The sequence below is a fragment of the Colossoma macropomum genome, unplaced genomic scaffold, assembly GCF_904425465.1.
Source record: "Colossoma macropomum unplaced genomic scaffold, Colossoma_macropomum, whole genome shotgun sequence".
NCBI classification, from domain to species: Eukaryota; Metazoa; Chordata; class Actinopteri; order Characiformes; family Serrasalmidae; genus Colossoma; species Colossoma macropomum.
This window is the reverse complement of record NW_023494795.1, coordinates 25,711,979-25,979,646: the sequence shown is the minus strand read 5'-3', so window position 1 is coordinate 25,979,646 and position 267,668 is coordinate 25,711,979. Positions and strand designations below refer to the sequence as shown.

Here is a 267,668-nt window from a genome sequence, read left to right as displayed (position 1 = left end):
CATATACAGCATGTCCTGTTACTGCTGAGCCCTGTTATGAACAGTAGATGGCACTCTTAATCTTTAATAGAATAGCTTAGTGAGTCAGTGGTCTGAGGCATCAGTACAGCACATTTCATAGACAGAGGGGATTCAAAGTGTTATACATAGATAAGGACAAAAACATAAAAGAACAGGAATGTTAATAAATAAGACATATAAAAAGAAGAAGGCGGACAACTGATGTACTAAATTCCCTGTCCATATGATGTGTTCATCAGCAAGAACTCATTCTAAATCAGGTTGTAGGATAAATGTGGCTTGAGATTGACTAATTCCATACAGCTTATTTGAGTATATCGTTTTGTTTTACCCCTCTGCAGGGATATCTTCAGCTTTCTACATTCTGAGTGGCCTGTATAGCTGTGGATAATGCACACAGAAGTCCAACCAATTAAAAATCAGGCTCAATACTATCAGGGCCTGTTTCCCTACAAGTACACCAGCAACCACCACTGTGTGGCGGAGTGATTGTCACTGAACATTCTGTAATTATTTCAGTTTTCAGTTATCTGAACACCTTCATTCAAACCAAACCGGTTCTGTATGTGATTAGCCTCTTTTGGTGTCAGTTTTGGCTTCACCTGTTTAGCTAATAATGTAATGAATTATACTCACTGGACACTTTATTAGAAACACTGTCTTTGTGCGTCTGCTAATGGACCACTTTATTGAAAACACCTACCTTGTGCTTCCACTTACTGGACACTTTATTAGAAACACCTTCTTTGTGCTTCCACTCACTGGACACTATTAGAAACACCTACTTTGTGCTTCCACCTACTGGACACTTTATCAGAAACACCTTCTTTGTGCTTAACCCTCACTACTCACTTTATTAGAAACACCTACTTTGTGTTTCCACTCACTGGCCACTTTATGAGAAACACCTACTTTGTGTTTCCACTCACTGGCCACTTTATTATACTTTGTGATTCCACCTGCTGGACACTTTATAAAAAAACCTTCTTTGTGCTTAACCCTCACTGGCCACTTCAGTAGAAACACCTACTTTGTGCTTCCACATGCTGGACACTTTATTATTATATTACCTTATAGGTTAACTATGTAGGTATACAGTGACAGACTGTAGCCCATCTGTTGTCATGCACAATTTATCAGCCTCCCTATAGCCCATTCATCATTGGTCAGTTTCTGAGCACAGGACAGGTTGTTGACCAGATGTTATTAGGTTGGTGGTCCATTCTCAGTGCAGCAGTGATGCTGACATGGTTGTGTGTTGCTGGGGTTTTTACATACAGTACTGTCACTGATGGGTGAAGAGTGGTCCACTCCACTACCAAAAAATATCCCGACAAGAATGGCTCTGCGATCAGTATCTGACCATTGATGAAGGACTAGATGAAGGATGTCTAACCCAAACTGCGCATCAGCAAATGGGCTACAATCTCTTAACTGTTCACCAGCAAGGAGTTTCAAGTAACGTGACTAGTGAGGATAAAAAAATCAATATTTCAGGATCAGGGATAACAGAACGCACTGCTCTACTCTGCTCCACCGTTTTGAGGGTGAGAGTTATGAGTGAAGGTGTGAGCATTAGTGGTGCTGTGCAGCAGGAGCCTAATGAGCTTTTCAGAATTATGCTGATGAAGGCTGTTCCAGGGGGCTTTGCCTTAGTGAAAGTGAAGCCCTGGGTGTGCAGATAAGATTCAGCCAGGTTTTCAGTGCGCAGAGCAACACTCGGAGCCTGTCTATCTCTCTCTCTCTCTCTCTCTCTCTCCTCTCTCTCTCTCTCTCTCCTTTCCCCTTTCCTTTCCCCTCTCCCTTCTCCCTCTCTCTGCATCACTCCCCCTCTTCTTTTTCTACCTTTTCCCTCTTTTTCTTCCTCTTTCCTCCCTGCCTTTTCTCTTCATACTTTGCCCATTTCTATGTCTTTTCCACTTCTCCCTCTTTCTCTGTCTCTGATTTCTCTCTCTCTGTCTGTTCTCTCTATCTCTCTCTTTCCTTCTTCTTTACTTCATTTTCTTCTTTTTCTTTTGTTTCCTCCTGCCCCCCCCTCTCTCTCTGTCTCTCCTTTCCCCTTTCCTTCCTTTCCTCTCTCCCTTCTTGCTCTCTCTGCCTTACTCCCCCTCTCCTTTTTCCATCTTGTTCCCCCTCTTTCTCCCTCTCTCCTCCTGCTACCCTTTCTCTTCACACTTTGCCCATTTCTATTTCTATCCTCTTTCTCTATCTCTGACTTCTCTCTCTCTCTATCTGTTCTCTCTCTTATTATCTCTCTGTCCTTCCTCCTTTCATTTTCTTCTCTTTCCCTTTGTTTTCTCCTCCCCCCCCCCCTCTCTCTTTCTCTTTTCCTCTGTCCAGTAGACCTCACATTGTGCTGGAGGTCACATTGCTGATGGAAAGCGGTGCAGTCAGCAGTCTTTGCTGTGGAAGGAAGCAGAGCTTTTGCTTCACACAATCTAAAGTCCCTCCCCCTTAGCGCATGTGTGTGTAAGCAAGATATGGATGTTAGGACAGGGCTTTAGAGCGGGGCGAGCGGTGGCAGTGAATTACTTTCAGAGTTTGGTATGCATATAGCATATGCTGAAATGCTTCACTTTATTACAAGGAAAGAGTCTCTGGTTTACCTTCTATACGATCAGTTTAAGGTCATGGATTAAATGGCAATGGAAATGGTCTTGCGGCATTAAAGGAATGGTTCAGCAAAAAAATCTTATTTACACAGTTTTCCACTTACCCCAGATGTAGTCGATCGGCTGAGGCGTTAGTCCAAACTTTTCTTCTTTAGTTTAGAACTGGAGTGGCAAGGGTAGCATTACTAGCAAGAACTAGAATCCATTAGTCACCCACATAGCCCAAATAATTTCCATAAAAATGCATCATTAAAAGCTTTCTCAACCCACTCAAACCACATCCAGGTCTTCATTAAGGTCGAGCAGACTTGACGATATCGTTTAGGACACAGTATGATTTGCTGCGAACAATAAAAATAACCAAGACGGCAGCCTAGACAACGGGTACTGTCTTCACAAACCACCTCAGCAGTGCTGATGTAGAATCAGTATTTGTGACAGTGACCATCATTAATATGGAGAAATATGATCCATGATCAGTCCTGTTTTGTGAGTACCAGCTGTGGTGTTGTCTGAAATGGCTGCCCATAGCATCATACTGTGTTCTAAACCAAACCGGCAAGTGTGCATGACCTGGATGTGGTCTGAGTCAGTTGAGAAAAGTTTTGGTGATGTATTTGTAAAGTAACAGTTTAGGCTATTTGAGTGACTATTGAGTTCTAGTCTTTGTTAGCAGTGTTAGCCTCATAGCTCCAGTTGTGAACTAAAGAAGCAATTTGGACTCCAGATATGTCTTGGCTGATCTGGGGTAAGTGGAAAATTTGAGCCATACTATTCCCCTATGAATCATATTTAGTGTAGACTTAGGCTTAATCTGGGTCTAGGTAAGAGCTGAGTGGAGTATATGTGTTTTCTTTTGGTGTTTATTCAATGTTAATGTAACAGGATTAATACTAACTGGAATGTTTCATTAGATTTTTACTACTATGCATATAAAATAAAGGATAACACTGACCATTTATTTTTAAAGAGTAGTTCTGTAGTCTGGCCATTTGGAGACTAAAAGAGCCATGCAGCATCCGCCTCATCCTTTTTTCTTTTCAGCGCTGATGCACATTGTAGTAGTTTGAAATGAGTATTGTTTCTAGAATTGCACGTCTAGTTCAACTTTCTCTGTGCAGATTTTTCTTTTTTTTCATGCTGATGCGAGATGATTGCCACCAGTACTATTATCTGTGAAAATGCTTGTCCAGAATAAACTGAAGCAGATTCTGTTGTAGTCCTGTCCCATTCAGTGCAATGCAGAGTGGGGCTGTGAGAGAGCCTGGGTTATATTAGGACATGGGCACATACGTATGTTCCATATGCATTATATAAATGCAACTAGTATGTGTAATAAATCACATATGCATTAGATATGTATGTAATTATCTATATGTTATAATGATATGTCCCATATACATTATGTATGTGTAAGAGCCTATATGTAATAATAATGTTCCACATGTGTTATGTGCAAGTAATTATCTATGTAATGATAAGATGTCCTGTATGTGTTGTATATATGTAATTACCTAATAACGTAATAAGCATTTTTTAAGCCCAACTGTAAACTGAACCCTACTCTTAACCTCAGTAGCCAAAAAATGGTTTTACATGTTCACCTTAAAGAAATTAACGTAACTTGTTTTAAAAAAAAACACATTTTGCTGGTCTGGATGTTGTTTGTTTGTTCTGTTTTTCTCTGGATTTCGAACAGAAACTGGACATTTCTTTGTCCAAAAAACACACAGAAACTCCAGCTTCATGATTGGTCAGGAGGCTTATGTGCTAACTTTTAAAAGCTGCATTCTGATTGGACAGCAGGTGGCACTGACTGCTAGTTGCACAGCTTACCGAGCTGAGTGTGGATGTGTATATATGAGAAAGAGAGAGAGAGGGAGACAGAGAGAGAGAGAGAGAGAGTGGGGAGAGGCTGCTGAAGCACAACTTGTTCTGAAGAGGAAGGAAAGCACACCTTTTTTCTGCAGGCTTCCAGCAGACTGCTCTTGCAAATGTACCACCTCTCAGCTGATGTCGGAAGCATGGATTAAAGCACTGTCCCTTGACTCAGGTGCTCTGGACCGGCAGGATGGCATCAGCCAGGCACTACGGCCGCTCGGCTAGGGAGATCGCCAATGAAATGCAGAGGCTGCAGGGTGGGTGCTTACGCATGCTTTCTCTTAAGGTGACCTCACTGCCATGCTGGAGGATGACACAGCAGAAGCCTGCATTAGAAACAGCATAGAAACATTTAAGGGCTGAAAGGATGAATTATTTCTTAATGGCATCTCAGGGTAGCAGTTTGCTGGACTTTTGTGATGTGCTGTAAAGTTGTGGCTGCATATTGCTTTGCAAACCCACTAATAGCGTCTATCTGTAGGCCGTATTTAATCAGTCATCATGTGCAAGCGGTGACTAAGCACTGCTGCATATGCATGTTAACATTGTGCAGTAATGACATCAGGCTCCAAGTGCAGTATTTCAATGGCACAGGGATACATTAATTTGTTTGGAGGTCAGTGGCTGCAGCATCGTCCTTCAGGATTTATTCATGTGTGTGTTCACTGATGTCACTGAGGTTTTAAAATGACCGGATGTAATATTCACATTTTCAGGCAAGGTTAGACACTTAAGCTGCATGTTTATTATTCAGTTATTAATCTTAAAGTGGAATTTCACCAATTTTTAAGTTCTGCTTAATTCAGTCTTTAAGATGTAAACAAAGTCACTCAGATTAGTTTGATGTGAATTGCTTGATTCTAGAAAAATTACAGAGTCAGAATTGTTCATAGTGGTGGTGTTAGGAACCAGATGTCCAAAGACATTAATGCCAGTCTCACTGTAAGCTATTACATGAAATGGTTGAAAATGCTGCCTGGTGCCTAAGGCATTGTTTTATGATAGTTTTGAGATAAGCTTTTGGCCTCAAATGTATTTTTAAAAGCCATTCATGGCAGAAAGACACATGCAATTCGTTGTAAAGCAAAGTAGCACCCAAAGAAAACCAAGAATTTTAAAGTAATTACAATTTTTTATTTTAATTTTTTATTATTTTTAAATAATTAACATTTTATACTTAGATATTTAAAAAAACAAAACTCAAAAATATGTAGGTTTGTTTTGGACAGTAAATAATATGGCTATTTGCATTTTCTATGACATCACAGCTGCGTTATATGATATTGTAGCCCCTGGTTCCTATTACCGCCATTGTAAATCTGAATCTGTAAGTTTCTCTATAAGGAATAAATTCACACCTAAACAGTGTAAATAACTTTGTTTAGTGATTTAATTATGTAAAATGTTTGAAGAATCAATGGAATTCCCCTTGAAGACTCATTGCCTACTCTACAATGAATTATTCATGAACTAATGTAAATTATTCAGTTACTACTACACAACTAATTTGTAAGTCATGTGCTTATGACTGAGAGGAGTGAGGCATTAAAGTGTGAGCCCACATAAAGGCCCTTAATGTTTAAAAGGTTATGTTTCAAGATAAGTTAGAAGGTCAGATGCTGTGTTTGTGCAGAAAGACTGACAGTGACAAGGTTTTGTCTAGTCTGTTGTGCATGTCCTGAGCTGCAGTTTAATTATGGTAAAGCAAGGTTAAAAAAGTAAGATTTTAAGCATAAACATCTAAACCAGTGGTGCAAGATCAGGCTAGTATGAGGATATGAAAGAGTTCAGAGAGAGAGAGAGAGGGAGGATCAAATGATGAGGCAGGATTACTGAAATGCTCTTCAGAGAGAGGATGTAAGGAGAAGAAAAAGAAAGTGAAATTGAGAGGTTTAAAGAGAGAATGGGCAAGAATTCATAAGGAGTATGACAGAGAGGATGATAGACTGAGGCAGAGAGAGAGAGAGACAGAGGATGAGGGACTAAGACAGAGAGAGAGAGAGACAAAGGATGAGAGACCATACAGAGACAGAGGATGAGAGAGGTAGAGCAAGAGACAGGAGTTGAGAAGCACATGTGACTGATCTACTGAAAAGCTGACTCTGTGAAGATGTTCAGGAGTCTCTAAGTTTCCTCTGCTAAAGGACAGAGATTATGTTTACCAAATCAGACGTTCACTATGTTAATTAACCCACACATAGCTAAATTATAATTATGTTTATATTATGATTATAAGTATGCAAATCATTTGCTAAATCAGACATTCTAAAATAGCAACAACATTCATCTAATCGTTTTCTAATGTAGCAATGATATTCATCAAATCAGACACTCAAACAAAAAACAGCATTTAATAAATTTGATATTCTAATAGAGCAGCATTCACTAAATCAGACATTCTAATATAGCAACATTTACTAAATCAGATACTCTAATATACCACATTCACTAAATCAGACAATCTAATATAACACATTCACTAAATGAGACATTCTAATATGACAACATTCACTAAATCAGACCTTCTAATGTAGCAACATTCACTAAATCAGACATTCTAATATGACAACCTTCACTAAATCAGACATTCTAATGCAGCTACATTCACTAAATCAGACACTCTAATATAGCAAGATTCACTAAATCAGACATTCTAATGTAGCAACATTCACTAAATCTGACACTCTGATATAGCAACATTCACTAAATCAGACATTTTAATGTGGCAACAACATTCACTAAATCAGTCTCACTAAAAAAGCATCATTCACTAAATCTGCGATTCTTATACAGCAACATTCACTAAATCAGACACTCTAATAAAGCAACATTCACTAAATCTGACATTCTTATACAGCAACATTCACTAAATCTGACATTCTTATACAGCAACATTCACTAAATCAGAGGTTCTAATATAGGAACATTCACTAAATCTGACACACTAATATAGCAATATTCACTAAATCAGACACTCTGATATAGCAACATTCACTAAATCAGAAACAAATATAGCAACATTCACTAAATCTGACACTCTAATATAGCAACATTCACTAAATCAGACACTAATATAGCCACATTCACTAAATCAGAAACAAATATAGCAACATTCACTAAAACAGACACTCTAATATAGCAACATTCACTAAATCAGAAACAAATATAGCAACATTCACTAAAACAGACACTCTAATATAGCAACATTCACTAAATCAGACACTCTAATATAGCAACATTCACTAAATCAGACACTCTAATATAGCAACATTCACTAAATCAGACACTAATATAGCCACATTCACTAAAACAGACACTCTAATATAGCAGCATTCACTAAATCAGAAACAAATATAGCAACATTCACTAAATCAGACACTCTAATAAAGCAACATTCACTAAATCTGGCATTCTTATACAGCAACATTCACTAAATCAGACACTCTGATATAGCAACATTCACTAAATCAGACACTAATATAGCCACATTCACTAAAACAGACACTCTAATATAGCAACATTCACTAAATCAGACACTAATATAGCCACATTCACTAAAACAGACACTCTAATATAGCAACATTCTCTAAATGAGACATTCTAATACAGTAAGAACATTCACTTAATCTGACATTGTAATGTGGCAACAACATTCACTAAATCAGTCTTTCACCAGCTGCACTATTTTCCCCCTCCTCACTGCTTCCCTTTTGTCTTTGTCGTGTAGGGCTCTGAGAAGGACTCTGAATTTTAATTATAGAGAATATGAACTCTCATTTGTCTCTGTAACAATGTAACAGCGATTATCATCACTCAGAAAATAATAGATTTCTTGTCCTACAGTTCGGCATAATTTTTCTCTTTTTTTTAGAGCATTGTTAATAAGCAATACTTTGAATGAAGCATTCTGTCCTTCTTGCTTCACAGATTAAACTGTGTCTGGTTATATGTTATTTTGCTCCAGCAGAGCTTAAACCAGTCCATATCCAATCTGCACTCCAACAATAGTATGAATTTAAATTGTTTGTGCTGGTGCCAGAGGCAGTTATAAAAACATGATGGTGGCCATGTTCTTGGCCAGAAAAAAAAAACAATTAATGTAGTGAAAATGTAGCTGAGCTCTGTTAGTTTAGCTTTATTTTGCTGTGGTTTTTCTCCCGTCTCTTCTGCAGTGAAAATTATGTATTTTGTGAAATGTTATCTGTCAACTTATTAGAAGCTATAGATATATTATATCGTGTATTAAAACTATGTATAAACACATACATCTTTGTATGGGTTGCTGCAGGAACCTATCTTTGTAACTGTTGCGCAAGAACAGCAGCATGTGATAAACATGTTGGACATGTGGCTTTAGTTGCCCTAGAAACCAGATGTGGAGCAAGAAGATTGATGGTGTATTTAGATGGAGGCTGGGGTTAAGTCACATGACACTGAGAGTGTGTTCAGTAGGGCTACATTAGTGGAAGTTATTGAGAGATGCAGTTGCAGGCATGTGAGCAAGAGAGTATCAGTGTGTGTCCACATTCTTTTAAAAAGCCTTGCTTTCAGTTTTTCAAAGAAAACCTCAGGGATATTTTTCCACACCTCTGAAGATCAGTCTTAGAAGTTGGTTGCACGTTCTGATTCTCACTATTCAAGTAATTCCAATTGCAGATTAGATTCATCAGTCCATAAAACCTTAATCTACATATCAGATGCCCAGTTTTAGTGTTCTAGAATGTTCTTCTTTTTTGTCTGTTTCCTTTTCTCAGGAAGAGCTTCTTGACAGCTACATATCCTTTCAGACCTATAACATTGTGTTTTCTTCTCACAGGGGAAAGATCTAGCATCATCTAGCATTATAATTGTACCATCATCCATTTAAATCTATACATGCACTAAAAGATTGACATCTTGTACACGTTCCAACCATATCTTGTATATATATATATATATATTTATATATATATTTTTTTTTTATATCACTGCTGTCGGAACAATGTATACGTTTAATATATATTATGACACATCAAACCGTTGATGCACATCCTCTATCCACCCTCTCAATCTGGACAAAACGAGTAGCGACCAAACAGATTGTTCATTTGTGGCGCAGTAACCAACTATGTCACTTCCACAGTCACACGGTGAGATTTAACACTGATTTTCTCCTCTCTCTCAAAAATGAAAGCCTTCAATACTGTTTATCTGATGGGGACAGTTTTGGTGGTCTCATAGGTCTTGCATAGTTGTTAGGAGTCCCATTTTCTCTGGATTTTTTAATCGTTTGTGAACTCTAATTTTGGAAACTCACATTTGTTCACTTGTTTTCCTTTGGCCTTCTCTTCCTCATCACTGTCAGAAAAAAAGGTACTGTACGAGTAATTTTTTTATAAAGGCACAGACAATGTAAATGTTCCTTCAAAGGTGAATGTTTGTATGGGAACATAATGTCAGTGACTCCTTTGGAAAGCTTTTGCTGGGAGGACACAGCTGTAACTTTTTGGTTTTCATCACTCGTCACTGACCATGCCCATCCTGAGCTGGGTGAGTTTCTCAGGGGAGGGGCACCAAGATGCAGCTGAACTCACTGAAGAAGGAACAAACCAACACTGCAGAGAAACGCTGAGTGGTTGTGTTATTTGTATGTAGCCATAATCTGCTCTTTAAATAGCTGAAAGATTTCTGCTGCTGGGTGTGTCCAACCTGCTCAGGTTCTTTATCAGCAGGAACAAACAGTCGGGAGAGTGTGTCTGTGAGACAAAAATGAAAACCAGAGCAAAACAAGCATGAACTACAATACCAGGACCAACAAAATGGTCATGACTTGGTATTTTTTTAATATGTAAGAAAAGCTGAAAGTTTCATTTTTTAAACTGAGAGGACAAACATTTCCTTTTGGTTACAGGGGTTAAGTGTAGGGTTGAATGAATATTGATATATATGGAATGTTCATGTTCATGTTCATTCCATATATATCAAAGTTCATTAAATATTTCCTGTTATTATATATTATTATTACATATATGAACTTACATATTCAGTACTGTTCAGACATCAGAGGCCAGTCTTCATTTATTTAGTTTCCAGTTAAAATTGACATAAGTAATTTATTCATTTAGTTATTAATTTACTAAAGATATTTCTGAGGAGATTAGATTGAAAAGATTACATGTCCTTGCATAAGCAAAGAGGAGGCCAGAGGAAAAATGTAAATTTCCAAAACTAAAAGAAAATTAAAAGGAAAGAAAATGGTATTCCTATCATCTTTGCGAGAGAGGAGAAAATCGTTTTTGCTTCAGATCTGAAAAAATCCACAGGTGCTTGTGTCCATCCTTCCACTGTGAGAACTCATAGAACTCAGCACTATGAGTCTAAAACGATGTGTAACTGTCCTTACTGAGTAAAAGAAAATCAACCAAAGAAGCTTCTGGTGTTCTCAGAACAATGCGCTGACCACCCCAGAGTCCAGACCTCAACATTACAGAATGTGTTTGAGATTATCTGGATAATGAGACACAGAACATGCAACCAACTTCTAAGACTGAACTTCAGAGGTGTGAAAAAATATCTCTGCAGATTTCTTCGAAAGACTAAATGGGTGGACATAGTAGGTACTGAAAGATGTGATATAATAACATAAACAATATCATATTATTATATTAAACATATTGTTATTACAGTGCATATACACTGTCATAAAAAGGTACGTTAGGGTGGTGCTCTCAAGGGTGTGTCTAAAGTACCTTTAGTTAGAGAACATAATTGTACCATAATCCATTTAAATTATATATATTTTAAGTTGCATTGACTCCACACACCCTGCCTTGTCTCCAGACTTTTAACTTTATTGCTCTGTTTTAAAATATTAGGTTATAACAAATACTATTTCCTGGGAAAAAATGTATTTAGGATACACTGTTGGACCTTTGGGGGTACATTTACATTGTTTGTACCTTGATGAACAAAACGTGCCTAAACAGTACCTTTATTTCTAACAGTGAGGTATAATGTATGGAGCCCTTCTGATGACATCCCATATAAGCAAAAATAATGTGTGGCCATGCCTTATTAACGTGTGGAAACAAGATCCTAATATGCAGCAACGACTAAGTAAGGCATGGGAATGTGGTAATTAAGTCATGGCCACGACTTAGTAAGGCGTCCCATGTCTTATTAAGTTGTGACCACGCATTAGGATCCCGTTTCCACGTGTTAATAAGGAGTGGTCCCAAATTAATTATGTTGTTCCCATGCCATATTAAGTTGTGGCCATGCATTAGGATCTCATTTCCATGTGTTAATAAGGCATGGCCACAACTTAACAAGTTGTGGCCATGCATTATTTCCCTTTATACAGCATGTCACCAGCGGGGCTCTGTAATAATTTCCATGTACTGACATTTTATAATAAAAACAGAATGTTTTTACTGACATGAAGTGGAACAGTCCTTACTGTAGGTCCTTCACTGTAGCTGGGCCTTTAATATCTTTCACTTTAGTTGTGCCTTGAATTCTAAACGGTTTATCTTCTTTCCAAATTTCACTTTTCTAAGAAATCATTTGCCACTGAGGCAAAATCACAGTTTCTTATGTGCCAGCTTCTGAATGAAGAGATTTGAGTCTGAATTAGAGTAATTTGTTCCTTTTCTTTGATCAGGGCAGTTTGCTTCTCTGTATGTGTGAATAGGCCATGTTCGGTTCCTCTTACTGCCTAAACAAAAGAAATGCTGATCAGTGGGGATGTTCACTGGGCTGCAGATATATTCAAATGTTCTGTACTGTCTGGAAGCTCTGACGAAGACTCTTGCTAATGAACACCTGTCTCTCATGTACCCACACACACACACACACACACACACACAGCCTTTTTCATCTTGTACATTTCCGTTCATTCTCCCATCTTGTGAGGGATATGAAAGCCTCCTTTGTGCACATTCCTTTTCCTCCCCCGTGCTTTGCAGCTCTACCGTAATTAGTTATGAAATTTGGTCTTATGTGATTCTCTGCAACTACAGGTTTGGCATATCTGGTCATTGTACACATGAACGGACGAGATTTCATGATTTCATTTGCATATATCACAAGAAACTTCACTTTTTTCCCCCTCTCTTTTTAACGTCATTTCTGTTCTAGCTTAGTCGGTCAGCTCAGCAGCAGGCGTGAACACAGACAGAGTCTCTGTGTCCCCCTTTTTCAGTAGCTCACGTCCAAACAGTGACAGGTTGTTAGAAAAAAAAGGTTGTTAGGAGGCGGGAAGCAGGGAAAAAACAGCAATTAGTGGCACCATATGGCAGCAAAAGGGGGTGTGTGCTTTGAAGGCCTCGCAGGCTAAAACTCTTTCCATATGTTGAGGAATTCTGCCATTTATTGTCTGTCATTATCTAGGAAGTGACACTCCTTCTCCTGTCCCCAAAACTGTGGTCTTGTTTTAGCGTGGGCAGTCCAAACAGAGCATCTCCACCCACAGTGAAGTTTACATTGAACGCTTCTTTAACAAGCCTGTGTGTCCATGAAGACAGTGTGCGTGTGTCAGCACTCATTAGGAATCTCCTTCCTTACGGCCAGCAGCGTAGCGTGGCCAGATACCAAATGCCCAGAAGTGTCAAATAAAGCCAGCATGATGTCTGTGCAGTGTTACTGAAGGGTTTGTGTGATTTCATTGCTGTGCTTTTGGTAGCAGCTGGGCACCCAAAACAAGTTGGCCTTTTGGGGATTAATATTTTTTTGGATTTTGTTTTGATCAACCAGGATACAAATATGGAGGATCCATTGTATTGTTTTGCAGAAAATATTGCACAATAGTGTTTCTACAGAATTCTGCAAATGCCTATCAACATAGGCTAACATCAGAATAGGTATATTGGAGTTTACATGGATGGTGCATGACGCTATGAAAGTGAATTATATGAACATACTTGCTTACTTATATACTTATTTACTTACTACATTGATCGTATTTTCCAGCTAAGTTATTATAATACATTCCTTCCTTCTATTTGTTGGTGTCCCAGATATTCACTTGTAGTCTTTTTTGTGTGTTTCTAGTTTTGAATAGTTGTAATTTTAGCTCTGTTAATTAAGGCAGTAGATCACTCAGGATCTGCAGTGTCTTTGAAAAAAATACCCACAAATGCAGTGACCGGACATTAGGGGAAAACCAAGCACAAGCTAGTCCTAAAAAAAGAACTCTTATTTGGCTCAATTGTAACAAAATTGTTATTGTTAAACAATTTGTAATTGTTCTCAGGGTTATTATTAAAGCAATGGTTTAGCAAAAATTAAACTTACACAATTTTCCTTTATACCAAATGTACTCAATGAACTAAAACATGTTTGGTGTCTGAAGTTGACTTATTCAGTTTTGCACTGTGGCTACAAGACAAATGAACTATACAAGTAAACAAAATCTATGGGTTAGATTAGGCTTTTGCTACATTAGTGTTATAGTTCCAGTGAAAACCTAAAGAATAAACTTTAGGACCCAAAAATGATGGTTACTTTACTACCCTGTAAAAAAAACATTTTCACTCTCAAAGTACTGAAAAATTTGATAGTTACTACCCACTTTTGAAGGGGTAATTGAAATTCGTTACACTAAATTTCTATTTAATTTAATGGTCATTAGTGTAAAATACTACTGTTTCATGTAAACTAACGGTAAATTACTAGCAGCAGAATTCCCAGCTGTTTATTGGGATCTTTACAGTGACTGTACTGTATTCTGAAATGGTGTTCCATGCCATTGTATTACAAAGCATTAAAATACTGTGAATTTCGATAAATAGAGTAAAATACTGGTAGCAGAGTTCCCAGCTGTTCACTGTAGTTTGTACAGTGCAGTCAAACTAATGAAACTGTTCGATTGCTGTAATAGGCAGTATTTTTAAAGAAATTAAATGACTGTTCTTTTACAGATTTTTACCATCATTGAGAAAACCTTTACTGTTAATTAACAGGTTTTATCTGGCACCCCTGCTGTTGGACATTTATTGTTATTTTACCCTGTACATTTGGGATAAGGGGAAGTACTGTGTAAATTAGATTTTTTTAACTGTTCCTTTAATGTGACAGAAATTTAGGAACTTGTGTCCAGAAAAAAAGAAACCATTAGATGATTGTAAAATACATGATTGTAAGTGCCCACATAAACACATTTTCAGCCTTGCATATTTTTTACTATCACAGTTTCACACCTTGTCTTTTTATCAGTAAACTAAAGTTTGTGTTTATAGTTTGCAATGCTCTGGTAAGCTAACCATGACTGAGATAACATGCAAATGCTTTTTTCTGATGGTTTGTTAGGAGGGTGTTGACGTAGTAATGTTGTTTTTGCTTGTTTTGAGCTGATAAAGCACTCAGTGTCAGTCCAGTGTGCTAAGGGATGTCTAATGCACTCAGTGTATCTGGACTCTGTTGCAGAAATAGCATTTTCAGATCAGAAAAAGCTAAAAAAACCTTTCATGCTATCAGAAACAATGCCAGCTTACCTGTTTTTCTGAATCCTGTGTAACACTGCCAGAGAGAGAGCGAGAGAGAGAATGAAGGAGAAGCATGGAGGTCATCTCATGTGCTTCAGCTTTCCCTTTAAACTCAATCACACCACTGCTGGCACAAAGCCACAGGAGCAGAAAAAGAGCCATTCCGGCTTGGCACGCTGCCACAGTGGCCATGTGTAATGATATGCCAAAGATGGCAGGGCTTGGACCGTTCTCCACTGACCAGTGCAGACAGTCACCTTGACCGCTGTCTGAGCCCCGATCTCTGCTGAAACTGACGCTCTCTCAGCACTGTAGTGTCTGCAGATGCAGAGATATTTTTAACCACCTACTCAATTTCCCTCCATATTCTAACACCTATAGTTAGAATTCTGTTTTAGCCTCAATCGGCATGCATGAATAGAAAATGGAGGAAATGATGTAGGAGTTCAGTGGTGAAAGAAATGAACATAACATTTTTGAATCCCTTTCAATCAAATCAATCAAATTTGCACTATTTTTTCTTTTTACCCCAAAGGCTATTGGCCAGCCAAGACATGTTTAGTGTCTGAAGTTTACTTTTTAGTTTACTAAGCTCTAAGCTACGAGGCCAGTGAAATTAAAAAGTAATAGAAGTGGCAGACCTTGCATATGGTTATCTATTAAAGGGGATGCAAACAAAATTATTCAATGTGGTTTTGTGCAAAACGCTCTATTCTAGAGAAACTTACTGAATTGAACAGTGGTGGTGATAGGAACCAAGCATGAAGCATTAAATGTCTCTGAAAGCTACTTCACGGAACGTTATTACACAAAACAATGCCTGATGTGAAAAAAGGTTACTGCCTGGACATTATTCTGTGATAAGAGGATTGTGAGAGGGTTTGGCCTAAAACACATTGTGGCATCGTGCAGAAGAAGAGACGCATGAGGCCATAATTTCTGCTTGAAAATGCTTTTTTATTAGAGCAAGGCAGAAATGCCACTTCCAAATCAACTGAAAATAAAGGCATGTCACTCCTAGCCCTACTCTTTCTCTTGATGGTAACAAAACAAAAAAAAACCCTCTAAATAACCCCAAGCCTGGCATAAAATAACCAGTAAGCACATACACGCACTTTAACTGAAGAACAACATACAGCATAAAATAACAACATAAATAGTCCCTTTTTACAGGAGTGTGCACCTCTTTATATGGCCCTTTGCATGGTCACGCCTGCAAGCTTCTAGGGGCAGTGCAGGCCATGGCAGACCCCACAATGTTTTAATACACATGGCAACCCCTGGTTTCTATCACCACTACTGTGCAAAATCTGAGACTATACAATAAACCATTTCACATAAACCACTCTGAATGACTTCAGATTTACATCTTAACTGTTGAACTATGCAGACATTTTGGTAATTTCCCATTAAGGCCACTATAAATTATTCAGTAGCTACTATGAAACTAGTATGTAAGTTCTGTAGTTAGAGTGAGGAAATGAAGTGTGGCCCACTGCAGTTTGGGGGCAGATTGTTAGCGGCCTTCTCCTAGTGTGCAAACATTGTGTGATGAAACAGCTTGAGCTGTTCTGACTGTTTCAGTCATCAACAGTATGTTGTTTTGTGGTTTGGTCAGCGTTTAGACTCAGAGCTGCAGGAGTCTGAGAGTTCATTTGTGCTTTACGGACCAATGCAGAAATTATGAAAAATCAGTGGAATTCCCCTTTAAAGTGGACAAAATTGTGGTGCATATTTAATGTAGTAGTAGCAGTCATGATGAAGCATGAATGTTGTCCATTTAGCAAGTCTATTTGAGACAAGAGTGTGATGATGTTGACATGCAGTTTATATTGGAAATTGATGAATAAGCTTCCATTACTAAGCTACATTAGCCTCATAGCTCTACTGCAAAACTGAAGAAGCAAACATCAGACACCAAACATGTCTTGGATGCTCAACTACATTTGGGGTAAGAGGAAAATATAATGATCATAGATGTATATATATATATATATATGATGTGTGCGTGTGACACAGTGCCTCCATAGCCACCCTTGAATCTTCCTTACAGCCTTCAATCAGATTATAACCCCCATTCAACTGCCAATCAAAGCATCTAATCACCAGATCAAATGCACCAGGGTGCCACCCAAACGCTGTAGAGGGAGTGGCCTGATAATGATGATACTCTTGTGCTGCTGTCAGTCAGTGGGTGAACCTTTTAAAGGACAACTACACTGGGTTTAAAAGGGCAGACTCTTTCAAGAGGTCTGTTTTAGCATTTCACACTGTGCTTTTGCACATTGTTGAAGCCTATGAAAGTGCTATCAGCACTGATTTTTAGCTAAAGTGATGGTTCAGCTAAAATTTAAATGGGTACAATCAAATGTACACAATTTCCCCTTTACCCCAAATGTAATTAGTCAGCCAAGACATGTTTTGTGTCCAGAGTTTGCTTCTTTAATTTTGCATTGGAGCTACAAGGGTAATACAAAGCTTATAACCCATAAATGCAAGCATGTTGAGTTGTCAATTAATCTCAAATAAACTTGCTTATGTGTTTTCTGACACAATATGACATACAGTACAAACACAATTCAGGCTTCAACATGGTTGCTCCTGTTTTTATCTATAGATAAAAATGACAATATTTGGGATAAGGAGAAAATTGTGTAAATTTGATTCTTAGCCAGTCAATACTCTTTATTCAGAACACAAACCCTTTCATAAATACCCAGCAACTATATTAGCTTATGTCTTATATTCAATGTTTTTTTTTTAAATTTCAACAAAGTTAAATAAATAAGATGTGAACAAAGTGAACAAATGTTCTGTTCTAGAGAAACTTGCCGAGTCAGAACTATTCACAGTGATGATAGGAACCAGACGTCTGATGCATTTATTACCTTTATAAGCCTTATAGAAAGTTATTTCCTGGTTATGAATATGCTGTCTGATGCCTGAAACATTATTTTGTAATGGTTTTATGATGAGGTTCTGGCCTAAAATATTTTTTTTAAAGCTATTCAAGACAGAGAGGGTGTTATGAAAACATTTTCAGATGTACTGCTACTTTACCGTCAGCACTGCAATTAAAAGCTCAGTAGGCACATGCTCACTGGTCATTATGAGTAGTAAATAAAATGACTTTGTTTGTGTTTTAGGTGTTATGACCACTATTCTTTCACCACCACTGTAAAGAAATCTGATTTGCTCAGTTTCTCTACTGAGCTTGTGCAAAAAATCTTGAAAAATTGGTGCAATTCTCCTTTAATATTAGGTTATTTAGTCAAACAAAAGTGAAAACAGTAATTGATTAGATGGGCAGCCTGATATGGTCAGCTGAGCCCTAAGGCACCAGCTTGTATGTGACACTAACAGTTGCCTGCAGGTGGAAAAGAATTTGTATTCCTTCTTGGCCTTATCTTACAAAAGCAGGTCGACAGCTGATGCTCCCCACTGTCGATCCCACATCACACCACACCTTGGGCTGATCAAAAGCAATGAGACTTTTTTGCTTCAGGCAAGCACTGTGTGACATGTTGAGGGTCAGGAGGGCATGGATTGACCTTGTGGCAGACGTTGAGTTCCCCCATGCCTCTGTTTGATGGAAGAGGATAGAAATTGGAGCTGGTGGTTGACGTTCTTCTGGGATGCTGTATTTAGCCCTCCAGCATCCAGTTCTATCTAAAAGGTTCCAATCATAACGAGTACCTAAATGTTGCCTACAGCATCAGTTGTTTACTAAAAGCAGAAATGATGCTCTGGACTGCACCTATCAAAACTTCAACTGCAACTGCACCCTCCCTCCCCACCACCACCAAATCCACTCTTCTCTGTATAATATGACAGTGTGTGGGCACTGTGCAGAGGATAAAAGGCTTAGTCTGTCTGACCTACTTCTGCCCTGACCACAACATGACTTCATTCAGCCTCCAATGTCCAGTAATCTACACTTAGGATCTTTTAATGGCATCTTCTGGAAGGACTTCAATCATCTCTGCAAAGTTCATCTTTAATATTTCTAAAGCAAATCTTGCTTGGCTTGGGTCTATTGGACTAAGAAGAACATTTAGCTGGTGTGGAATTTGAACCTTTACATTGTGTGGAGGTTATTTAATCCTTAAAAGGTTCTTTATACTTACATTTCATTTACAAAAATGCTTCTTTATAGAACCAACCATTGAAAAAGACCAATGGGGATCTAAAATGGTTGTTCTATGGCATCATGCTAAAGAACTAAACCAGTAATTTTCAGTTCTCTCACTGCTCTGTCTTACAGTTAGAAACAGACCCTTGGAAACCCATTCATATGCATTTCCTCAATCATCAAGCTAATTGATAAGCTCACCGGACAAAAAATTAGTCACCTTGTGTGTTTAAGGTGGTAAAAACTTCAGGCTCCTGGAGATGCCATGAAAAAGATTGGGCTATAAATACCTGCGGGGTGTGTGACCAGATTCATAGATTGATAAGAGGTGGTACAGTGCAGTGAGTGTCTCATTCCATGTGTGGAAAATGAGTTGCAAAGCAGATGTTAATGATTGGCAAAAAGGAGTGATTGCATTTGGGCATGCCAAAGGCCATAGTGTGAAGGAAGTAGCTGGACTTGCAGGTGTATCAAAGCGTACGGTAGTAAGGTCTACCAGCAGTGGCAAAAATCCCAGTCTACAGGAAATTCTCATTACAATTGTGGTGGAAAGATGAAACTGATTAACAGGACCGCTGCTGTGTTTCACAGCTTGTGAATAAAAATTGCTTCACTTCCAGGCAAGAATTGGTTCTAGAAGTCAACACAGGCCCTTCACAACCAATTTCCAAAAGAACACTCTGCAGGGAATTGCATACCTTGAACATATGGAGCAGAGTGGCACACAAGAGGCTTTTACTCACTTCTACTCACAAAGTTGCATAACATTCCTATCCCTGTATTCCAAGATGACGGGTTCACAGGGCTGCAAATGTGACTAATTGGCATGATGAACATTCAGGAGGATGAACATTCACACATCTGGATCAGATTTGAATCTGTTTAACAGCTTTTATGGGTCTGCCTTGGTTGAGAACGCCTGGTGTCTGATGATTTACCCCATGTTAAATGCGATGACCTTGATTTCTGAAGAAGCGTAATGAATGAGCCTCTGTGCTCGCCATCAGAGAAAATACATTCTAAAATAGCCCTAGTGTAACTCTTACTTCGGTATAAAATAGCAAAGAAAACAACAATTCTATCTTTATTCAGCACAAGATGTGTCCCAACAAGACAAATTTTCACCCTTTCAACCAGAGAAAGAAGCCAGACTAAGGTAAGGTATCTAGCTAGCAGGTAGCCGACTTACTAAGTTTATATTTTACGTTGTTGTCCTCCTCATCTGACGAGTGATTCCCGTCATTTGAGTAATCTACTCTCTCCATTGTAGTGATGATTTGAAGACATTTACTACAGTTATACAACTGAAATAAGATAGTCAGCTTCCAAACAGTAATCTGCCTCCCTTCTGCTTTCATCACGTCATTAGAAAGTTTCCCTAGTCTTCATTTTCATAGTCTTTAACCCATCAACACTCCAGATTCATTTAATGCAAAGACTTATTATTCAGTAGCTACATGCATTTCAATGCAAACGAATGGAGCTTTTCTTATGTTATATATGTGTGTAATAAAACTTTGGGCCTGCTGATGGGCCCATGGCTTGTTAAGGGGTTAAACAGAAAAAAGAGAATACTATAGCACTGAGGAAAGAAGCATGTTTACAACAGATGTGGTGATGTTACATTTTTCATTTTGGCGAAAGTATCCCCTTAACCACTTAAATGGTCCCACCGGCCAGCCCAAAGTTTTATTACACACTTTTATAACCTAAGAATAGCTCAGCCAATTTGTATTGAAGTCTGTGTATTTACTGAATAATATGCATTAGTATGTAACAAGCCTGGATTTTAGGGGGTCAAAGAACCATTTTTGTAAATGCAATGTGAGAATATGAAGAACTTTACTTAAAGAACCTCCACATAATGTAGGTTCCATAACCAGTGAGAGATTTTCCCCCTAACTGTTCATGCAAACCAAGAACCATGTAGGAACCTTTATTTTTATGAGTGCACAGTTCTGAAGCTGTTCCTCAGGACATGCTCATTGCTGGTGTTCTAAATAGTCATCACGTGTGAGCTTAGTGGATTGAGTAGAGGAGTTATGGCTGAGTGTGACATCTCTGCACGCATTGTAAGAACATCTGACTTGAACGCGGCCCAAAAGGTTGTGAAAGAGCAGAGGAAGACATTGTGGTAATCATCTCCGCTTGTTCATCAGATCATTTGTGCGGACCCTCTTATCACAGGCGTGTCATTACTGTGCTAATTGGGCAGCTTTGGGGATTGGGGTAGTTGAAAGGGCCGCGGGATGGTTGCGGAAGTGGAAGCGGATGCTTTTGGGGGGAGGTGGGGGGCTGGAGGGCTTCCCTAGTCCTCCAGAATGTAAAGGACATGAATAAACATAATAGCAATTTGTGGAGACATTTGAGTCGTCGTTGCTTTAATGACGGGTGAAAGAGAGCAATAAGTATGTGTGATCCAGGGGAGAGAGAGAATGGCGAACAAGAGAGAGAGAGAGAGAGAGAGAGAGAGAGACAGAGAGAGACAGAGAGAGAGAGAGATGAGAGGGAGGAGAGAGTGAGAAAGATGTATAGAAAGAAAGAGGGAGAGAGGAAAAGAGAGGGAGAGAGGAAAGAAGCAGGAGAGCGAGAAAGGGAGTAAAAGAGGGAGGAGAAGGAGAGAAAGAAAAAGATATAGAAAGTGTGATGGAACAGAAAGAAGAGAGATAAAAAGGAGGGTGATAAAGAGGGTTGAGAGAGAGAAAAGAAATTTATATATACATGTGTGTGTGTATTTATATATATACACATACATACATACATCATCTAAACCGCTTGTCCTTCTGGGTCGCGGTGGGGTGCTGGAGCCTATCCCAGCTGTCATTGGGCGGAAGGCGGGATACACCCTGGACAGGTTGCCAGTCCATCACAGGGCAGACAGACACACACACACCTAGGGGCAATTTAGCATGTCCAATCAGCCTGACTGCATGTTTTTGGACTGTGGGAGGAAACCGGAGTACCCGGAGGAAACCCACGCAGACACGGGGAGAACAGGCAAACACCACACAGAAATGACCCTGGTCGCCCGGCCAGGAATTGAACCCAGGCCATTCTTGCTGTGAGGCAACAGCGCTACCCAGTGCGCCACCGTGTCACCTATATATATGTATATATATATATATAGCGAGAGAGAGAGACGAAAAAGAGAGAGAGAAATTAACAGAAAGCAGGTGAGAGACAAAGTGAACGATGAGAGACAGGAAAAAGGAGTGAGGGAGAGAGAAAAGGAGAGAGGAAAGAAAGAAAGAAAGAAAGAGACAGTAAAGAGGGAGGAAAGAGAGAAATAGAACTGGAAAGAGAAAGAGAGAGAGAGAGAGAGTGAGCACCTGTTTGTTCCTGCGGGGCGTTCATTAGTGCAGATTTATGGAGTGGATCATTATGGGATGTAGATGTGCGGATGTTCAGATGGAAAGCTGCTCCTTTGGGAAATCACCACAGCGGGAAAAAAACGCCACCTCTCTTAAAGAGCGCACAGGGAGTCAATGTACCTGTCTGCAGGCCACAGCGAGGGGCACACTTCACTTAGCCTGCACTGCCGGAAAGCACAGAGATAAAAGATTTTAACCTTTACAAGTCAAGAGTTACTTTTATTTTGCTGTTCTATTCAAATGTCAATACCTAATTACACATTTAATCGCTATTTTTTAACAATTGCGCAGCAGCGTAGCATCTTACAGAAAACCACACAGGTAGACATCCAGTGCAGTCAGTAAATAACTGGACAGTAGAATAGTTTGTCTTTTTGGCTTTTTCCAGCAGGACATTTGAGGCTAATATGCAGAACATTAGTTTTAATCTGAAAATATTTAAATCTACACTGGGTTAAGAATCACAGCCATATATAGGGTCATATGCAAAAGTTTGAACACCCCCTGGTCAAATTACGTGGTTTGTTGATTTTCTAAGTAAAACAAAATGAAAGTAACACGTCCTCTACAGAGAACACACTTCTGCACATTTCATTACATAATTATGTTTATTTGCTGAATTTAACATACTGGAAAAAGCAATAGAACATAAAATGTGCTCTGTATAGTAAATGATAACTTTGCAGGTGAAGGAAAATTTTTGGTTGTTTCTTTTGGTCCATTCATCATCAAATTTACACATAATGTAAAGGGCAACAGGCATTTTCAAATTATGTCAACAACTGAAAAACGACATAAATGGAGATATAAGGTTTTGTTCTGACAACAGTGAGATATATATATATATATATACAAGTATGTATATGTATGTATGTATTTATAGGGTTTAATGTCAGGTTTAGTTCTTGGCTGCTCCCAGTAGATGGTGCTCTGCCTCCCATCAGTAATATTTTAGGCTCTGCTGAAATCAGTAAGCAAACCCAAATATCCTCAGGCTGCAGAAGAAAGTAAACCCTCTGTGTATGTTGTACAGTCTACATATAGAGGCTGCAGCCTGCAGCCTGCAGATGCACCTGGATCTTTCAGAAACAGACGGAAAAACAGACATTGAGAGGGAGATTGAACGGCTTCAGGTGCAGCTTAGATCCTCATGTTGGTTGTGGTCTGGTCTATTGTGTTTCTTGCATTACTAGTGTTTTTCAAACTAATTTCTATCTGGCACATATGTAGCATACAGTGGAATACCACAGACAATAATTTACCTGTACTGAGAAAAGAACAGAAAACCTGGCTACTTATGACATGGCTTCTATAACGAGTAATGTACACTACTAATTTATTTAGCTGGGATTTCAAAATATTATACACTATTTTCACAGTAAAATACTGTATTCACCATTTAACTGTGAGATCAACTAATTTAAGATATTTTCTGTAATAACCCAGCATTAATGACAAGACGGAGAGTTAGGAAGATGTAAACATTACAAGGAAAACATTATTGTATAAATTATGAGCAAAGTTAAATTGCCTGTAAAATGTGTATTTCCATTTAAAATGCATACTTGAAATATCCTCTGCATATACAAAACATAGAAATAGTTTGAATAAATATGCTTATTGATATTGTTTGTTTATTTTACTTTACTTCATTTTTTTTAAATGAAGTATGTATTTATAGAATTACTGACTGCCGAGTTGCATTACTTTTACAGTTGCTCTGTAAAAATACAGGAGATTACTGTATATTAATTACAGCTAATTGCAGTAAGTGTACAGCAGAATACAACTACATCACAGTAATCTGGTGGTCCAGATGGCTGTGAAGGCACAGTCGCTATTTAATTGTTATTTAATGTTAACATGGTTAATTACTATGAACATAATGCAAAAAGACTTTTTTTAATTTACAGTGTATATTAAAAATATTTTTGTGAGATTGTAAGATTATGAGTTTGTGAGATTATTGTCTGCGGTAATCATCTCTCTGCTGTAGTTGTGGCAAAGAGAGTAGGTTGAAAAATGCTGTGTGTGTGTGGCTTTAATGGTGAGCTGTTTCACATATGAAACAATATGAAACATTGTGTAGTATTTTGTCTTATCTTCAGATGGTGAAATATTTATATAGATTGGACTGCTTTACAGGCTCTTTCTGGTCTGTGTGAATGAGAAATAATTCATGGCTCTATTTGGTCTGTTCGGTTTCCCATTTCCATTCTTCCAGCCTCTCGTTTTGTGGTTATTGCGTTTGTAGAGTTGTGTGAAATTGCCCTCTGCATTGGATTCACTGCTCAGAGAGCTTATTGATGTTTCAGCACCACGGACAGAGACAGAGCTGTTCCAGTGCCAGCACGCTCCTCCAGTTTCATCAGTTCTGAACAGCAGCCCACCAGGAAATTAACCTCATAAGTGCCAGTGTCACTGGGCACAGATGTGTCAGCATATGTTTAGCTTACTGTTCATTATTATTTTCTAATAGACAAAAACTTGCCGTGCAAATTATTGCTGTTACATGGACACCTTTACATGGAAAACCGTTTTTCACACTGAACATTTCATGACCAGTGGACCAATCACTAGTGATCCAAAAATCATGTTACATTAAAGTGCAGAAGGTTTTGTTACAGCAGTGGTGAACTGCATAGTCTGGCCAAATGCAGTTTAAATTCCTTTCTTATTGTGCTATAAGTGGTCATTTATTTGGGAGAAATGCACTTTATGGTTAAAAGAATCACGGTATCCCTTCAGCTACTGTAAAGTGACATTCATGGCAGAGAGGTACATACAGGGTGTTGTAAGACAAAATAGTACCCACAAATTCAGATTGAGCACTTCTTTATCATTATCAAAATCACAAATAAAACTCACAAGACACTTAAAAAAGACACATTTAGGTTGACGTGTGATTTTGGATAGTAAACAAAATGGCTATATTTGTGTTGTAGGCATTGGTACCCCCTGGTTCCTATCACCACCACTGTAAAGGAAAGACTCTGTTTACATCTAAACAACTGGATTACCCAGAAATCTTGACAAATCAATAGAATTCCGTGCATATATTGCTGACACAGGTATTCAACTGTGCACACACAGCTTATTTAATTTCCATAGAAAAGCACTGCCAGTATAATGGGACGCTCTGGAGCAGCCACACATGAGCCTAAGGTCATACCTCACTAATGCTCTTGTTGCTGAATGCAATCAAATCCTCCCAGCAATGTTCCAACATCTAGTGTAAAGCTTTCTCAGAAGAGTAGAGGCTGTTACTGCCGTAAAGGAGGGACAAACTCCTGTTAATACCCTTGATTTCAGAAGAAACGCTGGATGAGCAGGTGTCTAGAAACTTTCAGACCTATTGTGCTTTTCTACTGGATAAATATACAGAAGTGTAGCAACTAGTAATTGCAAAGCAATATTACAACAATACTGTAATTTAAACAGAAGGAGAATATTTTTAGGAGAGTCAGAAAACATGTTCAGAAAGAGCTTTAAAGATGTGTTAAAATCTGTCTGTCTCTCAGCAGAGCTGTTTCATTTATAGTTTTGGTGCTGGCTGCAGGGAAAGGCTCAGGCCGGGAGAACGAGAGATAGCTGAAGACAGATAACGTGTGACAGGTGCCATTTGATATTAATGACTTTCATCATTAAAAGGCCTTTTGGGAGGGACAGAATAAAATAGAAAATCACACTCATGATTAATGAAGCTATCATTATCTCAGAGATATAATACTTTTTAGGCTTATGATTTTTTATATTGCTAATCTGCACTGTCCAAGAGTCAAGAGTGAACTGTGTTTAATTTAAATGCATAGAATTACCAAAGCACTGCTTTCTTTTAACAAATATATGTAAATCCCACATTAGTTGTCAATAACGTGAACCCATCTGTATCAAGAAATCTGTATCAAGATATGATTTACTTTGTAAGACCTTTTCAGGGTCTTTAAATTGCCCATATCCTACAATTTTTTGCATTTGTGTGGTTTTGTATATCAAATGCATCTTTACATAACCATTTTTCCTATTCTTTTTACACATTAAACAGGCTGATTTTGTTATGGTGCTTTTGAAACTGACATATGTAAATGAGCTCTGCTCTGATTAGCTGCTTTGTATTGTGTCTCACTCAAAGAGCAGAGAATTTCATTGTGAATGGGCAGAGCTAAACTGCTGTAGGCTGAATAAGCAGATGTAAATGTATCGGTTTTTGTGACATCACAAAAACAATGAACTTAAAACAGGCATTGTCTCCATATCGTCACAGTCCAAAGAAAAACATGTATCACCATTTTTTGCAATTTTCACTTTTCTACATCATTTGAGCAGAACAGCTGTTCTTTACATTGTGTGAAAATTTCATGATGAATGGACCAATAAAAATGCACCAAAATTGGGTAGAAAAAAAAACTCTTTCAATTAACTTAAGTAAAGAATGTTTTTGCCTTGTTCTGTAAAGTTACAATTTTGGAGATACATGTTTTACATGACTGTATAGACCGGGGAATGCATGGTACGTTTTTAGACGTAAACAGTGTTTATGTACTACATTAAACTCCTGTATTTCCAAAAAGCAATAAAAATTGATTTTTGCTTTAAGCCTCTTAAATCAGCCATAAATCAGATGAGAATCAATCAGATTACCTACCAGCTTTCACCACACTGCTGACACACTGTCATATCAAAACCTCATCTTTTTTTTTGCCCTATTTCAAAATGCCAGCTCCCTTTCACATTGTATGAACATTTAATGATGAATGGATCAAGAGAAAAGGCCTGAAATTACCTACATTACAGGTCAGGAACAGTTTTTCGTCTCTTATAACATTACTATTTCAGAAATATAATTTATTTGTTTAGTTATGACAGTGACGACAGGGGGAGGAGAGAGCTTTAGCCGCTGTTAGAACATGCCAGCGTGTGGAGGGCTGAGTCTGTGTCTCACAGCATGTTGCCTCCCTCTTCACTCATAGATCTGTGATGACATCAGCCATTACCTCCTAATCTGATTGGCTGGTGGTGGAGGCTGGTTTCTGCTGCTTTAGAGAGAGAGAGAGAGAGAGAGAGAAAGAGAGAGGGAGAAAAAGGGAGAGAGAGAGAGACAGAGAAAGAGAGAGAGAGTGAGAGAGAGAGAGAGAGAGAGAGAGAGAGAGAGAGAGAGAGAACTGAAGAGGAAGGTACAGAGAGAGAGGAGGATGGGGAAGAGTTAGAGACAGAAAAAGAAAGCGGGAAGGGTAGAGAGAGGAGGGGGTAAAAAGAGAGTGAGTGAGTGAGAGAAAGAGAGAGGAGGGATAGCGACAGAGAGAGAGAGAAGAGAGAAAAAGAGAGGAGCGAAGAGAAAAAGAAGTAGAAAAGGGATAGAGAGGCAGAAACAGAGGGGGAGAGGGAAAAAGGAGTAATAGAGAAAGAAAAAAGAGAGAAAGTGAAAAGGAAGGAATAGAGAGAGGAGGGATATATACTGAATGAGAGAGGGGAGAGAAAGGCAGGATACAGAGAGAGTGGGAGAGAAAGAGAAGAGAACGGGTGAGAGAGACAGGAGGAATACAGAGAGAAAAAAGAGGGATACAAAGAGAAAAAAGAGAGAGAAAGGAGGGATACAGAGAGAGTGGCAGAGAGAGAGAGAGAGAGAGAGAGAGAGAGAGAGAGAGACCGCAGTATTATGATCACATGCACACATTCCCTCACAGGCATTCAGAGAGAGTTCAGTGTAGACGCCGTCTGTAGCTGCTGAATGAAGAGAAAGAAACAGAGAAAAGAAAACATGAGGGATTAGAATAGAAGGTCTGAATAACCAGAAGACCAGTGTAGGTACAGATTATTGTACATTAAGGTATATTCTGTTGGTAGTTGTAAAAGGACGTGGAGATTGAGTGTTGGACCATCAATTGTCCATGTCTATGGACACTGGACATTGGAGAAGTGAGGAAGGAGTGAAGGACTGAAGGAGAAGTGTGTAAACAGAGTGAAGGATGGCTCAAACATGGCAGGATTTGGCCACCAAGAGGAAGAAGTCTGGAGCGTCTCTCAACTTAGTGCCAGGAGTTTCTCAACATCTGCGTGGTAAGAGAATGTGTGTGTGTGTGTGTGTGTGTGTGTGTGTGTGTGTGTGTGTGTTTCCACGATGTGTCCAGAAGTTTGTAGACACCTGCTCATCCAGCGTCTCCTCTGAAAACATGGCTGTTAATAAGGAGTTTGTCCCCTTTGCTGCATTAACAGCCTCCAGAAGGTTTTACACTAGATGTTGGAACATTGCTGTGAGGATTTGATTGTGTTCAGCTAGAGGAGTATTGGTGAGGTCAGGTACTGATATTGGATAGTTAGTTCTGGATCACAGACTTCATACCAGCTCATCCCAAAGGGATGGAGCTCCCTCACTCCAGAGAGCGCTGTTCCACTCTGCCCAGTGCTGGGGGGCTTCATACACATGGTGAGTGTAGGCTCATGTGTGGCTGCTCCAGAGCTCCCGTCCAATTGGCAGCACTTTTCTATGGAGCTGTGAGGAGCACACTGGGGACATCTGTAGGACACAGTACACGCACCCTCATTAGAGGAGCCGGGTACATTGTGAATGAATGGGTGTGTGCACGTGCGCCTGTGTCTCTGACCGAGGAAACGAAGCCATGGGCTGTGTGCGTGTGTGATAGTGAGACAGAACTGTATTGATTAATGTCTGGCTATTTAGGCTTATAATTAATACAGAACGTAAAAAGAATTCATATCTGTGGATTCTAATGGTGTATGTGTGTGTGTGTGTGTGTGTGTATGGGTGGGTGGCACTGCAAAGTGTGTGTTTGAGTTTTCATTTGCGTTTCCCACTCAAAGTCACCTTGTCCTTAAAATTGTGAGAATGGTGCCCCCCCCAACCACTGCACACATTAGAGCAAACTGGTGTTGAAGCTCTATAGCTCTGTGTGTCATCACCATCATTCATCACTCCCTCTCTCTCCCTCTCTCTCTCTCTCTCCCTCCCTCCCTCTCTCTCTCTCTCCTTCTTTCTCTGTTTCTCTCTCATTCTCTCTCTCTCATTCTAGGTGTGTCTTTCTCTCTCTCTATGTCTATCTAACTCACTGTCTCCCTCTCTATCTATCTCTCTCTCTCTCTCTCTTTCTCCTTCCTGCTCTTTTTCTCTCTCTTTCTTTTGTTTCTTTCTCTCTTTCTTTCTTTCTTTTTTGACTCTCTTATTCTCTTCCTCTCACTCTAAGTCATGCTCTTACTCTAGGTGCGTCTTTCTCTCACTCTTTCTCTCTCTATGTCTAGCTAATTCTCTCTCTCCTCCTCAAGGTCTCTCTCACTCTAGGTCTGTCTTTCTCTCTCTCTTCCATTCTCTTTCTCTGTCTAGGTATCTCTCACTCCAGATCTCTCTCTCACTCTATATCTCTTTCACTCACCCTAGGTGTACCTCTGTTTCTCTCTTTGTTTCTCTATCCTTCTTTCTCTCTCTGATTCCCTCTCATTCTGAAACTCTTTCCCTCTCTCCTTCTGCTTCTTTCTTTTTCTTTCTTTCTTTCTTTCTTTCTTTCTTTCTTTCTTTCTTTCATTCCCCTCTGTCTCTTTCTCTCTCTTTATTCCTCTCTTAATTTCTCACACTCTATGATTCTGTCTCTTTCTCTTTCTCTGTCTTTCTCTCTATGCCTCTCTCTTTCATCAATATTTTATTTCTTTGCGCTGATCAAATGATTGATTCACAAATTTGAGGATCTTTAGTAAATGTAACTGTGGATCTGCATAAAACATGAACTGGCTCACACATGACAGTGAGAAGGTTCTGCTGCGTAATCTGTCAGACAGTAGATATGTTAAGAACACTCGTGTAGTGTGTTATACTGTATAGTATAAAGTAATGTGAAAAAGACCACCTTCATTTACTTAATTTCCAGTTAAAACAGCCATTAAGCACAAGTTATTTATTTTTCAAGGTCTGGAAAAAACCAACCAACCACTTATATTGAACTTTGGAGGTGAGGTTTTTTTCAGTATTTAGTGTGTCCACAGTTTGCCCTTATTACAGCTTCCATTCTTTTTGGGAAACTTGCTTTTGGTTTTAAAAATCTGCAGGGATGTTTTTCCACACCTCCAAAAGTTGGTGGCATTTTCTGCTTTTCATGATCCAAATAATCCCAGACACATTCAGTGATGTTGAGGTCTGGCCCCTGAGGTCTGGACTCACATATAACAATGCCCTAGCAACCACCAGAGATACCATAGCAACTGGTTAGCAGCACCCTAGCAACCACCTGAGATCCCATTGCAACCACCTATCATCACCCAAGCTACCTTGTGGGAAACCATAGCAACACCCTAGTAACCACAAGATATGCCATAGCAACTACCTAGCAACACCCTGGCAACCACTTTGGGTACTATTTCACCCACTTAGGCAGCACCATTGCAATCAATAGAGGTAGTACTATCGCAACCACTTGGAACACCATAGTGACCACCCGGAATACCACCTGTGAAGCAACACAACCTACTTTATAACTTGAAACTCCACTTTAATGAGTTGGTCAAAATGGTACATTTTTGAACATTTAGGCTGCAAATTCTTTTTGTTCTCTCGACGGCACCAAAAAGATATTATAGGTTACTTTTCAAAGGTTTTTTATACCTAAACATTAACATCAGAGATTACCTACAGGATTATTGTTCAGTTATTATTCTTAAGATTCACTATTCAGTAACTACTTTTAAGCTTATATGTAATTATGTAGTTAAGAAGTGAAGAATTTAATAGGTGCCCTTGAATTTAAAAGGTTAGGTAAGAAAGTAGTGATGCTTGATTTGTCTCTGTGTCTATGAAGAAATGTAATGTTTGTTATTTTTGGATTTTGGTTTAGATGAGCAAGAGGCTGTGCAGAAGCGGACCTTTACAAAGTGGATCAACTCCCATTTGGCAAAGGTGAGAGAGACTATGTAGTATTCACCTGTCCACTTTGTGCCCTCACATGTGGCTAAAAAAAGGATACAAACACTTACTTACACATGACAACAACATAATCTTACATACTCTCTGTTGTTTCAGTGTTAGCCTGTCATAAGACCGGTGGTACCAGCTCATACAGAAACATATATGTCCATAGCTTATTGTTTCTCAGTCAACCTGCTGAGAGGACTTAGCCAGCATTACACCATAAAGCTGTACTGCTTACTATTTATCCAACATATGTGTTACACAATATAGCTTGTTATGGCCATAGGTGGCCCATGCACTTCTCTTTAAAGGGAACAATTCATGGAAAAATTCCCTCGCTTTCTTAAAATAAAGGAGTTTGAAGTAATATGAAAACATGCTTTTCAACAAAGTGTCTAAACGTCCCATTCAGTATCCAGTCCATACATCGATATATTGAAACTAAGCTGCAAAAACAGCCTGTTTTGAAATCATTGTTTCTGTGATGTCACAAGAACCAACTCATTTACATATATTCACCTGTTCAACCTACAGCAGTTTAGCTCTGCCCTTAAAGTTGCTCTTGAAGTTCTAAGCAGTGTTTCAGCTTTTTGAAGGAAGCATAATACAGGGTAGCCAATCAGAACAGAGTTTATTTACATACAGCAGTCTTAAAGGCACAGTAAAATAAGTCTTTAATTCCTAGGGACAAAGCGAGGTTGAAAAATAGTCATGTAAAAATGAATTATGACTGTTTTTGATACATATGGTGTGCAAATGGTGTACAAATGGACCTCAGGTGAAAAAACATATATAGTATGTAAACATTAATAAATATCCTTCTATAGAAACAACTCTGCAAAAACAGATCATTTTGAGTTTTTTTTGTGGTCACAAAAATAAGCACGTTTATTGCATGCACCTCTTCAGCCTTCACCATTGTACGCCACTCATTCATGATGAAGTTATAAGGAGTGTTTCAAGCGTGGACTGCTTCATGAATAGGCACAATACAGGGCAGCCAATCAGAACAGAGGTCGTGAACATATTCCAGACTTGCAAAAAACAGCCTTTTATATCTATGGGATAAAGAGAGGTTGTAAAATGGACACATGACAGGTTTCAATACATAAAAAACACAAATGATGTAACTGGACCTCAGGGAAAAAATAAATGCAAGACAAATGTACACTATGGGCCCTTTAAGGGCCATTCATAGTGGACGAAGGGCTCATCTTTCTACATTTCCATTGATAGCTGTTATGTTGAAGTAGAATCAGTTTTTTTCTTCCCCTGTTAATTTGATCACAGGTGTCTCTGCGATTTAACCATTAGCACCGGGCGTGTGCGCCCACTGGAGACTGTGTGTGTATGTGTAATTATGGCATTATGGCGTGTTAATCTCCCTCACTTAACCCTTCACTGTGCGTGGAGAGTGACTGTTCCAGCCAGCCGCAGCGCAATTACCCAGCAGCCCCGGCCCACTGAGCCTCTAAACGCATCCAGTTTGATTACTCGTCTCCGGTGACACGGAGCAGAAAATTCATTTGAAATGTCAAGCTGTAGGAAATCTGCCTTGACATGATATTTCATATAACACTGCCCACCACTGGCCCTCCAACATTAAACTGTAGGCCGTCAAACATCAAACGTTTAACGCATTAATGTTTAATAAAGCTTTCTCCGGTTGCCGTTTGTTTGTTAGCTATCGGCTGCAGGACAGATTGAAGCTGTCAGTTAGTGTTGCAGTGAAAGGTTTGAAGCATCAGTTCACTTAAGTGCTGCCCAATAATGAGATGTGGGCCAATTACCTCTATTATGAGCATTATCAACTTCTATAAGACCACTCCAGGCTTGAATAACTATACTGGCAATATATTGATCTTGTTCAGTAGTAGCTGATTGAAATGTCAACTTATTTCACTCACTGGACACTTTATTGCAAACTCTTGTAGCTATTATACAGTTAGAGACCATAGCCCATCTAGTCATGCATTAGCCGTCCTCTAGCCCTTTGTTAATGTTCAGTTTCTGACCGCAGAGCTGCTCATGTCTGGATATTCTCATTTGGACCACTGTCAGCTTAGCAGTGACTCTGACATGAGTAAAAACCATAGCAACACACTGCCATGTCAGTGTCACTGCTGTGCTGAGAATGTTCAACCATCCAAATAATATCTTGTCAACAGCTGTCCTGTCCTCAGAAAACTGACCAATGAATTGGGGAGAGATGGGCCAATTATTTGGGCAGCAACAGATGCACTACAGTCTGTAACTGTACACCTGAACAATGGTGCTATAAGGTAGGCCAGTGTGAGAAACTGGGGCATAAAGTAGGTGTTTCAGTAAAATATGTGTGTTCTGAGATTTACAAATTATTTCAGTGATTGAATGAAATTGCAAAACCACAGTATTCAAGTTGCCTTGTTCATAATGGCGCTAACCAGCAACCTGATTGTCCGGTCCCGTGTATTTCAGGTGGGAGAATAGAGATTAAATGGTTATTCAGAATGATAAAAGAACTCACCCACCACTTAGACAAGGGCTTCTTTCAAGAGACACTGAGTTGAATTAAAGAAATAATCAGTTGCGCAGGATTCTTTGTGCTGGTTAGATATCTCGGCCTCCATCACTGGGCCTCCTGCTGCTCCCCCCCACTATCTGCTGTACCTTTAACCTCATCCTACACAAACCTGATGTTGCCATGGCAACAGCATTTTCAAGTGTTTACCTGTCCAAGTGCACGCATGGCAAGCGGGGCCAAGAGTGTCCACTGCAATTCAGAACACACAGTTAAATATAGAAGCATCTCACTAAAGGACAAAGGCATTGAGTGGATGGTTACTCTAATTTCTGTTCATGCCAGTTTTTTTATATCACTGTACTGTTTAACAGCACTGTCAGTTATTCAGTAAGCAAATTCTGTTGTATGAATTATTTCTCTTCTTGTTGCTTCCAGAACATGCTCAAAAAATAATGAATTGAGGGGATGTTTGACTAACAAAGTGAAAATATGTTGACGATAACTGCAGTCGCATTCTATAGTGAGCTAAGAAAAGCTGAATCAGACTGCGCTATTAGACTGAATGAGGCATAATGAGGTTTTTTGACTGCGTTTACTGAAAACATCACCTAAGAGTGAGGGCTATAATTCTGTTGAGTTAATACTGCAGTGTGTCTCTTTGGATTTAGGATTAATCAGGTTTTATTATCCTTCAGTTGACGGTAATGCTTTGTTTTAGAGTCCCTTAAGTTCCTTGTGTTAACTGGGTAAGTGTGGGGTACAAAGTCTACCAGGTTTTTTGGGAATTTGTTGGTAAATTCAAATGCTAAATTACACTGAAATGCTCAGCAGCTTTTATATATTAACTGGTAAAAGTGTCATATAAGATGTCCACAGTTCTGTGCAATTACTTCAGGTAAAAAAGTACTGGATAGATATATAACATAAAAGATTACATGTAAAATAAAGTACTTTCTGTCTTACATAATATATGCCTGTCTAATACTCATAAATGAAACTCAATCTGGTCTATATTTATGTACAACCCCATTTCCAAAAATGTGTAATGCTAAAATGTGTAAAAAGAAGCGGAAAAGTGTCCTGTGGTCCGACAAATCAACATTTTAATTTTTTTTTTGAAAATCATGGATGCTGTGTCTTCTGGACTAAAGACCACTAAGCTTGTTATCAGTGCACAGTTCAAGAGCCAATATTCATGATGGTGTAGGGTTGCATTAGTGCACATGGCATGGGTGACGTGCACATCTGTGAAAGCACCATTAATGCTGAATGATATATACAGGTTTTGGCAACATATGCTGCCATCCAGACGATGTCTTTTTCAGGGAAGGCCTTGATTATTTCAGCAAGACAGTGTCAAACCACATTCTGCATGTATTACAACAACATTGCTCCATATTAATAGAGTCTGGGTGCTAAGCTGACCTGCCTGCAGTCCAGACCCGTCACCCACTGAAAATATCTGGTGCATTATGAAATGAAAAATATAACAAAGGAGACCCCGAACTGTTGAGCAGCTGAAATCCTATATCAAGCAAGAATAGGAAAACATTTCACTTTCAGAACTACAGCAGTCGATCTCCTGAGTTCCCAAACATTTACAGAGTGTTGTTAAAAGAAGAGGTGATGAAACACAGTGGTAAACATGCCCCCGTCCCAACTTTTTTGGAACGTGTTGTTGGCATCAAACTCAAAATGGGCATATATTTTTCCAAAAACAATAAAATTTCTCAGTTTTAACATTTGATATGTTGTCTTTGTAGTATTTTCCTTTAAAAGTATGGTTTACATGATTTGCACATCATTGCATTCTACTTTTATTTACCTTCTGCACAGTGTCCCAACTTTTTTGGAAATGGGGCTGTATTTTGTGCCATCATTTTATACCATATAACTTATTCAGTACTTAAAGTAAGCAGCACTTTTGTACCTCACACTTACTCAGTTAATATCTAGAACCTGTTTGGCATTTCACTGCCATTTAGTTCATCTGCCTTGGAACTAAATGGCAGTGACATGCTACTCAAAATAATTATCTACAACCCTGTTTCCATAAAAATGCAAAAGTGCAAAATGTAAATAAAAAAAAAACACAATGATGTGCAAATCATTTAAACCCTATACTTAATTGAAAAGAGTACAAAGACAAAGGTTTTCATTTTCCAACATTTGGGAATGTGTGAATGTGATTTGTTGTCTTTGTTCTATTGTCAATTAAATATATTGTTCAAATGATTTGCACTGCTTTCAGTTTTAATTCACATTTTGCACAGTGTCCAGCTTTTTTATTGAAACGAGGTTGTAGTACTTTGGAGTTTGTACCTTGTGGAAATACCACCTCTATGATAATGCAAATTTCTGCCCCTATGGGATTCTAGAAGTATGTTAATACTAAGGTATGATAGTGCACTTAAACATTTTGTGGCCATTCTAGATTAAACCCAGACATTTGATGCTTCAAATAGACATTCCATATTTTTTATTTGAAGCATGGTACAGACATTAGCATCTATTTTACCTAATATGTAGCAGTTTTACACCTTCAGTGAAGAGCCTCGGCATACAGCTGCCATTATGTTCCATTTCTGACTAAAACTGGTTGAGACTTCATCTCAAATTCACAGTCAGTGATGTGTCTAGAACTTCCAGAAGGCGATAGAGTGATGTTTTGTGTCATCAAATTGGTTCCACCTATGTAAATCAAAACATGACTGGTTGATTCCATTGTCAGTTGCTTGTTACCCTGGTGGTTAATCTAACATGTTGGGTTTTCAGATCAGCTCCTGAAGGCCTAACCAATAGGAGAGCTCACTTGACTGTATCTACTTAGGTACTGCAGAGAAAAAACTAAAATGTGTTTTTTAGTTCCCAGAAATCATTAGTCCTGCTGTGAATTTCTAGATAACCCTGAAGTTTCCTTGTATTTTATGTTAATCTCTAAAGCTTGTGGATGATGGTATGAAAACATCTTTGAGTTTCATAGTTATTATTCTGTGCATAGTCTTGTTTTCTTTTGCCAGGTTTCTGCCATTTTTTTGACATTGAAACAATCAGAACAGTGTCAGAAGTTCTGACTTGGACCTGTCGATACAGAATGTCAGTTCAACGTTCATTGCATAACTAGCTTTAGAATTAAATATGTAATTATGTTATTACATTACATTACATTACATTACATTACATTGCTGCTATAAAGTAGTCATGTTTGGCATTGAATATCTCATTGATGCCTTGAGGTAAAACAAAGACATTAGCATGTTGCAGAATGAAAGAAAGGAGAAATGGAGGGAAGGAGGTCATGAGACAAATAAAAAAAAGAGAGAGAGAGAGAGAGAGAGAGAGGTGACTTTCTGCTTTAGTTACCTCTCAGAGGTCCATCTGTTACCCCCCAACCCCCCCAACATGATGCAAATCATCTCCTGTGAATCTCCATCTTTCTAATTCATCGCCTAAAGGCACAAGACTAATCATTAACGTTATTAAGATAACAAAGAATGAGGATCCTTCCAATTCTCTCTCTCGTCTCTCGTTCCCTCTGCAGGTGTAGCAAAAGAGGATTACAGAATGGATTCGCGTTCATGTTAATATTTGGTCAATTACTAGACTCATATTAGTCGGAGCTTTCCCGTGGCACGCATGAGGGCGTTAATGTGAACACATACACAAAGCTGTCGAGCTGACAAACTGTCAGATCACTGGCGTGTCTGAGTATGTCTGGCGTTTCACTGTGAATGACGTACTTTTTCAGATTGAAATGTTCACGTTGTCCTGATGTTATTGATGTCAGAATGAAGACACAAATCCCTGCTGAGTTTTTACTTTAATCCTCAAAACCCAAATCAAGCGATGTTTAGTGTCAGTACACAAACTCTGTAATCAGAGTGCGGTTAGCTTGCTGGAATTCATAACCACACAAATAGAAACTGATCTGTAAAACTCCTGCATGAAGGTATGATAACAGCTTCCAAAGGCCCAAGAGAAGTTCACACTCTATGTCTAAACAAGGTTTGGTCCACATCAGTGCTGTAAGCCACAGTTTTGACCCTTAAAAATCATAGTTATCACTGCCGATGGTATGTTAATTACTAATTAATTAGTGTTAATTACTTCTCGCTCAAAGCTCACTGAAACAAGCACTTGAGAAATTCTGCCAAAAATATATATTCTTAAATTTTCATTAACACCCCAATTAATAGAAGAGAATATATTTCATTAGGAATAATCATCTCTGGTTTTGAGGATAGAAAAACATATTTTAGATTTTTGCCATGTTGCAGAAGGCCTGGGGTGACATTTTTGCTCTCAAAACTAGTCCCACCCATTATACATCAACTGTGATTGGATGATTCTATGGCTAAATGTCAGAACAACAGTTAAACTTGACTCTGTAGCTAAATTTCAGAACAACAACAGTGGACAATAGCTCATTTTTTAATAGGCACATGACCATGGCTTTCAGACTTTAGAACACATGTAGCAGTCTGATGCTTTTCCAGCAGGGGGCAATAATAATTAGCAGGCAAGTTGCTTTTGTGAGCAGTCGTATTATACATACATATATCATCTAAACATCTTATCCTTCTGGGTCACGGTGGGGTGCTGGAGCCTATCCCAGCTGTCATTGGGCGGAAGGCAGGATACAGCCTGGACAGGTCGCCAGTCCATCGCAGGGCAGACAGACAGACATATACAATCACACACACACATTCACACCTAGGGGCAATTTAGCATGTCCAATCAGCCTGACTGCATGTCTTTGGACCGTGGGAGGAAACCGGAGTACCCGGAGGAAACCCACACAGACACGGGGAGAACATGCAAACTCCACACAGAAACGACCCTGGTCGCCCGGCCGGGAATCGAACCCAGGCCCTTCTTGCTGTGAGGCGACAGCGCTACCCACTGCGCCACCGTGCCGCCCCGCAGTCATATTATCAATAATCTAAATTTTTTAACAATTAAATGTCAGCCTAAATATTACTACAAAAGTTTAAACAGAGCAATAATGATTCTATTAAATATACATGAAAGAAATAAAATTCACAAGCATGTTTTTTAGTTCCCAGAAATCAAGCTTTCTCAAAAGAAAGTAAACTGAAAGAAAAAGATGTGTTAATAAAATACATTTAATTTGTGTGGAAATTAAGTACATATTTGAATCTAGTAAATTAAGTGCATCTCTACTTTCTGTATGTTTAAGCTACATAGTTGTATGTCTACATATGAATAAGTCTACATACAGACGTACACACATCCACATACTGACCTTCAGGGTTTAATAGGTCAATCAGTGCTGCACTTGATCAGATTATTGATCAGCATTAATCAGTGCTGTATTGATCAGATTAGCAAGAGCGTCCACCTCTCAAACCCAATCATAATCATCATTCATGATAGCACTGTGGGACACTCATTTCATGAAGCCTGCTTAAAGGGAAAGGTTTTAAACATTTCTACAATTTTACCCACAACGGATACTGTTCTCCATTTTTGTAGATAACAGTTTGTCAAACTGTGTCAGGAATCACATGAGCAGGTCTATTTGAGATTACTAACCAGCAGCGTTTGAGGCAAGTATGTGATGATTTACATATGCAATTTACTTGATGTTAATTGGTGGGATATAAGCTTCCATTACTTGTTAGCTACATTAGCTGTGTAGCTCTAATGCGAAACTAAAGAAGCAAACTTTGCACCTCAATCACATCTTGGCTGATTGACTACATTTGCAATAAGGGGGGAAATTGTGTTTCACCAAACTAGTCCTTTAAATGTATGAGAGTGTGTTTGAATTTGAAGGACAGGCAGGGAGGCAAGACCGAAACCTTCATCTGCCTAAGAGCCTCCACTTGATTAGGCACTACAGAGAGGAGGGGAAGGATGGGGAGAATGAAGTGTGCGTCTCTGTGTGTATGTGTGAGATAGAAGGGAGAGCACGCATGAGAGGGAACCCTCCATTTCGATTCTGACAAATCCTCTTAGGCTGGGTTAGGGCTTAATTACGGTACGCCCAATATTGTGGATGAACCCATTTCTCATGTGCTTGACAGATACCCCAGGCTGAGTGGCTCACGGCACCAAAAAAAAGCCAGAGTGCTCTCAGAGATATCCAGCTGCAAGGACCTAGTTAACCACTACACATACGACCATGAGCCCCATTAGGCCTCTCAGGTCCTGCGTATCATTGCCTGACACAGGCAGAGAGCAGTGCCCCATTTAGGAGGCTTCAAACAGCCCATTAGTGTGCTTTAGTGCTAATGAATGCTCAGATTCCTGCAGCTGTGAGTTTGAACGCAGAGAAAAACCCAAAACCACACACTGTTGTTTGGTGACAGGAACGGTCAAGACCGTCCAAGTGTTCACCCTGCAATGTTTACACACTAGGAGAAGGCCGCTAACAATGAACCCCAACCTGCAGTGGGCCACACTTCATTTCCTTGCTCTAACTACAGAACTTACATACTAGTTTAGTAGCTATTGAATAATTCATAGTAGTCTTAAGGGGGACCAATTATTCTAAATTTCTGTGTAAATTAGTATTTGAGATATAAACAAACAAAGGACATGTACTTAATTTATGTACAGTGGTGGTGATAGGAACCAGAGATCAAAATGTTTACAGCGCAAATATAACTGTTTTAATTGCTTTCCAAAATGACTAGTGAATGTGACCTGTTTCTTTAGAGTTATCATATGTATGTAATATTTTCATTAGGCAGTATTTTGCCTTACAAAGCCTTCTATGTACCTTTTCACCATAAATGCATTTAAAATACATTTTAAGCCAAAAGCTTCTCAAAATGTTTGGAAAACAATGTCTAAGACGCCAGGCAACATATATCTAACTATTTAATGAATGACTTTCTGTAAGATAGCTTTTAGAAGCTTTTGGATGGTTCCTGTCACCACCACTGTGAACAATTCTGACTCAGGGAGTTTCTCTAGAACGGTCCGTTATCCATCAAACCACTCTGAATGAAATTTGTTTTCAATCTGAAAGGTTTAATTATGAAAAATTGGAAGTGGAAAGTGGAATTTCCCTTTAAGATTTATAACCGAATAATAGTTCTGCAGTTTTAGTTTTTTTTTTTCTTTTGGGCTAAAACAATTAACACTCCTCATAGGTGCTTTGCAGTTGATATGACTGCATATCATTGCTAATGTAACAAAACCTGGCGTCTGAGAAATGATAACCCCTTAAAATCCCAGGCTATTCTTATGTTACAGAAGTGTGTAATAAGCTGTGGGCCTGCTGGCGGCACCCTGGCCATCAATGTGATGAGATTGTAATGCAGATGCATCTACATTCATGCATTGACCAAGAAATGTTCACATGATGTAAAGAAAAGTTCCAGAAAGTTGAGAGATTTTGGTATGATAGCTATGATAGCTATGATATGTGACTGTTGTGTCTTGATGCTCTTTGTAGTTTTTAGGCTTTTCTTCATCTCATGTGTTTAAGTTGGTCACACAGCTGACACTAAACATCCCAGCAGTGTTGAGGCTTTGTTCACCCGGTCAAATGAATATTGCACGCCTTAGTGACAGCCTTGACAATCAATTTCAATCAATTAGGACCAGGCCCATGTAATTAGCTTAAGGCCTGGATTCATTCTCTCGATAGCTGTTTCCTTGCTTTTCAGTTTGATTTTTCATCAGTTGCACAATTAGTCAGAGTGCTTCTTTTAAAAATGTAATCTCCCATTACGAGAATTTAACTTCAATTAGTTTCCGAATTATTGCAGAGCTAATTGGACTTTCATAGTCGTCCCTCCTCCATTCTGTCTCTGAAGAGCTTAATTAGGCTAATCTTAAAAAACATTCCTCTCTTGTCCCTCTGTCTATTTCTCTCTGTCACTCATTTTTGATCTATTCCTCTCTCACTCATTTTTGATCTATTTCTCTCTCTCTCTCTCTCTCTCTCTCTCATTTTTGATTTCTCTCTCTCTCTCTCTCGTCTCTCTCTCTCTCTCTCTCTCTCTCATTTTTGATCTATTTCTCTCTCTCTCACTCATTTTTGATCTCTTTCTGTCTTTCATTTTGTCTCTTATTTCTTTCTTCTTTCAGCCCCCCATGTCCTTTCCTCTTTCTCTTTGTTTCTGTTTGTCTCTCTCTCTTTTTTTCTTTCCTCTCCCCAGGTTGACTTTAATTAAGGTCATTGCCACTCTTACTTTCCTTCTCTCTCTCTTTCCCTCACTCTCTCTTTCTGTTTGTCTATTTTCTGTCTTTCTTGCCACTCTGACTTGCCTTCTTTCTCCCTTTTTTCTCTCTCTCTGTTTCTTCTCTCTCTTTTTCGCCCAAATTGACTGTAATTAAGGTCATCCTCAGTCCTTCCTTTTCTTCTCTCTCTCTTTCTCTTTCTCTCTCTGTCTCTCTCTCTCCCTCTCTCTCTCTCTTTCATTTTCCCTTTTAGCTCTCTATCGCTCAGTTCTCTCAGTCTTTCACTTTTTCTTGTCACTCTCATATCTCTCTCTCTCTCTCTAACTCTCTCTCTCTGTCCTTTCCTCTTTCTCTTTGTTTCTTTTTGCCTCTCTCTCTCTTTTCTTTCTTCTCCCAAGTTGAGTCTAATTAAGGTCATCACCACTCTTACTTTCCCTCTCTCTCTTTCCCTCATTCTCTCTTTCTGTTTGTCTCTCTTTTTTCAGTTTGTTTCCTCTCTCTCCTTTTCTCCCAGATTGAGTGTAATTAAGGTCATCCTCAGTCTTACCCCCCCCCCTCTCTCTCTCTCTCTCTCTCATTTTTTCTCCCAGATTGACTCTAATTAAGGTTATCCCCACTTTCCTCTGCTTTCTTTCTGTCTCTTCCACCACCACTTACTTGCTCTCTCAGTTTTACTCTCTCTGGTTGAATTGCTTTTTAACTCGTTCCCCTGTTTTCAGTCAAACCCACCCCCACCCCCCTACCCCCCCCACCCACCCACACCCTCCCTCTCTCTCACTTTCATATTAATCTCCTCGTGAATGACTTTGCCACTCGGCTGCTTTCCCCTCCAAATCCCGCTCATGTGACTGGTGTCTTAAGCGAAATCCTGGATGTGAGCGTGGAGTCGAGAGGGGTTTGGGGATTAGCGGAGGGAAAGGCTACATCAGGTCAGTCTGTCTGTCGGGTCTCTTCTCAGAATCAGCACTTTTCTCCGGGGTTTTAGAGAGACACACAGACTGAAGATTTCACTAAACTGTGTATTTGCTAAGTACAGTGACCAGACTGACAGGAGGGTGAAAACTGCCTTTCATCACTTTCTGAAAAAACAGAACCACAAGCCGTTGTTCCTTCCTAACATACGCTCCGCAGTAAAGGGTGAGCATTACCCCTGTACTTGCTTCACTGCACTGGTTACCAGTAAAATATAGAACTGAATTTAAAGTTTTACTATTCTTTTTTAAAGCATTGCTTGGCTTGGCTCTGAGCTATGTCTCTGACCTCCTCTGCTTCCATTCCACCTCACGAGTCCTATGATCTTCTAACCAGTTGCTCTTAGCCATTCCCCGCTCTTAGATGAGGTTCAGAGGCAACCGGGCCTTTTCTGTAGCTGCCCCAAAACTCTGGAACAGTCTTCCACTTTTCATAAAGGAATCCCCCACAATAGAGGTGTTTAAGTAAAATCTAAAAGCCCATCTATTTTCTCAGGCTTTTGAGTCTTTTTAATGATTATGCACTCAGTAGCTGTTCTGTCATGGTTGGTTTTGTCTGGCCAGTGTAGCTCTTCTATTTTGTTTTATTGTTCTACCTGATTTGTTTTGTATGTATGTTGTTGTTTTCTTTTCCTTGTTGAATGTATAGTTTTGATTTAGTTAGTAGTGGTCATTTTAATTGATATTATTGTGCAGCACTTTGGTCGACACTTGTCTTTTAAATGTGCTGTAGAAATAAAGGTGACTTGACTTGACTTGTCTTATGGTGGATTTACACACAAACAAATCTGTACTGAATCCAAATACCACCAATGCAGCAATGTGAAATCTTGAAATCTTGAGTTTAACTACATAAAATATTCTAATGTTAACACTTTTATTTGATGTTCAGATCCATTCACAGCACAGTCTGTTTTAACACCTTTGATCGATGAAGATTTACTGTATCAACATCCTTAAATCTCTCTGTTTCACTGTTACTGTTCCCTGTGCAGAGGGACCCTCCACTGGTGGTGAAGGATTTGTTTGAGGACATTAAGGATGGAGTGATGCTACTGGCTCTGCTGGAAGTTCTGTCTGGACACAAACTGGTAAAAAAAAGCTCTGTTTACTCACCTGTGCACATATAAACCTGTAGACACATGTGACTGAAGGCAAAGAAAGCCTGAAGTGGCCAAAGTAGCCAAATACAAACTGTATTGCTTTTTCTTATTGTTTCAAATATGTAGCTGACATACTTAAATGTTTTGTACAAACCTCCAAGATGGTAACTAACAGGTGAAGAAAGATGTGATTTCAATAAAGGTTCAGAAATTTGAAAAGATAAGCATTCAAAACAGTGTATTTCATTGCTGGTGGGCAACACTGAAACACTATTTAAGAACTATCTAAGAACACACCGAATCAAATCTTGACCTTGGAAATAAAAATGGCATTGTATCTGTGCTGTGTCTGTGTCTCATCATGTTTTGCATGTTAGATGTTGTGCCTTGGCCCTAAAACACACCATTTATTTCCCTGAATGCCAACATATGGATGAAGTGACAAATACGAAGTCTATCTGAAAATATGTGTATGATTATACCTTTAATAATGTGGTATACATAGAAGAATTAGGAGGCAGACAACAATCTCGCCCAACTAGTAGCTAATGTAACAGCAAAGAAAGAGATTTAAGAAGAACATCAATAATTCAGAGACAATGGACAAGGCTGAAGTCAGCTTCTCATTCACCAGCTTCTTGTTTGAATTTTCCTGTTCTACCGTAAATAGTGCAACAGTTACATTCTAGCACCTCAGGCTAAGATTTAAGGTGGAACTGGAAAATCTGAAGAAGAAGTTGGCGAATGAGAAGCTGACTTTAGCTTCATAAAAAATTTAATGTTGAGAAACATTTTACAAGAAACTATTCTACATTTGCGGAACAGTTTCCTGCCAGAGATGTGAGAAAAGTGGCTATAGCAGACCTAAAGCTTAAAGCAGAGCAAAGAAAGCCTGTGGTTTTGTTTCTATTACATTTTCAGCCTATACTAGGACATTAGCACATACTGAGACATACTTTCAGCCAATATGGTAAAACATTACTTCAGATAAATGAACATAAAATGTTGTGGCTCCCAAAGTGTTCTGATTTTTGTTGAAAGGACAAAAATGGCTCCTCTTAACATTTGGGTTGCCAGTGGTCTAGACAAAGTAAGCTTTATATAGAACTGTCTTCAACATGCATGTGCTTACACACACACACACACACACTGAGGGTGGTCCCATAAGGCCAGTGTTGCCTCAGGTCTGTGCTGTGCTGCAACAATCAATGCTTCACAGAATGGTACGCAGTGCTGTGGGTTTGTTTGTCTTTACTACCATTTGTCTTCACCTGTGCTTTTGTCACTTTTCATATTCCTACTAATCATACTGATCACTGACTGTACAGTGCTATTCAAAAATTTGCCATATCAATAATGATTTTCAGTAGTAACTTGTAATAAGAACTTTTGAGGCAAAAATAGTTAAAGTGTTTAAATAATATAGCATAATTATCTACTTATAGTCATATTTTGACACGTTTACTATGAATAGCTATTTAATCAGGAAGACTTGGTCTAACTTTTAAAATACGCTGTATTCTGGATAGCCTCATTCTTGATGTTGTACGGCTCTTTCAGTTAGTATTGAATCATCTACGGTTCATTATAGAAAATGTCTTCATTTTTACAGCTTTTTGCAAATTGTTTGAAACATACAGTGTACAATTTTGCACATGCATCTGCAAAAAAAACAAAAAAAAACAAAACAAAATGGTGATTCCAAGCTAGTGTAATCCTTCTGTCTGTCCTGTTTCGCTGTTACTGTTCGTCTTTGTTTCGTTCGGCTGTTTGTCTGTTTATTCAAATCTCTGTATGTTCTGAAATGTTGTTTTTCTCTCTTTGTTTCTCCCACTCCCTCCTCCCCCTCTCTCCAAACCCTTCACCCCCCTCTAGCCGTGTGAGCATGGCCGTAAGCTGAGGAGGATCCACTGGCTGGCCAACGTGGGAACGGCTCTGCGCTTCCTGGAGGGCAGGAGGGTAAGCTAGTTTTTTTGTCCCAGAGTGCTTTGCTCAGGTGAAGCGCTCCAGGTCATAGCCACTCAGCTTGACCTGCATGACCTCCTCTCTTCTAACCCCCTTCCTTCTCTCTGATATCTCTCCCTCACTCTCTTCCTCCATCTCACTAGAGAGAGAGAGAGAGAGAGAGAGAGAGATGGAGAGGGGGAAAGGGGAAACTGAACCAGAAGTAGAGAAAAAACTCAGGAGACGTGAAGAAAAAAACAAACCAATTTATTCTACATTTTAGCTCTGCCTGTTTTCAGGAATATGAGGAACAGGGAGCTTTGCAATTCTATATGCATTCATATAGGTCAAGATGAGATATGTTAATTTTAGAGATGTGAGATATGTTATTTTTAGACCTGAGAGCAATTTGTAGCAGTGCAGCTCACAAAAACATAGATGGTACCACTTTCGAATAAGACTACCCCTATAAAGAGCTTATAAGCGGTTTAAAATTAGTTTATTAATGGTTAGTAATTAGGTCAAAAACAAAAAAAGCATGAATTAACAGGTGTAACACATTAATAAAAAGAGCAAAAGTGAGCTGTTATATCTGATGAACATGAATATGTGATGAAGCTGGCAGGTTTAATGCTGAATAATGAAAAAGACAAAGTAAGATTAGTAACCAGCAACATCTGAGCTTTCACAGCATAGATGAATGTGTATTTACTGTGAGACAAACAACAGGTCACTCTTTCCCTTTTTATTTTTATAGCAAAGATTTTAAAGGTGTGTACGAACTAATTAATAACCATTAATAAACAAATATTAACCCGTTCATGAATGCTTTATGAGGTAGTCCTATTCTAAACTGGTACCAGCATAACATATATATCTTATATAACAACAAGAGATTCATAGTGCCATAAAATCTACTAACTGAGAAGTGCTTAGCCTTCAGAATCCCCATAAATTAGAAAGACCAATGAAATAAGCAGTGGTAGTATTGTTCAGATGCCATAGACGACATTTCCAGAAGTGGGTAGTAAACAGTTCAGTTTACTCAGGTACTTGTACCTAACCCCATAAATGCAAAGGCTTCTGTACCTCACTCCTCAACTCATTTAACTCAACTCATTTTAGCCCATGTAGTTCCTGAATTATAAGCATGTAATAAACCTTGGAATTTAACTCCTTAAAATCCCGGACGTATTACATTCTAAGGCTTATTATTCAGTAACTACATGGACTAGAATGCAAACTGAGTTATTCTTAGGTTGTATGGTACCAGGTTACAATACGACTACCCTTATAAAGGGGTCATAAATAGTTTATGAATATGAACAGGGTTATAACATAAAATAAGAAGGGGGTTGTGAATATAAATACATTTAATGGTTATTAATTGGGTTTAATTATTTTTAACCTTTCATAAACCCTTTTTAAGGATAGTCCTATTGTAAAGTGGTACCAATTTTAGTAATGTGTAATAAACAATTGGACCTGCTTTGCCTCTTGGTTCAAATTAACAACTGCATTTTCCTTGCCAGGTCACTTTTACTTGTTACTTTATCTGCCATGTGAGAAATTCTGTCACATCCAGCAAACATCCTGCCACACTGAATACCCACACCCACTCACCTAGCTTTCATACTTTTACTCAGTTCTGTGTTGGTGATTCAGCTCTATTTCATTTATAAACAGATTATCTGTGAGCTAAAAGGACAATATTCTGTACTCTATCGAGTAAATTGCTAAGCTAACATACAATAATATTCAGAGGCAGGAATTAAGTTTTTTCTTAACATCCAAACTGTAACATCCAAAGTAAAGAAAATGTTACTTGACGCCTAAAATGTGTGCATGTAATCAAGAGAATATTTGCATGTGGAATGCAAACATTCTCCCCATTAACTTGATGCTAACGTAACATTGAAAAACCCATAAGCAGACTGGTGGAAATTAGCATTATATTAGTGGTGGCAAATTAGTCAACAAAAGCTACTAACAAAGGAAGTTTAAATATTTCCGTGCTAAATATTGATGTTTAATGATACGTGTGTCGCAAATGCTCCTGATTTTGTGAGTGTATCTGACTCTCAGCATAACCAAGTTGAACGTGTTTGGTCTCTCTTCTCTGTGCTCAGTTGCAGCTATTGTTGAGCTCATTGACATGGTACAAAGGCCACGTCCCCTACCCCACCCCCTACCCCACCCCCTCTACGTGAGACAACAACGTAAGAGCAGTGTGCATTAGCATTAAAAATCATCTAGACAGAGTTAAACACATCATACATAAAATGAATTAAAGTGTTCTGGAACTCTATGGAACTGAAAAAATCTGTACCTCTCTGAGTCTTGATGCTTTTACTTATACTGTACATTTATGAGGAAAGTAACGTTCCACATCACCTGTGCCATTCGCATTGATAGAGTAATTCTAGTAGGTTTAATTTCATCACCTGTGCTGCTTTGCTGTTGCTAACACTTTCGAGCTTTAGCCTTTTCTTAGACCAAAAAGTTCCCAGAAAGAGAATTACAGTGCTTAGCAAACAAAAATGTGGGCCCTTGTGGTTCAAAGGGGTTATTAAACTCTTCAACTCCTGCGCTGTATGCACTCATGTAACCAACGAATGGTACATTTGATCTCTATTAGATATCGAGCAGCTCAGAACATGTGTAGATAAATCACGACGGTGCATGGAGTGTGGACTGGCGTTCAGATTGAAGCTATTTGTATTCGTTGGGAATAAATCTCTAGCTGTGAGGCTGTAAATCTTTGCCTTGTAGCTTTCGCCTGGGCATCGCTCCCACTCCCATTTTCATTCCAGTAACTCATCTAAAGTTCATTTCCATAAGGCCCTGTACTCCTCAATCTGTGCGAAACGCACAAGCAAGATAAAGCTTATCAATGCTGCCATATCTGCTGTTACACTGTAAACTATCATGGCGCTTTCGGTCGAGGCTCATCTTCGCACAGCAGGTTACCCTCAGTGTCCCGTCTCTGAGGAGTACAACACAAAAATTTCATTTAGTCTTGCAGTGAGTGTGGGGCCAGTCTGTGAATGGGGCTACACTGAGCCTCTTAAGGAGGTGAGGATTCATTTCTGAAGTGAAGATAGACAGCTGAGCCTCAGCTACTGTGCCGTTCTATCATATCCTATTATCTCTCTCTTTCATGCTCCCTTCTTTCTTTCTCTCTGTCTCTCTCTCTCTCTCTCTCTCTCTCTCTCTCTCTCTCTCTCTCTCACTTCCAGTCCTTCATTCCAGACTTGAGATTTGTTTTATATTGTCATATTGTAGCACTAGCCTTCTAGTTCATGGCTGTATAGGATGTTTTTATGTTTTTTTTTGTCTCATGCTATGTTAACCCTGTAGGGTCTGGTCTGAATGTGTGCACACTCTCACTCATATCATGAAAAAAAGCACATTTGCAAAGGATTTCATTCTAAAATACATCAAAATACAGACCACTTTTGGAATGAATGTTTTGTATGAATTTCTCCACACAAAAATCTGTGCAAAAGTCAGAGACCACTCTTTATTTATTTAATTAAATACATTAAGTACAAGTTATTTATTTTTGGGCATCAGGAAAAAAAGCAGAAAACATGTTTCACAGAAAATTACACAGCACTCACTTAATTTTTTTTAAAACAAATCTACAGTGATATTTTTCCACACCCACAAAGTTCAGTCTTAGAATTTAGTTGCATTTTCTGCTTCTCACGATACAAAAACATCTCATTCAATGGTGTTGTGGTCTGGACTCTGGGGTGGTCTGTCCATTGTTCTGAGAACACCAGCAGCTTCTTTGATTTACAAATGTTCTTTTTGTCTATTTCCTTTTCTCAGTAAGGGCTTCTTGACGGCTACTCATCCTTTCAGACTCAGTGTTGAGTTGTCTTCTCACAGTGGAAGGATGGACAGAAACACCTGTAGATTTTTTCAGATCTGAAACAAGAGTGGAGCTTGATTTTCTCTCTCTCTCAAAAATGAAAGCTTTAAGTGCTGTTTATCTGATGGGGACAGTTCTGGTGGTGTACCAGGTATTGCATGGTTGTCAAAAGTCTAATTTTCTCTGGATCTTTACAGTATTTTCTTATGAGAAATGAATAACGTATCCTTAATGGATGTTTTGACTGGAAAGTACATAAATGAAGGCGGGGTCTCTGTCTTTTGCACGGTGCTGTAGAAACACTGGTACACAAATGTTATAAGTGGATAAATAGAAGAAAATGCAGAATATGGGCCATTTAGAGTTTTGCTGAAACTGTGCTGCGACTTTGTCAACACTAGCTGATCAGAACAACAAAATAACACAGTTGCTGAGGGTAAAGTAACTGTGCTCATACATTTTATGTTGTTACTATGATATGGTATGTTGGCATCTTTGTAGCATTGTTTCTGTTATTGAGCAATCAGTGTTGGGGTACTTACTCAATATAGGAATCCATTACTAATGACTTCTCTTAAACTGTAAGGGGATTACATTACTACTTCCTGGAAAATGTAATCTCATTACCTCAACATTACTCTGTAAAACGCACTTGTACCAGCTACAAACTGTAAACATCATTTTAAAGTATACTACCTTTTCATACAGCCCCCATCATGCTTGATTCAAATCAAGAATGGCTGATGCTGTTTGAAAACTGAGAAACTAGTCAGTAGAAACAGCTGCCTCAAAATAAAATCTTTAATTTTTTTTAGAGCTTATAGAGCTGCTCCTGAATCTGGTCGAATCTGGCCTGCTTAGTTGACATTCTCTTTTTCAGCAGAGGAATTTTATCCATCAGTTAGTTAGTGTAGAAGGAAACACCTCTGCCTTCCACAAGAACCTTACACTACACCAATAGGAGTGTTGGGCAAGACTCCTAACATTACCTCAGCTACCTCTGTAAAAACAGATCAAATTGTAAGTCATTCTAGATAAGAGCATCTGCCAAATACCATAAATGTAAATGCACATATTCACAAAGTCAGACAGTCAGCTGAAGTGGCTAGCTATATGATTTTCAGTTAGACATGCATTAAATTTGCCACAAAATATATAAGTCCAGTACAACAATAAGCTTGTCAGTTCACATAGAGATTAATAACTGATCATCACATTGATTATCAGTCTACTCAGGCTTTAGCAGAGCTCAGTAACACTGAGATTAGTAACTGATCATCACAGTGATTTATCAGTCTACTCAGGCTTTAGCAGAGCTCAGTAACACTGAGATTAGTAACTGATCATCACAGTGATTTATCAGTCTACTCAGGCTTTAGCAGAGCTCAGTAACACTGAGATTAGTAACTGATCATCACAGTGATTTATCAGTCTACTCAGGCTTTAGCAGAGCTCAGTAACACTGAGATTAGTAACTGATCATCACAGTGATTTATCAGTCTACTCAGACTTTAGTAAGTCTAAAAATATTCTCCTAAAAATGTCAGGCAACTGTATTCTTTAACAGAGTACAGATCCTCTATTTCTGTAGTCTGAATACGTATGCTCAATACTTGTATTTCTTTAGATCCCAGCCCTGGTGGTAGTGTGCAAGAGAGTGTGGGTTTTCTGAATGGGTTGTCCTTATCACCTGTCCCTCAGTCTACAGGACACAGACCTTCAAACCCAGCCCTCCTTTGTTAACAGTGTGTTATCTCTTCTCTCCCTCTCTCTCCCTATTGCTTGTGGCCCTCCCTTCACCTCCAGTCTGTGTACAGAGGATCACCGGTCAGTAAAGCCTTTTGTGTGCATGTTATTAATCTTGACAGTATCACTGTTTGAATCAGGATCATTCACACTACAGCAGAACCGATGAATAATTATACAATGGAAAAAACATGATACATATTTCTATTCTTTCTGGTCATTTATGCAAGCTCTCTGTTTTTTAAATGAAAAGCTGAGGATGTGCTTTTATGATCATAAATGTCATCCTTTTGAGACAGATCAAACTGGTGAACATCAACACAACGGATGTGGTCGACGGCAGACCCTCTATTGTGCTGGGCTTGATATGGACCATCATATTGTATTTCCAGGTAAGAGTGCATGAGAAAAAGAGACTAGAACATTTAAAGGAATACTCACGTTTCACCCTGATCTTTATCTGCTGCATCTGAAGAACACAATCAATTACCACAGACAATATTCAGTATGTTTCGAAAACAAATGACTTGAAACACACTTAAAGCTGCTGCTCATGCAGCGCACACATATACCCCGGCTATACCACAGTTAGAGCGCAACAGTGAGAGTGCCGATAAACATCAAGCTCATGTTCATTTTCCACTTTAGTCATATAAATTTAATCCAAGCCCCAAAAATGTTATGATTTGACTAGGCTAGTAACGTTACCAAAGGTCTCACACCATTAGCTTTTGTATGTTCATCTTAAAGACTTTAGATTGATTATTTTGACTGTATGTTCATCTTAAAGACTTTAGATCGACTATTTTGACTGTATGTTCACCCTAAAGACTTTAGATCGACTATTTTGACTGTATGTTCACCCTAAAGACTTTAGATTGACTATTTTGATGGTATGTTCATCTTAAAGACTTTAGATCGACTATTTTTACTGTACTTCTTAAAGACTTTAGATTGCCTATTTTGACTGTATGTCCATCTTAAAGATTTTAGATTGACTATTTTGACCAATTATGGCGCTGAATGTCAGCAGTGTTAGATGCGCCATCACTAAAAACAAGAATTTCTGGATGCTGCCTGTTGTGTCTGGTGTGGTGACCTATACAAAACACAGCACCTGTTGGAATCTATTATATGGGTATTTTGAGTAAACAGGTTTTCTGTTTTTATTAAGTACAGGTGAATTAATAAGTACATGGCTTTTACATTGTCTGTGGTCATGAGCCATATGCTATGCCCTTTTAACCCCTTAGATGGCCCAGGCCCTCCAGCAGGCCCAAACTTTTATTACACATTTCTATAACCTAAGAATTGCTCAGCCAGTTTGTATTGCAGTCCCTGTAGTTACTTAATAATGAGGCTTGGTATGTAATAAGCTTGGGATTTTAAGTGGTTCTTTAGTAAATGTAATGATTATATATAGAACTGTGACAAAGAACCATTTGAATGCAAGAATAGTTCTTTACATGGTTAAATGGCTCTTCCTGTGATGACCATGAAGAGTTCTGTTATTATCATAGAACCTTTTTTTAATACAGATAGAATTACAGTGAAAATGCTGGAATATTCCTCAAAAGCAATGATTTAAACTGTACTAGTACGACTACCACTGTAACAATAATAATGGGTTTTGGCTCTTTCCTCACATTCTGTCCCCAGATTGAGGAACTCACCAGCAGCTTACCACCTCAGAAGGGTCAGACTAGCAGCACCTCCTCAGTGGACAGCTCCAACAGTACAGAGACAGCCAGCCCGCCTGTCAAACGCAAGCCCCGCCTCTCCTTTCAGGGTGGCGCCAAGAGAGCCCTGCTCAAATGGGTTCAGCGAACAGCTACTAAGTAAGAATATTAATGTGTTGCAGAATTTCATTTGTGTAATTAAAAACGTCTTTTTGAGCCAGTTTTTTGAGCCACTGAGTTGGAATACAAAGTAGGTGTTTTTAATAAAGTGGCCAGTGAGTAGAAGTTCAAATTAGGGGTTTGTAATAAGGTAGCCAGCGGGTAGAAGTACAAGGAAGCTGTTTCTACTAAAGTGGTCAGTAAATGGACATACAAGCTAAGGGTTTTAAATAAGGTGGACAGTTTTCATATTGAAAACTATTCCACTTTGTTCAGAGAAGGTGGCCAAATATGTAGTAAACCTATAAGGTAGGGGGGGGTTTTGAAGCATATGGGGGGGCTAATCTTCATTATATTCATGCTAGGACGTATGAATGGATGCAGTGTTCTTTTAATCCTGTTTTGTTGCCTGAACAACGTAAAGCCACTGCACTGCTTAAATGTACTGTATGGGACTGTAGGAGGCTGGGGCTGGATGTGAAGGATTTTGGTCCCAGCTGGCGCTCTGGTGTGGCGTTCCACGCAGTTATCTTTGCTCTGCGGCCACAGCTGGTCAACATGGAGCGTGTATGGAACAGACCAAACAGAGCCAACCTGGAAGAGGCCTTCTCACTGGCGGAGAAAGAGCTGGGCATACCACGCCTGCTCGACCCTGAAGGTAGATATGATCATACCGAGAGGACGCTTTATTAATCAATGAATGATTTCCCGCTTTGCTTGCTTCCTTCATTACTCACACTACAGTTTAATTTTGTGTCTCACTGTAATACATGGCATGGTTTCAGATGAAAAATTTTACATTTGTGTTCTTTCTGCACTGGCTTTAGGTGGTTAGGTCATTTTAAATGAATGTTAGAATATCAGTGTTTATTAATATCAGTGTTATTAAGCCTTATCAAGTCAATAGCTGGTAATTAAATCACTGTTAGCTGGTATTTGCTCATTACAGCTTTATTAAGCAATAACTTGGGTGAATTATGAATTTTCGACTTTTATTTGTGAATTAGACATTATAATCTTGTGGACAATCTTTACCTGAGCATTGGTTCAATAATGTGCTTATTTTCTTTTGACTGATATCCATTAGCTCTAAATAAAGAAAAGCTGGCCCTCTATTCTAAAGTGAGAATTCTTTTTACCTTCTGGTGTATAGGCCGTGTCAAAACATTAGGTTTACATAACTTATAACAGAGCTTCTAGTCATTACCTAACCTGACAGATTGCATCTCATTAGATTGTCAAAGCACTAGCTGGATATGTTCACCTTAATAAATGATGTGCAAAAGATTACGATGTATAATATGCAAATACTGGTGCACTGGGAAATGATTGCTTAATCAAGTAGTAATAAGCAATCAACTAATTTCCAGCTGCTGCCTTGATAAGGCTTAATAAGAACATTATACTGGCATTTTAATCCCTCCAATATTGAAGTGTTACCCAAAGTTTACATTTGTAATTGACTTTTGAATGTGTAAGTGCAACTAGTTTATTATTTGAAGCTGTGTTTCACTGTGTTTTATTACTTAACATATAAGACACATATCCAACATAACACACATGCTATCCCTACAAGATGCTGAGAAATTATATGTCTTTGTAACTACTAGATTAGAGTACTGTAATGTGTTACTGGCCAGTTGCCCTGCTGTCTCACTAAATCACCTCTAACTAGTTCAGAAAGCAGCAGCCTGGGTGCAAAGTTTGAGCATATTATTCCAGCCATAATCAGTTTACACTGGCTTTCTGTTAAGTTCTGCTTTGACTACAAGGTCTTGCTTATGACGTTTAAGGATCTTAATGGCTGAGCTCCAGCATTTCTTACTGATCTTACAGTCCATCCAGACCACTATAATCAGCTGAGGCAAACTTGTTGCAAACTCCTGGGATTCTGTACAGCTCAGCTGGTGGAAGGTCATTTTATTAGATATTTCAGCTTCTAAACTCTGGAAAAGCATACCAGAGAATATTAGGCATGCAAGCTCGATAGATTTTTTAAAACCAGATTAAAACAGCTTTGTTTAGGCTAGCACATGTCTAAAAGAACTGTGACTCATTTTCTCCTGTTTGTGCAACCCCGTTTCCCAAAACAGATGGGATACTGTACAAAAAGGAAAATAAAAACAGAATACAACAAGGTGCAAATCATTTAAAACCCTATATTTAATTGAAAATAGTACAAAGACAACATATCAAATGTTGAAATTGAAAAATTTTGTTGTTTTTGAAAAATATATGCCTGTTTTGAATTTGATGCCAGCAACATGATTAAAAAAAAATAGGAAGGGGAAACTGAAGACTCTTAAAGTTGTGTAATGCTAAAAAAAATCTTGGAACATCTCACAACTAACATCTCACAATCACTCCATGGGCTCAGGAGCACTTCTAAAAACCACTGTCAGTGAACACAGTTCGATTCTGCATCCACAAATGCAAGTCAAAAACTCTAACTTGCAAAGAAGAAACCAAATAGAAACAGGATCTAGAAACGCCGCCATCTTCTCTGGGCTCGAGCTCATTTAAAACGCATTGAGGCAAAGTGGAAAAGTGTCCTGTGGTCGGACAAATCAACATTTGAAATTATTTTTGGAAATCATGTATGCGGTAACCTCCAGTCTAAAGACCACTCAGCTTGTTATCAGCACACAGTCCAAAAACCAACATCCATGATAGTACGGGATGCATTAGTACACATGGCATGGGTGACGTGCACATCTGTGAAGGCACCATTAATGCTGAACAATATATACATGTTTTGGCAACATATGCTGCCATCCAGACAATGTCTTTTTCTGGGAAGGCCTTGCTTATTTCAATGATACAGTGTCAAACCACATTCTGCACATATTACAACAGCAATGCTCCATAGTAAAAGATGCCAGGTGCTAAACTTACCTGCCCGAAATCCCGACCTGCCACCATTTGAAATGTTTGGCGCATTATGAAACAAAAATATGACCAAGGAGAGCACAAACTGTTGAGCAGCTGAAATCCAATATCAAGCAAGAACACAAAAACATTTCACTTTCTAAACTACAGCATCTGGTCTCCTCAGCTGTTAAAAGAAAAGGTGATACAGCACAGTGGTAAATTTGCACCTGTTGCAGCTTTTTTTAAATGTGTTCCTGGCATCAAAGTGGGCATATACTTTAAAAAAAATAACATTTATAATATTGTCTTTGTACTGTTTTCAATTAAATACAGAGTTTAAATATAATGATTTGCACATCATTATATTCTGTTTGTATTTAGATTGTGTCCCAATTTGGAAACAGGGTTGTATTTGTGCTGTTATTTTTATTTTTGACTGTAGTGGTTTTATCTCTCCAGTGTTTTGCTTATGTTTTGTGTAAAGCACTTTGAGATTTGAGAACTAAAGTGAAACAAGCTATGTAAATAAAATTTACATAAATCATTATTATTTTAGATTTCATTATTATTCTTTTTTTATTAACAGTGTATGCAAGTTCAAATATCTTTATGCACTTTATACATTTCATCAGCAATGGAAGAGTGTCTTTTGGACTTCCTACCTTCTGAACCTCATTAAGCTTTTTACAGACACTGGCAACTTTAGACCTGTAAACAATTAGTAGTGCATTAGCATCAAGAAGATGTGTTGAATGAACAACCTGAGTAACCTAAGCCTGTGCTCTTTTGCTACATGAGTGGGCTCGTTGTTTCATGGGTGGATAAAGTTGACATTATTAACAATGTCACTAACAATTACGTTCATAGTCTAGTTTCTTTGTAGTTGGATTTAATGGATTTCCAACAAAAAAAATCCAGTATAATCTGTTAGTTCTAAAGCATGATTTTTTTCCAGTTTACAGTCCTACCCAAGCAATGCTTATACATTAGGATCAAATAGTAGGGTGGGTTAGTTGGAGGGATTTTATATTGTATCTCCACTTTCTGTACATACGACTTTGATATAAAAACCTATTTTTCTAAATTCTAAATGTTTATCAAGTTTGGTGGATGTTTTTTCATATGTGTCTCCTGCCTCCCATTCAGATGTGGATGTTGACAAGCCAGATGAAAAGTCCATCATGACATATGTGGCTCAGTTCCTGAAACACCATCCAGACACCCAGGAGGCAGAGACTGTAGGACAGCAGGAGGAGGTACTGCCCCTTTCAAAGGAACTTGCACATCAGTCATTTTGTCTTAGCTTGTATTTTCTTCATTGTGCCTAAGTTATTGCTTAGTTTTGTCTTTCTTTTAAACAAACACAGTCTTTGGGCCCTGTTTCAAAGTTCTAACATGCCCTCACTAACTTTAACTTATCTTTTAAACTGTGTATATCTATGTTACACAAACAGCCCACAGGATTTTTACATTACACTTGTAATCATTTGCTCATGCAACAAATTTCACTTGAGCTGATAAAGTAATGGAATGGCCTTTGAGATAGTGTTTATGATTTCCCTTAAGGGAAATGGTAGTCAAGACCACTAGAAGTGAGTCTGAGACAAGACAGAGACCTGGACACATCAAATCTGAATCAAGACCAAGACTTTGTAGTAGTTGAGTCAGAGTCAAGACCGAGTCCAGATTGACCCATTAAATGGCCAGGGCCCACTGCTGGGCCCAAATTTTCTTGCACACTTCTACAGCCTAAGAATAGCTCAACCTGTTTGCATTGAAGTTTTTTTTTTGTATATAAAAATTAAAAGAAGAAATTGTACATTGTACGTTCATTATCTTTCATTATGCATTATGTATATGAACAATAATATTACATTTATAATATTTTGTAAAATAGAACATTAAATAATATACAGCCTTGAAATATTATTAATTATTATTATATTATAATTTTAGAAACATAGTAATAATAAAATTCCAATCAACCTTCAGGAAATGTTTGAGTTTTGAAACCAAAGAACATCAACAAACAAGTAATACCCAGTTATGCATCAATTAGATCCTCAACCTTGACAGTGAACAAAATTAATTTAAACATATAGAGAAAGAACAGTTTTATTCTGTTTGAAGATTTTGTTGATATTCAGTAATGATAGAAAAAAGTCCAGTTTTCAGTGACCTCCGATGGTGGGATTGCATGTGGTCTGGAGAACGATTTCCAAGTCTGCCTCACCTCTAAATTGAGACAAGGCCGAGTCATAATGATGATGAGACTGAAACAAGACAATGGCCATTAATTTACAGTCTCGAATACTAAAACATTAGGAAATGGTGAGGTGAAGTTGATGAGGAAATGTTAAATTGAGCACTGAAGCAGACGGATTGGCTCTGTGTTTTGTCTGTGGTGCATTGTACATGTTCTATTTTTTTCTGCTGTTTCATCTTTTTTACATCCCACTCTTTATTCTCTCTCTCGCTCCCTCTTTCTCTCCATCTTTTTGTCCTCTAATGACTTGTTCTTTGTTGTCCTTGTGTTGCTTGCCTGTGTTCCAAAGCTTGGTCTTGTTCCTCAATTCATTGGAAAAATGTTTGAGGTATGCTGAAGCTTCTGTCTGCTCTGCATGTCCTTCTCAGTACCATTATGTCATTGTTTCTCTGCTGTAGGTCAGATTCTGTTCATAGTTTTTATTGTCATAACATGCAAAAACTCAGTAGAGCACACTGCATGTCCAAAAGTACCCAGACATCCCTTCTAGTGAATTCAGCTACTTTAAGGGGCACTCATTGCTGACACAGGCACATAGCTTGTCTCAATAGAAAAGCATTGCCAGTAGAATAGGGCAGCAACATATGCGCCTAAGGTCACCACGTCCAGGGTTAACCTAGAATGGTATAAAGTCCCCCAGCACTGGCCTGTGGAGCAGAGGAACTGTGTTCTCTGGACTGATGGAGCTCCATCCAATAGCTTTGGGATGAGTTGGAGTGGAGTTTGTGTTCCAGAGCTAATCATCCAACATCAGTACTTGACCTCACTTACGCTCTCGTGGCTGAATGCAGTCAAATCCTCACAGCAGTCTAGTGTAAAGCCTTTCCAGAACAGTAGAGGCTGTTACCACAGCAAAAAGGGGACAACCTCCCTATTAATACCCTTGTTTTTTAGCAGACACACTAGATGAGCTGGTGTCTACAACTGTATGAAACATACAAAATATAAATTGTTCATGAATGGAATTTGAAATATATTGTATGAACCAGCGCTAAATTTCCCAGGGCGTCGCATGTTTCTCCATTCTATCATTCTTATTAGCATTACATTAGGACTGGAGCTCTGGTTCACATTTCCATGACAATAGCCCCCCTCGGTTTGCTGCTGGTGGCTGACGTTGACAGGCTGATGATAAGCCTGAGCAGACCTTAGTAGACCTTAATCATCAAGGTTTTATAACAGGTTTTATAACAGGTTACACTGATCCTGCGCCTACGTGACATTACAGAGAAAACATTAGCCTTATCCTCTGATCTACTGTAGCTGCTCCCCACCATGAAATCACTGTAACTAATGGTTCAGTCTCTGGGTTTTAGTGCTAATTAGTCTGATTGGGAAAGCTTATTGACGGAAGGAAATACCCAGCAGACTTGAGCAAGGTCATGTGATAATGAGTCTGACCCCTTAAAACTATCAGTTCTTTGTAAACACAGAAAGCTTGGCTGAAATGCCACACATTCACACATGAGAGCAGACACAATGCATCTTGATAGAATTAGCCAGACAATGCTGGATGCCATTCACTCCGTTTTGCTCTGTTAGCTACGCTAACAGGAAATGTCAAGTTGCGTAAAGCGATTATACCCCCCACCAAGCTGGTTTTGCCCCCCTGTTGGGTGGTTCGGGGCAAACGCATACAGTGAGGAGAAAGAATATCACACCCAGCAGGCGGTCAGTTACTAAAGCTTTAACTGACTAAACTGAGCTGTTCGCCTGTGTTTGAACTGTGTACTGTAATTGGCTCCAGAGTCGGGGCTTCAGACTGGGTTAAATCACTTCAGGCAAAGAAATGATGAGGTTTTGTGCAGCTTGAGGCCTGATATAAATCTGCTAATATTTGTTATTTCCCTATTCTCGCTCTCAGTCTGTCTTTCTTTCTCCTTCTATCACTTTCTCTCTCTCTTTTTTTCTCTCTGTCTTCCTTGGGTTCACATTCAAATGGAATTTTTGGCATTAATTGTAACTTCTGCATGAATAATTCACAAACAAACTCTTTATACACATATATGTCATCTCTCTCTCTTTGTCTTTCTTTTTCTCTCTTACTCTCTTTCTCTCACTGTATCTCTTTTTTCCTCTCTTTCTATCTCTTTGTTTTACTTTTCTTCTTTCTCCCTCTCATTCCCTCTTTTTCTGTTTTTCACTGTTTGTCTCTTTTTCCCTCTCTTTCTCTCTGTCTGTTTTTCTTTTCCTCTCTCTCTCACTCCCCCCTGTTTTCCTTTCCCCTGTTTCTTGCTTTCTCTCTCTTACCGCCCCCCCCCCTTCAGCGAGAGCAGCGGAAGACTCTTCAGGAGCTGAAGGCCTGGGCTGATCAGTTAGAGAGAGACTGTGCTCATGCTCAAATGGACACAGGAGACTGTGGTCAGCAGTACCAGGTAAAATATAGTCTATTACATTCCACACAAACCGGAATATACTATCATTTTACTGACATTGAAAAAAACACATGGGAAAATGTGACTTTTAGTACTGTAATGAATGTAATGTAGAAACTACTGAGAATTAAACAGTACATACTATGAAAGTTAAATTTTAAAATGTAGTTGTCAGGGTGAAGATTGTAAGTCTGGCACCACCAAAGGATCCTTAGAGTTTAAGAGCCTAGAGTTACGCAAATCCTGAAACGGTCAAATGCAGATGGTCAAATTCCAAGTGATGAAGAGAGGTGAAGTATTAATGCCCTGAACATCTAATCTGCAGAAACTTTGCTCCAGAGAGAGTTAGGGAAAGCAGAGTGATGGCTGGTAGAGACTAGAATTGCATTTGTTGCCTTTGTTACTCAGACACACAGATGCTCTCATTATCTTCACAATCAAGTGCAGTACATACACAGCAGACGGCCGGCGGTGAGCATAGCCAATTTGTTCCTGACCAGAGTCAGCCCACGGATATGTTCATATTTAACTGAGTAAGAGCTCTAGTGAGGACTGCATGGGCGGAGAGGGAGAGGAAAATGAAGCTCTGCTACTGGATGAATATATGAATGCATGATTTGTCGGTGTTTGAGGAACTCCATGCGCTGTGGGCATCTTTTTTTGTTCTCTTGTTCTTCTGTTCCTTTGATTTACTTAGTTCTACGCTTTCAGTCTTTCACTTAAGGAACACATCAAGGCATCAAGACAAACCCTTTCAGTCACTTTTCCAGTTTTCTAACAGCTTTTTCCATCACTTTTTATATTTACTCCATATTACTCTCTGTGTTTCTATTCACTTTGTCCTTCCATCACACTGTTTTCCCTTTTAACTCTCTTTCTCTATCTCTCTGTCTCCCCTTCTCAACCCCCCCAGTCCTTTAAGCAGTGCCGTGTTCAGTATGAGTTGAAGAGGAGACAAGTGTTGTCCAGTCTTCAGTCCACTCAGAAGGATGGCTTTCTGACCTCAGACCAGGCACTGCTTAAACAGGCCTGGGAGAGACTGTCCAGTAGGGTGAGATACACAAACAAATACACACACACACGTACACACACGCACACACGCGCACACGCACACACACATACACACACGCACACACACACACACTTATACACACGTTTGTTGAACACATATATACTTGTGCGTAGATATACATGCAAGTATATACATATGTAATAACAGTATGTCCATATGTATTATATATGTATGTACCTACATGCAATAAAAGTATGTTCCATATGTGTTAAAATCATGTTACGTATGTAATGCTTACATGTAAGTACCCATATGTTATAATAGTATGCCCCATATCTGTGTAATTACCTATATGTATTAAATAATTGTGCCCATATATTTTATTTATAAGTACTTATATGTAATAATTGATGTCCCTTATGTATTATATATATGTAAGTACCTACATGTAATAATAATAAGCCCCACACCTAATATATTTATGTAACCTTGTATATGTAATACTAATCTATTTTGTATGATTTCTCTGCAGCTCCTGGACTGGCATAAGCAGTTGGATGGTGCCTTGCCAGATCCTCTGGGTGCAGTGGGTATCTGGCTGCATCAGGCTGAAAAAATTCTCCAAGAGGAGCCGCTTCCCCAGCAGAGTCACGAGCAGAGCGCTAATGCCATCCACCAGACACTGCAGCAGCATCAGGTACAGAAACTGCAGCAAGGAGAATGAACAATGGAGCGTCAAAGCGTGAAACGAAATAGTGAAGAAGTGTGAAGGCTGAAGGCCTGAATGTAAGCCTGTGACTGTGTTTCTGCAGGACATCCTCGGGCTTCTCGAAACGCACCAGCAGACTTTCCAGCGGCTCCATAGAGACAGAAGCGTCAGCGGTGTTCCTGTAGCAGCAGAGCAGCTCCAGGACATGGCAGAGAGGTGTGGAACACAGAGACAGCAAAGCTTAGAAACCAAGAAACAGCTTTTAATCAAGAGTGCCTTGAACATAGTTACAGTTGCATGCAAATGTTTGGGCACCCCTCAAATGGTATGTTTTGTTGATTAAGTACACATCCTCTAGAGAGAACATACTTTTAACAGACAAATACTGTTTATTTGCTGAATTTAACATGTTGGAAAAGTAATAATTTTAGATGAGCCAGTAAAGTGTCCCCAAACCTTTCATGGTTAGTGGACATCTTTGTCTTATACATACACAATAACCTCACTCTCTGTCTCACAGATTAAACTACATATCTACCTCCTCACACATTCATTTGAGCAAACTGGAATTTTGGGAGCTGAAGTATCGTATCCTGGCATTCCTGACGCTGGGCGAGTCCAAGTTAAAATCCTGGATAGTCAAATATGGCCGGCTGGAGTCCACACAGCTTCTGCTGCAGAGCTACATGGTGAGAGGAGAGGCCACATTTACACAAATCCTCACCTTCTGCTGAATTCTCTCTACAGTAACAGTGAAAATAACATGTATTTAAGCTGAATGTGTATGAATATTTTCTGAGCTTTATGGCTGCCATGATATGTCTGTAGTATATTCTCACAGATATTGCAGTCTGCTTGTTTAATAAGGGGTGCAGCGATACTAGTTAGCTTCCTGCTAACCTCTGTTTTTTGTGTGCATTGCCAGTCGTTTGTTGAAGACCAGCAGTTCTTCCAGAAGTACGAGTCCCTCAGTGAAGCCCTGAAGCAAGCCGCTGTGCTTTACACAAACGCTGACAGCTCCGGTGAGACTGGTATCCTCCGTTTCTTGAAGGGCCCATAGCGTGGAAAAATGAATTTTATTTGAAATAATTCTTTTTTAAGCAAATTTGATGTACTAAGTACTAAGTGATCCATACAGTCCATTACATGGAATCTAAGCTACAAAAACAACCCATTGTAAATGAAATTGTGATGTCACAACCATGAACAGTAGTTTAGCTCATGCTGAAGTGATGAGGACTGAAGCAAATGTATCATTGCAGCCTTCCAAATGGTCCACACATCCAAAAGGAGAGATTGAAGTTTATTTTTCTGGTATTTGTAAGAATTTCAGTCAACTGCTGGACTGCTTGTTGAATGAGCCACAATATAAAGCAGCCAATCAGAACAGGAGACAAGTACATATATCAATCTTGAAGGTACAGCTACAAAACAGCCTGTTTAATTCTAAAGAGGAGTTGGAAAATGATCATGTAAAATGAATCAAGACTGGTACATAAAACATTAGAAGCTTTAGGGAAAACAATAAAATACAATAAAAATATAACATGAACTGTAAAAAACAACAATGTCCTGTGACTCAACACTAGCCATTTCATATATGCTGATAACAGATCTGAGGGTGTAACATTTCACTCTTGACTTATTGTCTGACTTATTGCCTTTCTTCCATATTTAGAGAGTGAATTGCTTTCAAGCTGCTTTTTTGTTCACCTAAACTGCTTTAGAATTAGCAATGCATATTATAAGATATTATCACAGCATACGCAGGATAAAGGAACTCAGTTCATTTATTTTAGATCAATGTCTTCTCCATTCACTATCTGTCTGTCCTAAGGCTGGAAGCGCAGTCACTATCGCACTGTGTTTCACCCTCAGTGAGTTAAATCCTTGTGGGGCTCAATAGTCAATCAGCCATTGCCTTTAGCAGGCCCCTCCCTCGCTGGTTCTCTCACTCTCTCACCCGCTTTCCCTGCCTGGCTCTCTCTCCTCGGGCTACTGGTAAATGAGGTTTTCCCAGGCACTGTATTCAGGGGGGAATTCCAGTCCATTAGTGGAGATTTTCTAATTGGGTCTTCTCATGGCTGGAGCTGCGCTAACATGTTGCTTTCACCAGGCCTCCGGCTGTAGGGCTTCACAGAGTGGGCTTTTTTTCATCCCTTTTCTCAGTGTGATTGGTGGATGGAGTCCCACATGAGCCAATGGCTTTGTTTTGTTCTGGATAACATGAAAGACAATTTGTTAAACTCACATTGTGGAAAGGTATTGGCATTTTGGCCTATAGTAAGTTAATATTAAAAGCATTGTGACTTAAAGGGCTCATATCATGAAAACAATGTATCTTTTGCTCTTTTTTAATAACAGAGCTTGATGCTTTGTATAAACATTCTAAAACTCTCATAATGTTCCATTCACTAGCCCCACCCATTCATGTTGAAGTACTAAGGAGTGTTTAAGCCCAGACTACTTTTTTAATAAGCCACAATACAGGGCAGCCAATCAGACCAGACCTTATTTACGTGCTCAGTCTCATTTACAGAGCTCAGTTCTAATGGCATAGAAATAAAAAAATGCATGATTGTAAAGATAAAGAGGGATAACGAGAGACTGGAAAATGTTGAAATGAATTATGTGCATTTCTGGTACATAAAACCACATAAATTTATTGAGTGGACCTGGGAACAGAATAACATTCAAGAAAAAATGTTGGTATTAGATTTTTTATATGTGTGTTTGTGTGTGTGTGTGTGTGTGTGTGTGTGGTGTGTGTATGTGTAGCTGAGGAGGCTGTGAGGCGGTTTCTGAGGGACGTGGCTGATCAGTGGAGGAGTTTGGCAGTGGAGGTGCGCAGTGTTCGCTCCATGCTGGAAGAGGTGCAGGGAAACTGGGAGAAGTACAGCAGCGCTGTGTCCTCTCTACAGGTCTGGCTGGAGGATGCTCAGGATGCACTGCACCAGCCTGAGAACACCAAACGAGTGAGATGCGCGCACACACACATACACACACACACATATACACCCACACACACACTTATTTTCATCTGTACATCCCAGCTGTATTATATTGCTACCGTCAGAACAAAACCTTTTTTCAGTTTTGGACATAATTTGGAAATGTCTGTCACCCTTTACATTGTGTGTAAATTTGACAAAGAATGGACCATAAGAAATGGAAAAAAGTCCATTGACTTACATTAAAAGTAAAGCATGTTTTTTCCTTTTCCTGCATCAAGTTATCATCTTGGAGATACATGGTGTATATATACATATGTGTATGTATACACACACACACACACACACACACACACACATATATATATATATATATATATATATATATATACACACACACATAAGTACCAATATGTAATAATAATATGCCACAAATGTATTATATATACAATACTGTGCAAAAGACCACTTTCCAGTTAAATATTCAGATAAAACAGTGATTAAGTGCAAATTCATTTTTCATTTTCCCTAGACATTGCGTAAAAATATTATATTATATTTAGTTATTAAGGCTTCTGTATAGTTTTCTTTAAAATTTACGCTTGAAAGTTTTGCATAGCACTTATGTAAGTACTCATGTGTAATACTAATATGCCCATTTATTTTCTAAGTCTAACCCTAAACCTAACACTAATTTTAAACTCAGTAAACAAAAGAGATGGTTTTGTTCTTTCAGTATTGAAACATTTTGTAAAAAGCAGTTTACAAAGTCAGGGTTATTTTGTTGGTTCTGTAGGTTAGCCTGTTTTTCTCTACAAAGCAGGGTTATTTTACCACACACATTACAGCTACTCTAAGAGGCACAGACATTATTATGGTCTCTCACAAAGATACAGCCATTTACCTCTTACTTCCTAAATCACAGACGCGTCTACTCACAAAAGCCAGACTCTATTACACCCACAAATATAATAGCCTCTGCATGTGGGAGCTGTCTGAGTGTTGAGTTCACCCTCATTACAGCTGGTTACTGAAATCAAGTCAAAACATTTACGCTCTTAAACTCACTCTTCCTTTCACTGGTACAACACTGTCCTTTAAATCTCTCTCTCTCTCTCTCTCTCTCTCTCTCTGTCATGCACTTTCTCTCTCTCTTTCTAGGAGTTCTTCAGGAATCTTCCGCACTGGATGGATCAGCATGCTGCCATGAACGACGCTGGAAACTTCCTCATAGAGACGTGTGATGAGACAGTGTCCCGCGACCTAAAGCACCAGCTGCTGCTCCTCAACGGGAGATGGAGAGATATGTTCAATAAAGCCAAACAGGTAAAAGTATAAACCTCTTCATATTTTCGTACTTTTTACAAGTCTGGAGTTATTATTATCATTTTCTTAAAATCTTCTATTTCCAAGCACAAACGTAGAATGATTAAAAGTTTAAAATTCACACATTCAGCAGAATTTCCCTGCTTGTTTCATAGAGCTAGAGTGAGAAATGATTAAATAATTGAATTGAGCTTGTGCTGGACACTTGATGAGCTGATGCACTCACTGCAAGACCAATGCTGTAGAATTATGAATTTCTTGTATGTTTGTCACAGATGGAGTAAGAGTTTATAGTAAAATCCACAGTTTTTTTCTTTGCAGTACGTTTGTGTTCGTGAGACTCAGATTCAGACGGAGAAGGAGCAGCAGGAGGCAATCACTGCTCTCAGAGACTTTCTGCAAACTTCTACAGCCAAACTGACCTCACCTGTCCAGCTCTCACTACCAGATATCAGGAGCTTTGTGCAAGACATTGAGGTAGAGCTGAACTCTTCAGTTTAGGTCCTTTCAAAATACTAACATTTTAAATGGTATGATACATATGCCATTTAAACAACTATTACACTTTATTTTAATAGTTTAATTGATGAGTTTTTTATTCCATTTCTCCTGTATGTAGTTAAATATTGTTTCACTGTTCAGATTAATGAAGTTTTCATTCTTTTTCTTTCTTGCATTGGATTTTCTTCGATAGCCAAAGTTTCAATAGCAAAGTTTCAGAAATGGTCCTGTTTATTCCACTGTGACAACCTCTTTAGTACACACCCTGTATTTGTGACTGGTAAGAATTGGTGAAAACAGCACATATTAACAGATCTCAGTTTTTATCATTATGCAATATTTTGAACAATTGAAACATTTTTATTCCTATGATTTTACAGTCACAGTTCCTCCCACAGTGGTTGCAGACCTGCATATATGGTTTGTTCCTATTGGTCATCATTTGATTGGTGTGCATGTTCAATCTATCTAATGTGTACTGTCTTCATTAAGAGAAGCAGAAACTGCTATTATAATGGTCTTGTGAGGCCTAGAGTCTGGAAAAGGCTTTACAATCTAATGATCACCAACATGAAATTATATTTTCATGACAACTATCAAGGCTGCCTAGCAACAACCATGAACTGTCTTTGTGCAAGACCACTTATTAGTGTTGTAATCAAGACTCTTAGAGACAAGTCCAAGTCAAGACTTAGACCTGGACACATTGAGTCCACCTTACCCCGAGACTGAGACAAGCCCGAGTTCAAATGATGTTGAGACCAAGACAAGACAGAGACTGTACTTGAGTACTGCAAACACGATCACTCAATCCAGAAAAAGTGATGCTCAGTCTTTCCTTTTTTGTTCCAAAGGCCATCATTCACAGGCTCCCAGCAATGGAAGCTAAATACAAGACAGCTGCACGTTCTGCCCAGCTCCGGGCCAGAGACACGGGCAATGGGGATGGAAGACAAGCATTGACTACAATGGCATCGATCAAAGGACAGCTGTACAAGGTACAGGACGAACTGTGGTCACTCATTGTCAGTGAAATGCAAGCCACTGAGCACTGTCCAGTATCAAGTTTGGAATTGTCAGCTAGTATTACATTCAAGCAATGCATTTTACTTCTCATCAGCTTAGGTAATCGAATATGTTGACAGTAAAATACTGACAGACATAACCAATAAACAATATTGCAACAATATTGTAAAGCAGTGTTTTCCCAGCCCTGCTCCTGGATGCACACTGTCCTGCACATTTTAGTACTTTCCCTGCTAAAACACAGACACTTAACATCCTTAAAAATAAAGTTGCCAAAAATCTTAATCTTGAACCTCTTGTGGCTGCTTTTTTTTAAAGTGTAGCTAACTGGTATTGGAAGCTCACATTTCACCAATTATCTGTAAGGAATTACCTATCATATAAATGGACAAAATTCAAACATTAATGTGGCTGCTACTGCTGTTTTTAGCTATGCATTTTTTATAGATAAACATGTGTCACTCAGTCCCAGACAAACCATAAACACAAATCTATTTTTGATTATTTAACATCTCAACATGGCTTGCAGGCCTGCAGTTTGCATAATGCTAATTGGTGGAGTATACACTTCAATTTGTAGCTTCAGTGCAAATATAGAAGCAAACAGATATCAATATATCATGTCTTGGCTGAGTGGTTAAATTTAGAATAAGAGGAAAAATGTATACATTTGATTTTAAGCTGAACTATTTGCTCTGTACCTGGTTGTAGGCTGTTGTTCAAAGTATGTCTCTCTATATGGTCTCAGATGAAGGAGAAATGTCCGTTGGTCCTGAGAGAGTGCCAAACTGTCCTTCCTTTGCTGGAGGAACTGGAGAGGCAGATCTCAGCCTTTTACCAGACTGCAGAGCGTGCCGGCCACATCATCACCCAGCAGCACGACCAACACAAAAACCGGGTAAGAGCACATGATAGGACAGAAACCAGGGGTGCTGATGTGACACAAGCTTTGTCGCCAGGTTCGACTTCAGTTAAACAAGTTTAAATTTGCTTCACAACAACACAAAAGTGTGAATGTACAGAAGCCCATTTCTGGAAAAAAATATATAGCTATATAGTAAGCCATAATGATGAGAAAGTTTCCACTGACTATGACTTACTATTTCTAATTATAACATATCATCTCAAAATTGTGACTTGCTATCTCATGATAATGAGTTAATATCTCATAATTGTGACTTCTTATCTAATAAGATTGAGATACTATGTCCTAATTATGACGTATGATCTTAAAATTATGACTTACTATCTCATAATTATGACTTAGTATTTCATACTTGACTTCCTAGCTAATAATATTGATATATTTTGTCATAATTATGACTTATGATCTTATAATTATAACTTAGTTTCTCATAATTATGAGATCCTGTCTCATAATAAAGACTTGAAGTATTTCATTATTATGACTTCTTATCCTTTAATAAGTAGGTCCTATCTCATAATTATGAATCAGTATGTCAGAATTATGACTTGCTATCTCATACTTAAGAGACAACATCTCTTAATAATAACTTAGTATATCATAGTTATGACTTAATAGCTCATAATTGACTTACTTTCCTATGTCGAGTTTTGACTTAGCATCTCATAATTATGACATACTTTCTCATAATTATTATAAGACGCCAAGTCATTATTATGACATACTACATGGCCTTTTGTAAAGTAGTGGTAATGAGCTCCCATAAAAGTAAGTCATTTGCAGTGCAAGTACTTTTCCAAAAATAGCATGAGTAGCAGGTCTAATACTAAATATATACTGCTCTCTCTCTCTCTCTCTCTCTCTATATATATATATATATATATATATATATATATGTATTTATGTATGCATTTTGATATCATGTGGATGTGTTTTTTATTTTGTTTGTCCTCTCCAGGAGCTACTGTCTCAGCAGCAGAGCTGTCAGCGGTGCGTGTGTGTAGTGGAACGCAGTTATCTGGCCTTGCAAAGGGCGCTGTGCTGCACTAAGACTCTCTACAACTTCGACCCATCTCTGCTGCAGAACAGAGTGACCGAGCTTCAGACCACAGCCCAGGTCAGCCTGTAGAGCTTGACTTGACAGTTTATGAATCAGAAACAAACAGTACCTTACCTCATAGAGGTTACTACAGTGTGCATTTTATTAAATCATTTGTTTGTAGTTATCTTTGTCTTCGTTAATGTCTTGAGGAATCAATGCAGCTCCCATGTAAATATATACAGACAAAACATGGGGCTCAATGCAAGTGCAAACCTTGTACACCCATACGCTACACCCCTGAGCTGAACTATTACCAGAGTAAATGGAATAACAGAGAGCTCTGCCTGTAGGTGCTGATGCAGGAGGCACTGGAGTGGAGGAGGGTTGCGGAGGCCAACGGTAATCTGACCAGGAGGTTTGAGGAGTCCCGAGCTGAGCTGGAGAAGGCCCTGCGGGTGGGGCAGGCGTGTCTGAAGGAGAGAGGAGACCCAGCTGAGCTCTTCAGCAAACATAATGTACGCCTTTACACGCTTATGAGCAAAGACTGTCAGACTGTCCTGATTGGTTCATGCTTACTATTTACACACAGAGCGACAATATCCAAATGCTTACTTTTCATTATGTAGTTTGTGTTTCTATTCCTTGTCTGTGGAATCTAAAAGCCTAATACATGTTTTATGCTGTGTTCAGAATTGTTCGCTCGTTATTTAGTATTCACCAAGTGTGTGGTTTTGGGATCAACCAGAGAACAACCATGATTCAAAACTGTTGAGAATTTAGTGATGCTAAATAATTTCACTGTTTGTGTAAAATCTAAATAGAACATTTGAATATATCAGTTTTTCAAAAAGCAAAAAATACTGTAACATTTTCACGAATATATTCAGGTCTCATGTATTTTTTCTACAGATGTCATGGGCTCTCACTAGGTGTCATTTTCCCCCATTCCATTACCAATTGTGCTTTTCTCGTTAGGATTTTTTCGGAAGGCTGGACCAGAGAGTCTTGAATGCATATCTGAAGGCATGTGATGATCTGACTGATATCTTGCCAGAGGAGGAACAGCAGGGTCTACAGGAGTCAGTCAGAAGGCTGCACAAACAGTGGAAGGTCTGTCTGACTTCCTTTTAAAGGAACAGTTCTGTGAAAATCCAATTTACGCACTTGTCCCATTATTCCAAAGGATCTTAATCAGCCAAGACATGTCCACAGTCTACTTCTTTAGTTTTGCACTTAAGATGCAAGGCTTGTAGCTAACAGTGGAAGGTCATAGTCCAGGGGTCGGCAACATGCGTCTTTTCTACTGCCCTCTTGTAGCTCCACAGCAGAATACATTTTTTAGGTAAAAATAAAATAATCATCCTTTGTAGTAAAATAAAGCTCTGCTGATCGTTTTAACACAGATTTATGAATAAATGATTTAAATTCTGGACTTATTGTAGCCTGTAACTGCTAATTCACCAATTGATTCTGAAGGTTGGCACGCAGACTGCTGATCACCATAGCAACGCTGACAATCTCACCTAGCTAATAGCTAACAAAAAGGCAAAGAGAGTTAAAAGATTTAAGAAGAACATTGATAATTTGGAGACGAATGGACTTATTTGCATTTATAAGCACTCCAGCTGGTTTTCTGAAATGTTTAATCTGCAGCAAGAAACTGTAAAACACTAAAAAGTTGCAAGGCTGAAGTCAGCTCCTCATTCATCAGCTTCTCATTCAAATTCTCCCGTTCCACCTTAAATGGTGCAGTAGTTACATTCTGGCGCCCCAGGCATCATTTAAGGTGGAACAGGAACTTTCAAACAAGAAGCTTGCAAATGAGAAGCTGACTTCAGCCTCGTAAAAAGTCGAAAGCTGAGAGACATTTTACAAGAAACTATTTTACTTTTGTGGAAAAGTTTCCTGCTGGAGATGTGAGAAAAGCATCTATAGCTGAGCTACAGCTTAAAGCAGAGCAAAGTAAGTCTGCGTTTTCGTTTGTATTATGTTCTTTATCCTATACTAGTACATTATCACATACTTAGACATATTTACAGTCCAGATGGTAAAATGGACATAAAATGTTGTGGCTCCCAAAGTGGTTAACATTTGGGTAGCTGACCCCTGTCATAGTCCAACAAGTAGTACTCTGCAAACTGCATACTTAAATCATCACATACTTGCTTGTGCTGTTACTTAAAGGGCCCACATCCTCACTTTTTTAAATAAATAAGTTAAATATGGTGTGTAAACAGAGGTTTCGAAATGTACCATTCACTCTCAAACTACCACTATCAGTCCTAAAGGTACTGTAACAAAAATAGCCTAAGTGACAAAGACAGGTTGGGCAATGCCCATAGAAGAATTAATTACATTTTTTTTGGCTTAAATCAACACATCACAGGTGGACTTAAGGGGAAAAACAAATACAAGAAAAATGTAGGATGGCATTTTAACATCTACATCAAGTTCACGTTAAAAACCCTCAAACAGAATTGCTTATGTATTTTCTGACACTGTATGACATACTAGAAAATGTGCTTTTATGGCCACAGTAATAACCATTGGCCAACTTCAGTGCATACAATGGGCTACTGTTTAAAAAGCTGGTTCTATGACTATAAGGCTAGGGCTGGGTATTGTTCACAATTTTTTATACCAATGCCATAAACAATACTGGTACCCTTTCGATACAGATACCTTGGCAATACATTTTCCTATGCCTTCTTTAAACCCGCAGTGGATGCATCTTAAGCCAGAAATAATCGTATTTAGGGAATGGGTTTTGGGCAGTAGGGACCAGCATTACAGCTACTGAGTGCTGATTGGTTAGCATTATTGCTACTGAGGGTTGGTGGTTGGTTGGTGAGCTGATCACTAACTGAGTGAAGCTGTTTCTGCTCACTGTTTTCATGAACATACACAAGGCACTGTTATAAACTCCTATACCTGGAGTTCAAAAGTGCTCAGAAATATAATACTGGTGTTAAAATTGTTTATTCTGTTCTGTGTTCAGGATATAAATGCATTTTTCTATATAAAAATGATTAAGCATTTACAAACTATGATTTTGCTCAAATGCTCAAAATTAGCCCATTTATTTGGGGCTCACCTTGGAGCGCCCCCTAGTGTTTGACAAACCAGGTAGACGTTACAGAGTGTCAATTCTCCTCTCTACACAGTCTGTGGCAAAACGTCTTTTCTCAGAACAAAATAAGTGTTAACTCATGCTAGTTTAATGTAAGCTTGGCAAGACAGACAATACAAACTTTGGCGTTGATAACAGAATGCAACTAATCAGAAGTTGTATAAAACTTCTATATTTTTGCTCTAGGACACATTTAACGTCTAGTACCCAGCTAGTGTTCGCCTGCGCTATAGAACCCATTTTTGAAAGTGTAACTTGCTTTCCTTTTCTTAATTTTATGAAAGGTTAGTCAATAGCCACACATTCAGGCTGCTGCTGTGAGTCATTTGAGTCATTTCCATGAGTAGTTTTATGGTTCAATATGCTATAATGTTGATATTTCACTGTTTTGTGGGCACGAAACTCAGGACTGAATGTGCATAGGAGAAGCATTGTTAGCTAACATAGCTAGCTAACGTTAGCTAGCTAAGTTAGACGACCTTAAATTTGCGTTTGGTTTTGTTTATATACAACTTATATGACAATGGGCACGGTAGTAGGTGGGCACCAAATCTCTTACTGTTTAATATTTAAAAAACAGAAGTTAATAACCGTTGGTATACCATTAGCTAACCTAGCTAATGTTAGCTACTTAAGGAAATAGAGATTGTTAGCAAATTCTGTCTATCCTGTCAGATTAGCTAACTGGACCTCTCTGGTTGGACCTTGCTGTGTTTCATTTTTAAGTCTATAGCAACAATTTGTGACATGTAAGGTTGATAATAGCTTATATGTTCTGTTTCAGTTTCAGATAATACTATGGTAGCTAAAATACTGGATAAAAGCTGACGTAGTAATGTAGGTCCAAGAAATTAACCAACACAAATTTTATTCATTCAGGTTCTGTACATTATGCCAGACTTTACTAGCATTAAAGACCAATTTTCTTGTTTAGGATTATGTATAGTATAATGACAAATGTATAATAAAAATGTTAATAATAAAAATAAATAATTGAACGTTTATGTACAGTATAGAACTATTTCGCACTTTTGAAGCATGAAAAACCATTAAAAGTGGTTCCATACAGACCATTCTGTGGGGCCATATGAAACTCAGGACTCCGTTATTTAAGAGGAAAATGGAATTTTAATTGAGTCGTTCCTTTAACCCAAATCTCAACAGTTTTAAATTAGTTCTTACCTTTTATTCTGTTTTATTCTTACTTACATTTTGCTTTCTTACTTTTGCTCACCTATCACCAGGATATCCAGGCTGAAGCGCCTGTCCACTTGCTGAGGCTGAGAGTGGAAGCGGAGCGACGTATGGTGATGACATCACTGCAGGAGTGCAGGATAGAGCTGCAGAAAGAGGAGAAGGCCCTTTCCACAGCTGGCAGTGAGAGAGTGATCAAAGAACACAGGGTAGGTCTGTGAGAGAAGACAGGGTGTCTGTGGCTTCTTGATAAGTATTAAAATGTCTTACTCAAACACATGTAGTCTTAGATATAACAGTAAAGACACATGTTAACTGATTTATTTTTCTTTAACAAACCCATTTATGGTTGTGAGTTACTGGCATTGGCAGTTATTGGCATTAAAAGTCTTAAAAATGATTATAATTAACCTCAGCATGTCATCCTAGAGGAGAGTGAGAGCACAGGCTGAAAATGGTAAAGATCTAGTAGTGACACAAGATAGATGAAAAAGAATAGCGGAAAAACGAGAGGTTGTTAGACACCATACAGTAAACCGATGGTGCTAGAATAAGAGAGATCAACAGTGTTACAGCATGGCATTAAGGAAATTTGTTTGCATTTGCATGCTCAGGCTTATTTCAGACAGAAGGACCCCCTCTCTGTATGTGAGGGTAGACTAAAAACCATGGAACAGCTGTGCCAGAAACTTCCAGAAAATGACCCGATGCAGAAAGCTCTAATGGAGACCAAAGATCACCTGTCAGAGGTTAAAGATGAAGTGGAATATACTTACATGAGACTCCTGCAGCATCCAGACAAGTGGAGGGAGTGGCGCACAAGGTAAAGAGAACAATGGAGAGTGAAATGGACTAAACTGTATTAGATAATGAGAGGAAAGAACTGTCCCAGTAACCCTTGAAGGAAGATTCCTGAGATTTTATATGTGTATTCTCTGTTTCAGGTTTGGGGAGCTGTCTGGCTGGCTCTCCTCCCAGGAGGCCAAGCAGAGAAGTGGAGAGAGCTCCGCTGTGCAGGTAAACTGGGGCAGCAATCACTGAAACCATGGCAGTTGTACAACAAAGCTGGTCTTTATGACTGCAACCAAAATAAAAAAAAAGCTTGCTACAGGGGAACTGTTCAAAATTCCAAATGAGTTAGGGACGTGCTTATTGTGGAAACATTACGAACTGGTCATTACATCACTGGTCATGTACAATGTAGAGCTTGTGATAGTATTTTGAGCTATAACAGCAACAGAAAACTGGCACATCATCTCTTTGATGTCATGTTTACCTGCTGTACCACAGCAGCTACCAGCCAGAAACAGGTATCAGTGTCAGTTTCCTCTTTGCAGCGGTTAAGTCAATGTTGTGCACAGTAAAATGTCATGACAAACCAAAGCTCTGTAAAACCATGCCTGCGATAATCCATCTCAGTCAGTAGGTGTAAGCAGGTTCAGGTTTCAAATTTAGCAGTAACCAGTGCCTGTTGGACCTGATTGGGTTGGATATCAAAGCCATGGGTACAGATGGGGTTCAGGCTTAAATTCTATGCCCTTGCAGACTTCTACTCTCTTCTTCTTGTAAATCTGTCTATTCCCCTCCCTCTCCATCTGGTTGCAGCGTGGGGTGCTGAGGGCTCAGGTGGACACTCTGGACTGGGTGAAAGCTCGTCTGGCTGTACTGGAGGACCTGAGCACCGATGCTGAAGCGATCACACAGAGAACAGCACTGGATGATCTCTCCAACAAACTCAGCGCCCTTCTCACCTCTCTGGAAGAGGTGAGGGCATTTTGCATGTGCAAACTAGAATAAACTAGAATAGGAAATACACGCATCAGAATAAGATTGGTCAAGTAAGATGTACTATATGTACAAATGTTTGAAGACACCTGCTCATCCGATGTGTCTTTGAACTCAGGGATATTAATAGGGAATTTGTCCCCCTTTTACTACAGTTGCAGTAACAGTCTCTTCTCTTCTACAAAGGCATTACAGTAGATGCTGGGACATTTCTGTGAGGATTTGATTGCATTCAGCCTCAGGAACATTAGTGAGGTCAGGTACTAATGTTGGAAAATCAGTTCTTCCCAGTCTTCCCAAAGGTATTGGATGGAGCTCCATCACTCAGAGAAAGCGGTTCTACTGCTCCACAGCCCAATGCTGGGGGTGCTTTGTACCCCCCTTAAAGCCCTTGGCATTTGGCATGGTGACATTAGGCTCATGTGCGGCTGCTTCAGAGCGTCCCATTCTATTCTGTGTGTTCTGTTCTGTGTCAGTAGTGACCGCACCTTAGAATAGCTGCATTGAGCAGTAAGAAGGGATGTCTTAATACTTTTGGATGTATAGTGTTTTTGAGCAGGTGAGGAGTTAACTTTCTGGCTTTGTGTTGTTCAAAGTTGTATACGTGTGAGCAAAAGAAAGACTACTGAAGCTAACACACTCTCTGTGTCTCTGTGTGGTAAGGACATGTCATTAAATGGACACAGTGAGAGTGGACAGGAGGAAGTGCAGCAGAAGGAGGAGTTGCTGCAGCCACAGGAGCTCAGCAGAATCCTGAATGCAGAGAGTGCAGCAGAGGCCAGACAGCTGCTCCTGGTTCACCAGGTGGGGGCACCATGGCAAAGATCTACTGTGTAAACACTATTAATGAAAAACCTAATATAGTTAAATGAATGAATGCATCTGTGTTTTGAGCAGCAGAAGCTAAAGATCCAGCGGAGGAAAAAGGATGTAGAGCTGCAGGGGCTCTGCACTCGTCTTTATGGTACACCGGTGCTGGGTGACGAAAGCAAAGAAGAAAGCAGCAGGGCAGCTCAGGAGGAACGTCTGCAGGTGCAGCTACAAGCTTTATTAAGATCTAGAAAAATAAAAAAGTTGAGGCTGAGAAAAGACTGAAAAACACTGATAAGTCACTACTACTACATTAGTACAGTTCTAAATCCCTTCCACTTGGCTGACATTCCATCTTTCTGTTATGGTATGATCATGCCTGTGTCATTCCTTTTTGTTTTTGTGTTTCAGGCCACTGTGCTTGCATGGCAAGACTTTGAGCAAGACAGAGAGGCTGTGTGGCAGTTTGTGTGCAGCGCCACTTCTGTCCTGCAGAGGGAGCGCATCTTCAGCAGTCTGGAAAATCTCACTGCTGAACTTGATCATGTCAGAGTAAGAGCACTGACAGTATTGCATAGTGATAAATATAAAATCATTAAATAAAATCCTCACTTGACATTACAATCTATCGATAGCACAGAACAGAAACTATGCTCACTTTGTAATGAAACATATAGTTAGTCAGTCTTCTTTAAATACTGATGAAATCCAGAATATGCTTCATTTTATTGCCCTCTCCTAATCTGCATTGTTTTCTTGTGCCTGTGTTTATGGATTAGCAATTCCCTGTGTGTCCATTTTGTGAATATGGCACATGCCTGCTTTTATGTGTGTACAGGAGCTACACACACAGACAGGTGTGCTCACCAGTCAGGCCCAGTCACTTGTGAAAAAAGCAACTGAGATCCAGCTGGGTGCCCAGAATCGTTCCCTTCTGCACGATCAGGCCCAGGCTGCTCAAGAGAGAGTGCAGGAAATACAAATCTGCCTTGAGAAAATGTAAGATTGCTTTGGAACAAATACTTGAGCCTGTGCTGATGATTCCCTTTTACTGTTGGTCACTTTGTATTGATATTTTTGTAGGGGTAATGGCTGTGTAATGTTTGAGGCAACTTGAAAGCCCAGAATAGTTAGTCACTTATCAGATCATGCTAATAGAGGCTTTTCATGTCATTGTTTGTTACATGTCTCCCTTTATCTCTCTGTTCATGCAGGACATCGGAACTTGAGCAGATGCAAGCACTGTGGAAGCATTTTAACAATGAGTCAGAAGCTTTTTCCTGCTGGGTGTGTGAGAGAGAGAAAGACCTGGAGGCTGTGGACCTCAACTTTGCCCCTGTGGATCAACAGCTTCAGACTGTAAAGGTAAACAGACCTGGAACAGAAAAAAGGTGACTGTTCGGTATTTATTACACACACACAACAAAACTTTGCCTGAAAAGTAAAGTTTAAAGGACTGGTTCAGCAAGAAAAAGTTGATCTGTAGATGTAGTTGATCTGTAAAGATGTATCTGATGTCTGAAGTTAGCTTCTTTAGTTTTGCACTGGAACTGTGAGGATAGTTTACATTTATGCATTTGGCTTCTCTAAAGTGGCTTACAGTTTAGTTGTACAGATGTAGATGAGTGTACCATTTGGAATCTTGTCCAAAGACTCTTATTGGTGTTGTGGGGAGGGCTTGTCTGGGCAGGGAAATTAAACCCCCAGTGTGCTGTGGCATGGCTTATACACCATGATTTTACATCATTGAGCTTGCCTCAGACTAAATCAGATTGTAAGGTAATTTCTAAAAGACTTGCTTATGTGGGTTCTGGCACTATATGACATACTGTTATCTATAAAAATGCTAATAAAAGGGGCATAAGCTCTAGTGCGAAAATAAAGATGCAGACTTTGGACATTGTAACGGTTATTACAATTTTAATCTGCTGATAAATATGATTATTATTGCTAAAAAGGAGGTCAGGGTAACTTGGATTTTGTTTAAAGTCTACAGACCAATGCAGGGAAGAGACAGACACTCGTGCCGAGGATGCTTCAATCAAAAGTAACTTTATTGGCTAAATATGACACTACAGTTGGATAACTTGGTTAATAAACAAAAGAAAAGAAATAAAAAAACAAGGGAATGGCTCAGGTAATGTAACTTATTTCACAGTGTAAAATGGTATGCAAAGGTGGCTGAGGGCGCTCCTTGGGAAAGTGACTCGGGCCTTAAGGACAAAGGATCTATAGAGCAACTTAACCTAAACTAGCATATATCTAAAAGAGAATTCTTATCGAATAAAATAGCGTCGAACCTTGACTGCACAAATGAAAGATAGCCAGCCTTACTTTGAAGTCAGGAGACAGGACTGCGGGTCCTCGAAGATGGGTCGCTTGAGGATCGGCTGGAGCTCGCACGCTGGGCGTTTCTTCGCTGGCCCTGGAGTCTTGGTGGGACTTCGCACAGGCGACGCGCTGCAATTGATGAGCGACTTCGGCGTCTCGCCTGCCCGAGGATGAAGCTTGGAACCAGGGCAGTCTTCTGGCGAGGATTCAGTTCGCCGGTCGAGGCGCGGCTCTGGCTGGGCTTCAGAGTCTCTGGGCTTCTTCTTAGGGCTGTTTGACGATGGAGCTTGGGACCAGGGAGTCTTCTGGCAAGGATTCGGTTCGCCGGTCGAGGCGCGGCTCTGGCTGGGCTTCAGAGTCTCTGGGCTTCTTCTTAGGGCTGGGGAGTGCAGTCAAATTTCGAGGCTGCTAACCTGAATCACTACCTATCTTCGTCAGAGCTGAAACTTGAAGAAATTCCTTACTTGGCCATGTAAAGAAATCTTCACTTTCTTCTCTAAGGTTGGGTTAAACTTAAAGGTATAAACAAAAGACAAACTACACGAACAACAAAATATCCAGATCTGATCTAAGCGTTCTAAATTTCTAAACTTTCTTTCTAACCGCGGTTGGCACAGACTTGTGGAAGTTTCTCCTTGTTCTCTGGAACGCGAGCTCGAACTAACTGGAACTGGCGTGCGTGCCGGTTTTACCCGGCTGTTGGCCCCTCCCTTCGGGGCTGGAGCGAAGGTGGTGACAGGTTTTCTTACCTAGCGGGTAATTAGCTATTCCTAGTTCTCGATTCTGATTGGGGTGGTTTCTCTGTGAGCGCCTTCCCAGGGAACTCCCTTCTTTGTTCCCTCTAGGTTTGAAAAGTTTAGTTAGAATAAATCAAAAGTTTCAGATCATTGAATTAAGTTCCAAAATCCACACAGACAATTAACATTTGTGCGTCAACCTACAGTTTTTATCCACATTACCTGAAAACAACTATTGTAAAGGCAGAAATAGTCTTACAGGTAACCCTTTGGGTGTCTTTTCATGGCAGGAGATTTAACACAGTAAAAACATCACTTCAAAGAATAAAATCATGTAAACAAGAATAGTAAAATAGAAGGCTAGATATAATAAGTGAAAAGAAAACCTAGGTGCATGCTTAGTGTTCTAAAACCACTACTTTAAATGGTTATTTCAGTACCTTTCAGACAGTTATCCTACACATTCCTAACGTCTGGTAAAAGAAAGGAGAATACACACTTTAAGTAACTGGGTACACAAATACAAGCATCATCTCTTGCAAATTAGATAGGATTGATAGTCAAACATGCATATCAGTGAGTGTTTCTGGGGTCCTTTGTGAGCAACAGTCCTTACAGCGGTGATGTGGTAATTCTTGTTTTCACACCTTGGGGTGCTGTGGGTCCATGTTGAGATCCTCGGGGGATTTAGAAAGTTTTAAATTTTCAGTTCAGATTGTCGTAGCAGTCCCGTTCTTGGTATGTCTAGTTTAGTCCTAACGAATGGTTGCAGTTTGGAGTGGATATATACCTTAGAAATGTACTTTCTGTTACTTAAAGATAAAGTTGTCCACAGGACTTTGGAGCGCCATATGCCACATTCCAGAGGGGGGTGCTCTGTTGCCCCCTGGGTCAAGGGAGAGGGGTGCTGGTTCTTGATTCAGCCGTAAATTTGACTGAGTTTGGGGTTGGGAGTGTTAAGTCGACAGATTTACACTTTCAACTCCAGACTCGCTGGAGCCGAAAGGCCCTTAGCTTTTGGGTAAACACTCATCTTGAAGTAAAGTTTCAGCTAGTGTTCGCTACAACATCTAACATGTCTTAGCTGATTGACCACATTTAGGATAAGGGGAAAGCTTACATTTTTGCCAAACTCTTTCTTTAAAGTATTGTGAACTACTGTGAACTAAAGTATTGTGTACTGCACCTGTTTTCATGGACATCTTTGTTTTTCTTCTCTCAGGCAATAGAGGCAGGTTTAGAGGAGAGAACGAATGTCTTGAGCCAGCTGGAGATGGAGTCCCATGCCCTGATTCGTTTCATAACTCCAGGGGAAGCAGAGCGCATAAAAGCTTGTTTAATTCAGATTAGCAGGTACTGGGAAGAGCTTAAGAACAATGTGAAGCAGCGAGGGGTGGAGCTTCAGGTTAGCTCTTCTCATAAAATGAAGTTGACTGAAGATCTGGATGAGGTACTTCTACATAAGTCATTTATATCTATGTGCTTATACTGTTTTAAGTCCATATTTATTAAGGCAGTATCCCAACAATGGTTATTTGTTTTGTTTTTGTAAGGTGAAAAATCTGTTGAAAGAGCTTGCAGAGAAGTTAAACAAGCCAATTACTTCTTGCTCATCATCATCAGGAACATACCAAGCTCTGCATGAACATGTGGTATGTTTTTATGTGCTGGAGAAGTTTTGTAGAAATGCTGGACGTATAAAAAGTTGGATGACATTATTATAGCCTGTAAATATATTCATTTTTTTCTATTTTTTATACGTTATTTGCTTGTGTGCATTTCCTTTCCTTCCAGGATGTCTGGCAGGCTCTGAAGCAGCTGGAGCCCAGGCTGGTGTCACTGAGCCTAGGCTTGAGAAGGCTTTCTGATGGGGGTCGGGTGGAGAAAGAGGTGGCAGAACTCCAGCAGACTCATACACAGTGCACAACAGATGCTGCCAGCAAACAAGCCATGTTGGAAGATCTGCTTACTCTGTGGCAAAAGTAAGCTCTCATTTGATCTATTAGTCTGTCTCCTGAAGTTGGCAGGTAAATGTTAAAGCAGGATCACTCCTTTCATGTGCAGTCACTCCCCTCATGTGCAGTGCCAGCCCTTATTCTATTAAAGAATGTGGCATGAAGTAGAGCATAGAAAGATAGATAAAATAAGTAACGGTATTGTGCAGCTACTTATTTGTTTTCTCGGTATGGCTTTTCTTTTGCCAGGTATGAAAGGGATTTCTCAGTGCTACATGGCTGGTTGGACAGGTGTGAGTATCTCTGTAACTCTGGTACTCCGTATCTGACCACGGATAAGGCCAAGCTTCATAGCCAGCTACAAATGCTGCAGGTAATTTATCACATAAGAACATGGAAGCTCATACTTGGGGTGGAGGAACTGGGGTATTTCTGAATGTTTTCCTTTAATGCTGGCACTTATGAGAGCTTCTAGAAGAGCTTGTGGCTGAGGCATCTCCTCATTGGTTGTCTTAATTTGTCTAAAACTTAGTGTGGTGTCAGTTTTAGATGACTTGCCTTTGTGATTCATTGCTAAATCCATAACCTGTCCAGGACCTGCAGTCTGAGGTCCCCTCTCAGGAGTCTTTGTTGGAGAGGCTGGAAACCCAGGCTGAGTCACTGTACCCCACAGCATTGGAGGAACGAGTAGGAGAACTGACAGAGCTTCACTGCAGCCTGGAGGAGAGATGGTGCTCCCTCAGTACAAACATACCCCTTAGGTACATACTCAAGCCTTGCTGTTATCTTTTTAGCTATGTAAATAATAATCCAACTCAATGTGAGGAATGCTGAAGGTGTCTGAATAGGGCAGTTTAAATAATTGCATATTTCAGACAGTAATATTTTTATTGATTTCCAGGATTCAAGAACTTCAGACACATCAAACTCAGCTGGAGCAGTTTAACCAGGCTCTGATAACCCTTATCATGTGGAGTGAGAACTTCCTTGGGGAGCTTAGAAGCAAATCTAAAGTCTCCATCACTGACTTGACATCTGTTGGTACCCAGATCAAGGTAATGGATATTCTTTCGACAAAATAATTTGATTTACTGATCCCTTAAAGGAATGCTTCACAAAAATGTAATTTGCAAAAATTAGTGTAAATATAGTCAATTAGCCATGCTTGGTTTCCAATGTTATGAGGCACTAGGGCTGCAATCTTTTTGGTTAACGTCTTTTATTTTAGACTTGTAGCTCCAGTCTAAAACTAAAAAACAGAAGATAATTCAGACATCAAACATGAGGGGAAGTTTGTTTATTTTTCGATGAACCATTACATGAGGGGCTCATTTACTCATACTCTTCAACATGTACAATGTATTTCAAGAGATATTGAAGGGTAGTATGTTTATTAAGGCTGAACTATGTATGATTTTGGGATTTGGAGACCTCTCTGTATGTTCCATTTTCCTTTATACAGGGTGATGAGTCTCTTCTCCAGACCCAGAGAGAAGCAGTAGATGGCCTGCAGCAGCACATCAACGCTCTTGGTCCCTCTTTAGCTCCTGAGGACCTCCAACGGCTGCAGGTCAGGAAGGAAGACTGTCTGCAGCCTTTCTGTGAGGCACAGAGCCTTCTGCAGCGCCGGAGTGAGGCCTTAGTTAAACTGGAGACTTTCCTGGTGACCTACAGATCAACCACCAACTCACTTCAGACCCTCCAGGGAGCTGTTGAAGGGCGGGACAGCTGGGACCAAGCCAAGGCTGGGCAGCTCAACCAGGAACTAGGGCAGCTTGCCCAGGAGTTAGCCTCCCTGGAGATGCAAGCTGTAAGTTTGGACAGCTCTCTTAACAAGGCATACCTGCACCTGCACGGGACTGGGGGAGAGCGGACGTCCTGCCGGCGGCTAGTGGATGAGCTGGGATCAGGTCTGCAGGGGCTCCAGAGGATATTGGGGACGAGGCAGAGTGAGGCAGATGCTCTAAAAGCAATGTGGAACTCCTTTAGAGGGAGAAAGGAGCTGCTGCTGAGGAGCCTAAAGGAGTTGGAAGAGAGGACCAGGAGAAAGTGGCTTACAGAGCCCAGCATACAGAGCTTTCAGCATAGGTACTGCCTCTTTGCCTCTTATACCTCTGCTGCCTCTTTATATCCCCTCTTTACCAGATAAGAGAAGAAAACAGAAACTTCTGCTGATCCCTAAAAGGACATTCTGTTGGTCCAGAGTAGCAGTATGTGAAATACAGTGTGCAGGTGCAGTATAAAAGAACACACTCTCAAGCAACAGCAAATGCAGCTGCAGCAGATTAACAATTTATGAAAAATTAAAAGAATTTAATTTATTAAGAAAGTAAGTTCAGTTATCTAAGAAATTGAAGTGGCATATTCCAGACTAAATACCCTGGAGTAATTACATAAAGCATACAAGGAAACTGATGCTGTGGAATTGAAAAAAATAAACTCTAAAGAAATCGATAAAAAGTATTTATATAAAAGACTTAAAAAAACAAAGCTTAAGGCAAGACTTAAAAGTATAAATAGCGAGAACAGCCCTCAAACTGGGAAAGAAGTTATTCTTATTGGCTTACTCCCAATATCTACTTTCTTTGGTATCAACACTAATACTAGCATTAGAGATAGTTACCATTGTGGTAAAAATACAAAATATAAACCGTCATATAAAAAGTCTGGGTGCCTCTAGTAAAATTTCAATTTTTGTTTTTTAAGTGACATTAGGTCAACATATCCTCAACACAGAACACACTGCTGTTTATTTCCTGAATTAAACATATTCAGAAAAAATAAAATATAAAATGTGGCCTCTGCAAATGTTTTATACTTTAAATTTTATTAATTTTGTTTCATGTAGAGGATGTGTGAACTTATTTTCTCATCAACAAAAGATGTCATTTGACTTGGGATGTTGAAAGTTTTACACTTGTAAGTTTATAGATCCATCAAATTCAGAATTTGATTTGATACAATACAGTGGTGGGTCGATTTGATATGTTTTCTTACTTCAGTCATTTTCTTACATTAATATTTTTCAATTTATTAAAGCATTCACCATTATAAAAGTACAATGTTTTAAATCACAGTTGAACTTCATAGTGTTCTGATCTAATTATTTAGCTACAAGCTAAAATGTTAGCCCCAAGTTAACATATTTATTAGGTTAATAACCACAAGCTAGTTACAATTAGGGCTGCGACAAACGACTAATTTGATTGTCGAATAATCTATTGATTACTGAAACGAATAATCGATTATTCGGATGATGAATAACTACATTACCAAATAACTTTTATGTAGCTATAGGCTTTTAAATTTAGCTTGAGGTTGTTTTATGCATTTGCTTACTAACAATGAAGACAATAAAGATGAATACCATTCAAGAATTCACTGTTTTAATTAACTTTCCTGCTAATACAAAAGATAAAAAAAGAAAACTCCAATGTATTTTTCCTGTCAAAATGTATAACCAAGGATGTGCAAAGCAGCAGCAATAAAATAAAACTAAACCAGTTTTTTTTTAATCAAGTACATAAAAAAAACAATCTAAATTTAAATGTTAAATTTAAACAGTGCAGTCTGTGCTCTGTGCATTCTGCTGTCTGTCTAAACAAAAAGCAACTAAGTTCTACAGCCATAGGTTTTCAGTGAAACGGAGGACAGTCAGCATCTCTCCGTGCTCCTGTGAGAGACTGGCTCTCCTCTCAGAGCGGATTCTCCCCTCAGCAGAGAAGATGCGCTCTGATAAAGCGGATGATAACGTGACGAATGTTTGTGGCAAACTTCTCTATGAACAGTTAAATCTGAACGATTTTGTATAAACATTTCATTTCAACGGTAACCCTTTAACCTAAACTGTTAGCGAGTGGTGCCAAGCGTTCGCGGAGACCACGGACCTGTTTGTAATCGCTCTCCTGTGTTCGCCGAATTTGAACCCACCGGCGGACTCGACGTTAAGACGACGATGCAGTGTTTAAAAGTGTAAACGTTATCTGGAAAGTGAACAGGGTCGCTGTGAATAATAGTTACTTGCTTCTCTGTTCCAACTCCACTAACGGTACCAGAGTAAATGCATTTCAAAATACAAATGTTACAGCTCAGTTCACAACATGAAGTAAGACGACTTTTAGCATTAACAGTAGCCAGCTAGCTAACTAGCTAGCTCGCTAGCACAACTATCGCCGCGTCCCGAACCACACACTTCTGTACTTCACATACTACACTAATGAGTGCACTTCTAAAGGTATATACGCAATTTTTACACGCTATTTAGGTGGCTAGTATGCAATTTGGGACGCGGCGTATCTTACCGAGATGAATTATCTTCACCCAGTGAGCCCGACGAGTTTCCTCTTCAGATGCTCCATCATGGAGGATGTGCTCCCATGTCAGCTAAGGTCGGCTTTACAAATAGCACAACTGACAACCTTTTTTTTTTTGAGTTTAGCTCCAACACTTTGAAGGATTTTGTTCTTGAGGCTGCCATCGCGCTGTTGTTAACTCTCCAGTAAGCGGAAATGTCAAAACGTTCCTAGAGAGTTCGAGAAAGACGCGTAATGACGTCACCAACTAATCGACTATTAAATTAGTTGCCAACTAATTTGGTCGTTGATTTTAGTCGACTAAGTCGAATAATCTTCTAATAAGTTACAATACAATAATACTGAACTATAGGCTGCGATACAGATCAATACTGTGTGATATTGATGCTGTTATACAAAAATCTCTTTTTTTTTTTTACATAATTTTAAAACAATAGTTAACCTTTGCATCATGTCTAATTTTCATGATGAATGGACCAACAACAATAGACCTAAATTACTTGGAAAAGAATGGTACGTTAACTTTTTGTGTGTGTGTTTGGCTGTATGTGTAAGGCTATGGATACTGGACCAGTTGGAGGAGGAGCTCCAGGCCCTGCAGCACAGTCAGCTGTGGTTAAGGGAGACAGGAGAGCAGCTGTCCCAGAGAGACCATGAGCTGGCTGAGGAGGCCCAGCAGGATGTAACCCTGGTCCAGTCCACTTGGGAGAAGATAGAGAAACTCATCTCTGAGGAGTTAGTTTATCATCTAACTATTGCACACAATTTTCAGGCTGAAATCATGATAAGTGGGCTTATTCTTATTTCCTGAGTTTGCTCTGTGTGTGCAGGCAGGAGCAATGTGCACTCTTGTTGGAGACCTGTAGGCATTACTTTAATCTAAAGTCCAAAATCACTTCTGCTATCGAGAGAGCGTGTGCTGTCACTACTGCCCAGTTTGGCCAAAACAACCCAGAGGACATCCAGAGGGCTCTCTCTCGGGTCAGACTCCTTTCTCACTCTGCTTCACTCAGTTTTGCTGTTTTATGAAGATACAAAACCAAATTCATTGCAGGCAATGTTGTCATTTTGCTTTTAAAAGTGATGCTATGAAGTTGCACTTTACTGCTGACAGAATGCATTATGCTCTTACCAAATGACTCATCTGCTTTCTTCTTGTTTTGCCTTATAGTTTTGGATATTTCACTATAATAGAATTTATCCAGTAATGGTGCACGTCTTCTCACAACTCCTTGCTACTCCGTAACCATGACAATAAGTGTCGTGTAACCATGGAAACTATATGTCAGTGGTGCAGGCTTTAATGTTTATCAGATGTTTAACAATCAACCTATGCTGTAATGAAAGGTGACAAAAATAGATTTTGAAAAGTAAGGCGGGGGCGATTTCTTCATTGTCCCCAATGGAACCCACACTTATGAATACCTGGCATGATCTATCATTAGTATCTACTTTTCTTTAGCTGGAGGCGGTGAGGCCGGAGTTGGCAGGCACACAGGAGGAGCTGAATCTGTTCATCGGCAAAGGCAAGCGCCTCATTAGTGAGCTGAGGAAGCTTTCGGAAGACACGGGAGAAAGTGTCCACGCAGAGATGGACGCCATCGTGGACCAGTGGCTGGACGTGAGATCTGTTAGACTTAATATTTTTGTAGTACTTGTGTTCTGTCTATAGCAAAGATGCAACAGCAAAATCAGTCCATGATCATATACACCTGAAGCTGCACACACCATTATAACTTTACTCATGTGTTTGTCTTCTGGTTCCAGACATCTGAGAAGATGGATGCTGACATTGATCGTCTTACGGTTTCTCTTGTGTTATGGAATGAGATTAACTCCATTGCCAACGACATTGAGTGTTGGAGCATCACTTCTGTTAGTGAGCTCAGTGAGGGAGCTGTTAACCTCTTATCCAGCCCAAATGTGGAGGAGCGCCTCACTCAGTTCAAGGTCAGCATGAAGACTGAACAAACAAGTCCTCACAAACCTGCTGAGAATGAGAAATAACTAAATTGCTCCAAAAGATGCTGAAAGGATTATCTGTTTTCTGTGTTTGAACAGCTGGAGCTGGACAGTAAGGAGGAGGTACTGGAGGTCCTGCAGGGAAAAGTGACTGAACTACAAGAGGTGACAAAGACCCAGCAAACACGCACAGAGCTCCAGGTAAAACAGCTCTTGCTGTCAGCATAGCACCGTTTTCAGCTGGCTCATATGATCGTTTAAAAACCTACATACAAAATTGGACAATTTTCAATATTATAGGCATGAAAAGTACTTGATCTAAATATACTGCAGGTTATTGCTTAGGAACGATTTACAACCATGTTATGTTTTAGTCAATTGCTTTCGATACAATATGTTTTAATTTATTGCTTTCTTCTTATGTGTAATCACAGTTACGGTCCATTAGATGGCCACAATGCATAATCACTAATACTGCATTCTCTGGTCATTTTTGTGACATTTTATCATTATTGGTAATTAAAACATAACATAGCTTTACATCTATCAATACGGTTTTCTCTTGTCAGTCTGTCCTGTAAAAGGTATGTATACATTACCACCATGTATTTACAATTCTAAAGGCAATGGAAGCTGATCTGAGGAAGAAGATCTTACATGCTGAAGAGATTTATGAGCAGACCAAGTCCATTCTGAGGGACTTCAGCTCCAAGAGGCAGCAGCTCCAGGACATAATTTCCCAGATAGCTGAACAGTTGGATGCCGCTGAGGATGCTCTGTCAGAGCTATCTCAATCATCTGATCCAGAAAATGTAGCCAAGATAAAGGTCAGCTTTCTCCATTCGTTTTGAATGAACATTTAAAAAAATCCTTTGTTTTGGAAGGTCAGGTTTTTAATTGTTTTGTATTAAGTTTCCAGAGTCTATCCACTCATCTCCTGCCAAGATTGTACTTGCACTTTGTGACACTGTGTATCTTATTCATTGTATTCATCTTCCACTCTCATTATTAACAACATAAAATATTTGGATGTAATCAGTGTTCAATGTGTTTCTCCCTAAGAACAAGCCATTCGTGTTTTGTTATTTCAGGATCTCCAGAGAACTCTGAAGCAGATGGACAGTGGTTTGGACATGGCAGGCGAGTCTCTAAGAGCTCTCTGTAGAGCTTATCCATCTCAGCAGCTTACCCAACTTGGAGAGGGCATTACTAACCTGGTAAAGCGGAGTGAGGCCACAGCTCAGCGTTCTAACCGGATCTTTGGGGGACTACAGGAAAGCCTTCTCCAGCATTTTAATGGTGAGAGAGAGAGAGCAAAGAATACAAGCAAATAGGGTGCAGTGTGAGGACAAAGCTAGGAGAAGTTGAGTTGAGAGCAGAATGTTTTTGTAGGTGTATACATACATATTGTTATTTATAATTATGCGCTATGGCCTACCAGAACATGTTAACCACACACCTGTGCCACAGACACGTTCTCTCCCACAGACAGTATGACCAGTCTCCTTGGGAATTGATTAAGGTTCGTTACTAGGACGACCGAGAGCTATTCCTTTCAGACACGCCCACACAGCCCATCTGGTCACAAAAACATAACTGTAGATTCATCCATTGTTAACTACAGATCCCTCTGCCTGTCTGTTTCTGCCTCTTTTTTATACCCCTTCTGTGCTCACTTACAGAACATGCACAAGGTTTCCACCATTGGCTCTCAGAGCTGAGGACAGGAACAGAGAACAGTTCTGAGCAGGCAAGCGAAGTTCCTGACATTTCGACTCAGCTGCAGACACTTAAGGTATCAATTAAGCTAAAAATGCTGTACACCTCAGACTCATTTATTGAGTGTGGATGTTGCTCCTCCTGTACTAACCTTTCCTGTGAAAGCTTGTTTAAAAAAAGAGAGGCAAAACTGGACTTTTGGAATTTACCAATTGGGAGCAACCCTAATTCAGTGTTCACCCCTTAAACTATAGGATGTTTTCAGTTATTAATCTTAAAGCTTATTATTCAGAAACTACTATGAAATACTCATTAACTTTAAAACTAATATGTAACATACCACCACTGTTGCACAAAACCTTCCATTTTTTCCATTTTTTCCATTTTTATCATTTTTACATGGTACAATTTGAAAACTGTGTTAAAATGTATTGCGTTAAAGTTCCATGATGAATGGACTAACAGAAATGGTCCAAAATTATCTGGAAAAAAACTGTACATTAACTTTTATTACAAGTGTTTAGTAAAGCAGTCAAATCATACTCGTCCTCAGAATTTAATGAATTACTATGAAACATCCGTAATCTTTTAGGTTGCATTAGAGCAGATGGGAGAGGGTGAAAAGCGCTTGGCTGAACTGAGTGCAGAAGGAGAGAGACTTCTATCACACCTATCCAAAGCCCGGGCTGGAGGAGTACAGGAAAGCTTAGCCTCATGTCAGGTGGCCTTGGATGGGTTTGTGGCGGCATGCAGACAGAGACTGCGCGCTCTGGAGGAGACAGCTGCCCTACAGGATGGGTAAGAAAATGCAGTTAATAGACTGATAGCTGAAGACATCGTTACAGTATCAACAATGCAAGGCTTAAAAAAGAGTACAGTACTATGACAGATAGTATCGAGTGTCTAAGAATTGCAGTTCAAAAGTTGCAGAAATAAATGCTCCTGGCACCCTTCTGGAAGAGAATGGCAGTTGCGTGAGAATGGCGTTATACGTTTGTGTGTTTTTGCTTGATACATACCTACTCAGATAAATACTGGACAACTGAACAGTGATACTGGATGAAGTGTTTGGTGCTGGAGTTGCAGCTGTGTGCTTTGGGTATTACTGTAAAGTTCTCACAGTTTCACCAAGCAGTCCTGAACTTGTTTAGGTTTGAGGTCCGTGTGGAGGAGTTGAGAGCCTGGCTGCAGCAGATGGCGGCGAGCCTGCAGGCAGAACCTGCTCTTTGGGGAGAGAGCCAGCAAGTAGCCTCTGACTGCTCTACACAGCTGGAGAGAATAGAGGAGCTCCACAAAGAGCTGCTGATGAGAAGGTGTGTGCTTAGGTTCTTTGTTAACCCTTAGAAATTTAAGGCGGGTTTGATATGTTCAAGTCTGCATTTTGGACTGTTTTTCCTAAAACAAGTCAATAGCTCTTATCTACCCTGTGAACTGAGAGAACAAAAATGCACATTTGTAAAGAAGCTCTCCTCTGTCCCAGGCCATCTCTAGAGCGCCTGTGCCAAGCCTCTCTGACCATGTCTGATAGTCGAGCAGCAGGCACTGAGGCCAGTCTCTCCATGGAGCTGCTCTCCTCCCACCAGGCTCTGGTGCAGGAAACCTGGGCACAACTACGTGGCCTGCAAGAGTACCAGGCTTTCATGGAGGCACTGAGGGCCATAGGAGACTGGCTGGAGGAGGTGGAGGAGAGGCTGGAGAAATTCGAAAGCACGGAAGGGAACAAAAAGGAAGTGCAGGAGAGGCTGGAACGAGTGCAGGTATGTGCAGAAATAGGATGCTCTTATCTTATATTTGATAAGAAGACATGGACACCCAGCAAAGTTTATAGTTTTATATATAATGCCTTCTTTTGACATTTTCTAGTTTGCTTTTCAGTGTTATTTTTCATAGAAGTAAGAAAAATACCTGCATAAAATGCTTGGGTTATGTCTTTCTTCCCAGGATACTCGTGCCACATATATCGTCATATATTTACATGCATGCCATTGTTTTCATATCTGGAAACAGGCTTATTTATATGTAAAACATTTTTTTTAAAAAGCAAAGTATTCCCAAACTTTTTATGGTTAGTGTATATTTTTGCTAGAGATGGCTTAATACCACTTTTCTCTTTCTGATACGATTCTTTTCTGACAAAATGTCACTTTAAAAACTATTAAGTTTTAAAATAAGCTATTTTGAACTGAAGCACCTTGCTTAAGATAAACATCTAAAAGTAGGGTATGCTCAAATTAGTTAATGCTCAAATTACTCAAACACTCTACTAGCCTACAGGAAGAACTACACAGCTAACAAGATCACATCACACAATGTGAATGTGTGCTGTTTCAGGCTAGATTTGTTACAGGGCATTTTCTGCTCATGTCAGCCCGACTGTGATACTCATAGATATAGCTGTGCCATCTCTTATTCTTGCCATTAGAGCAAAGTGCATTGTTGTGCATGCTCCAAAGTTTCAAGATGTTAACAATGTGTAAATCTTAGTTGGGCTGCCAAAATTGGCTACGATTGTTGGCTGTTAACACAACATGCCAAAAATTGCCATGTTTTGAAGGCCTGTTTTGGTGAAAGATTAGCTGTTATGTCTCATCTGGTATGAGGTAGTTGTTGCTTTTGCTTTATGAAGCACTAGAGGGAGATATTTTAAATAAAGCTCACAGAGACTAAGATCTCAGAATCCTTAGGAGCATTATTTGATAAATAACTATTTCTTTGCTGAGGTGCTTTGTAAAAAATTATCATTGAACAGTGACTAACACATCATACACAAGTACTGAATGTCCATGTGCTACATCTTTTATTGCAGTCTTGTGCCTGTTCTCAGCCATTGTGAGTTTACTATGAATGTCTAACAGCCTGGATGATGAATTTCAGTACATAGCAAATTGTAGCTCTTAAATGATTGACTTCTCCATTGTCTCTGATATAATTATTAATTAGGGACACATGGTAAAATCTGAGTCATATCAGTATTGGCACATGATTTTAAACAATATCAGCTTGACAGATGTACACATTTGACTGGTAGTTCAAACAGATATTCGGTGACACATTTATTGAGCTCCAGAAGAAGAGAAAGTTTTGAAGAGAACGTTGTTCTACTGTGCCAATATGTCTGCATTTTGTCATTTTACTGCATTGGTAACTGTAGAAATTAATGTTTATTTCTCTGTTAATACAGGTAGATGTAGTCCACATTTAACCCTTGTGTGGTGTTCGGGTCTCCCTGTTTACCAAAATAAAAAAATTATGTGATGTATTATTATTTTAACCCCAGATTCCTTGGCCTTTGCTCACTCTCTGTGAAGAACATACAAAATAACAAATTTTTAATGACTTCACACAGTACACCCCCTACACATTTATATTACACATGTGGTGTTGGGGTGAACCCGCGGGGAAGAAAAGTGTGGAAGTATTCTGTCCCTTCACTCTGTTCTCCTCTTACATGACCTGCTTTTAGTGTGTGTGTGTTGGTGTGTGTGTATGTGTTTATATGCACTATATTGCCAAAAGTATTCACTCACCCATCCAAATCATTGTATTCAGGTGTTCCAATCACTTCTATGGCCACAGGTGTATAAAACCAAACACCTAGGCATGCAGACTGCTTCTACAAACATTTGTGAAAGAATGGGTCGCTCTCAGGAGCTCTGTGAATTCCAGCGTGGTACCGTGCAGTCGTGAAATTTCCTTGCTACTAAATATTCCACAGTCAACTGTCAGTGGTATTATAACAAAGTGGAAGCGATTGGGAACGACAGCAACTCAGCCACGAAGTGGTAGGCCATGTAAAATGACAGAGCGGGGTCAGCGGATACTGAGGCGCATAGTGCACAGAGGTCGCAAACTTTCTGCAGAGTCAATCGCTACAGACCTCCAAACTTCATGTGGCCTTCAGATTAGCTCAAGAACAGCACATAGAGAGCTTCATGGAATGGGTTTCCATGGCCGAGCAGCTGCATCCAAGCCTTACATCACCAAGCGCAATGCAAAGAGTTGAATGCAGTGGTGTAAAGCACGCCGCCACTGGACTCTAGAGACGTGGAGACGTGTTCTCTGGAGTGACGAATCACGCTTCTGCATCTGGCAATCTGATGGGCGAGTCTGGGTTTGGCGGTTGCCAGGAGAACGGTACTTGTCTGACTGCATTGTGCCGAGTGTAAAGTTTGGTGGAGGGGGGATTATGGTGTGGGGTTGTTTTTCAGGAGTTGGGCTCGGCCCCTTAGTTCCAGTGAAAGGAACTCTTAATGCTTCAGCAGACCAAGAGATTTTGGACAATTTCATGCTCCCAACTATGTGGGAACCGTTTGGGGATGGCCCCGTCCTCTTCCAACATGACTGCTCACCAGTGCACAAAGCAAGGTCCATAAAGACATGGATGGCCTGCACAGAGTCCTGACCTCAACCCGATAGAACAGGGATGAATTAGAGCAGAGACTGCGAGCCAGGCCTTCTCGTCCAACATCTGTGTCTGACTTCACCGATGCGCTTCTGGAAGAATGGTAAAAAATTCCCATAAACACACTCCTAAACCTTGTGGAAAGCCTTCCCAGAAGAGTTGAAGCTGTTATAGCTGCAAAGGGTGGGCCAACATCATATTAAACCCTACGGATTAAGAATGGGATGTCACTCAAGTTCATATGCGTGTGAAGGCAAACGAGCGAATACTTTTGGCAATATAGTGTATGTGTTTGAGTGTGTGTGAGGGTGGATAACATGGACAGGCTGCTGACTGGCTACAGCTGCTAAAGGAGAACGCTACGCTGGCCACTTGTGATATTTTAAACGTCTGGTATTTTTACATAAATTGTTATGGCTGTGTTGACTTAAAAAACAGTAATGCGTTGGGTCCAGCAGACCATTGAGTAACAAAAACATGAACACCACACAAGGGTTAAACATTTTATCACTGTTTTGGTATCCGCATCTTCAGCTATGTACATGAAAAACATTGGTTTTCAGCATCATCCTACAATTCTGTATCGCTGCATCCCTGTTATTAATATTATAACTTAGCTTAAGTCTATGTTTTCTACCACCCATCTGCCAGAGTGTTCCTTGGACATGCTGTCAGTTCTTGGTTGCAGGGAAAGCAGTATTTTTAGAATAGTAGGTCAGTGTTGGCAATTCAGTATTTACACAGTAGCATTGTCCAGAGTGTGTATGTATGTGTGTTGGCCTCCTCCTGTACAGGATATCCTGTTGATGAAGGGTGAGGGTGAGGTGAAACTCAACATGGCTGCTGGGAAGGGGGAACTGGTCATCAAGAACAGCGGGGAGAACGGACAGGATGTGATCCATTCTAAGCTGCAGGAAGCAGAGGACGCATGGGCGGCGCTGCTTTTGAGGGCCATGAGTTGCCACAGGTAGAGTAAGATTTTGTTCCTTGTCTGACGTTCTGACGATCTTCTGACCAGCCTTGATTGTCTTTTGAAATGTCTTGCTCTAATAGACCAAATAGACTTGCTGTAGGATATATGTGTCCTCAGAGCTTTCAAGGGTATTCTTTCACTTTAAGCCATGTGCTGTCTGTAAATGTAGAATGTTCTCTGGTTGTTACTGTATGTGGTAGGTTTTTGATAGACAGTTCACTCAGACTAATCTCAGATCCTGCTTGCTTGAAAGGGGAACTGATGTCACCTTTCAGCCCTAATGTGTGGTTAAAAGTAGCCTTCCTAATTAACGACAGCCTAAATGTTAAGAAGAGCCATTTTGTCCTTCCAACAAAATTCAGACCACCCTGGGAGCAACATTTTATATTCATTTTAACATCTTGACTGCTAATATGTGTCAGTACATGCCAATGTACTAGTCTAGGCTAAAAAATGTAATATTAACAAAAACGCAGACTTACTTTGCTCTGCTTTAAGCTTTAGCTCAGCTATAGCCACTTCTGTGTTGCTATGTGACCAGCAGTCTGTGCGCCAACCTTCAGAGTTAAAGGTTGGTGAATTAGCAGATATAACTCCAGCATTTAAGACCATTAATTGTTAAAGCTATGTTAGAACGACCAGCAGAGCTTTATTTTACTGCAAAGGAGGATTATTTTATTTTTACCTGAAAATCAAATTCTGCTATTGAGCCGCAACAGGACAGTAAAAGAGCCACGTGCGGCTCCGAAGCCACATGTTACCGACCCCTATTCTAGGTGTAAGTCTGTTCTTACATGTTTTTTTCCTAAAATGCAGTATACACTGCTATTTTTGAAATCCATTCTTTCTTCCCCTTTTTGTCTTCTTCCTGTCTTCTCATATTTATAGGACTGGAAAACTGAATTTCCTTCTCTTTTTTGATTTGAATTTACTGTTTCTCTGATGTCACAAGAACCAACAAATTTATATATAGCCTATTCAACCTTCAGCAGTTTGGCTCCACCCATTCACACTAAAATTATAAACAGTGTTTCAGCTTTTTGAATAAAGTGTAATATAGGACAGCCAGTCAAAACAGAGATCATTTATTTTATATTAATCTTAAAGGCACAGTAACAAAAACAGGGAGAAAGAGAGGTTGGAAAATTGTTATCTAAAAATGTATTAAAAAAATGTATTACCATTTTTGGTACATTAAACCACACCAATGTTGTAAGTGAACCTCAGGGGAGAAAATAAAGTACAAGAGAAATGTAGGAATATGGGCCCTTAAAACTGTGCATCAGACTTCATGTAAAGGTTCCACTGTCTTAAAAACTGCATCTTTGTTTATTTTTTTTTTTGTTTACAAATCATACTTGGTATAAATAGGCCTTAAAGATGGAGATCTTCAAGAATTGGCATCTGCAATGTCTAAATTTATAGTATTATAATAACTTGTGTTGCAGCAGTACCCATTCCAACTACTGAAAGCACTGTGAGTTAAAAGTCATTGTTTTCATTGATTTGAGGGTAGATTTATTTGATGGCATGTTATGAGTAAAACAACTATATTCTGCAGTGTAGCCACCTTGTTTTAGTGCGTGGTTCAGAGTGCGCTGCAGATGCTGATGTCTTCTATTGAGACATCCAGCGACACCTGGGCTTTCACTTATTTAAACTGATCATTGCTATGTTAACCAACTGGCACAAAGTGCATCATGACAGGGCTGTTTGTCTAATTATCTAATGAGAAAATCACTTACCTCTCCATTTTCAGGCAGCTTTTCAGCAGGATCATGTGATTTGGCGACTACACGCCTACTGAGTGGTCTGTGCCAGCTGGCTGCCAGGAGTATTGACTCAGTGATTAATTAATAATAACATGATGACAGTTTGAATTCATTTTGCATAATTGGAAATGATGGTTAAATTTGTTTTGTGATATGTCTAAGCAAATACATGGGATTTCTTTGTTATTGCATCTGCATTTTTGATTGGGACGCTTACAGCAATAAGAGACTCGTTCATATAGTTCAGTAGTAACTAATGATTCAGAGACAGATAAATGTGTATACCTCTCTTCAGCCGTTTGGAGTGGACCGTGAGCCAGTGGGATCTGTTTGTGGAGTCCCGGGCACAGCTGCGGAGCTGGTTGGAGCAGGTGGAGGCTGAGGTGAAAGGCCCTCTGGAGCCTCAGCTGGGTTTGAGGGAGAAAAGACAACAGCTGGAACGGCTGTGCTTGCTCTTGACCGACGTGGAGGACCATCAGGGAGCACTGTGCTATCTGGAAGAAAGTGCGGCTGAGCTGTACAAACGCACTGGAGACCCCACCTTCAGGGAGGACAAGACTGCCCTCCTTAGGGCGCAGTTTGATGATGTCCGAGCCGCCACAGAGGTGACGTGTTGTGAACTATGATGTCAAGTCTCAGTGTGTGCATTTCCGGTTGATACTTGTGACATTAAAGAAAAATATATATATATATATTTATACATAACAGTATGCCATAGAGTATCATCGGGGTTATTTAACGACTCTGTGTACTTTGAGGCAAGCCTGTGATGGCTGTATAGAGTTCACAGTGCTAATTGGCGGGGTATAAGCTTCCATTGTTTTTTAAATATATTACTCTTGGAGTTCCATCTAAGATGCAAAGTCTTATTTGCAAATTAAACTCTTTCTTTAATTAGTGATTAGTGGTGCAATTAACAGAATTATGTTTTTATTAAAATGATGTCACTTTTTCTTTTGCAGGAGAGAGTCAGACTTTCAGAAGGTGTTGTTTTTGAGCATGAGAAGTATGTGGAGACAGTGCGAGAACTCACTGACTGGCTGCTGTCCAAAGGGGAGGAGCTTCAGAGATGTTCTGACCCATCTGGTGACTCGGCCTCTGTTCAGCAGAAGCTCACAGATGTTCGGGTGAGAAATAGTAAATTAAAGTCAGTTAGGTGGACTTTAAATGACATGTTATGCACTACTTTAAAACCACTGCTCTGATGATCTAAGACTGTATTACAGAAACTTCCTATCTTTAGCCTCAGATTAAGATCTGACAAGGTCAAGATAACATTTTTCACAAATTTATATTACAGACGCAAAACTTATATTACAGTCATCACTCAGTTTCCAGTCTGAAGAGCACGGCTGAAATGTAATCAAGTAATTACATACACATGTAAACACATAAACAAATAACTTTAAAATGTAAGTTAGCTAGACAGCTACTGCTACTGATGTAAAAATGTCAAAACACAATAAACTATGATAAACTGGAAGTTAAGAATACTGTAACATTGCCTGTGCTGTTAATGGAGTTTCTGTTCTGCAGGTTCCGTTTCCGTGTCCATCCCAAGGCTTTAGCTGTTGTGTGCACCATGATAACATTAGTCCTCTTAATGAACAGCCACACATTCAACTCTCCTCATTATTCACCGTCATCAGTCTTTCTGTTTGACATGTTTTCGTGAACATTAACACACCAACGAGAGGGAATGGTAGAGAATGCATATGCATATCTAGGATTTTGGAACCACACACAAAAATCTTACAAGTGAAGCCACCATTTTGCAATATAGATAAATGGAACATCATTATGCTAGTTACAGTGAACTTGTTACAGTTGCCTTAAAACGATACAAATGGAAGGTTAAAACAGAAGGTAGAATGTTGCTAGGGTTGTCCTGAAGTTAGGACAGTGTTTAGGAGATTTGTCTAGTTAGGATGTTTCTCTAATACTCTTTACTTATTTGAAGGGAGGAGTTAATATAACATAGGATGTTTCTGTAATGCAGCCAAGAATCTACAAACCTGCAAATCAGAATCAAAACTGGTGTTTAATGGCAAGTAAGATATTACGAGGAATATGTCTTGATGATAGCACACAAACATAGTAACAAGTTAAAATTAAATAAAATAAAGTAGGGGATAAAAACAAAATTAAAATCTTAAATAGTGAAATAAAATGACAATTTAATCGCAATTTAACTGCATTACATCGCCTAAACCTTGCAGATTAGGGTGCTATAGGGAAATTGATAATGTAATTACATTTAAATGCATAAGTCACATTTAGTTGTACCCAAAGCAAAAACACTGAATTAGCTAATGCATGTTTCCGCGACATAATAATCAGCAAAAAAGAGGCTGAGAAGTTTCCTCAGCGCTCCTGTGGAACGCTATTATAGACAGATAAATTCTTCAGTTTCCTTTTTTCATTCACGTTTTCCTCATTCATGGTGAACAGTGTGACGTAAGAGGCTGTCTTTTTCTGGAAGGGTGATGACAGTGTATGGGGAAAATGTGAAAAGATATTGATCTGCTCGGCGGGATTTCATTTGGCCTTGTGTGCGTGTGTGAGACTGTGCTTGCTGGAGAGAAAAAGAACACATTTACTACCAAGGACATTATTATTGCATGATATATTTATATCTCATAGTGAATTCTGTTTGCTGTGAAGCTGCTGCGTTTCAGAGTTTATTTGCTTTTGCACTTCATGCATGCAGAATCTCAACAAATCTGTTGGGAGAGAGAAAGAGAGCAAGAGAGAGAGGGATATAGAATGAGAGGGAGGGACAAAGAGAGAAAGTGATAAAGGAGGGATGAATCTTTCTCCCACGATAACTTATTCAGGGAAAGACAGGCATTAAAAAGCTGAACTTGGGAAAAAATAACTTCGATATTAGAAACACGTTCAAGCAGTTTTGCGCTTCAGTTCACTTCACCTGCAGGATGTTTACTGAACATGAGGTCTGATGCAATACGTCCAGTTTTAGCCACAAAAAAGCCATACTAAAGGTTTTCTGAGCATTTGTGAAAAACAGTGTTATGTTGTTTATTGTTCAGGCTCAAAAATGATTTTATTTTTATTACAATTTATCATAAATGTTTAAAAAAAAACAAAGCTTTGATTTGTGTATAAAAGTATACTTTTATGGGAGCTGTAATGATGTGCCAAAATAATTTTAGATATAAAGATCTTCAGATCCTTTTAGAATTACTGCTCAAGTTTAAAGGAGAAAACTAGTCAGATTTGTTTCAGCCAATTTTTTTTCAGTGTTACAGAAGGTATAATCATGTTGCGTAAAAGGTAGGTATTTTTAATTTCTGCAATTACTTAGGAATACACAATTATTGGTTAAATGTCACAAGAAAATCAGTGGAATTTAATCATGATTTCTTGGTTTCTTGGACACAGTTTTTTAAATAAACAGTATGTATATTTTCTTACATATTTATTATATTAGCTTGCAATGTGTGCATCATAAGTATGCAGTGGTAGAGTGGGCCCACGGTTCGGTATGTATCACAGATTTTGGGCCATGGTAATGATATGGTTTCGGTATCTTTATGTTTAAAAAAACACAAAACCCATTAAACAGTGAAAACTTCATTTTGACTATAGACAAATAAAACTTTTCATTCAGAAAAGTGGCAGCATGACTGACTAGGTCTGCTTTCTATCTCTACTGAATAAAATCAGGGGAGAAAAACATTAAAATTAAAAGTGCTTCGTAGCTTTGACAACCTGAAGGTGCTTTGTCTTCTCACTGTAAATAATTTAAGAGAGCTCAATAGGGTGTCTGTGTCAAATCGTTTTCAGCCACTCTCCATGATGTTTCATAGACTTTTAGGAAATACTTTGCTGCTGAAATGTGTGGAGGGGACATTGTAAAGGCCACCACACACCAGACGCACAGCGTCATGTAGATGAGAGCTGCTACAGAATGCCGGCAGGGAGAACTGACAAAAGCCAGGAGTTCATTTTTATGCCATGCTCGTTTAAATTGAATTAATTAAAGTGTGAAAGTGTTTTATACCTCTTCACAAACTCGCCATTTTCAAGCTGAAAGATACGAGTTGAAAATGGCTAGGCTAGAAACTTCGGCTGAGGTAACATATCGTTAGCATTTGTTTGTTTACCTGAAAGACTGGCTGCTGGAGTCGCGCTGCACATTGTCAACGCCAGCATGTGGACCTTCATTAAAAACCAAAGTTTCTCATTTTTGGCTGCTGTGTGACACGATGCGGCGCATCTGGTCTGCAGCGGCTTAAACTTCTCTCTGGTAAGGTCGAAATGGAAGGCGACTGCCTCGATGGCTTGTGCTGTCTAATAAGTCTTAGAAGGGACATTGTGGGATATGTAAGGCAGCAACATCATCTGTGCTGCCTTCAAAAAAACAGCTGAATGGAGGAGCTTTAGCAGGCAGCATTTTACACAAACGTTAGATTTAGACATGACTCTATGCCTTCCAGCCCCGAAATACTGTATGAGTAGACAGCGTTTAAACCGGTTCAGGCACAGCGTAAATTCCGCTAGTGCTCGCCAGTGTCGCATTGAAGCTGAGAGAATATTTGTTTTTAGTTCTCTGTCTCTTCTGCAGCTCGTAGTTGCATACAGAGCGCTAATTGGCTTCAGGGAAATTCTAATCTTCAGAGATGTTCTGTGGATTTGAAAGTATAATGTGCATGTAGTGTGCAACGCATTAAGCAAGTTTAGAAAATGATAGGAAAATGACAGGCATTTCATAATACTGTGATTCACATGTGCGTATTGAACCGTAGGGGCCGTACTGAATGGTTTGATAACATCCTGTGTATTTTTGCCTCCCTAGTGCATAATAGTGGTTAAAAGATTCAATTTAAACTGTTATTTCAAACTTACACCTGTAAAGAAATTATTTTCTAAATAAAATCAAGTATATTTTAAATTACATTACAAATAAAACGTAATCAAAATTATTGCTTAAACATAGTGTAAAAAAGACACCATTACTCTCAAATCAACTGCTTGACTGTAATTCAAAATTTGGTAACACTTTAGTTGGAGTGGTCCTTTGTACATGATTAATAACCTCAATAACAGAGTATCAGTAACACATCAACAACGTATCAGTGAAGTAGCAGTAATGAAGCATCTGAATACAGTGAAGTAAATATCTTGTAGATGTTCTGTTGATACATTACTTACATTAAGTGGATGTATTGTTAATGTGTTACTGCCATTACGCAGAACCTAACCTTACCCAACCTTACCCACAACCTAACCCTAACCCTGGTCCTAATCCTAATCCTAACCTTAAACTCAATCCAAAACCTAATCCTAACCCTCATTTGTTTATGACATGTTACTGAGAGTCTGTTAAGTGTTTGTTTCATCTAAAAGGACCACTTAAAAGAATGTTTTACCCAAAATTTTCCTAGGTGCGAGTCACAACACACACGCTCACGTCACAGGATCTCCGCATTCGTTGAAGGGACGAAACTTAACTCACACCTGTAGGATTTCAAGAATGCACTGGTTGTTAAGTTGCAGATTCTGCAGAGTCAGCTCTGTTTATGATTCAAAATGTTTTAGGACTCTAGATTGCAATTTTAGTATGTCTAACCATGCTGTCCTCTTATTAACTGTATTCCACTACAAGATATTAGACAGTGCCGGAGAGAACGGCTGGAAAGAAAAGATTGAAAAACAGAACAGAGTGGTTATCTTTTCTGCTGGAGAGAGGTGGTGTTCATATCAGAGATCGACTGTTTGAATAAGTAGGAGAGAGTTATGAAGGAGGAGAGATGTTTGTATCTTGCACTAGGAGAGGAGAGCCTGCTGAAGAGGGAGAGAAGCAGTGAAAATGTAAACCTTCAGGACACAGAGAGAAAGAGAGACAGTAAGAGGAAGTGGTGAAGAGGTAGAGGTGATGTGCTGCATGTACGTTAGTGAGAGATGGAGGCAGAATGGCGAAAGTGCCACCAGCCAGAAATAGCACCAGAGACAGCAGCAGCAGTCGGATACAGCCAGCCGCTGACGCCGCAGTAACCGTAGCAACTTTACCTCCCTCCCTCTCTCTCATTCACCCACTGTCCCTCGCTTTCTCTCTCCCGCCCTCTCTCCCTTTCACATACTCTCTCCCCATCGCTAACTCTCCCTCCCTGTCTCTCTCTCTCTCTCATGCTGTCTCCCTCCCTCTCTCTGTCCTCTCTCTCTCCCTCCCTCTTTCTCTTTCTCCCACTCTCACTCTCTCACTGTACCTCTCTCTCTTTCCCTGCCTCTCTCTGTTTCTCTCTCCCTCTCTCCCTCCTTCCCTCCCTCACTCTCTATTACTGTCCTCCCCCTACCTTTCACATACGGTCTCCCCAACTCTCTCCCTGTCTCTCTCTCTCCCTCTCTCTTTCTCTCGCTCTTTCTCTCTCACCCACTTCCCCCTCCCTTTCTTTCTCGTCCTCTCTATTACTGCCTTTCTCTCTCCCTCCTTCCCTCTCTCACTCTCTCTTGCTCCCTCTTTCCCCCCTTCCTTTCAGGTACTGTCTCCCCATCTCTAACTCTCTTTCTCTGTCTTTCTCTCCTGCTCTCTCTCTCTCACTTCCCCCTCCCTTTCCCTTCCTTCCATCTCTCTTACTGTCTCTCTCTCTCCTTCCCTCACTCACTCCCTGTTACGCCCCCCCTTTTCACGTGCTGTCTCCCCATCTCTAACTCTCCTCCTGTCTCTCTGTTTTTCTCTCTCTCCTTCTCTCTTACTCTCTCTCTCCCTCCGTCCCTCCCTCACTTACTCTATCTTATGGTCTCTCCCTTCTCTCGCTCTCTCTCTCTCTCTGCCTCCATCACTTTCCACCATCTCTCTATCTCCCTCCCTCCTTCACTTCCCCTCCCTTTCTCTGTCTCCCTCTCTCTCTAACTCTCACTCACTCTCTCTATCTCTTTCTCTCTCTCTCTCTCCTCCCTCTCTCTCTGTAGGATCTCTTGGCTCAGTGTGTTTGTGAGGGTCGTGAGCGTTTGAGGCGTGTACGTTTGAGCTGTGACAGAGCCGGCCGGCTGACCGCCGCTGCGGGCTGTGAGCTGATGGACGCTGAGGTACAGGCTCTGTCCCGTGCGCTGCAGCAATGGGAGGGACGGGCGCTCAGCACCCGCGACGCCCTGGAGACAGCCGTTGCTGCGGCGACTGGCGCCGAGCGGGAGCGCTCACGCCTCACTGAGCAGCTGGAGGGAGAGATGGAGCGGCTGGAGGAGCGACTGAAGGAGTGGAGTGAGGGACTAAGCCGCTCAGAGAGGAGGAACAGCGGAACAGCCGCAGTGGAGGGATGGACTCTCGCTAAGGTAACCGAGACTGTGTGTGTGAGAGAGAGAGTGAGAGCGTACATGTGTAAGGGGGAATGAGAGCGAGGGTGAGGAAGAGATGCAGGGAGAGAGAGTGTGTGAGAGCGAGAAGGACAGAAGCGGGGAGAGAGAGAGAGTGAGAGAGTCAAGAGAGGAAAGAAGAGAAGGAGGGAGAGTGGAGGAGGAAAAAAGGGGGAGCGTGATGATGACACTCTGTTTTGGAAAGCTTTCACTGAGCCACATATTGTTTACACAGATCACATGTACTCCAGTTCACTCTTCACATGGTTTTATAGGATAATATTCCACAGTACACACTCAGCCTGACACATGAACACTAATGGCTTTTAATCTACTCACAAAAATGACAAACTATGCCTTTTAAAACAGCTAAAGCTAGTAATTCTTTTACTCTTTTATTTTCCCTCATCTTCCTCCCTGCTAGGGGTGCTTTAAAGGGGCCATATCATGGAAAAACAAACTGTCCTTGATTGAAAAAACATAAATGATTTACTATGTACAGATTTAAAAGCTTACCTGTGCATTCCTCAGTCAATACAGAAAGTAGGTGAAAGCCAACCCATTTTAAATTCATCATGGTTGTGATGTCACAAATGTGAACATATTGCTTTAGCTCTTTGAGGCAGAGGTTTTGGAATGGAAGATCAGGGGAAAACAGTTAAAAAGCTACTAAATTCAGATATATGGCTCCTTCTGAAGGCTGCAATGATCCATTTGCTTCCTTACAAATGGTAATTTCAGATATATGGCTCCTTCTGAAGGCTGCAATGATCCATTTGCTTCCTTACAGTTAGGAAGCACATGGATCATTGCAGCCCTCAGAAGGAGCCATATATCTGAAATTAGTAGCTGACGATTGTTTATCCCATGTCCCTGAGGATTTTAGTGCTTTTTGAGCGAGCCACAATACTGGGCAGCCAATCAGAATAGAGATCATTTAGATATATCAGTCTATCAGGCACAGTAACAAAAACAGCCTGTTTATTTTTGAGTAAAAAGGAATTATGACTGTGGTTGATACACAAACGCACACAGATTTCATAACTGATCGCTTTTCAATGGAAAAGTAAAATAGAAAATGCAGAACATGGGCCCTTTAACATAAGAGTGCTTTTAGACTCCGCCGCATGAGGCTGTCCAGATGATTAAAACAAGCAGTGAAGATGTTGTCTTTAAGGACAGCGGCTGGCATTCCAAGCTTCTGCTTTTTCTTTTTTTTCTTTCATGGGATCATTTTCATGAGTCCCTAGCCTCCTTCTCTCTTTCTCTACCCCCCCTCTTTCCTTCTCTCTCTTTCTCCCAGCCTGTGTTTCCGGTGTCCAGACTTGTTTGTGTTAGGCGCTCGTTTACGCGGCTCAAGCACTTCAACATCTGACAGCTGAATCCCAGAGAGAGGGAGCAAGAGAAGGAGGGAGGGGGAGAAGAATAAGAGAGAGAGAGAGAGGGAGGGAGGGAGGAAGAGAGCGAGCGAGCTGTGCACGTGTGTAAAACGGGGGGAGTATTGCAGCTGATGAAGTACAAGAGAAGGGAGGAGAGCGAGAAGGAAGAGGAGGAGAGAGTGAGGCTGGAGGACGCAGGCAAGCAGGCTTGTCACGGGAAGTGTTCTGCAGAGGGAAGAACGCGAGGAGAGTGTTTCCCTCGCTTTTTTTTTTCGTTCAGGAGTGAGTGTGCAGGAGAGAGGGAGGAGGGAGAGGCGTGAGAGCGGCTGTGCAGAATCTCAGGCATGCTGGTGGAAGAGAGAAGGCGCTCGGCACTCTTTCCTGCCTTGCTTGTTCCTCTCCCTGAAGAACAGAGGCGCTTTTGTGGAAGCTGAGACCCAGCAGGCTGAATGGAGCTGTGTGTGTGTTTTGGTGTGTGCGTCAGTAATGGCATCATGATGCAGAGAATCGAAATTTAATTTTTAATGCTTCAAGCGTGTGCTTGCTGATCTTCATCTCTTTTCTGTGTGGGTGTGTGTGTGTTTATGTGTGGTTGTCAGGGTGTTCTGGAAGGCCTGCAAGCAGCTGAAGTAATGGAGGAGAAGCTGAAGGCTCAGCTCAATGAGCTGTATGGATTTTCAAGTGATCTGGGCCCTCAATCAGAGCGTGTCAGTGCTCTCATCAAACTACACAACAGGTGAGACAGACACACCCACGTGCGTGCATGCGTGTATGCGTGCTTGCGTGTGCACGCACACAAACACACACATGCGCACACATTTGTTTTTATCTTTGTTTTTATGAGGTCAGCATATGTGCTATATAAAATAGTATTTGTTATGTATGGTAAATGTTATAGTATATAGTACAGTACATGTTCTGTACAGCTAAAAACAGCAAGAAATCGAAAAATTATGTTGAAACTGAGAAGTAAATGCTGATATTAAGCAAATAAAAATAAACACCAACTTTTAGACTCAATGGAAGTTTATTTCGTCCATGACTCCCGGTTAGTTACTATATTACTACTAATCTGAAAGTCAGAATGTTACACTTTATACCTGAATTAAGCCATCATGAGCCAAGTCTGCTTCCCAAAATGTGGCAAAAGAAAATCTGAATTTATTTTATATAATTATATATTATATAATTATATATGTTATCATTTATTACCTTCACAAACGTTACCAAAAAAGTAAACAAATTGTACAAAACTTACATTGAAGTACATGCAGAGACCTTCAAATAACATCAAATGCCATCTCAATCCGTGAAGTAGGACAGTTTAAGAGGAGGCTGTTTAAAACGAGTGAAATAAACAATATTTAATATCAAAACTGTTGAAACAATGACACTGAGGAGTGACAATCTTTAGTAACATTTATTGCCTTGATATGATGTTTCTTTAAGTCCCAAGTGTCACAAATGTATTATATATGTAGGTACGTATATAATAACAGTGTGTCCAGATGTATTGTATGGATCGTGTTACCAAAATGGTTCAGTGTCAGAGTTCAAAACACATTTCAGACTTTGAATGCCTTGAATGACCCTATACCTAAATTGTGTTTAATTTATTTAAAATTAATGATTGAACATTCCATTTTGTCGCTACCAAAACAATCAAAACTCTATCAAACGTTCCTATCCCTTGGACAGGGTTGCAGCCTCACTTCCTGCAATGCAGGGGTGTGGCTAAATTAAGGTTCCGCCTATGCACTAAAGTTTTGGTAGTGACGTGAAAGCATGGGACAGCATTTTTTTAACAATGTTTTTTATTTATATATTAAACTCGTAATAAGTCTGAATCATTCAGCTTCACCCTAAAAGAAATAAAAAAAGATTAAAGTTGAAATTTAGGGGTTTAGAGATTGGAACAGCCCAATGAAAGTACCTTATAAATGGTGATTTTGTATATATTTAAAATATCTAAGATATTGTTTTTTTAAATAGTTTTTACTGTGGGACTGCATTTTGAACTAAATACCTAGATATAATATGTAATATAATATGTAACATCACTGTATATATATGTATATATATGTCACTGTCAAAACCAAACCCTTAATCTCCAACATGGAAAGAAAACATAACCTTAACTTTTAATGTAACTTAAAGGGGAATCCCACCAATTTTTCAAAATTTCTGGATAATTCAGTAGTTGATGATAAATAAACTCAGAGTGGTTTGATATAAAATTGTTAATTTCTAGGGAAACCTACTCAATTTCTTTTCTTTCAGTTTTAAAAAATCTAGCTTTTGTAAAAAGCTTTTTACAGAGTCAGAACTATTGTGTTGAATAGTCCTGAAAATGTATTAAAACAAAGCACACTCACAATAACAGATTCATTGACGGGCATTACAGGATCAAACTCAAAAGGGTGCATTAGGAGCAGAGATGAAAGACAGGCGGACGCATGCATTCGCACACCATTACACATATGTGCACTGTGTAAGATCCTCCACATGTTTTGTGTTGCTGGCAGGCCTGTGCCAAGCCTGAGAGGGGAATAATGTGTGCGTGATATGAAGGATTCTTTACACCTTTACGCATGAGTGCTCTGTGGTTCTCAAAAAGGCAATTAAAATGATTTAGGCTGTATCATTATTCTCTCATGTGCCTCATAAAGAAATGTAAACCATTTTAGACTGAAGTGCTTATATGGATTGCAAACATGGAAATGACCTGTAAATTGTTAGTTATCCAGTCAGTGTTTGACATAAACAGTGCTTGATATGTGCTAAATGCTCGATGAGGTCTCAGTATATTTGCATCTGGCTGTCGAGCAACCGGCTCTGCCTTCATTAGCATGTTTTTATTTATTTATTTATTTTTTTACTCACAGCAAGAAGAAAAGCAGAAAACCCATTGCACCTTTACCGCACTGCCCTCTCTGGCCTCATCAGAATTCCTGTGTGTGCGTGTTTGTGTTTTCTGTGTGTTTTGCAGTGTTTTCACTTTTTTTTGATGCCCATGCGCTTCCTGTGAGGGAGCCTGTCATTGAAACAGATGCTCACCTTGCAGTATCAAGCCTCTCTTACTCCCTTTCTCCTTCTCTCCACGCTTTTTCTTTCTCTCTTTTTCTCTTATCTCTTATCTCCATCTCTCATTCTCTCTCTCTTTCTGTCTGACTTTCTCTGTCTTGCTGTCTTGCTCCCCTTTTCTTTCTCTCTTTCTTTCTCTCTCGCTAACCTCATCTCTCTCTCCACATCTCTCCTTCTCTGTTATTTTCATGGTCTCAATCTCTCTCTACGTCTCTTTCTCTCTCTCTTTCTCTCTTCCTGACTCTCTCTCCTCTCTCCCTCTTCTCATTCATTATTTCGCTTCATCTCTGTTTCGTTTTATCTCTTCTTTCTTTATCTCTCTCACTCCACCCCTCTCTCTCTCTCTCTCTCTCTCTGCAGCCTTGGCCTGCGCGCCTCCAGAGAATGTCAAAACAAGGAGAAGCTCCTCGAACAGCGTTTCCGCTCCTCACTGCGTGACTTCCGTCAGTGGCTGGTCAACGCCAAAATCTCCACCGCCAAGTGCTTCGACTCTCCCCACAGCATTCAAGAGGCTTCTGCTGCCCTTCAGAAGATTCAGGTGAGAACCAAGTGGCTGCTCAGACGCTGCCTTTGTGGCTGGAGGCTCTTGGCTGAAGGCCAGACTGGCCGCGGCAGGTTACCTCTGTCTCTGTCAGGCAAGACTGGCCAGGTTTTGACAAAGTGAGCCCTTTCACAGGTCCCACGGGCCACTTTATGAACCCGCCAAATAGCCAAGGACATGCCAGACGGGGCTATTTATGGCCTCAATTAGGCCAGCAGAAGAACTGGGAGCATGTTGGTGAAAGTGCATGGGAATTATGTGTCTGCTCAGTAAAACACACGATGCCTTGCACAAGTCGACGACTGCATAGAGGGAAAAGTAATAAGGAGTCACAGTGTGGAATTAAATATTATAAACTGCACACTTTAAGGTATTTTTAGATGTTTTATTTAGTATAGAAAGCAAATAGTTATTAAATGATAATAATATACTGTAAAGAGGCTTTTTCTTTTTTATTCTTGTTAACTTTAGTATAATTAGTTCCTATTGTTATACAGCTTTCTCAGTTGTTCTAAAGTCATCTGCAGCTCAGTTCATCATTCTGGATGCATCTTCATAGCTTCCTATACATTTTTTTAAATCAGTGAAGTTGTAGCGCACTAAAATATTGCACGTGAATGCAAAAAAAAGAAAAACATGGTAGTGTAGGTAGAAGAGAGCAGCTGAAAGAAGCAGATCGATACACAGGCAGAGGTAGATCAGGAAAGAAAGTGTGAGAGAAATGCAGGCTGCTCATTTTTTATTTACTGTTGTCTACATCTTGAATGTGGAACAATGTTTCTGCCTGACTGAGTACCCTCAGCTACCAATATGGCAGCAGACAGGCATTAGCTCATGCTCAACTGCGTCTATACCATTTGAGTGGAGAAAGGGAGGGAAAAAATGAGTGGAAGGAGAGGCAACATGCGCGCGCTTCACAGATGGTGGGAGATCCCTGCTGGGGGGGCTGTCAGCGTCTGGACGTGACTCATCGGACTTAGTGCCCTTTGATCTGTGATCGTCTACCGATGTCTGCATGAGTGACGTTTTGCCTGTTGTGCGCCACAGGAGTTCATGAATGACAGGGAGCAAGGCCAGGCCAGATTAGACGCTGTCTTGGCCCACGGGGAGCAGCTCAGCACAGTGGTGCCGACCGACAGGGTGGAGGCGGTCAGGGCCAAAGTCAGTGCTGCCAGCGATGACTGGGGGAACCTGATGGACAACCTACAGCAGAGAGAGACCTTATTACAGGTAGGACTGAGCTTGGTTAGCATTTTCTTGTGTGACTGGCAGTGTTGGGTATTAGAGGACTACATATAATCTGGATTGTGTAATCTGATTACAAAATCAAGTATTTATGATAAGTAGCTGGGAAAATATGCGCAATTAGATCACAGGTATTTTTTTACAGGATTACAGATTTGATTAGATGAGATTTATTAGATTGTGCAGAGTAATGGCACAGAGCCAATGAAGTGCTGTTAGCATCTAAGTGCAAAATACAGTATTATTTACATATAAAGTGCAGAAGGATGGTGGAGTGGTAAAAAATATAGATATGCAAGTATAAATATGCTATACAGAGTGAGTGGAGAGAGTGCAAATGTATGTTGTATGTACTGTACGAGCAGCATATGTAAAAAGTATGCAGAGTAAAACATACAGTAAATGTGCAAAAAATGTGCAAATATGAATAGTGCAATAATCAGCAACATCAATAAATTAATCATCAGTTTTCTGACTTTGCCTATAATCTGCTGTTTCGTATGTGTACGTTATGTTGATGGGCAGCTTATTGTTATTTTATTGGCAGAATTTCATTACTGTTATCGGTCTGAGTTGTATGGATATTCTGTACTCTGCCCATATTAGGAACTCTAGGTCTAAGGGGTTTTTCTGTATAGGAAAAATGAATGATATATTTACAAATCGCTGCTATCATCCTCTGTGTTAAACAAAACTGTTCCAAACCTGATACAGTTTCCCATGCTTACATTTTTCTCCTAATGTTACTGCATTGTCTGAATTATGAGGTTGGTAAAGAGTTGAAATTTGAATATTTCTATATGTAAGCTAAAACTGCTTTGCATTGAGATGGCACCACAAGACTGACAACCTCTCCAAAATACCCTGTGCTAACCAACAAGCTTTGTCAAATGTGGTGGTTAAGCTGCTTTGACAGTAGTAGCTTACAGTTTGAGTAGCTGGTGTTGTTATATAATAGTGTTGAAGTTGAAAAGAAAACTTACTTTCATACAAAGTCATTTTAATGCGCAGGAGTTTTAGCTTGCTTTTAGCATGTGTGCTCGTTCGTCGTATTTCAGCTGCTATCAAACTTGTGAAACAGAGGATTCAGTGACTTTCAGGAGGTTAAATGTACACAGGTTTAGAACATTTTGTTTACTGCAGGAGTGCCATAGCAACAGTGTTCAAAAATGCCTTTCATTTTTACCATACGCAAAACCAGCTAGGGCACAAAACAGCTTCAGAGAACTGTAGACGATAATTACAACTAATAATTTAGTGCTCTGTTTTCTTACATCACTGAATACATTTGTAGGCACATACTTGGTAATCAGTACCAGAATACATTTGTGACTGTCTTAATCTTAAGTAATCCACCCAACACTGGTGTCTGGTTGCTTTGGCTTTTTTTGCTGCTGCCATCTCCTGTTCTGCACATCAAAGTACCTTCTCTGGCATCTCTGCAGTATGAAAAGATGTTTTGTGTGCAAGCATGGTGCCAGTGAAAGAACAATAATCAAAGATGGGCCTGCGGAAACACAGAGCATTAGCATACGAGTCTTTTTTTCCTTAATAAAATCCCCCTCGTTTCTGCTAATGTGCAGGGTCTGCAGTCTCGGATGCAGGAGTTTGAAGAAAGTGTGCAGCCACTTCAGGATTGGTTAAACCGAACAGAAGTCACTGTACAAGAGAGCAGCACTCGCCTCCATGACCTCCCTGCAAAGAGACTGGAGCTATGCAAACTCCAGGTACTGAGCCCAGTCAAACAAGTGCACTGCTCTCACCATGCAGTTAACCATTTTTTTTTGCTGGACTCATTTACACAGATACTCAACAAATTTCCCCAGCCTGCTACTTGCATTTTCTGTATCTAATTAGTGTTCATTGAGAATGACTGTAGCTGTGATGTGTATGTCAGGTAATTAGGATAGTAAATTGACTGAAATCCTGTCATAATATATTCTTCTTCTTATTGTTATTATTATTTTAGTAGAAAAGAAACGCTTTGTAAACTGTACTGTATAATTAATTAAATGGTCACTTGGAATGAACATAGATAGATAGTGTGTTTAATGGGTCTTTATTTCTGTTTGGACAGTTCGATAAAGTTACCATCAGCCTGAGATAGTGAAATTACCTTAGTCCCTCAGTGTCGATTCTGCTGAGTCAAGCTTTTGACACAATAGAGGATTAGACTGAAATCTAATTAATTGTGGTCTCTGAGAGCCTCAGCTCCATCAGACTTCAATGAGCGTGATAACAGTTACAACACAATGACTTGCGCATGACAGATAGATAAGAACTGTCGAAGAACACGCCAGTTTTTTCTGATCTCATAGGTCCAGTGTCTTTTTTTGTATTTCATACTTCAGTGCTTTGCCAGGCCTTTTTGTCTGCTCTGTTGGTAATTACGTATCCTGCAGCGTATCTAGATGGCATGTCCAGCAGTCCTCTTAACGATAATCCTCTCTCTGCTCTTTCTGCCTCTCCCTCTGATCCACTCTCCTTCTCTTAATCCCTTTATAGAGTGCATCCATAATGGATGCTATGTTCATAAGCGTTAAACAGTTTATTTCTTTCGTATTTTTTTATCGGAGGGGCCAGAAAGATGCTTGTTCAGCACTTTCTGTAATTGCCCATCCTGTTTTTTGTCTTCTTTTGTCGGTGGATTATACATTTCATTTTTATCATGTTTGATTCTGGTGTTGTTCGTATCTGTGTCTGGATGTTCTCATGGCATGGACCCTCCTCTCATTTCTTTTCACTCCTGCTTGCTTGTCTTGTTCCTCCCGTGCCCTCAGTCCGTGCTGGAGGAGATGTGTTCCAAAGAGCCAGAGCTGGGAGTGCTGAGGGAGAGAGCTCATAGCCTGTGGGAGGGTCAGGCTGCTGGGAAGGGATTTGTGCACCGAGTCTGCCAGCTAGCAGCACGCTACCTGGCCCTCAGCAACCGGACTAAGGTAACCTATTTAACCCACCTGTTCATGTCACCACGGCTGTGTAGGCTTCTTCATTGCGCTGGCACGGAGTGTGAGTTAAGGTCATCGTAACTAGGACGTACCAGTGTAGATTTTTTGGGTAGATAACGATAACTTATGTATAATAACAATAATAACCATAATTGGTGCATTGTTGCAGTCAATTCTGATATCAATAACTGATTATTTAGTTTTGTTACATCCAAAACAAGTGCAAACCATGATTCATTTATTTAATTTCCAGTCCAAACAGCCATGAAGAACAAGATATTATTGTTTCAAGAGATATTTCTGATGAGATTACATATATGATAATCGACTGAATTAAAAAAGGGAAAGTCAAAGGAAAATAAGTGGATAAAACAGGTGTTTCCAAAACTGGAGTTCAAAAATGTCTTAAGAGATCTAGAGGAAATGGGACTCCTAACAGCTGTGCAAGACCTGGAAAAAAACACCAAAACAGTCCACTACAGTACCCTAAAGCTTATTAAAGCATGTTCGAGACATAGGACAATATCATGCTCCACTATTGCTTCATATCAGACAAAAACACAGGTGTTTCTGTCTGTTTTTCCACTGTGAGAAAACAACTCAGCACCATACAACTGAAAGGATGTGTAGCTGTAAAGAAACTACTACTGGGAAGAGGAAAAAGACAAAAAAGAGGAAAATATCCAAATCAAACAAAGAAGCTGCGAGTCCAGACCTCAACATCACTGAATGTGTTTGAGATTACTTGGATCGTGAAAAACGGAAAAATACAACCAACTTGTAGGACTGAACTTTGGAGGTGTGGAAAATATCCCTGCAGATTGCTTTTAAAAACTGAAAGAAAGTCTCCTGAAAAGAATGGAAGCCGTAATAAAGGCAAACTTTTGAAGTTATATTTGTTGTTGTTGAGGCTTCTGCATGTTTTCTTCTTTTTTCTTGATGTTAAGAAATGAAACACTCACACTTAATGGCAGTTTTGACTTGAAATTAAATAATTAAAAAGTGGTTTCTGACTTTTGCACAGTACTCTATGTACCATATGTAGGGTGGTAGTGCCTTATTCTCCGAAAGTGTTAAAAGGAATGGCAATGGCCAGTGACTACACAAGCATCAGTGTGTGCATGAGCTAAAAATACACACACACACACACACACACACACACACACACACACACACACACACAATTTCTAAGCTGCTTATCCTTCTGGGTTGCAGGGGAGCTAAAAATAGAAACCTAAATTATCACTTGTAATATCAAATGTTATTCCAATATTACAACAATAAGATTAGTTTCATTTTCCTGTTTATTAGTCAATAATATATTGGCTACTAGTATGTTGTGCACCCCTAATTATATTATAACTTTGCAAAATATATAGTTTTGTGAAATGTTCCATTTGTCCAATTTCAGATTTGCTTGATTTCCCACAGCTAATTATAACACCTGTTACATACCTGTGTAGAAAACCGCATCAGTGAACACTTTTACTCCTCCTGAGATTTAGCCTCTATACAGCATACATTTAATTATATGCAGAGTGTGATGTGCTCCTACCTCAGAATAGAGGTGACCTTTGAAATGGTTTTGTGCGTGTGACTTGCATCCTGTGTGATTTATTTTATTCTAAATGGAAGAATGCACTTCAGTGGCCAACCTGTCCACCGTCTTCTGAAGTAGTAGACTAATAGACTAATGAACAAATTTTACTCACCTGTATTTGGTAATCTAAAATCTCAAAGCTTGTACTGAGCTGTTTCTGCCTTTTTATTTGTTTTGCCTTTCGGGGACTAAAATTATTGACTTTCTTCTTCTCATCCTGGCCTGTACAGGAGAAAGTGTCGAGGATAGAGCGTGTAGTGGGGGAACACCAGCTCTTCTCCCAGGGTTTGCAGGAGCTTCAGAGTTGGGTTTCAGAAGCACAACAGATCCTTGAAACCTGCCAGTCCACTACAAACGATAAGAGTGTGCTGATCACCAGAATGGACCAACTCGAGGTACTTCAACTACTTCTGTTCTTCACAAGACAATGCACAAACCAAAAGCTCTCCCAGTATCATCAAGGGACCCTCAGGCAGTCCACACTATTGCTCTATCCCTAAGTGTTGCTAGTTGTGTTTGAGAGAAAATCTGGACTGTCTACGGATCTGTGAGGGCTGGTTTGAGATCCAATGCCTTAGATGTTGCTTAGTGTTCATTACTCAATGTTGTCATGTTATCAATCATTATGTTATTTGTACATAAAATTCAGTTGCTTTATATGAGGGGTCAGATTACTGGTGAGTAGGAGGGTATAACAGTATTGGGATGGTGTTCTAGGCTCTACTGACAGCTCGTCAGGAGAGGGAGATTCAGCTGAAGATGCTCATCACGAGAGGGGAGGCAGTCCAGAGGAACACCTCTGCAGAAGGAGTACCTGTGGTCCGCAAACAGATTCAGGACCTCAAAGACTCATGGGATTTGCTTCTCTCTGTGTCCATACAGTGCAAAAGGTCTAGTGTTAATCAGTTTTTTTGACATGATCAAGTCTCTCTTTTTAGTCTACAACCCCATTTCCAAAAAAGTTGGGACGCTGTGTAGAATGTAAATAAAAATAGGATGCAATGATGTGCAAATCATGTGAACCACATTTTTAAAGGAAACATTTTATAAAGACAAAAAAATCAGATTTTGAAACTGAAAAATTCTATTGTTTTTTTAAAAATATATGCCAATTTTGAATTTGATGCCAACAACACGTTCCAAAAAAATTGGGACTGAGGCATGTTTACCACTGTATTTCATCACCTCTTCTTATAATAACACTTTGTAAGGGTTTAGGAACTGAGGAGACCAAATGCTGTTGTTTTGAAAGTAAAATGCTTTCTCGTTCTTGTTTGATATAGGATTTCAACAGCTGCTCAACAGTTCAGGGTCTCCTTTGTCATATTTTTCATTTCATAATGTGGCAGATGTTTCAGTGGGTGACAGGTCTAGACTGCAGGCAGACCAGTTTAGCACCTGAACTTTTTTGATACGGAGCAATGCTGTGGTAATACATGCAGAATTTGGTTTGACACTGTCTTGCTGAAATAATCAAGGCTTTAACTGAAAAAGACGTCTGGATGGCAGCATATGTTGCCAAAACATGTATATATTGTTCAGCATTAATGGTGACTTCACAGATGTGCACGTCACCCATGCCATGTGCACTAATGCACCCCTATACCATCATGAATACTGGCTTTTGAGCTGTGCGCTGATAACAAGCTGAGTGGTCTTTAGCCCGGAGGACACAGCATCCATGATTTCCAAAAAGAATTTCAAATGTTGATTTGTCCGACCACAGGACACTTTTCTGCTTTTCCTCAGTCTATTTTAAATGAGCTCGGGCCCAGAGAAGGTGACAGCATTTCTGTATCATGTTTATGTACGGTTTCTTCTTTGCATTTTAGAGTTTTGACTTGCATTTGTGAATGTAGCGATGAACTGTTTTCACAGACAGTGGTTTTTAGAAGTGTTTCTGAGCCCGTGCAGTGATTTCCTCTACAGAATCATGTCTGTTTTTAATGCTGTTTTTAAAACAGATGCTCTGTTTATTCCTAGTCATGTTACTGACCTGTTGCCAATTAACCACCAGGTGTTTTTTTAGCATTACACAACTTTACCAGTCTCTTGTTGCCCCTGTCCATGCTTTTTTGGAACATGTTGTTGGCATCAAATTCAAAATGGGCATATATTTTTCAGAAAACAGTAAAAATTCTTAGCTTCAACATTTGATTTGTTGTCTTTGTACTATTTTCAATGAAATGAAAAGGGTTTAAAATTATTTGCACGTCATTGTTTTCAGTTTATATTTACATTTTGCGTAGCGTCCCACTTTTCCACTTTTTTGGAAATTGGGCTGTATATTTTCACTGATTTTAATAACTTTTTGTACAATGTGTTAAGTGCTGTTGTAGGATAATTTTGGTAATTTAATGTAATATAGGGGTAAATGTGCATGGGGTAAACTGTATGAATGTTGTTCTATAAAAATAGTAATTAATGGGTAGAGTCAAAGGGACTGTAGAAATACATCCACAGACATGGCTGTGTAGTGAGTTAGTGGGATAATAGTTTTAGCTTAATGAACTTATTATCTGTATGTTACCTGCAGCCAGCTGGAGAGTGCCTTGTCTCACTGGACCAGCTATCAGGAGGATGTGAGCCAGTTTGAGGGATGGTTGGAACGAGTGCAGGATAGTCTGGGGAGCACGGATAAACGCTATACCGAAATGAGGGACAAGACTGCCAACCTGCGCAGGGCTAAGGTGCATAATGCAGTTCAGCTGTATAACACAACCTGCTGGTACAGATGGCTAAACCTTTGTGCCATATATAAAAGGTTACTCTCTGTATAAAGAATTATATCATCTAGGATTTTGTTTAAACATTCAAGGTGTTTGTGTGTACTCTAAAAGAACACCCCAAAGCTTTTTAAAGCAATTTAAACCAGAAGCAAATCTAGATTACAATTTGACAGAAAACTAATGATCCTTTTATGTTTTGCTTGGAACAGCTGCTTTATGAAGAAGTACTGAGTCGCTCCAGCCCTCTGGACACCATTGCCACAAAGGGTTCTAATATGGCTGAGAACTCAGCCAGCCAACAAGAAGTTCACAAACTCAGTGAGCGATACGAAGCCATCAAGGCCAAAGCCAAGGTATATATATTTAAACTACAAGAAAAATAAAACGCAGTCTTATGTAAAAAAAAAATGATGTCAAATAGAGGTTTTATTGGTCAGAAATAGATAGAGTTGTCAGATGAATCCAGGGTTTGGGTTATTTTGATTCTGATGGAATGCTCTTGGGTGCAAAACCTGTTCCTGTGGTTTTCCAGGCTGCAGTTAACAAGGCAGAGGAGCTGGTTCTGGTCCATCAGGAATACCAGCGGGGCCTGCACATGTTTGAGGACTGGCTAGAGCAAGAGCAGAGCCATTTGGCTCTCCTTTCACCCCTGGATGGAGATTTGGACACTTTGGGGAAGACCCTGAAGGACCTGCAAGTGAGTATAAAATCATAAATTGTGCAGGTAGTGATGACTGTTACTGTTAATCATGATGTTAGCTGTAAGAATAAGGGCACATTAAAATCTGGAAAATGACAATTGATTTGTGCATGTTGAATTTTAAAGTAATTGGAATCCTCGGATGTCTTACCTAAAGTGTTTAATGTATGCGAAGTGTGCTCTGTGATTGTAATATTCCTGTTCATTGTCTTTTATATATTTCTTTTCCAGATGCTGCAGTCACATTTTTCGGAGGGCCACACGTTACTCAGGTCAGCGCTGGCTAGCCGTGAGCAGGTCATCCCCTGGGGCATCCCGCAGATTGAGGAGCGTGCACTAGAGACGGCACAGAGAGAGTGGCAAGGCTACCAGGAAAGGATGGGGGATACAAAAGCCCAAGTAGAGCAGGCCCTCATGAGACTCCAGCAGTTAGAGGACTGTTTCCAGAACCTAGACCAGTGGCTAGTTGACATTGAGCTCAAAGTGAGGCTGAGAAGCCACCGACGCTCAGATTCCTCTACTAAAGACATCCAGCTGCAGCAGCTGCTGGTGAGAGATTTCTCTACTGTGACCGAGTGATTTTGGCAGGTGTTTCTGCAATGGGTATTTGGTCATTTGTTCTGGAATCTGTACCCCGTATTGGGGTTTCTGTTATTTGTGAACTATTGTAGCTTAAAAAAAAAGATTTGTAAATGCACAAGGGTGTGAGAAAGTGTATGCGTGTGTGTGTGTGTGTGTGTGTGTATGTGCGCATGTGTTTATATATACAAACATATTCACACACACATATATATTAACTTAATTCTTGACCCATTAACTAAAGCTCTTGACTCATTGCTACAGGTTGCTGCCACATGATTGGCTGTCTGATTTATATATAATGAGTGAACAAAAAAGTACACGTCCTCAACAGAGAACACACTTCTGTACATTTTATTGAACAATTAGTAATTATTTGCGGAATTTAACATATTGGAAGGAAAATTAAACATATAATGTGGCCTGTGAAGAGGTTGTGACGTATTTTATAATTTTATATATATTTTATATATTTTATTTTTCTTCCAAACGTTAAACACAGCAAATAACAATAATTGTACAGTAAATTTAGCAGAAAATGCCATATTTAATTGGTTCCCTGTATAGTATGTGTTATCTTATTTTCACTAAGTAAAAAATCAGCTAAACGTAATTTGACAAGGGGTGTTTAAACTTTTGCATACAAATGTGTGTGTATATATTACGATCCATATTGTATTTTATCACTTTTTTTTCTCCTGACACGAGTGATGTTAAGTTACACATTTCCACTTTCACTCTCTCTCAGCGATGGCAGATGGAAGCTGGACAGAAGCAGTTCGAGATGGAAGGACTCAGTGCTCTTGCACAGCAAATCGTGGAGGATACCCATGTCAGTGCCAGGGTCAGTGCAAGGGTCACTCAGCTGACTGCCCGCTACCATGCTCTGCTCCTCCGCATGCAGGTCAGCAAACACTCTTTTGTTCTCATAGATCATTTTACAAATACTTAGACCCAACATTGATTAATTGAATCAAAATGTGTGTTTATTGCCAATTGAGCAACTTGCTGACAACTGTATCTGGCTACATAATTATCAGTAAATATTTGTTAATTTGGTTAGCTCTGGGGGCATAAAACTGAAATTGAAGTTTTTTGTACAATGTTTCCGCAGCAGTGCACTTAGTACCGTGAGCGATTCACGCAGTCATTGTACAGTATATTTTTCAAGATTTCTCTCTCTGTGTTGATTCTAGTATCAATGACTAACTATAGATTCTTCTGCCACTCTACATTGATGAGTGTAATTTTTCAGCTGTCTGAACTCTGGAAATTGTCCAACCTGGCAGAAGAGCCCCTCTTTATCCCCTGTCTCCCTCTGGGAAGACAAAAAGAGGAAAAAAAACAGAGAGCAAAATCGATGTCTGTCCAACATACGAGGCTTAAGCTGGTAATTAAACAATAAAGGAGCCATTCTTTCACTTCTGTGCTCACTCCTGCCGCTGCTGCTGCCGTGGCAACAGAGGAATTGATTTTTACACCTGCTGTAACACCTCTCTCTCTAACACACTTCGCTCACACCCATCCACCCACCTTGCGCATTAGAGGAGTGTGTAATTATTCACCGAGAAACGACAGGCTGCCACATGCTCTGCAGTCGCGAGCTGTTACCTCTCTGCTGATAGGTGTGTGTGCTCAGCACTAAGTCTTAATTGGAGTCGCATGCCAGGGCATCTGGATTTTACTGTGAAGTGCTTTATGCATTATGACAGAAAGAAATGAAAAATCAACAAAACAGAATCCTCTCAAGTATGCCAATAAATGCTCAATTCCCAGACTCTGAATATATATGAAAAAAAATCCTGTATTTGAGTCACACTCTCTTTATTTGCGTAGCGCAAATGTAGAATAAAAGTTGAAATTGGCTGGGCTCAGTTGGCACTGAAATGTTTGTTTATGTAAAATATATTTGTGTAGTACCAGAATCATTTTCTGCTAAACGCTCCAACACGCAGGAGACTATCAAACAGCTCCAAGAGGAAATCATGAGCATTGCGGATGCTCAGAGCACCCTCAGGACCTTCTCTGACTGGCTGAGCATAGCAGCAGAGGATTTCAGAACAGTCAGCGAAAACAAGGAAGCTCTGGACCGTTCCACTATGGAGAAAAAGATGAAGAAGCTGGAGGTATGCCACTAACCTACCCTTTCTTAAGTGCCAAGGCTCAGTTTTCTGTAGTTATGTGCTTTAATATAATTATGCAGGGGTGTAAACGAATAGCTACTGATTCAACCAATGCTGTCAGTTAAAAAAATGTTCATTTTATTTCATTTCCAGGAAAAATTTGAATAGGCAGATTTATCATTTAAGTTGAGGAATGTTTTTGAACTGTACATGTAAGGGTGCAATAGACAATTGGTTCAGCGTTCAGCTAAAAAAAGTGGTGTTCACTTGTGGACAACAGTAGCACTACAGCAATGTACCTTATCAAAAACAAACATTCACAAGCTATAAGACGGACATCTGTTTTATTCATGTTCTTCAAGAGAAAGTGTGATTCACGGCAGTGTGAGAAAAGCACACATAGGTATGTAAAATTATAGAGAGCTACTGAGGTGCATTGAGCCAAAGTTAGCCCCACTCATGGTCTTCATGTTTGTTTTAACATTGGCTAGTGATGAATGATAAATATAATTTTAGAACTTTTAAATATAGAACTTTCAGTAGCTCATCATTAAACATTCCTGTCATATCATCAGCCTTTCAGTTTTTGATCACATAATCACTATCACTTAAACCAGGGGTGTCAAACTCAACCACTAAAGGGCCATATTAAAAAATCGTAACAAATGTGGGCCAGAGAAAAAAATATTTTTATTTCATTTTTAAGTAATGTTGTGCTGTAACCCGAACTGGCCATTATTTATTCAAAATACACAAAACTTCAGCAGTAAAATATACACACTTGTAGTAGACCTTGACATTACATGAACACTTGAGATATTTCAAATTTAAATGCCCCCAAGAGCTAGGTTTGTAAACATACCTTTTAGCTTGAACTAGACACCTGGCATCCTTTCTTTGCTGCAAGTTCATCAATACTTGGGCTCAATTTCTAAGCTAACATTAGGTGTTTATATTGGTTGGACTGCAGCTGAAATGCAGCTTGTGTGTTTGGTGTTGTGACTGGTGTGGAATTGTGTAGAATTGTGGTGTAACTGCTGTCCCATAGATTGTTGTAGGAAAATCAGAGCGCACATTACAATGCAGTGCATGCTGGGTACTGTAGTGCAGCTCATTTTGAAACAGGCTAATATTAATAGAAAATTTTAATAATTTTGCAGATAGGATTGTGTCGTGGGCCTGATCTGGCCTGCGTGCCTTGTGTTTGACACATGGGGTTTAAACAATAGTTATCATATTTTTCTTAACGGAGAAAATACTTACATTTGTGGAGTTTTTTGGTCACTTGTGCAGCCACCTTGCCATTTTTCTTTTTTTCTCATAACACTCTGTTTGGGGTGTGCCTTGGAAAAACTTCTATACGGAGGGCCATGTAGCCCCAACCCTTTGCCTTATCCCGCTATCTCAACAAAAAAACGGGACACCCTACCCCTAGGCGTGAACGTGCAAAACGGAGGGGTAAGGGCTAAGTGTTTAAGGACAAGGGGTGAAATGGGATTGGGCCTAAGTGTGTGTGTGTTTGTGTGTGTGTATTTATCTCTTTGTCATTCTTCTAATCTGTTTAGATGAAATATGAAATGTCTCTTGCTCTGTAGTTTAACCCACAAGTATCTTTCATCACTGTGCAAAAGACCCTCTTCTGTTTAAAGGGATAAATCACTAGTAATGGCTCTGATTGATTTGGCATTTAAATACTGTACAGGCTTCAAAAATCTGGCTAGATTCTCTGCTCTGATATTTCAGTTTTGCATTGAGATCCACACTTGATAAAATGACCCAGATGGTCAGATATGGTTTACGGAAATTGTAGCACATTTTCTCCCCTATGATTCTCAAGAGGCATTGATTCAGACTGAGCAAAATACACTCTCACCACTGCGTGTTACTTCTGTCTCTTTTGGCTCGGCGCAGTTTTGTCTCCCTGTTTGAGGTAGTTTGAGAGAGAGAGAGAGAGAGAGAGTGTGTGTGAGGCATGAAGCAGGGGTATTGATCATATCCTTATGAAGACAAAGCACAAACAGCTTCAGTGTGAGTGGAGAGGGCTCAGTGTCCCACCGCAATGCAGAGACACACATGTGCACACACACATACTCCCCCACTGTGAGAGAGGAGATGAAGGAGCGTTCTGTCTGTGGAACCTGCTGGCACAGACACTGTAATTGATGCAATGCCCTTGTCGCTTCAGTATTATATACCTACTCTCTGCCACTCTCACTCTTGCTCTCTAACTCTATCTTTTCATTTTCGTTCTTTTCTTTATGGCTGTATTTCTATCTTTCACTGTTTTCTCTTTCTTCATTTCTATTTCTTTATGACTTTCTCTCACACACTTTCTCTCTGTTTTCTCTATTTCTCTTCCTTTCTGTATGACTATTTCTCTTTCTCTTTGATGGTCTCACTGTCTGTTTTCCCTTTTTTAGTTCTGGTCATATCCTTATTACTATTTCTGTCTGTTTATATTAGTTTTCTCTTTATTCTAGTCCTTTATGACTCTATTTATCTCTCTCTCACATGCACAAACTGTCCCTTACACACAGACGTCTTCTCTAGCTCAGGCTTATCATGTAATCCATACTTGTGGGATCGATGGCCCTGCACAGATGCTGTGGTCCAAGGAGCATAGTCTCTGTCTACACACACACATACACACACACACACACACACACACACACACACACACACACACACACACACACTTCACACACTCATACACAACATTAAATGCACAATAAAGTAATTCTCTGGTGACTCTTGTTCTGATGCCCGTGACAGACTTCTCGCTTTTTACTTCGTTATAAGTTTAATTCAGTTCACATTAGTAATATAAAGAAGTCTGTCTGAGGAACAAAGCACACTATATTTTGAATATTTATAAAATTATGCTACATAAATATTAAAGTATGTTGTATGGCTAGAAACGATATCAGTACTTCTTAATTTTGTCTGTGCTTTTGTCCATATTAATAGATAACAGTATGTCATGCACTGTTAAAGACCACGTACAAGTTTGTTTGAGATTTTTTACCTTGACATGGTCAAGTTTGTGATGATTCAGGTGTTCAGTTTGTGCAGTGCTAATAGGTGCAGAATAAGCTTCCATTACTTGTTAGCTACATTAGCCTCATAGCTCCAGTGCAAAACTGAAAAAAGCAAGCTTCAGACATCAAATTTGTCCTGGCTGACTACATTTGGGGTAAAAGGCAAAAATACATCTCTCTCTCTTTAGAAGAATCCAGTTTGTTGCAACCTTCGGTCTTAAAGATCTCTTGTCAGTTTCTTTAAAGCCCTCACTCCAGCATGATAACTTCTGATCTGTCTGTCTCTCTTTGTCTGTGAAGTTCATCATTAAAGGGCCAAATCCTCTGGTGTTTTAGCAGCAGTGCTACATCCAGCAATAGCGCCAGGGGCCTGTTATGTGCTGCTCTTTGTTGAGACAACAGGCTGATATCATATGGAGAAGCCTCCAGCTTAGAAGTAGACTGTGGCTGATAAAGAGGGTGGGTGTGTGTGAGTGTGTGTGTGTGTGTGTTGCCGGGGAAACCCTGCTGTGGCAGCCCTATTTAAGGCCTGGTAATTGGGTCTTCCTCTCATATCTCCGGCCGAAGCCTTGCCAAGTCTCAGCGCACAGGTGTCAGGGGCCCGGCAGGCTTCAAAGAGTGAAAAGAAAAGTCCACTTCAGAGGAGACCTTGCATGACCCAAAGCCCCATACGTACAGACAGAAGCTTTCAGGAACAGGAAGCAATCACAGCTAGTGTACAGTGGGGAGTGGATACACCTTTTTGATTTGTCTCCATTGTTTATTGATTTAGCTGTTGTTTTAACCATATTCTTGATTAACTTTGGGACTGCTTTGAGAGCACGGTGCTTCGTTGTCTGATATTGTCTTAAAGTGATAGTTCAGCAAGAAATCAAGTAAACATAACTGTCTTCTGACCCAGATGTAGTTGTGCGACCAGGGCACGTTTAGTGTCCAAAGTTTGTGTCTTTAGTTTTTCAACAGTTTTGTTTCTGTATTGTATGTGATTTGTTTTGCTGTGTGCTTCAGATTTTGAAATGAACAATAAAAAATAAATAAATTAAGACTGTTTCCTTTCTATCCAAAAATACAAGCTATGTCAGGTGTTTTTATGAGATTTTTTACCATCTGGAAGCATGGAGTCATTAACTTTATTAATACAAACTACGTTTACGTACTGTTATCTATAAAAATGAACAAAAGTTTTTACCATCACTAACTATAGTAGCAAACATCCTCAAGTCTGAATTTTGTAATGTACTGTTTTAAAGGATTTAAGGATATTCTGTCATATCAGTCAACTCCAGAGGCCAGACTGTCTCACATCATGTCATTACTTAGAATGCAGTTTGCATTAACTTAAACTGCAGTATGCAATATTAGAATGTACTGACCTATATTTATTCCTTATATAATAGCCTCTCTCATTTGCTTTCTCTCCTTCACTGCTCTTTCTCTTTCTCACTTTATCACTTTGCATGTCTGTGTCTCTGTCAATCCTCCAGTCTCTACAGGGTAACATGGATCATGGCCACAGCCTGCTGAAGATGCTTCGGGAAAGGGTTGAGCAAGCTGTCTCCTTTTTGGATGACAGTGGAGCCTCTAAGCTGGAGAAAGATGTGCAGGCTGGTCGATCTCAGCTAGAGGAGCTAATCCTGGGGCTGAGAAATGAGCATGGCACCACGGAGAGAAGCATCCTGTTGTATAAGGAGTTCCAGGAGCGCTACAAGGCACAGCTGCAGTGGTTGAGTGAGACTAGAGCTCTGTTTAGCTCTTCTGTGGAACCCAAAGCTGAACTCTACCAGAGAAGAGCCCAACTGGCCAAATACAAGGTAAAAGAACTTTGTGAAGAAAATATTTGTGGTAGTTAGAGGTGGAGATACTTTTACTGCCATTTACATGAGTAATACAGACATGTTTGTTACACAGATTCAATGTAAACTGATAAAACACCAAATATACATGCATACATATATACATTATATACGCTTGAAGCAGTCAACTTGTTCTACTTTAGTGCCTTCAGTGTATCTGAAATCTGCAATCAAATCTTTTGTTGTAGTTTTAATATTGTAGCACAGAGGAAGAGGAGATGCTGTATCTCTTTACCAGTGTGTTTCTACTTTCGCAAGTGTTTAAGTACTCATGCTTGTGTCCAGGCTGTGGAGCAGGCCCTGCTGTCCCGGAATTCTGCAGTGAGCTCAGTGCTGGAGAAAGGGGAAACATTGCTGTCACTCCTACACTCTCCCTCCATCAGAGAAAACATGGACAGACTGCAGGCCAACTACAAGGAGCTGTGCACAGCTGCCAGGGTAAGTAGAAATGGAAAAACAGATACATGCTACATTTGATTACTCACTTTAATCCTTAAACGTGTACTTCAGGTCGCTAGCAACCTGAACCTCAACCCCCCTTTACCTCATCTCTTTTTTCCAGACAAGTTAGACACCTCTTATTTAGAGTTTTTGTATTTGAAAGATAATATGAACATTCTTTGATATTATGAAAAATATAGTCAAGTTAGCCTTGAAAGTTAGCCCAAAGCATACATTTCCTGTAGTTAATACCCCGTTTATTGTGATGAGATAGATGTAGAAATGTGGCTGTTGAGCTGCACTGGTTGAACATGCTCAGTGTGGGAGCCATATTACATGCTTGTGCAAAAAGCCATCTATAGTGCATGACATCTTCAGACCACAGCATCAGGTTTCAGACAAAAAATCTGACAAAACAGCTTCAGGTCTTGGGGAAAAACACAAGTAAAACCTGTCTCAGCTCTCAATGGACTGTATTACTTTTAATTTTGTTGTTACTGTTATTATTATTGCTATGCAAGTTTTAAAATTTACAAAATTTCCCCATCCAGACTGGTTCAGCCATCCATGATGGACATTTTGCCGAAAGTGTGCAGTGATTAAATAATGTCGTTTTGTTTGCATCTCTGTGCATATTTGTGCCTGTGTGAAAGCATTCAAATATTTGTTGTAAATGTTCCTCCAGGCCCAGGTCCAGAGGTTGGAGGGACATGTGAAGAAGCAGGAAGCGTATCACTCTGAGCTCCAGGAAGTTGAGCGATGGCTACTGCAAATGTCTAGCAGGATGGTGACCCCTGACCCTGCCCCAGGCAGTGGGCTGGAAGCAGCCACTCAACAGTTGGCCAGGCACAAGGTAATCACTCATAGTCATGCACATTTAAAATGAAAAAAGTAACTTGCATACTGTGAAGGCAGTGAATTTGAAGAAGAATGACTTCTCACTCAGTGCCAGTATTTTGTATGAGAAATATATCTATTCACACGTGTTTATTTTGTTACTAAATCTTGATTCCTTTTTCATTGTTCTATATAGATGTTTGCCCAAAGTAATGACTGGTTTTTGACCTAGTTTTTTCCTTATGCATTTGTATCAGTCATTTAATCAATGCACTGAGAAAACAAATGAATTTTTACATTGCTAGACGTTTCTAGGTTTCTTTTAGAATATCAGAATCAAAATCTTTGTACAGCTTGTTCTTTCACAGCATTTATTTCATATCCTGTGATGATGTGCTTGTCTGTTTGCTCGTAATCCCAGGCCATCATGGAGGAGATCGCGGGCTTTGAGGAGCGTCTGGCGGGGCTGAAGGAGAGAGGAGAGGACCTGGTGTCTGGATGCAGTGAGCGCATCCAGGCGCGCCTTCGCCAGCAGACTCAAAGCCACCTGCAGGGAGCTCGAGACAGCTACTCGGCCATCTGCAGCACAGCACAGCGCGTGAGTCTCTCTGCCAGCAGGCCTGCACTGTGCCAATACACCCACTCTGATCCATCCTCTGTGTATTGACCTTGCTTTATTGACCAACTAGTATTTTGCCAGCCTTCTTGAAGCTGTACCAGATAACTCACTACACTCACGTTATTCACTCACAAACTGTTTTCTTATGCAACCTCTCCCAAGACAGCTTACATTTACAAACATCTGATTACCTTAGCACATTTCACAGTATTGAAAGTGCACTGGTTCAAGATCTGACTAATGCTTCAGTGACAGATCACAGTTCATTTTTAATTTTCTCTGTGGTTCCAGCGAACTGATCCATGCTTACTTGCATGGAAGCATGCCAAGCTAGTTTAACACTGCCAATATAAATTCAAGCCCGGCCATTCTGTTAATTGGGCTTCAAAGAGTTATCTCTGAATTTCCCTCATCGTTCCCTCATTCATATTTAAAATAAAATAATTTAATAATCACTTTGCTATCTTTGTGAAGTGTAGCCTTTGAAGTCCTGATGTGTGTATGCAAACTTTTAAAATAGTGATTACAGGTCAGACTAGAAGATTCTAGATTTCCTGCTATTTAAAGCTAGAGGCACTAATTTATTTATATGCTAGTTTATGCTAATGAAAGCAGTTCTACCCTTACAAAATAACCACTGGCTTTTTAGCACAGACTGAGCACTTTTCAAATCCTGCTCTAAGACTCCAAAAAGGGCCACCTGATTTCTTCTGTGAGCACATGTACTTCTAATGTGCCAACCTAATGGCAGCCTCTGCTGAACTCAATGCCCAGCAGTTCCCAAAGCAAAATACTCAGTCTATTAATACCTACCCCTTCTCACAGCCAGCCCTGAAACCGAGCTCTTCACAGTGATAAAACCCCCCCCTTTCCTAGTTAATACCCCCTACTAACATAATCTTGTGCCAAACCTTGGCCTGCCCTGCCAGCACACTGCCACTCCGTAAATCCCACCACCTTGCAGTCTGGCCATTGAGTGCCAGACTAGGTACACTGCCAATCCATGCTTTCTGCCAAAGCATGCCTGTCATTGACTGCCCCCCTCCAAGGCTTTAGAATTAGGAATGTCAATCAGCATCAGCTTTTCTCCACATGGGTGTCAGGCATGCCAGAGCATTCAACACCTGTCAAATGGGTTTTGGTTTTGTTGACCCAGTTTATCACTGTTTGTATTAAGTGGTCCTCATGTCACTTTACTTCTAACCCCTAAATATGTCAGAATCCTGCTGTTTTAAAAGTCTAAGACAGAACTGCAGACGCTATATATTTATATATTCTGCACAATAGATTATTGATCAAGCCTTGTTGTCATATCTACAATAATATTTGATGCTGATAACAATCAGTAAATAGTGAGAGTTGTACTGTATAATGTACATATTTTTTCCAACCACATCCCCTAAGATGCAGAACTAGGATGGATTATCCGTTATTCTGGAAGAGTAAAGCTGTGATTGATTAAATACTTGAAGTATATTTACCCTTGAAGTATTCAAGTAAAACTCCAAACATGGACTTTTTTAGGAAACCTGTCTAGCTTCACAATGTAAAAGGTACTGGAGATCACAAGATCATTTATTCTCGTCTGAGAACTTGACACTAGTTGGTGAAATGCCTCATATGCATTTATTCAGTAGTAGCACTTGCCTCTTCAGGCTTAGCTGAGACATTTGCTCTGTGTCTTTGTAGGTGTATCAGAGTCTGGACCGGGAGCTGCAGAGGCATGTGAGCCTACGAGATGCGCTGCAGCAGTGTCAGACCTGGCTGTCCAACATGCATGAGGAATTACAGCCCCCTGTGCATACACCTCGCTGCCTGGAAGAGGCACTTATTCAGGTACACAATCCAGTGAGGCATTTTCTCTGTTTGGTGTGCTAGTAAAGATGGACAATAAGAGACTGTTTTGATATGGTGTACAATCATGCTTTTGTATGCAGATTTATTATTTAAAGTGCTTTTGTCACTGAATTGGCATAACAATCGGTCATACTTATTTTAAAGGAAGCTAAGATGATATTCAGTTTATCTACAAATGCTCAAATGGTTTACAAACTAACATGTCAAACAGCATCACAATTAAGGTTAGGTTTGCAGTGAAGGTTAGGGAAAAGTTGAGTTGAAGGCTGAGCGATGCTTCTTTCAGTAATCCTTCATTTCCTGCTGTGTAGTTAGTTACAGTTCAGTTAATTTTTTAGTCCAACGCAAAACATGAGCTCCTCGGATTACCCTTGGATGTGATTCCTGATGTCACTGTGCAGAGATTGAGTAAGGCAGTTTTGATTAAGTGACCCTTATTAGTCCCACAACGGGGAAATTTCACCTCCGCATTTAACCCATCAGTGCAGTGAAACACCACATACACACTAGTGAACACACACACTAGGGGGCAGTGAGCACACTTGTCCGGAGCGGTGGGCAGCCCTATCCACGGTGCCCAGGGAGCAGTTGGGGGTTAGGTTACTTCAGCCACGTACTGTTGACTCAGGGGATTGAACTGGCGAAACATATAAGTAAATATATAGCTGAATACTTTTTTTTTGGGACTACCCACACAGGTGAAGCAGGAGCGGACTCTGCAGGAGCAGGCCAGTACCTATCTGCAGCTGGTGTGCTCGACCTGTGACCTGTCTGATGAGAAGGTGCGGGAGACTGCTGCTGATATCCAGCAGGTCAAAATTCAGGTGACTACCTCCCATTCCTTGTTCAGGGTTTGTACGGGTGCTAGAAATCCTTGAAAATGCTTGAATTTTAATGTTGTATTTTCCAGGTTTGAAAAATGCTGGAATTTTGGATAAAATGCTTGAAAATGCTTGAAATTGTACCTGTATTTCTTTCACGACAAATATCTATCTGACTGAATAGTTTGGTTATTAAATGGAGAAATAAAATAAGTCACAGCCTAAAATGAAAACTGCTCCGCCTGGGCTCGTTTGCGCGTCCATGTGTGATAGTAATGGGAATTTCGGCTCTTTTTGGTGAACCAAGATCATTTGGCTCAGCTCGCCCAGAAGCGCCAACTCTTTCGGCTCCCAGACAGCTCTTCATTATACCACCGCGGAGAGGATCACCCTTACATTCTGCCTTGTATTAAGTTACAAAAATGAAGAAAAAAAACGGCTTATGGATGGGAGCCGGCTCCCATCGTTCATTTAAAATGGGTCGGCAACATGCGCCTCCTTTACAGCTCTGTTTTGGCTCCACAGCAGAATTAGGTTTTTAGGTGAAAATAAAATAATCCTCCTTTGCAGTAAAATAAAGCTGTGCTGATTGTTCTAACACAGTTTTAGCAATTAGTGGTCTTAAACACTGGAGTTAATGTAGAATGCTAATTCACCAACCTTTGACCCTGAAGGTTGGTGAGCAGACTTCTGGTCACCACAGCACTGCAGACAAGTTTCGCCTAGCTAGTAGCTAACGAGAAGGCAAAGACAAGGATTTAAGACAAACATCGATCATTTGGAGATGAATGGACTTATTTGCATTTATAAACACTCAGCTGGCTTCCTGATACATTTAAATCTGCAGCGAGAAACTGTCAAACACTAAAACGTTGCAAAGCTGATGTCAGATTCTTGTTCAAATTGTCCTGTTCCACCTTAAATGGCGCAGCAGGTGCATTCTGGCCACTATTTCTATTTTTTTTATTTGCACAATACTGTGGAAAAGGTTTATAGAGCTCGTTGACTGCCTACCTCAAAGGTGATTGTTGTTATTTTTGACATTATTAGTAAAGAATTTGTTAGAAGTGAAGTTATTTGTCCAGTGATTTTTTGGGTAATTCTTTTATCCTGACTCAGCAAGGTTAGATAACAAGGAAAGTCAGGTGACACATTTTGAAACATAAAGCATATTTGTTTTCCTTTAATTTCTTATCCTTCTGCTATTACCAAACATAATTATGGTTGTTTATAGCATAATACCATCTCTTTTAATGTGATTAATTATTTTGAGTATCTATGTATTTGTATAAATATATCATTTACTGCAGCTGTAAGGAGCTGGAAAAGCTTGAAAATAGACCTTGAAAGTGCTTGAAAAGTGCTTGATTTGACCTTGGAAAGGGTGTATGAACGCTGCTTGTTAATAGAAAGAAACAGATGCATGCAAAAGGAACAGGATTTCATTTCAAGATCAATGCCCAAATCTCTTGCTGTGAAATATTTGAGCACAGGTTGAGGAGAGGATGTTGGAATCCCAAGAACTGGCAGAGAGCTGGCGGGCAATCGAAAGCCTGCGTTCTGATCTCGAGTCTCGTCTCAGAGAGGCAGAGCAACTTCTTCAGAACATGCTCCGGAGATCAGCAGAACTTGAACCAAAAGTTGCCCAGAATCAGCTGGACCAGGCCCAGGTGAGGATTTGAAGCTTTATCTATAGCAACAATCAATGCCCATCAGCAGATTTGAGAGGTGATGATAACTTGATCACAGTGGTAAGTTCACAGATCTGTTTGTGGATATTTCAAGTTAAGACAGGGCAGGTCAGATATTGTAAAATTAGAATTTTAGTGATCTCTCCTGCATATTCTTTGTGGTCTGACTACTTGCTTTATTAAAGAGGTAGATTCAGTCTGTTTAGTCTGGCTTCTGTGTTCTGTCACGTTTCCTGGCATTGCCCTTCATATTGCATGCCTGGCTGTAATTATGGATGTGTGAATTGATTTGTCAGTGCCCGTAATTACAGTCTCCAGGCCTACGTGGTCATTGTGTGTGAAAATAGCAGATACTATCATTCTGGATATATAGTGAGCTGTCAACAGAATGAAAAATGAAAACTCCAATTTCCTCTAAGCCCATGGTTTGCCATTAAGCTGCCCATTACATTTATTAAAGTCTGGCTACTGACGTTTAATAATGATTCCTTTTATTTTCTACCCTGAAGGACTTTATCCAGGAGGTGCAAGCCAGGCAGGCTGATCTTACCCATCTGAGAGAAAGTGTTGGTAAACTGGTGACTGGTCAGGAGTCCCCCGAGCTGGTGGAAGTGGGTCGTCTGCGTCGAGCGTGGCTGGAACTGGGCAAGCAGGCTGCAAAGCTGCTAGAGCAGAGAGAGCAGGATCTCCAAAGAAGTGGGGATTATCATGAATGCCTCAGTATGGCAGAAGAGCTGTTTGACCAGTTGTCCAAAGAATGGGAATATCTGACCAGGCATGCATCATACCTGCTTTCCTTTAACTCAAGTTAATTGACTAATTTTGTGGTTCCAAGCCAGTCCTTGGGGACACAACCATGGTTTACATTTTTGCTGTCTCTCAGTCCCTCACACCTCGGTTCAACTGTGCTGGGGGCTGATAAGGAGCAAAACAGTGGACTATCTTAGATCCTTGAGGACTATACTGGGAAACAATTAACTAATTAATGCATGAAGTGTGCGGCTAATGTGGTTTCTCATATGAATATTGTTTTTCTGTTTAAACACTTCAGTAAAAATGTAATGAAAAATCATTACATGTTTACTGAAGATTACAGGAAAACAAGAATTCAGTCACAAATTATTTTATGAATTACAAATGACATGAATTAACATGGTGAAATTGTCAGATTTGATTTCTGGTTGACTGTAATTTATTTTTTTTAGGGGGGACACAGAGAGGAGTACTGTAATGTATTTGGATGCCTTGAAAAAGCTATCTATAGATCTTCAGGATCAGAGGTGTGTGCTAGATGCCTTGAGAGATAACAGGAACACAATTCTGCCACGCCTCGGTCTTGAAGATAAGGACCTTGTCAAGGAGCAGGTCGGTTACCTGGAGCAACGCTGGACCCAACTGGAAATGCAGGTTCACCAGAAGATCCAGGACACAGTACAGACCCTTGAAGACCTGAACCATTTAGAAGACCAGCTACGGGAAACCCAAGAGTGGGCTGAAGTTCAGCGACCGTCCATCTCCGAGGTGCTAAAAACCAGTCCCCCTCCTGACTTGGCTCAGAGCTTTTTGTTTGACCACTTGAGCTTTTGTGCAGAACTGGAAGCTAAACAGCAGCTCCTGACTCAAGTTGTGTCTGAGGCTGAGAGCCTCTCTTCTCATTTAGGTCTAGATGAGAGGAAGACGCTGCAGGCTTTGGTGCAAGAAGTGCAAGTGCTTCTTGAATCTCTAGGATCTAAGGCAGCTCAACACCGCAAAAGCCTCAGTAAGGTATTCACAGAACGGACACAGTTTCTCCAGGCTCTGGACAGGGCAGCTGGATGGATCAAACAACAAGAGCAGAGAGTTCTTGCAGATGAACACATAGCACTCTTACCAGACGGGCTTTCCAAGCAGGTGTCTACTTGCAAAAATATATGTAGCACTCTAAGGGCGTATCAGGTGGAGCTGACCTCGCTTTGGACACAGGGACGTGAGTTAGTAAAGGATACAACAGAGGAGAAAAAGACTGAGACCCTTCAGAGGCTTGAGGAACTGCAGGGAACCTTTGAGGCTTCCCTCCAAAGATGCACACAGCACTTGCAGCATCTGGAGAAAGCACTCGTCATCCGGAAGTATTTCAAAGTAGACCTGGACAGAGTCTGTGCCTGGTTGAGACAAGCAGAAGCAGCCACATTCCCTGTAATTGACCTCAGTGGAAGTGATGAGGAACTGCAGAATCAGTTGGACAAGTACCAGCAGCTTCTAGATCATACCTCAGCTTATGAGAACCTTCTGCTCATTGTCCAGCGGGCAGGACAGGAAATTCTTCCCACCCTAAATGAGGTGGATCATTGCTACCTGGATGAGAAACTTAATGGCCTTCCACAACAATACAATAACATTCTAATATCAACCAAAGAAAAGCGAGAAAGAGTGCAACAAGTGATTCAAGAACGCAGAGAATTTGAGTCCCTCATAGAAGTGACACGCAAGGCTTTAGGGGAACTTCAGGAGCAGTGTGATGCCTTAGAGAAGCAGATAACCAACCAAAGTCTTGAGGATGGACAAAGGTTACATAGTGATTATGCAGACCTACAGAAAGGGCTTGCACATCTTTTTCAGGCATTAAAAGAGTTGAGGGGTAAAACTCAGGATTTCCATAGCAAGGGACAGCCATATACACCTGAGGTCATTGATCAGCTAGCTAGTCTCCATAATAGACTTGATCTAGTGACAAAGGAAAAAGTTAAGCAGCTGAATAGCACATTGAATTTATTGGAAGACTACAATGCCATGGTTGTAAAAATGGATAGTGACATGAATGAAATTAAGGAACACATGGATAAACTTTGTTCTGAGGAGCAGTTAGATGCCATGGAGAGATTCTCTAGACTACACAAACTGGCCAAAGATCTAGAAGAGACTATTTCTTACTCAGAAAGTTTTACTGGACAGATAGTGGAATTAAGCCAGCACTTTGATCCTGACACCCTTAGAAATCAGGTTGCCTCTAAGGAGCCACAGCTTCAGGCCTTGAAATCAAAGATTTTTAAATGCATAGAAGAATGTGAGTGTTGTATAGTGGGAAGGCACAGTTTCCAGAAAAAAATTGAAGCAACCTTGGAGTGGCTCAGTAAGCTCAGAGATAGACTCAAACGTCCATTAAATCTCCAGGAAACAAATGTGGACGTAGTTCAGAATGAAGTCAGGTCAGTACTAGCACTTCAAGGAGAAGTTAAGTCTAGGCTTAAGTTATTGGAGGTTTTAAGCCAAAATGAGAAACAAAAGTGCAGTGCTGAACAGAACCTTCCCAGTCACGTTGAGGACTATTTAAAGGACATTGCAGTGTTGGAAACTGAGGTTCAGCAAGTGCTCACAACTAAACAGGTACATAATCAAAATTTATTTTGTAAATCCTGCAATATTCACATTACTCAAAATGTCACTCAAAATGCCTTCTACATCACACAGTAATCCTTACCCTCAATGCTGTAATGTTTATCCACAGGTAGCCTTACAGTCAGCACTGTCCTTGCTACAAACATACAAGTGTGCCTTGAAGTCTACTCACCAGTGGAATGAGGACGCTGATACCGTCTTAAAACAGACTAGTCAGAAACCAGATTTGGAAGACCTTAAAGAGTACCTTTGGGAAGCAGAAAGAGTGATAGCTCAGGAGCAGACCCTCAACAATGCAGTGCGGGATATTGAAGCCCTGCTCCTTCAGATGGAGGACTTTTTTGACCTTGCTGTTGTGGTAGAACTCAAACAGGACTATGAGAGTACTTTTCAAAGGAGTTCGAAGCTCATGAAGCAGCTAGGACATCGGCAGGAAACCTTAAACAGGTAAGCTGTATTCTATGCTGGGCTTTTTTTTTTGGTTGAACATATTCAGGTACTTGATCAGTGCATCAATAATTTGTTGCTGTACATAATGTATGGACTACTGGCACTTTACAGCTCAACTGCAGACTACACTTCTGATTTAAAAATTAAAGTTGTTTATGTTGTTTGTTTTAGATGGTCTACTCAGTGGAGATCGTTCCAGAAAGAGAGTGAAGAGGTTGTAAAGCAAATGAGTGAGGCTGAGAGGAGATTGGCAGAGTTTAGCACAGCTAAAGCTAGCTCCCTTCAAGAGGCTGAGGACAAGCGACATTCTCACCAAGTCAGTTTGATTTGAATTCAGAGTTTGTTCCCTCTTTTTTTTTTCTATAGTCTCTCTGATGCAGGTGTAATCTCATAATGAGAACATCTGAGGACAACTATGAGAAATGATGGGCTGAATTTGAGTGGGAATGTAGACCTATTACAGTGAGAACAAACACTAAATTTCAAAACTAGTCCAAGGTTTCATGAAACCAGAGCTCAAAGTATGATGATGGTGCTCTCTTCAACATAGTCCATTAGACACCAAGCCTGTTTTTAGCCCATGGATGTACACACCCAGTAGAAAAAAAGTTGGGGCACTACTCTGAACCAAATTTAAACAAAACAGTCCAAAGATTTTTAATGATTTACGTTATCAACTTAATTATGTTTTGTAAATATACACTCTAAATGTATAATATATATAATAAATAATATATATAATATATATCTAATATACATTCTAAAATTTAAGGCTGCAAAATGTTTCAAAAAATTCGAAACAGGAGCAATGTAAGACTAGAAAACATTTTAAAAGAGGTGATGTAATCATGCTTGAGTATAAAAGTAGCATCCAGGAAGGGCCTAGTCCAAAGGATGGCTTGTGGCTTTTCACTTTGCCAAAAATACATCAGAAAATAGTCTGTGTAAGAAACAAACATTTGCAAGAATTTTAGGTATTTCTCCCTCTACAGTGCATGATATTATCAAAAGTTTTAGGTAATCTGGAAAAATCTCTGTGTGTAAAAAGCAAGGCCAAAAACAACAACTGAATGCCCACTACCTCCGATTCCTCAAACAGCACTGCATTAAAAACCAGAATGCTTCTGTGATGGATATCACCACACAGGGTTAGGTATACTTACCGTTGTTTATATACACTGCTCGTCACTGCATTCCTAACTGCAATTTAACTGTGCACAGTGGAAACCATCTGTCAGCATGTCCAGAAGTGCTGCCAACGTCTCTAGACTTGAGCTCATCTGAAATAGACTGATGCACAATGGAAACCTGTTTCATGCTCTGATGAGTCCACCTCTCAGATTGTTTATATGAATAATGGACGTTGTGTTCTCCAGGCTGAAAAAGTGAACTAAACTAAAGACTTAACTAAAGAAGAATAATGAAAAATCTGCTTTCAATACTAGAAAAATTATATCTAATAGAAAACAATAAACCTCATAAGGTAAACATCAAATATTATTTCTTTGTACTGTTTTTAATTTAATGCAGGTCAAACAGAATTTACCAATCACTACTTTCTGTTGTTATTGCCATTTCTTGTACTGTCTGAGCTTTTTTGGAACTAGATTTTAATGTAAGTTTGTATGGCTGAATTTTCTCCTAAAAAATTCCAATTAAGCATGTAGATGTGTGTCACATGTTCAGAGAATTACATGCAGTAAAAAAAACATTCCTCTTCCTAGTGAAAGGCAGTTCCATTAAACCTAGGGTTGAGCACTATAACAATATTTATTGTTATCATGAAAAATCACATCACTATATATCATAATATTCTTTTCCGAGCTTGGTTTGCCTGTATTATTAGGTTTCATTAAAAGAGGATGGACTAGAAGAGTGTTAGGGGCAGATTTTAGAGGGGGCGTATCCTTGTTAGCAGCCGATTTAGTCCCAGTCTAGCACCAAATGTTTAACAAGGTGTCCTTAGATGTGCATTCTTGTTATGAGGTCACGTATGGCCATATTTTTTCTGAAAAAAAATATTTTTTTTGTCTAATTTGTTTATAGTTTTGTACTGTCCATATACCAAATAATGTCTGCTCTCCTCTTTATAGACTATTATATTGCAGGTGGAAGCTTTTCAGGACAAACTGGCAAAGCTGAAAGAGCAGATCACTCATTTTGATGAGGCTGTATCCAGTGGCATGGCCTCTCGATCTGTCTGTGCATTGTGCTGTCGGTGGACTCAGTTGAACGGTGTAGCTAGAGCACAGGAGAAGGCTCTGAAGGACACTGTACATGACTGGAGGTGTTTTAAGGAGAAGGTAAGGCAGCAAAATATGTTGTTGCATCATTATTACACCTCAAAAACCATGAGGAAAAAGATTACAATTTCTAGAAATGAATTAAAAAAAGCTGCATTTTTATATGAAAGCCACTATATAAATGGGGAGTATTCTCATTTTTATCGAAAATCAAAGGTCTTTTTCCCCAGATGTGCACCGCTAAACCAATTCAAAAATCCATGTCTGATTTTTTCCTTTCATCTTTTTCACTTCAGAGGACATGACATCACTCCATTAGGATGAGTCATTACTATTGCAGGGCCATATGCAAAACAATGAAACAGAGACAAGCAAAATGCCTTGTACAAAGCATCTGTTCAACAACCATCATTCATCAACCATTAGGGGAGCTTTTTTCCCTCTCGATAATGACCAGCAGTGCCCTGTTGTTATACTGATAAAAGCAAACTGCAACCTCAAAAGAAGACAAACACTACCTCCTGAATACATAGTATCTAAGATGAATAGTGTCCCCATTTCATTTGCAGCTTTTATTTAAAATGATAATGACATTGCTAGACAACATGGTTAATATATGGTGAAACCCAAAAAAGCAAATTTATTATTTAAGGGAAAATGAATGGTGTTCACAGTTTGTGATCAGGTTTAATTTGGATTAATCATCACATTCATGTTAATTGATGGGTGCAATACAACAAAGCAGACATAGCTTAAATAACAGACATTACAGAGTAGAAATAAATTGGTACAGTTTTCAGCAGTCTCCCATAACGATTCAAATGTTTCTATGTGGATAACTCTTACCTCATTCCCTGTAGCTGGAGAAGATGAAGGTGGTGTCAGAAGACTTGCATAGCCGAGTTCCTGACAGTGTGGTAGAGAAAGCGGCCAGTATGGTGGCTTTGCACAGTCTCTTAGAGTACCATGATTCCTTCAGCCGAGAGGTGGAGAGAGAGAGCAGTGCCCTGACCCTCCTCAGACACCACGCCATCAGCCTGCTTCTTCATTGTGACACAGCAGGAGAATTCACACCCAGCAGCCAGGCGACCTCACCTAGCCGTCGACCAGCTGCTCCTAGCAACCAGCCAGCCACACCCAGCAACCGAACAACCTCATCCAGCAACCAGCCAGCCACACCTGGCAACCAGACAGCCTCACCCAGCAACATGACAGCCTCACCGAACAACCAGGATACCTCACTCAGCAACCAATCAACCATGTCTAGCAACCCCTTACATACTCCCAGCAACCAGACAGCCTCACCTAGCAACCAGTCAACCACACCTAACAACCAGTTACTTGCTCCCAGCAACCAGACAACCTTGCCTAGCAACCAATCATCCATGCCTGGTGACCGGTTCTTTATTCCCAGCAGCCAATCAACTACACCTAACTACCAGGCAACCTCACCGTGCAGCCAGACAAGCAAACCCTGCATCACAGAGGCAGTGTGTCTGCAGGAGATTCAGGCAATGCAGGAGAAATATGAGAGGTACTTAAAAAAAAGAAACATAGTGTTTGTATTTGTGCATCATGCAAGCAATCAGAGGTTATAAACACAAGAGGAAGATATAATTACACAAAACATATCAGCATTTAAATCTCTGACGAATTCAATCTCTGTATATACAAATGATTATACCCACCCACTGTAAAATGAAGCTCATGCTTTGTTAATAAATATTTGTAGCAATGTATTTTTCTGTCCGTTTGGAATTGTTTCTGGAATCAAAAATAGTTCAGCTTTCAACCCTCTACCCCCTCCACTCCAGTCTGTTACAGCAGGTGTTTGTGAGCCGGCAGCAGGTGCAGTTGGAGCTGGTGGAGCGAGAGGAAGTGGAGAGGGAGCTAGAGCTGGTTAAAGGCTGGATCCAGGACACGCAGGGTCTGCTGCTCAGCCCCACGGCAGACCTGGACACCCTGCTGTCTGACCTTGAGGTATGAAACTCTATCACGAAGTGTAGAGAAACGCTCAACAAATATATTACTGCATTTGAGCCTGACAGAATATGCTTTTCAGAATGACCCATTAACACATAAGGTACATTCACAATACCAAGTGGCACAATTTATTTTCAGAGCTGTGAGGAGACTCAAATCTGATCTTTTAAAATCAGATATGAACTACTTTCATTTGTGGTCCTAGATCAGATGCATATCCAATTCATGGCCATGTGACCTTAATGAGAATGGCCAGATCGGAATTTGTGTTTTGTTTTGTTTTTTTATTATTACACTGTGCATTTTCCATCATTGCATGTTAGTGTGGTAGCAGCACCTACTTGAATTTAGTGACCGTAAATGCTGCAAAAGCAATCTGACTTTTTTTTAACTTTTGCCTCACACTAATAATTAACAGCTGGGTGCTGTTTAGAGCAAATTGTCATTGCAGTGCACGCTTGTGCTGATAGTTCATTTAATGTTTTCCGTGACACTTGTGGTTCGTTCACTTGATGTTTTGAGTTGGATGTGCACATGTGGGTCGTTTTAGGGTGTAGGTTTGTTCACATTAATGACAAATACGGTCACTTACGTCAGAAAGTTCAGATCTAAGCAAAAAATTGAATTGAGTGATAAGGTTTGTAATGTGGATGAAGCCATATTCTGAGGGTGTTATCATGAGGATCTAAATCAGTGTTCTGAGTTTTGTGTGTGTGTTCATGGTGTGCTAGATGGCTCATGGTGGTGTGCAGTCTCAGCGACAGGCTCTAGAGCAGATTGCAGACCGCCAGCAGATGAAATACAACGACCTCCATGCTACCCTGCCCTCTGAGATCAGCACGCAATTAGCAGAGGTCACACTGGCCCTGAGTTCAGCTGAGGATCAGGTACCTACTTAGAAGTGCACTTGCACACAAAATAAATAGAAAAATGTAAAAACTGACACAGTTGACTGGTTACATGCTTTTGGTCGCTTTGGTGAAATGTTATTACATTGCTTTATTTGTATGGATTGTTAGGGTGGTTTTGTAGTATTTCAATATGTTCAATGTAATACTATTCATGTCACTTGTTGGGGAAGTTTATCAGGGCCCGGTTTCCCTAAGGCATCTTAGTGTTAAGGACATTTTAACTGGTGAAAAGAGTGCTCCTTGTAATGTTCACTTTACCATTTAAGAACCATCTTTGTGCTGATATAATTTTGGAAAACCCAGCCCTGATTAATTCCTTATTCATGTGAAATTTGATCTGCTGTTGACTTTCTTAAGCAGTGTACGTGACCATTTGTTTGTTGTTTTCCTGTGTCCAGGTGCAGACCAGGGAGAGAGAAGTCCAGCACAGCAGGAATGTTAAAGAAGATTTTAATGCCAGGCTGCAGGACATCTCTGAGAAAGTCAGCACCATCTCTATGAAACTTAAGCAGAAGTCTGTAGATGTAGAAGAGGCTAAAGAGGAGACTGAGGTAGTGCATGTACTCTTATACAAGCTGTCTTTTTCTCTGTCTCTGACTTTTGGTTTCATTTTTATTCTGTGTGTTTCTTAAAATGCTGTATTTTTCAGTTTTTTCCATCTCTTAATTTCTTCTGTTCAGACTCTGTGTGAGGAGTTGGACGACTGCTCTCATGTCCTGTCTGAGCTGGATGTGGCTGTGCAGGAGTTTGGGGAGCAGAACCCGCTGCTGGCTAGGCAGTTGAGCATAAGCCTCAACAAGCTAACCGAGCTCCACTCTCAGACCAGTAGGCTCGCTGAAGGAAAGACCACTCGTCTAAAGAAGGTATTAGGTCTAAGTGCATTTTGACATCTGCCTTGTTTGGTGTAGACCAATCATACTTTATTAATTTAATCATTCTTTCAGTTCGGTCTAATTTAACAGGTGTGAGCACTCCACCCAGATTCTGGTCTGCACCAAACAACAGAACCATGGTCCACCAAAAATTGCCAATCTTTTTCCTCTTCCAGTTGAACACAGGTTCAGTTCACTGCTGCAGGAAATGGATTTTTACAATGGTTTCCACAAAACGAGAGAATTCAACTTCAGGACATGCTTCTCTTAGTGCATGTCAGTGCTCTACTGCCCGCATAATCTGCCTGTTTTATATTTGACTCTATATTTAAGAGAGGCTCTTATCATTCTTTGCTGCTAATAATAGCATTTGATTTTTTTACATGGACCTCATGAATTCTCAGTAACATGTGTTCGAGATTCACACTGATTGTTCCTTTTCTTATTATCTGCTTATGCACCAGGCAGAGCGGCACTTCGAGGAGTTCAATGAGATGCTGACCTTGGTCCTGAACTGGACAGAGAAGGCTGAGACTCTTGTTTCTGCCAACATCATCTGGAGCCCTGCCTCTATGATGCAGGAACAAATCAGAACCCATCAGGTATGAATAACACGTCAACACTTTGAAAAATAGAAAAGTCAGTAACTTCTTCATTAGAGTTGTTTTAGATTTGAATGTGTTCACACGCTTTATGAATTGTGCTTCATGCGGTGTTTTATGGTTCCAGGCGTTGTTGCGGGAATGGCGGAAGCTCCAGGGTGAGATGGAGGGCCTTGTGGAGAGAGTGGGGCTGCTAGGGGAGGTGGTGCAGACAGAAGCACTCCACCACCAGGTGGCAGAGCTGAGTCACCATGCTGAAGAGCTGCAGCAGCGTGCCAAATCACGCTTGCTGAGTCTACAGGATGCAGCCAAGGTGATACACTATAATACACTACATACATAACTGATTTGGCCAGCAGCTTGCTGTTAATATTCTGTGCACAAACAAAGTCAGTATAAACAGATTCTGAAATGACTTTTAATGATGAGAGTTCAAAAAGCAGCTATCCACTTAACACATTCATACATAAAATCAAGAAAAGACTAAAATGAACACTGCACTAAGAAAGAGCCCAAACAGACAGTATTTACTTCAGAAGCTTTTAAAATTAGATAACAAGCTCTACTCGTGTCTCTTGCTGACAGACCCCCAAATTCATTGTATTTTTGATAAGATGTTGCCCTCTAGTGGTGCCGTTACATATTGTTGCTTTGTCTGCTTGATGCTCAAATTTAACTCACAGAATCCACATGCGCAACACTGTCAGCTTTTTAAAGATGTTGCAGGGCTTTCTTTAAGTACAGACAGTACGTCTATACATAAATGGAGGATAATGTTCCAAAGCCTCCTCCTACAATTGTAACTTCCAAATAAAATTCGTTTTCTGGAGGTGTAATAATGAATTTCGTTTGGAAGTTATAATTTTAGGAGGAGGTTTTGGAATATTTATCTTCGTCCTACCAAGTACAACATTTTGTCAGTGCTGGCCATGGGATGTTAAGCATGGCTGCCAGTGTTGAATTATAGGGCACTCCTCATACCGTAAAAGAGCTACTCCTACCACACAATAGCTTTCAGCTCCACCTCAATCTGGCCCTGCCACATTCTCATTTGGAAAGGTATTCTCGAGATTACCGACCTACTTAAGCTTGTCTAAAGGGAGTGACTTCTTGTCCTAAGTGTACTCTGGAAATGTGGGTCAATGGCATGACCTGAAATTGTGTGTTTCTTTTATAGGGAGATATAATTAGAGATATTTGCTTAATGAAATAATAGATAGAATAAATATGGATAGAATAGTAAAAAAATATTTATCTGTTCAGACAGTGTTTGATTATCTGATGCTGACAGGACAAAATCAAACATTTTCTATTTTATTGAAGGACGTTTTATGGAAAGCCAAAATTTAGAAACATGATCATAATATTAAATGTAATGCATATAAATTTAAAACAAATTTGGGGCTTTTATTTCATCCTGTCATAAATCCTTACAAGCTTTTAAGATCTCTATTAATTCACTGATTTTAATGCACTTAAAAAATATAACCCCACCCCCCAGTGACCCAGGAGCATAAGCGGCTTAGATGATGAATGGATAAATGAATGAATGAATGCAAGAAATGTAGAGAACTTTCATGATCATGTGGTGTACTTTACAAGGCTGTGTAATTGACATTAAATATGTCTACTTGTATTTTGGTGGCAGCAGATGGCATTCATTGCCCTGAATGACAGTGGCACAAAAATATTAGTTTTGAGGATATTGTTCCTTTTTGCAGTGTGTGTCAATATCCAAATCTAAATAATATTGTTCTACTGTACTACAAATTAAACTAGATTTGTCAGTGGTAAAAAGAGGAACCCTGGAAAACTCATTTAAAATTTCATATTGTTACTCTTTAAACAGTCAGCCAGCCCAAAATTGTTATCCAGTTTTTATATGTAAACAATGGCCACAGTAAGTTCTGTATTTTGTTTATAAAAAGACTTAACCAAAGCTTCTTTCAGATACCCCTGCTGGGTGATTGTAATCTCTTTATATGGAGTTTGTATCCTGCAGAGAGAGGGGCTTTCTGCCTTCCAGAGGATTAGACCCTATCACAGCTAATAGCATTACTGAGTTCTGTCCACTCTATTTGTGCAATAGCTTGTCCTTGCCACATACTGTAACATAGGAAAAATGATCATAGAAAAAGCACAGAGGCCATATTCACATTCTTACATTTCACATTTTTGTATTAAAACAGATTTATAATCAAAAAGGTGGGTCCATCCGAAAAACTCTAATCTTCTAAAACTTCTAATTTTTGTATTTTTTTTATACAGTGTAGTCGAATCTTACATTTTGTACAAAGTAAGCCAAGTAGACGTCCAAGACCTGGAACGCAAACAATAATAACAATTATAAAAACAATTGTGAAGAAATGAACAATAAGCCTAAACCCCGTAATACATGATAAGACTGACTGGTGTGGTGATTTTTTTCTATAATACATTATTGCACATCCATGTCTATTAACAGCTTTAAAAGAGATCAGTTAAGGCGTATCTTTAGATGTAGCCTGTTTTGGTTTCTAGACCCCAGTGATACTTTACAGTAAATTGTATTTCATTAGTGTATATTTCTCTTTTACATGTCTCTTTGTTATTTGTCTTCTTCTTATAATATTTATTATTATATTTATTATTTATTAATATAGTATATTTTCTTTACTTGGTTTGCCATGTGAAATATAGTGTATTTTTCTGTAAGAATGTGAACATGGCGTCTGTGCTTCTTATAGGATCTGAGCAGGTTGGAGAGTGAGGTCAAGAGCCTCCATCAGTCCATAGAGAGAGTCCAGGAGACTTTGGCCTCGCCTGACCTGGCCCGCCTCAGCCTCCGGGAGCAACTGGTCCAGAGACAGGTACATTAACCAGAGAGTTTTCTGAATTATTTTTCACACATGGTAGTACTATGGTATACATACTGCGCAAAAGCCCTACACTTACTTAAAGCTATTAACTTGGGCAGGGTGATTTTATTCGCTTTGAAAGACAGTAACAGTAGAATAAATATAAATAAACAGTGAAACAATAAATTGTGACTTGATGTCTGTCACTGTGTTAGCTTAACCATTTCCTCTCCGCAAGGCAGCACAGTATTTGCACTTACCATCAAATTCCTGATTTGGCTAGTCAGTCCTTACATTGAATTAAATTAAATTAAATTAGCTGTGCTTGTGGTGAAATTGAACAGATGACTGGGCTGCATTGAGGATAAGAGTAACTTTTTCTATTCATAAGTAACTTTTTTGTTTTATAAGCAAGAACACACTTTTTTAAGTTTTAAGCAGTTTTTTTGACTGGTCTAGGACTTTTGCAAAATACTGTCTGTTATTTAAACTGGCACACGAACAGACATTGTGACCAGAGAGACCGTATGGCTGTAAATGCTGAGTCCTCTGTGCAGTGTGTATATACTGAGTGAATATAATGCTTGATGTTCACTCCACAGCTCCTACTGACAGAAATGGAGGGATTTAAAGTGCAGGTACAGGCTCTGCAGACGTGTATGAGCACTCTCCAGCTGCCAGAGGAGGTGATGGCAACTTTACCCCTGTGTGTCACTGCTCAGAGTCTACAGCAGGACAGCAGCCAACTTCAGCACACTGCCATTCAGCAATGCAATATACTGCAGGTAAATACACACAAACACCGATACAAAAATAAGCTTGAATAATCTTTAGTGTCTTTCTGTGGAGATTATACAAGCTGTGTAAGTGAAGCTGAACACAGCTTGTATAATCTGTGTTCTCTGGTGGCGCCTTTCTGTAGAGATTATAGAAGCTGTGTTCAGTTTCACATACACAGCTTATATAATTTCCATAGAATGGCAGAGGCAATAGAATGGGACGCTCTGGAGCAGCTGTACATGAGCCTAGGCTCATGATGTCCAATGCCAAGTGTCAGCTAGAGGGGTATAAAGCCCCCCAGCATTGGGATGTGTAGCAGGGGAACTGTGTTCTCTGGAGTGCTGGAGCCCCATCCAATACCTTCAGGATGAGTTGGAGTGATCCAGAACTAATCATCCAGCCTCAGTACCTGACCTCACTAATGCTCCTGTGGCTGAATGCATTCAAATCCTCACAGCAGTGTTCCACTTTTAGTGTAAAGGCTGTTAGTGTAGAGGGAAAAACTCTTATTAGTAGCCTTGTTTTCAGAAGCATTGGATGAGTAGGTGTCTACAAATGTTTGGATATACAGTGTAGAGCTATAGACCAACCCAGGCACAAAACTTGTGACAGAAACTAAAGTAAGCAGTATATACTCCACTTATGAATCATGACATCTGACTTTTATATGCAGTACTGACCTATATGCTTTGAAAGCATCTGTAATGTTCTGTTTCTTTCTGTTACTGTTGGATGTCAGTTGGATGTCAGTTTCATAAAGTTTTCACAGTTGACTGTTGTTGAAATGCTGTCAAGATGTTGCATAAGTAGTGCAGGCATTACAAAGCGACCTTTCACAGCCAGAATATTTGATGGTAATACAATAACAATGATAACTTCACTTTCTTGAAACTTTGTTGTAATATCATCCTATATTTTTCACTCATATTTCTCTAATTTACCTTTACCTTTTTGTCAATCATCCTGAAACAGGTCTATGCTAACATGTAGTGGCACATGGTCCTAATGTAGTTGAGGCTGTGGCATAAAGCCCATTGTAGCTGAATTTTTAGTGGCTTATGCTGTACATCTGGCCTTGTGTTCCCAGGAGGCCATGGTGCAGTATGAGCAGTATGAACAGGAGGTGAAGAATCTGCAGAAGCTAATTGAGGAAGCCCACCGCGTTATACAGGACCGTCCTGTCGCTACGGGCAACATACAGGAACTTAAAACACAGATACAACACCATGAGGTAAGAGCTGGCATCTCTAGTGTCTCTCACAATTTACATGCATGTGTAGACACACTCAGACAGTATTAGATCCATTTGACCCACCCTGTGTTTATTTTCTTTCATTAACATTTATAGTTACATTTATTTATTTGTCAGATCCTTTTATTCAAAGCGGCCTATAAGTAAACCATAAACAATCCAGCAAATCTACTTATTCAGTCTGAAGTTAATTGGGTTCTGTATTTGTTAGATTGTTTAAATACCACACCTCTGATCATTTATAGCACTAGTTTAGTGCTATACTAGTTCTGCTCATCTCTCTAGATCTAAACAACACACAAAGTCTGGAACAAAGAGCTAAAACAAGTCCAAAGCTTCAGAAAGTTTATTAAAAAAAGCAGCATTGAAAGCAATGTCTGCAATGTCCCTGAGCAAAGATTTGATTACAAGGCTTTTTGATATCTTTATATCTAGCTTGATCATGAATTCCTGACATATCTTGGTCAGATGAACATTTTTTTTACATTCAGCTCATAGTTTTTCAGTTTCACTGCAGATGTAAGAATTAATTATCAGTGTTGAGCTGTTATTTAAATAATAGAGATTCTGTCTGTTTCCACTTTTAAAGGGCAGAGTCTCCTTTTTCCCTCTAATGAGTGTGGTTCAGTCTTGTCTGTTACAGTTCAAAAAAAGAGAAAAATTCCGCATATGTTTGTGAGCACACATACACACATATAAATATGCACATGATTAAAAGCAAATAGGCTACATTTTGTTTAGCACTTCATCTAATGAATGTAGTTTTGCATTGGTGCTGCATGTGGTTTCTGCTATTGCGGTTTGGTGCATTCAAATTACTTTAATAATCAGCCTTTATTTTCCTCTGCAGAGCAGAATACTGCAGTTTTTCCCTTTCCCACATGACCTCATTATCAGAGCATAGCCTGTGTGAAAAGGACAGAGAGTGAGAGGGAGGGGCGACTCCAGAGAAATCTGTAATATGAGCTCTTTTGCTCCTTGGTCCCTTTTGTACACAGCGAATCTGCTTGTGGATTGGTGGAGAAGGAGGAAGTAGAAGGAAGGAAGGAAATTTGGGGGCAGAAGGGGGCTTGTCCTACTCTCTGAGATCATTTCCTGTTGCCAGTTGTGTCTTTGTGTGCATATATGTGTGTGTGGCCAGTGAGGAAGTACTGCCTCGCTCTGCTGAGTCTTTCTTCCTCTCTTTCTTTGCCCCTCCCCCCCCCCTCTCTCCCACTGGTCTAGCTCATTGTCTGTCTGGCACGCTTCTGCCTGGGGCTTTGGTGACTGTCCCGCCCCCATAGCTCTCTGATTGGCTGCGAGTTGAGAATGCCTCTGACTGAGCCATTGCTGGCTTGCGTTTTTTTTTTTTCTTTTTTCTTACTGCAAATCGGCAGAGACAGAGAGAGGCAGAGAGACAGGCATGAATGCTCAACTTGCTGCTGCCTCTCTCTGCTTTAACCCATGATCCTCACCCCCTCCCACTCTTCTATGCCGGACTTAATCTGGACCGCATATGTTTGTTTATTTATCCTGTGGACTAAACCAAGAGGCCCCACGGCTTTAGGGGTTTAGGAATGAAGGGTAATGTGTGATGTGGTGTCGTGACAGGAGCTGGCCCAGAAGATAAAAGGCTACCAGGAGCAGATAGCCGCCCTCAACTCCAAGTGCAAGATGCTGACCGTGAAAGCTAAACATGCTACCATGCTGCTGACGGTCAGTGAAGTGGACGGCCTCTCGGACGGCCTGGAGGAGCTGGAGGATGAGGAGGTGGAGATGTCCAAACACCCAGCAACACACCCCTCTGTGGTCATGGTGAGTGAGCTGCACATCCACACATACATGCACATGCAGGGACTATGGCATTTATTAGTGTGAGTGCTCTTCTTCGTATACTTAAAGCTGCAGCTGGCTTTCCTAGGACTTTGATTCCATCTGTGTGTACATCTCTATTCTTCCTCTCTTTTCTCTCCTCTCTCTACATCTGCTCTTTCTAACCCTGCTGTTTGTTTTTCTCTCTCTTTGTCTCTGTGGACAAGTATTGCATTACTGTCCCCTTTCCTCTGGAGTGCTACACAAGCCCCAGTTCACCCCGTGGTGTCATACACTAAGGCTGTTGTTTCTCAGTGGGTCAGGAAACAGGATGAGGGTGTTATTCAGCCTCCACTCTCTAACTGTTCTGCTCTGGGTCGGCTGGGCGATTGCTCAGAGTTGCATCACGAAGAAATGCTCCGAAACAGAATAGATGAGGAGGGCCAAGTTCCACATTAACTGCCAGAAAGAAGGCTGACCGCAGTTTGGCTAAGATTCCATCTGTGCTTCTTGCTCAAGCATTCAGTTATTCCTTATGGTCCAGCGAGACAGGGTGTATGTGTGTGTGAGTGAGGGAGGGTGCTTTGCAGTAGTTCGGCAGGGAGATATTGTTAGAGAGATCTAATTTTAGCACAGTGGTACCAGGGCTAAAACTGTTCAGAATAGTTCAGATTTTGCCAGCAAGCACATGTCAGTTCCTAAGTGATTTGTTATTTGATTTCTGTATATGCTGTATGTGTGTACACAGTTTGTGTGAGGGCTCACACTTTAATGCCTCAATCTCTCATCATGGAAAAAAAATGCATTATTTGCTTTATTAAAAGAAGAATTTAAAGTGTAAATATTGTTAAAACTTCAAAATATAAAGTTCATTACCCAGTCCATTTTCTGTGTATGGAAACAAAGCTGTGAGAAAAGCTCATTGCAAACTGATTGTTTTTTGTGATGTCACAAAAAACAATATACTTGCCTATTCAGCCTACAGCAGAACAGCCCTGACCATTTACAGTGATGTTCTAAGGAGTGTTTGAGCCGGATTGCTGGACATATAATGGACATATGTTCACCTTAAAGGGATAGCAACAAAAACAGTCTCTTTAATTCAAATTAACAGAGATTGAAAATTGTCATGTAAAAAAGACTAATGACTGTTTTATGTTTTGGTATATAAAACCACATAAACTTAATAAGTGAAGGGAAAAAATAAAAACCAAGAAAAAATGTGCAAAGTGGATCTTTAACTGTATAACTTATAGTAATTAGAGAATACTTCATAGTAGTTACTGAATATTAAGAGAATAGTAAGCCTGTTCTTTAAGGGGTTAAGATGCTAGTTGGCTGATCAGATTCATTCCTTTAGAATGATGCGGATCCCGTAAAGAGCTTAGTCATGTCCTCTCTGCTCTAAACAAATGTGGCTGGCCCTGCTGTACAGCTCTGCAGTGCACTCCTTTACCCTCTGCCTTTCAGTGCCTTCCTATTCAGCTTCACTCTTTGCACTTCCTCTGAGATGGATTTGTAAAAGAAGGATTTTCGAATCCTATAATATCCTTTCTAAATCACAAATCCTTCCCTCTTCTTTTTCTGCCTCCTGTCTTTTTTGCACTTTTTTCCCCCTTTTTTCTTCTCTCCTCTCTGGGATTCTCTCACCACTGTTACTTTTTTGTGCTCTTTCTCGGTACCCCCTTTCTGACCCTTTTGTTTTCTGTGTGGGACGGCTAGATGACTGCAGGCCGCTGTCATACTCTCCTCTCCCCGGTAACGGAGGAGTCTGGTGAGGAGGGCACCAACAGTGAGGTCTCCTCTCCTCCAGCCTGCAGGTCCCCCTCCCCTGGGCCTAATGCTGATGCCTCCCTTAACCAGGTATCTCCTGCTCTGCTGCTTACCTCGCTAACTCACCTTAATCTCCAGCAAAGTAGTTTAAAGCAATGATCCAGCGAAAAATCAAGTTTACTTGATATTCCCCTTATCCCAAGGGTAGTCATTCAGACATGTTTGGTGTTCGAAATTTGCTTCTTTAGCTTTGCACTAGAAGTTAATGAAGCTAATGAAAGTAACATGTAATGGAAGCTTATACCCCACCAACTGTAAACTGCATCTCCCACTTTAGGCTTTAGGATGGCCATTACACGTTTTTTTAGCTGTATAACGTCCGTTTTTATTTATCATACAGTCTCAGACCATGTAAGCAAGTTTATTTGAAATTACTTAACAACAACTAGCTTGAGGCAAGTGTGTGATTATTTAGACTTGCAGTCTGATTTATGAGCTTCCATTACTTGTTAGTTAACATTAGCTCCAGTGCAAACTTAAGAAGCCAACTTTAGACTCCAAACATGTCTTGGCTGATCAACTACATATGGGATAAGGGGGAAATTGTGTGCTGTGATTTTGTACTGAACTATTGCTTTAATAAATACACTCTCCTCTACCCTCGCTGCACCAACCCACTTGTGATCTTTTCTTTAACATGTAATAATGTTTTCTCAGCTGGGTTTCAGCTAATTGTATTTCAGCTGCTTTTACATCCCAGCTACTGCTTTTGCCTCCTTTAACTGCTTCTGACTGTTCCCGTTAAGCTGCTAGCTCTTTATTAGTGGTGTTACAGTGCGTCAAAATACGGTGATCTTGACCATGTGCATCATGGAGATTTGATAGTGTGCTTGCTACCAGCCAACTACCAGCACTAGTCAGAAACCGCCTCCGGCACTTTCATGTCATCCTCCTGCCTTCCTGCTCTGGTCTCATTAGTAGATTATACAGTATCATCAATACAGTTTTTATTTTTCTTTATTCAAAATATCATGGTTATATCAAGTTGTGAGCCCAGTGTCATGAGGATATCTCATCATTAACCCAGTAATGTGAGGATGTAAACCATAAATGTATTGTTACATGTATCGTTACATGGTATTGTTTGCAATCTTCACTGATCAGCAGCTGTTTGTTCACTACAGCCTGCTACTTATTTACATGTGTCTCGTACATAAGGAAACAAATGTGCACCACAGATATCTGCATGGCCCAGTGAAGCTAGGCCAGAGGCACAGAGGGTTAGAGGAATATAGAGGGATAAAAATGGACCACAGAGGGAGACACAGAGTGAGGTAGAGAGCTAATGATGTCAGGATGTCTGGAGTGAACACATACACTGGGTTTGTGGAATAATGAATAATTGCTCAAGTGGAAAGGCTTTTCTAAGGCCGATGTCATCTACATGGCAGCTGTCCTTGCAGCTTACTGTTAGGGCTGTTTGATTCCAGAAACTTAAGAGTTGAGTCTGAAGTAATGGACAGTTGAGTCTGAAGTAATGGACGATTTGGTCAGTTTCAGTGACACAATAATTTTCTTAATTCTTGATTCCAAAGACATAAGAAAAGATCTGGCAAGATAAAAAAGTATGGTTTTATTTAAGTATGTAATACACTGTTATAACTGATGAATGACAAGGAATTTTGACATATTAACATCATATGATTAACTTCTATTTTTCCTTAGGAAGGACATTTGAAGAGCTGTCGCTAGCTAAATTAACTAACAGGGGCTAGCTAAAGTGATTCTCCACTGTCAGTTACTTCCAGTTGGTAGATGTTTCAGCTCTAGCAAGGTTGTTTGTTTGTAAGCCACTATATTGTTACAAATTTTAAATTTTACTTTGCCTTCCACTTGATTCTAAGTTAAATACTGCCACTTTATTAAAGTGTGAGTTGTGGAGGAATGCGTTTTTCAGACTGTCTAGACATTAACAGCAGAATATCATGTTTGAAGCTTGAATGTCTCTGTGTGAAATTAAAGCCGAAGTTTTGGAGTCGACTCTTGATTGACATGTGCCTGGAATTACAACACTTTGCAATTGATTTCCAGTCACACTTACTGTGCATGTGTGTATTATATGTCTAAGGTTGGAAACAGCGGCATGTTTTTCTTCTTGCTTGAAGATTGTTTTATTCATTGTTTATCTGTGGTTTATGTGTGTAAACGTATACTAACAGGCACATGAATGTGGCTTCGATTAAATGTGGGAATGACATTTCAGTAACAGATACTTTAGTGCTTACCTGTACTGAGTGGTTTAGAGTATCAGACCCCTGAGCTATATGAGTGAGGTGATATATTTAAGCATCTGGCTAGCATATGAAAACCACATCAACAAGCCTTAAAGGCATGCAGCATATGAAATAGAGTACACGTGAATGCAGATCAACCTTTCAACGCAATATATCAACACAAGCACACAGAGTGGACTTAGCATGCTAACTGTTTATGTATTATCTATTCGTTAGGCTCCTGGAAGGGCCCCATTAAGTAGAGCTCCTTTACAGGAGCTGTATGATCCATCCATGGAGTCTAGTTCCTCTGCTAACCTGGACGACTTACAGCGTTCATGGGAAACGCTGAAGAATGTGGTAAATATTTACTCTTCATTTTCCATCCCACTCTTTGCAACTTACATTTGCTCCTACATTTATTGCTCTTATGCTGTGTTCGGTGCAGATTAGTGAAAAGCAGAAGAGCCTGTATGAAGCTCTGGAGAGGCAGCAGCACTACCAAGAGGCTCTGCAGTCCGTCTCTACAAAGATGGAGTCCATCGAGACCTCGCTCAACGAGGGCTTAGAACCTGGCAAGAGCCCTGAAAGCCAGATGGCAGCTCACCAGGTAAGAGAGACGGAGAAAGACGATGGGATAAGACACCTCACATTAAGAGGCACAGTTTTAGTCATTTACCAGTAATACATTTCCTTAGGTGTCTGTTGCTTAAGGTACCACATGCAACTCATCTTGTCATCTTGAGTAGATTTTGTCCTGTACAGGAAATAGATTTGGCTGTGATAACTGTACCATCTTCTACCACACATGTCGTAGCACATTGTCAGCCAGTGATTGGAAACAGACCAAACACTGAAAACAAACCATGTTTTTCACTAAATACAAATGGAATAAAGACAAAATTAAGTGGAAATCAGCTATTTTACAATGCTGCTGCCAAAATTGTTATAGTAATGTTAATAATATGATTTAAACATTTTTGTTTTGATTAATTATTAAATACTAGAATACTATCAGATATTAGGAATGCAATGATTTCATTTTGTTTTGTTCTGAGCAGAAACAGTGTAAGCAGAAACAGACTTCTGTTACAGTGCATATTGTTGTGTGTAAGTTAAAGAATGGACCAACAGAAACGACCATAAGTATACTTGGAAAAAAGTCTGGTTCCATTGACTTACATTAAAAGTGAAAGTATGCCTTTTCCTTCTCTTGTAAAGTTAGCATTTTGGAGATACAAGGTTTTGTTCCCACAGCAGCGATATACTAAAATGGCAGTGGTCATTTACTTATGGACAGTTTGAAGGGGTCAGATTATGGAGAACCAAATTTCCTTGCTTTTTTTTATTCAAAGGGTTTGATGTAGTATGATGTAGTTTAAACTTTGTTAAAGTTTTGAAACATGCTGTTCCTTCCCCTGTCCATACAGTACAAATATGGATATATGAAGAACAACCCATTTTAACATCCTTGTTTTGGTGATGTCATGAAAACCAACGCATTGACAAATATCCAGCTACTCAGCCTATAGCAGTTTATCCCTGCCATTTATGTTAAAGTTATAGAAGTATTTCAGCCCACACTGTTTAAATGGAAGTACAGTACAGAACAGCCAATGAGAACAAAGCACATTTACATATATCAGTCTTAAAGACACAATAACAAAAAAAGCTTGTATAATTCCATGGGATAAAGAGAGACTGGAGTGTGAGCCCTTTAACCAGATCAAATGAATTTAAATTATTAACAGACTAACAGCAGTTTAAAATTCAGTTTTCATTCTGGAAGTTAAACGTAGTTTTGTTTCTGTTCAATCACCTTAGGTAAAAATATTGTTTGTTTTTGTTCTCTGATAACCATGTATAATCCTTGTTGTCTTGGCATGTTGCTCTTGACTTGCTCTCTAAAGTGGTGGGGCTTTTTCACCCGACAGAAAGCTGAGTTTGTTTTGTGGCTGATGTTGCAGGCACTGATGGATGAGATCCTGATGCTGCAGGATGAGATAAGTGCCCTACAGGCCTGCTTCTCTGAGGAGCTGCAGCAGGACGAGGAGAGTCCAGAGCAGGATGCAGGAGACCAGCTGGCCTTGCACTCCACCCTTACAGTGCTGGGGGAGCGCATGGCCACCATCCGCATGAAAGCCTCTGGCAAACGCCAGCTACTGGAGGTGAGTCACTACTTTACTTGGGGAGGAGCGTGTGCAGAAAGATTTCAGGGTTTATTTAGGCTCAAGGTTTTGAATTTGAGAATTTTAGATTCTCCCTTTGTAAATGTAAAAATGGATAAATATGATATTACAAGAAAAATCATACTCTGAACAGACAATCTTAACCTAGTTGTTATCATTAGTGTGGTTTCTTATGGTAGTGGAAACGGTCTTTGTCTCAAAGAAGTAATGCCAAGGCAGATCCCTTTTCATATGGCTGTATTCATTGTGATATGTGCAACAAAACTGACCCAAAATGAGAGAGGTGGTGTTGATTTGGGCATACATGTACCTCTTATCATTGGGTCAGTCTGTCTGCGTTCCTGACACATTTTGACTTCCTGTTAACAGTCATTATAAACCACTAATCGCAAATAGCAGACCAGTCTCTCTCACACATATACCCACACAAATTCCAAAGTTGCCCCGTTAAAATGGATGGGAATGTTTTAGCAGCCACAAACGTAACTGCAGTGCAGACCTCTCTTATGGTGTTTGAAACTGCAGCTAGAGGTATGTAACATTTTGGGAATCTGAAACTTGAGCAGGACATTATACCCAAGTCTGAGCTTAAGCATCTTGAAACATTTAACTGATAACTGATCAGTTATAACCAAATAACTCATCTACCTGTTGAAGAAAGGATTACGTAACTGGGACATTGAAAGCACAGTAATTGAAAGCTTGTTCTAAAGTAATGGAGAGTAATGAGTGTCCCTATCCCCTCTGTAGGAGCGACTGAATGAGCAGCTAGAAGAACAGAGACAGGAACAGGCTCTGCAGCGTTACCATAGCGAGGCGGAGGAACTTGATCATTGGCTGCTCAGCACTCGGGCCACACTGAACTCTGCCCTCCAGCCAAATGCAGAGGACATGGACATGGAGGAGCAGCTGATTGACTGTCAGGTAAACATGAGAATGAGCACGCCCATGGGACATGCACCAGAACTTTCATGTGTATACGACCTTCACTTCTCTCTTTTTAAATTGGGTCATACATTTTTTTGATGGTCTGCTGTGGCGTATTTATGAACATAGCTGGCAATGTGAAGAAACTAATGGGGTTGTCAAAGTATGGTGTTAGTATTAATGTTAAGATAAGGACCTAGTTTAGAATAGAGCTTTAACAATAATATGCAACACTGTGGTGATAGCATGCTAACCACAATGCATTTTAAAACAGTGCTGGTCTGTACTGCTGAGCAGCTTACAGTACACTCCTGTGTTAATCAAAGTTTGCCCTTTTATGCTGATCACTATTGTATTGCATTAATCACAGTGCTAAGCTTCAAGCCTGCTTTTCTGCTGCTTGCTGTGAGCGTTATGCCATGTACAACACACCTCTGTATTGTTTGTCTTTTGAGTTGCATCTGATGTAAAAATAAAAACGTCGTTTTACTGACAATGTTCAGCTTTGTAGGTTCTGGTGATAGCAGAATTTGTACTATTGATATTTAATGTTCAGTTATACACAGCATGCAGTGCTGCAAGTGTTTAGTGTGACTCATGTAGACAGCAGAAATTACAGTTACATATAACTATATGTATGTATTTTGAAGTTGATTTTGTAATGAGAAACCTCATCTACCTGTTGTCAAAGAAGTTTGACAGTTTGAAGGCTTCACCTAAATGCATAGTGACTTGCTGCCCAGTCGTTCCACTGTGGTCTTTAGTTGAAGTTGCACAAGGTCACTTTTTATTAGCGCTTTAACTTCTGCTCTTCAAAACAGATGTTGCCAGATTTAGACATTTCTAAAATTCCTGACAATGTTTGACTGTTCTCTAATGCAATGATCATGCTGTAGCTTGCAGACCTTAGTTATAAAAGGTGATTGTATGGTTTTGAGGGCAACATCTGTATTTTGCAATGAGTTGTGTAGTTGTAATTGCATAATAGTGCTTTATAAAAACCTGAATAAGTTAGTCAGCCTGCTAATGGACATAAACTATTTGTATTCATGCTGTTTTGGTAGCTGTGCACTTTTCTAGAACAGTATTTTGTGAATCTGATTAGCTGACTCTGTGATCCTTTCTCCTGTCCTACTGGCTGGTAGACCTCAAATTTGGACACCCTGCAGAGCATTTCTGTATTCTTACAGGAAACTCTCACAGAAACATATACAGAGGGTGACCAGGGGAAAGTGCTGTCTTTTGTTTTGAGCTTGGAGAGAGTCAAGGTAGAGACTAACTCCTGACTTCAGAGTGAGGTGTGAGGAAGAGTGAGTTTGTGGGGAAGCTTGGGTGGTCCAGACCCTTACTGCATCAACGTGCAATGCAAGAGTTAGAGCTTTTACCCTCCAGCCATCAGGTAACCCATCAGTGCAAGTACTGCTGGGTGATACATTGTTTATCCCACTATGCCGATACCGGCATCACATAAATATACTGAGTTTTAATTTTTCAATATTTTTAGATAGCAAAGTTTATTGCATTGGATTGTATTGGCAAAGTAAATAAAAAATAAATAAGCAGTAAGTGGAAATGTCTGTTAATGTTTACAGTAATGAGGAGCACTCCAGTGTAATTTTGATAGAAGAAAATGGTTTAATCCAAACAAACAAGGTCAGGTGTAGGAGGAACCAGGGCACACTGTTGAAATCTTAGCCAGTATGTGGTAGGCTACATTATCTTCCACATTATTCCCTCTGACAGCACCACCAGCTCCCACCAGCTTAAGCAGATTACCACTACCCCTCTCACATATGTCTCCTGCTCAGCTTAATGTTACATGTGCCTGTGTTTCTTTAGTATGCATGCTGGAGGACAGATAGAACGTCTGAGAGAGTTTAAACTCTGTCATTCACAGTTTGACACTGTTGAAAGGTATTTTATGTTGAACTCTTTTTGGTACTACTATACTAAGCCCTGTTCAAGTTACTTGATCTGCTGGCCTCTGTTAACAACATTTGTCAGTTTCAAAGCAAAGTGTAAACATGGAGCCACAATGTAAACCATAGATGCATGATCTTGTTGCACATAACTACCAGATTTGACAATCACAGACAATCTCAGGACACAGCATAGGGCCAGTAGCAGTCTGATGTGAAGTCTGAGCTGTCTGTGTGCCTCCTCTCTTCTTGCTCCCTGTGTAGAACATGCTGCTGGAGATTGAGCAGAAGGTGCTGTGTCTCTCTGAGCTGTCTGTGCACAGTGAGAGCCTGCTGCTGGAGGGAAAGGCTGGTATGCGAGGAGATGCAGAGCAGCTTACCCTCAAACTGCACAGCCTCAAAGCCAGCCTGCTGGAACTGCAGCGCATCCTCCAGGACAAACACACACACATACAGGTGAGCATCATGCAGGACACACACACAAAAAGCTGAGTATTCTTCAGGACAGCTATGGATGTCTGTGGTGTAAAAAAACAACATAAGCAAGTCTGTTAAAATATGACTTGAAAACTAAATGTGATTGGATTATTTATGCATGCATTTTGTATTATTCTAATTGGTGAGGTATAAGCTTTTATTATCTGTTGGCTACATTAGCCTCCGAACATCAGTATAAAACTAAAGAAGCAGACTTCAAATACCAAGCATGTATTGACTGATTGACTACATTTGGGTAAAAACTCAAGTAAGCAGTGCTTAGTAAGCAGTCATCTGCTTCCACTTTTAGTAAGAACAAAACTACATTACCACAGAAGCCGTTTTACTGCGTGCATGCAGCTGTTTTCTTGGACCGTTGAGCTGTGTTGCCTTATTGAATCTACATAACACTGAAACCCTTTTTGTCCCATCAATGAGTGCTTTGTGAGGGCACAAAACAAAAAGGGCAGCCAGCGCTGTAGGTTACTGTTGTAAATTTTGTGAATGGTGACCTGACTTCTGCTGAAACAAAATGCATTTTGGGGCTCCCCAAGGCTGGAGCATTTTCCCTGGGCTTTGAAATGCACCACAGATGTTGTAGTGATGAATCAAAGTGGTTTTTCGGCCATTGTTTTTCTTTTAGCTGCAGTAGGCAGACTAACAAGCTTGGAGCTACTCAGAATGAAAACTGTCAGATTCAGTACTTCACTGCTATACGTTTTTCATATGACAAGGCCTCAGTTTTGAGTATTTAATTCACAGCCTCCATGGTGTAGTACAAGATACTCCAACTGTGAAATGAATATTTGTCTTCAGTTTACACTACTTGTGAAACTAAAATGTACTTCTTTTAGTTGATTTCTAAATATAATTTTTGGTGCATTCGAAAATTTCGGAAAATTGCCCTGTTCTTGGATGGAGTATCTTTTCTCTTAAAAGTGCTCTGAACAGTTTAACCCTTAGAAGAGGTTCACCCCCCCTCGCCTCATAAATGTTTTTGATATAAGTGACAAAGAAAGTCAACATATTACATGTAATAATAATATATCAAAGTATTGTATGGTTTTCCCCCTTTGTCATTAAACTGTGTAAGCTTTACACTACTGGTTTGTAGATCAATTTATGTTAGATATATGTTATACATGTTATAAGTTATATATAATATGTATAGGTCATTGCACACTGAGCTCTGTTTTCTAATGTCCAGGGTTCCTTGCTGGAGCAGGAAGACAGTGAATCAGACTCATCACTCTCCCAGAGCCCTAGTGTGCTGGACTGGCTCAGTCAGGCCCGCTCCACTCGAAGCCAGCAGCACCAGGACATTGTGCAGAGGCAGAGGGTATCAGCCATTTTACTACTATTACTATTTACACAATATACTTGGTGTTGAGGAAAAAGACTGGAATATGCAAATATCTAATCAGCCAATCCTGTGGCAGTGCATAAAATCGTGCAGATACGGTCCAGCAGTTACTCACATCAACCATTAGAATGGGGGACAAACATGATCTCAGTGATTTGGATCATGGCATGATTCTTGGTGCCAGATGAGCAGGTCTGAAAATTTCTGTAACTGCTGATCTTCTGGGATTTTCATGCACAGCAGTCTCTAGAGTTCACTCAGAATGGTGTAGTAAAGAAAAAAGTCCTGTAAACAGAAATGCCTTTTTGATGAGAGAGGTCAACAGAAAATAGCCAGATCGGTTCGAGCTGACAGAAAGGCTACAGTAGACTGTACAGTTGTGGTGAGCAGAAAAGCGTGTCAAAATACTCTCACATCGAACCTCGAGGTGGATTGACTACAACAGCAGAAGACCACATTGAGGCGGATGGGCTCCAATGGCAGAAGACCACGCTGGGTGACACTTCTGTCAGCCAGGAACATAAGGCTGAGGCTGCAGTGGTCACCAAAACTAGACAGTTAAAAACTGTAAAAACATAGCCTGGACTGATGAGTCTCCATTTCTGCTGAGACACACAGATGGTAGGATCAGAATTTGGCACCAACAGCATTAGTTCATGGAACCAACCTGCCTTGTGTCAACAGTCCAGGCTGTTGCAGATGATATAATGGAGTCTGGGGAATGTTTTCTATGTTTTCTTGGCCTGTTAATCCCAATCAATCATTGCTTGAATGCCACAGCCTACTTGAGTATTGTTGTTGACCGTGTGCATCCCTTCATGGCCACAATTATCTTATTATTATTATGTAATTATTTTATTGTAATTATCTTCTAATCGCTACTTCCAGCATGACAATATTGTCGCTGCACAGTTTGTGTTAGTCGTCCTCTAGTCCTTTATCAGTGTATGTAGTATGCATCAAAGTATGCAGAGAAACAAATGGACCACATTCTGTGGTCATAGAGTTATAGAATTGCGAGGTGCACCTATATGGTAAGTGGAGCTGCTAAAATGGACAGAGTGTAGAAACAAGGGGTATACTTAATAAAGTGGTTGGGAGTGTGCATTGTGTGTGTGTGTGTGTGATCAGAATTTCATCCGTATTCCACCTCTGGACTACAAGTTAGAGAGAAAAGTCATGTGCTTGTTCTCTGTATTATGCAGGAATTAGAGGCCCAGATGGAGGAGCAGAGAAAGTTGATGCAGTTTGTCGCCTGCAGAGGGGGGGAGCTTCTCTCACAGAAAACTACACCGAATGGAGAGAGGTGTGCTATCCTGACTGATGTTTTTTTGTTAGCATCATTATGTCTTGTATTTATCTTTTTGCTCCATTTTCACCAAATTAAAAATGTTCAAAGTCATCTTTTATTTTGTGTGATATCAGCCTCAATCTTTTTTTTTTCTTCGTCTCTGTACAGTGCTGTAGACCTGCAGGACTCAACTGAACATGCTGAGAGTGCTCAGAACCATATGAATGTGAAGTGGGACAACCTGAGCAAAGACCTGAATGCCAAACTGCAGCTTTTACTCAACACTGTGCAACAGGAGCAACTTAGCTCGGTACACAGATGATCTCAAACCCTCAGGCTAAACTAATACTGAAAGAAATCTTATACTGAAGCTTCATTCAGTAATAGGCTGATGCATTTATGTAGGATCTGCACAGAACAGACTGAATGCACCTTACAGTGGAACTGCACATTGTATGTCTAGTGTAGGAGTGTCCAATTCTGTTCCTGAAGGGCCAGCACAATTTGATGATTTGCCTGTTCAAAACACACTCAGTTAAACACCTGCTGTGTTGAATCAGATATATTTGCAGAGGGAGACCCACAAACTGTGCTGGACCGAGGCCCTTTGAGACTGGAACAAGGCCCTTCATTACTTGAGCTAGACATCTTAGGACTAGTGATTGTGAATGTAAAGCCAAAGCATTATTTCTGAGAACTTTTTACTGCCTTATCTTTTAGGTGTACCAACGGTCACGAGTGTCCAGCCCAGGGAGCATTTTCAGAGGGGAACAGCTAACACAGGAAGGCCTATCCCCAAGGACTTTATTTGAGACGTTTAGCCAAGAACTGGAGGAACTGGCCAAGGTCCTAATATACCAGCTTCTCATTATTTTTATATTACAGGGTTGAAATGGCACAAATATGATACTTTGCCCTTGTGTGACATTGATTATTCAGCTGTATGAACACAAAAATCATAGCTTTCCAAATTACATTTGAGATGCAGTTCATAGATTGAGTAACTAAAAAATGGAAGACTGTAATAGTGACTGTACTCACTAGAGGGACACGTTCTTGCCTTAATCATGCTGTCACGCTGTCACCCTACTCCTTTGAAAATTAAATGCGTAGCCATATGTCTATATGAATATTCCAAAGTATGAATAAAATACAGCGTACTACATATTTTCAATATACTAAGTATTTGCATGGGATGCTCCAGCTCAGATAACCTGTGTGGTAAAGGCATAGTAGTTCATTGATATTGACCCTAACGTATTAGTGGATTGTCTTACAAATATGGCATTTCTTTTTGTTCGTGACACTTGTGGTTCATGCACATGATATTGATTTAGCAAAATGTGTGCGTGCCGGTCCTTTGGGACAGAGGTCATGAGATATGGGTCTCCTACACACACAAATGTGTACTGTCAATGCTGGAATATTGAGTCTGACCAAAAAGTCAGAATTGAGCAATAAGGCTTATAATTTGAACCTACATAAAAACTTATTTATAAACTTTGTTATGGGTTGTCTAAAACCCACTGGTGTATTTTGCTATTGCACAGAACTACACTGATCTCTTGGTGTTGTGTGTCCTTCCCACAGGAAGGGGGAGCTGACAGTAAACAGACCCAGGCTCTGGAGACTACTCTTTATGAAGCTGTCTCTGCAGCCTCTGGCTGGCTGGACAGTGCAGAAAACACCCTGCTGTCCGGCCCCATGCTTCTTTCTGATGACTCAGAGATTCAGCTCTGCCATCTAGAGGTGAGTCACGATCACCATAAGTGTGCTTAAATGAATAGTTTGCAGAAAACTCAGTTTACACAATTTTCGCCATATCACAAATGTAATTAGCAAAGAATTGTTTGTAACTCGTTTAACAATGAGCCAACACAAAGACGTTGGACAAAGATACTGAGAAAATCTAATACAGTGTCAAAAAACACAAAAAGGAGTCTATTTTAAGGCTTGAGTTCATCAACTGGACAAAACATAAACACTCTCATGTCTGCACCTGTCCTTAAAATGTCCAGAAAAAAATAGCAAGCCAAAAGAAACCAGAGTTGATGGAGAATATTCCAGAGTCTTTCAACATTCAGACACAAGTTTGACACACCAAACAAATGTTTGAATTTGTCCGGTCATTGTACTTTGGCCTTACTTAACAGCTCAACACAGAGACATGTGATGTTTTAGGCATGCAGTTTGCATGATGCAAATAAAAGGCTATAAACGTCTATTACGTGTTAGCTACATTAGCATCATAGTTTCAGTGCAAAACCAAAGAAACAAACTTCAAGCACCAATTTGGTGATTTTTTGTGAATGGTTATTTACATATTGCTGTTGTCGGAAGAAAACTTCGTATCTCCAAAATGGTAACTTTACAGGAAAAGTAAAAAACCTACTTTACTTTTAATATAAGTCAATATAACCAGACTTTTTCCCAGGTCATTTTCAGGCATTTCTTTCAGTCCATTCATCATGAAATTTACACACAATGTAAAGAACAACAGGCATTTTCAAGTTATGTCAAAAACTGAAAAAATGACAAAAATGGAGATACGAGGTTTTCTTCCGACAACAGCAATATATTCTTGAACATTCAAAGAACCGTTTCAGTGCATACATACATGCTTGTGTTGATGGTTAAATGGTTTTTGTCTTGTATGAAAAGCCTTTTTTAAAAAAAGGTTCCATGTAGCACCAAAACGATTACACTATTATTAAAAGTCATAGAACCCATTTTGGAAAAAAGTATAGGTCCATTAGTACATAAACTGATGCTCTATTATGGGAGCTGTAATCTGGAGATTAAAAATGTAATGCACACTGATCTCTTCCTTCACATTACCTGCAGGGTTTGAGTAAGGAGGTGAAGAATGTCAGTGAGGAGGTATGTAAGTGTCAGCAGGCGCTGGGGGGAGGTGCTGAGAGCATGTGGGATGGAGGAGGAGATGGAGGAGGTCATGACCTGATTGAGGAGGTGGTGGATGGGTTGGAAGAGAGACTGAGACTGGTGGATTCATTGTTGGACCAGAGATGTGACAGTATTAGACAGAGACTGCAGGAACACACTACTTTCCAGGTTTGTGTAATTGTTTGTGCGTGTGTTGACTGTATTTTGAGAGTGAGAAAGTAGCTTATGGCAAGTTTTTTCAAGAACCTGTATATGTATATACACATGTGACTCTTCTCTGTTTCATTCATTTCTTTTTCTCTCTCTCAGACTGAACTGAGGTTATTATTTGCTGCTATGAGTGACTCAAAGCAGCAGTTGCTGCAGAAGATGTCTGGAGCTGTGGACCGGCCAGCTTCAAAACAGATGGAGGTTAGCTCCACAGACTCATTCTCCTAAATTCATTATTGCCTTGTGCTGAGATGCAGCTATTAATTATTCCACCAGTATGCAAATGCTTCAAGGGTTTCATTAAATCTTCACTGCAAAGTGAAATCATCTTATATCTAGTCCATATATCTATCACATTTTGAGATTGTTGTAAAAATATCATAAGATTATGTAACTTAATTTTACATTTGTTACATTAATTAAGTTACAATTTATGTAACTTAATCTTTCTTGCCGGCTCTCGTGGCCATCATCGGGGCCTAGGGGACGGGCACATGCCACAAAATTATATTGCGTTTATTGACATCTAGTTAAATGAAGCAATTTTCTCCAGTGTATTTCATTCATTTGCGGTGCTATACTATTACTCTAATGCATTATGCCTTGCTGCCATTGATGATAATGTCTCTTACATTAACAAGTTTTTGATTATTTACAGAATCCAAATTTAACATCCCTCATTCAGTTTATCCTGCCTTACAATCACCATACCTTTTGCTGTAGACATTTAGGCAAACCCTTTTGCTTTATGCTAATAAACAAAATAGTATTATCTCTTTAAAAATTGTGTCTCTTCATCTTAATTTTTACAAAGTCAGTGTTGCTTCCAAGCTTTTGGCTTGTACTGTGTGTATATACACAGTGTTTCTGAGCTTGAGCATGAACATTTAATATGACGTAATCCTTTTATTCGAATCTGTCATATCCGCTAAGAGGTACTTGCACTCTCTGTATCTGCTGCCCCCAGACTCTGGCAGAGGCCGAGGACAGTCTGAGGGAGTTTGAGCAGAGAGTGTCTGAGATGAGGAGTAAAGGGGAAACAGACCCAGTGTCCACACAAGAGCTGCTTAAACTACAGGTACAGCTCTGTTGTGAATTCTCTTGGTTTCTTTTTCTGTCTGACTAAACATAACATTTTATAATACAACACAGTATCATGATATGACCAAAATGGGTTCTGTTCTACTAAAGGCTGATCCGTTTTCATTAACAATTTATCAATTACCTATGTTCTGTAGGATGTGTATGAGGAGCTGGTCGAGATGGTAGGCTCTAGGCGCAGCAGTCTGAACCAGACACTGGTTCTAAAGGCACAGTATGAGAAAGCCTTGCAGGACCTGCAGGAGTTAGTGGACACAGCCCAAGACAAGATGGCTGCCGATCAAAAGATGACTGTAGGCTCAGTCTTAGAGGTTCAGATCCTCCTGGACAAGCATAAAGTAAGATTTACTGAATATTGCATGTATCTGGCTTATCTACATCTATATTGTATTGTTCTGATTGCCATCACACTGTAGCTTGTTCCTATAATTTGTCTCTTGGTCCTAATATCTTTTCTCATCATGCAGGAGTTTTTCCAAGGCTTGGAAGCTCATGTGGTGCTGACCCAGGCTTTCTTTAGGCAAGTCAGTGGGGTGGTGGTGCAGAGAGAGGCACAGGTTCTGGAGCAGACTGTAGCTCAGGCTCAGTCAGTGCTCAAACAGGCCCACAGAAGAGGAGTGGAGCTAGAGGGCATTCTTGAGGTGTGTATGTGCGCGTGTGTGTTGAACTTGAAAACTTTAAAGAATCATTAATTTGTCTGTATATTCGTTTGATTTTCATTCTTTTTATGTTTCTGTCATATCTATAAGTTAAATCAAAGCGACTGCAGTTGAGGTATAAGCAATGTAAAGTGCTGATTATACGCATGACAGCCTGATGCACACAGATGATGATTGCTGCCTGTGTTATTACAACAACGTGTTATTGTTTGCTGTGGTTTAGTCATGGAGCAGATTGGTGGGAGATTATCAGGCCGTGTACAGGCAGCTGGAGGCAGTGGAGAGCAGCATTCCCAGTGTGGGACTAGTGGAGGAGACAGAGGAAAGACTCAGTGAGAGAATTGCACTATATCAGGTAAGAGACGATCTGAATACCCCATGATGATCTAGAAAAAAAGCCTGAAAGAACTATTTAATCTATTGACAATAAAAGAGTTTTTATATAAGAAGTGCTTATGTCCCGCCATTATCTTTTAAATGCATAGCTCAGGTCAATAGCAAATTGTGATATCATTTTCCCTTTTCTACCTCATCAGTTTTATTTTCAGAAAAGGGACAAACTAAACATATACTAAATATATTTAATCTACTTCTTATGTTACTATCAATAAAATGCATGTATTATTTTTATATACATTTAATACATATTTTAATATATAACTTGGTTTTCTGTTTTATACGTTTTCTAAAAATTAGTTCTTTGTTGTTTCTCTCTTTCGTTTTTCCTTCTGCTTTCTCTTTCTGTAGCATCTGAAGAGCAGTCTAGCAGAGCGGCAGCAGCAGCTGTATGAGGTGCTGGAGGATGGGAAGAAACTGTTACTCAGTGTGTGTTGCTCAGAGTTGGAGGCTCAGCTCACTCAGCTGGGAGAGCACTGGCTCTGCTGCACCACCAAAGTCAACAAGGAGCTGCACCGTCTGGATTCCACCCTAAAGCACTGGACCAGGTCTGGCTGCACATACTTTCCAAATGCTTAATCAGCCTTCTTGCACGATATAGTGAAATCATAATCTTGTTAGAGTTCACAGGACATTGATAGAGCTCGTATGTGTTTTGTCTCCTCTTGCGCCAGATTCATACTGTATCTAGTCCATATGCCTTTTTCTCACCCAGTTATTTTTCACTGTATAAATGTTTGTCTTTTTTGACCCTCCATAGGTATCAAAGTGATTCTGCTGAGCTGGGCCAGTGGCTAGCTTCAGCTTTAGACCGGCTGGAATTCTGGAGCACTCAGTCTGTTACTGTTCCTCAGGAGCTGGAGACTGTCCGAGACCACCTCCATGCTTTTCTGGTGAGAAGCTCCACAAAGCACTCAGTCCTTCAGCTGTACTTATCTGGACTTGTCTGCATTTCTCTGTACTGGGCTGAGATCTGAAAAACACTGCAGTATCACTTTGATCCCTTTGATCTCTGAGGTTCTAAGCAGTGTTTTGCCACAGAGTGCCTTTTAAATGAGGCACAACATACAGCAGCCAATCAGAGCAATGATCATTAAATTTATATCAGTCTTGAAGGCACAGCAACAAAAACAGCCTATTCAGTTCTATGAAATAAAGTAAAGCTGGAAAGTGGTCATGTAAAAGTGTAAAAATCTTTAGTAAATAAAAATGATCCAATTTTTGTACATAGAACCACACTAATGTTGTAAGTGGAAAAAAAAATAATACTCCGAAACCTTTAGGAAAAGTCCTGCTCTGTCTCTGCCTCATCGTGCAGATATCCACTATAAGTGTTCATTGCCATTAAGAGCATTGAACAATGTATTCTTCATACGTTGTTATCTGATAATGACCAACAAAACAAACTGTGTTCTTCCCTATACATGTCTGTTTCATCTTTCAGGAATTCTCAAAAGAGGTGGACGCCAAGTCTTCTCTGCGCTCATCTGTTCTGAGCCGGGGTAATCAGCTGCTGAGGCTAAAGAAGGTAGACACAGCATCACTCAGATCCCACTTGGCCCAGGTGGAAACACAGTGGGCCGACCTGCTCACACGTATTCCTGTGGTCCAGGAGAAGCTCCACCAGGTAAACACAGAGGGATCAATTATGTCTAATATCAGCTTAACACCGATCCTAAGATTTATGAAAAGTTCAGCAAGAAATGTCATTTACATGATTTTCCCCTTACCACAATGTAGTCAGTCAGCCAAGATATTTTTTAAATTCTGACCTTTGCTTATTCAGTTTTGCACTGGAGCTACAAGGCTAGTGGCTTCAAATAAAGAAGGCTTATACACCAATGGCCGTTGTTTGAACTACATGCCTAAATCATCACACACTTGCCAAAATCAGTTTTGTTAATCTTGTTAAGTAATCTCAGATAAACTTGCTTTTGTGGTTTCTGGTACTGTGTCTTACACTATAATATGAGAAAACGGACAAAAGTATGTTGCGTACCTATAAATAACAGTAAGCCATCTTGAAGCCTGAATTTTCTTTGTTTTTTTGTTCATTTTTGTACATATTAATTTTTTTTTCAGTCAAACAGTCAAACTGTCTTTTTAACAAATAGTTTCCTTGTACACATGGTTGAAGAAAATTGTAAATCAGATGAGTTACATTTAAGGAGAACTTTAATTCAGTGTTCATATAGTAACTGTGAGATTATTCTGTAGTTGGAAATGGGCTCACTGTCAATATTAATTGTGTACCCTACAGCTGCAGATGGAGAAGCTACCATCTCGACATGCCATCACGGAGCTTATGAGCTGGATCTCCCTCATGGAAAACATCATACAAGAGGACCAGGACAAGATTATGGAGGCTGTGGGCTCAGAGGTGGTGCAGACCTACATTCAAAAATACAAGGTAACTGAGTGATGAAAAAAGGAATAAGACCCATCCCCCTTTATACACATATGTAGTAAAACAGTACTGCTTGTTTAGAGAACAAAAAATATACATCATGTCTGTTGCTGTTTTGTCCGCAGGGATTTCGGATTGACCTGTCCTGTAAGCAGCTGACAGTAGACTTTGTGAACCAGTCGGTTCTTCAGATGAGCAGTCAAGATGTAGAAGGGAAGCGCAGTGATAAGACGGACTTTGCTGAGAGGCTGGGTGCCATGAACCGGCGCTGGCAGATACTGCAGGGGCTCATTACTGAGAAGGTCAGCATCTGTCAGTTATCTGCAGATGCCCAGTATTTACATGGATCAATTAACATAACATAAAACATGTACATGAATTTTTTTATCTTTTCCACTAAGTACGCATTTTTATATTCATTTACATTCAGTCTTAGAGAACCTTTCCTCCATTTTATCCTTACGTTTGCATCCTAACATGGATCATCATGTGCCGAATGTTTCAGATCCAGCTGTTGGAAGGTCTTCTTGAGAGCTGGCTTGAGTATGAAAATGGAGTCCAGGCACTGAAAGCCTGGCTTGGCATGCAGGAGGAAAAACTCAAGAAGAAACCAAGGATAGAGGATGTTGCCTCAGCTCAGAGTGCGCTGAAGAATTGCCAGGTATACACTGTTGTTTCCAAATTCTTAAGTTTAAGGGCCTGTTTGGTCATTATGTATAGCATAAAGGCAAATAGAGCAGTACTTTGTTACTAAAGATATGTAAAGAAAAGTGGTCCTCTTTGCCCTTTAGGAGCTAGAGGAGTTGGTTAAAGAGAAGGAGAAGGAGCTGGAGAAAGTGGAGGAAAAGGGACATGTGCTCATCCAGGGACAAAAAAGGAGAGGCTACCACTACCGTCATGGAAACACTTAAGGGGCAAAACCAGGCTTGGGCCAGCTTAGACCAAATGGTGGGTTCATAACATAGAGCAATGCAAAGGACAGTCACCCACTGTCAGCAGAGCACATAATCAGTAAGAAATGAAATAGTCTTGTGAAATGTTTGCACTCGCATTTTTAAAGTTTTAATGCTCCAGTCCCATATAATGTGCTGTTTTTAGCCTCTTTTTCCATGTACTATACTTAGAAAACTCTGCACCTGGGACCAGAATCAAAGAAACGTATGTTCATATGTGCATATCTGTATGTGTAGATTGGCCAGGCGAAAGTGAGTCTGCGTGCAGTGCTGGATCAGTGGAGCTTGTATAAACGAGCAGGTGAGGAGATCCACGGCTATCTGATGGAGGGCCGCTACTCCATCTCCCGCCTGAGCCTCCTTACCGGCTCTCCAGAGGCTGTGCTCGTCCAGGTGGAGAACCTAGAGGTACTGGTCTTTTGTTGAACCTGTTTAAAGAAGATTAAAACATGTTTGCTTTTAACTCCAAGGATAATCCTAATGTGTTGTAATATGCCAGATATGCTGTTCAGATTCCATACGTTTTCCACAAGGGGGTTTACGAAGGACTGAAGATCTTTATATACATAACAGAGTTTGGAGTATGTACGCGATTTACGTGTTGTTATCACACCGAAAAAAGATTTTAAAATGTAACCTTCTGTCTACACACCCTGGCTTGAGAATTAGTAAGCTGCATTTACATAACGTGTGTAGACTATACTTATGCTATTGTACACAATAGTATACTTAATGCTTTGTCACGTTCTTTTGAACATCTAATGGACCTTAAAGTTAAGCGTCATTCACTTGAGGTCCGCTACCGTTCAGAAATTAGGAATCACATGTTGTAGTAATGTTTGTTATTTTATATGCAATAGTAGCTCTGAAATACAATCTATGGTACAGTATAGATTTCATTAGTTTGAATTATCAGTAGGTAATTTTAGATGTTTTATTCAGTATTTCACGTGTTTTAGGAATAACAGGACACTGATCAATAATTAATTGATAAATAACATACTGTAATAATGTATTTTTTCACATTTTATGTCTAGTTATCTACCTTTAGTTTTGGTCACCACTTTTGAAATACTAGACAATCTGGATATTACTTCATTTAGATGTTGTTAGTGATGCTGTACAGCTTTCTCAGTCATTTTAGAGTCCTTTATAGGTCTGTTCCTCTTTCTGAACATATCTGAAATAATAAATTAATTAATTAAATAAATTTAAAAAGCAGTTTCCTACTAATTATATGTAACCTCTGAAGGTTCATAGCATATTAGACTCATTTTATACATTTATCTGCAATTAAATTTGTTTTGTATTATTAAAAACACTGATTCTAAATTTTGAACAGTGCTTTTAAACAATGTAAGGCACCACTTAACGCTTTCATTTGGGCAGCGAAAAATAGAGATAAATGCCTCCTTGAGTGCCTCCATACTTAAGACAACCGCTAAAGCTCCTTTCAGGAATACAGGATATTTACAAATATTAATTTGCATGGAATTGACATAGTCTAAGGCTATGGTTCATGTTACACCAGTTAGTAGTGCACAGTCTGTAAAAGGATGTTGACATCACAGAAATATTTCTGATATTACCGCACCTCAACATGTAAAATAATTATTTTCAAATAGCACTAAAGTGAGCATGTTTCTCTCAGAATCTCCAGGAGGAGTTAGATAGGCAGGAGAGCAGTCTGAAGAAGTTTGGCTCTCTCTCCGAGCAGCTGCTGAAAGACAGCCACCCATCAGTGGCCGACTCCCTGAACACAGCCCTTAGTGATGTCAATCACAGGTGAGATTTGGAGCGGCAGACAACAGTGATCAGCTGTTCACAAATAAGGATGCAGTTTATACAATACTCACTGTGTTGCTTTCAGATGGAACACATTGCTGGAGCAGATCTCAGATCAGCTGAGGAGCAGTAAGAGCCTCCTGCAGTTGTGGCAGCATTACAAAGCGCTTCATGAGCTCAGCAGCAAAGATGTTCAGAGACTAGAAGAGAGGGCAGAGTGTTTACTCAACAGCGCCACCCACAGGGAAATCACAGAAGAGGAGGTGAAGACCTGGATCCATGACTGCACTGTAGGTCTAACTGACCTGTGATAAGCTAATCAAACAGCCAGGCTTAGCCAAACATTACAGTCATTTGGACTCTTTAAACAACCAGCATGCTCATGGCATTTATAAGCTTTCAAAAGCCTGTAACGAAGTGTAGTACATATCTTAATCCAGTCATAATTTAGCCAGCTTGTGCCAAAGTTATGCTTTAAGCATCTGTTATGTAGAAAGTAAGGCAAGGAGCTCAGTTTGTATTTTAAATTTCTCAAGAACATAGTTGGCATTAATATAAAGCTTGTTCTAACCTGTGTAAACAATCATATGAGCCGTATTTAACTAAAACTATTGGAATATAAAAGTAAAATCTAATAAGAAATTATAGTGGCCGATTTTATCTGAATGATTAGCCCCTTGTAATGTGTATCGTTATAGGCCACAAAAAAACATATTGGTTGTGCCCTAGTTAAATATAATAAGCAAATGAGTTAGACTGAAAAACACAACAAGGAATGCATTGCACACAAACCTAGTGTGCAGTAACAGTGATTGTATGTGGTCGTGTTTTTGCTGCAGGACTTGCTGAAGACTCATGGCTCAGTCCAAGACACCCTACAGCAGCTGACTGAGATCGAGGAGCAGCTGAGGCTGCAGGTTGAGCCATCTGCAATGGCCACTTTCCATACAGACTGCCTGTCACTCAGCCAGCGCCTAGCAACAGTGGGACATGCCCTTCACAGGCAGCAGTCTCTGCTGGAGGTAACAAGTTTTGATTTACCGTGGAACCGGTAACCGGTTCCAAAGTTAGGCTTTTTTTTATTATGTGAAAGTGTAACAAGTCTCAAACAATGAAGGCAAGCATATGCTTTTTGTGAAAACACCAAACAATTACCAGCTGCAGTCATTCTTATATAAATACCTTTAGGCCAGCGTGAAGGACTATGAGAGCTTCACAGATGAGTTGGACTCTCTGAGCCGGTGTCCAGAGGAAGCAGAGGAGATTCTGAAGGAGTCTGATCCAGCTGGATCTGCTGATCTTTCTTGTTTGCAAGAACGCATGGAGAAACTCAAGGTAAAATCTGTCAAAGTTGTTTATAAACAGTGTAGTGTTTGGACGCTGCTTAACTGTACGTGTATGTGCCTGTAGGCCCAGATGCTGAAGCTGAGTCGCCTCTCACCTGATCTGGAGCGTTTGAATGGCCTGGGCTACAGACTTCCTCTAAATGATCAGGAGATGAAACGCCTACAGAATCTGAACAGGAGCTGGGCCTCTAGTTCCGCACACACGACAGAGAGATTCAGGTACATACAGTACAGTGGCTGTATCTATTTCTATAGTAGTAGCTCAGTGTAGTTTATTACTCTGCATACTCTACACTACTACTACTTTTCAATGTAGACATGTTCTTCATCCACTAAATATTTACAGTCATAAAGATTCAATGTGTGTTTGTGTTTATTTGTGTGTGTGTGTATACATGCAGTAAGCTTCAGGCTGTGGTGCTGCAGAAACAGAGCTTTCTTGAGAAGTGTGAGGCATGGCTGGCCTTCCTCACACAGACAGAGGAAAAACTGGCAGCTGGAATCTCAGGAAATTATCAGAGCTTGTTGGAGCAGCAGAGAGAGCATGAGGTACAGTGAAAAGGAGAGATGGACTAAAGAAGGGAGAGGAAAATTAAAATGTATTGTCAGTTTGCTACATTCCAATTAAAAATTACATAAATAATTGCTTATGAACTGCATTCACATTCAATTTATGATTTGTATTACAACATTTGAGCCTATACTTTTTTGGTTTGCTTCAGTGTCAACAAATTACCAAAGCATGGCAAACAGGATGATTTTTCTTTCTGCATAACAAAATATCTTCTTTTTAAAAACTCACATTTGGAATCATTTAAAAGGTTAGATTCCGCACTTTCAGCAGGATTTGACTGCTTGTTTCAGTTAGCCAAGTTAGAAATAAAAAAGTTTACATGTCGTTTGTCCTGACTTTGAAAGTTAAGACATTGTTATAATTTAGTACTTGCCTCAGCTTTTTGCAGAAAAAATAAAGAAAGGTTTTTTTTGGAGTTGAGGAGTTTATTCGATGCGTTAAACATGTATTAGATTGTTAAACATCGTAGACAGCAGTTCTTTCACTCTAGGTTGTTCTTTGGTGTTTTGCACTGTGTTTAATGCACTCCTTCTGTCTATGTTGGTACTTGTACAGCTGTTCCAGGCTGAGATGTTCAGTCGGCAGCAGATTCTGTATTCCATTATTAGTGATGGCCATCAGCTACTGAATCAAGGACAAGTGGAAGACAGGTTTGCTGAAACTGCCTAACTCCCAGCACTTTAACAATACCGTAAATAATTTCTTTCAACAGCACTTTTAGTGACTGTGGCTGTCTTCTGTTCCTCCTGTTGTGCCGTAGAGATGATTTTGGCCTGAAGTTGGCGCTGCTGAGTAACCAGTGGCAGGGCGTGGTGCGCCGGGCCCAGCAGAGGCGGGGGATAATCGACAGTTTGGTCTGCCAATGGCAGCGCTACACTGAGCTGGCAGAAAAACTGAGGCACTGGCTACAGGAGGTGCAGGAACCGGAGGAGCAGCAGGGAGGGACAGTGGCACTGCAGCAGGCCAGAGGAATACTCGACCACATACAGGTAAAGATGAGAAAGAGCCAAACATCTAGTGCCTGTGTCCAAGACAAGACCATCATCATATACATACTGAGCTATATTCAGAGTTTGTGGCTTATGTTGCCAAAAAACCTAAAAAAAATTAGTTGTAGCAAAAAGGTAAATATTGTAGCTCTGATATTAACAAGGACGCAAAGTGTCACTGATGCAACTCACCTCTCTTCCAAAGCACCAGAAGGTACTTGAGAGCTAACAGCACCCCCTTTAGGAGAATATCCTGTCTGCTAAATGTGAGTTACTTAGTTACGTCCTAGTTAGGTCCTATATTCTAAAAAGAATATAAGAATATGCACTTTTATTTGTGAGGTACAGATGATTCGTTCTCCCCACAATAATTGTCCACAAGTGAGCTATTTCGTATGTGTTATTTAATGCCTTCAATTCATAAAATAATTTATTTAATTGGTTAATTCTGATAAAGGATATAATCTAAATTTAGCAATAACAGAGCATATATATTGCTTTGGATTTTTCTGCAGGCAGTAAAACCCCAAATTGTTGGTTGATTAATATATAACATTAAAAGCCCCAATCAACTTTTGGCCATTTTGTACAATTTCTTCTGTCTACCTGATGGACTACAGCCACCATCAACACTGGAAAATAACCTGCTTTGCAGGTTGCTTAGATGAGCTGGAGGAGATGTCCTGGGTGGTTGGTAAATGTTGTTGACATTGCAGACACAGTGTGAATAGTAATAGTATTATTTTATGGTGAATATGCTACAATTTAGTATTTCTATCATGTGTACAGTAGCTGCTCCTTTTGGCTTCCTAACTAAAATAGCTGGAAGAAGTCATGTACGTAACATGCTTGAGCTCACACATAAATAGTACTTTTGCATGTGTGACTGTACTCATACAAGATTAAGTTCTCCAAGCACATGCGACAATACTGTATTGTGTATATGCAGAGAAAGTTATTCAGGCCTGTGTGAAGTGGGTACTCTGGACAACTCTGGACATGGCCCATAGCAGTTATTCTAAAAGTTGATTTATACCTCTGCAAAAATTCAGCATATTTGTGTATGGGTGCAAAACGGGGTTTATGGGTAATTGTAGCTTGCAGTTGACAGAGATTTTGAATAAATATTCCCTTAATCAGTAATCAAATAGATTCGATGTTGTAATCAATAACCAAATAGGAAGTATTGCCTAACAGAGAATATTAATTCTTTCACAAAGGGTAGGCCTTAGACTGTCTGCATAGGAGATTCTAGACACTGGAAAGCAGCTGGGTTCACAGAGAGGCCTGTGTGTACCTACTGACCCAGTAAAGAGAGGGGCAAGTTGACCTTGAAAGGTAGAGCAGGCTGGTAAAAACTTGTTGAAGCCAGTTTTGAGGAGTGAGCTCATCATGCGATGGCCAAATTGATGGACGAAGAGATGCACCTATTAGAGAATGAGCTAATATCAAAATTTGAGAAGTAAGGTGGGGGGATATCACATTACCCCAGATAAATGGTATATAAACTGTTGTTTGGAACACTGTATTTGCGCATTTGGGTCTCTCGAGACCCTGTGCCACCTGATGCTTAAGTAAAGAAGAAGCCTTTTTCTCCCTTCCACAAGAACTCAGCAGCTGAAGTCTTTTATTCTACTTTCTTTTATTTTTGATTGAATACCCTTTCTATTTTTGTTTATTTTATTTTTGTTTATTTTTTGTAAGTGATTAAGACAATAATTAAAACAAAACCACAGCACAGAATAGTTTAGATTTTAGCAGTGCTTGGTGTCAAGCAAGCATTGAGTAGCTGAGGAGGGACATATATCCTATAGATTTGGGGTTAGGATGAGACCAAAATTGGAACTCAATAAAATACTGCATTAAAAAATAGTTTCTTTATCGCATCCAGGGGTTGTAAGATTTTTTTGGATTAACCTTTCTGTTTCTCTTTCTGTGCATTCTGGCTTCGTAAATGTGACACTGTCCCCCAGTGCACACATTAACATTACATACAAGCATAGTAGCAGCGAATACATGCACAGAATGTGCATACATGTTTGCAGATTCATAGATGTTGAAGTATAATTTGGCCTTAACATGCTACAGCCTTCTCTCAGTCAGTCACAGACAAGTTCCAGAAATAGCCACTTTCATTTGACCTCTGTCTGGGTCAGTCAGTTAACCAAATTCCCCTCTGCCGATTCCCAGCTAAAGGAGCGAGTACTGCAGAGACAGCAGGGCAGCTATGTCCTAACGGTGGAGGTGGGGAGGCAGCTGCTGCTGTCGGCCGATGCCCGCGCTGAAGCCCTGCTGCAGGCCGAGCTCACGGACCTCCAGGAGCGGTGGAGGAGTGCCAGCATTCGCCTGGACGAGAGGAAGAAGGAGCTGCTGTCCCTGCTGAAGGTAACATGAGCAGTTGCAGTTTTATGGTGTTGAAGGACATTTACTGAAGGTTTAGGTCTTTCGCTTGTGCATAAAATTTCAGCAGTTCCCGCCCACTGTTTCATTTTGCAGAGAGCAGTGTGTCAGGACAGTTTCACTTGATGAACTATTAGGAATATTGTGTCCAGAATGGCTGAATAACACCAAACACGCAACAAAACAGCTATTTAAAAGATAAATTCTTTGTGGAAGAATTACTTCACAGCTATATGATTATGATAACATCAGCTGATATCTACAGATTATATAACAATGGATATGTAAAATAATCTATCTGAGATAGATTAGCTAGATTAGCTATGTTATCTGGAGATGTTGAAACAGCTTGCTAACAAAAAACTATTTGGCAAATACCCATACATAGGGACAGCGTGCCTCGTAGTTATGGTCTGTAGTGCCACTGTAAACGTTTTCCACAACCACTGGTTCTGGTGAACAAAAATCTACTCACCACTGGGCACTCGCTCTCTCAAATACCAACAGCTTTTGAGGTGAAACATGAAACCTGTTTCACTGCAAGCAGCTGGAAACAGCAACAACTTTAAAGCACAAACTGTCAGTATAATGTTGCAATGTAGAATGTAGCAGTATAATGTAGCAGTGGTGAAATGCTGACACAAAGGTACTTCCCCTCCATATGAAAGTCCCTCCTAACTGCACAAACCCATATTTTTCTTTGCTGAAATTAACCATTGACGGAGATAAGCTAAGATAAATGAAAACGCACACTTACTTTGCTCTGCTTTAAGCTTTAACTCAGCTATAGCAAATTGTCTCACATCTCCAGCAGAAAACCTTTTCGCAAAAGTAGGATTGTTTCTTGTAAATGTCTCACGATGTTCGATTTTTTACAAGGCTTCAGTCAGCTTCTCATGTACCAGATTCTTGTTTGAAATTTTCTTAAATGGTAGCACCAGAATTTAACTGCTGCACCGTTTAAGGTGGAATGGGAAAATTCAAACGAGCTGATTCAGGTTTGCGACTTTTTTTAGTGTTTGACAGTTTCTCATTGCAGGTTAAATGTATCAGGAAACCAGCTGGAGTGCTTAAAAATGCAAATAAGTCCATTCATTTCCAAATTGTTGTCTTTTGTCTCAAATCTTTCTCTTCGCCTTTTCGTTAGCTACTGGCTAAGCAAGATTGTTGTCTGCGTTGCCGCATTGCTATCTGACCAGCAGTCTGTGCGCCAACCTTTAGGGTGAAACAATGGTGAAGTAGCAGTTATAGGCACATTAAGTCCAGCGTTTAAGACCATTTATTTCTAAAACTATATTAGATTGATCAGCAGAGCTTTATTTTACTGCAATGATGATTATTTTATTTTTACCTACAAAATCTTATTCTGCAGTGAAGCTGCAACAGGGCACTAGAAGAGCCGCATGTTGCTGACCCCTGTTCTAGCTGAAACACTTGAGTATGCTGCAAAAGCGCTTGTTCTTTTGCTCAGCCATCATTATTGGTATTATTTTAATGGAAGTGGTCTAACCCGCAAAGAATACTTCCAGCAGAAAACATCCAGAAATGTGGAAAGGGCCTATTCCTGTGGTTCAGTCAACCTACATTGAAATTTATTAGTGCTGTTTTTTATTTAGCGATTATGCAGTTATTAATACTTGCCTTAGCAATGTAATGGTTGGTGGCCTGGAGGTTAGAAATGACACGATAAACTTTGAACTTTCATATTGAAATTTTCTGCATCAGCTGATATTGTTCTGATATTTTTTCTTTTAAAACTACTAAGCTTTAATCGAACTATTTTTAATTTAAGCCCTTTAGTTAAGATACCTTAAAGTAGGCTATGATGCTGAAATTACTCAAACGCTTTACTACCCCACAGGGAGAAATACACAGCTAACAACATCACATCACACCACATGTTATTTCAGAACAGATTTGCTACAAGATTACATTCATTCTTCTATCTGGATATCTGCTGGATTTTCTGCTGATATTGGCCACAAAATCGAGACCCATCAATATTGATATGCCATCTCTAGTAGAGGTTCTTTTCATTTTCTTTACATGCTCTAAACATCTAGAAGATTTAATGTTGTTATTGTTATGGAGTTCTGACTGTTTGGCTTTCTCCATACTTGGTTAGCCTTTGTTCTGTTGGTGTTGGTACTGCAAAAAATATAAATCCTATTGTGTTGACATTTGTGAGGCTTTGTGAGTTCTGATGATAAGACAAAGATGCTGCAGAAAATGAGTATAATGAAAGAATGAGAGTGAGAGACTGTAACAATGGACAGGAAGAGACAGTTACAATGTTAAAGAGAGAGAAAATCAGGGAGAGAGTGACAGCATGAGAGAAGATTTCTGTGGTAGAGGGAGAGAAAGTGAGAGAGAGAGGTGTGAGCGGGAGAAAGAGAGAGAAAGCTATCCACTAGTGTGAAAGGGGAGGGAGACACTGTATATAGCATTCAAAGAGAGAGAGTCATCCAGATTGGAAAGAATGAATGAAAGACAGGTCTTTTTTCTTGGTCCTGTATCTCTTTCTCGTTTTCTCACTTCCCACACCTTTTGGATGACATGATAGAAGGTACTGTTCTGTGTCTGTAATGTGCATGTTAATGTGTGTCTCTCTCCCTCTCTCTCTCTCTCTCGCTCTCTCTCTCTCTCTCTCTCTCTCACTCTCTCTCTCTCTCATGCAACATTTGCTGTTATTATTGACTTTGGTCTTGGTTTTGCTATGTCTGCATAAAGCCTGTGTGTATGGGCTATAGCGGTTAGCTTGTATAGTGTAGCCTTTTATGACTTTCTGTTCAGTCCAGTAAACAAAAACATCACATATGATTTTGCACGACTGACTTATAATGTTTTGCACGGGTAGGCACCTATTTCTAAATGTTATCTTGTTATCAGTGGCAGTACTCCAGCTGTTCACCTGTAATTTAGCCCCTTCGTCTCACGTAACATTGGCGGTGATGTTGCGTATTGCTGCAGCTTTCAGGAGAATCTGTGCCAGCTTGAATTGTTATTAAATAGCATGAAGCACTGTGGAGCCATAAACTAAGCACTGATTAAAGGGCCTTGCTATACTGAGACTGTGTCTTAAATTCAGTTAAATATGTGGGTTTCAATTTGTTTAGATTCCTTTGGTGTCACTGCAGACATAGCTGTGCTTTCTGTTTTTTTCTGAACTCCCTGCATGTCTCCCTGTGTGTGTGCGTGTCTGTGTGTGTGTGTATGTGTGCATGCAGGACTGGGAGCAGTGTGAGAAAGGAATTGCTGCGTCACATGAGAAGCTCAGAGCGTTTAAGAGAAAGCTCTCTCTGCCTTTACCTGATCACCATGAAGAGCTGCACAACGAGCAGATTCGCTGCAAGGTACATTTTACCATTTTTACATGTGACCATTTACTATGATAGCGTTATTATTGCTGTGCCATTTATTTGTAGCATTTTCCTTGCATTTTCCTTAGATCTGTTGGTCTCAGAATACCTGGATGCGTCTGTTTAAATCGAATAAGGTCATCCCTGTAGTGTTTTAGCATTCCTCCTGCATGAATGTCATATATTTGTGCATGACTATATATATACAATGTTTACAGCAGGCCTGCCTCAATGGATATATGATTGTGTGTGTGTGTGTGTGTGTGTGTGTGTGTGTGTGTGTGTGTGTGTGTGTGTGCTGGGTCAAAAGAGTGTGGGTAATGTCCTTACGCTCTGATTCTTTTTCCATCCACGGGGGAGAGTTGATGTTTCCTGCATGATGTTGCAGTAGGGGGGGGTGCAGTGACCTGAGGCGTGTGGAGGGGGAAGAAGAGGATTGGTCATCTACAGAATAGACAGGACAGGACTGTCAGCTCTGACTCAGCCTGAGAGAAGGGGCTGAGGAGGGGAAGCAGTTCAAACACCTAAATCATCACACACTTGCCTCTCACTGTGTTGATTTGTAGAGCACTTTTTTCATGCGTGTAGCAGCTCTGAAAGTGGTAGAGTATAGACAGGTGATGTAGTTCAGCAGTAATAAAAGAAAATAAATCTGAGTGTAGTGATTTTCTTCCGTTACCGTTGGTGTACAGTAACAGCAATAAAAGAAAAACAAATGAGACAATTACAGATCAAATCAAAAAGTAGTAAAAGAAAGGTAGAATTTTAATTAAAGCTAAATTCGAGAGCTAAAAGCTCATTTCAGTTCTTGAAAGTGTGCACTGAGCTTTACTGTCTAATAAAAGGAGGAACTAAGTTTCACAGTTTAGAAGCATAATAGCAGAAAGAGGCCCCTCCATGTTTTCTTTATGGAGGGTATTTGCAGAAGGCCAGTATCTGCATATCTAAGATCATGTGTCAAAACAGAAACATCCAGTGAAGTATGCTAGTGGTAGGCCATGTAAAGGTTTAAAACAAGTAGAAGAACTTCCTGTTCTGAAAGATACAGGTAACCAATGCAGTTCCTTTAAATAATATGTGCTCTCTTTCTTATTTTTGCACTGCGCCTGGTACTACACTCTTAAAAAGATTGTTCTTCATGGGTGCCTTAGTAAAGTCAGCAGCTCTATATTAAATCATGAACACTTAAAGAACCACTTGCATGCTTTAATGTTTTTTTTTGCATGGTGAAATCGTTCTTCAGACTGATGAAGAATGTGTTGTATATGGTACTATGTAGAACCGTAAGTAGATATTGTTACAATGTCAAGCTTGTAACAATAAGAACCCTTTTTGGTTCTATATAGAACAATTTTCAAAAATCTTTTTAAAGTGTAGTTTTAGAAGATGCATTGTCTTCTGTTTGTTACTTGAGATTTCTTAATAGCCTTTTTTGCTAAAATATCCCTTTAGCTTAGCTGGTTAATATAAGAAGCTTAAGTTCAACCATATTATTCATTAAGAATTAATTTGTGCTTATAACGACCAGATAAAACCGCACCATAGTCAAAAGCAGGCATTGTGCATTACATTTTTTTTAATGAAACACACCTTTTTACCACTTTAAGTAACAATTGGGAGTCTGCTTGTCAGTGGGGTCCTCATTACTTATAAAAATTCATACAATTAATGAAATTCCACTTTTTGCAGTGTTACTGTTCCAAATGCCTTGTCACTTGACCAGCTGGTAAATGATATGAGGTAGCTCAAATATTTGCAAACAAATGTTTACCTTGTATTGAGTTTATAAGGGGAGGACAGTTTGTTTATTCATAAATAATGATTTTAAATGCTATATCCTGTGTTGTATTTGTGTGCAGGAGTTAGAGGGTAGTACAGAAGGCTGGGCAGATGATGTGGCTTGCCTGTGTGTGCTTAGAGACTCTCTCTCTAGCAACCTGAGCTCTGATGACCTTACAGTGCTGCAGGAGAGACTAGAACTACTGCAGAGACAGTGGGAGGAGACCTGCCATCAGGTACAAACACACACACACACACACACACACACACACACACACACACATAAACTCAAGAGAAAAATCTGCATCCGAGCAGAGATAGCAGGAGGTACCTGCACTGAATCCACAATGACTCAATATTTTTTTTTATTTTGTTTAGTGGAGAGTCAGGTCACATGTCAACAGACAGGAAAGAAAGATTAAAGAGAGAAAGAAAGCTGGATCTAAGCTCTATACCAGTACCACAACAGCACCACTTTAGGACAAAGTTAACCCCACTCTGAAAGTAGGACATTTTGTATCCAAGTATGGCTTGAACTCACTTCCCAAGGGAGGGGTGGTTGAGGCAAAGGAAAGAAGGATTTCTAGAAGTCACACTGACATAAAGTAAACATACGTAATGAAAATTATAGAAATAATAACATGACTATAACTGATTCCTTCATACTTGACAATTCATGCCTGAAGATACCACTTTTCTTCAAAATCTATAGCTTCCATATTGAGAGAATCACAGTTCAAAGTCGTCTTCACAAAACAGGCAGGGTTCGAATCCAAAAGGCATAGGAAGTACAAACAAACATACATCTGACATTACATCCAGTCCAAAAAAGGGAAAGGCAACAGCGTGGTTGAAGATACAGGCAGTGGGTCAAAAACAGTAATCCGAAATAAGGCAAACAAATCCGAAGGGCAGAGCAAAAAGGCAAACTCGAGAAAACGAAAGGCAAAGATCATACACAAAATACACTCCAAGAAAAGACCGCTCAGTAGATCGCAAAAGTGGATACAATACCTCGCAACTATTCTGAGCTAAAGCCCGGGCTTAAATACTAAACTAAGGATGTCATATGACAAGTAACACAGGTGCTTCACATCAGTATTCCGGAGATCTAGAGCGCTGATAGGAGCACGGAGTCACGTGAGGAGTCAGGTGATCTCCCAGAGGTTCTTGGGAGATTGAGTTTATCTCGGTGTTGTAACTTATGGGAAGCTCGGAAGTCATATGATCTCCCAGAGGATTCTGGGAGATTGAGTCCAAATCCACATTGGAGCTCGGTGGATACGTGACACCCCCCATAAACAAATACATATGTTCTCTCAAACACACACACATACATACACAAGTGCTTATTCAGCCCAGAACAGTTCTAACATGTTTATATCACAGTTGTCATAACACACTCCATCCGGCTGTTTGCCATACAGCACCTGTTTCTGTTGCAGGGCTTTAACGAGTCAGAGAACAGACAGCAGTATAGATGTTCATTTAGCTTTGAGGAATTATTTTTCAGTTGTCCATTTCCAAGGATATTAGAGAGAACCAGCATTAGCAAGTATAATACAGATAAAACAGGAATTAACAGGAATCTGCTGGGAGTCTTTCTGTAAAAGCCAAGGTATTTGTACAATACAGCTTAGACAACTCAAACAGTGTTATTGTGTCCTAGAAACAGTGATAGTTTAAACAAAACAGGAAGGTGCTCATATGGCTACATCTCAGAATCACTGTCGGCTGCCTTATTTCCTTTCCTTCCTGTCTTTTTGTTTTCTATCGGTCAACTGTTATCTGTTCTTTTTGCAGTTTTTAATGAGGTTCTGTCTATTCTCTACACACTGCTGAATTAGCCTATCCTTTGCCCATGTGTGTCTGTTGTGTGTAGCTGGCTCTGCGTAGGCAGCAGGTGACTGAGAAGCTAAACGAGTGGGCCGTGTTCAACGAGAAGAACAAGGAGCTGTGCGAGTGGCTTACACACATGGAGAGCAAAGTCTCTCAAAATGGAGACATCACCATTGAGGAGATGATTGAAAAACTCAGAAAGGTGATCTATTAGTCTTATACAAACCTCACACCACTGTTGCTCTTTCAGGACCTCTAGATTCTGACCAGACTGGCAGTTCTTATCGGCTTGCACAACCTACTAAAGTTAAAACCATTTTGTGTTTTTAGTTCACTACTTATTTGTAATTTGTTATTTTTTATTAAGCCTGACGGTTGTCCACTGTGAAAACATGTTTTCTAATTTAATATATTTAGAATATTTCTCAGAATACCCTATCAGTTCTTCAACCGTTCGAGATAACTCAGCAATATCTAACTATTAAAGTGATAGTTATAAAACAACAATGTACACAATTAACTTCCCTGATGTACCCCGATGTAGTTGATTAGGCAAGACATGTTCACTGTCTAAGATGTGCTAATATGTAGTGGAATAGATGTGTAATAGAGGTGCTAATGTAGCTAATATGTAATGGAAACTTCTGTACAGTGATTAACTTTGTGCAAACTGTATCATCATCACAAACTTGCCTCAGATTGTTTCGAGTTGTTAAGTAGTTTCAAATAAACTACTTATGTATGTTTTTCTGACATTGTAATTCCTGAAAGTGGACAAAAGTATGTTGCGTAACATAACATAGCACTGCAAGCCATCTTGAAGCCTGAGTTGTGTTTTGTTTTATATTTTTTAATATAAAAATGGACAAAATTAAAGACAAAGGCTTCTCATTCTGTTTTTAACTACACAACATATTTTTGCTTTTTTTCAAGGATGTTGACAGTGTATGGGGTAAAAAGAAAATAGTGTAAATTGTTTAGTTCATCCAAAAAAAATTGAGCCTGTGGTCCTGTATGTGCGTGTGTGAACCAGGACTATCAGGAGGAGATCTCTGTGGCAGAGGAGAACAAGCAACAGCTAGAGCAGATGGGGGAGAGACTGGCGCGGGCCAGTCATGAGAGCAAGGCAGCGGAGATCCAGTACAAACTCAGCAAAGTCAATGAGCGATGGCAGCACCTACTCGACCTCATTGCAGCAAGGTGAGTCCAGTGCCTGATGGAGTCACATTTGGAAAGCTTTATTTGAGAAATTATAGTGAATTTAGCTACTTTAAGGTGCACCCATTGTGGAGACAGACATTCAGTTGCACATACACAGCTAGTCTGAACTCCAGAGAAAAGTATTGCCAATAGAATGGAACACTCTGGAGCAGCTATGCCCAATGGCAAGCAATTATTGGAGGGGTATAAAGCCCCCTAGTATTGAGCTGTGCAGCGGTAAAACTGCGCTCTGAAGTGATGGAACTCCATCCAGTACTTTTGACATGAGTTGAAGTGGAGTGAATGATCAGAACTGATCATTCAATATCAGTACCTGACCTCAAACATGCTCTTGTTGTTGAGTGTAATAAAATCTTTACAGCAGTGTTCCAACATCTAGAATAATGCCTTCACAGAAGAGTTGAGGCTGTTACTGCAGCAAACATATTAATGCCCTTAACGTCAAACGAAACTTTAGATGAGCAGACATCTACAGTCTTATAGTGCAGTCAGCTAAAAGAGTATGTAATGTAGTGCTTAAGAGAGCTTTGTTTTAGTTGTTTAAATAACAGTGAAATATCCTTTTGAAAAAATGTTAAAGCTGAGGTATGCACAAAGGAATAGGACCTAAAATGTCTATGACACACAAAAATACCATACATAGAATAACCTACACACACACACACACACACACACACACACTGATGTTACAGTTCTCCTGCCAGCATGTGCTAATGACTGTAGTTTTATTTTAGCTGCAGCAGGACTTGTCACTCTCAGTCACAGATTACTGCTACATGCCTTCTCAAGAGCAGTTGTCTCTCACATACCACACATACACATACACACACACACACATGCACAGCAGCAGGGGGGTAGAGAAAGTCAGGACGAACCACCATTCAGACGAAAGAGAAGTTGAAGACGGTTTAGTTTTTCTCACCCATTTGGTTGGGAACAGCAAGACTTATCCCCATGGTGCTGGATCTGGGCTCTGATAGTATGGCACAATGCCCAAGCCAAGAGTCGGACCTGCCAGAATGCGACTGCGACGTGACTAGGCATGACTTTTCTTATACTTTTATAACTTTAATTGCGCAGTTATGCTTATTGGTATTTACAGTGCAGAGAATTTTATGATTTTTGGCTTGTTCAGCTTCTTCTTTTGTTTTGCAAATTACTTGTGTTGATTTTCTGTGTGGCTTTAGTTTCTGTTATAGATGCACTTTGGACTTTTAAGAAAGATGAACTTTGTGTGGAAATAGCCGCATGTTCTTTATTTAGCTGTCTCCAGCTGCTGTTGCTGATGGTTCAGTATACCATTGGGCAATCCTTTAGGAATGTGGCTTTGACCAGAGCCACAGTCCCTGTGTTATTTCTCTGTGCTTGCCAAGGCCACATGAGGGTACTTTATCTTTATATGACAAACGTTATCTTGTTTTTTTCCTGCCACCATTGACATAAAATGCTACAGTTACCACATTGCCTTTTCTGTACAAGATGAAATCTTGAATGTTTGTTTTGCAACTGTATAAAGATGGAAATTTAATTTGAGGTGTATTATCTGAATTATCAAACTAAAATTGTTATGGTGGTTTGAATAAGTAAAAGTGGGAGTTCTTAGGCATGTGTGCATGATTTAGGACCACAGTTCCTCGCTGGTCTGATGAAGTTGTTTGACATACCGCATTGGTTTTCAAACAAAAGTAATTTTTTGGTAATGATTTTTTGTTAGTGATAAAAAGCAGGTACATCACAAATGTACACCTTAGTAAAGCAGCCGTTCATTGCAAAGGACAGAAAGTAAAAGAGGAAGTGATAATGCTGACAAAATAAGGCATCAGAATAAATAGCCATTGTGCAGTTTGCATTTTCAGTTCAATTGTATGTGTATTTTATTTTCCCCTTAGCAAGTCCCTGTAGACTGCACAATTATATTTCTTCATAAAATCAGAAAACATAAGCACTCCATTCTCATAGAAATCACAAAGAATATTTGCTCTTTTTGTTTTGCCATACTTTTCAAAGCACCATCAGTTGTTTCTAAGTAATCTAAAACCTTTCTTCTTTCTGAAGAAACCTGAAATATTTTCAAAATGTAATCATCGGATTGTCAAACTGTATTTCTCAGTATTGTACTTTGGTCTAATGTTGCGTGTTAATATTTGGAAATTGAATTGTTCAGTGGATCCTTAATTTCCTAAGCCTATTTTAACCCTGTGTGAATGTGCTCAAAGTAGTGAAACATTAAACAGATGTAGGTACACTGCCGTTCAAAAGATTGGAATCACCATTCCTAATCATATAAAATTGATTTGTTGAAGATACATATTCTAAGTTATTCTATTATGAAGATACTAAACAACTTCCCAGTTTTAACTAATATGTAGAAAGCTGCAAAAAATGGAGAAATGTAAAATGTGTCTAGAATGAGGAACATAGCTGTAAATGATTATAAAATGACAGAGAAGGCTGTAGAATGTTGTAGAATGTTCTAATAAAATTAACATCCAGAACTTCTTGTGTTTGAAGTGGTGATCACATTTTGAGGCAGATAACTTATTAAGTGATTACTGTAAGTAGATAATTACAGAATATTACTTGTCATTTAATAATTGCTTGGGGTTTCTGAAGACTTGAAATATTGCATTAAAAAATCTTACAATACCTTCTGCTGTCTAGCTTGTAGTATTTCAATCTACATGCTATTATTGAAAGAAATAACAACAACTAGGAATATGACAAGTGATTCCAAACTTCTGAACAGTAGTGTATGCTGTTGACCATGGAGAACATTATATTACAATACAACAGTACAAAACCATCCTCACACCTTTAGGATGATATGATGGAAGGTACCTGACTGCTGTGTGTCTGTGATATACATGTCAGTATCTCTCTGTCTCTCTCTCTCTCCCTGTGTAGGGTGAAGAAGCTGAGGGAGACTCTGGTGGCTGTGCAGCAGCTGGATAAGAACATGAGCACTTTGCGCTCATGGCTGGCTCACATTGAAACAGAGCTCTCCCGGCCCATAGTATATGAGACATGCGATGCAAATGAGATCCAGAAGAAACTCAACCAACAGCAGGTAATACACACATAAACACCCACACACAAAGGAATAGTCCAGTAGGCAGTTTCTGTACATACTCAGGGCTCAAACAGGAACCCTGTATACACACATTGCTTCCTATTGTTACATTGCCATGGATACAGGAAATGCACAGTGGTACCCTCACTGTGTAATATATCTAAGTGATATGAGATGGGAGATGAAAGCGTGATGTGGAGCTGCAGACTAAATAAGAACTGAGGAATCTAGCTTATCCACTGACCTACTTACTGCTCCAGCATAATTCTCATCTTAGTATCACCCGTGTGTCACACATCAACAGCCTACACGTGTCCTGTGTTTAGCAAGAACCCATAACATAGACACAGGCAGCTATTAACACCTTTAATTTCAAGGTGATGGTCTTATACAGTCAAGTGTTTGGACACTCCTCAATAATCGATATTTTGATCTAATGGTTTATGAAATGTGATGAATTCAAATGTGTTTGGAAAACAAAACTTTATAGTGAAGTGAGTGCCTGTTCATGAAAATGGTGAAATTACTTTTAAGAATAAAATTTAAGAATTGTTCCCCTCCACAAAGTGCAGTTTAGTGCAATAAAAGTTTAACCATGTTCTTCATTTCTTCCTATGTTTGATATATATGCCTGCTGCAAAGTTAGTCTGAATACCCATACTTGATAGAAATTGATAGAATTTATAGTGGTTGTTTTATGATATTTCATTTTTTGTCGTCTTCACTATTATTCTGAATGTTGAAAATGTCAAAAGCAATAACAACAAAGAAAATTCCTTGTTGGAGTAAGTGTGTCCAGACTTTTAACTGGCAAGCAAGCTGTTATGTACACTAGGTAGTGTTAAAAAATTCAGTGATGTTTTTTGTTTGTGGTTGTAGATGGCAGGCTGTAGTACTCAGAAACATTTGTAGTGTGAAAACTGTGGGAGTATCACTGACAAATCAATGAGTGAACATTTGTGTTTCCCTGCAGGATTTACAGAGGGACATTGAGAAGCACAGCACAGCCGTAGCATCCGTTCTGAACCTGTGTGAGGTGCTTCTGCATGACTGCGATGCCTGCGCCACAGAGACGGAATGTGACTCAATCCAGCAGGCTACACGTGGCCTGGACCGCCGCTGGAGGAACATCTGTGCTGTGGCCATGGAACGGAGGCTCAAGTGAGTGAATCATTTGAATAGCAAATCATAAGAGTGTAAAATTGTACTGATGCATCAAGGAGTTCTTTGCCAACATAATATTGTCATGCTAATGTAAAAATAAAGAAAGGTTTGGTGTATTCTTTTTAATTGTGCATGTTCCACTACTACATAAATATTTCTTGAGGTTACGTTTATGTATTTTTAAAAGTTGTGACAAAATATTCAAATTGAAATTTCTTTATGCATGAAAACATTTGTGAAGAATCATAATTGAATAGTGATTTTAAAACAATAATGTGTGTAAAGAATTGAGGAAACGTGGAGACTGTGGCAGAAGTTTCTGGATGATTATTCACGCTTTGAGGACTGGCTGAAAGCATCTGAAAGGACAGCAGCTCTGCCCAACTCTTCAGGTGTTCTGTACACTGTTGCCAAGGAGGAGCTCAAGAAGTTTGAGGTAAAAAAGCTGAGAACAAGAAAGCAATGTGTTTCAGATAAAATTATATGAAATGTAGAAAGAGTAAGGAGACAATGGTCACATGTAGATACATACTGCCTTTTTTCTGAGGTATATTGATGAATTACATTTTTGGAACAGCCATAGCATAAAGACCAAATACAAAGTGAATATTCTTCATTGAGCTAATGAACACAAATGACAGACTTCAGAAATTGCAAAACACCAATTTCTCCTTTTTTCATTCTACCAGCATAAAATTGTGCTTCACTGGGTGAAGCAGTATTGTTGCTAGTTCTGCCAGCTGAGTTGGTTTGCTACAGGTCTGTGCAAGGACTAAATATGAAGAAAAGATTTTATAACTCACATTCAGAAGTTTTAGTAAACAAATGTCAGTTATGCCATGAAACTGTAGTGAATATACAAAATTCTAAAATTGCTTCAGAGTGAGTGAGCATTTCTGTAGAGTGAGAGATCAAGTAACAGCCTCTAGACAGATTCTCATGCTCAGTATCAGGTGACGGCCATTTGCACGTTCACATTCCGCTCAGCAGACACTGAGTCAGTGGGGTCATTCCTGCATGTGCTGCACTGTGGAGTCCACCAACACCAGCACTCTCTCCACACATGTTCAACTCACTCAGCAAAGTTTCAGCTTTTGTGCACTTGTTGTAGCTAGTCCGTCGATAGACTTTTCCTAAATATTATAGTCTTCAGTAAAAATAAAATATTTTACAGCAGTGACCTGTTCTAGTCTCAGATTTCTCTGCTCAGACAGACAAACTAAACTTAGCGAGTTACGTCAGGTGTGTTTGTGCAGGAAAATCACTCTGGCCCTGAAGGACTGAAATTGTTCACATCTATTTTACAGCATTCACACACATTATATGCTTTATGCACATATATTGCTTATGGCCATTCTTTAAATCTGTTATCATTTTTTTCAACTCAATTTTTATTCAAGCTTGGAACAAATATATCGAGTTCCTATGTTTACAAGCCTAGAAATTAATTAAATAATGGATCGAATGGAAATAACAAGATCTTTAGAACAAAAAGATAATAATACAGTAACACAAAAGAAAATAAAGTAATAGTAAAATACAAATTAAATGAGTAAAACAATTAATAAAACATTTTTAAAACAAAACATAAAAAAACATCAACCTGAACAAAAAATAATTGCAAATCATTATTTTTAACAGACAAAGAGAGCACAGCTTTGACGTGTTGATTATGGTGTGATTGTGCTGGTGTCGCCTTGCAGGCGTTCCAGAGGCAGGTACAGGAGTGTTTGACGCAGCTAGAGCTGATCAATAAGCAATACCGGCGACTGGCCCGTGAGAACCGCACGGATTCCTCTTGCCGACTGCGGCAAATGGTACATGATGGGAATCGACGCTGGGACACGCTGCAGAGGAGGGTCGCTGCCATCCTGCGTAGGCTGAAGGTAACTTCTGAGACCATCCACACGTTCAGAAGAGAAGATCTGCCATTCAAAAGATCATTTTTTTCCTAATCTTTTTTTTCCTTCAGGTTTCTGATGATCTTTTTACACAATCTACAGTACAGTGACTGACATATCCTCCATAAGCAGTGTAATAGAAGTGAAAGTTACACAGTGAAATACAGTGTGACTAAATTAACTTGTTCCCTTGCAGCACTTCATTGGCCAGCGTGAGGAGTTTGAGACAGCCAGAGACAGCATTCTGGTGTGGCTGACTGAGATGGATCTGCAGCTTACCAACATAGAGCACTTCTCAGAGTGTGACGTCCAGGCCAAGATAAAACAGCTGAAGGTGAGGAAAGCGTTTGTGTGTCAGAAACTCATGAAGGCACAAAATGGAGATATGTTTCTGTCTGTAAGCTTTTCATTGTAACTGTAAGCTTGGGGAGAAGGCAACCCCTGAAACTCCTCCTTGATATCTAAATTCCATGTGTTCTATTTTGGCTGTCCTTTTCCTGTAACAACATTTTTGCACCACACCACCTCCCCATCTTCTCCATATTCAGACACTTTAAGTTGCACCCTCTGCTGAAACAGGTGTTCAGTTGTAAACACACAATTAGTGTAATCTCCATAGAAAAGCATTGCTAGTAGAAGGGGTTGCACTGGAGCAGCTGGGCATGACTTTAAGGTCACCATGCCCAATGTCAAGCATCACCTAGAGGTGTACAAAGCCCCCCAGCAATGGGCTGTGAAGCAATGAAACTGCATTCTCTAGAGTGATGGAGCTCCTTCCAATGCCTTTGGGATGAGGTGGAGTGTACTTTGTGATCCAGAGCTAATCAGTGTTCTTCAAGAGGTGATTTTTGCTGTCTAGTTTTATAATCTTTCCCTGTACTACACCCTTGTGTTGAAGGTGGTCTAAACTCTCAAATTATGTAATTAAGTTAAATGCAGGCAAAGATAGTATAAGCATGCATCTGAGGGTGGTGCGTCGTTATAAATTTTTATGTAAATGCATTAAGTTGATTGACTAAGGGTATGTGGTGTGGTGTGTACCAGGCATTCCAGCAGGAGATTGAGCTGAACACCGGGAAGATTGGCAGTGTGTTCAGCCAGGGCGAGGCTCTAATGGAGAAGAGTGAGCCTCTGGACGCTGCAGTCATCGAGGAGGAGCTGGACGAGTTGCAGAGATACTGCAGGGAGGTCTTTGGCCGTGTGGAGCGCTACTACAGAAAACTCACACGTCTGCCGGTGAGACACCTAAACATGTGCACATGCACACTTACTCAAACTCATCTCCCTCATAGCTATAGCAAAACACACAAACGCACTTGTTTTTACAGTCCTGTCAAAAGTTTGAGGACACTCAGCTGTTCAAGATGTTTTTAGTAAACAAGCAAGTTTTCTCTGTCTACTTGCAAACATTAACATATTAAATACAAAGCTGTTTAGATTTTGTGTTTTTCCTTTGAAAAAACTGCAAAACTAAAGAAGCATCTGACAAAAATTGGTTAGTACCTTGGGAATAATGCCAAAGCTCACACATTTTGTCCCTTTTTGTGACACCACTTTTCATTAGCACTCAACCATCTCAGAATGTTTTTCAACATGTGCTTTTAAGAATAGGTTTTTTAAAAGAAAATAACAGCTTGCCAAAAAACCAAGCCTGCTAAGGAACATTCTCATAGGACAATCCTCAACTTGTGTTATCCAGTTTACTGAGAAATCCTACTTTGTGAAATACCCCCCTGTTCTTCATACCAATGACATCGCTTTTACAAACAGTAAACTGTTTGTAAACTGAGTGTCGGACAATATATCAAAAGTATTAGTAATTTATGTTTTATGTTATTAAAACCCACCGCGACCCAGAAGGATAAGCGGTTTAGATGATGTATGTATGTATGTTATTAAAACCTTTGCAGATTTCATTTTCTTAATTAAAAAAGCAACAGTGAAAACATTTTTTTTGGCAAATTAGGATGTCCTCAAATTTTGACAGGCAGTACACTCAAACCTCTGTTTCTTCTCTTCATTCTCAGCTGCTTGATGATGAGTGTGATGGTTCGGATCGGGAGTTTGACGTGGAGGGCTCAGGTGACCTCTCCGACCTCCAGTGGGAAGAGAGCAACTCTTTGCCCCGCACCAACAGCAGGCCACCATCAGTTACCACAGCGCCCCAACGTGCCAACGGCTCAGGCCGGGACACTCCTGCCAGCGTGGACTCAATTCCCCTGGAGTGGGACCATGACTATGATCTTGAGCCTATGAGTCATACCATCTCATCAGAAAAGAGGGTGCGAGAGGGAGAGGAGGATGAAGATATTCTGTGCAGTGCCACTGCAGCTCTCACAGGTGTGTGTGTGGTTGCAAATAGACTTTTTAACTGGTACGAATGAGATTAACTGTAGCTGTGTGTGTCTTGCATGCAGTTACTTATTCAGTTAGTGCAATATAATATACACACACATTCTGTCTTCAGCAGGTCTTCTAAGTAAATTGTCGGTGTGTTTTGTTGTGTATCTTTCTCTTGACAGACGTAGTGATTCCTGAGAGCCCTGAGGCTTATATAAAACTGACAGAAAACACACTGAGGTCTTCCTCTGGTAGGCAACTAGTCAGGGCATGCTAAATTAATGTTACTCACCACAGCATGCCAGACCGCACTGTTAATTATCACATCCCACAGCCTGCCCTATAACAATAACACCCAAACCAGAAACACGTCCATGCTAATTTGATTGGGTAAATTGCATGTGGATTCACTTTTAAAACTTTACGTGTGGAAAACAAGATTGTGAGAAGATGCATGCAGCCTTTGCAGTAACATGGATGGTGCTGTTGCATGATGTTGATATTCATTCATAAGCCTGTAATACATTGCACTTTCTTTGAGAGAGACTCTCAGGTTTTTTTTTCAGGTTTGTCTAATCTGTTGATCTAATGGATGTCTATCAAGACAAGTATTAATGGCCTGTACTTTTCATAACCATTGGATTGTCTTTACATATTGCTTGCCTTTTTATGTTAATATGCTTTTATATCAAATGTTCAATTATTTGCACTATTTTTTCATTTATGTCCTCCACGAGTAACATCACAGATGACGCCATAGTCGGTGTCCATATCATAAAAATTAGAATTTGACCGTTCCAATAAAAGCGAAAGCAGAAAGTTAACTGACAATATGTTCCTCTCTTCCCCTTACAGGTGAAACAGCTCGTAATATACTGGACCATAGCCACAACACCTCATACATGGGTTATGTAAGTACAGTTTCTAAATCTCCTTGATGTTGATTTGAAAGTCACTTGAAGTGTCCTTGATGTTTGTTTGGTATAGGTTTACAACAAAAATTTCTTTGCGACCATGTACACTACTGCTATGTAATAGGCGGAAAAGTATTTAAAACTTTTGTTGTTGTGTGGTGTGTGTAGATGCGGTTGATGGGAGACTGTCGGGGGAGTATAGACGCTGTGAAAAGAGCAGAGGGAGAGCTGGAGGAGGAAGACAATGACCTGTCAGGATTCAGAAATCCTGAAAACACAGAGGCACAAAACACAGGTTAGAGTCTAGTAACAGTCATACACATCACCTAGATAGAAAACACAATGTAGAGTCTAGTACACATCTTTACACATCAGACCCAGAGCACAGGGTAGAGACTAGTGCACTCTAAAACACAACACAGATACTCACAACACCACTTAGAGTCTAGTACACATATGTGCTCAGCACAGATACCCAGAACAAAGGGTAGAGTTTACTATACATCTTTAAAAAACACAGATACCAACAACAAAGTTTAGAGTCTAGTACACATCTACATGCAACACAAAGATACAAAACACAAAGTAGAGTACACCTACACACAGCACAGATACTCACAACACCAGTTACAGTCTAGCACACATCTGTGCTCAACACAGATACCCACAACATAGGTTAGAGTACATATCTATACACATCAGATACCCAGAGCACAAGGTAGAGTTTAGTACATATCTATGTTCAACACAGATACCCACAACCCAGGTTAGAGTCTAGTACACATCTATACACCTCAGATACCCAGAGCACAGGGTAGACTATACACCTACAACGACCACAACACATATACTCACAACATCTAGAACACATCTATGCACAACACATGTACCCACAACCCAGAGGCTAGTACACAGTTATACACAACACAGACACCCACAACACGTTAGAGACTAGTACACATCTATATGCAACACAGATATACAAAACACAAGGTAGAGTGTAGTACACATCAGTACACATCACAGATACCCAGAACACAGATTAGAGCCTAGTACACAGCTGTACCCTCTAAAATGAACACAAAGACACCAGGCACACATCTTTACACACCAGACATGATTTATTCATTCTATATGTTCGAACATCAGTCCAGTTTATTCAGGCATGTGTAACTGATGATTCTTTGCCCATCAAACAGTTTTTTTGCATGTGAACTCACTTAACCACTGTTGTGTCTGATACTGGCAAAGCAACAATCAACATGACAGATCTGGGCCCAGATTAGTTTACTTTTTCAGGCATGCAAACATTTTGATCAACAAAATGTCAGGAAAACTGCAATTTGAATTTTTTTTTGTTGTGTCATGAGCTAAAGAGATAGTATCATACTGATAGGTAACCACTTGTCTTGCAGGTGTGATTGAGCGCTGGGAGCTGATCCAGGCTCAGTCCCATAGCTCACACCACAATCCGAGAGAAGACCTGTTGCTAATACAACAGCTCACCTCTGACCTGGAGGCAATGGAGGTGTGGCTTAACCAGGCAGAGGCGGAGCTGGCTGAGCTGAGAGGGAAAAACTTAAGCACAGATATACTCACCATCGAGCAGAGGATCAGAAAATTAAAGGTATTATAATTATTAGAATGTATACCGTGTGTTTGCTAGAATTCACTGTGCAGTTAAAGTGTACCGTGCACACTGTACAGTGTGTGCTTACTGGACAGCGTGTTTGTAATATGATATATAGTCACATGCCCTCTGTACATCATTCTGTTGGTAAGAGAGAAGATGCTTGCCTCTGATGTCAGCTTCCCACAAATAAACTAGTCTAAAAGCAGAACTGACCTACATAAAGACACCCCTGTTAGTGTATAACTGGTCAACAGGGTTATTTCCACTCCTGCAATAAGACACTCTATTTTAGTTCAGCTCATATACTTTAGGAGCCTAAGAACATAAGAACATACACATTCAGTGACTGAAAATGGAGTCTGTTCCTCTTTATACATAAACACACACAATTAAAATATGATGGCAGCCACACAAAATACTGATTAATCATAACTGCGTGAGAAGTTGGCGAACAAGGCTATGATGTGGTCCAAGTACTTCACCATTATGAGAAACATTCTCCCACATCCTGCTCTTTGTTGTCAATAGGAGATGCAGAAGTCAATGGATGCCCACAAGTCTGAAGTCCTGTCCATCAACTTGAGCAGCGTTGGGCTCCTTCAGTCAGACTCTGAGGAGAGCAGGAAGCTGAGAGAGAGGCTGAAGGAGATGAACTCGCGCTGGGATCGACTGGGCAAGTCACTGCAGCAGTGGAGAGGAGCGCTGCAAGAGGCTCTTATGCAGTGTCAGGTGTGGAAATACATACACACAAATGACACGTTTTGTTTCATTGACAGAAGTACCAGTCATTTATCCATATACAGCATAAATTGGCACACATTTATTAATGTGTTCTTCTGCTTTACAAACTATGCTCATTCCTGCAGGAGTTCCACGAGCTGAGTCATGGCCTTCTGCTCTGGCTGGAGAACATTGACCGCAGGAGGAATGAAATTATTCCCATCTCGGCAGGATTGGACCGTCAAACACTCCGAGCCCATTACAGAGCACTTCAGGTACCTCCCTCAAATTCACTTCACTTAGAAGTCTTTGAGAAAAGATTCAGTGGATCATAAAAACTCAATTTACCATGTTTCCACTCACTTATATTTGAATCTGAAATCTATTTAAATATACAGTGATGTGACTAGAGGAACTATTTACTCAGTTGTAAATAGTTGTTTTGATGTTTGAAATCAGCTTGAGAATTTTCTTTTTGGTAGAATTGAATAATTGACTCATTGCAAGTGAATCAAATTGCAATCATGCAATACCCAGCATATTCAGGAGGAGCAGTTTGACCAGGTTCTCCAAACAATAAAATAAACTTATTACAAAGCTCTGATTTAGCAGATAAGTAACATTTTCCTTTGTGTGTCTGTATGCAGCAAATCCAGCAGGAACTCATGGATTCGGAGCAGAGGGTGAGCATCCTGCAGGAGCTTTCTGTGCAGCTGCTCGTTCAGGCACAGGGCAGCGAGTGTCTGGAGGCCCAGGAGAGGGTGCATGTCATCGGGAACCGTCTCCGCCTGCTGCTCAAGGCTGTGGCCTCTGATCTGCAGCTGCTGGAGCGAGAACTCAAGGCCTTTGGAGACACACAGGTCAGTCCAAGACATCTCTGCTCCTAACAGGAATTTTATCTGAAATGGTGACATATGAAATTAGTATAGTACGTTATTAGGGATGCACGAGAAATTCTGGATCACTACGAAAACCCGTAATTCACACCTTGTGGCTGATAACAGTGGTCTTTATTCACCAACTATTCTTAAGAAAATTTCTTCTTAAAACCAACTTACACAGTTTTCACTGAGATTCCAATGTTCACCAGTTTCTTATTGGGATTTGTTCTTAGGTAAGAACAAAATCTACACACACTGGAGAACTTAAAAGTGTGAACAGTTCTGCGGTTTAAGAACACGTCATGAATCTGACGTAGACTTTTTCGTAGGACCTTTCGCAAGAACACATTAAAAAATAACTTAAGAAGACATTGCTGAATGAGGCCTATTGCCAGTAACTGAGTAACTTTTACCTTGTAAAATGTAAATAAGTGGATGAATTATCAGACAGTCTCATCTAGATCATTTTACAGCGATAGGTGAATGTAAGACTGGGAGTCTAGCCCAATTGTGATGTGTCTCCGCATATGCCAGAGCTAAAAATAAGACGCTAAAATATTGGTTGTAATTACAGCTTGTTATTCCAAGATGTGACAGATAAATGTAATTAAATTTCCCATTTATGAAGTAGTAGTGTTTGTATCCCTATTTATTATTGTGTTTATGTTAACAAAGTACAAAAACTTTAATCTCAAGGAAATAAAGATGCTTTTAACCATAGTTACTAGCTAATTTATATATGCATTTCTTGGGCAGGCAGCATAAACCTATGAACTTTAGAGAGGACATTCCTATTGGGTAATTCCTACTTTGGGCATAACTTATCCAGTTTACTGAGAAATCCTACATGACCTTGCTAAGTGTCATGGGTTTATGTTAAGACAATCTTGAAAATCCTCTAAATGACATTACTGTATACAAAGATCAAACTTATAATTTCTACACCAAATTCTTAATCTAAATTAATTTTGTCCATTTCTATTCTCACTCTTAACCTCCCTTCTTCCCAGGACCTGTCTGTTTGGTCTGCCGTTGATGATGTCGATACATCAGGATCTGCCAGTCCTGTGTCTGTGGTCAATGTGCCTGTTCAGCATCATTCGGTAATGAATCTCTTCTCCATTTAATCATATTGGTTGTGGCATGCAGTAGCGTCTGCACCCTTCTGTGAACAGACTGTACAGCTAGACTGTAAAACCTGGGGGGGGAATCTTTCTGGCATTTTTGACCAGGTGTCTCTTATAAATACGATCTTACCTGGTTAAATATGTAATCTTATAACATTCAGGGGATATAACAATAAAGTGAACTTTGACTTTAAATACTGAAAAAAGTGAAACATTTATCGATAGGTCAAAGTTGAAACTTGTGCGAGTTGCTATCTGCAGCGCTTATGGAGCATGGAAGTTTTGTATTTGTTTGTCCCTGAGAAATACTTTGGTTTGCATAACCTTTTTAATTGTGACCATCATAAGATGATCACATAAAGAAATGAATGTACAAGAAATACTGGCTTTACACTTCAGACATATTCTAAATGTTAAACACTGCATTTCTAAGCAGTTTCTCACAGAAACGTCTGCTCTGGAAAGCCAGGTTTCTTGCTTTGTGCTAAATCCTTTTGTCATCCTGCCTGGATTATTTTGCTTTCTCATTTTGCTTTCATTGTTATCAATGACTGATGGCCTGGCTATATGTCTCTGCTTGTGACCACAAGCTTTGTCTTTATTTGCTTGGACTGAAACATTCTTTCTTTCTTTTACCCCCTCCCTCCCTTTTGCTCATTGCACAACAGCTACGAGGCAAATGTATTGTGTCAGAAGCAGGATCCTCAGCCAGCGTCCCACGCCGCAGGTACCTCTCTACTGGACTCTAGAACGGTGGGGGGATGATGGAACTGACATTGGAACGCCAGAGCCACAGAAACTGACGAGGGGACCTTTGTAGTTTCAGTGTAGTTTGCTTTACACTGAGAGCCAGAAAGGGAGTCATTCTAAAAGGAGTTTCAGGGCTCCTTTGTGTTCATCACTGCACAGTATAGTGTTCTCCTGTTCTGACACACCTGCTTTAGAACAAAACAAAATTGAAAAATTTGCTTGGATTCAGTGTGTCAGTGCAGGAAATACACTGAGCAGCAGCGTTTCTACTTCTAGTGGCAAAACAAAGCGTTTTGAGAAAGTTAGGCATATTTATACCATCATCTCTCTAAAAGTCTAGAATCCACATGTAAGATTATGTCGGAACAGATCTTTAACTTTTAAACATTTTTTTCCCAGTTTTCTTGTGTTGCTTTCATTGTTTTTGCAGCTTTTGCAGGTTGTTTTGTGCAAACAATGCTTTGTGGCACCTGTCTTTTTTTTCTCAGCTGTAAAAATGAAACATTCCAAAGACCAGTCGTTTCACACAAGCAGTAACAGTAATTAATACAGATACACAGAGACACACAGAGCCTCCTACTGGCTTAAAAATGTTTTTGCAAAGTATGCAGGAATCATTATATAGTAGTTACTAAAGAGATGATCAAGTCAGACATTCTTTAATTAAAGATGAGTGTGGAGGAAAGTGGGAGAGATCATTGGCCTCCCTACTGCAGTTTTTAGGCGGAAGAACGTGGTGTTCTTTTCACTTGTAGCTGTGGGAGAGAGCATTATTAGCATTCTTTAGTCTGGCTAGAATTGGCCATGACATTGAACCTTCACATAGTGAACAGAATACATCCCACTCATCTGCCTCCTTTCAGGGAGCAAAATTGGATGCAAGTCTTTGGTTAAAAAAAAAAATATGGAATTCAAGTAACATTAATAAATGCTTGTAAAATGTGTAACGAAGAAGAATTGTGTGATTTGTACATCATAAATATTCTTTATAATTTTTTATTTTTTTTGCCAAACCATTCTTGTTAACCTCTTAAGTACTAAGGGTTCATCCATGTGTGAGGCTATACATTTCAACTCAACTCAAACCCACATGAATAAGTTGTAAAATTAATAACTGAATAATAAGTCTGCTGTTTAAGGGGTTAAGCATTGCAGTTTGTTCATGACTGTGCTGTGATTCTGAGGGAGTGGTCTCATGAGTGTTATCTGGTCTTTCACTCAGGTCCCCCGGGGGTTCTGCTTGCGCTTCCTCTCACTCTGGTTCGTCCGGGCCTCGAGGTGGCGCTGCTGCAGGCCGCTGCCAGCCCTTCCTGCTGCGAGTGCTCCGAGCCGCTCTCCCGCTGCAGCTCCTGCTGCTGCTCATCGTGGGCTTGGCTTGTCTAGTGCCCATGACTGAGGAGGACTACAGCTGCGCCCACGCCAACAACTTCGCCCGCTCATTCCACCCCATGCTCCGTTACACCAACGGTCCTCCACCCATATGAGCTGGCTGTTTCATTCATTTCAGACTTTCTTAAGGATCCAGCAAAGTATTGACAACAATGACTGTTTGTTAGCCAAAGCTGATTTATTCTTGTACAGTTAAATACCGCTGCTATTTTGTTTTTATTTTGTTATATTATTTAAATTATGAACTGCAATCAAAATGTAATGAGGGTCTCCTAATGGCAGGTCTGACCCCTAGAAGAAAAAGCAGCGAATTGTACTTTCCCATCCCTCATGAATCAGAAGAGTGAATCTGATGTAAGCTACAGCACTGACTTGAGCTCATTTCAAGGTACTGCACTTAAACCGTCCAACAAAATGGCCAGTGTTATTTGCTTGGTCTAAGAAAATTATTTTTTCATTTAAATGTTTTATTTAAGACAAAAACGCTATATACAAACGTCAAAGTGATTTTTGAGAAATATTTGTAAGGCTATTAGACGTGCAGTTATTTTATTTAATTTTTCTACTTTTATTTCAAGGCATGCGGTTAATGCGTTATGTTTTTGAAACACACCAAACAATCACTGAAAGTGTTGCTGGTTTATGAAAGACACCTTTTTTTTAAGGTTTGGCAACTATGACTGACTTGGTAGCTCACTAGGTTGTTAAAAATGTATAAAAATTAATTATGAAATTGTCAGTGCTTATTTATGTATGTACAGTTTGCTAATGCTCACAGCAAAAAATGTCTTTCCATTTAATATATACTAAATATTATTCTGGGTCAATCTTTTTTTATGTTTGTGTGAACTAATGTTTATGAAGTAATGTTTGTTTACTCTCTTTATTAAGGCCCTGTAAAAACAATCCTTTTTTTTGCCTAAATATAATAATTTCCATCACTATTCCTTTTTATAACAGTATTATAAATTAAAACATGTAGGCTGACTATAAAAATGATCACTGATAACCACCAGGCCTTGATGCTGATGAATGCAGTGTACTCTTCTTTAAACATAATTCAGTGAGTGAGTGAATGAAAGAAAAATCAGCAAGCAGATCAAAGCCTCAAACATTAATGCCAGAAATTAAACACCAAAACGAATATACAATTATTTTAAGGCATACATTCCTTCAGAATAGTTATTACAATACTGAGAGAAGAGCAATACACACCTTATAAGCATTTTTGATTTCACATTTGTACCCTTATTCTGACAGGCTGGCATATTAGTGCAGCAGTGAGAATAAAAACTGAAGCACTGTGACACTGCATTAAAAGTAACACTGTTGGTCATTAAATTACTCTTCTCTATGAATCTCAGCTCAGTTGAAAGCTGTTGCAAGTCGTGATTGAATTTCCTCCATTGTTATAGGTGAGCCACAAATGTAGAAATTAGCGGCATTTGTAAGACTGCAGCGCTGAACAGATGCATGTTCTGTTAGTTACAGAGTAAATTATTTTTCCACTGTACAGTTTTTCAGTCCTTGAGTCATATACAGAAAACTACAGCCGATTCGTTTTCTAGGTTCTAGTCCAGTTGGCTTTAAGACCATGTTACATCAACACAGCTCTGCCAAAAGATACATCTGAAGGATAATCTAGCTTCCTTCACACGTCTCATTGGTTATGGGGGGAGACCTCAATCTGGACTTGGTTGAAGGCCTGTGCACACCTGGACAGATCTACCTTCAGCCAGAATCTTCAGCTGAAAGGACCTTATCTCCAAACATGACCTCAGACATCTCAAAACTGCTGCCATTGACCTGATTGGTAATTTTCTCACAGGCCACACTTACATGACTCCAGCTTAAAAAATAAATTTCTCAGTATATGGAACTGGAGTCATCAGCTGTGGTTTCAGGGTCCGTGGCTTCTGTCATGTCGTGCTGGATTTGGCTCCGCCGGGGCATGTGGGAGAGGCCGCTGCTGTTGCTTTGGCTAGTGGAAGGGGAGGCCCCTCTCGCTTTGGGCCCAGTTAGGGGGCGTCTTGCCTGAGGAGTGAAGCCGATGAGCGTCCAGCATCTCTAGCAGAAGATCATACAGTGGAACCCTGTTCTTGCACTTCATACTGTACAAGTGCTCCATACCTTTGTTGCTTCAGGGGGAGCAGAGAAATACAAACATGTCACTGGCAAAAATGTAAGATACTATGTGAATAAAAGAATATACACTTGTACAAAAGCTGGTTGTTTTCCAGAACCTTAGATCTCGGTCTTTTATCTTGGTCTTTTATTGGTGACAACACTACCACAAAATATTAACTACCCTCTTTTTATCTTCTCATCTTGTAAATTGGTAGCAGGTTAAAATACAAATCGTTTATGAGTATATGAGTAGATCCTGCTGCACTGAAGTGATGGTATGAAATCAAATTTACACAACTCCCCCCGTTACTACAAATATAGTCAGTCAGACTAGAATTTCAAGTTATCAAGCCACCTCAAACAGACTTTCGTCCCACAAAAGTGTCCCACTTTGTCAAATCGTTAAATACAATTTTCTAAAGATTTTGGTTTTCATCAGCCAACCAATCATCTTTTAAAGTATACAAGATAAGTCATGTTGATTTCGCCTCTTCCTTATCCTTATGCTTGCAAAAAGTTGGCAACATTGATAACCATGCCATAAACATGCCCTGTTTTATGCGGTCATGACACATTATGTTCAGTAATATGTTTTTTAATAAACAGTGTCATAGTATCATTACTGGTAAAAAGTGTGCTCTAGTTACCCATCAAGACATCAACCATCATGACATCTGTCATAACAAGGACCAGTAATGGTAACATGACCTTGTTATATTACTGGACATAATCAGCTACCACAACTTATGACAGCGTATGAGATCCGCCATGACCTGTTTACGGCGTGTTAACAAAAACTAACCATGTGCTTGAATTTCATATTATGGCCACGCCCCAAACAGTGAGGCAAGGCCAATGAAAACAAATGCTGAATGACACCCACGTTGAAAAGAAATACTTCTAAAATGTAGGTCGAATAAATTTGAAAATGTATAAATGTATGTTTTGCTTAGTGTTTGGAATACATTTTGAAATGAAACAATATATTTAAAATGTATCTCACTTATAAAAAATAGATGCCCATGTATATTTTTTCTGCATGGTCAAGCTTCTATGTGGTAATCACACAATAGATTTAATTAGCTCCTGTCTCTGGACTTTTGAACTGTCCCTATCATATAATCATATGGAAGTGCGACCTCTCTCTTGCCCCACCTCATGTGTCTGATGTGAGAGAGCGCCAAGAGGAGCTGGGCCTGCCGGCGGCACTGGAGCTGCATTGAGATGCCCGATTGGCTGATGTAGTGTATGAGCGCGTCAGTGATGTTGTCCAGTATGCACTGCACCATGAAGCCGTCCCTCAAGGGCTCGCCAGGCGTGGTGCAGCAAGAGAACGCACCTGATTACCACAGAGAAGGAGGAGTGGGAGAGAAAAAGAGATCAGTTGGGGTAGATGAAGGCCAAGCTGCTTACTTGTTAATGGTGGTAATATGGTCTTTAATGTAGTGTCACAGAGCACATATAAAACCTAAGTAAGCACAAGACAGAAGAACACAGAACATGGATGTGCTAATGTTTTGGCCAGCAGACTCTAACTGACTCCCTGAACTGAAAACAAGACAACGGCTTTTAAGGCCAAGGTCAGTGAGTAATCTAGTAAACTAAACTCCCTCCGAACTCCACAGCAAAGAGTTAGACCATGTAGTATCTCACTCCATTGGCAGGTAATGTTTTTGTGTGTGTGTTTTTCTGCAGTTGCCCTGTGCTGTTGAACTCACCGGAGTTGAGCAGTATGATGGCTTTGAGACACACAAACTCTTCTGACTTGAGTTTGAGGGCGCGGAAGCGAGACACAGTGGCCAGAAGCATGTCAAATATCTCCGCCATGCCCTCCACACAGTCCCCTTCACTCCTACAAGGCAAGAGGCAGAGCTTTAATGTAGCAGCCTGCAAAGTACAACACTAGTCCAAAGTTTATGGACACTTTCAAAAACTGCTAAACTGAAGAAAAAACACTGCCCCACACTGACAATAATGTCAAAGCCCAAGCATTTATCGCTTTGTTGTGATCTCAGCACTAAATTTTTCAGTTGTTTAAACCACTTTTGGAAAAGAAAACTCTACAGTCATTGTTAGAAGAAAAACAACTCTAAAATCATTATTTAGACAAAACTGCTTTTGACACTTAGTGTTAAAGATATATACAGGATTCCAAAGGATTCATCCGATTTCAAAACTATTTATTTCACTTGTAAATCATTACGGAACAATGCAGTAAACTGTAAATGGTTTAAATGAGCATAAAGTTTATGATGTAATTTTACAAGTGCTCAATATGAACCTCCTCCAGCTGTAATGGACAACATCAACACGATAGTCTAATTCATCCCATACTGGACTGAGCATGTCGGGTGTCACTGTTCTCACGGCTCTTTCAACGTGATTTCGGAGATCATCCAGTGTTGTGGAACCAATGACGAACGCTCTGAGCTGTTGGAGGTTCACTGCCGACCAAAACCACGTTGCACAGTTATGACGTATTCACTCTTATTGAAGTGGAGAATGCAAAACGCTTTCTGCTCAGGGGTCACCATCTCCTCGCAGACTGAAGGGAGCCATCTTCCAGTGACAGTCAGAAACTCTAAGGCCCCCTCTTTCAATTGGTATGTGATTGGTTCCTAGGCACCTCACGGCTGTAAAAATATGGCGCTTTAAATTTGAATGAATCTTTTTGAATCACCCTGTATTCCAAAAATACTGGCACACAGCTGCTTTATGTTTATAGAAGGTATTTTCTCTTAATGAAAAATAAACATTACCTAGAAGGACAAAGTGTCTCCAAACAGTTTATTTTATGCACTCAGTGGGTACCTGGTTACACACAATTGCCTGAATCACTCTAGTGGTCTTATTTTGCTGTTTTGCTATTAAAGTAAAAAAAAAAAACAATGACAAGTGAACTGGCACAGCTGTATCTCTGACTGATTGTTAAAAAATTTTATAGTTCTAGGTGTAGCTGTCGGGACTGGAAATCCCCCAGATCTCCAAATGCTGCGGGAAGTGTTTTCTGATCACTATTGGCCCTTTCAGTCAGTGTCATTGTTCTCTTTTCATATAATCCTACAAATTGTTTCATCATTGCACCATTATCCCCCACATCCCACACCCATTGTAAATGCACCTTGAAATGCCTCTTATTGCAATTCATTTAATAATTTCTCACTAACAGCTCATTCAAATAAGCACACATTCTGTCAAAATTAAGTGAAGACCCAGAAATTTCAGTTGATGCACATTACTGTTTGTAAGCAAAAAAGGGGTTGTTTTATTAACTGAATTTGATTAAAATTTTTCTACTGCATGTAGTCTTTACAGGTTCAGTGAGTACAGCCATCACCGTAAAAAGAACCCTGAGGTCTGGACTTCAATTGTTTTAGAAGGATTTTTTCTCCATTCATTCAGGTGCCTTCTCATGGGAGCAGCCGCAAGTATCATAAGCCTACTCAATCAAGTGGGGATAGAATATTTAGCTATTACAAGTGCTGTCACAGTTATGGCCAATCAAATTCTGCCGAGCTCTGCCTGATTCTGATGTTTTTCAATCACTGCTTAGCAACCATTGCTATCCATTGCCATTGCCTCAAGTCTTCGGTTTGTTTTCAGTACCCGTCATGTTTGAAATAGCATAAGCACACAGATGTCTGAAGTTTTGGAAGGGTTTTATGAGATTAAAAATGATTTAAAACTATTTTCGTGTTTCTCAAAATGAGCCTCTCAGTTCAGTACGTACAGGTATTGAACAATACAGTTAACAGACTGGAGCAAATAAAGTAGTTTAATAAAACTTTGCTGTATTGAAAAATGTATTAAATTAAAATACCCCCATATCGTATTATATTGAATTGAATTCTGAATTTTGTAAATGAATACACCCCAAAAACTGACTAAGATTATAAATAAATAATTCTGAAATGCAAATTAAATGTACAGCGGAACAACAATAGTGTCAGTCTTAACACTGCAGTTGACCAGCAGTAACATTCTTGGAATGACCACTGTTTGCATCTGTGCCTCTCTATCCATTCAGCAAGTGAGTGGTGCTGCAAGAGGGAAAAGCTCTGTCTTATTGGCTGTTAGCAGATTTGCACCCTAAAATTGGTTCCATCTCTTCTCTCTCTCCCCGTCTCTACACTTCTTGTGGAAAGAGGTGGGCTGGGTGCCACTGAGTACACTATTTACTTACAGCCGGAAAGCACACGCTGTACCTGTAAAGGGCAATCTCCCCACTCCCGCTCTCTCCCCTCCTTTCTCCCTCTCTCTCTCTCTCTCTCTCTCTCTCTCTTCAGCTCCACTTTAATCCTTTCAGTCTTTAATGCCTCTCCGAATCTCTCTCTCTCTCTCTCTCTCTCATTCTCTGCACGCTTGTTCAAAAGCACTATGCCATCTCTTAAATCTCCACCGTACCTGTGTGTTTTTGATTAAATTCTCGCCTCCTCAGGCAGTGATGACGCTGGCCCTCCTCTGCCTCTGCTCCAGGCCCTGTTCCCAAGCACATCCGCCTTAATTAGATATACCTGTGACATGGCCTTTTGGAGAGGAGCAGTGGGTTCTCTGCAAATAGCATTCTTGGGCTTTTAGCAACCTAATTTTTTTGCTAATAATCATTCTGTCCTATTTTGCGACTTCCCTCAGGATACACCACGCACAGCGGGTCTTATGCAGCATCACAAAAAAAGCAGGAAATGGGAAAAAAAACCCAGAGCACAGTGACATTCGCCGGCTTTCTGGCCAACAGATGTAGTGTTCAAAACTTTGGAATCACCTCTCAGTAAGAATACTTGAATCCTGCTACATAGCATCAAACATGTCATATGCTGTCATGCTGTCAAACATGACATTTGTCATGACAATTGATGGCAACAAGTCTAATAAAGTAGTCAGTGAGTGCTACAAAAACAGTAGGTTTGAGGATTATAAGCTATTTTACACATTTTAAATGTGTATACATGTTTTTTATACATATTTCTCCAATACTTCAAGTACTTTGGGAACAGCGAGATGTTACTCAATGATAAACACAGCAATAAAATATTCCGATGTTTACTATTTTGTAGATGATCTTTTAGAATCATCTGCAAATCTCTTCATCATTCCAGACACATTTAATTTCTTCTTAGAGTTTAAAATTTCCTATGAATTATTTGAATTTTCTCACGTTTATCGGCAAACAAACTGGTTTTACATTACTCAAAACATTGATTCAAAACATGTATGACAGCACTGTGCAGAGAAGCACAAAATAATAAAAATGTAAAAATTTAAGTGAGTTCTTTTTGCCTTTTACTATAGCATTTTATATTTCTCTACATCAGAAAACTGTGTACACTCTCAAAACAGAGGTGGTGTCCTTAAATGGACAATAATTATGGTCAACACATTATGTATTACTTATAATTCAACCTGTGTTACATATGTGTGTCCAGGAAAATGCATTCAATGTTACTGACACATATTTAAAATAACACGACAAAATGTGTTAAAATATGCACATTTATTTTTGAGAGTGTAACCAGTGGATGAAGATATAACCTCTAACATTAAATCCTAAACTATGTAAGCTTCTGATGTTTGTTTATGAATCAACACTTATAAATGACTAATCATTATTTACTAGATGAATTTCAGATATGAGTGCATGAAGACGTTTGGAAAAGGTCTACATGAGTCTGAGAGCAGTAAATATAATTAAACTGCTGAAGGCTCTGATGACGTTGTACCTGTCGAGGATCAGGTCCTGCGCAAAGATGAGTTTGCCTGGTGAGTGGATGGACCTCCAGATGAGCCCGATCATCAGAATCTCCAGCCAGGAGCTTTCCAGCAGCTGCACCTGGTCATGCAGAGAGAGCTCCTGGAAGCCTGCAGAGAAGAGCTTAGAGAAGTTAATGGGGAGAATCAGCGAACAGTTTAGATGTCAAAAGTGACACTAACAGTTCTGAATAGTATTTCAGGATAATATTTCAGTGTCACTCACAGACTCCATTCTTAAAGGTGGAAACAAAGATAACGCTCATTCTGAAGAGAGGTCTTTTTTGAATTTTCCACATTTGCAAATTATGGAAGGTACAATGTAAGAGTACCTAATATCAGTTTAACCAGAGTCGGCAGACGGGAAGAGTAATATTATGATCATAATATCATGTTTCACCTCCCCTTCCCACCACCCTTACCTATCATTAAGAAAATGAGAAAACGCTCAGCTACCATCTGTGGAAAAATACTTAATTAATACTTAATCAGACCTTTAAAGAAAATGTAATATGAGAGGAAACACAAAACACAGTTTTAAATGATCATTTCATTTATTGGAAAGAAAAAAAGGTCATCTAACACTAACTGGCTCTGTGTGAAAAAGTAATTTCCCCCTTACTCAGTCAACCAATTAATCAAATTTAGTTGATTATAATAAATTAGACACACCCAGGCTTGATAACTGCCATCCCTCATGAATCTAATGTTGAATGTAAATTCAGCAAAAAGGAGCACACTATGACACACTCAAAAAAATTCCAGAAAGGATAAGAAAGAATGTTTTTGAAATATATTAGTGCAGCAAGATTTACAGAGCTATTTCTAAGGCCATTATCTCTAAAGGGAGAAAACAGTAGCGATGGGAGAGCTGCAAGACAAAAAACACTGCTAACTAACACAAACATAAAGACTTGTCTTATATAAACACCCTGATGACCCACAATCCTTTTGGAATAATGTTCTGTCGACTGATGAGGTGTTGGGATGCTTAGCTAATTCAGGATCTGGGCGATTTGCCATTATTGATGTATTGATGAATTCGGCTCTCTAGCAGAAAATATGCAGGAGAACATCTGCTCATCGTTCTGTGACCTCAAGCTCAAGCACAGTTGGGTTATGCAGCAAGACAATGATTTGAAGCACAAGAGAACCAGATATACACTATATGGACAAAAGTATTGGGACACCTATACAGTAGACCTTCTGGAGCTTCCTACAAGATTTTGGAGAGTGTCTGTGGGAATTTTTGCCCATTCATCCAGAAGAGCATTAATGAGGTCAGACACTGATGTTGGACGAGAGGGCCTGGCTCACAATCTCAATTCTAGTTCATCCCAAAGGTGTTTGATGGGGTTGAGGTCGGGGCTCAGTGTGGACCAGTCAAGGTCTTCCACACCAAACTCACCCAGTCATGCCTTTATGGACCTTAGTTTGTGCAATGAGGCTCAGTCATGCTGGAACAGAAAAGGCCCTTCCCCAAACTGATACCACAAAGTTGGAAGCATAGAATTGTCCAAAATGTCTTGGTCTGCTGAAGCATTAAGATTTCCCTTCACTGGAACTAAGGGGCCAAGCCCAACTCCATATCATCATCCCTCATCCACCAAACTTTACAGTTGGCACAATGCAGTCAGGGAGGCAACGTTCTCCTGGCATTAGCCAAACTCAGACTTTTCCATTAGACTGCCAGGTAGAGAAGCGTGACTCGTCACTCAACAGAATACGTTTCCACTGCATCAGAGTCCATCCAACGCTTGGCATTGTGATGTAAGGCTTGCCTGCAGCTGCTCTGCCATGGAAAACCATGCCATGAAGCTCCTGCCAGGTCCCAGTACTTTTGTCTATATAGTGCATGTGTTGCAAAACATTTTCTATTCAATAACATTGCACTTCACTTGGAAATGCAACATGGTACAGAAGGAAAATGCATTATGTTTTCAGCGCTGTAGGATAGCAGGATCCAGTAAAAAAGTTCTGAGGTGATGCTTTCAGCACAGTACCTGGTCCAGTTAACTCTGTGTAATAACTATACTAAGGGGAGCTCTTTATTTCTGCAACTCAACTGTTCATGTTAAGATACAGTCAAGTCACATTTTCTTCTATTTTATCTGTGAAAATAGGAATAGCCATTTACTCCTTGTATAAGGGGGCCTGTAAGGGCTCAGTTGGAGGTCAAGTGAAATGCCCCAGTACCGGTGACAGTAATCACACCCATTTTCTTTATTCCTGTGTTTGTCACCTCGCCATCTGAAGCTTTGCCACCTGCGCTGCTGCCATGGTTACACACACATGCAAGGCTGTCGTCAAGGGTACCCAGGGCATGAATCTGTATCACCGCAGTCTGAACAGTCGGAACTACACACATATGTACACTTTGACTCTGTAAAGTATTACTTAACCCCTTACACTCTGAAGGCCCACACTTCAGTCCTCACTCCCATAACTGCACAACCTACATATTAGTTTCACAGTATTTACCCAATGATTTAGTTAGTTCTGACCACACAGTCCAATTGGTTGAAAAGCAGTCTGCTCATGTTGTTATATCTGATAAAATCATGTTCTTTTTCTCCCTGTATTACTCTATATCAATTCATGGTTAGCAAGCTGTTAACCATACTTTAAAAGGCCCATGGAAATCCCTTGTTTTTTTAAAAAAGCATTCTATGTAAAATGTAAATACTTGTTTATGGAAATGTAAACAGTTTCAGAACAAACAGTTTACGCCCAATCCATATATGGACATGAACTTTTTTTTTGTTTTGTTTTATGTTATTTGTTGGGTTATGTAGCATTTTGTAGTACAGCATTGGATCCCTCAGCCTGACTGCCTGAGTTCATGATTTTCTACCTCCCAAAGGTGATGAAGAAATGCACTAGTGAAGAAGTTAATAAATAAAGAAGTGACATTTGGCTTCTTTGCAGTTTCGTTAGCTATAAGCTACCAGAAAAAAAAACACATTTCAAACAGCCCACTTCCAAAATATCTGCCCCAAAACACTTGCAGTTTTTCAAAAGTTCCTCCTACCATCAAAACACATCATCAGCAGATGGTTTTCCTAGACTTTAACCCAGAAAACCTCAGTCTCTGGACTACTGCAGCACCAATGTAGGAGGTAAAAAAGCATGTAGCAGTGGTTCCATCTTTTATTTTGGCTGGAGTGCCCTTGGAACTACAAAAACAGCGCATTGAATGAATTGTTCTTTTGATTTCATGAAAACACATTTATGTATATCTGCTTATTCTAATTCAGTTCAGTGCCACCCATTCACGACTGAAGTTATAAGGGGTGTTTCAGCCTGGATTGTTTTTTTTTGAATGTGGCACAATACAGTGCAGCCAATCAGAGTAGAGCTCATTCAAATATAGCTTCGGTCGGAACAAAACCTTGTATCTCCATTTTTGTCATTTTCTAGTTTTAGACAATTTGAAAATGCCTGTTGCCCTTTACATTATGTGTAAGTTTTCTGATGAATGAACCAAAAAAACTGACCCAAAATCACTTGGAAAAAACGTCTGGTTCCACTGACTTACATTAAAAGTAAAGTAGGTTTTTTCTTTTTCCTGTAAGGTTATCATTTTGGAGATACGAGGTTTTGTCAGTGTTTCTTTGCTTTACCTTTTTCCTTTACTTTGTAAAAAATAATTAAGCAAAAGAACACTGCAGGTGCTGCATTAAAGCAAATAGCATCATGGCTGTGATGATCTATATGATGTTACTCATGATGATACATGATCTAGAGTTTTTTACTGCTTAATTATACAACAGTTCATTTTGACCACACACTGTGATTCTGAAATGAGTTGCAAGAAACTACCAGAGAGAAAGAAAAATGTCATGTTCCTCACCAGGCACTTTCTTGGCCCAGGCGATCATGTGGACAAGCTCCCTGTCAGCCATGCTGGTCAGCAGGGTCATCATGGTGACTTCAGTGTAGGGTTGGCTGTGTTTCTGGCGGGAGCAGAGTGTGGGCGGCTCCGCCCCCAGCAGCAGCAGCAGGACGTGCTCTGGGCTCATACAGAGTGCACTGCGACTCCTCTTGCTGTCCTGCAGAGTGGCTGTCCTCAGCTCAGAGCGGGTGGGTAACTCACTGTAGCCCCGCTCACGCTCCTCCAGCCCACTCCGCCTTCTACCACGCCTCACAGTGCGACCCCCACGCTCCTTACGAAGGCCTGAGGAGGAATTAATGGATCAGATTAATCAGTCCCCTTTATGGGTCTAGCTTGCGATGCTGCATGATGAATACACTCTCACTCTTCATTTTATTAGAAACCTTTATTAGACTTTATTAGAAACCTCCCTTGTGTTTCCATTCACTGACTGCTTTATTACAAACACCAACCTAGCACTTACGCTCACTGGCCACTTTATTAAAAACACCCCAGTACTTCCGCTTACTGTCTACTTTATTAGAAACACCTACCTTGTTCTTCCACTCACTGGCCACTTTATTTGAAACACCTACCTTGCTCTTCCACTCACTGGCCACTTTATGTGAAACACCTACCTTGTTCTTCCACTCACTGGCCACCTTATTAGAAACACCTACCTTGTTCTTCCACTCACTGGCCACTTTATTTGAAACACCTACCTTGCTCTTCCACTCACTGGCCACTTTATGTGAAACACCTACCTTGTTCTTCCACTCACTGGCCACTTTATTTGAAACACCTACCTTGTTCTTCCACTCACTGACCACTTTATTTCAAACACCTACCTTGTTCATCCAGTCACTGACCACTTTATTTGAATAATGTACCTTGTTCTTCCACTCACTGACCACTTTATTAGAAAGACCTACCTTGTAATTCCACTCACTTGCCACTTTATTAGAAACACCTCCCTAATACCTCCACTCATAACAACTTGCACAGAATAGATTTGAACTGTTGTTATTTCATTGCATGACAACTTATACAAAGTAGACTGAAATTTCATAAACATCAAAAGGCATTTTTGAATGTGTTATTCAATACGTTACATGTATATAAAAGTTAGTTCTGACAACACAATCTGATCATTTAAAAATGTTGTACACCTTTTTTTCACAATAACTACCATTCTGTATTTGACAACTTCTATAACACAGTATTTGAAATACAGCCTGTTTGCTCAGATTCTGAAGAAGAGTGACAGCAGGACCACATCATATTCTGAGCCTGTCGATATTCCAGCAAATACTGAACCTGATATTGCGACAGTTACATGGCTCTATCTGTAGAGCGTAAAAGGCTACTACTTATTTGACGGAGGGAACTGCTTATATTAAAACACACTCAATATAATATTCAGGGCTTCTTTGCTTTACTTTTTTCTTCATTCTGCAGAACTGTTGTATAAAAGCAATATAACATTTATGGTCATGTGTTATGATGAATAATGTGACTGTGATGATCTACAGCACTCAAACCTACAACCACATCACAATCACAATCACACACTCTCTCTCTCAAGTTCTATTGCTTAAATATTGACTAGAACAATAAGACATATGATAAATAATATATAGTAGTTATCTATTTACTATGGAGACTATTCTCTCCAGCTCTGCTCATCATTCTGGACACATCAACAAATTATTTTTTTCCCCAAAATGTAATCAATTGAAACTGATGTTGTGCAAAACATATATCTGCAATCAAAATGCATTTATATTACCACCTTTTTGAACATTTTTAAACCACGAAACATGGCCTATGTGGTCTGAAACTGACCATTGATGAAAGATGGCTAACACACTGTGCTTAAATAAATGAGCTATGGTCACTGACTGTACACAAGAAAGGCTGAGCTAAAATCGAAGGGTTTCTAATAAATCGACCAGTGAGTGTATATAAAGCATCCAACTACAGTACACTAGGGTTTGTTAATGAGAAGATTTTGCCTTCTTCTTCTGTTTGCTTTTACCATCTAAAGAACTGCGATTCATTGGTCCTAGAGATGCAGATTAACCCTTAACCCTTTGAAATCCCAGACTTATTACATGCTAAGGTTTGTATTCTCTAACTGCATAGAATACAATGCACAAATTTCTTAATTTATAAGTGTGAAATAACAGGTAAACTGCAAGGGCCTTTACTTCAAATCCTTGCTCTCATAACTACATAACCTACACGTAAGTTTCTTAGCAGATACTGAATAATTTGTTGTAGTTACTGAATAATGTCTAAGATAAACGACTGAATAAATAAGCCGACAGTTTAAGGGGTTATGTGTTTCCTTATTTTTTTTTGCTAGGATGTTGCAGGGGAAGCACACACTCATATACAGTAGGAGTAAGCTCTGTTTGTCCTTGAAAAAGAGTGAGCGTAATTGGAGGAATTTCTCATGTAAACTAACCTAAAAGCTTTTATTAAAAAATACTCTTAAACATGGTGTCAAGAGTTCAACATCAATCCTACACTCTCAAAAAAATGTACTTGGGAAAGTGAATGGAGTCTGCTTTTAAAATTCATTTAACACGCACATGTAACATTATGACCATGATCCTTGTTTCTACACTCATTGTCCATTTTATCAGCTCCACTTACTATATAGGTGCACTTCTGTGTAGTTCTACAGTTACAGACTGTAGTCCATCTGTTTCTCTGCATACTTTGTTAGCCCCCTTTTACCTTGTTCTTCAGTGGTCAGGACCCCCCACAGAGCAGGTACTATTTGGGTGGTGGACCATTCTCAGCACTGCAGTAAGGCTGACATGGTGGTGGTATGTTAGTGTGTGCTGTGCTGGTCTGAGTGGATCAGACACAGCAGTGCTGCTGGAGTTTTTAAACAGTTCAGTGTCACTGCTGGACTGAGAATAGTCCACCAACCAAAAATATCAAGCCAACAGCGTCCTGTGGGCAGCGTCGTGTGACCACTGATGAAGGACTAGAGGACTGTGGACAACACACTGTGCAGCAGCAGATAAGCTATCGTCTCTGACTCTGACTCTGCATCTACAAGGTGGACTGACAAGGTAGGAGTGTCTAATAGAGTGGACAGTGAGTGGACACAGTGTTTAAAAACTCCAGCAGCACTGCAGTGTCTGATCCACTCAGGCCAGCACAACACACACTAACACACCACCACCACGTCAGTGTTACTGCAGTGCTGAGAATGATTCACCACCCAAATAGTCCCTGCTCTGTGAGGGTCCATGGGGGTCCTATATATATATATATATATATATATATATATATATATATATATATATATATGTATGTGTGTGTGTATAAAACATATTTATTTAAACATAGTTATGTGTGCATATGAGATTTATACATGAATGCCTTGAAAGTAGAACCTATGTCTTATAAAAACAAACGTGTTTTTGTGTAGACTGTATCTTACTCATACACACCTCCTTTCATCATGCCTACTTCATAGCATTTGCGTAAACGGCATGCTTGGCAGCTCTTCCTGCGGTTCCTGTCGATAGTGCATTGGTTGGTTGCTGGACACACATAGTCATTGTGACCTGGACAGAAACCAAACCAACAGTGTAAATGCAAACTGTTTATACTGATCTCAGACCAGCCCCACAGAGCACTGAGGGTAAGAGTGCAGCTCATTAGTGGCCCTGACACAGATTCACCTCCTTACTGCTTTTACTGCTGTCTCTCTCTTCACTGTACTCCAGAAGAGTTTGGCAAGGTTGATGTATTTGAGTGTGTACTGCACGTAAAGAGGCAGTACGTATGTTCCAGCATATAGGCAATTTATTTCCTTTGTTCACTTCATTGCACTTCCAAGCTAGCAGTCACATTACACACTCACAACTCTCAGAAACCAATAACATAGAATTTACTTCAGCAAATACTAAGAATGCAATGTTAATAAAAGTAAATTCTTTGTACTTAAAACTGAAAAAAGTGTTCTCTTTATGTTATTGCTTTTCATTTTAGTGTACATGCCTGCTATGTACCATATAGGCCTAATTAGTCATCTTGTACTCACCAACCACACTGTCATTTGTCTCATGATTGTCTGTAATTAGCTGGTAGTTATCAAGCTCACCTTTCTAACTTTCTACTTGCCGAAAAAGCACAACGTAACTACTTTAATTATCCACTTATCCATTCACCTGGTGCAGTTAAAATTCAACACAGCTGTGAAACATAATGAACTGACACACGGTGACCATACTTCATCTTATGCTTTAAATGAAAAGTGCTTGGAAAATAGCTTTGAATGGAAAGTTTGACAAATAAGAAAAAAACCATCACTACGGCACCAAGACTGTGCAGTAGTATGCAAGTATCGGTCAAATGATGTTTTCTAGATTTTTCAAGTTAAAATAAGTGAAAATAAGAAAATAAGTGAACAAACTTAAATATGGTATTTTTCTGGAAATTTAGAGCACAATTTCTATCTATATGCAAAGTTTAACATATAGGAAAAAAAAACAAAGTATAAAATGTGCTGTATCTTTTGCACAGACCCTACATGTAACTGTATGTAATAATATGTCCCATATGAATGATAAATAAGTGAGTATCTATGTGTAATAATATGAGCCATATGCATTACATATACGTAAGTAAAAATATAATGATATGATTAGTTTAAGCCCTGTGATGAACTGGTGTCCTGTCCAGGGTGTATCCTGCCTTTTGCCCAATGACCGCTGGGATAGGCTCCAGCACACCCCACCCCCCCGAGACCCAGAAGGATAAGCGGTTTAGAACATGTACGTATGTTTGTATGTATGTATGATTAGTTTAATACGTTTGGATTAACCAATGATAAATGATGATTGCTGTTAGAAGCTTATCAGAGTAACAGTGAGAAATATCATAAGATCTATGAAAGGCAGCGTTAGAAGCACATTAGAGTGAAAATAATAATTAAAACCATGAAAACCAACGGCTACTATAGCAACATGTTAGTGTGAATATGTGAAAAACTCAGATAGCAGATAAAACAATATCTAAGATTGAATTGTTCTAGTTAAACATATAAGTATCTATATGTTATAAGAATTTTCTGTAAAAGAAATCTTTTTGCCCTTTCATGGGTATCAACACCACCACTTTGTTGCTTTCCTCCATATGTTCTGACTGGCCTATTCAGCATCTGGCTTCCATCAGTATCCCGCAGCTTTTACTAACGTCTATTACAGAGTTCCCTATTGTACCAGCTGAGAAAGATGAAGAGCAGCAGATGGATGAGAAAAGCTGGAAGCATCACTGTCAAGGACGGTTCAGCAACATCTACCATTCCTCTCCCCCATTAGTCTGAATCACCCCTCCTCTCCACACCACCATAATAACTGTGGTTGGGGGTTTTAGAGGCAAGTGACCATTTCTGATGCTGTAAACGTTTAGATTTAAATGAGATTGCAACATATGAATGAAGTTGAAGACCATATTATTGTCCTTTGATTAAGTATCAAAGAAATGTGGTTGTGGTTGCTTGTATTAAAAGCACATTTGAGCGTCCTGTGTATTAAATGCATTAATATGTGAATGGTACCAGATGAGGTATCTGCCTTTGCTTTCATTAATGAGTGTAATGGGTTTTAGGAGACAATATTGATGTTTTCTTTTCAGAGAATTTCAGTTCAGCTAAACATAGCCATGATTTTCTGTCTTGTAATGGAGGGACAGCTGAAAGGCTTTGCTCACAGAGTAATGCGTTGACTTTATATGATTCAAAAGAGTACTACATACGCATATTCGTCTTTCAGTTTACTTACTCTGAGTGATAGTCATGTTGTTATAATGTATTTTATTTATGGGTAAATTGTGTAGACATTGAAAGAACAGCTATTGCACTAGGTAAATATTAAAGATTAACTTCTTCTATGGTGAAATTAACAAATGATGTGGACAGTTTAGCAGCTTAGTTTTCCCATATGGACTGTATGGACTGTAGAAAGAGCGTTCTCTCAAACTTTAATAGTGCTTGCATATGACATATTTTTAGACATTTTAGGCCAAAACATTCTCAGCTGCTGTAGTTTTGAAAATAACATGTTTTCCCATTCTTGCTTGATATAGGATTGCAGCTGCTCAACTGTTCAGGGTTTCCCTTTTTGTATTTTTGTTTTTCAAATGTTTTCAATGGGTGGCAGGTCTGGACTGCAGGCAGGCCAGTTTAGCACCCAGACTTTTTACAATGGAGCCATGCTGTTGTAACATGTGCAGAATGAGGTTTGGTAACAGGCAGTTTAGCAGCTTGGCTGTCAGATATGGACTGTATGGACCGGGGATATCTTTTTCAAAAGATATGGGCTTATAAATACTCTAATCTAGAGACTTAACCCCTTAAACTTCACACATGTTCACATCCTAAAGTTTATTATCCAGTAACTACTGCATTAAAATATTACAAATATTCTAACTATATCTATTATAAATATAGAGTTCCGGCAGAGCTATGGGTGGCAGCCTTTCTAGTAGCTCTGTCTTTTGCGTACTGTGTTTTCACTTTTTCCTTACATTTTCTTTTTTTTATACGCTTATACTGCTAATTTAGTGACTCCTTTGTATTGCATACTTTTTGTATATTTGTAGTTGTACATATATTCCTGTAGATAGGTTTTTTTGTACATATTCTTCTGTTTACATTGTATCACTCGTATTATTATAACTGTCCTGTGTTGTGTGACTGCTACTGGCTGCTACATTTCCTTTGGGATCAATACAGTATCTGTCTGTCTATCTATCTATCTATCTAGTACTAATTGCATTACTATGATGTTTCAGAAGTGAGGAAAGTAAGTCTGGACCAGATGTCAGGTCCATGAATGTCAAAGAAATAATGTTTTTCAACTTAATCTCTATCTGCTGTATCTGTGGCATGTGGTTGATTACCACAGAAAACAATTTCAATGTGTTTTCCTATAAGAACAGAAAACATGTTGATTTGAAACACTTTTATAATACAAGCTAAAGGGAGGGTGGTGAAGCATGTGTGCATTGGCTTCTATTAGAAATGGCTTTAAGTCCTGGGTTTTTCTGTTCTTTGATGAAGCAGATAGATTAGGCTGATCCCCCCACCCCAACTGCTGAATGAACTGGCTCACCTTGTATGCTCCTCTTGAAGAAGGCCTTGCAGCCCTCACAGGACCACACTCCATAGTGATATCCTGAAGCGTAGTCACTGCACACAGCACAGTAGCGTGTCTCCTTTGCCATCTCAAATGCCCCAGAGGCTCCTGCTGCAGCGTACATGTCCTGCCTGTTGGTGGCGCCAGACAGCTCGTCTCGCACCCCTGCCTGCTGATTCACTAACACACTGGACCTGCAGAAAGATACCAGAAGACAGATTCTATAAGAGTCCTAACTTACAGAAAAGCTAAGACACAAAAAAATGAAATTCTACCAATTTTTCAAATTTCCTGCATAGTTGAAATGTAAACAAAGTTATTCAGAGTGGTTCGATGTGAAATGGTTCACTGTAGAAAAACGCATCGACTTCTTTCGATTTCTTTACAGTGGTGATGATAGGAACCAGGGGTCACCATGTCTACAGCACAAGCAAAGTCATTTTATTTACTTTTCCAAATAGAATCTCTAGGTTTGATTCGTTGGAACACAGGACTCTTTTCCACTTCACCTCAGTCCATCTTAAATAAGCTCAGGCCCAGAGAAGGCAGCAGTGTTTCTGGGTCCTGTTTATATATGGTTTCTTCTTTGTAAGCTAGAGCCCATGCAGTGATTTCCACTACAGAATTGTGTTAGTTTTTAATGAAGTGCTGTCTGATGACCCAAAAGAGATAAAGAGATTTCTCCAGATTCTCTGAATCTTTTTATGATCTTTTATACTGTAGATGATGAAATCACCAAGGCCTTTGCTATTTTAGGGTAAGAAACATTATTCTTGAATTGTTGCACTGTCTGATTTGATGTGTTGCCTTTGTACTATTTTAAATTGAATATAGAGTTTAAATGATTTGCACATTATCAATTACATTCTATTTTTATTTACATTTTGCACAGCGTCCCAACTTTCTTGGAAACAGGGCTGTAACTTCATTTTGATTGTCACACGGCCTTCTTGGTTATTACAGAATTATCTACAGCTCTGTTTATTCCTAAATTCCACAGTTTCTTACTAAGTATTTTAGAAATGGGCAGCTGCACTGTATTAGCATCATATTACTTCATGTAAATGCAACAAAGTTGTTTTGACATTATTGAAAACATTGATTACAAACTTTTGTTGATAAAGGATAACATACTTAAATAATACCAGAACAGACAGTAAAGCCTGAGCACATCACATCTTCGTACGTGACATCAAACAGGGTCACACGAGATGTGGCCCTGTTCACCTTTGACCTCTTGTTCTAGTGTTCGTAAATATTTATTTTAAGCTTAATTCTGTTGTCCATCACATTATTGCAAAACATCTGAGACAGACTGGACCACATCCGGCATCAAACACCGACATGATCAGCTCTCAGCTTTATAGCTCACAGCTTTATTTACTCAAGATGCTGTTTTCATCCTGCCTCATATTTAAGATAAGAAACATACAAGCTTTACTCTTTAACTCTACATGATGCTCTATATGTCCAAAGTTTGTTGACACCTTCTTCTGAAATCAAGGGTATAAATAGGGAGTTTGTCTCCCTTTGCTGCAGTAACAACAGAGGATTTGATGACATTCAGCCACAAGAGCATTAGTAAGGTCAAGCATTGATGCTGGATGATTAGTTCTGGATCACAAATGCAACTCCAACTCATCCCAAAGCTATTGAATGGAGTTCTGTCATTTCAGAGAATACAGTTCCACTGCTCCACAGACTAACGCCCCAATGTTTGGGGGCTTCATACCCTCCTAGTGGCATTGTGACTGATCCAGAGCATCTCATTCTATTGATCAATGTCTTTTTGTATGGAGATGATGTGCACAACTGAACCTAAAGTAGCTGAATTCAGTAATTAGAACAGATGTCTGGATGCTTTTGGACATATATTCTATGTCATATAGTATACAATAAGTAGGCAACAGTTAAATACTAAAATGTTCAAATTAATGTCTGTCAAAAATCCCAAAAAACTCAGAGTAAGGCAGTTGGCTTGTGCGTCACAAAGTAATACAGACAGAAATTTGCTTAGCATGTGCTACACAGTGTAGTAACTGTGCCTATCAAAGACTATCTACTCTCTTTCTCTCTCTTTCTCCTTCAAACAGGACATGATATTGCTGCACGCTCCTGTTATTTTCACATATTGTTCTTTTCTCAAGGTTTAAAAACAGAATCCGCCCTTACGGACCATATGCTGCTCTTCCACTCATAAAACTCTCTGAAAGCTACCCTTTCATTCATTTTATACACATAACCAGTATGAAAGCTGTGTTTGATCTATTTTAGATTACAAATATAAAAAGAGATATAATTTAATAATTTAAAAGATATAATTTAATATAAATGTTTACAGCAAAAAATGCATTGCAGCAAAGATGTATATTACATCAGATGGAATGTAACAAAGCCTAATAAGGAGGACACATTTCTCTGAGTCAGTGTGCCAAAGTTCATGCTTGCAATGAAACTTATCCTAGAAAAGAACAAACCATGAAACACATGAAAGCGGCTCATTCAGACACAAGGCTTCAGTGAGCTGGAACTGAGGCGTGAAGAAGCTTCGCTTTTCACAGCGAAGTTTTTTGTTGTAGGACGGGCTAAATAAACAAAGAGTATGTTAGCAGGTTTCCATTTGCTCAGATATTACCAGCTCAAAAACAAAAAAAATCACTTGTCGTAATGTCCTATCCCCAAACCACACCCTAGGGAGACTCTTTTGACCTTCCCAGTCAGGAATGGCTCATTCCAGCTTCTGCTTCTCCCTGACTCTACCCCTCCATCATTTCACACACCTGAAGGTAGTTTACAAACTTATTAAGTCACATACATACACCTTTGAGTTTGGCTTCATAGTCTGTAGTCTTTGTTTGTCAAACTGAGTTTTCCTGTATTGGTTTTTTCCTGTCCTTGACCCTAGCTTTGTTTACTAGTTTTTGCCTATCCATTTGCCTTTTGTGTACCTGCTTGCTTGTTTTTGACCCCTAATTGTCTTGGTGACAGATGATTGTTGCACATGCAGCCTGCCAGCATGCCCCTTTCATTACAGCACTACTTGTAGATCAGTAAAGATGGACCTACTATGATGTCCTTTTCTCGGTAAGTCTCTTCCATTCAGTTCTAGTTCAAATGACTTGCATTCAAATTAACACTTTGAGGTCTAGAATTGAGTCATTTTTGGTCATTACTATTTTCCTTTATTTTTTAATAATTATAGAATTAGATATATATAATACCTAATAAACTACATTTCCATTTAACATATTCGCAGGTTCGATTCTGCACTACTGTTTTATTTTCATATTGATGCTGAACCTCCAAAATGACAAATACAGAGCCAAATTGTAAATGCCGGTTTTTCCTTTCTGCAGAAAACAACTACAACAACTTCTTACTAAATTAAAATCAGAAGAAAACATCTTACCTTGTACTTATGAACTTATGTACTTATGAATTCTGCATAATTAAATGGGTAAGATGTAAACAAAGTGATTCAAAGTAGTTTGGTGCAAAATACTTAATTTTAGAGAAACTTGGTAAGTCAGAATTGTTCACAGTGGTAGTGATATGAACAAGACGTCTGAAAAGTTTAAGCCTTTAAAAGCTACATCACAGAAAGTTATTACATTAAATGGTTATGAATACTTAGCCTAATGTCTGAGACATTGTTCTACAGTAGTTTTAAGATATGTTATGGTCTAAAATGTATTTAAATCAATGTATTCTAATCTGCTCATGGCGGAGGGATACATTAAGGGTGTTCTAAGGCAAAATAGTCACCAAAGAATTTTTTCCAGATTTACCACTATTTTACTATCATCAACATTACATATAAACCTCAGAAGACTTGTGTATGTTGGTAGTTTTGGATATTAAATAAAATGGCTATATTTGTGTTGTAGACATCAGCACCCCTGGTTCCTATCACCACCACTGTAAAGAAATTAGAGTCAGTATGTTTCTCTACAAATTAACCACTTCGCATCAAACCACTCTGCATGACACTGTTTTGAATTTGCATTTTAACAAAATTTTGCTGCTTGTTTTAAAGAGCTGCAATCGAGAACATATTAGTGTAACTGATAATATGATGATAAATGACAATTTAAGCCTCCTCAGTTTTGAACAGACTTACAGTGATCTAACAAAATGACAAAAATGACACAAACCCACAAAGCCACTCTGACCTGTAGACGGAGCTGGCTGAAGTCTCAAGGTAATAGGGCACCTGTTGCTGACCCCCAGGATGGGTCAGATAGGGGGACATCTGGGGGCTGGAGGACATGAACACCAGAGGACTTACTGACCCGCTGGCCAGGGGCTGCAGAGTTCCCTCGGCCGGGGGCAGCTGGGAGTCCGGGGGCGGCGGATAGAAGCCCAGGGTGGCTGGTCCGGTGTTAGAGGCCGGGGTGTGATAGTCATAAGTTCCATCCAGGAAGTGGACAGTGGAGGAAATGCCCCCCTCCTCTGGGTACATGGGTGAGAGTTTGGGGGGGAAATCTGGCTCGCTGGCTTCGCTTAGGTTGCTCCTGTGCCGCTGCCTGCTGCCACTAGCGGCCTCGGCATGTGCCTGCCTGCCAGACATCACCGTGGAAACGCACACACAGGCAACATGACTTAAAGCACCAGCTGCTCACACTCTGACTGAGAGAGAGAAGGTTTTTTTTTTTTTTCCATCTCTCATCCCTCCCTCACTCTTCACTTCCGTCCTGTAGCCCCTCCTTTTCTACAGAAACAGAGTGTGTCATATCAGCCTGTCTTCAGCTACATGCACAAGAGAGAAAAGACTTTTTCTCTTATTTGTTTTTACAATAGAACACAAAGAGCAGATTTTGGTCAAATGCAGCCCATGTTACCTTTTTTTATATTAATTGTTTCTTAATGGTAGATATTTTATTATGAATTGAATTTGATGAAAAGTTATTATGTGTACAGTCTTGTGCTACAGAAAGAAAAAACATCTTTAATGTTGACATCATGTTTTTGTCATACATTTTGGCTATGTTTGTCATTTTCTGACATTAAAACAAACAAAAAAAAACTGAATTGCAGACGCAAAGGTGTCAACATGGGGAATGTAAATGTAACAGTGATTCTGTAACTATGTAATTGTGTATGGTTAAAGGTTCATATAATTAAGAACCAAATTTTACTCACTATTTTGTAATGAAGTTCAATGTAATTTGTAAACACTGTTAAAGTTTCACAACATACTGTTCACTCCGCAGCCCATACCGTCCATATATGGAAATTAAGCTGCAGAAACAGTTAATTTGAAATTCATGGTTTTTGTGATGTCATGATAGCCAACACGTACATACATTCACCCAATCCAACTTTTTAAATGTCATATAATAATGAAATTATAATAATATAGCAGGGTTTAATGCAGAAACCTTCATCTTAGAAGTAGTTTTCGCTCAACAAATTACCACTACAACAATAATGCTAATTTCCACAGGCACCTCTATGCGATTTCCTGTGTTGTGTGAGCATCAAACCAGTGCCACACATTTATTTTCCCACTTTTAATAAGTATGTACCAAAAACATGAACATTTTAAGTAAGAGATTTTAGTAACATATTTTTTATATTGCAGTTTTATAGTGAATCATTCAGTAAATTAATATTATTTGAGGAGCAGTTTAGCCTGTTAGCTAGCTTTTAGCCTAGCTGTTAAGAAAATAAGTTATCAGCCCCTCAGTTTAAAGAAAACCAGGTTCTGACTTCAATCCATTTATAGCATAAGGGTTTTTAGTGACTTAGTGCAATAAAACAGAATTCAGTTGTTGCGAGGTGGCTATATAGAGTATTTTAAAAAGGCTTTGGATACAGTTTTGTACTATACTATGTGTTTTATAATATTTAGTAGCAACTATAATATATCTAATATGTAAGCTATTAGTAGTATGAGAGTGAGTTTTTTTTCAATGTTTTAAATTAACCCTATAAATCCTAAGAACACATTTGGGCTAGTGAGGTTGACCTCAGTAAAAGACAATTCTGAGTATCAGAAATTCATCCTGTAAATATTCATACATCATTTTGGTCATTTTTTAAAACCAGACTTCAGCATACTGTTACCAGTTGTACCAAACTTACTAAAGATAGTAAAGTTAATGAGCTGAGTGATCAGCTTTGTGTGACAGTGAGCAGCAGCTTGACTGTTTTGCAGAAGATGCTAACCCTTTCTCTCAGTGTGCACCCCTCCACCCCCTCTCTTTCTAAAAAAAGGTGGTAAATTAAAAGACATGGCTTGGTCGATATTAGAGCAGGTCAATGCAACCAGGCAAACAAGAGACAGGAGGTCAGCACTTCACTCAGCTGCCAAAAAGCTTTATGGCTGACAAATGTGGTGAAAGAAAGAAAAACATGGTTAATGTGGTGTCCTGCCACGGGAAATTACAATACAATCTGAGACTTCATCACTGAACACAACAGAAAAGGCAAAAAGGTCAAAAAAGAGAGTATCTGGCACTAATGAGGAAGAGAAATGCAGAGAGGAAACTGGAGGGAAAAAATTCTTTGTGCAGCAATATGAAATTTGCTAGGCAATATTTCTATCTGATATGAGTCGTTACTAATACAGACAAAAGGTCGAAGCGGAAAGCGAGTAGGCGTTCAAAAGTCCTGATTGGAACGCATAAGTAACCTTACACTTTCCTTTATATGCAGTGCTGTTCAAAAGTCAGAGGCCACCTTTCACTTTTAATATCCAGTCAAAAAGGCCATTAAGTACAAATTACTCATTTTTATTTAGGAGATATTTCTGAACAGATTAGATATAAAACAATCCATTTGCATAAGGAAGCAGAAAGTTCAAAGAAAAAAGCAAATAAACAGGAGTTTCTGGAGGAAAAAAAATGGCATTTTTGGGACATTTAGTGTAAGATACAGAGAAAATCAGACTCCTAACCACCGTGCAAGATCACGTAGACCACCAACACTGTCACTACCACATAAAGAGAAAACGCAACCAACTCCTAAGACTGAACCTTGGAGGTGTGAAAAATATCCCTGCAGTTGTCTTTGAAAAACTGAAAGCAAGTCTGCCAAAAAAAATGGAAATAAGAGGTGAACACAGTAAATACTGAGAACGTTTGATACATTTGTGATGGCTTCTGTGTAATTTTCTGTTAAATATGTTTTTGCTTTTTTCCTGATGCTGAAAAATGAATAACTTGTACTTAATAGCCGTTTTGACTGAAAATTAAATAAATGAAGGGAGGTCTCTTATTTTTGCACAGTACTGTAGGAATGACAAATTAAAAGTATGTATGTAAAACTACGTATTTTAAATATGTTAGCCACAAAAGGTTGTGTTAGTGATTATACCACTACTAAGTGGTGTTTTAGAATAAATTACAATAAATAGTTCCATTTATTATAAATCACAATCACACTTTCTCCACCAAGAAACATAGTTTGTTAGCAGCAGGCTATGGCTGGCAAGCAATATAACTGCACAACTTAAATACATAATTTAGTTGATGTATGCAGTCGTTTGTGTCCAGTTCTAACATTTATACCACACACACATATACATACATATCTGTGTGTGTAAATTACACTGGAGTGGTGGTATAAGGTATAAATGTTAGTGTTTCATACAGACAGCAACATATCCAACTCAGACCCATCACAGCAGTTTGGTTTGATCAGGTTTCAATCTGATGACCCCACATTACTGATAAAAACTTAGATAAACTTTCAATCATTGACTCAGTGAGGACAAACCAGAACCATAAAATGAACTTTACTATTAATCTCTCCGTAGAGTGAAGGTAACTCAGTGAAGTAAACGAAGGTTTCCTGTGTCATAAAATGACCAACATAGCATCATTTACACAAGAACGTATAGCTATCTGTCAACATCTTTTTCACTCTGCTTGAGTGGTCTTTCTAGTGAACCGCTAAATGCAGAAAGTGTGAATGTGTGTGCGAGTTACTATAGTCTAGTTTCTATAATTATTCCTATATACTCACTTTTCAATGACCCAGCTCACAGCACAGGCGGGGAAATTCCCCTTGTGTTGTGGTTCAACATGAACCATAAAAGTTCCAATTATTAGACGTTAAAAATATGAACAAATCAAATATTTGCTACCAAAATAAAGGCTACATTCTGAAATAACCACATTCTGCGTATCACACAGTGCTCCTCAGTTAATATAAGTGGAACATTTTGACCATTTTCTATATGCACTGTTATTACTGTCATTCAATTCAAACTTATTTATGCATAAACACACACTCATGCAGCAAAACTGGTTTGTAAGGGAAATATTGGTTACTGCCATATTTTATGTTAAATGTTCTTTTAACACAAATTCCACTCATTTATTTTAGATAAATATTTTTCATTTTTTGGATACACTTTACGTTTGAATATTAAAGTCACAGTATTGAGCTGTGTGAGTAACATCTTAAATGGATAATATTCCATAATATTAAAATGAGGGTCATTAATACGACAATATGAGGGGTGTAACGATTCACAAATTTCATTATTCAATTTAACACGATACAGTGGTGTCTTGATTTGATACATTATTTCAATACAGCCGTATTCAAAACTTTTTAATATCCTGTTCAGTAACATGTTTTCTTGATTTTCTGAGTGAAAATAACACATCCTCTGCAGAGAACAAAATTAAATATGTAATTATTCTGCTAATTTTAGTTTATCATATTGGGGGGAAAAACAAAAATGATAAAATATGCCATAACTTTTGCAATGGCTAACTGTTTCCCCAAATATGTTGAATCCAGCAAATAAACAGTAAACGTACAGAAATATGTTCCCTGTAAAGGATATGCCAACTTATTTTCACCCAGAAAATCAACAAAACATAATATGACCAGGGTGCCTGAACTTTTGCACAAGACTTTAAGACTATATGAAATGCAGAATAAAAATCACTGTATTCATAGTTTACTCACAGTTTATTCATAGTCTTGATACTATTTCTCAAATGTGTTTCTACTGGTGGTTCATTTTTTTCTGTTTTTAGTTGTTAACATCAGAAAAACTAAATATAAATGATACAGTGTGATGTATTTTTGCCACAGTGCACACCTCTATATTAAAGAAAGTTAGGACAGTTTTGCTGTTTCTTTCGAATTTGAAATACAGCATATTCCTATGAAGAAATTCCAAAGCTCACTTGCAAGCTGCTGAAATGACAACTTGACATCGACTCAGATTCTCAAATATTTGTACAAGGTCACATGTTATCAGGGCTGAATTCTCCTGGTGCAAATATTGTATTTGTTGATGCATCTGTGAAAGCTTAGAACACATGCTCAGTTTTCCCCTAATTTCCTTTCTCTAAAATACTTAGCAAGTGGAGTGAATAAACAATTTATCACCAGAAATTTCATTATTACATAACATCAGCACATAAGTGGCTAACTAATGAAATAAAATCAAAAGCAGAATGCTTCTGTTCTGCGTAACGTCCTTTTTCAACAGCCGACCTGCCCACATAAATCAAGTCATTTATGCAATCTTAGACACGCTTTCCCTGAGTTTCCCCAGAAAACAACACTAATTAAGAGGCAGCAAGAGCAAAACAGTTCAACAGAACAACTAGAGTAAGACTACAGTCAAGTAATAAAGTTTCATTTCATATTTATTTTCAGTTTTGAATTCCATTCACACAACGGGTGCCGAGTTACGATCAAAATTACATCAAGCTCTGTAAACTTTTTTTCTGTGTAAAACTCGACAGTTTCGAAAATTGTTGCAGCTTGCCAACACAAATTACACCTGAATGCTTTGTCATAATAAATAATTCTTCATTTTTCAATCCATATTGTTGCTCGACTCAAGAGAAAACGGAAATTTGAACTGAAAAATGTGCTGTCTCATGCAGCATACAGCTGTGATAGGGATTCTAGATTACAAAGAGAGAGAGAGTGGGTACCAAACCACAAGCAACATGCAGCATCTCACAAATAAGCAGGTGGCTAATAGCTTTTTTCCATCAGACAGTGCAGGCACAGTACAGTTATTAATCTGAATCCAGAACTATCTGTACCCTGGTGAAGTATCTCTATATATTTCCCAACGCACAACAGTCCCATGATAGTAGGACAAATTCTGATGATTTTGTCAGGACTGCATTTGACACATCAAAAAATGTGCATAATTTACACAATACTTTGCAAAAGTCAATGACCATGTGTATTTTTTTTTCATTTCCAATGAAAACAGCCTTTAAGTGCAAGTTATTTGTTTTTAAGCATCAGGAAAAAGGGAGAAAAATATTTTACATATTACACAGACGCCTCAACAATGAAATATAATACGTCCACCCTTCAGGACGTCCTTTCAGTTCTTCAAAGAAATCTGCAGGGATATTTTCCATGCCTCCAAAGTTCAGTCTTAGAGGTTGCATTTTCCGTTTCTCAAAATCCAAGTAATCCCAGACACACTTAGTGATGTTGTAAGAACAACAGCAGCTTTTTGTTTGATTTGAATATTTTCTCAATTTCCTTTTCTCAGTAAGGGCTTCTTGACAGCTATACATCCTTTCAGACTCATAGTGTTGAGTTGTCTTCTCACAGTGGAAGGACTAAATCTGAATCAGACGAAAGCTTTAAGTACTGTTTATCTTATGGGGACAGTTTTGGTGGCCTACCAGGTCTGGCACGGTTGTTAGAAGTCCCAATTTCTATGAAATGTTTACTAAATTTTTGAACTTCAGTTTTGGAAACTTTTTTTTTTTTTACTTATTTGACTTTTATCTTCATCATGCAAGTTGATTATCTTATATCTAATCTCCTCAGAAATATCTCCTGAAAAGTAAACAGAAGAGTAACTAAATTCAGCATGGGTGCTTATTTATGGTCTGAGTCACTTGGCAATGGAAATTTCGACCAACTGTGGGTGTGGAATCACAGATTTGTTACTGTACCATGCCATACCACACTGTCCAGAGGAAAAGCTAACAGATGCTTCTGCTGGTGCAGAACATTTGCCAAAGCAAAAACAGTTGTTTTGTAATAGCTCACAGACATCAGTTTAATCTGCTGAAACAAGCTGCTTATCAAAAATATTAGTACATCTTATGACTTTACTTAACTTTCACAAGCTTGTTGGCAGAAAATGCTTTTTAAAAGACATTTTTGTCTTTGTAGTAACTCTGTGTTCCACTAAGGAACAAATTGACAGCAGCAATAAGTGTTACAATGCATGCTTATGTTCTTAGGAGCTTTTGGAAAAAATGAGGGCACAAAATAACAAAGACCACACAGTGCAGTGTGTAATTAATTACAGGAGAAAAACAGTCCTCTCTCATTATTTCTTTTCTGGTCTAGGCCTGTTTTCAAAGCATTAACCATTTCCTCCATGTCTGTAGTGAACACTGTCTCTAAGAACATCCCTACTGTTCTCTGGGTGGACAGAAGAACTGAACTACAGCGTATTTGCCATTGGTCATCCAGTCTGGCTCCTGAGACGTGAGCATTTCACCATGGCCTGGCTGTAAGCCCACTTGGACGTTAGCCTTTAGTGTTCTGAGGCTGCACAGCGGGGCAGGATGGAAGCCCCTCAAGGCTCTGGCAAAAGGAACAGTGTGTTCCCAGTCTCTATCACCAGTCAGTTTGCGGTAATTTAGGTCTCCCTTGAAAAGAATTAGATCCGAACCCTGTAAAGCGGTGTAAAGATCTGCTGCATCAGTTGGCATGTCGCAGAACTCATGTGGTAATGTCCAGAACCGATGATCATGGTATGACCACACCCCTTCCTTCAATAAGTGTTTCCACTGGACACCACATGCTGACATTTGCTTGTGATTGGACGCCACGGTCTGCTTTATAGTCCAATCAAAATCCTTCTTGGTGACATCAGAGACAAACCACGGGAAGGACTTGCCGTGGAACCGCACTTCCTTTGCCAGTCCAACAGAAACAAGAAAATCTGCAAGTACCAGGTCAGTGAGGAGTTCAAACCCAGCATTGTCTAGAATGAGGTCCACTCTAGCTCCTCTCTTCTCCGTCTCTCTGGAACCCTGCAGAGCCATTAAAGCTGACCACACCTGATCAGAGTCATCCACAAGGATGAAACGCTGCAGACTGGCCAGAGACTCAATGGGGCTGGTCTTTTGAGAGTTGTCCTGACCAGCTGAGATGGACAAATCACACTTGTTCCCCCACAAAGACACCTGTTAGAACATCCCACAGCACACCTGATCACCAGACAGTACAGAAACACCAGCAGTGGTGATCTTTATATTGCATACTGAACACACAAGCAAAGGCAAGTTTTACAATACCATGGAAAACTTAATTTTCCTTGCTTTTTTTCTTTTCAAAAAGATACTTTAATTTAGTTTGTAAACATTGTTGAAGCTTCAAAACGTATCATTCACTCACCAGTACTTGCAGTTTATTTATGGAAAATACGCTGCTCATTTTGTATTTACTGGTTTTGTGATGTCATGAAAATCAACACATTTACATACATCAACCTATTCAATAAACAGCAGCCTGTTTAATTCTGAGAGATTAGGAGAGGTCAACTGAAATACTGAATGTAATAACTGTTGAATGAAAAATTGAATTAGGAATGTTTTTAGTATATTAAAGCATAAAATATCATAAGTAGACCTCAGAAGGGAAAAAATATAGAAAAACTAAAGATACAGGTCTTTTAAAAGGTTTCAGGATCTTTATTACATTACTAATAATTGTTGCATTAATACTAATTGTTGCATTCCCAAAACCTTTTAAGCATTTCTGCTAAAATGTGCCTTCCAAATAAAGTTTACTTTGCAGTGTTTTATACAGTTTATGTCTGCATTGGTTGTCTGCTTGATTTCTTCGGTTTAATGTTAAATACTGCTGCCCTAAATGACAGAATGTCTGCTAATGTGGACAGCTTCTGATTTATATTTTCTAATTTTAGTTCCATTCATTTTAAATGAATAAAGCAAGTTTTAATTAAAAAGTACTGAATCAAACTAACCTGTAGAAACTTGAGAAAGTGGTCAAAGAGCTGTTTCTTATTAGGGTTATCCATGCTGGTGAGGACCTCTCGAAGGTGTGTACAGAGAAATATTATTGCCTGCTGAGATTCAAAGAAGCTTTGCGTCTTTCCCTCCTTGAACACATCAAAGTCACCTATTGGAGGACTTTTGTGACACAAACAAAAACACAAAGGAGAAGCTGTAATTCACATAAAGGAAATGTAATCATGGATAGGAACCTACTTTAGAAGAACATGCATGATACTGATAGTCTCTTTTGCTTGTAAAGGGTTATAGGAAGTGAATTAAGGGTGAGAAATATGATACTGTGTTATCAATATCACAATAAACCGAGTCACAATATGCTTCTCTGAGGGTGTTATTAGCACCTCCATAACAGTGACAAACAAGGCAAGGTTTCCCAAAAGCACATAAGCATGAAGTTGCCCAGACAAACGGTAGAGCGATCATCACAGTAAACACTCTCTCTGCCAGTTAAGATGATCTAAACACTGAGAGACTTTTGGAAGACTGGGCCTCAGATATTTAATCAAAAAGAGATTCAGAAGAGGCTTCCAAATGTTGTAGCTGTCAAATGTTTTTCCCTATTGTTTTCAATTTGGTACTACTACTAATCTGGTCCAGTGTGTCTATTCCAAATTGTCAAACCTCAGAAAAATGAAATATATCAATACATATGAACCGTGAACATGTCTTCGAGTATCAGAATATTCTATTTTTGCCATATTGCCCATCTCAATTGTAAATGATCAGATTCAGTGGGAGATTTCTGACATCTAATACAGAGGGTTTTGTAGCTTATCTTACTTTAGCCACAATGCCTCCTGGATCCTCCTGTACATGTAGCACTCCACATAAAGCCAAGGTGACTTGAACCAGCTGACAGGCTGCCTGTCCTCCATCATGTCCTGTTGTCTCTGCATGTACTCGTTCCAGGCCGCTGTATCCTCTGCGTCATCAGACAAAGGCAACACCGGCTTGTCTGTCTGCAGCTCATTTCTTAGCTTAGACAGGAAGGAGATGGCCCTTTTCTCTGCATTAACTCCTTCCTGTCAATGAACAAAAGAAGGCCAATTAAATGAAAATTGGAGATTATCAAATGCATCTTTTAATCTGCACTACTACAATGCTTGCATATACAATCCTCTGACAGCAGTAGTTTACAGTTGTTGCGATGTTACACTTCTACGTTTCCTACACCATTTTTACAGTATATGTGGTGTGACTTGTGTGGCAATAAAGGATCTTGAAATCTATGACAAGGACAAATAATCTAACAAATGCTAAAACTGAACTCATGGTCTAGTCACAGTAAACAGATGAATTCAAAATATAATTTCAAAATTGACAGTCAAGGTACACTACCAATCAAATGTTTGTAATTACTTTCCATATTAATACCTATTTACTATAGAATAACATATTATGTAATGTATGTTTCAATATTATATACTAGACATCAAAGGGTATTTTGAGGTTCAATACCTCAAAAGAATTGGAATCAGCAAGAATTTATCAAATGATGAATCAAACACTGTAATTCTCTGAAATATGAAGCATTCTGGATATTTATGTATTACAGCTTCTTTCATTCATTCATTTATTCAGTCATGTTGAATCATTTTAGAGTCATACAAGTCGTACAACTACCACTATTCTGGACACATCCAAAATATTTATTTAGTTATTTTATTTAGTTTTATAGCTCCCTACATATTATTTGAAATCTGTGAAGTTGCAAATGAACAGAAATAACATAGTAGGACCATTTTATACATGTTCTGCGATGATACTTAGTATTTTACTGAAAACAATAACCGCAAACTTTTAAACAGTAGTGTAACAAAAGCCAACACAAGGTTGCAATTTCTTACTTGGACATTTAAGTGGGTTAACTATGATGATACAACTGAAAATCGAGGGTCATTAGGACTGTTTTTCCCAGCATTTGGCTGAAGGGCGCAGATCCACAGTCTTATAGTAAAGAAATATGCTGAAGTCTTTCATTTTACCTCCCCATGTTCCTCAAAGAAACTGTTCTTATTTCGATGAATGGTGTCTATAACTTTTGTCAGGATCGTTGGCAGCCTGTCCCTTACTGTCAGATATGCAAAAGACCTAGACAAAAAAAAGAAATATAAATTTGTATTAGAGTTACTACTGATTCAAGCTATAAAATTTATATTTACGAGACAAAATTGGTTTAAAATGACTACTGTGATGAATCTGAAACTGAATGGTGATAAACAAACAAAAAAATATATAAACACTCAAGTGTAAATTTATTGACACTGACAAAACATGCTGGTATTTGATTACATCTATGCCATCCATTACCTAAAATCTTTCAATTTATTCAGTGAATGAATGCTTATCACACACAATTACAGGCTAAAGCATCTACACTACATCGTCTTACAGGTCCCATATCCATTTTGTGAGGTCATGAAAACCTTAGGATTTACATTCATCCATTTATTCAAACTGAAATTATAAGGAATGTTTCAGCTTGAACTGCTTGGAAAGTTCAAGCTGAAAATGGTCATATGAAAAATAATTATGACTTTTATATTTATAATTAAAATGACAATTTTGAGTATGTAAATTCACACAAACACAATAAATGGAAATATAATACAAGAAATATTTAAAATACGGGCTCTCTAAACCATGGTTGTGCCAAGTTGGCCTGTGAGGACGTTTCGTTTAGCCCGCCCAGCAGTTACCCTTAACCCACCTGCTCACTCCATAAGAGAACAAGCATATTTTATACTGTGTACATGGCTTATATAACTCTTTGCCTTATTCAAAATACAGTGCAATATCATAAAATACATTTTAAAAGCTCTATTTGAAACCTATGAACTATTTGTATCATGTTCTGCCTTTTTGCCCTTCTGCCCACCACAAACATGGCACTTTGGCACCCCAAGACAAAATGTTTGGGCATCCCTGTTTTAAATGACAGACTTCTAAAATAGTTCTTCAAAGGTTCTTTAGCAAAGGCAATGGTTCTGTTTAAACCCATTATTATCTATACAGAACTAATTCATGCTTAAATGTTTTTTTGCAAGGTGAAATTCCTCTTAAGATTGATGGAGAATGTGTTGTATATGATTGAACCAAAAAAGCGTTCTGCTATTGTTACAATGTCAAGCTTGTAACAATAGAACCCTTTTTGGTGCTATACAGAACCATTTTCAAAAATGATCTTTATAGAACCATATACAACACATTCTCCATCAATCTGAAAACACAATTTCATGATGTAAGCATGAAAGGGCTCAATATAATACTCATGATTTCAAACAGAGCCGTTGTCTTTCCTAAAGAACCCATGAAGAACCATCTTTTTTTAAGTGTGTAAACAGACAATATCGGGTAGGAAGCTTTAACAGCACGAGGGCAGACAGCCTCTGTCTAGCTCAGCTCTCTGACCTCGTATACTGAGAGGTGGATCACTATAAGCCCCAAATTTCCAAATGTGCGTTGCCGCTGTGTAATAAAAGCGTTTAAGGTGTTTCCATGAGCACTTTACACGAGTATTCACACTTCAGTCATGCTAAACTGCTGTGTGCTTGTCTATCTCTGGAAGAACAGAGCAACCAAATCTACGTCCTCCAGTAAAGGAACACAGGCAGCTCTCTCTATGGGGATTGTGACAGAGGGGACATGGACTCTACTGGGGTCTCTATGTCAGAGAAAAAAAATGTATTTCTTACAGAAAACGATGATAACTTCTGAAACTTTAGACGTTAAGCCTGTTATTTAGTAGTTGCAGTATCAACACACACCTCACATTTAGGTTCGCGGGTAATTTCTTACTGTTCTGAAGTCGGCTTCCTTTTCGAATTTCCCGTTCCACCTTAAATGGTACAGCAGTTACCGATTCAGGCACCAGGATAGCATGTAACCGCCGTGCTATTTAAGATGGAACGAGAAATTCGAAAAGGAAGCCAACTTCAGCTTCGTTTACTGTTCAGCGTGGACATGGACATTTTGAATGAAAGTGTCGACTGCAAATATAGTCTCAGTGCCATACTATTCGGTTAGCTGATTTAAAACATAAATCAAAATACGGCTAATAAGTTAGCTCGGATTCAACACAGCTCACCAAAGCTAGGCAGTTAGCTAGGTTAGCTAGCAAGCTAGGCAGCTCACAACAATCACCCTGACCGCAAACGTAGCCTGAAATTGTTGGTTACAGCAGTCAGTCCTCTCCAAATACTAAATACGTTGCAGATTTAAAATGTACACTGTCTTGAAGTCACACACAACGCCTACATACCCCTCAAATTTAGCTGACAGCGACTGTGGAGTCTTAACATGGTCTGTCTCCATCTTTGCCAATAGGGAGGAGGAACTGTGACGATTTGCAACCAAACTTTACTGAAACCGGTTGGCTAACCCAGCAGAAAAACATACGTGCAAAGTTGTGGTCAGCTGACAATAAAAAAGTAACTTAACACTCTTCTCAAAGCAACAATAACGGAAGAAACACTAAGCAATAAACTACATTTAGCGTTAAAGCTGATTTGTTTTAATCACTAAATCCTCATGTCTCGTCGTAGTCAACATCCCCCCCTTGTGGTCGTGTAAGTAAGTGCCGAAATCCTCCTCACCACTCCAACAGCACCGACATTTCTGAGTAACGAATGAGAAGTCAGAGGCCTCCTTTCTAAAACCTTCTTAAATGTCATTATTAATTTGTGTTGTTCGCAGCATTCGTGTCACCTGAGCCTGTAGCACACTAGCTCTGCCACTACGAAACATCAGGTTAAAACTGCTTTGATAATTAAATAATAGATAGACAGATTATTATTTAAATCATGATTCATTTTCAGATCAAATCCTTGCACATTGTGGTGTCACCATAGAAGGAGATGCAGGAAAGACCATTATTTCTGCCCTTTTTTAATTTACAGCAGCAAAAAAGGCAAACATACTCAGCCAGGGAGCAGACAGGTCACTTCTAACCACACATTTTCTCCTTATGGTATACACTAACTCCCGCTCTCCCACCCACAGGCCAACACAATAAAGTACAATCAACACCTACCCCATTTAAACTAACTAAACAGCAATAACAGTAACAGTTGTTTCTGTCACAGAGAGGGCAGAGCACCCCTCTTAGCCCCTTCTGAAATGTGGGGCGTGTGGCGAATGCTGCAATATGAATGTTTTATAAACGAGGCCCCAGTTATTTGGTACTTACAAAGGTGGAAACTGCTGCATAACTAACAAAGCCCTGTCCCAAACCTCATTCGCAAGTGCCCACAAGTCCATTTCTCATTTTAGCGTTCAAGGGGGCTGTCTAAAGCCCTCAATCAGAGAAGGATTACTGATTGGAGCTGGGGGAATCAAATACTTGGAACAATGTGGCTCAGATACAAACATTAGATGCACAAATAATGATTGAATATGTACAAATGACTAAATAAATGAAATGAATGTAGAAATGTTATCTGTCCTCAGGTTCCTCAAGTTTTATATTATATTGACTTCTTTTCCATTTAAAAGGGGTTGTTTAAGATGTTTTAGTGTAATAGTGGTGTTAGTTTTTGACCTTTGATGCATGCCGGACAACTTGTGTCTTTGCATTACGACTCAGTTGGGCTTAAAAAAGAGAGAAGAAATCATGATTCAATATCAATATCAGGATAATTTATTGTCATTGCACAGCATACAATGAAATTGGGCAGCAATCCTAATGGTGCATTATTAAACATTAAAAACAGGAATAAAATAAAAATATAAGCTAATGTAAAATGCAAGATATTAAAAGTAAAAGACCATATAATTTAAAATTATACAAAAAAATAAAAGAATGTAGCAGCTATGATATTGCACCTGAGGGTTTTGCACATTTGTGGATGGTAGTGATATTAAATAAGTAAATAAATATAAAAAGGCCAATTAATGTAGACATCTTTTAATATGCCTTGAGTATATTTGCGACAGGTTTAGGTAGATGTTCAGTTCCTGTGCTTTTAGTGCCTGGATGGCATTGTACAATGTCAGTGTTTTGCAGTGTTCAGTTCTCTTATTGCACTGGGGCAGAAGCTGTTTTTAAGTCTGTTTGTCCATGATGGACCTGTAGCATCTGCCTCTGCCCTCCTGAGGCAGCGGGACTTGAAATCCTGCTCCACGAAAGCCTTAAAACATACAAATCTTACACAAAAAGTACCAACAGATGTAGGCAGGATGTTAAACATTATTAAGGCTCGTTTTTTTTTAAAAAAAAACAAAAACAAATGCACCCTTACAGTGATCATTGGTCAAGACCACACTGATGCAGACAAGTGCAACATTCATGAGACAGAAGCTTGAAATTTTCCATCTAAGAATCTCCTACTTCCCACCTAAAATCACTGATGCAACTTTAGCCATCTGAGGTCAGAAAAAATGAACACTCACAGTAGACTAATGTTTGTTTGGCTGCTGTGTGCATATAAAAAGCTCTTAAACAGTGTTTACATTTGAATTAAAGAGCTGTTTAGTTAGAGTTTCATTTGCATACAAAAAGCTCTTAAAAGCATTTACATTTGAAATAAAGAGCTGTGTGGTTAGTGCTTTATTTTTAAAGTGCATGCAGGCTATGACAATTCACCATTAATGCAGTGCCCGACGTGTGCAGTTTGATTAAGAATCTTGCACAAAATGACTTATCCCTATGACAAAATCCTTATTAGACAAGGATTAGCCTGTGTTTATCAACATCATTGACAAACTCAAAAATCGGTTTGCAACCACACTATTACTTCTTTTTCTAGGGGCACTGCTATGTTAATGAACTTAACAGATTAGCAGCTCAGAGAAGCTGGAGCTCTAGAGAAACTATGAATTACAAGTTGGAGGGATGTTTAAATCTTGCAGAGATATTGCTGGTTCTCCCCTTCATTTTCTTTTCCCTGTGCTACCTTGCTGGCTATTTGACTAGCCTTGCCTGGTTTTGGCCTGTCTGCCCTAGGACCGGATAAAATAACCAGAAATCTTCCAACAGTATAATTGTCCATATTGTTCAATATTGAACATTTTCTTTTTAATGTGTATGGTTTGTTATTGACATTTGAAGTTCACTGGCTTCAGTTGTTTTGAAGTTGCTTCTATTTGTATCTATTGCTCAAACCAATATAGCCACGTTTTTGTTTTTGTTGACAAATATGGCAGGTATGATGGGGAAAAATGTTATGTAGTAATCCCTTTAAATAAGCCATGCTACAGTAGCTTCAGGTGGAGTCTACAATGGTAACTTAGCTGGTGAACTTTCAGCTTAGCCTATCAATCAGATTTGAGTCCCTACTATCTATGAAGCTATGATTTGTGAAGCCAGCATGAATAGGTCAATCGCTCAAAGTTCACACAGCCTTTGCTGCTATACTGGACTGTGGAACCCTATTGACCTATTGACAAATTTTGTCGTAAAAGCTCCACATATTCATAATAACTGTGAGTCATTTCAAAAATTGTATGACAGTGAATTCCCAAGTCAAATAGAATGTTGTACACACATATTCAGCTACATAGAGTATAAGTTGAGCCCACTGTTGGAAAGGTCAATATATGCTACATTTTGTTGTAGTGGTGGTACAGTGGGACAGTTAGCCTTTTGATGTCACCCTTTGATCTTGTTCAAGCATCCTATAAGAGGGCTGTGAATACATTACAAAAAGAAAGGGCATAGAATAGGCAGTCTGTCTTATAAGACAGTAAGTGTGCAAACCACTGATTACATTGTATTGATTTAAAACCGACTAAACCAACAGTTTCTCTTAATTGTTTTAGCTGCAGCCCTGTTTCTGTCTAACAATAGTCTCTGATTTAATCTTGAACATTTCCTTTTCAATCTGTCATTTGTGCACTTCTAAACACACTGAAGTTTGGAATCATATCACCTCCTAAAATTCAGAGGAAACACCTCAGAATACTTTACATACAACATATAAATCACACGTAAAACTTTGCATTGTTTGTAGTCAGGGGTGCAAATTTAATCGCACAAGCAGGAAGGAGCAACATTGAGAGGCTACAGCCTGTAAAAAATGCTAGCACTACATAAAAGTTGCAGATTTCATACATAAAACTAGGAAAACTGTGAGTTGACAAATTCTCATAATGTATAATGTGTTATATGTCGATATTTAAACAAACAAAAAAACATATTATTAACAGGAAATACATAGCGCTGCTGTCAGAACAAAACCTCATATCTCCAAAATGGTAACTTATCAGGAGAAGGAAAAAACACTCTTAACTTTGAATGAAAGTAAATGGAACTACATTTTTCAGAGGAATTTTGGAGCTTTTTTACTTTCCTACTGTAAAGGGAAGCTGGCATTTTCAAATTCTGTAAAAAAAAATGCAAAACAACAATGGAAATATGAGGTTTTCTTCCAACAGCAGTGACATAAGGACACTTTGTAGTGTACAAAGATAATAATCACATATTGTTGATACAATTAAAATGTAGTGAAGCTAGGCTACCTGCTTCACTAAGCACTGCTGCACACTGACCCTCTTTTGGCACAGCTCAGTTCATTGTCACTAACCTAGTTCTCCTTTGTTTTAGCTAATAACAACGCAATGAATCTTATTTATCAAAGAGTGCAGATTTGACTGCCTTTAATGATGTACAAATTATTTTCTGGTTCATCAAACTGTTGCATGGCATGAAAACAAGCAGAGATTTCAGTACAAATGATAATTCGGCAAGTGCCAGCCTACCAGTACCTTATTAGCATATAAATTACATTAAGGATACCCTAATTCATGCAGATATTTCAGTAAGGAGCCAATAAAACTACAGCACTCAGCAGTTTGTGAGCCAATGGCTGTGCTCGTAGGCGGAGTTTGAGGTCCAGCAGTGAGTGCACTGCTCCCCAACTGATCAAACTTAAATTTGTGACAAGAAAGAATTAAACGTCTTAAAGGGTAGAATGATTTGTGTGGTCGGATTATTTTCCTGAAACAACACATTTTAGGGCTGTATTATTGCAGTGTATGAGACGGCTTCTGCACTAGCTGTTTTGTATGTTTTGCATCAATGCATGTAAAAATGTAGGAAAAAATAGGGTTTCTTTTAATTGTTCCCAATTAATAATTAGTCAACTGTATAAAATTACTAACATCCCAAAGCTCATGCTGACAAAATGTCCTTCCTACCACATCATTATGTAATCTCCACAACTGCTTTAGTGGACAACTATGTTTCACCAAAATTACAGTTCTCTGGCTTTTATGTATCAAAGTGTAGTAAAGAATTCTTTAATTCCCACTCTTGTTTGCTGTTATGTTGGATTTTAGCAGTTTCATCCAGACTTCCTGCCTATTCTGGCAGTCATGGTTTCCCTTGAGCTCATTTCCTGCTCCAGAAGGCATCCTTTAGTTTGCTGCCTAGATATCTTGAGGAGTGGATGTTTTAAATAAACGTTTATTTAAGGTTTCATCTTAAATGTAATTAAAACACACATGGAACCCAGAAAAGCATATAACCCCACCATTTTCTTAATGCATTTGTACGTTTTTATGAGTGCATGTATATAGGTACATGTCAATGGGCTGGGCAGTTGCCTAGTGATAGACTTGAGCAAACAACCGTAAGGTTGTGGGTTCATATCCCCAGACTGCCTGGGTTTTCCGAGGTGATTAACCTCCCCCACTGCCCCAGGCAGTTCTGCTCTGCTACACCCAGAAAAAGCATAGTTAGGCAGCAAAATGAGAAATTTCCATTGCAGGATCAATAAAGTATAATATAATGACCAGTTTTTATCTTAGGAAAGGTTGGACAGACATGTATGGGGAATGGATGGGATGCAATGAGTTTCACTGCTTGTGAAATTCAATTAAAAGGAATAAACACAAAATAAACATAAATACAGTTAAAAATAAATAACAAATAAAAAGACTTGAAATTCAGCATGCATTATATAGATAGAACATAATAAACTCCAAACAGTGGACATATGGCATATCTTCCAAATATGCCCATACTGTAAGCCACGTAGGCCCATATTTATGTACATTACCAAAAAATGTCTTTAAATGGAACAATTTTAAGCATTTCAGCTGACTGACAACAAGGCAGGATTTATGGTGTTTCTTTCTTTTTTTTTTTAAACGAGCCCTGAAGCTATTCACACTTCCCCCCAGTCTTCGCAGACAGAAGAATGAGTGGCAAACGTGTCAGTGGAAAAACAGAAATATTAAACAAAACACGTTAAGACACAATAACCGCCCCCTCTCTCTCTCTCGGTCACTGCTCAACGGTCGAGTCGAGAATCTCACAGACCGCGTCAACCGAAATGCAAATGAACTTAGCCTCCTGCTTAACGTTACTTCGCTCCTTTCTGTCACGACACAGCGTTTATCTGTGTATCTGTGGAGCCGGAGCAGGGAGTACAAGTGACCCCACCTCGGGGTAAACCCCCCACAACCCCCAACACACACCCCTCTAAGGAACGAAGCTTAAGTTTGCCTCTTGTTCGAATTTTCTTAAATATTGCAGCAGCAGTCACATTCTTATTCGACGGCTTTTTATTTGAATTTTCCGTAACACCTTAAATGGTGCAGTAGCTACATTCTTATTCGCCGGCTTCTTATTCGAATTTTCCGTTTCACCTTTAATGGTGTAGTAGTCACAGTCTTATTCGAATTTTCCGTTCCACCTTAAATTGTGCAGTAGTCAGTCTTTTTCGAAGTTTCCGTTCCTCCTTAAATGGGGCAGTAGTCACAGTCTTATTCGAATTTTCCGTTCCACCTTAAATGGTGCAGAAGTCACTGTCATTCGCCGACTTCTAATTTGAATTTTCCGTTCCACCTTAAATACAGCAAAGTATATAACCACTGCATCAGTCATTTAGGGCGGAGCAGAAAATTTAAATAAGAAGCTGGCTTATAAGAATGTGACTACAGCATAATCTGCATCATATAAGATGGGACGGAAAATTCGATTAAGAACCTGGCGAATAAGAATATGACTAGGCTATTGCCCCATTTAAAGTGGAACGGAAAATTGAAATAAGAAGCTGGCGAGTAGGAATGTAACTGCTGCAACATTTAAGGTGGAACGGAAAATTACAATAAGACTGTGACTACTGTACCATTTAAGATGGAACGGAAAACTCGCATAAGAAGCCAACTTCAGCCTCGTCTCAGTGAATCGGCATATGTTTAACACAACGACTTGAACGGGGGATTAAAAACCGTCCTCTTGACCGCCCCCTCCTCCTCCTTACGCGCCTTTGCTGTTAAGTTAAACATGGCGAACGGCAACATGACACTTCACTCTCCGCTCACCGAGAGCTCCTGACGTTACCGCTGTTTTGTGTTCTCCTAGACGCCCGTTAGGGGGTAACTCAGGCTTCAAGCTGCAACAAACTGCCGTTTTTAAGTCCCCTTCGGCCTTAGTCATGTGATTTGTAACGTAACCCGACCGGAAAACACCGACAACCATCGCCGCCAATGCTGCGCTTTAGAGGAGCAGAGCAGCTGCGAGGGCAACGGACACGAATCCCGGTAACAACAACAACAAACACGGCAAAGTCCGCGGATTAGGCCGGAGGAAAGGTACGGATTTTTAAAAACAAAATTATAAGTCGCTTACCGAACTAAACGTGTACACTCTCGGCTACGTTTCTACATATTAATTTACTCAAAGTTTGATGATTTTATTCGGTGACCACCCCTTCCACCCCCTCCTTGTCTGTGTCTGCGTATGTGACCGTTTCGTGAGGCGCCGTTTATTATTTTTTCCACTTCGTGTCCTTCTCGGTCGTCTTTCAGAGCAAACGTTTCTTGTTTTTTTTATATGTTTAGCCCATGTTTTGGCTGAATTAGGACATGGCTACTTTCTACAGCAGTAGCAGACCACGCGTTAACCTTAACCACCCAGTCGTGTTTCGTTTCTGACGGTTTCTTTGCTGTTTGCTAGCAGAGGGGAGGGAAAAAAAGCGCCCTGCTACGGAAGTGGTCTCTCTCTGCGGGAGATCGGTCCTCTCCACGTGTCTTAGCTGGAGGCGGCGCTTATTTACAACCAGAGCTGCTGTTTGGACCAAGATGTTGGTGTTGTTTGCATCTTTGAACCACCGTAAAACTGCGTAGTCGTGGTAGCTTCCTCAGGTCCACGATACTGGACAGGATTGGAGGATTTACTGCTTATATTAAAGGGTCATTCTCACCAAACAGCCTCAGTGCGCGTCTATAAATATTTGAGTGTTATAATCAGATGGACCCTGTTCATATGATATTAATGTAGATTAATTGGAATTCTATACGATGGAGCAAAACGTTAAATTATTAATCTCTGTTTTTCCTTTTCCTCTCCTAATTCCCATTACCGCAGTGTGTCCACATATCGCTTGCTTGGTACTGATAATTATCATTTTTGTTTTTTTTTAGTTTCTCAGAAAAAAGGTGCAAAACTGTCACTGGGGCAGTACCACTCGGTCCCCTTAAAGGTACATCTCAGTACCTTTAGTCAGGGAACATAATTGTACCATAATCCATTGAAATGATATTTTCTGAATTGTATTGATTCCACACACCCCGTCTCATTTCCAGGCTTTTTATTTTATTGTTCTGTTTTAAAGCATGAGGTTATGAAAAGGTACAAATATGTACTTTTCACCCAGGAAAAACTTATTTAAGGTACATAGTTGAACCTCAAAACCACTGTTTGTAAAAATGTTGAAAAATGTACCAGCGCAGAACCTTTATTTCTAACAGTGTACCTAAATGTTTTCCTTGCAAATTTAAAGGAAGTGAACCAAAAACAAGAAAATATTATGTGGCACAATTAAAAGGTAAAGCCTCAGTGGCTGTCAGTGTGTTGTGGTAAATACTGTATGTTTTAATAATTAGCTTTAAAACACTTAGTCCAGCAGCATTATAAGGATTGTGAAAAGAAAAGTTTGGGGGGAATTAAAAATTATTTACAGATTTATCTTCAGCTTCTGCTTTAGTTCCTAATTGAATTATTTTGGAGTTTAATTTCATTCTGTTCTGTTGCTTCTGCGCCTCGACTGCTCTCTTTATTGAGTGTAAGCATTTTAGACAAAAAAGGATCGCAAGCGGAGAAGAAGCCAAAAACAACTTCAGTTCTTATGCTGATAGATGCTGCGTGTACTAAGAACCTCTCCTGCAGTTTTGTAAGATGCTGAGGACTGTAAGGAAATCGGTACTTTTTTGAGTTCTTTTCTTGATTACGCAGATTGCTTTTGTGTAGGTGTTAAGGGTTCTTTTATGTGCAGCAGTGATCACACGCAGTTAAAAGAATGGTACAGTGCGTCTTATTTTTGTGACCCATATGGTATGTTTATAGTCAAACACAAAGCTGCCTGACATTGGCGCCTCTTGCAGATGTCAGCCTACAGGCGCGCACGTTACGCAGAACGTGCATGACTATTTCCATTCTCACATTCCCACAGCAAAGAGACGGTACCCTGTGGAATGTCATGTGTAATGCTAATCATGCAACGCACAGGGCTGTGGGTACATGTTGACCTTTAGGGTCATGCACGGACACAGCAGCAGGGCCAGAGTGGCCACTGAAGGTGCTACTGTTATGATCTTAGATTAGGCATTGCGAAGCCTCTGACATCAAATGCTCAAGTCAGAGCCGTTCAAAGGTCAGATATTGACCTGCTTGTTGAGATAGGGTGCTGAAGTTTGAGTAGTAGTCAGGATTTCTGAGTTGAAATCAATTGTTATTTTCTTTAAGTAGCTGAAAAGAGCCTAAATAAAATTTACCGACTCACCTTTGCAATTTTGTCCACCAGTACATTTTCCAACATGGAATTATAAGGAGTGAGCATGACTGGTTATGTGGACCATGCACAAAGAAGACCTAAAACTTCTGCTTTGCAAGGAGTCAGAGGTCATTCCACTCATGACTTGGATGAAGCTGCCTTCACGGAAAAGGAGAATTGATTACAGTGCAGTAGAGCTACTTGTTCAGGTGATACAGGTCTTGGGGGGCCAGAGTTCAGCAAAGTTTGGTGTTTTTTCTGTTCAAATACATCATGAAATCTGAATTTTGGGGGAGTTCTACAAATTTTTCTGCAGTTTAGTTGTTAAGATGTAAACAAAGTCATTCAGAGTGGTTTGATGTGAAATGGTGCATTGTACTGACTATTGGAACCAGGGGTTGCATTCTCTACAACACAGACATAGCCATTTTATTTACTATCCATAGTGACCCGTGAACCTACGTGTGTCTTCTGAGTCTTTACATGCAATGTTGATAATAGTGAAATAGTGGTAAATCCAAAAGTAGGTTTTATTTGGATACTGTCTTGCCTTACAATCCCAAAACCTTATTGTAAATCTTAAAGCTGCACCATATAAGATATTTTAGCTAAAATTGAAAGAAGTAGCATTACTGAGTCAGGAGAAAAAAACATACACTAAAATATAGTGTCTGTGCACTGCTGCGAACACCCTGTAAAACCTGAAAAAAATAATTAAACAGTCAGAGGTGTCACAGGAGTTTTTCAAACCATATGATTATAATAGTAGATAATTCACTTACTTCCTCGGAAACCGCGTCTTTTATCAGCATTTTAGTTCTTTTTGAATACTGGTTTAATATGCTCATTATCGATAAGAGATGTCTTCTGCACATTGCATGCATCCCCAAAACATATATAGAGAAGCTTTAAAAAAATTGTAAGGACTTTAGATAGCTTTTAGGGGCATTTGATTCCTGTCACCACCACTTATTCTCCAATATGGAGCATTTCACATTATACCACATTGATTTACTTTGTTTACATCCTCATAATCTGATGCATTTTAATAATTTGAATTCCCTTTTTCCTGCTGGGTTTAATCTGGTATGTTGTAGCAACAAAATCACAAAACTGTGCTGGCCTCCAGACCTAGAAGACATGACCCCTGACCTACAAAATCTTAATAGTGTTCTGAGATGAGATCTGTGGAAGACAGTTTCACAATGCGAATGTTTTGGAAGGCAGGAACCTGGGGTGTGGGCATTTCAATTTAAATTTTAAACGTGTTCACACTTGCAGGTCCTCCAGGATATTTCTTAATTGTTAAAGGTCCAAGTAGACTGAAGGAATGAAACAAGGTTTAGAATCATCTGAGTCATCATCTCTGCCCCAGCAGAGTGACCAAAAGGTCAGATTGGAAGACTTAAAGTGAAAAAAAGTGGATGTCATGGAGCTAAAGCTGTCTAATCCCCCCCTGAGGCTGCACCTAGTCATAGCACCGTTCGGCACATTGGTCCACCCTGCAGCTCGAATTCAGGTTTAAGCAGCAGCTGTGAGCAGTCCACAGATCGATCAGCAATGCTACATAACCAGTACTTTTGAAACAGTGCATTTCAAGGCTTTGAATGCATCTGCTGAGGGTTTTGTGGTCTTTCAGCCTCCTAGATTAGTGGTATGCAATAGTAGGCAAGCATATGGGCAGTTTAGCTGTGTTAAACTGGAACAAAATAGTGGAAAAAATTAGGGAAAACAGCTGCCCGATCGTCTTTTTTTACTCTTGAAAACTGCAGAAAATCATGAAACTTTAAACAAGTTGAAGACCCTTTGTGTTTTTCATTTCAGTCACGAAAACAGCATAAACTCAAAATTCCCCTCAGCTAATTATAGCTACATCATCGACTCTCACCCCTCCCCGGTTTTTCCCGCCCTGTCCACTCATATCCCCTGGAGAAAATCGGTTGTGGGGGGAGTTCCGGCTGCTTCTGTGCATGGGTCAATATGAAAAGCACCCGCTCCATCCCGTTTTCCCGTACAGAGCAAACATCCTGACATACAGTGTCTCAGCATGGCTTGAGCTCAGTGGGATCGACTGTAGCGTCTCTCGGCAATCATCTTGACCACAATTATGGTCAAATATCTTATTAATTAAAAAATTAGAGGCCGAACTTCAATATTTGATTTATTGCCCAATATTGATTTTTAGGTAGGATTGCTTCAGCAAAAGTGGGTATCAGGTAAAATAGGATGAATAAACTTTAGGCTGTATTGCTTTTTGAGTGCCTGGAACTAATCGAATGTTTTTATTGTACTCTGGATAAGCAGAATGTTCAGATGGCACTGGACTACTGTGCTGAAATTTCTGCATTTCATAAATTTTACTTCATTTGTAGCCCTATCGAAATAAATGTAGTATTTCTCCATAATGTTTATCCAGGCAAAACATGCTGTAAAAACATATTTTTTTACTAATCCTTTTGTTCTTCATTTAAAATATTAACAAAAATCTAACCTTTATTTAAAGTACATTGATTGAAAAAAACTAATCTTACTAGAAAAATAAATATTTTTCTCAAACCTATGTGTGCTACAATTGTTGGCATTTCTTCTTTTAATACTTTGCACAGCCTCCCTTTGCAACAATAACAGCGCTGAGTTTGCTCCTATAGTGCTTAATGAGACTGGAGAACACATGGCAAAGGATCTGAGACCATTCCTCCATACAGAACGTCTCCAGATCCTTCAGATTCCGAGGTCCGCACTGTGTCCTCTTCAGCTCATCCTGCAGGTTTTCTGTGGGGTTTAGTTCAGGAGACTGGGGTGGCTTTGTCAAAACCTTAATTCTGTGGTCAGTGATCCATTTTTGTGTTGATTTTAAGGTGTGCTTCTGATCATTGTCTTGCTGTAAGATCCAAACTATGGCCCAGTTTAAGTTTTCTGGCTAAGGGCAGTCAGGTTTTGATTTTATTTCTTGCTGGTACTTGATGGAGTCTTTGATACCATGTATCCAAATAAGTTGCCCAATGCCTTTGAAGGGCAATATACTTCAGTTTCTTAAGAGTGAATTCTTAAGATTTCACTCTTGAGAATTTCTAGGGGTGCCAATAATTGTGGCACATGTAGATTTAAGAAAAACAATTCTTGACAATTTTTTTTTCTTTCAATCAGCATATAAAAAAGGTTAGATTCTGCTAATGTTTTAAATAAAAGATCAAAAGGATAAGAAATTAAGAATATTTTGTACAGATCATTTTGCTCATGATTTCCATGTTTGTGAAGGGCTCTGCATGTACATTAAAAATATGATCAATGTCAGTATTTCAGTATTTTATAATTAGTTTATTAGAAAATTTAAGTGCTAATGTGTCATGACCTCGCTGGCACTTAACAGTTCAGTGTATTTAAGCTGAGATATTTCATAACAGGCCTCATTACGTATGTGTATAGGCACCAACATTATATTATTAATGGTATCCTACCTCAAGCCAGGCATTCACTGTGTGATTTTAGAAGTCTTGTTATTGGGTTACAACTTGCGCTGTATGTACGCCTGCGATTTAGATGGTCACACTGTATGTAACCACTTGGTCTGACGGACATGACGCAACATGGGTGCTTTGCGTGTGAAATGCAGCCACTACAGATGCTCTGTCTACAGACAATTTCCAATGAAGCTGTTTCACTGAAAACAACACACTGCGTTCCGAGCAGAAACACGGGCTAAATCTTAGATGGCTGCCTTATATATTGCACCACATATTAAAGTAGTGGCTCCTGCACTCAAACAGCGCACTATTTTGGTGTAGAAGCCACTACATAAGAACCAGGCGGCTGTTTGAGATTCAGTCATTGGCAAACCAATACAACAGCTTTGCTAACTTGTGCCACACTGTGCACTGAAGCTAAAGAACAGGCGGTCTACAGACAGTTCTGTGAAGACAAAAAAATATCACAGTATTCATTTGTACCTCGCAATTCAACTCAATTCGAGTCAAACAGCAAATTCGGCATATATGGAAATTGGTGCCACAAATGTCCACTTTTTTGCCTCCGTGTAGGAGCGGGGGTTGTGATTATAGTTTTTTTGCTGCGACTTTGGGAAATCGGTTTGTGAGGCGGCTCAGACTGTGAGACAAGCGGCTAAAATTTTTCTGACATGTCAGAAATCCATCCGATCATCCGATTGCTCAATCAGAGCTTGGTTGGGCAGTTAATCGGGACAAAATTTTACATTTTATAAATTTGAGAAAAATGGCACCTAAACCAGAACAGTCAGGGAAAAAGGTAAAGAAGATGCAACGGAAAAAGACAGTGGAAAGGGAAACTTGGTGATCACTGGACAGAAGATGGAATGAAAGGAGTATCAAAGAATGAGCAGACTGAGTCAGAGAGGAAATCATCTTCAATTTCTTGCCAGAGCATGGAGTGTGCTAAAGTCCATTACTCTTGTTTTAAAAAATATTAATCCAGTTTAGTTCATGCTCGTCATTCAGTTAGCCAAATGTGAACATTTTTGGTGTACATAGGAATTTACTGTAATGTTGTTAGGCTGTAGCAGATGTACTCTCACCCAAAGACAGACATATTCAATACAGTTCTAACTATAAGATACAATACAGTTCTATAAATACAGAATTTGTTTAAAGAATTCATTATTACATAGCTTTTATGAGAGTCCTCTAAAGAATTTACCAAAAACTGTCCCATTTGAACTGCCAAGAATGTGATACTATTTGAATATACTTGTTGTGTCTGCTAAGCTGCTGTTTGTGTATCTACTCAAAAGGCCTTCTCTAATGCTGGCTTTTTTTCCTTTTTGTGGTTCATTGTGGTCTGCAGTAGACAGGAAGCTGACTGTCATCTCTGCCCCCCTCTGTGTAGGTGGAACTATGGAGCTGGCCAACCATGGTCTTATCCTCCTGCAGCAGCTCAACGCACAGAGGGAGTTTGGCTTCCTGTGTGACTGCACAGTTGCCATTGGTGACGTCTTTTTTAAAGCACACAAGGCTGTGCTGGCCGCCTTCTCCAACTACTTCAGAATGTTATTTATTCACCAGGACAGGTAACTGAACACACGGCTTGGCTCTGGTTAGCAAAAAGCTTATCAAACGATTTATACAGAAGTATAGAGAGACTAAACACAAGTATTATTAGTTCTGTAGCTTAGTTTCAATAGTTTTAATCTAGTTTAGTGGCTACAATGTTATGTACTCCTGACATTTTTTAGAATTTCAGCATATTTATATTATATAGACAAGTAAACAGAGCACAACAGAGTGGTTTGAAATTAAGTTAATTAGTTGTAGAAAAATTTACTGAATATGATTTCTTTTCAGTGGTGGAAATAGTAGATACCAGGGAATGCAAACATAGCCATTTTATTTACTGTCCAACACCACCAGGGAACCTGCACGTCTTCTTTTTAGTTTTTATATGTAATGCCGATGACGGTACTGATAAACCTGAATATGTTTTCATAGGGTCATGTTTTGCCTTACAACACCCTGCATGTACCTTTTTTAAACACTTTATGGGCCAAAACCTATTGCAAAACTAATGGAAAACAGTACCTCAAGTATAAGCCAGCATATTCATAACTATTTCATGTAATAGCTTTGTGTGAGGGAGCTTTTAGAGGCATTAAAACTCTTCAGATGTCTGGTTCCTATCACCACCACTGTGAACAATTATGACACAGCAAGCTTCTCTAGAACAGAATTTCACATCTCTCAGTGACTTTGTTTACATCTTCACCATTTAGTTACACAGATATTTTGAGAAATTGGTGGAATTTCTCTTTAGGTCCCTCTAGAACAGAGCACTTCACATCAAAGCTCTCTGAATAACCATGTTTACATATTAACAATGTAATTATGCAGAAATAAAAAAATCTGTTTAAGATTGGATCTAATTTCTGCAGAGATAGATCTTCAGGAGGAGGGTTAGGCCCTTGTTCCCTTTGGCAAAAATTGCCAAAAATGCTTAAATATTTATGCTTTCAACTGTTAATGTCCAAGAGGCAGCATTGTTCTGTTTTTCTTATGAGTTTATGTTGTATTCTCCAGCGACTGTGTCCGTTTGAAGCCTGCAGACATCCAGCCTGATATCTTCAGCTACCTCCTCAACCTGATGTACACTGGTAAACTGGCTCCTCAGCTTATAGACCCCGCCCGGCTAGAGCAGGGCGTGAAGTTCTTGCACGCCTACCCCCTCATCCAGGAGGCTAGTTTAGCTAGCCAAGCAGCCTTCTCTCATCCTGAACCCAGCATTCGACTTTCCACTTCTCTCTATGGCATCCAGATATCAGACCAGCAGGGGACTGTGTCCAACCGTCTCTCAGCCAGGAGGCAGTCTTCACCCATTGACTCAGACAGCGCTGGTGTGCTTGATGGGAAAAGCGCTTCCACAAACACGTCTTTCTCGCAGGCAGGGTCTGGATCCAGACTCCAGCCGGAGATGGAAGTAGAGGTGTCGATGAGCCATATTCAGTTTGGTAGAGAAGGATATGAGGTGGATGCATCAGCCTGTGAGACTCCATCTGCTTCAGCCAGTGTCAGCAGCAACACCATCCTTCACGTCAAGCCCAGCATCATGAGGAGAAGTTCTTCTTTCAGAAAGCACTACACCTGCCATGTTTGCGGGAGTCGCTTCAACCAGCGAGGGGCTCTAAGGGAACATCTCCTTTGGCATACCCAAGCTGTGCCCCCTCTAGTGGTAGAGGCAGGAGGTGCAGCTTCCCCTGTAATGCCTGGAGGAGCTGCTACACCTGAGGTTGAGGAAGTTCTTACAGGTGTTGGGGCAGCTGCAGCCACTCCCATTATGGTGGACATGGTCAGTGATGGTGAGCAGCCTCTTTCTGGCGCTAAAGTCTCCCCACGTGCCGAAACGGCCGTCGCGGTCCCTACAACTGCAGCGGCGAGCTTATGTGCAGCCCAGCCGCAGGCAGACACACCTCCCCCGTCAGATATAGCTGACATCGACAACCTGGAAGGAGCGGCAGACGTGGAGCGGGAGGTCAAGAGAAGAAAGTACGAGTGCTCCACCTGTGGACGCAAGTTCATCCAGAAGAGCCATTGGCGGGAGCACATGTATATCCACACAGGCAAGCCATACCGCTGCAGCGCCTGTGGAAAGAGCTTTTGCCGGGCCAACCAGGCGGCACGCCACGTCTGCCTGAGCCAGGGGGCTGAGTTGGCCTACACTATGGTGGACAGGCAGAGCATGGAGTTGTGTGCAGCTGACGACTCCAGCCAGATGGAGGCGCTGTTCCTGGGCTCCTCAGGGAGACCGTACAAGTGTAACGTGTGCGAAATGACCTTCTCCAACCCCAACGAAGTCATCAAGCACCTGTGCTTCAACCAGGGGACGCTCTCTGACGGGAGTGTTTTGGGAATGGGGGTCAGTGGATTAAATAGTGACAAAGTGGCCAAAGATGAGGGTTCTGATTCATCTAGTGGTGGACCATTAGTAACGGCCATCAAAACTGAGGAGGTCGTAGTGGAATAATACCACCTGTTCTGTAATCGTTTTCCTTTTTTTCCTAAATGTGTCACTTTTTTGGGGTTACTCAGATAGATTAAGCTAACGATATAGGTGGGAAAAAGAGTAATGTGTATGTTGTAGGAGACTTTTTTCTACTGACTCTGTTTCTTTTCCAGCGTTATGCGATCTTGAAAAGTGAAAGCAGGGAATTGAGATGTTTCTTACAACAAGAAGCTCAAACACACAACTACATGCTTTACTTTTTCAGTCTGCTTGGTTTTATTTTTTCCTGAATTGGAGTGGCTAATTCTGGTTGTTCACATGTTGAAAGTTGTGGTTTAAGCTTTTCCTCTTTATAACGGCCAGCAAGAAGAGGAAGTGAATTGTAGTAATCACGCTTCTCGTCACTCTGTATTTCCCTCGTTGGGTAAGTTGACCTGATCAGATTAAAGCGGGGCTGGTTTTCCCATCCCTGTATGATCTTATGATAACACAAAAGTTTGAGTGAGCTAAATAAAATCATGAATTTTAAGCAATAGGCGAATGAGGTAATTCTCAGTATATTTTTATTATTTCTACTGGCCAAAGTATGTTGTTCCTTCTGTTATATATCATCTCCCCAGTGTCCCCTCTCTTGGGCAGCTAAATGTGGTGATTGCTTAGAGCCTTTGAGGCAAAGGCATCTGAACAGTACCTCAATGTGGGTGAACTGATGTAAAATAATTCAATTTTAGACTTGCTTCTATTACTCTGTTATAATAAACCCAATTTGGATCACACAGCTATTTGTCTGTTGTGGTTGAAAATGCAGAAGTCATAGTCACAGTTGCCTGAAAGGCTTCAAGTTGTCCTCAAAAGAAAAAGCTTTGCGGTATTGCATAGAATTAGCAAGCGCAAAATGGTATTCTTTACATGACTGAATGAGATTCCTTATGAAACGGAAAATGATAGTATATTTTCAAGTGACGAGCTAGTGCAGTTAGTCACTTACTTGAATGCCAGTCTGTTACCTGAATGCTAGTTTTCCATGTGTTTTGTGCCAACACAACTTGGGTGTCTTTAAACTGTGTTGGCACATTAGCCACACAAAATTAGCAGGATGTGATAATCGTCATTAGTTATGGCTCTGTATTAAACAAGCTCTGGCTCTAGAACTGGTGTCAATAAATGTTTACATATGTGCCATCTTTTTATTAATTCATTTTTAATCACCGTTTTCTTTAAGCCTGTTACTAAATATATGTGTGTTTAAGGCGTTCTGGGTGATCCTACACATGCAGAAGTATCTCAGCTTCAAGGGAGAATTTACTGTCCTTAGCGATATCATTCTTTATTTGCCAATCCAATGTTTTGCTTGAAAATGTTTTTAAAGCCCTTATTTTTGAGTTTGGTATAACTTTTCTAATTTTATACACAGTACTATATTTACAAAGAATATTTTATATGGCAAATGTTGTATATTGCAAAATGCATTCAGCGTAGAATATAATCAATTTTAGCGTAGCACAAGTGTATGTACATTTGTTGTGTCTGCGAATACAGTCTTTATATTGATATTTTTGGTCTGGTTTGAATTTTACAATCTGCTGTTGCTTATTGTTTGTTCATTGTTCAGTTTAGATTGCCAGTGATGTTTTGCCACTGCTGTCAAAGCACTGAAATCTTCTAGGGACCTGACTACTCTTGATGAAATCCTGAGCATAAAGCAAAGTGAGACAAGAAATTGCAGGATAAGTCAACTGTCAATGTCTGGTTGTAAACAGACACTGATCATTCAAGGCAAAATGACAATGTTGTAGACTTGCAACCTCCATTAAATGCCAGCAGTACCCAAAAACATGAGCAGCTTTTCGAATGAAGAAGTTATTTACTTTAAATGGCATTTTTGGGGAACAAAAAGGGGGTAAAATGTTTTACTTTTCAGTTGAAAAGATAAGTATTGAACTTATCTTAAGTCTCTTCATAAGTATTATTTCTTCACCAGTCTTACAGCAGTCAGGAATGCTTTTGTGACTGTATCAATAGGGTTGTATGTGAATTTGATTACTACTGAATGGTTGATTGAGACTGGGATTTGACGACATGCTTCTCTTTATTCTCATTTTCCTTTATAATGGAGATCCTTGATGTCTTTTATTGAGTCCTGTTTGTCACGCATGTGTAAAACACCATGTTTTGCTTTTCATTGTTACTGTTAAGTATCTGTAAATATGCAAATTGTTAATATCTATTCTGTTCTGAAATTATTTTGAGGCAGTTAAAGTGAGGGGGAGAAGTTGCCCCCCCCTTGACTCCTCAAGCGCACAAACCCCAAAGCGAAGGCAGACAGACAGTATACTGTGATCTTCAGGTCCTCAGGAACATGAACAATTACTGAAAAGATTTGCATTGCATTCTGATTGTGAATAATGAACAATAAAACTTTTTCAACAAATATAGACTATTTCCTATTGTTTATTAACTAAAATAATGCACATCAGCGCCAAAGAAGAGGAAAACGCAATGTATTTTAACTTAGAAAAAAGAATGAATGTTATAGAGGTAATGCTAAATACATAGGGATGATGCAGGAATTATGGGCCAGTGTTAATAATCAATATTTTTTCTTATACATGCTCATGCCAAAGCTGATACATAAATGGTTACAAAATGTATAAATTGGGACTTGATTAAAACTACAGAGAAATGTAATGTTTATCTATAGAGGATGCAGAAAATGAGCAAAATGCTTTTTGTGGAATAGCCCAGTGTCTCCTAAACATTCTGCTCTATTGGTTTGAAATATTGGTCAAATCTAAACATCTGTTTGATGCAGATAATTTTAAGTAATTATCTGCTAAACTGGTATGATTCTATATTATTGTGCATCCCTGAGTACCATTACAAGTATGCATTACAAGACTATTTAAAGGACTGATTTGGCAAAATGTCTATTTTTCACAATTTCCCACTCACCCCAGATGTAGTCAGTAAGCCAAGGGTTGTTTGGAGTCCAAATTTTGCTTCTTAAACACTGGAGCTATGAGGCTAATGTTGCTAACAAACATCAGAAGTCAGTGGTCAACCAAATTTTCTCCGTAAATATGTTCCCAAAGCTACGGAGCCCTGCTGGTGACATCCCATTTAAATAGCAGTAATACGTGGGAACAAGATCCTTATGCGTGGCCACAACTTAGTAAGGCATGGGAACGAGATCATGCCTTATTAAGCTGTCAAGGATTAATTATCTCATCCCTACATCTTACTATGCCATGGCCACATTTAGGATCTCGTTCCCATGTCTTACTTAGTCGTGGCTATGACTTAATTATCTTGTTCCCACGCCTTACTAAGTTGTGGCCATGCATTATTTTTATTTATATGGGATATCACCAGCAGGGCTCCGTTCAATGGGAATTGGCTTAATGGGTTCCAATAGAGACCACTTGTTTCCTGTAGAATACCTTAAGGTCCTATTAGGAAACCATCAAATACATTTAGAATCAGCCATTATCTTTGAAAAGCATGCCAAACTAATAGGATCTAATAGGATCCTTTACATTGTGATATGACCCCATTTAAAAAACCGAAACGCATCACAAAACCATAAGGAACTAACAAAAACACTTTATGATTTCTACGGGTTTCTTCGGCAGTTCAAAACCAACAGGATCCAGGAAGGTGATTTAGCATCCATATGCCTACATGATGTGTGCACACAAAGGGGACTCAGACTCTGTGGGGACTCAACTGTTGTCTAAAATGGCTGACCATGGCGTTCAGCTACACGGTAAAGCTTTGTTCATTTAAGTCATACTGTGACCTGAACCCTGTTGCCCCATTTAATGATGTTTAAGAAGTTTAAGATGTTTAAGTGGTTCAAGAAGTTTTGTGGATGTATTTATGAAAAGGAGTTGAGTGACTATTGTCTTCTAGCATTGGTTAGCAACGTTAGCCTTGTAGCCTCAGTGCTAAACTAAAGAGCAAAATTTGGACACCAAGCATGTCTTGGCTGTTTGACTACATCTGGTGTAAGTGGAAAATTGTGTAATTTGGATTTTTTTGCCAAATTCTTTTGAATTCAAAAATGAGCTAAACAGCTAAAGCAAAACTGGAGGAGTGTCATTCTAGTCCAAATACTGTACATGACACAGATGTGTTTGCACATTGACAAAGCTTGTATGTAGAAAATTTCATATTTTATATAATATATTCCTATTTCTATTCAAAACAGTAGTCGAGAAACACTAAAGCAAAGCATTAAAAGAGCAGAAGATTCAAAAATCACAGGCATTGCTTTACAACGCTAACTTTATTTGAATGAAATATAGACATGGTTCTGTATCCATACTATTAACAGCTTGTGGAATAAAAAAAGAAAAGATCATGCTACATAACATTGTCTAATGCTCTCATTGGTTATTTGTTAATATTACAATAATATGACTTAAGATACATAGGTATACAATTTGTACAAATGTTAAGGAGCTTCACAGTAATATTCTATAAAAAGCTGAGAAAAAGGCTGCGAGTTGGGTGTTCGTACAAGCTGTGACAAGAGTAGCAGAACACTGTGTCATTCGGATTATTTTATACTAATTCATCTGTGATTTGCAAAAATAAAGCATCTTGTTGCGGTCATCCCCACGCATGCTCTCTGTAATTTGCCCCAGTGTCACTGTAAGCACAAAACACTGCATGTGAAGAATCAGAGAGGACGAAATCACCAGACACATGGTGGATGTTCATGTGTGGCTCTTAAGTGAGACATTTTGCATTGCTATTTTTAAATCAGCAGGCTTCTCCTTGAATAATATCGCAGGAGAATCAACATGAAATGAATGAATGACAGATGAAATGTTTTACTGCCAACCCATATACCATCACCTTCTCCTTCGTTCATATCTCACATTTAGGGAGTAAAAGAATTGAAAGCATGGTAATAGTCATTACAAATAAACTGTTAAAGCATTCAAAAAGGCAAAACTATCATCTTCAGGATGAATAATATTGTTAGCCTATGATACACAGACGAAAGACATAAAAACATAAGTGTTGTAATGCAATATCAACAAGATCAGACAACATGGGAGTGCCTATGAAAGTCATATGACTGGCTAACCAGTCTTGGAGTCACCAACAGATGGCACCAATGCACTACCTCATCTGCACTATGCGACTCCCCTCTAAAACTCCCCTCATCCCAGTTGAGAAACACTCTACTTCAAACCAATCGAACAATGCAAAGTGCATTTGTATGTGGCTATGGACTGTGAAATCATATATTCTGAACTTTCTCAGAACATGCACGGGTGCACTTACTTTGTCTTACTGAGCGCTACTGGACAGTGCTGTCAAACCTCTTTAACACCAAGAAATCAGATTTGCTGTTCTAGAATAGCAATCACATATTAAAGGTGAAGTCAGTGTTTTATTGTCATGATATGTGGTTCTCAAAGATGAGGAGACTAATATACGTTTCACAGTCAGGAAATGAAGTATAACTATATGTACAGTAGGAATGGAAATGGTTATGCTGGTTCTCATGACTTTTTGTGTGGTTGAAAAAAATTATTTTATGGCCATATGTTTGCAGTGGTTTGATATGACTGATGTTTAGCTGAGTGAATACATGTACCATGTTTGAAAAACACACTGTTTTGAGTCTTACTTTAGGATAATGAATGAATGAGTTTCAATCTGATGGCTGAGGGAATATTTTAGATATAAATACAATATACAAGACAAGGACCCTCCTGCAGAGACCACTCATTCATACGTACACATTAACATACACAATGCTCTCCATCCAACAGCAGCCCTCCACAACAGGACAGTAAAAATAAAAATGATCATTGTGAAAAACAACAAGCTAGCTGTGTAGCATCTGACCCATCTGGAGAAGCTAATGCATGGTGTCGGGGTGTTTGTACCCCAATGAAGGCCAATAACTGAGACATCATGTGATGGGTAGAGTCTTGGATGGATGGATGGATGGATGGATGGATGGAGGGAGAAAGAATAGAGACCAGCTTTTAGTCTCTTGCTCTGAGAGCACTATCTCTTTGTGTCCTCTGCAGTAGCTTCTCGTTTCCTGCTTTTCGGAATGCTATGGTTCTCACTATAACCACCACCATGTAGACTGTAAAACAAGACAGAAGGAGAAAAGAAAGGTGATGAGTATACAAAACACAGAAAACATATATTTTTATAGTTATAATGACTTATGGGCCCCAGAGCAAAAAAAAACATACACCTCTCATACCAAAATTACTTTCAAAGAATTAAAAATGGTAATGTAACTCGTTATTATTATATCTCACTTGTTTACTCGCTATCATTATTATTATTATATCTAACATACTGATGCTCTCAAGCTGCTCCACCCACTAGCAAACGTTAGCTAACTAGCTATCTAACATTAACCAAAATGTTTACATTAGTCCATTTAAGTCTATTTAAGAACTCTCTTTAAGAGTTTTAGATAGTGAATATATAATGTTACTGGTGAGGTATATTGTTAAATATTTCTGTGAGTGTATAACTGTGTCAGTACCTATATAAGGGGCCCAATAAAGCCCCCCTTTGCCATAGGCCCCAATGCGATTACCCCCTGCTCTTGAATACCACTTTGAAGTACTGTTTTTCACATGCTCAAGATATGAACTGTTCACCTCCTTAAGAAAATACGAAAGGCCATCACTGCTCATTTTCAAGAAAGGTAAATATAAGATCATACTGAGCTGGGGTATTTTACAAACTAGGACTCCTCAGTTAGCCAGACAACTTAAGCCAAAACACAAGCCTTGCCAAAAGGAGGAAAGGTTGGAGACCTTTTTGAATAGTCTGCACTTTTGGCTTAAGTTGTCCAGCTTACTTAGAAATCCTGATTTGTGAAATACCCCCTCTGGTCATGAGCTGCTGTAGTGCTGACAGAAGTATTCAGAACAGAAACACACCCATTACTCCATTTCTGTCTTTCTCTAATAGCTTAAAATTTCTCTACTTTAAAATATTGCCCTCAATCAGGCCATGACCACATTAACATTTGTTTTCAGTTGCTTGTTTTTGCTCCCCTGCACTCTCTGCCCTCTTCGTCACAACTCCCTGTCTCCCCCCTCTTTCCCCCTTCTCTGTTTTTATGACTCAGCAAGAATCACCAGAGTAAGAGCAGGGTGTGCGTGTCTGGATGGAGGGAGGGAGGGAAGGAGAGAGAGAGAGAGAGAGAGAGAGAGAGAGAGAGAGAGAGAGAGAGAGAGAGAGAGAGAGAGAGAGAGAGAGAGAGAGAGAGAGAGAGAGAATCCTGCACCAAACCTCCTGCTGCGTAGCTATATTTCACCCGCCTCTGCTCCACTGCAGTGCTGCATTAGCACTCATCAAACATTTAGCAGACACACCCATCTGTCTTCTACCTTGGCCTCCTCTCTACTCTCTGAGCATGTCCTCTCCTTCTCTGTCCCCCACTGTTATGTTTCACTTTTGTTTGCATTGCTTTTTACCTTTCACCTCTTTTATATAATCCTATAATTCTAGTTACTGAAAATACAGTATAATACTAAGAACTTGTCTTTTTGTGACGCAAAATACTTATCGAATGTGTCCAATTGAATCATAGGTGTTCTTAGACATGGTTCCCTGACTACATATGGAAGGCTTTGATGAAGGGAAGAGAAAAGGAGTGTGTGTTGAGGAGGGGAGGGGGAATTATAATCAGTCTTTCAGCACAAGTTCATCTCTCCTTCACACGGCTTCCCTTTAAGAGCCAGCCTACAAAGTAAAGGGTCAGCCTGCGGCATTCCTGCTTTGATATCGAAGGTCCCTTGGTTACTTGTACCTTGAACAAAAGCTTTTTCATTTCACAAGCCGGCAAATCCGGCGGTAATAAAACGAAGGTCCATTGATGTTTTTAAAAAGGAACCATGAGAAAATGCGATGGTTCATCTGAGGAATTCAGAACAATAACCCAGGCTTGTTTTTCACTTTCTATGAAAAAAATGACCCTTGAGAAATGCCCTCCTGCTTACACACATGTAAGCTGTTTAATTTTTGCTTTTGTTTCAAAATAAATTGGAGTATTAGAAGTAATACAAATGTTAATGAGTTTTTGGACAAGAGATACTCACTAGCTCATGACACTGTTGCAGTCTCTGGGGAGGCAGGGTCAGTTTCATTCGGTATCTCAGTCACCTCTTCCTCTTTAATGGCATTCACTGTCTCCTCGACAGCCATTTTCACCTCACTGGCTTTAGCATCTGTCTCTTGACAGGTGGCATCTTCGGACTCCTCCTTGGTTTCTTCCATGTCCTGTGCTGAAATATCCTTTTGAGACTCTTCCAATACTGTTTGAGATTTATCTTCCAGTTGTACCTGATTCTTCGAGCTGTCGCCTTTCATGCTTGTGTCAGTGTCTTGGATTGCTCCTTCATCAGCATCCACTACATTTATGATTCCAACATTCATTTCCATTGTTGTCTCAACCTGACACTGCTCTTCTATCATCTGAGCTTGCTTTGTGACAAGGGTGGCCGTTTCTTCTGGCGTCTCTGAAACTGGGGTCTCTGTGGTTACCTTTTGGATTCCTTTTGGCACTTCCTTAAGATCTTCCTCAACTTGACATTTTCCATCTTCACATTCTGTGCTCTCAGCAACTTCAATGTTCTTTTCAACTTCTCTTACTTCCACTTCTTGCTTTATTACATCTGTATCTTTTTGCACAGCATCCACAGATACTGTGGCAAGCTCCTCTTGCTCAGGTTTGATTTCGTCTGTAATAGCAACTGGAACGGTTTCAGAAATCTGTATGGCTTCACTGACCTCAACTGGTGATCTTTCAGTGATTACGCGAGTTTGCTGTTCTTCAGCTGTGTTCTCAGTCTCGGACGTAAGTGGCTTCTCAGAGGTTGTTTCAGTAGATGTTTTTTCTTCTTGGACCGGTAAATCATCTGCAGGTTTTTCTTCTTGGACTGATGAATCTGCTGAAGGTTTTTCCTCTTCAGCTGTAACAGATACTACAGGTTTTTCCTCTGTCTTCTCAGAAGCTGTCAGCACATCTTCAGGCTTTGATGCCTCTTCTGATGCTGTGGTACTAATCTCTTTCTCCTCCACTGGCTTTTCTGATAATTCTTGCTCCTTCTGCATTTCACCAAGATTCTCGACAACATTTTGAATGACTTCCTGGACAATGACTGTGCTCTGTTCCTGAATGGCTTCTGCTTCCTTTGCGTCCATGGCCTGCAATGGTTCTACCTCTTCCTGAACTTTCTCACTCACTTCAATGTGTCCCTCAGCTTCAACTTTAGCTGTGACAACCTCAACATCTTTTACAGTAAGTTGGATGTTGTGATCAGCTGTGAGTTCAACTGTGGCAACCTCTTTTATAACAGCCTCCTCCTTTAACTCTGCTTCTGTTTCAGATGCTGAGGCTGGGCTAACACAAACAATCTCTTCGGTCACTGCAGACTTTTCTGTTGGGGCCACAACAGGAATGAGATCTTCCTTAGACTCAACTGTTTCAGCTATGGGGGTATCTGTTAATGAGGGTGTAATTTCTTCCGACACAGCCATTGCTACACTCTCTACAGATAACACCTCAACACTGGCGACTGATTCTTTAATGTCCTTTAGCTCCTGCACTTTCTCACCTTCAGCAACAGCAATTTCAGTGACCTCCACAGTCTGAGCACAGACTGGCTCTTCTACAGACGGTTCAATTGGACCCTCCGTCTCCACTTTTGGAGAGTTTTCTGCCACGAGTGGTTCCTCAAGTATCTGTGCTTCCTGTTGAACAGCAGTGACCACAGCCACCTTGACTGCTGTTGCCTCCTGAAGCTCATTCACAATCTCAGCCTCTGATGTCTCTTTCACTGCCTCAACCTGTGCTGTGTCCTCCACGGCATTTTCTATGGGTGTTTGAAGCTGTTCTTTATACACAGCCTGAACTTCATTTACTTGTGCCTCGGAAATATTTTCCTTGTCCACTCCAGCTTCCTCAGGTTTTGGAGTTTGGTCCTCAACGGCCACTTCTACTGGCAGTGCTTCACTAACAGCTGAGACAGACTCTACTGAAGCCTTCACTGGGCTCTCTTCTTCCACATCTTTGATTTCACTGGTGTGAAGACCAGTGCAAAGAGCTGTTGCTTCACTTTTGTCATGGGCAAGCAATACCACTTTCTCTTCTTTGATTGCAGACTCAACCTGGACCGGGCTTGTAGAGACAGCAATAATTTTTTTCTGTTCTTCAGTTACTGTCACAGCCATGGCACTTGATGTAACACTGATTGTCTCCACAGCTTCCTGGAGAATTACTTCAGCCTTTACAACACCATCTCCTGGAACCGGTGTGGTCTCTCCAGATGTAACAGGTGATGCTGTAATGCGTGAGACAGCAGAGACCATTTCAGTTTCTTCTGCTGGCTCGAGGGCGGTTACAGCTTCTGATGTAAACTCTACAATGTCCTCTGCAATGGTGTTATCAGTTGATTTAGGTGTAGCAGCTGTATCTCCCTCTTCAGGTATGTCACTTAGTTGCTTTCCCTCTGCTTCATCTTCAGTTTTCTCCACAGCAGCTGAAATCCAAGATGGTGATCTATCTTCAGCTGAGGCTTTTGCAGGAGTGACTGGAGTGGCCTCTAACGTTGCATCCTCTGTCTTGGTCTCCTCTTTCTTTTCCATTTCAACTTTTTCTGATTGTTCGTTATCATATTCTGACAGAGGCACCACAGCTGGGGTGTCAGAGTCTTCTTCTGCAGATCCAACATCAGAAGATGGTCCTTGTTTGGCATCAGACTTCTTCTTCCTACGGGGAATTAGCTTTTTAAAGGAAAAGGATGACTCCTCTTTTGGTACTTCACTGTCAGATATTGTCTGCTCTGGACCTGAGGCTTCATCAGACTTGTCCTCTGTTTTGGGTTTCTTACGGTGGGTCACCAGCCTTTTGAAGGACTCCCATGTAGACACAAGTTCTCCCTCTGGCTCTGGTGATGAGGCTAAATTTTCATGGTCAGCTTCCTGGGAACTTCCAAGTGGAGACTCAGCAGTCTTAGCCTGTTCTTCTCCAGCCTGCTGCACTTCTTCCTCTATCTTGGTTTCATCATCATCAGAATCTGAGGTTTTCCTTGCTCTCTTTTTGGCTGATCCCACACAAATAAGAGCTTCCCAGGACACAGAAGTGTCCATCTTTTTCTTCGGCTCCTCTGTACTTTGTTCAAGCTTCTCAGCTTTTGTCTCAGCCTTGGATTCAGCTTGTGACTCCTCCTTAGCTTCTTCCTTTACTTCGTCACTTGGTTTTGTCTCCTCCGTTTTGTCATCTAAGACAGCACTCTCTGTAGAGGAGAGGGTGGCAGATTTGGGCTTGTCTCCAGGTGCCTCATCTTCACTCTCAGATGGCCTCTTGACACGCTTCTTTGGAGTGACTAATTTTTTAAAAGAGGCCCAAGGAAGGATGCCATCTTTCTTCTTCTCACTGTCAGAGGTAACTGCCTCACCTTCAGCTTCCACTTTAGCCTCAGGCTGAGTGGCCTCCTCTACCACATGCTCACCAGATTCCTCTGGCTCTGGAGAGGAGGGTCTGCTGTCCGGTTTCTGTGGCTCAGCTGACTCAGTCGATGACTGAATCTGCTCAACTACTTGCTCGCCAGACTCTGTTAGTTTTGACTCTGCTTCTTTTTTGCCCTTTTGTTTTTTGGAGGACAACTTCTTCAAACCTGCTCCTGTGAAAAGCTTCTTCAGTGGGCTTCCCTGAGCCTTGGATTTTTCTTGGGATGACACAGCTTCAGGTTCAGTGGTTGCCTCTGCTTCAGATTTTTCAGGACTTTGCTGTTCTTCTGCAGCTTCACTTGGCTTGTCATCAGCAGGTTTGGTATCATCAGTGGGTTTGGCTTCATTATTAACATCAGTAACAGGGGTCTCTGCAACCTCACAAGCTACAGCTTGAGCAACAGGTTCAGCCTCCTGTGCTGGTTCAGTCTCACTTGCTGGCTGAGTCTGAACTGTTGCCTCAGCCTGCACTTTCGGCTCCTCCTCTTTCTCATCCTCAGTGTTAGATGGCAGTTCTTCTGGACTTGCTTCAACCTTGCTCTCCTCTGAAGGTGCTGATTCCTCTGCTTTTTCACCTGTTGCCCCTTCTTCCACATCCTCTTTAACTTCTTTGTCTTCTGCGACTGCCTCTTCTGCTTTTTCTTCAGTCTCTTTTATATCCTCCTCAAGAGACTTCTCCTTCACTGGTTCCTCATCTTTGGACTTCTTGAAGCTTGTCTTTTTACGCAGGTTAGAGAAGATTCCCTGAGTGAAGAATCTTTTGAAGGGGGACTGTATCTCTTGGGAGGGTGGGCTGGTGGGGGATTCAGTTTGTGCCTCTGGGTCTTTCTCTTTCTCTGGAGTTGTTGCTACTTCTTCAGCTGCCTCATTCTCTGGAGTTTCTTCAGCTGGCTGCTGTTCAGGTTCTGCATTGCTATCTGT

The 267,668-nt window shown here is 39.6% G+C and overlaps 5 protein-coding genes across 6 annotated transcripts in view; 2 read left to right on the top strand and 3 right to left on the bottom strand.

The window, feature by feature from the left end:
- Positions 1-28,386: 28,386 nt before the first annotated feature.
- syne1a (spectrin repeat containing, nuclear envelope 1a) lies at positions 28,387-203,079 on the top strand. Its single transcript, XM_036582013.1, is given in 146 exon segments — positions 28,387-28,537; positions 31,315-31,376; positions 44,018-44,113; positions 46,001-46,084; positions 51,756-51,776; positions 51,995-52,087; positions 53,355-53,533; positions 53,995-54,191; positions 57,551-57,660; positions 60,938-61,045; positions 61,959-62,096; positions 62,590-62,754; positions 62,870-62,982; positions 63,287-63,455; positions 63,692-63,788; positions 65,545-65,741; positions 66,879-67,043; positions 67,365-67,520; positions 68,399-68,542; positions 69,319-69,468; positions 70,454-70,612; positions 70,888-71,052; positions 71,513-71,647; positions 74,912-75,070; positions 75,476-75,684; positions 75,806-75,878; positions 76,467-76,625; positions 77,310-77,450; positions 77,544-77,678; positions 77,868-78,008; positions 78,295-78,455; positions 78,671-78,821; positions 81,747-81,974; positions 82,078-82,176; positions 82,319-82,506; positions 82,729-82,852; positions 83,074-83,240; positions 83,381-83,534; positions 83,942-84,567; positions 87,348-87,527; positions 87,623-87,773; positions 88,255-88,413; positions 88,560-88,742; positions 88,854-88,955; positions 89,378-89,581; positions 89,846-90,053; positions 90,437-90,549; positions 91,066-91,271; positions 91,625-91,786; positions 91,954-92,230; positions 95,670-95,842; positions 97,916-98,225; positions 98,583-98,747; positions 104,554-104,913; positions 106,913-107,049; positions 109,758-109,935; positions 110,986-111,168; positions 112,767-112,910; positions 113,964-114,119; positions 115,959-116,123; positions 116,446-116,618; positions 118,265-118,418; positions 118,667-118,810; positions 118,990-119,154; positions 119,389-119,706; positions 120,485-120,640; positions 121,692-121,862; positions 126,382-126,708; positions 127,036-127,188; positions 127,877-128,044; positions 128,450-128,626; positions 130,337-130,483; positions 131,203-131,328; positions 132,819-132,995; positions 133,526-133,791; positions 134,222-136,379; positions 136,501-136,838; positions 137,013-137,157; positions 138,935-139,144; positions 139,945-140,618; positions 140,899-141,064; positions 141,799-141,954; positions 142,377-142,529; positions 142,659-142,841; positions 143,315-143,452; positions 143,580-143,765; positions 146,179-146,301; positions 146,892-147,074; positions 148,157-148,300; positions 149,912-150,115; positions 151,835-151,975; positions 154,396-154,518; positions 154,607-154,768; positions 156,126-156,326; positions 157,098-157,271; positions 159,458-159,649; positions 160,878-161,009; positions 162,239-162,339; positions 162,493-162,634; positions 163,045-163,170; positions 163,915-164,073; positions 165,169-165,396; positions 165,538-165,639; positions 166,406-166,516; positions 166,677-166,877; positions 167,007-167,180; positions 167,422-167,553; positions 167,946-168,142; positions 168,355-168,487; positions 169,039-169,221; positions 169,855-170,004; positions 170,127-170,303; positions 170,507-170,662; positions 170,793-170,867; positions 170,869-170,949; positions 171,192-171,362; positions 172,606-172,739; positions 172,825-173,029; positions 173,579-173,761; positions 173,928-174,074; positions 174,150-174,304; positions 174,487-174,634; positions 175,215-175,309; positions 175,420-175,648; positions 177,839-178,033; positions 181,276-181,401; positions 183,267-183,422; positions 185,069-185,227; positions 186,059-186,225; positions 189,151-189,313; positions 190,290-190,477; positions 190,766-190,916; positions 192,184-192,366; positions 192,578-192,715; positions 193,426-193,617; positions 194,409-194,721; positions 194,904-194,972; positions 195,577-195,632; positions 195,804-195,930; positions 197,051-197,262; positions 197,797-197,997; positions 198,135-198,263; positions 198,636-198,848; positions 199,880-199,972; positions 200,665-200,723; positions 201,969-203,079. Coding segments are annotated over 146 exon segments (26,580 nt in total). The 5' UTR covers positions 28,387-28,446; the 3' UTR covers positions 202,231-203,079.
- A 194-nt stretch (positions 203,080-203,273) lies between these two features.
- Positions 203,274-225,891, bottom strand: esr1 (estrogen receptor 1). The gene is given in 9 exon segments (XM_036582011.1): positions 203,274-204,134; positions 204,136-204,273; positions 205,418-205,601; positions 205,981-206,114; positions 209,980-210,118; positions 213,861-214,184; positions 217,355-217,471; positions 221,024-221,241; positions 225,220-225,891. Coding segments are annotated over 9 exon segments (1,785 nt in total). The 5' UTR covers positions 225,618-225,891; the 3' UTR covers positions 203,274-204,001.
- Positions 225,892-230,649: 4,758 nt separating this feature from the next.
- On the bottom strand, positions 230,650-238,625 carry armt1 (acidic residue methyltransferase 1). The gene is made up of 5 exons (XM_036582012.1): positions 238,316-238,625; positions 236,040-236,145; positions 234,835-235,076; positions 234,006-234,171; positions 230,650-233,202 (listed from the first exon to the last, which is right to left on the bottom strand). The coding sequence occupies exons 1-5, from the start codon at positions 238,366-238,368 to the stop codon at positions 232,423-232,425; spliced, it is 1,347 nt and encodes a 448-aa protein (XP_036437905.1). The 5' UTR covers positions 238,369-238,625; the 3' UTR covers positions 230,650-232,422.
- Positions 238,626-245,200: 6,575 nt separating this feature from the next.
- zbtb2b (zinc finger and BTB domain containing 2b) lies at positions 245,201-256,259 on the top strand. The gene is made up of 3 exons (XM_036582010.1): positions 245,201-245,592; positions 252,633-252,813; positions 253,817-256,259. Exons 2-3 carry the CDS (start codon positions 252,641-252,643, stop codon positions 255,255-255,257), a joined length of 1,614 nt encoding a protein of 537 aa, XP_036437903.1. The 5' UTR covers positions 245,201-245,592; positions 252,633-252,640; the 3' UTR covers positions 255,258-256,259.
- Positions 256,260-259,505: 3,246 nt separating this feature from the next.
- akap12b (A kinase (PRKA) anchor protein 12b) overlaps positions 259,506-267,668 on the bottom strand; it is a 71,743-nt gene continuing 63,580 nt past the window's right edge. For both annotated transcript variants that reach the window (XM_036582007.1, XM_036582008.1), the window contains 2 exons: positions 263,336-267,668; positions 259,506-261,354 (listed from right to left, as the gene is read on the bottom strand). The exon at positions 263,336-267,668 is cut by the window's right edge and continues 470 nt beyond it. In XM_036582007.1, the coding sequence (XP_036437900.1) occupies positions 263,340-267,668 (4,329 nt within the window). In that variant the 3' untranslated portion in view covers positions 259,506-261,354; positions 263,336-263,339. The remainder of the gene's footprint in view (positions 261,355-263,335) is intronic.

What these genes read in the sequence shown, in the direction of transcription:
- armt1 (XM_036582012.1), bottom strand. Translation starts at nt 238,368, where the DNA reads ATGGAGACAGACCATGTTAAGACTCCACAGTCGCTGTCAGCTAAATTT. An exon ending in CAGGAGGCATTGTGGCTAAA is followed by an intron (nt 234,172 to 234,834) that starts GTAAGATAAGCT and finishes GTGTCACAAAAG; the next exon opens with TCCTCCAATAGGTGACTTTG. An exon ending in ACTTTCTCAAGTTTCTACAG is followed by an intron (nt 233,203 to 234,005) that starts GTTAGTTTGATT and finishes ATGTTCTAACAG; the next exon opens with GTGTCTTTGTGGGGGAACAA.
- zbtb2b (XM_036582010.1), top strand. Translation starts at nt 252,641, where the DNA reads ATGGAGCTGGCCAACCATGGTCTTATCCTCCTGCAGCAGCTCAACGCA. An exon ending in TTATTTATTCACCAGGACAG is followed by an intron (nt 252,814 to 253,816) that starts GTAACTGAACAC and finishes TGTATTCTCCAG; the next exon opens with CGACTGTGTCCGTTTGAAGC.